This window comes from Equus asinus, chromosome 22, assembly GCF_041296235.1.
Source record: "Equus asinus isolate D_3611 breed Donkey chromosome 22, EquAss-T2T_v2, whole genome shotgun sequence".
NCBI lineage: Eukaryota > Metazoa > Chordata > Mammalia > Perissodactyla > Equidae > Equus > Equus asinus.
Window position 1 is genome coordinate 47,670,723 of NC_091811.1, and position 288,358 is coordinate 47,959,080.

A 288,358-nucleotide genomic window follows, 5' to 3' on the forward strand; every position below is an offset into this window, starting at 1 on the left:
TTTAGTCTTCCCCCTTCCATATTTGTACCTTATTTACTTACTTGTTCTTTCCTCCCTTATATAACCAATCTTTTAACCCCACCAGTTCTTCCTCAACCTTGAAATGCTGTCTCCTCACAACCCCTCCACCTCCTCAGCTCTGACTGTCTCCTTGGTCCCAGCTCTGCACGAAGGCCCTGCCAGCTGTGGCTACCTCAAAGGATGAGAAAGAAGACCAATGAGATTTTTTAAAGAAAAAAATAAGGGAAGAGAAGGGAACAAAAGAGGAAGAGAAAGAAATACACTAAAGGGTTTCCCCCCCCTTTTTTAAAAAATAAAATTTAAAACATACAAAAAATAGAATAGTATACTGACTCCTCCGTATCACCTCGCATTGACAATTCTCAGCTCCTGACCAGCCTTGTTTAATCAATACCCTTATCGACTCCCCCTCTCCCTGGATTATCTTGAAACAATCCCAGAAATCACATCATTTCATCTATAAAGATTTCTGTATGTCTATCAAAGAAATTTTTAACTATAACACTGTTATCACACCTTAGAAATTCACAACTGTTTCTTAATATCATCAAATATCTAGAGAGTGTTCAAATTTCTTCAGTCGTGGAGCGTTTTAAGCAGGGAAGGAACACATTCAGATAGGGACTTTCAAAGCATCTCTTTAGCTGCTGACTGGAGAATGGGCTGTAGGGAAGAAAGAAGAAAGGCAGGAAGATCAATAGGGGGTTTGCTGACTGCTTTAGCCAGGGATGATGGTTACTTGGATCAGGGTGTATCATGGGAGGCAAGAGAAAGGGTTCAGATGCTTGATGTGTTTTGGAGATGGACTGAGCCAGATTTGTTGAATAGATTGGACGTGGATATGAGAGAAAAAGAGGAAAGAAGAATTTCGCCTAAATTTTTGGCCTGAGCAAGTGACTAGCTGTTATACTGTATTAACTATCTGGTGCTATGTAACAAATTACCCCCAAACATAATCATTTTTTATCTCTTGTCATGTCTGTGAGTCAGGAGTTCAGACAGGTCACAGTAGAAATAGCTTGTTTCTGTTCCATGTGTAGAACCTTAAATGGATGGCTCAAAGGCTGGAGGCTGGAACCATTTAAAGGCCCATTCAACTTACCTGTCTAATGGTTAATGTTGGCTGTCAGCTTAGCCCTTACCTGTCCCTCTCAGCTGGAATATGTACACATGGCTTCTCTATGTGGTCTGAGCTCTTTCACAGCATGGTCTTTGGCTTCAAAAAGTGAGCGTCTTGAGAGAGATAGAGAGCCAAGCATAGGAAGCTCTACCGTTTCTGTGGTCCAGTCTCAGAAGTCACATAGCATCACTTCCTCTGTGTTCCATTGATCAGGGCAGTCACATACTCCGCTCAGAGCCAAGGATAGAGAACACAGAGCCCACCTTTCAGTGGAACAGTGTCAGTCACATTGTAAGAAGAGCATGGGAAATAGGATAAGTATTTTGGTGTGGCTATCTTTATAAAATGCAACCTGCCATAGGTGTTATTCATTAAATGGAGCCAATTTGGGTAATGGTGTTTGGTGGTATTAATAAGCGTGTTTTTGCCAAGCAGGAATGTAGAATATACAGTTGGAAATAAGAATCTGGAGCACTCAAGAAATGTCCAGGTTAGAGATAAAGATTTAGGGGTCATCAAGATGTAGATGATATTTTAAAATCATGAGACTGGATGAAATAACCTCAGGGAAGAGGAGGAGATAGGATAGAGGGTTGGAGGTCTTGAAGAGGAGGAGTGAATGTCAAGCATGGAGGGAATCAGATGAGTGAGATGTCCTAAAAGACTAGAGAAGAAGAGTTTCAACAAGGAGGAAGTAGGATGACTTTCAAGAAGCACCTTCTATGTAGGATTCAAATATTAAAAAAAAAAAAAACCTTATATGCTTCATATACAGGGTGAGCTATTCATACAAAGTCACTTTAATTATATTGAGATATAACTAAATAATTAGATAAGCATTAAGAATAAAGTATATTAAATGCTAGCGTGGGAAAATATAGGATGCTCTGCAAGTATCAGAGGCATTCAATATAGACTGGGAAAGGTCAAGGAAGTCTTCCAGGAGGAAGTGAAATTTAAGCTGAGACCTGATGGATAAATGAAAGCCAGTTCAAGATGGGGAGAAATGGTCCAAGTAGGGAGAATAGCTTGTGAAAAGTCTTGGAGGTATAGTAGAGAACGCAACTTTCAAATAACTGTAGGTGCTGGAGGTACTGAGATGCTGAAGTGTTGAGAATGAGGCTTGGGATATAGACAGGGTGTCAAGTCATGAAGAAGTTAGCCACTATCCACTGTGCAATGCGAAACCCTTGGGGAATTTGAAAGGAGTGATTCCATCCGATTTTCATGTCAAGAGAATCATTTCTGACCACAAGAAGCAGAATGGATTAGAAAGAATAAGAAAACTAGGAAGGAGTCTTCAGCAGTAATCCAGGTGAGAAATAGCTCCAGTGGTTCCAACAAGTCCACACCACCAAAATACTCAACTTCCTGATCTTACCACTTTTGTTCAGTCGTGTCCTCAGTGCTCTATCTTTTGGATCCTATAATACATCATTAAATACCCTCAACTCCCTCCCACTCTTTCCCTCTGTTGCATTTACCTAGCAAAACCCTACCCTAGTTATAGTTAGGTCCACCTATTTGATATATGGACCTGGGTAGCGGAATGTGCCTGGAAAAAAATAGGACCATGATAACAGATTTCATTTTAATTCCTGAACTCATATGAGTCCTTCTTGGATCCTATGCTATTTCCCTAGTCGATTTACCTTCCAGCTGTCTTAGATAACTATTCCAAACCTTCTCTCTGATTAAACCTCCTTCCACATTCTCACCCCCTGCTAATGACCTTTGTTTTCTATTTTACTGAGAAAATAGAAATTACCAAAAGATAGTTTCCAGAGCTTAAGGACATTATATTAGGTGAAATAAGCCAGACACAAAGACAAATACTGTATGATTCCATGTATATGAGTTATCCAAAGCAGTTAAACTTAGAAACAGACAGTAGAACAGTAGCTGTCAAGGGCTGGAAAGGAGGGGAAAATGGGGACTGTTTAACGAGTATAGAGTTTCTATTTTGCAAGATGAAAAGATTCTACAGATCTGTGGCACAATAATGTGAGTATATGTAACACTACTGACTATACACTTAGAAATGCTTAAGATGGTAAATTTTATGTTATGCCTTTTTTTATCACAATTAAAAAAAATGGCTTTCAGTCCGCAGCCTGGTCCACTCTCAGCTGCATGCACCGCACCCACCCCAGGTCTTTTGTTCATATTCAAGCAGAGGTGCCAATGAAAACAAACCAGAGATGTCTGCACAGAGTTCCTGCCCTAAGAAAAGCCCAGGGCAGAAAGGTGAGTGTGTCCAGTGTAAAGAGTCTCAGAGCTCCTAATGACTCCAGCCCAGAACTGCAGCAGAAGTTGCCAAGTGAGACCATCACTGGGGCGAAGCTGATGGGGCTCCTGAACAAGTCTGTGGAAGATACAGAGTGGAATGTACCCCAGGGAGGACTGGACCGGTATGGCACATGGAGTAACGAAGATCAGCATCGCTGACCAGAATCTATGCCCATTATGAGCGAGCAGGGGGAAGGCGGCCTGCATGCTGCCCAGGGTGAGTGAGAACTGACCTGGTGGGACACAAGGCCACCTGGGCCCAGAAGAAACAGCAGAGACCTAAGTATTTGGTCCTTTTGTCCCCAAAGATTGAGGGGCCTCAGGGACAGTTTGGGAGAAAAATTTAATGCTGAGCTGGACTCACAGCTCCATTCTTGGGCACCATTTTGTTGCCTGTCCTGACTTAGCCAAATGGACATTTAACACTTGTCAAAAATATCCCTTCAGAACACTCACTCTGAGTTGCCTGCTAATTCCATGAAGTCATTTGTGGTTCTTCCATGATAATCTATAGGAGGAAACTGTGTAATTGCTAAAAATAATGAATGTAAATCAACACACAATAAGTGGTTCTTTATAAATACCTATTTGTGCAGGTTGTTTACCTGCTGAAACAGCTCCATCTCAAAAGAATAATATACCATTTAAAAATTAGGTCAAGTTGGGGCTGGCCCTGTGGCCTGGTGGTTAAGTTCAGCACACTCTGCTTTGGTGGCCCAGGTTCAGTTCCCAGGTGCAGACCTACACCACTCATCGGTGGCCATGCTGTGGCAGTGACACACATACAAAATAGAGGAAGATTGGCACAGATGTTAGCTCAGGACTAATCTTCCTCAGGAGGAAAGAAAAAGCTGGGTTAAGGGAAAGGACAAAATAACTCAGGGTTTGACAAACTTTCTGTAAAGGGTGAGATAGTAAATATTTTCAGATTTGCAGGCCACACGGTCTCAGTAAATGAGACAAAAGGTTCCCAGAAGGCTTAGGTAATTCTGTGAGTTGACTGTGAGACAAAAATATGCCCTCTGTCGATTATAAAAATATCTCACAATGTTCCAGAAAAGGTGATTTTACTTCCCTTCGTTCACAAAATTATTTGTGAATTAAATGCTAGTGAAAACGGAGACTACAGGGCACGTCAAAGAGCCATGGAGAATCGTGCCTTGATGTGGTTTGTCCACTTCCCTCAACCACTGCTCTAGCTGTTGTAGGGAGTTATTTCTAACTTCTCTATGAGACCCTCATGTCATTTTTCCCCTGATACCTCACCCTGCTTTGCAAAGCATTATATATTTTAAAATGGAACTAAAATAAAAATAACTTTGAGATTGTGTTAGAGCAATCTATGCTGTCCCCTCCCCTCCCCCCCCCGCCCCCAGCAATGCCTTAGATTCTATAGGATTGGACTGGGCATGTGAACATTTGGGGGTATTTGATATTCCTCATCCTGTGTGGCAGTTGAGGACCAGCTATTGACAAAGCTGTGGCCTCCACTCAATTTCATAAACCAAAAAAAAAAAAAAAACAAGTAAGAAAGTCTCTTTTTTAAAAAAGTATCCTGCCCACCACTAACCCAGCTGTCCTCACATCTTGATTCTAACCTCATCCAGCAGTGTAGGTAGTTCTAATCCTAATTTTTGCCGTGATAATTTTTGCCTAATTTTCTGCCCCTGCAAGAAAGTAAAGCGATCCTGCATCAGGGCCTCCGAGACTGCCAGGAGAAGAGGCACTTATTCCAAACTCTTCAAGGAGAGCCCATTTACCAACCTTCCCCAGCAAAACAAAAACCAAAACATCTAATTCTGAAAATTTAGTAACCAAAAAACTATCTGGATTGCTCAGTTGCTTTCAAGCAGGGCTACAGGTAATCTGGCCTCAATCCTCCTCTAAAAGAAAGTTCTAATCTCAAATTTCTGCCTTCCCAACATTAGAACCCTACTTCCTCAGAACTCAAGTCATCACAGAACCAAAGAGATTAATGGCCCCATCAAAGACTACTTTCCCACTTCATTGACTCATCTTTCTGGGCATAAGAAAGATGGATCTCGGGGAATGACAATGAATCAAAATGGAAACTGGAAAATCAGCTATAATTTGAGTTATCTCTTTATTGGAGCAAATCAACCCCCCACTTGGTGCCAGCTAGTAAGCTGATAAATGCATTTGTCTCTTCCTCAATAAATAGAGAACACGAGAAGAAGTTTGCTTTCACCAGGAAAGTACAGCAAGTCCCAAGGGCCCTTTTTTAAGATTCTAAACTGACAAGGCATTTTCATGTAGCGGGCGGAGCAATCAGCTTTGGAATCCTAGCCTTACTGCTTATGTGCATGTTCTTGGTTCTTGAGCCCTGCGCATTTACTCAGAGAAGCAATATTACAAAGTGGTTAGAGGCCCAGCCCCTGGAGTCAAAACCCCAGGGTTTGAACCCTGACCTAATGGAAAGATCTGGTGTTCACCATGTAGCCTACTGATCAAACTTAGCACCCATAATGGTGGTACACTCTGCCAGGGTGCACCTGCTACCTAAATGGCAAATGACAAACACAGCATCTTCTAAGACAGATTCTTGCCAAAAATGTTTAACTTGAATCTAAGTCTCTGACTTAAGGTCCAGTTTGTAGGAAATACTAGATATTGAGCAATAGCATTAGGGGAAAAAATTATGCACAGCTGTTTATTCACTTGAAAAAGTCAGTCATTTGGAAAAAAAGCAGGGAATATAATCAATCGCAGTGTGTGGAATGTGATTGGGTGCTTGTATGAAAAGGCTTGGCCATTAAAGACTCTGAGACTTGAATGTGGAAGGGCTATTAGTTGGTATAAGGAAAATATTGTTAAATCTTTTCTTCATGAATATACTATTTAGGTAGGGATGACATGTCATGAGTTCTGCAACATTAACTTGGTTCAATGAAATATATTCAGAGAGACAAATACAAATCAAATATAGCAAAATACTCCCAATTGTTGAAACTTGGTGGTGGATGTATAGGTGTCTGTTATACTATTCTTTCCACTTCTCTACATGTCTGAAAACTTTCAAAATAAACATTTGGGGGAAAGAAAGATAGCTTCCACAGCTCCTACCAATACATTTACCAATACACCTGCATCCATACACTGTATCTTCCCTATGGCTTTCATGATGGATGTTTTATCCTGCTTTTTTATGGCCAATATCTACATGCTATATTAGAGCTCATCACTTTCACTTGCCCAAGGACATCATGACAGCAATTTTTCCTTCTCTCTCCCACATTATGACCTTTCTCTCTCTTGACCCCATACTCTTCTATCTACTAGTACATTTCTCCATTACCTTTTACAGAAAAACTCAATTCAATTCAATAAATATTTATTGAGTACCTACTATGTGCTGGGGATATGGGAATAAGCAAAACACAAAATCACTGCTGTCATGGAGCTCATGTTTTAGTTGGTGAAGACAGATAATAAAGAGAGTACGTAAACAAATGCTATAGTACGTAAGAGGGATCTAGGTGACAGGAGAAAATAAAGCAAAGTAAGAGGGATGGAGAGTACACATGTAGAGGTGTCCAGGGTTGCTGACAAACTACATGGGACCTTGTATGGACAGAGCCATGCACCATGGCTCACGGCAAGCATAGATTTCAGGCCTCATTTTATTCCCCTTGACCAGGCACCTGTGTAGAGTAAACATCTTACACAATCATATGAGATGACTCTGGAGATTTTGCAATTTAAATGGAGTGGCTTTGTAAATACCTTAGATTTTCCTATGGTTAGAATGGGGAGCTGTTGGTGGTGTGAGCAGAGAGTAATATGATCTGCCTTATGGTTTAAAAGCATCACTTTGGCTATTGTGTTGAGAATGGACTGTAGGGGGACAAAGGTGGAAGCAGGGAAACCAGATAGAAAAATAATCCAAGTAAGAGAGGATGATGTCATAGATGAGATGTGAGTGGTGAAGGTGGTATGTAGTGGTCCAATTCTTGATGAATATTTTAATAGACTTAAAAGGATCTGCTGATGGAGTGGCTATGGAGTGTACAAGAAAGAGAGGCATCAAGGCTGACTGCAGGGTTTGGGGCCTGAACAATCAGAAGGATGGAGTTGTGACTATCTGAGATAGAGAAGATTATGGACAGACCAGGGTTTGGGAGGAAGATGAGGAAGTTCGGTTTTGGATGTTAAATTTTAGCTGCCTATTAGAATCCAGTGGAGATGGATATGAAAGTCTGGAGTTCATGGGTCTCAAAGAGTTTCAAGTCTCCTCAAAAGCAGTGTCTATAGTCGTTACCACTTCCTGTTCCTTTGTTCTCCTGTGAACTTGTGGTGTAATAAAAAATATATTTGATCTTTGTCCCCAGTTCCTGGCACAAACCTCTTCAAACCCTTAGAATTTTCTGAGTGATAGGAGTGTCTTTTGTCCTTCATAAGGAGTCCCTTTTTTGAGCTTATGCTAATGAGGTGACTTAGAGTGGTGGACCTAGAAAGCCTCAGTATGGGGCTGGTCACCAGAAAGACCAAGTGATGAGAGGGTTGGAACTTTCAGCCCCATCCACGAACCTCTGAGAAGGGGAAGTGGGAGGGTGCTGCAGATTAGGCTCTATAAAAACTCTTGAACAGGGGCAGGCCTGGTGGCGCAGCGGTTAAGTTCTCGGGCTCTACTTTGGCAGCCCAGGGTGTGCGGGTTCAGATCCTGGGCATGGACCTACACACAGCTCATCAAGCCGTACTGTGGCAGGCACCCCACATATAAAGTAGAGGAAGATAGGCATAGATGTTAGCTCAGGGCCAGTCTTTCTCAGCAAAAAGAGGAGGATTGGCAGATGTTAGCTCAGGGCTAATAATCTTCCTCAAAAAAAAATCTATTCTTATTTATTATAGATAAAAGATTATATCTGGAATCCACATCTACCACTACCACTCTGGTTTGAGACCATCCTCCCTTGTCTGAATTTAAGACCTAGTCTCTTCACTGGCCTCCCTGCTCCTACACCTGCTCTGCTGCAGTCTAGCCCATTTTCCATAAAGCAGTCAGAAACATCCCTTTAAAATATGTTACATTATGCCACCCATTTATTCAAAACTTTCCAAAGTCTTTCCATGTTATTCAGAGTAAAAGCCCAAGGCCTTCTGATGGCCAAAAGTGATTTGCAGCACTCCCCTCCCCCACCAGCCCTGCCTTCCTACCGCTCCCCACCTCCATCGCTATGCCACAGTCCCCTTGGCATCTCTGCTTTGCCTGAAGACACCAAGCATGCTTGTCCTCAAGGTTTTTGCACTTGCGTTTCCCTGTTCTTAAAATTCTATTCCCTCAGGGGGTCTTGTTCCCTCACTTCTTCAGAATTCTGCTAAAATGTCACCTTATCAGAGAGGCTTTCCCTAACCACTCTGTGTAAAGTCTGTCCCCCCAACCATCATTCTCCATTGCCCTTGCCCTTCCTTCTTCATTTTTCTCATGAGTCCTCATCATTTCCTGACATGCACTTTCCATTTGTCTCTATCCACTGAAATGGAAGGTCATGAAGGAAGGGATGTTGTCTGTCTTTGTTTTTTGTTTTCACTATTAAATCCCCAACCCCCAGGAAAGTGGCCAGCATATAGGTAGTTCTCAATAACTAAGAATGAGAAATGATGGCCGTATGTGTGAGAACGGTAATAGTGGAGCTGTGTGGCAGCCAGCCTCCAAGCTCCCAATGATTCCTGCCTCTGCTTTTCACGCTCCTGTATAAGCCCCTCCCACAGTGAGTAGAGCTGGCTGACCTGTCTAACCAATGGAGAAATGACTATGTGTGACCTTCAGGGTTAGGTCATAAAGGATGTTGTGGCTTCCACCTCACCATTCTCTTGGATTGCTCATTCTGGAGGAAGTCAGCATTGTATCATGAGGACACTCAGGCCCAGAAGGAACAGAGCTCCTGCTAAGAAGCACCAGTGCTTGAGAGTGAACTGTCTTGAGACAGAACTATCTTAGGAGCAGATCTCAGACCCTAGTCAAGCTTTCAGGTGACTATGGCCTTGGCCAATGTCTTGACTATGACATCAAGAGAACCCAAGCCAGACCCCTTGACTATGCTGCTCCCCAATTCCTGACACACAGAAACTGTGTGAGATTACACATTTATTATTGCTCTAAGCCATTAAATTGTGGGATAATCTATTACGCCATAGTTGCCATGATCTTTTTGTTGGTTCTCCCCTGGACTTTTGCACTTGCTTTTCCTTTTGCTTAAAACTCCATTCCCTCAGAGAGTTGCACGTCTTAATCTCTTACTTCCTTCAGGTCTCTGCTAAAATGTCATGCTATGCAGTTATGTGGCAATGCAGCAGTAGATAACAAATACAGGATGTGTGCCAGATATCCAGGAGGCAGATGCAACAGGATTTAGCAATTGATGGGATATGGGGGATAAGAGAGAAAGGAAGGAGACAAAATGATTCTCAAACTATTGGCTTGTATAACTAGTTTGTACCATTCCTGGATTTAGGGACACAAGCTTGGGGCAGAGATTATAAATCTGGTTTTGGACCTGTTGAATTTGAAATGTCTAAGAAATATCCAAGTGATGTCCAGCGTGCAGGCAGATGTACCATTTATAACACAGAAGAGACATCTGTGCTGGCAATAAAGATCTTGGAATCAAGGCCAGCTATACAATTTGTAGGACCCAGTGTAAAATGAAAATGCAGGGTCCCTTGTTCAAAGAGCACATGAGGCCTACCAGAAGCCACGTCTCCCTCCCACCAACTTGTAGGACTGACAAACCACGCTCTGACTGAGAGCAGGGAAGTTGGGCCAGGTATCTACTTCTCATGGACTCTATGCTCCAACCCACATTGAAGGGACAACCTATAAGAGATTGCAACTTCCTTGCCAGGATGCACTCACATAGAGGATGGGCAAAAGATTCATCCCCACTAAGTTGCCCACTGAACACACTATGGCTGCCACCATGGTCAGGGACAGCTGCCACCATGCCTGGTCCTCAGTTCCAGGATCTGATGGTCCTGGTCCTGGGTGGGGCGAGGAGGAGGAGGGCAGCAGGGCTGGGGTGCCAAGGAATGGGGGGAGCTGGCAGCTGAGAACCTGTCTCAGGGCAGCAGAGAGGTGGCCGGAGGCAGGACAGCTTGTGAATGAGGCACACTCTATTGACTAATTGGACTTCACTCACACAACAAAAATTCAAAGATAAGGTTATTAAGAATTTCAAGCCAGCAAATGCAGAGCATTAAGACCCCAAGCATTATGCCCTTCTGTGTGCAGGACCCTGTGTGAATGAACTGTTTGTATGCCCATGAAACTGGTCCTTCATAGAAAAGGTAATAAAGTTATAAGACTGAATGAGTTCAATAAAGAAAGATGAGAAGAAAAGAAGCCCAAGGACTGAAGCCCAAGAAGCACCAACCTTTAAGGGATGGACAGAGAAAGAGCATCCTGTGGCCATCAGAAGACCGAAGAATGAGAAAATACTTGGTTTATGATGCCCAACTTGGAAAAGTTTTCAAATATAGCAACTTGGCCACATGTGGCTAGGCATATTTTATTTCACAAACTATTCATGATATAGATGTTAATTTTTCAGGGTCAAGGGTGTGATTCTTACATAGGCCTATCACCTTGATAATTTTTGAAGCATAGATTACTCAAATTGAAAAAAAATAGTGCATGAGAGAAGCCACAGGAAATAAATGGAATAAATGCAAGAATGAAATTTACCAATAAAAGAGTCACAGCTAACCTAAGTAAATAATTCATTTCCCTTCCACCAACCGTCGCCTTTACATATAAGGCCGGCAATGCCTCTCTGCAACATTTATCAAGCAAGAAAAATGTAAACTGTAAAATCTGTGAAGAATTTGAGATGACTCATTGAAACCTGTTGCAAAATCAACCACAGGAGTTTTCTAACTACTAATTAACTTGGAGCAAAGTCTTAGGCCATGAAAACCAGACCATTTGGTGAGAGACACGTGGCAGGGAGTTGATGAGACTTTGAGAACTTCAAATTGGTGGGAAAAAATGATTTTTTTTAATGGACTCAGAAATGTCTCTGAGATGGTTTAAAAAGCAGCTAAGAGCACAGATTCTGGAAGCAGCTGCTTGGGTTTGAATCCTAGCTCTGCCACCCACTCCCTGTGTGAATTTGGACAAGTTGTTCAATTGCACCCCCACACCCATGCCTGAGTAAAAGAGTAGTAACAACTCCTAGGGGTGTTATGAGGGTTAAATGACTGAATGCAAAACATTTAGAACTGTGCCTAGCACGTACAAAGCACTATATACACGCTTGTTGAATGAAAATGGTGAAAAACTGATCGTGTAACCAAAATACTGCTGGAATTTCTACTTTAGTAGGTCTCATAAGCTTTCAAGAGAGAAGTCATCAAAAGAAAACACTCTTTTCTCCTTGTCTTTTTTTTTTTTTTAGGAAGATTAGCCCTGAGCTAACATTTGCCATCAATCCTCCTCTTTTTGCTGAGGAAGATTGGCCCATCTTCCTCTACTTTCTATGTGGGACTCATGCCACAGCATGGCTTGACAAGCAGTGTGTAAGTCTGCACCAGGGATGTGAATAGGTGATTCCTGGGCCACTTAAGCAGAACATGTGAACTGAACCGCTGTGCCATGGGCTGCTGCCTCTCCTTGTCATTTTTTTCTTTTTTATTCTCCCATCTTTTCTTCCTCCCCCCATCTTCAGAGTACTGTATTGTTTTCTCTTTATATTAAAAACAATATTCTTTTTACAAAAAAGTTCTTTAAGTAAGTATAGGGGCCAGCCCCATAGCCCAGTGGTTAAGTTTGCGCGCTCACTTCAGCGGCCCAGGGGTTCACAGGTTCGGATCCTGGGCATGGACCTAGCACCATTCATCAAGCCATGCTGAGGCTGTATCCCACATAGCAGAGCCAGAAGGACGTACAACTAGAATAAACAACTATGTACTGGGGGGCTTTGGGGAGAAGAAGAAGAAGAAAAGAAAAGACTGGCAACATATGTTACCTCAGGTGCCAGTCTTTAAAATAAAAAAAGGTAAGTATAGTGTTTCCTGGCTATTTTCCGAAAAGTAATCTCATGTCTTGGAATGCATATTCATGGCTATTTTCGCACTTATGATTGGTCTGAATGTTTTATTTCTTTCATATGAAAACATCAACAATAAGTACCTGGGAGAATAAAATGTACAGATTTAGTGTTACTGTAATAATCCTGGTACTTCAGTGGAAAAAATATAAAAAGTATCAATGAGAGGTGTTAGAGAGACAATATCACAAGGATGTTCAAACACCTTCCAGCCCTTTTGAGAAGCCAAAACTGACCCGAGTTCACCAGCTCCTTCGAAAAAAGTTCTGCAGACACACAATCCCAGGAACCTGCAGTTTAAACTACCCCGTGTTTTCAAAGTAGAAATCCCTTTGTATCTGTGCTCCTTTTGGTCTCCAGGAATGCTTTCTTTTACTCTCTGGGTTAATTTTGTTTCACTGCTTTGTTTGTTTCCTCTGGTCACTATAGTATTTTTCACGCTGCTTTAAAATAGAGCTTACGCCTAACCAGAGCGGCGGTCTTTGGTTCCTTTCGCTTTGCTGACACAGAGGACTGTTTCCATCGCCCACGTGAGCTGCTTCCCTCAGCGATCATCTTCCTTCCGACCACTCCCTGTGCGTGCTCACGCGGGCGGGGCCAGAGGGCGCTTGTCTCGCCTCCTAAACCTCACTTTATGTGGAAATCCTCCCGCCTTTGTAAACATATTTCTTAAGATCTCTCTGTTTTATCTTTGTCTTCTGCTGCTTATTTTCTACGAGTTTTGCCTCTTTTCTCTGTAATCTCACTGTCTCCCCCCCAGAATACACTTTCCCCCACTCTGGAGTCAGAGGAATTGATACTTTAAGGTCCTCCATTGGCTTCACGTCGCCTTTAACCACCGGTTCAGACGTGCTCGCCTTCAGTCTTCTTCATGGGAGCTGCAGCAGGATTTCCCCCTCCCCAGTAAGAGACGTCCAAGAACGCCAGCCTTGGCGTGTGTCCATACATGACCTTGGAAGAGAATGCTGCGTCGCCTGGGGACAACGTTTGGGGAACCCTGTCCACTCCCACGCTCGCGTGCTCCCGCCTCCCTCTTCTGCGAGTTCACCCGTGTGCAGAACGCGAACGCCAGCGACTCCCTTCGGTCTCCCGACTTCCTTCTGAGCGCCTCATAAAACCCAGGGAAGTTCAATCATTCCGCAGCCAGCCTCGGCTCGCTCACTGGGCATGCTCAGTGGCCAGGTCCGGCTCGAGTGGCGAGTGGTGGCCTTTGGGGCTGGGCTCGGCTAGGCTATCGCATCGGCTCGGCTTCCCGGAGCGCGGGCGGGACACAGCGGCCCGTGAGCCCGAGCGAGAGGCGGCCCGCGGTCCCCGGCCGGGCGCAGGGCCCCGCGAGAGCCGCGTCGTTCCGGAACCCGGGAGCCCCCAACTTCGCGCCAAGTTCGGAGCCGCCTTCGGGGGGAGCCATGCAAATGATGACCTGGGACGTCTTGCTAGAAATGGAGCCGGAGGAGGACGACGACGAGGATGGGGATATCGGTGAGCGAGGGGTCCGAGGCGGGAACAAGTGGGGCGACTGCTTGGGGGCGCTGCACTCTCCGCGGGGGCGCTTTGCGGGGACCGGCGGCGGCTGCGAGCGGCGCGCGGGGACCGGGAGAAGGACGGCGGCGCCGAGCTCCGTCCGCATTGCGGCCCCCGCGCGCTGCCGACCCGGCCGCCTCCCGGCTCAGCCCCGGGCGGGCGGCGGGCCCCGGGGAGGCGCAGGGCGCGCACGGGCCTCCAGCTCAGGTTCTGGACGGGCGGGGACGCAGCCCCTGAACAGTCACGGTGGACCGGAGGATGCCTTCGCGCGCAGCAGTCTTGTCTCAGAAGCAACAACTTTTGGGGCATTTCCTCCGTCTGGAACTAGCGCTGGGGATTCCGGGGGCCCGCGAGCCCGTAGGCGGGGAGCGGCCCGGGTTTGCAGCGCAGGGGTGTGGCCCACCTGAATCGCCTTTAAGATGAAAGAGGTTGCCGGGCTCTGGGAGGGAGGGTTGGGGCTGGGTGGGGCGACCCGGGGAACGGATTTGTGGCCGCCGGGCGCGGGCGGGATCCTTTTTTCAGCCGCAGAGCTCGCGGGGGAAGTGCTCGGAAGAGGAAGCCCTGGATAGGGTAGGCTGCGGGGCGTTTCCTCCTCGGCCTGTGGGGCCCCTGGAGCTTGAGGGGAAAGCCTGGGGCGCCCGGTTTCTAGTTAGAGTTAACCTTGCGTAGAAGTGGTAGACGGACTGTTGAGAGAGCTGTTAAAGCGCAAAAAAGCAAACAAAAGGGGTGGGAGGAGGAGAGGAAGAGGAATGGAGGAGGAAGAGGAGGAGGGGGGAGAAATATGAGGTCCCTAAAGAGAACTCTGTCGGGAAATGATGACATATTGGGTCCCTCCAGAAGACGGGCAATCGAATTACCATGCTGGTCTGTTCAGACTCTGACTCGGTTTCCTGGACGCCAAATCAGTTTTGAAACAACAGTTCTTCCTCATGTCCTAAAAACCTGTTCTTCTCTAATAACTTTAAAGTAACTTAATTTTAGGAGTTAGCTGTGGTTTTTCTTCCTTTCACTCTTTAGGCACTGTTCATTTTTAAATTTTCTGTTTTTCCAGTTTTATTGAGATATAGTTGACATAGAACACTATGTAAGTTTAAGGTGTACAACCTGTTGGTTTGATACACTTGTAAATATATTGCAAGATGATTACCACCTTAGCGTTGGCTAACACCTTCATCGCCTCACCTAGTCACCATTTCTTTTTTTGTGGTGAGACTGTTTAAGATGTACTCTCTTAGCAACTTTCAAGCATATGATACAGTATTATTAACCATAATCGCCGTGCTGTACGTTAAATCCGCAGAACTCATTTGTCTTATGACTGGAAATTTGTACCTTTTGACTAACATCGCCCCATCCCCCTCCCCCATTCTACCGGTTCTGTGAGTTCAGCTTTTTTAGATTTCACGTATACGTGGTATCATACGGTATTTGTCTTTCTCTGTCTCATTTATTTCACTTAGCGTCATGCCCTCAAGGTTCATCCATGTTGTCTCAAATGTCAGAATTGCCTTCTTTCTCTGGCTGAATAATATTCTATGGTGTATATATACCGCATTCTCTTGATTCATTCCTCCGTAGATGGACCCTTAAGTTGTTTTCCTATCTTGCCTATAGTAGGCACTGCTCATTTAAATCCAAAGAATGGATAACTTCCTTGTTGACCAGGGACGAATTGAATAGAGGGGATGATACTCCATGGTTTAGCTTTACCCTTCATTCATTTGAGAACAGTTTATTAGTTTTCCTTCCTATGGAGGGAGCAAATAGTGGTAGTCTTTTTTTTATAGGAGAGAAAACCGAAGCTCCCAGGTTCCTCTCCCTAGCTTCTCAGAGAGCTAATTAAGATTCACACCCAGGTTTTCTGACTTGCTAGACCTGTGGAGATGAGCGCATTTTCCACCTGGTCCCTCCGGCTATCGGCTAGTGTATAATACTACTATTTAGCAGGCTTTAGTAGTAAATTATGATTACATATAAATATAAATCATAGGCGCAAACTTAAAAAAGTTGTAATAAAATTAGCACTGTCTGTTTCATGGGAAAATACTCTTTTCTGTTATAGTAAGGTGTCACTGTTTATATTGAGAATTGTAAATAAATGAGGGTTAAAAACTCGAATGGACATTGAAGTAAGCAAGAGGCTCTGAGCTTTTTATTTTTCCACTGTGCCAACAATAGATCTCAATTTAGAAAGAAAACTAACTTGGTCTAGTCTGTGTTTACCTGATGAGGCATCAGAAAATTCTAAGTGTGTGGCAATAGGCTCTTATTTTTTATTTAAGAATTTTTTTTGCTGAGTAAGATTAGCCCTGAGCTAACATCTGTTGCCAATCTTCCTCCTTTTTTATTTGAGGAAGATTCTCCCTGAGCTAAAATCTGTGCCAGTCTTCCTCTACTTTTTTTAATACGTGGGTTGCACCACAGGATGGCTGACAAATGGTCTAGGAACCTGGACTGCTGAAGCAGAGTGCGCCCAACTTAACCTCTAGGCCACAGAGCTGGCTCCAATAGGCTCTTAGTTTTAATTACAGATGTAATTTAAGCTGGTTCTATCAACTCAAGCAGTGTTGATATACTTAAGAAAAAGGTAAATATCTCTACCCCTTGTTCTCCCCACCCTGCAAGGGCTACTGATATTAATACTTTAGTGTATACAGGGGCCAATTCAGCATATTTTATGTCAGGCATATCATTTAACAGGTCTCAGCAACTTTTGGTTGTTATACAAACTTAATGTGGGTTGCACTGATTTTATATCGAGAGAAAATGTTTACCACGTCAGTGGGGAGTTTATGTCATGGTAAAATAATGAGTCTTTTAAAAGATTACCGGAAGTAGGCTGATGGTATACAGGCTTTTACAAAATAATTTCCAACTGTGGGAGAGGAGACTCTGGTGAAATGATGTTATAATTTTAACCTCTGCTCTAGTTTTGTAATGTAGGGCTGTGTTAAAGCTGTTGACTAACATTTCTCCTCGTACTTGATTATCGCTACTAATGGTTGTATAATCGTTTAAAAGCCATGCAGGTACTGACGATTTCTATGAAATCCCTTTTTGAATTTATAATTCAGAGCAGGGAGTTATTTAGACACAAGCTCCTGGGTAAAACATCTGACATTAGCATTAGCTAATTTGCAAGAGACAAAAGGAAAATAAACTTTTTAAACTAGATGTGGTCCCTGGCTACGTCTAGAGATGTTTCGCATTCATATATGGAAGTGTGCCCTCTAGTCTACTGGGATTGAGGGCCTTATTTAGCAGAGCGTTTCTGCTGACTTTTGAAGCACTGTTTAGTGATTACGTCTCAGGGTTGCCTCCTTTTTTGGGATGCACTGATCTAGAGAATCAAAGATGGCAAATCTCACCATGGGCGTCTTTTCTGCATTTGCCTAATGCATGGTCACCAGAAATTGTGCTCAAAAGCTTACTAATGAAGCAACCTGTAAGCATGAGAGCATTTTTGCAAAAGGCCGCTTACTTTCTAAATCAGCGCCAACAACCGACCACAGGTGTTACATCCAGGCAGGAAATACTTGGCTTGTGGCCTTTTTTGCAGCCGGGTGGGTGGAGATCCCTGGGTTTGGAGGCACTGGGGAGGCAGCTTCTGTGTGCTGAAGAGGAGCGCTGGCTGCTCTGCTTCCATGGGGAACGTTCCCCCCCCCCCCCCAATTAATCAGTGAATTGACTTCATCTCTTCCTGTTGATGTAGAAAGTGATAGGAATATTTTTTGCAGCCCAATGTAGAAATTATATTTCGTCTGCTGTTTTGTTTCTTACATTGCTATGGTTCAAACTCTGCTGAGGGAGGAAAAATAGTCTCATAAAAGAAGGAAATTATCAGGAACTAGTCAGACACTAGCCAGCCCTGGTGGTCTAGTGGTTAAGATTCAGGGCTCTCAACTGCGGTGGCCCAGGTTCATTTCCTGGTAAGGGAACCATACCACCTGTCTGTCAGTTGTCATACTCTGGTGGCTGTATGTTGCTGTGATGCTGAAAACTTTGTCACCAGTATTTCAAATACCAGCAGGGTCACCCGTGGTGGACAGGTTTCAGCAGAGCTTCCAGACTAAGACAGACTAGGAAGAAGGACCTGGCCACCCACTTCCGGGGGAAAAATTTGGCCATGGAAACCCTGTGAATAGCAGCGGAGCATTGTCTGACCCAGTGCCAGGAGGTGAGAGGATGGCACGGAAAGACTGGACATAGTTCTCTCCTGCTCTGCACAGGGTAGCTGGCAGCCAGAATCAACTCGTTGGCACTGACAGCAAGTCAGATAGTTCAGGCAAAAAGTTCTTTGTGTAGATGCTTGGTTGCTGTGGATTTCCGGTCTGTCTGTGCTAGAGCTTACTCTGATCCCCACAGCTCAGAGTAGGTCTGAGCTTATGAAAGAGGCAGCATCTATCTATAAGGTCTCAGAGACCGATTGATTCCAGTCAGCAAGAGGAGCCAGGGATGACACTCGGACTGGAGGTGAATGATTGGGTGGAAAGTGGCAGCAGGAGAGGAGAATTTCCGTTGTTCCAACAAGTCCTGCAGCTTTCTCCCCTGCTTTCATTCCCCTTCTGGTAACATCCAGACTCACCTCCTCTCGTTCTCAGTAGCTCCCCCTTCTAAGCCCCTCACCAACTCAGAAACCTATTATGGTCCTCCTAGCTCAAGTGCCCACCAACGAATTCTCACACCCCTTATTTTTCTGTTCTATACAATTAACATCCACCTTGTATTTTGTCTTGATTGTTCATTAATTTTGCATTAATTATCCCCGCAACTAGAGTGTAAATTTCATGGGGACTGGGACTCTGTCATTTGGATCTTTGAGAGATCATGCAAAACATCCCAGATGTTGTAGACATTCCAGTGCTATATTTAAAAAAAAAATTCTCTCTTCCTCACCCTCTAAAACATAAGCTCCCTGAAGGCTGGTGTCTTGTGTGCTTTGTGTTCTAAGCTATGCCCCTGGTGCCTAGAATGGTGCTTAATAGTCCATAGACGCCAGGCAAGTCATTGTTGAAAGAATGAATAAATGAATTACTCTTTTGAAATAATTTGCTTAACAGAGTGGTTAGTGGTGTATGGCCCTAGCAGAATTCTCTTCTATTGCACTTTGAGATACCCTCAGTCAGCTGTTATAAAAATGGTGATTGTGCAGGAGCTGGCCCAGTGGTGTAGTGGTTAAGTTTGCACGCTATGCTTTGGTGGCCTGGGGTTTGCAGGTTTGGATCCCAGGTGCAGACTTAGCACCGCTCATCAAGCCACACTGGTGGCATCCCACATAAAATAGAGGAAGACTGGCACAGATGTTAGCCCAGTGACAATCTTCCTCAAGCAAAAAGAGGATGATTGGCAACAGATGTTAGCTCAGTGACAATCTTCCTCACCAAAAAAAAAAAAAAGTTGATTGTGCATACTCTGCTAGATTCCAGGGTCCCTGACCTCCAGTACCTCACTATCTAGGAAGTAGGCAGATATGTGAGTAGGTAATTGCAGTAATCTGTGAAATGTTGTAATCAAGATATATACCAGGGTGTGTGGTGGTTTCAAGGAGAAAGCATGTAACCTTGCTTAGGGGAATCCAGGAGGGCTCTACAGTGGCAGCCCTGGAAGGGATGAAAAGATAGGTGAGGGGATGGGGCTAGGACAGTGGAGTGTCCTGAGCATTCCTAAATGTACCATAATTTCTCAAAAAATAAACCTTGATGTTGCTCTTGCCTTATTCGCTATGGGGGGTGTGTGTGTGTGAATATATGTGTATTCATTCTATACTAGGGGTATGGGGTGTGGCAGCTAAAAAAACAAGACAAATTATCCTCAAAATCTTTCCCTTTGAGCATAGTCAGTCTTGCCCTTTTTCATAAAGCTTTTGTTATTTTCAGTTTCAAATCCATAATCACAGTTTTTCTCCCATTTTATAACTCTCAAGTCAAATAATTGCTTTCCAAAAGGTTCCCCAGTCTCCTCTTAGATTTCCCATTGTTCTTTGGATCTGACACAAACACGGTTCTAAAAGAGATCCACACACACTATTTTCTTTTTTTCTGAAGGGGTTACAGCAGTCACATATTTTGATTGCTGAACGTTTCTTTCTTTTTCCTTCTAGAAGTCGAAATTTAGGCCAAAAGTTCCTGCAGAAGTTTCCGTCAGAAATACTATTTAAATTCTGACTTTCTTGAGGAGAGATTATAATGTATCAAGAATCCCACAAGCTACCTTTAAGTTGAAGGATGGTCTTGAACTCTCAAAGTGGCATTTATAGCAGGTTAGATTTAAATGATGATATTTTAATAAAAGTTTCCACTCTAGCTAATATTTTAGGTTTTCTTCTGTCATCATACTTATCAGTTTGCATTTTGTATTCTAGCTGATTCACTACTGCTTTATAAAAAGTTTGTGGTCTTGGAGGGAGAGGCAATATCTTATTCACCTTTGTAGCCCCAGCATGTGTATCATAAGGCTTTTCACATGGTAGAGACTCAAGAAACATTTATTCAGGGACTGTTTTTTAGATTGTAATGGAAGCCTTGAATGCCATAAGATTTATGTTGCTTGACCTGCTTTTAATATAAGGGATTTAGGGCTGCGTCTGTACAAAAAATCACTAGTTGTAGAACTGAAAAGTATCATTTCCAATTACCTTCTACCAAGGAAATGTACTTCTTGACTGATTGGTAACTCACATGTAAGGATAGAGAGTGTGAGAAGTGAACACAATCAAGTGATTGTCTTAAGTCGTTATTGTTGTTGTTATTAATATTATTGCTTTTCCTTTGGTTTTGACTTGCCTTTTAATACTGCAACTCAAATTAATTAGCATCCATCCCAAGAAGCAGCAAGTTTAAAGAATACTAGATGCAAATGTCAACAATAGTATGTTTTGGACGTGTACCAACGAGCAGTTCAAATGCTATTCAGCCAAAACATCAAACGGAACGTTTGCATAGAAGACAAGTTGAGGGGTAATGGGCAATTTTCTCTGCCTGTAGTATCTATTACTACCCTGGCTACATGTCTGAATACTAATCAAAAGAACTTGCTGCAATAAGTTATTCCGCAGCCAAAAATACAAATGAAAGAAAATATATTCTTTTGTGAAGTCCAGATGTTGCTTTTATATTTAATGCTTTCAGTCTAGGACACTGCAACTCGACTATATCCCACGCTATTTTCAAGTACAAATACTTGAAATTGGACAAAAAAGGATATTGGTCTTTAAAATTCTCTTTTCTATAATTTTTATTTTAACTTTGGCAGAACTTTAGTCATAGGCCAAAGTCATGTAAATAGATGTTCTTTCACAAATTGTAATTATGCAAATTATAGGCTTGTTTATAAAGCTTGTTTTATATCAACTAAGATTGTGTTTACATAATTGAATTTTTTTATGATTTCTCCAGACATTCTTTCTGGATGTTTGAAATATAATTTTTGGCTTTGCAGTGACAAAATGTTGGCTAACTTGTGGCATCACAAAGACACAACATTAAGCATGTTTTTCTTTTTCCTGATTTGTGTTAAATTTTTTTTTTTTTTTTGGTGAGAAAGATTCTCCCTGAGCTAACAACTGCTGCCAATCTTCCTCTTTTTGCTTGAGGAAGATTCGCCCTGAGCTAACATCTGTGCCACTCTTCCTCTATTTTGTGAGTCTCTGCCTCAGCATGGCTGCTGACGACTGGTTGTAGGTCTGTGCCTGGGAACCAAACCTGGGCTGCTGAAGCGGAGCACACCAAACTTAACCACTAGGCCACAGGGCGGGCCCCTGTGCTAAGTTTTTACGAGAAATTATTCCCCACTAAATTCTAAACAAAAATGCACCCTCCCTACGTATAAAACTCAATCAGACCCTTAACATTGTTTTGTTATAATTTATATTATGATTTGAAACAGTTGCCTTCATTTGTTGTATCAAGTTCTTCTACTTGTGTCTTCTGTTCCTTGTTAAAGAAGCCCTGAATGCTTAATTTGTATAAAACATAAGATACTCTTTCTGAAAAAAGAAAAACCAACAAAACTCACCATTGTTTCTAAGTGAGACAAATAGTAAAGGAAACTGAATACCTTCACTGCTCTTAGATACTACTTAGGAAAAGTAGAAGATTTTAAAGAGAGAACTTCTTGGTTTCTTTGGGGACAGTTCATCCCTAAAGAGGACAGGGAAAAAAATGTTAAAAGAAGAAGGAGCCAGTGAAGGCTGTGTTGGTGCAGAGTGGTCAAGAGCCAGGAAGAAAGGCTTACAGTCAGAAGACCTGAGTTTGTGGTTGGCTTTGTCACCAGAATCTATCACCTGAGGCTCCTCTGAGCCTGTTTCTTCAGCCCTGTGGGGTAGCTGAGAGAATGCAAGGTGGTAGGTACAGTGCTGGGTGGGGCCTTTCACTCACAGTCCACAAGTGGCAATTGCATCACCATCCTCATGCGTCCTTTTCACCATCCTGATGCATTCTTTTATTTGAAAGCAGTCATGGGAACTGCTGCTCTTAACCTCAGCCGTCTCTAAGTCCTTTCCCCTCCAACATTGCTGTCGGTCTGCTGTTGCTCTGTGTCACATTATGGGTGCAGGAACTGCCCACTAAATGTCAGGTTAAGGATGATCAAGACAGTGGCTGTGCTGCAGACACATGTATTTAAAGATAAAGGAGTTGCAGAATAGCGTGCGGTTTCTGCACAGAGATAATTATTGTGTGTGTTTTTCCTATAATCACACAGATCTTCAGATAGACTGACAATGCTCTCCAAATTCTAGGAAACTTATTTCAGGGGGAATCTCTTACAGGGAATCTTAGCAGAAGGTCCTGGGGGCTGACACTTAGCAGGCTCCCAATAAACGCTCATAAATGTGGGGATTGGATTTCCATTGGTAGGCCTGTGGCTTATCCCATTCTTCCAATTTCTGTCAGACAGTTCTAACCATAGTATGTGTGCTCCCGTGTGTTACCATACAATTGTGTACACAACAGGTGAGGCAGGAGACATGTAAGTAAGAAATGGATAGCTTTTATTACAAATTGAGCCTTTAGAATATCATGGGAGAATGGGGGAGAGAAAGAGTAATGATGAGATTCTCCATGGTGAGGATTCTCCATGATTCCATTGTTACTGCTGAAATGTGGGAACATGGAGGATTGTCCAGACAGTTAGGTGTTCAGCGGAGAGAGGGCAGTCAGGCAGCCTGTGAGGGGAGCACTCGCTGGCCTGATGTTAACCTATTTGACTTGCGCATTCTTCCCACCACTCGCTTCCTGGTTTTTAACCATTGTGTATGCAGACAGTCAGTTTTGGTCCCTTATTCTCTGAATTGGAGATTATGGTGAGAGAGGACCTTCTCAGCCATCTTGTTAACCTGCACACCCAAACCCCACTCTCAGGGGGCTATGGAGATGCCTTGGGAATTTACATCCACTTGGATGTGGAGGGGAAGAGGAGACCCTAGGCCCTTTGTTCCCCTCTCTGAGGGGATCCCAAACCCTGGATAAGTGTAGGTGTTAGGGATCAGTCAGGTGAAAGTGATCTTTTCTTAAGGTTTGGATTTGCAGGTAAAAACCGGAATTTGATTAGTGGTACTTATACTGGAGATTAAAAGAAAATGATGACTCATCCCTGTGTTGAAAGATGATTTCCACCATCTGTTGTAGATGGTCTCCCCTTGGCCAAGGATGTGGATTGGCATCCTGCTGTCCAGCGGCTGTCTATGGTGAGGAAGACATGGGCCTCTCTGCTGGCCTGTGGTCCTTTTTATTTATCCACGTCCACTCCTTTTCCTGCTCTGCAGTTGCCCATCATCCTTCTCAGAGTCCTTTATCCTAACTCTGACTCAGTCCTTTCATCAGACACTTAGCCTGGTTCTGCACAGAGAGAGCACTCTACTTAAACCTGAGTTTTACACAGATCTGAGTTCAAATTCTAGCTCAGACATCCACCAGCTGTGTGATCTTGAGTCATTAATGTACCTCTCCCCTTACGTAAAAGCCGATATTAGAACCTACTTCTGAGGTGATTGTAACAAAAATGGTATAATTAGAAAAACCTTACTTTTCAGGGTTGTGGTGTCTGATACACTAAAAGCTTTCCATGGTCATGAGCTAAAGTTGTTAATATTATAGGTAGCTGTTTTTACCTATGTCTTAACCCAGATTGACCCCTTTCATTTTTTATTAGAGATTTCACCTTTCTCCCGGGGCTGTACCTTCCGTTTATACAGCTCATTGTCACTTTTTGTTTTTTTTCATTAAACTGTGAGCATCTTGAGAACTGTCGTGTCAGTGAGCAGCATAGGGCCTGACACATAGTAGGTGATCAGTAAATTCTTTTTGCGTGAATGAGTAAATGAATGAGAGAGATTATTGCAGAGCCTTGTGGCATGATTAGAATGATAGGGTCTTGGATATAGATCAGCTCTTGGGCAGGTTCTTATAACTTTGGAGCCCTAGTTTCTATATCAGAAAAATGTAGCAGCGATAATAATACAGAAGGGGTAACAATAATTTACAGATTCGTTATAAGGCTTAATATATTAATATATACAAAGTATGAGGGACAGTTCCTGGCCTATAGTAGACCAGTAAATAATAGTTGCAGTCATTGTAAAACAACTAATGGGGCCGGCCCGGTGGCGCAGTGGTTCAGTGCGCATGTGCCGCTTCTCGGCAGCCAGGGGTTCGCCGGTTCGGATCCCAGGTGCGGACATGGCACCGCTTGGCAAAAGCTGTGCTGTGGTAGGCGTCCCACATATAAAGTAGGGGAAGATGGGCACGGATGTTAGCTCAGGGCCAGTCTTCCTCAGCAAAAAGAGGAGGATTGGCAGTAGTTAGCTCAGGGCTAATCTTCCTCAAACAACTAAAAATGAAGAAATATAAGTGACTGAGGTAGCCTAAATTGGATTTTCCAGTAGATGCATTTCACAATAGAATTCTATCATTGTTTGAATATATATATAATTTAGTAAGAAAGGTAAGAGAATATAAAGATTCGTAGTGAGATAAGTGACAGTTGCTAGCCTTTACACTGAAGAAAATGTGTAAGAAATAAAAGCTTTTTTTTTTTCTTTTTAAAGATTGGCACCTGAGCTAACATCTGTTACCAATCTATTTTTTTTCCCTTCTTTTCCCCAAAGCCCCCCAGTGCGTAGTTGTATATTCTAGTTGCAAATCTGGTTGTGCTATGTGGGATGCCACCTCAGCGTGGCCTGATGAGTGGTGCTAGGTCCCCACCCGGGATCTGAATCAGTGAAAACCTGGGCTGCTGAAGCAGTGTGCGTGAACTTAACCACTAGACCGTGGGGCCGGCCCCCAAAGTATTTGTTAATCTAGGAAATTTAAGATTTTAAAGTATCTTGTATGAAGGTCTAGAGAGTAGTGTTCTTGATATTGATCATGTGAACTTTTAATAAAAGTATATTTGTAGTTATCATTTGAGTGGTCAGTTATTTTAAATGGAAAAACTCTAAAATGTTTAATTTGCCCATGAGGCTAAAATCTCTGTTCCTTGAGTGTTACTGAATGGTTTGAGGTCAAATAAACCTGTTAAAAGAGATGACTGTGGTACAGAGCAAAACGATAAAAGTGAAGATAGGAACACACAAAGAAATCGTTCCCCTGAGCTTTTGGATTGTTTTGAATTTCGTGATATGAAAAATGAAACTAATCTCTATCTAGTTTACAGAACAGATAAGTGAAATGATGTTTTTCATTTTGTATATTAGGAGTTGGGGAACGATGCAGCCGGTATCCAATATTTAGAACTGAAACGCTGCCAGGCCCCCTTCAGCAGCATCAGACCTAAGAAAAGTCAGACATTCCATTCCATTTGGGTAGATGAGAGCAAAATGAAAGAAGGCTGGTTTCATCCCCAAATAAGGTAGAGGTTAAGATTATTTGCTTTCTACTTAAGCCTTTCATAGAAGTGACTTTTCAGTAAAAGCCAAAATTCCATCCTTCGGTTACTGCACTTGGAATTCCTGTTCTTGCTGCCTGTCCACTGGGGTTCGACCTATACTCCATGCAGAAGATTGCCAGACTGTCTCATATTTCCTGCCTCCATTTAAATTTAAATAGCATTTAGAACTCACTGGGTATATGCTTCTATAACGGGCATATCACAGCGTACAAATCACAGAGGAGACGTGAACATTTCCACACAGGCCTTGTCATCCGCTCTAAGGGTAAGCAACCCAGCGAACGACTTTTGAGCAATGGGGTAATCATGGTTTTCCTGAGCATTACGGTTGCCTAAACTGTGGCTAGTGGCTTGTTTTATACTCCGAAGTACTTATTTTGAAGAGTTCAGTCACAGTCTCAACTAACTTATTTGGGGGGAAAAAAAAATCCCTTTGAAAGCAGACCGTGGAATTTGCCGGCAATGGCCTTCATGAATTAGTTCTATTGCTGTTTTAAAAAGTCATGTGCATAGAGATTTCGTTTCGCTCAGAACACTGGATTGATCTTGTCTCACAGACTATTCAGTAAATATTTTCTGAAGACGTCCTATGGGTCATGTGCTATTCAAGGTCTGAGGATACAGCACCAGATAGAGACGAACTTGTCCTCATGTTACTGGCACATAGGTTCTTGTTGTCCCCTAGGATGGAAATCAAGAGAGACAACAAACGGGAGTAGAAAAGTAAAAGTTTATTAGCTTGTGCACAGGAGAGGCACAAGGGAGCAGGTCTGGAAAGGAAAGGGGCAGGTGACCGGCTCCTTAGGGAACAGGATTGTGGGGCTTTTATTAGGCAAAGGCTGGGGAGGAGGGCCTTGTCAGGGCATGTAGAGGTGGGGTTGTGCTTGCGCCTGTGCTGGCACGTAGCATGCTAGTACGTACGATGCATGTATCAGTAGCATGCTAGCTCTCCACCCCTGCGTGTGATTTTTACTATGCTGATGGGGCTAGGGCCACCTTCAGTGGACTCCTGGGTGCTAGGGCGCATGCGTACGCCCAGGAATGTCCAGAGGCTGTGGCATGTGGATCTTGGTGGTCTCTATCTGATTCTCCTAGCTTGCCTGTTGCTTAGGGGCCTTATCTTGTTAGGCCAGGGGGCTTGCAGATGGCCCTGTCTTGTTAAACTGGTTCCTGTCTCACTCAGTGGAGCTTACATTCTAATAAGTGATAAAATAGAAACCAAAAACGCGTGCAGAAATACATTCATTTATCTAATGTCTGTTCAGCACCTTCTGTGCTGGGCATTGTGCTCAGCACTAGAAATTCCTCAGTACCCAAGGCAGAGATAGCTCTGCCCTCAACAAGTAGGCAGACTGGCAGGGAAGACAAACCTGCCAACAAATTACCAGCAATTTATATTTAAAGATTGTGAGAAAAGAGACTGAGCCAGGTTAGCACAGCTGAGAACAGAACTTGAGTGTATCCACAGCCAGTTCAAGGGGACGGCCCTCACTGGGGGATGGCTGACAAGTGCAGCTCTTATTTTCATAATTCTGAAAATAATGTGGCCTTAGACCATAAGCTTTAAAAAGCGAGTCTGGGAGAAGGCTCAAGATATGTATGTTAGAGGGGCTGGCCCCGTGGCCGAGCGGTTAAGTTTGTGCGCTCCGCTGCAGGCGGCCCAGTGTTTCGTTGGTTCGAATCCTGGGCGCGGACATGACACTGCTCATCAAACCACGCTGAGGCAGCATCCCACGTGCCACAACTAGAAGGACCCACAACAAAGAATATACAACTATGTACCGGGGGGCTTTGGGGAGAAAAAGGAAAAAATAAAATCTTAAAAAAAAAAAGATATGTATGTTAGATTACCATGTAAAACACCACAAATGTTTTCAGGCTCCCAATTCCAGTTGTACTGGGCGAATCCTCCAGGTGGAAGCTTTGTTTATACTGATTTCTATAGCTGTTCATGCACCTTGCGAAGGTGAGCAAGTAGCATTGTTGTTGTATGGTCTTATGCCCCTTTATTCCTGGGGAGGTTGGCTGAAATATTAGTGCTGGGTTGGAAAGCAACAAAAGTTGACAGGTACTCCAGTTCCCTTATTCTTCCTTTGTAGCTCAATTTAGCATAATCTTCTCCCTAAATGAAGTTAAAGGAACTGAGAGGTTAGGTCTAAGCAATTCTGTAGCTTTCCTGAGTTGACAAAGAAAGAGAAAAAAGAGATGCAGCGGGTCCATCTGTTTGCCGCACTCCACCTTTTCCTCTCCTGACTAGAAAGGGGTGGGGAGCTAGCAAAGAGGCCCTTTCCTGAATTCTCGGCCAGGACCGGGTTCTCTCATCTTCCTGCCCTGAATGGTGGCAGGGTGTGACTCATTCCTGTCCGGAAGTGACTGACTTTGGCTCGGAGTCATCACCAAGTCCCTGAAGGCTGAATCAGAATTTGACTGAGGGTGGAAAAGCCCCACCGGGACACTGATGTGCTCCCTCGAGGTTTTTCCCCTTGAGAAATCCTAGTACTAGAGAATCGCTCTGTAGAATTCTTTTCCTGTGAATACCCAAAGTACCCTGGTAATAGGGTAAGATGATGCAAATTATAACTTGTTTTGTTGTCACTGGATAAGGCAGAAAGAAATGGATGCAAATTCTGTTTTCATTTGCTATGCAAAAATCTGGTTACTTCCTCTGTCAGGATCTTTCGTACATGACTGAAATCTAGCAGATAATATGACTATATTATTAAGAGTATTGTTATATCCATTGCATCTAATCCCTTCCAGATTGGGACTGTTTTCTTCATAAGTGCCATTGAGATTAAGCGTGAGAGATCCTACCATTAACCCTTTGCAATGCTTTTATCTGTTGTTTGAGCATAGTGATGTTTATTTAGTCCAGTGGTATTTTTTAACATTTAAAAGATGTATTTTACATACAGTAAAATGCACAGTTAACTGTTCAGTTTGGTAAGTTTTGACGGTTGTAGCACTACCACCCAAAACAAGATAAGGACATTTCCATCATCCTTTCAAGTCAGGCCTCTCCCCCTAATCCAGGCGAACACTTAATGACTTCTACGACCATAAGTCGGTTTCTCCTGTTCTGGAAGTTCATATAAATGGAATCATATGGGATGCAATCTTTTCTGTGTCTGGCTTCTTTCACTTAGCATAATATTTTTAGAAATTCCATCCATGTTATTGTGGGTATCAGTAGTTGTCCAGTATATTTTAACTATAAGAATATCTGGAAAAATATTTTGAATTAAATCTTGAAGTTTTACATCTCTGAGAAGGAGCAAACTAACAATACTTAACCTTTTAATTCTGTGTTTTACTTTAAAGTATTTTTTGGTCTTGGTTATTTTTGTAATCCCTTTCGCAGCTCACACAATGCCTTGCCTATAGTAAGAATTTAGCAGATATTAAGTTGGAATATGTGAGGAAAATGAACGCACATCTCATTTGATAGAAATTCAGGTTTTAATTGTGCTGCTGTGACTGTGAAACCAAACTGCACATTCCTTCTGGGCGTTGGTCGACTGACGGTTTCCCAGAGGAGTGTCGTTCGCGTCCAGAGTGGACTGTTTATGGATGCCTTCCTTCAGGGTAAACAGTTCAAGTGTAATAATTCATTTTTCCAAAAGGTCACCTCTTATTGATGTTTTTTACTGGTAAAAATATTCTAAACAGATATTATTAGCCTCAGGTGGTAACCGAAGAGCTCTGAGAATAGAAAAGGAAAAGTTGACCTATCCAAAATGAAGGCGTGCCTCAATGTTGGTGCGAGATATTAGATGCAAAATATTTGTTCAAGCACATGTGTTCCAAGTTCCCAGAGAAGTTATTGACGCTGACGTTGGTTTCCCTTAGGGATGACTCATGATTTCTTGAGTCTGGTTTCCACTGTTAGTCATCCTCACTGCTAGGTTAAAGCAGGCCTTGGATTCCAGCCTTTACAGACCCCTGTCCCCACCCCCGTGATTCCTACCTCCTGACTCAGTTGCACCAAGGGCTCTGGAACCAATTCTGATTCCAGCCATGAAGCATTTTAAAATTCAGCATTTAGTATCAGTCCAGCATTAACCTTGTGTTTCAGTTTTGACGATTTGACTTTTTTTTTTTGAGGAAGATTAGCCCTGAGCTAACAGCTGCTGCCAGTCCTCCTTTTTTTTTTTTTTTTTGGCCCTGAGCTAACATCCATGCCCATCTTCCTTTACTTTTGTATGTGGGACGCCTGCCACAGCATGGCTTGATAAGCAGTGCAGAGGTCCGCACCTGGGATCCGAACCGGCAAACCCCAGGCCACTGAAGCAGAGCATACAAACTTCACTGCTGTGCCACCAGGCCAGCCCCTTGGCTTTCTTTTGCCTCAACTCTCTTCTCAGAAACATGCCTAGGACCCCAGTCTCTTTAGTTCTTCAGGTCCTGGCTTACTCTTGTCACTGTCTCCTGATTGCTCTCATGCCCTCGAAATCAAGCCCGTCCTCCCACTGTGTGGTGCTACCTGCCCCCTGCCTATTAGCAGACCCTGATGATGGCCTGCCTGCGTCCCCAGATTGAATAACAAGAGCTGTACCTCTGTTCCCTTCTTTAGCTGGTGTACCAGTGGTACCGCAAATCGCGGGCCCTACACTGTGGTCACTTCATTAGTCATGCCGTGCCGGCTGCTGTAAGTGGGGCTGTGAGTAAGAGTTGGGTACAGTTACCCGCAGTAGGAGATAGGAGACTTAGCTTCAGCCTGGCACCTAAGAAAGATCCAGTGTTTACTGGAATGTGGGAAAACCACCTCCTGGGCATAGCAGAAATCAGTGCCTGGCAGTAAACAGTTCTATTCAAAAGCAGTTCCCGATGCTGAGGAATGACCTAGTTGAGCAGCAGGATATCTGAGCAGAGCTAGCACTCAGCAAGGAGCGCTGATGGCTGTACGCCACCCCTCCCCATTCTTCATATGGAAAACAGGTATTTTCCTCAGTCTTGTGCATACAGCTTTCAGAAAAGTCTCCTACTCAAAAAGATGTGCTGGGAATCCAAAGAGTTGAGAACCACTCTTGGCTTGTTCCTTCCCTCCCTGATGCTTGTGGTGTTCCTGAACCAACGTGCCTGTTTGTCTCCGCGGTGCTGGGTCACCACATCCTCTCAGGTGGCTTCCTCCCGGCTGCCGCCTGCACTGGGTTTATTCCCTGGCACTTGACCCGCTGTGGAGGCAGGCCTCATTCCTCCCAGGCAGCCTCCAGAGCCTCAGCCTGGATCTTTCCTGGGCCAGGCTGACCGTCTTTGAAAATGAAAGAGGCTGTATGTGAAGGGAAGAAGGATCTCGTCTGCCTTAGGTGAGGGAAATTAGCAGAGAATACACACGCTAAACTGTCCTATGTTGCAACGGAACCTGGAAGACGTCTGGTTCAAATTTTAATTAAAAACAGATAAATTCTGTGAATAGCTAAACTGTAAGGTTTATTGTCAGACTTCCGATAGCACTAGTGTGTATTGCCATTCGTTTTATTAAGCTTCGTGAGCTCTCACATGAGAAGTTCAAAATGGATTGGGAAAGGTTTCCGTCTGAATTTTTTATTTTGTACAATAAAGTTACTGTGTTTCACATGCTGCTGAAAAAAGTTGATTGTGACTCCTGACTTTTAATCAGCAACTAGAATTTTCTACATATAATACTTGTAAAATATTAATATACTTTACCTATGACTTATGCTGTATATCGTGTTAATTGTGACTTTATTTGTCCACACATATTGAGAGATTATTTGGATAATAATATAATTGTGATAAACTCATTTAGACTTCAAATAACTACAAAGCAATTTATCGTACATAGGAGTCCCCTTGGCCATGCATTCTGAAATGTTAAAAGCACCACTTTCTTAGTATTGTCTAGCCATGACAACCTGGAATAAAGCATTTAATTGTTCTGCATATCTCTCTCCTGATATGTAGAGCTTTGATTGAATTTGCTTGCCTTTTGGTCTTATGAGAGATGTTTATGGATAAATATTTTAGTGTCATTAATTACTGCAAATTAAATGGGAGAGATTCAGACGCAGTACAGATTGCCTTCTCATTTACAGCAAGTTACCTCCCAGAAATGTGCACTAGGGAGAAATACTTAAATCGAAGTTCATTTTCTCATAGGAATAGTGTACAAAGGGAGATTGTACAAAGGGCCTTTTGTCCTGTATGTTATAGAAATAATTTACTAATGCTTTATTTAATCTAATATAAATGCTATGTAAGCCTTTCGCTGACGCTTAAATAATTGACTGGAGAGGGAAATATGGTAATAATATAAACTCATATTTGATTTTGGATGACAGAATAGTAAAAGTTTCTGTTTATGTTCTTTGTGATTCCTGCCTTATTTTTATTGTAACCATTAGAAGGTGAGTGAATGAAAGCCTTCCCGGGTTGGTGGGATTCAGAATGGCTTTTTCAAGGAGAGTATCGTGGGGCCTGCCAGGTGGTTCAGTGGTTAAGTGTGCACATTCCGCTTCTGCAGGCCGGGGTTCGCCGGTTTGAATCCCGGGTGCAGACATGGCACCGCTTGGCAAGCCATGCTGTGGCAGGCGTCCCACATATAAAGTAGAGGAAGATGGGCATGGATGTTAGCTCAGGGCCAGTCTTCCTTGGCAAAACGAGGAAAATTGGCAGCAGCTGTTAGCTCAGGGCTAATCTTCCTCAAGAAAAAAAGAGTATCTATGAGACCTCTTTGAGGAGACTTGTGGGAGTTTCAGGCATAGTGGATGACGATTTTGAGAAACTGCCCAGGAAGTGGCTGCATTTTTGTTTTGCCCGAGCACTGGTACTACATGGGTTCTTGAGGTCTGTAGATCTCCATAGGTGAGCTTGGGGTTGGGAGAGTTCTTTAATCCCCTAAACCACGGAGGAAATGGGTTTATTTGCATATTTACAGGTCTCTGGCAAAGGGAATCCATAACTTTCATCAGATTCTTAAGGGCTCCTTGAACCCAAAGGACTGAATCGCCAGTTTAATAAAACTGCAGCAATTATGATACGTAACTCAGGAGTTAAGGTTTGTCAGCTGCACAGGTCTGTAAAATTGTTAACCAACACTGCTGCCTATTGAAACAGAAAATCTGTTTTCCTGTGCTGTCATCATCAGCTTCCACATGGACATTTCATAAGATCCACTTGCTTTAAAATGTGTGCACTACAGTGGATTCCCTTAGGTTGGGGAAAGATCAGAGAAGGCATAGAGAATGTTGTTGTTGTTCTTTATTTCTCGACTTTTGACTTCCTGGTTTTTTTGTTTTTTTTGTTTTTAATTTTTTCTTTTTCCTTTTTCTCCCCAAAGCCCCCCGGTACATAGTTGTGTATTCTTCGTTGTGGGTTCTTCTAGCTGTGGCATGTGGGACACTGCCTCAGCGTGGTTTGATGAGCAGTGCCATGTCCACGCCCAGGATTCGAACCAACGAAACACTGGGCCGCCTGCAGCGGAGCGCGTGAACTTAACCACTCGGCCACGGGGCCAGCCCCTGACTTCCTGTTTTAATTAGGAATCTTTGGTTATAGGGAACAGAAAGCCAAATCAAATGGCCTGGATAATAATGGGCATTTATTAGTGCAATAACAGAAACGTTGAGAGGTAGTTTTGTCTTGTAGCTAAGAGGCAGTGGTGGTTTCCCCCTTGTGAATCCCTTTTCACCACAGCATCCACAGGAAGAACAAGTTCTGGTAACTTCTCTTTCCTAGAAGTCCCAGCAAATAGCTCTGATAGGATCATATGCCCATCCCTGAAACACCATTGTGGACATGAGTTATAGGGTTGGTTAATCAGCCCTAGATGAGAGTGGAGTTACTTAAGCCACATACATGAAAATGGGGAATGTGTATATTTCTTTTGAACGTTTGTATTATTACCTTCTAAAATGAAAGCTGCAGTGAAATAATCTGTCAGTTTAAGGTACTGAGATGTAATTTTTAATATCCATAATCGAATAGTTTTATGTTTGCTTTTCCTAATCCAAAAATTGGAGATAGAAGATTTTTTTATTGCTCTGTCTTAAAAATGAAAAATTAAACCTGATGTTTTTGGGGGGGCTTTCATGAGAGCCCTCCTCTCTCTCCTTGGGGTGGTGTTGGTGGCTCTTGATAGAAAAGATATTTCCTTGGCTTAATCTGCTTTTTCACTGTGTTACTGCAAATGTTGCTGAAATATCTCTCTAGTATGAAGCAGTAGAAAAGGCTCATCAGGAAGGGTTTTCTTTCTTTCTTTCTTTTTTTTTTTTTAAGATCTGTTGCCAATCTTTTTTTTCCTCCTCCCCACAGCCCCCAATACATAGTTGTATATTCTGGTGGTGAATGCCTCTGGTTGTGCTATGTGGGATGCCGCCTCAGCATGGCCTGACGAGCGGTGCCATGTCTGCATCCAGGATCCGAGCCAGCGAAACCCTGGGCCGCCAAAGTGGAGTGCGAACATACGAGCTTAACTACTAGGCCGCGGGCCGGCCCCAGGAGGGGTTTTCTGATGTTAGAATGACTGAATTAAAAGCTTTGCTACTTTCTGGTTGTGCCACCTTAAGTAGGTTGTTGAATCGCTGAGCCATTTTTTTTCTCATTATAAAGATAAAATGAGATAATATACTTAAAGGGCTTAGTACAGTGCCTAGGACTAGTAGCTATTTATATTAGCCAAATTATGCAAAGCTCATGATTTCAAATAAAATGATTATAATATGTACAAGAACTTAATTACAGGCATTCAGGAATGGGCCCATGGCTAATTACTGTGCGTATAGAATGAATCTGTTCGTTGTAATTTTGCATGGATTCTCTTGGGTAGGACTCCAGAAATTAGATTGACATTTTAGTAGGAAAAAAAACAACCCAAGAAGATTATTAAGTTGACAGAAATAGCATATGGTACATTAATATTACTAATAAGCGTTACTTGTGTTACTGAGTTAGGTCTGAAAATATCAAGAGGGAAATTAGCTTACACTGAATTTCCAAGACTGTCTGAGGCTAAGTACACAGTACGTATTTAACTGATTTTATTCTTCGGGTGACTTTATTCTGTTTATACTGGGGCTCACTTCTCATAATATAATGGGAATAAACAAAAATGAGTATATTCCTTTACCTTCTGCAGTAAATAGTTCCGGTCAGAATTGTTGAATCAGTGACATTCTTTGGAGCCAGTGAGTACAAGACTGAAACCTATTGAAAGTTTACTTTGTGGTTTTTGGTTTTCTTACACTTTCCAGTGTAATCCTTTTTGAGTTTTTTGGAATTTTTTTAACCGGGGTCAGTATAGTGCCTGAAATATTTCTACACTTGGGAATTCAAGTCAAAATAAACATTGTGAGGAAAGAGAAATGGGGCTGAGGTTGTTGGACTTTGGGGGGAAAAAAAAAAAAAGCTGACCAGTAGCCTGTAATAATGTAGGGAGGCCAGTTGTGGGAATGGATATAGAGGGAATCCTAGTGGATTTAAGGAATTCACTCTTATAATTAAGCTAGTAGAATAGATTGTTAAACCCTTGACGAGGTCCAAGTATAGACTTTTCCCCAAGAATGTTTAAAACTAAACAAAGCAGTGATTGGTCTGATGGTTTTCAGAAAGCTACCTGGCCTCCACAGCTTAGCTTTTGAAGTCACAGCACCATTTCAATCATATTCGGTTAGAGGAAGCAGTCACAAGCCTGCCCAGATTCAAGGGGAGGAGATATAGCCTCTACTACCTAATGAGAGGTGTTTCCATGGATTAATGGCCATATTTTAAAGTTGCTGTGGTCCCATTCACCATATATGGTAAAGTTTGCTCCACTATGGTAAAACTTGCTGTTTTAAATTTAGCCTTCTCAAACTCTTGACAAGGCAGAAAAGTCATTCGTATGTCGTAGGAGAGAATGCCGCTGACCGAAATGAACACCCTGTTCTCCAGTCCTTCTTTCTTGCCCATTCTCCTGTAGTATTTGCTTATTCATTTAATTTTTTAAAATTATATTTTATTTGTTCAGCCTCCATCTTGGGGTACCTGAACAACTGCTTAAGTTTTTTTAAATTATTATTTAATATAGATAATACTGAGATCTTGAAAAGCAGAGTTGGAGAGCATTTCCGTAGGCTTGACTTGGATGAAGTGCACAGGCCACTTCTTAACCTGTTCAATTCCAGTAAGTGGTGGCTTGAAGTAATAGTGCCAGCTGCACCTGGCGGAGCACACGACAATCACAAAAAAATCATTTCAACAGTTGGAAAACGGAGAGTAATTTATGATTAAACAACCAAACTGCCTGGTTTGATGCATCATGTTTCCACAATTTTGAAGTTAAATGAAATACTTTGCATCCGTCTCTCCTGGAGACCTGTGTATATCCTGAATATAACAGGTGGGGTTGGAAAGAGTTCAGAGAAATCATTAAGCAAATATTTCAGGACAGTGATCAGAAAGCTCTAAACACAAATGTATCTGTATCCCAGAAGATGCTTAATCATTTTTTTAAAACTCTAGGTGATTTTTTAAATTACTGTTTTTAGGGCCTGGCCTGGTGGCACAGTGGTTAAGTTCGCACATTCTGCTTCGGTGGCCCAGGGTTCACTGGTAGGGATCCCGGGTGCAGACCTAGGCACTGCTTGTCAAGCCATGCTGTGGCAGGCCTCCCACATATAAAGTGGAGGAAGATGGGCACTAATGTTAGCTCAGGGCCAGTCTTCCTCAGCAAAGAGAAGAGGATTGGCAGCAGATGTTAGCTCACGGCTAATCTTCCTCAAAAAAAAAAAATACTGTTTTTATTAGCTACAGTTTATAAGAAATGATGTCTCTCCATTGTTTCTTAGACAAGGGCACATGCGGAAATTCAGCTGACAATTAGTGTTCTCATTAAATACTTATTTCACCGCTGTGAAGGAGTTTTGTTACTCAGGCCCGTAAAGCTTAGTATTGTTGGAACACAAAATCACTCGTAAAGTGGTGCATTTGCACACAGGTTAGGAATAGCTTTCACAGTGGGCAGTTTACCCTCTATTAAGCCAAAACAATTCTCACATTTTTCTGAGACTCAAAGTTAACCGTAAGGAGGTAGTGGGGAAAATCAGCATTTATTTTATTAAAAAAAATGTATTTCATCTCATTATGTTTTATGTATATTGGTTTGGTTATTGGTACACATAAATGTAAATATAAATTTTGGCTCTGAGGGGCAAGTTACACTAAGGGTATGATCTTTATAGTCTCTTTCTCTAAGTCAGCTTTGGAGATTTGTGGAAACCTTCACCCAACATGGACTTGTGATTCCTGACTCATTCGGGTGTCGATATATTTTAAAAGTTACCACTGTATTGTTCTTGCTTACTCTCTGCACATGCTCACATAATTAGCACTGTTTTATTAAAGGCTTATTGTGTCTACTTTTTAAACTGGCCACACTTCCTTGTTCTGTCAAAAAATTTCTTTGGTTTGTTGATAGTGAGATGTTCTGTGGACCAGCATAACATAAATCAAGGTCTTTACAGGGAGTAGGGAGCATAATTCTGGCTATTTAATATCACATTTATTTATTGAGTAAGTATGACATTGTTAGTGGAAGAAAATGAGAATAATACAGAGGAAGAACAAAAGTGATAGTGCCGAATAATGACTGTTAACATTCTGGTTTATATCAGGAGTGAAATAAAAAATATTTAGCAGCCACCAGCTAAGCAGAATGGACTCCGTCGTTACACAACACGTGCTGTCTGGTTAAAATTGGTCCTGGATTGTATCTCTCTGGATATTTTCCCATTCATGCATAGACATGCCATATATTTTAAACAATTAGCTTTATTACCATGGGCCCTCATAAACTGTCTGGAATAGACTTTCGTAGGCTGATTCCAGCAATTTAATTTTATGTATGAGCAATAGAAGTCGAGTCCACAGAATTGAAAAATAAGATTATTTACTTGTTTATGAATTTACTTTTGACCTGGCTTGTTAAACATATAGTAATGGGAGATTTCCATTTGGTAAATGGAAGGTGATACATACATCTTTTTCAAAGCAGAGCACATCTTAGGGAGAGAAGTGCAGCCTTACGGGTTATCTTTATTCTGCTCATTCCCACTGGGCTTTCCCATCTGAAGTCACTGGGAGTCCAGGGCTTGCTTCTCATCCCCTTCCAGGCCCCCTCCACCAATCAAGTTGCAGAGGAGAAAAAATAAAATTCAGAAATCCTTAAATATATAAAGTTATTCCTTGTTTGAAATAATTTATAAGAGGCACGGTGAAGCCATTAATAACAATGAAATGTGAAATTGGGGGCCATGAAGGAAGCACATGGTTTAGAGAGTTTAACTGTTGCCTCTAAATCTGCACATGATTACAAGTTAGAAGATACACAGTATCATTAACGACTTGGCTTTAGATAGTTAACCTCTTACAACAGTAAAACATGAAAATGTCTAAGGTGTTTCGCTGAAGTTATCTGAATGCATTAGATTACTTTGAGTCAGATGTTATTTTAGTTATAGGTGGTCACCAGTGTCATAGTTGTATTATCTGTAAAACAAGAGGTTTGGACTAGATTATACCCAAGATTCCTCCCAGCTTACTGATTCCGTAGTTGTATATTAATAACGCCTATAATGAAGCAGTAATGTTTGGTTTATGCGTTAGATTTGCAAAAACTCTTTAGGACTCTCCGTGTAATAGTTCCAGAAAGTTCACCAGTCTTGTGGATAAGAAGGTTGATGGATGCTGGATGATACTGAAAGAGGAAGGCAGTGGGGAAAGACTTATGAGTTGACAGTTTGGAGAGCCAGGAGAAGGTTACTCCAAGATTCTGGAAACCCAGATTTGTAATACAGTTGTCCACATCTCCTGAAGATGGGCCGAGAAGTAGGGGGAAAGAGGAGGAGGGGATGTCGCTGTGGTGATTATTGTGTGGGAAGGCGGTAGCTGCCAGATCATGGCTTTGGCCCAGTGAAGATTATTTTTCCCGCCGTGTTTTCGCACAGCTATCACATGTGGTCAAGGAGTCTAGGCCACAAAACTGTGCAATTGGATGTCTTGAATATATCTCCTTTGTTTTCCCTGTGATCTATGAGGAAATATTTAACTTGTTGGATTATTTATTTGTTTATGGCCCTAGTTTTGTACCTGTTGCTGTCGTTTACTGAAAGCCTACCCAGGTCAGAGGCCAGCATGAGAAGAGGAGCATCAGTGTGAGTCAGCATACCTCGTCCAGCCCTGTGTCTCCCCGTCACTAGCCTTTAACTGATAATTGTCTTTTCTATTTCCCCCAGAGCGTGCACAGATCTTACGTTTTAATTATGGTATGCTGACAATATGCTATTATGTAAGTAACTGATTATTAGTTAGACCTGAGTTGATTTTTGTTTCGTGGAAAGCCCACAAAGTACATGATAGCTATGATGATGATGATGATCATGATGATAAGAACATAGTAATAAACGAATCCTCACTGAGTATGTACTGTGTGCCGGGTGCTCTTCAAGTGCTTAACATTAATTCATTGACTCCTCACAACAACTTTGGTTGGTAGGTACTGTTATGATCCCATTTTTCCAGGTAAAGAAACACTAAGTAACTTGTCAAATGGCTGAGCTGGGAATTGAACTGAGGCCATGCGTCTCCAGAGTCCATGTTCTTGAGCACTACACAGCACTCTCTCCCAGAAGACAGGGCTGTGTGGGGCTGGGCAAGTCTGTTGAAGGTATCATAGATGCTAACAACTGCTTGTGCTTATAGAACCAACTCTTGATTGTCACATTTTAAGTTTGTTTTTGGAAAATAATAATTACAGCTTAGTTTCAATAATTTGGGGTTTTTTTGTTTGGATACTCGAATATTAATCACACTTTGGTAGAGTGAACATAAAATGGTGGCATTTAACTTTTTTCACTAGATACACATGTGATTAAATGAATTGTGGGAATTTCCCAAGATTACTAATACATAAGGTGAGACCTATCAGTTGAAAATGAAGTGAGAATATGCCTTATAGCCAATTTCTTCTATAAACAAACTCAATATATTTGAATGCATAAAAGCAAAGTTTCCTGGTTCTGTTATCTTATTTCATATATATATATTTTTTTTAGGAAGATTAGCCCTGAACTAACATCTCCTGCCAATCCTCCTCTTTTTGCTGAGGAGGACTGGCCCAGGGCTAACATCCGTGCCCATTTCCCTCTACTTTATATGTGGGACACCTACCACAGCATGGCTTGCCAAGTGGTGCCATGTCCGCACCCGGGATCCGAACCTGCAAACCCGGCCGCTGAAGTGGAATGTGTGAACTTTACTGCTGCGCCACCGGGCCGGCCCCATATTATATGTTTTTGTCTGAATGCCAAAGCCATGAAATAATCACATTTTAAAGTAACCTTGATCAAGATTTGAGTCATCAAATTTTTAACTTCCTTGCATATTTTATAATTGAGAATAAGCTAGTTTTTTACATAAATTTGCCATATGTAAGTAAATATCTCTTACATTGTAAACGCGAAAAAATTGTCACCATAGTTTTTGTATGTCCAGATGATCAAACTCCATCAAATTTCATTCCTGTTTGTGAGATTGTTAAGTTTATAGCGTCTTATTTTCTGTCATTTATCCATTTATCCCTTTCCTCTCTCCTTGCTTCCCCACTTTTATTGTTCTGGTATTTATTGTTTATCATCTTAGAAGCCCTTAATCTTGGTCGTCCTTGACTGCTTCAGGATTAGCCATCATTGCTGTATTCTCCCTCTTCGCTGGAATTCTTTCCTCCAATGGAAGCAGAAATGTTGCTGGAGGAGGCCATAATGGACATTACTCCTTGGATATTTTTCCTAAAGGAATCATCAGGGAATCATAGAATTCTCCTCAATTTAGGAATAATTGTTCCAAAGTCATTTTCATTTTGTTAAATTACAGTTTTATTAAATTATAGTCTCTACTAGTTTTGACTCCAAGTTCTGGGTGGTGATTAGGAGGGAAAATGACGGCTCCATCAGCTCCTCCTAGATGGGCGGATCATGCATCTCCTCCTGGCGCAGGTCCCTCTACTGTAATCTTGAAGTGAGCGCATCTCTTCTTATGGTCAGGATGCCGTCAATTTGAGTGTGCATGTGTGTACACAAACACATGTGTATGTACTGTTGATAAAGATGATAAAAGATGAATTCACAGTATTTTGCCTTTCTTGGCTTTATCAAACACCATCACAGTAATCATTTCAGATTCTGGTTCTTTCCTAGCTTTCTAAGCCACATTTACCTGAAGCAGTGAAGGTAATTTACTTTCATACCTGTGTGTCTGTTGATGCTTTGGTACCTTGGAAGAGCTAGTGTTTTCCATTTATTAGATTGTTATTACTGTTAATCATTACAAAATCTTCTTATTACTGCCCATATATAAATCAGGAAAAATAAATTTTATTTCTAGCATTCTAATGTGGTTAAAAAAATTCATGAATAGAGGAAACTTCTTATGCAAATGTAAGCAGCGGACAGAGAATAAATATGGGCACAAACTCTTGCTATTATAATCATCTTTTGACCTCTGCCACCCTTTGTATCGCTGAAGTAATGACTGTTTGATATTTATTATAAAGCATATTAAATTCCTTGATTAACTGAACCTTTCATTCCTCTTTTTTGTTTTATGTAGCAGTGAAAATAGATTGTTCTATTATCCTTCTTGCCAGGAAATTTATAAAATGTACAAAATTATTCATAAATGTATTTTAAACTGGAGATATATTAATGTATTATTGGGTGTACTGAGCAGAAAACATTTCTTTTCACATTTGAATGGCAGGCACATGATTATAAATTCACTTCCTACTGAATATTAATCATCAGCTCCATATGGCTGATGGATAAAGCTCTGAGAGGCAGCCAGGAGATGTAAATTCTTACCCTCATCATGGACTTTTTATGGAATTTTGTTTAATGTTTAAAATCGACTGAGTGGCCTTTGAATGATGAAAAAGAAATCGTTCTTGCTGAGAAGTCCAAGGGCAGTATGGTCCCGATGGTTTTCCTTCCACTGCTGTCTTGGCTTCTGTGATGTGGGCCCTTTGGCCCTTCTCCTGCATCTGACGGTACCTTCTCGGTCCCCTGCTCCACTTAAACCACTGGTGTCGCTTAGACCGCCAACCTCAGTCCACTTCTGTTCTTGCTCTGCTGTACATGTTTCCTGAGGGCATTCTCACTCACACTTGCAGTTTATAGGTTCTAGCCTTTTCTTGGACTTCAGACGCCCCTCCAGGCCATCTCCAGCAGAATGCAGCCCCCTCTGTGCTTTCTCCTTTCTCAATCACTCTGTTACCCCCACTCCACCTGCCTGTGACCTCCTCAGTCTGGTCTGATGCTGACTCCCCAGCACTTGGCAAGGAACCTGGCACACAGGAGGCACTCAGAATGCGTTCAGTGATTTAACGTTTGCAGTTGAACTTAATATCCCCCCCACACACTGAAAAATGCATCTCTCTCAATGAATGGCATCCCCCGTCCAGTCTCCCCTACCTCCTCACTCTCCTCACACCACCCTGCTGCTGCTTTTTCTCCACATCCAGTCCTTTAAATTCTGCCTTCTGAGTCCATGCCCTCCCTTCCATCCCCAGTAGCCCTGCCTGGGTCCTAGGCTTTAGTGTGTCTCCCCTGGACTGCGACCATATTCCTTAGTTTGCATTTCAGCCTTCCCATCTTGTCTTCTCAAATCCATCCTTCTTCGTACTGTTGCCAGATTAAGAACCTGTCATCCTCCTGAACTTACAAGCCTTCAGTGACGAAAACTGCAGACCTTACCAACACTGTAAAAAGATTGAACTAAATGCCAGAGGCATTTTCTGTGCTGCCTGTATGGAAAGACGACACAGTAAAGTGTTCATACTTTCCAGGTTTATTCTTTCAGTTTATTACAATGCTAATCAAGATCCCAAAGGAATTTCCTGAGAAAATTGCATAAAATGATTAACTTGTATAAATTAAATGAGTGAGAATAAATAAGAAAAATTAAAGTGAAAGAGTATGGTCTTTGCAATAAGAAAACTTGGTGTTGAATCTCCGCTCCACTACATAATAGCTGTGTGGTCTTGCACGGTTTCTCCTCACCCTTCACGATGTCTTCCTCTTTTTTTTTTTAATTCTTTAATTTTTGTATTATTTTTTTTTGAGGAAGATTATCCCTGAGCTAACGTCTGCCAGCAATCCTCCTCTTTTTGCTGAGGGAAGATCAGCCCTGAGCTAACAATCGTGCCCATCTTCCTCTACTTTATATGTGGGACGCCTGCCACAGCATGGCGTAACAAGTGGTGTGTAGGTCCACACCTGGGATCTGAAACAGCGAACCCCAGGCCGCTGAAGTGGAATGTGCGAACCTAACTGCTGTGCCACCCGGCCCCGATGTCTTCCTCTTTAAAATGGCATTACAATAGTAACTACCTCTAAGAATTGTTGTGAGGATTAAGTTGACATAATGACAGAATGCATGTTGTGCATTTAGCACAATGCCTGGTATCTAACGAATGCTTAATAACTGTTAGCAGAGTCAAAGTAACATGAAAATCGTAGTCACACACACATACGTGCATGTATATGTAATAGGTAAAGATGAAAGAATTGTAATAGTAGTTGTCTCTATGTGGTGGGGTTATAAATTTGTTTTATTGTGTCGACGCAAATAATCTGTAACCAACCTATGAATCAAAGTTGGGGTGAGTTTATTATGAGCCAGAGTGAGGATTATAACCCACGAAGGCATTAGAAGGTGTTCTGAAGAAGCATGGGTTTCAGTATAGTCTTATATCTTTTTCTAACAAGAATATACATTAAACACACTCAGGATACATTTTCATCAGAGTTTCAAAGAGCTGTTCAGTTTCAAATTAGCAGATCAACATGACCGAGATGTCAGGAAAGGGACTAATCCGGGTGTTACCAATAGGGCGTTACCAGTAGGTGTAGGAGGGGAGTATGTGTTCTAGAATATCTCGAGGGAGTGCATTCTTTACTTCAGTGGTTAAGCACTTGTACAATGCGTGTTTGATAGGCCGTAGGTCAGGTTGCTTAGTTCAAGCCGAATCAGTTTTGAACCCGAATGGTTACCTCACATACCTCACTATGAAAATCTCTTGTCACTTGTTTGTGCCTTTTCTCCATTTTCTATAATTATCATTTATTACTTTTTAAATAGGAAAGAAAAAAATAGTCTTTCAGTGACTTCTCGCCTTTACGCGATAAAATGCAAGCTCCCTGGCACCTCATTCAGTGCCCTTAACCTCATCCCTCTGTACTTTGGTCTCATCTCGTACAACTCCTGCCTACCATTTTAAAGAGTCACCGGGAATCCTGAATTTCTTTATTCCTTGCACACACTGGTTCCTTCCTGCATGCCTTGCTGTCCCCTCTGCCTGTAATGTCCACTCCTAAGGTTGTCTAGTTTATTGCTGCTCCTCCTCTGAAGATTTCGCTTAAAATCACTCATCAGGTTGAGCATTAAGATCCCTTTGTTAAAACGGTCCGATTTTGTGTCTATTTCCCTCAATGGAATGTTTTTCTCCAGAATAAGGACTTCTCTAGAAGCTGGAAATAAAAGATGATAAAGTTACAGTGCCTGCCCTCAGGCTTTTTCTAATCTAGCAGAAGGAGAAGGGCATGTGAATACATGAAGGTACTAAATATTGTAGGATCTCTGATACAAGTGCTTGCAGAGCGTAGGAGGACAGAAAGAAGGGTGCATTTGGTCCTTTTGGGAGGAGTGGGTGAATTAGGGTAAATGGTTCTGAATGTTTTCGTTCAAGAGGCGATGTGCTGCTGAACAGGTGTTTCCTGGGCAGATAACGTGGGGACGAGTGTTCCAGGCAGGGTGTAGGAGAATGGTCCAACCTTTGGAATGGTGACGAGTTGAATTTGAGGTGGCGTTGTATGCCCCCTTCTGGTGTCTGCATATGGGCTTCAGGGGTTTGTGAATCCCCAGAAATTGTATACAATATATATATACTTTTAACTTTTTATTGAGATTATGATAGTTTACAACCTCATGAAATTTCAGTTGTACCTTATTGTTTGTCAGTCGTGTTGTAGGTGCACCACTTCACCCTTTGTGCTCACCTCCCAACCCCTCTTTCCCCTGGTAACCAGTAATCTGTTCTCTTTGTCTACGTGTTTCACTTCCACTTATGAGTGGAGTCATACAGAGATTGTCCTTCTCTATCTGGCTTATTTCACTTAACATAATACCCTCAAGGTCTGTCCATGTTGTAAATGGGATGATTTTATCCTTTTTTATGGCTGAATAGTATTCCATTGTATATATATATACCATATCTTCTTTATCCAGTCATCAGTTGATGGGCACTTAGGTTGCTTCCATGTCTTGGCTATTGTAAATAATGCTGCAATGAACATAGGGGTGCATGGGACTTTTGGAATTGCTGATTTCAAGTTCTTTGGATAGATACCCAGTAGTGGGATGGCTGGGTCTTATGGTATTTCTATTTTTAATTTTCTGAGAAATCATCATACTGTTTTCGATAGTGGCTGCACCAGTTTGCATTCCCACCGACAGTGTGTATACAATATTTTATGTTTATCTGCTTCTAAGAATTGTTCTGGGGAGAGGATCCTTGCATTTCATCAGATGTCCCCAGAGTTGCATGGCCCATGAAAGGTTAAAAACCACTCTTTTGTCAGTTTGTCATTTCACTAGAAATGGGTGAGGTGGGAGGCAGAGGATAAAAAATGATTTGAAGATGAACAGTCCCTCGCTGCAGCTGGTGGGGTGCACCTGGGCATCGCATCCACAGGGCAGTTAGTCACCTGCTGGAGCCACTGAGGGCCTGGTCACAATGGGCCCTTCTGGTAATGGCTCCACACACGCTTGTCCAGCTCCTTTCAGCAAGCAGGCTCATTCCTGTCTCTTTGTTTGCTCCAGCTAAGCTGTTACAGTGTTCTTTCCCTGATAGTCAAAGCAGCTCTCCAGGGCAGGAAACATGATGGGGTTGAAAGACTGGGGAGAGAATGGAAGCATCATATGTTTTATTCTGAAAATAAAGTAAGGAGGTGAAGGTGTGAGGAGAGCAAGAAAGCAAATACAGCAACCAAAGCAATTCAGTGGCAGTGGTATTAAACGACTGCATGAAAAGTCTGCAACAGCATTAACCCTCCAGGGACACTGGGTCAGCTCATTCATTCCTCAGCAGCCGATAAAGAGATGTGTGAATTATCCAACTCTGAGAATCCTGCCCAAGCAGATCCAGTGTACCCCTCCTCTGTCCCTCTGTGCAGCTGTAATAATACCCTGTACATAACCTTTGTTCTAGAACATATAGCACTGTGGTGTAATTGTTGATATTCTTTTCTTCCATAAGGCAGGACTGGCTCATTTTTGAATGCCCAGGATTTAGGGCTGGGCTCAGTACCTGTGGGTTGAAAGAGTGAACTCGAGCTTTCTAGCCTGAAAGGCGGTGGAGTTCGGAGTTGAGCCTGCACAAAGCAAACCCCATACAGCTGAAGATTTCCATTCTCCTTTGCCCAGGGAGGGACTGGAGTGAAAGAGCTAGTGAAGGGAGGGAGCAGATGGACTGCAGAGATAGGAGTTGCTCTGCTGAGTGGAGGGATTTGGTGCCGTGTTGAATCTGATGCGATCTCGGACACTATCAGCTTGCTACACAATTTGGTAACCAATAAGGCAAAGCGGAGGACAAAGGGTGTGGGAGCGGACGTGGAGGGCACTGTGGGTCACACTCGGATTCGTTTTAGGAACACACAAACACCCCAATCCGTTGCCCAAAGTCAAGTAACCTTCAGAAGCATAATGATTAGTTGTATCTATTTTTCAAAGCTCAACACTGGGATGCATGAATTAGGCTCCTGCTCAAAGGCATTCGAGGATCCCCAGCTAACAGAATGGGCGGGGGAAGCTTGCAGTGGGCTCAGAGGAGCCATAAAGATAAAGACTTAACAATGGGAATGTTGCAGAAGAGAAGGGTGGTGTCATGATTTCAGGTGTATAAAATACTGCTCAGAAGATAATGATTAATCTTTTCCTTTTCCTGAGAAACAAAGAACAGGAAAATTGTTTGGAACGGTATCATGAGGGTTTCTGAATTGATGGGGTGAATTAGAAGATTGTTGCAAATATCTTCCTATACTTCTATCATATTAGTTTTATTAGTTATAGGTAGTTGGCCATTTTTTTTTTTTAATGTTTTTTCCTTTCTTTTTTTAAGATTTGTTTTTTTTTTTTAAAGATTTTATTTTTTTTCCTTTTTCTCCCCAAAGCCCCCTGGTACATAGTTGTATATTCTTCGTTGTGGGTCCTTCTATAGTTGCAGTATGTGGGACGCTGCCTCAGCGTGGCTTGACGAGCAGTGCCATGTCCTCGCCCAGGATTCGAACCAACGAAACACTGGGCCGCCTGCAGCGGAGCGCAAGAACTTAACCACTCGGCCATGGGGCCAGCCCCGGTAGTTGGCCATTTTTAACATTCAAATCATTTACCCCGGTGCTTTCTCAGATTAGCCACACTTGGTATACAGATGGAGAAGGAAGGAAACTAGGGATATTGATTGAGCATCTGACAGCAGGCTCTGGGTTTTCCTACATCTCTGATTTGCAGACATCCCATTTAATACCCAACAGGGTAGGTATTATTATGCCCACTTATTTGTGGGGAAATTGAGGCCAGGGGCACTCAAGAACAAGCATAGGTGACAGTCCTGGGTCTATGTTATATGTTACTTCAGTCCTGAGTCTGTGTGACTCCAAAGGCCTTTCTTCCAATTTATCCGTAAATATGATGACTCTAACATTTACTGAGGCCGTCTGGATGCCTCATTCTCTCTGAAGCCTTCCTGACTGGCCCATCACGGGTCCTGAAAGCCTTCATCTCTGCCAACAGCTGTGTGTTTGATCCAGTTTGGCATTGCATGTACACAACAACCATCTATTGCAGCTTCTTGGGCTGGACAAAGTATATTTTTAGAGCAGCAAATCTGTAATGCGTGCTCTCTGGCATAACAAAAGAAAAAAGAAGAAAAATACTTTTAAGTATAGTACTGATAAAATTTTGACTCAAATGGCATGCCTTTGGGCTGTCTTCACAGTGGAGGCCAGCACCGGTGGTGTGCAGTGTACAAGTACACCGAGGATCAGAGCAAGGTGAGTAATTCCCATCTAGATTAAACTTGCTGGAACCAGACCTTCCTGTCCCTGATAGCTGCTGGGCTGCATCTTTTTCTGATGGTAACCGTTATACGTGGGCTGTTGTAGAAATTTTGGAAAACACTGAAAATGGCAAATAAAACAAAAATCACCCATCATGCTACTGCCCAAAGATAAACCAAACACAAATACCTTAGTGTGCTTCTTTCTAGCCTTTTAAAAATGCACATGTAATTTTGTATGGTTTAGACATACAGCCTCCTGCCTTTTCACTTAACTTGCCTAATAAGCATTCTCTAATATTTATTTGATTTTTTTACATTGTCATAAAATATGCATAATGTAATTTACCATTTTACCCATTTTCAGGTGTACAATTGAGTGGCTTTAAGTACATTTACCATGTGGTACAACCATCATCCCTATCTACCTCCAGACCTTTCTCATCAACAGTATTCCCTCTACTTTAAAATACTTCTCAAACCACATTTAATGGCTAAATAGTATTCTACCATATAGAATTTACTTGAAAGTGTTTTCTAGCAAACATTCAACAGATACTTATTTTGTGCTTACTCTGAGATGGACTTGATGGCTAAGGTAGTGAAGAAAATGTGCTTTTTGCCCTCCAGGACCTTAAATCTGGTGGAGGAAACGGCCATAAGCGGGCAGTTTGAGTCCTGTAGAGGGTGGTAAGCACAGGGGCCATGGGAGCATATAGGAGAACTGAACTTGAGGTGTAATTTACATAATCATTCCTTGATTATTGCAGATCTAGTGTGTATCAGATATTTTGGGCTGTTCTAAATAATATTGAGATATTTGTTGCTATAAATATTCACATTTCAGATTATTTTATGAAGATTTTAAAAGTGGAACTGTTGGACGACTCATTGTAACAGGGCAGTAAGAGGAGTTCTTTTAGAACGCTGGTTATTATTACTCACTGTGCTGCTCTCAAGGTTAGGAGCTGCCACCAGACATTTCCATTGCCTATTACTAACTTTTTATAAATGTGTATCTAACTTGCCTTTGGCAGGATTGTGTGAAGAGTTGGGGCTGAGACCTCAGTGTATCCAACTGGGAAGAGTTAGGGAGGGCAGAGGCAAGGGGATCGTGGCTGAGGTTGACGTTATGTCACAGCTAACATGCGAACTGTCCAGCTCTCTGTACTCATTTCAGAGGCCTTGGTCTGACTCATGCTTTAGGGCTGTGCTCCACGTGCGTGCTGACAGAGCTTGCTTGGCTCCCTTCTGTGAAATTCCAGACTCGTGAACTTGAAGTCCGTTGTGAAATAAAAGTAGCCTGTAAAAAAAAACAGTATCTGTTTATCATCTTAACAGAAACTCCTCGTCTATTATCAGAGCTGGGAGAGACCTTTGGGTATCATATACTCTTCCCTGTTCTGACTACAGAGGAAGATTCTGAGGCTTCGAAAAGTCAAGCAGCGTTCTGAAGGAAGGCAGTTGGGGAGATGTAGAAGAGGACTGAAAGCTCGTGTCTCTTCGTTTATCTGGCGCTCATCCCATTGTCCGCCCCACGTCGTCTTAGCCTTTGTTCTTCTCACAGGAATTGTTTTCTTCTTCCCACTTTTTAATTCCTGATTTTGTTCTCTGCTGTTTCCTTCAAAGATGTTATGCATTTTCAGCGTTAAATTCATATACATGCTGGCTGATGTCTATCGACAGTCATCATGGGGGTGATTTTGCGTGCTGGTGTGTTTGCAAGCTTTCTTCTGTGCTGGTCCTTAGCCTACTAATTTGACTGCTGACTGTCTCTCCATCTTGGCCTCATTGTTGATTGGAAAGTTTCTGTTGACTCTGGCAAATGTTGCCAGTTATGTCTTATTTTGCCCCCTCTGCTCCCTTTGTGTTAGTCCCTTTCGGTAGTTTTGTTGGATTTTGCTTTTTGTTAATTTTAAGAAGTAATACACGCTCCTGTGATGTGGTAAATGTGGGAACCTTGTCTTGGACCACAGAGTAAACAATTTTTAAATAGGTCATTCATGTTGAGAATAGGAATTAATAGGAATCAGTACAGATCTCTGCTGTGTTAATTTCATGATGGCTGATAGAAAATAATGGTTAGTTGGTAAAGCTTTACCATGAGTACACATGTATATATTTGTGTAAATGTGTGTATACTTTATGTGTAGTAACTCTTGCTTCTAAGGCCAAATTTACAAAAAATTTTAGCATTGCTTTATGTTAGACAAAGTACCATTATTTTCGGGAGAGCTTCATTTCTACGTAAGGACTTTAAGTGTGGGACCATGGGTCCCCCGATAATAATTAGAAAAAGCAACTTAAAAAGGCAGAGCACCAGATTTGGTCTGAGGCTGTCAGCCCCAACGTGAAGTAATTATGATGCAGTTAGAAAATCCTGTGGCTTAGATTCCAAACAATTTCTGGTCATCAGTATCTCAAAATAATTCACAGAGTTACCAGGTCCTTTCATTTATGAGAGAGAGGAATGACTCCTCATTTATCTTAAGTCTTTTGTGTTGGCAATTCCATCCTTAATTAAAAAAGCATTGGCATTTTCATGATGAAAATGGTCTTCCTGGGTTTATAGCTGAGTCCATTAATGTAGTGTTTCAAAACTGATTGGCGTTAGCCTGAAGAGTTACTTTTATACAAAAGCAACTTAAAAATTCATTTTGGGGTGTCTTGATTTTAAAGATGATTTGAGACATCTGTTCCTCCTGTGTTGGGTCTACTGAATCAGCATTAAGTTCCGTAGCACTAAGGAATAAATACAGCGCACTTCACTTCCTCAGAAGATGGATAGCCATTCCCATTCTCTGTTAAGGGGCTTGAGGAGAGCCCAAGGAGACATACCCTGGCTCTATACCTCTCCCTTGTTCTTGTACTCATTTTCTTCTGTATCTTTCAGTGTGAAATAATAATAATGATAATGATGAGCTATTATATTTCTTAAGTGCTTACTATCAGGCCATGTATTAAATCCCATTTAGTATTCATAAGAGCCCCATGAAGATAGGCAGTATGATGCCCATTTTACAGATTTAGAAGCTGAGACCTTTCCCAACTGATCACCTGATTGACCTCCCGATGCCTCTTGATTGATTGATTTCTTGTCATTTCCCTACCAGCTCTAGTCCATTCTTCACATCACTGCTGGTCCCATCCCTGTGGTTTATAACATTCTCCTTCAGAAACGCCTTCAAAGACTCCACACTGCATAGGGATAAAGCCCAAAGTTCAGTATAGGTGCAGGTTGGCCCAACTTCTTTAACCTGATAGCCCACAACCTCCTTACAAGAACCTGCACCTCAGACCTACCCTAAGGTGAACGTGCTGTGTCCTCTCCACCTGTTTCCCCTGCTCCGACATTGGCAAATGCCTACAATTTGCAGACACTGTGTTAGGATTTTAGGTAGATAGTTCTTGCCTTCATAACTTTGTACTCAGTGGCAAGACTGACCTGGACATAAATCACTTCTCCTTAACCTTTGTGTATCTAGTCCCAGATTGGTTTAGAGCTCTTGTGCTTGGTGAAACTTTCTCCACCCAGTCAAGGCAAAAGTGATTCCCCCGTCCTCTGAATGCAGCCTGGACTGACTGTACCAAGTATTTATCTTCAAGTTTTGATCTTCTTTTCACATGCCTGGGTCTTAACCCACTTCTAGGTTATAGACTCGATAGGCAAAGTCTGTGGTTTTAATATATCTCTGAACTCTAAACTCTAATTTTTAAAGAGAGTATTGATTAATTTGTAAAAATCTATAAAATTTTCATAAATAAGCTTTAGCCTTGGACTACCATACTTTTAATATATTCCATTGTGGTCTGAGACCACGTGTATTAAAGTATAAAAAATTAGGTTGGCACACAAATATGGTTTGTTTTCGTGGATTTTTTAAAACCCTGGTGCCAAGTCTTTTTTTTTGGATTGAATTAATATTACTGTGACACCTTCATCTTCATTAGCTATCAGCACAGGGAGAAAGCCTTTTGAATATAAGCCAAGCCTTAGAAAGACACTAATAAATAAAATATCTTGGGCTCTAGTCCTTCCAGTTGTGGGATTTCTTTAAATTACCATAAAAGATAAGTGGTATGAGCAGAAGGAGTTCTGAATCAGGAGGTAGGAAACCTATTCTAGTCTTGGCTCAAGTCACTTAATGGGGTGATCCTGACTTAGTCAGAAGCACCATGAGCCCCAGTTTCTTCACATGTCACATGAAGCCATCTGTATTACAACAGACATGATGGGGTTTGGACGCATTGAAGACTTTTTGGGTGCCTGTCTGTGTTGTGTTAGTTGAATTGCATCTGTGTCTTTATTTATATGTGGTATTAGTTTGCAAGGCCTGCTGGAACAAAACACCTGCCGACTGGGTGGCTTAAGCAACAGGAATTTATTTTCTCAGGATTCTGGAGGCTGGAAATCAAAGGTCAAGGTGTTCGCACCTTTGGTTTCTTCGGAGGCCTCTCTTCCTGGCTTGCAGATGCCACTTTCTCTGTGTCCTCGCATGGTCTGTTTTGTGTGTGTGCATCCCTGGTGTCTCTTTGCATGTCCGTATTTCCTCTTTTTATAAGGACACCAGTCAGATCAGATTCGGGCCCATTCCAAAGACCTCATTTTAACTTCATCGCCTCTTTAAAGGCCCCGTTTCCAAACATAGTCACATTCTGAGGTATTGGGAGTTAGGGCTTCAATATATTATTTTTAGGAGACTCAATTCAGCCTATAACATCTGTTTAAAATAATATTCATTTGTTTTAAATTGTGAACAGAAAGACCAATATAAAGAAGAACCCCAAAATAGCCATTCGCCTATTTAATGCCTGTTATTGAAAAGGGGAGGGTGTAAGTACATGAAAAGATAGTTCGTACTGTATTGAAGGATGGAAAAGGAAAAATAATGCTCTGCTCACCCTCTACTCCTACACGAAGGCAACTTCTTTCAGTACATTTACACAACGTTTACCATACAGAGACCAAGTGCATTTGTTTCATGTCTTCATGTCTTATTATAGAATACAGATCTTTCTGTATCGGCTCGTGCTCTGTATTGGCCTTCTTTTAAATGGCTACGTAGTATTCCATTGTGTGTGTGTACCAGATTTTAATTTAACTAGTCGCCAGTTAGTGGGCATTTAGGTTGTTTTGGGGTCCCCTCCTCCCCTTCCCTTCAATGGAGTTGCATTCCTTTTAATACTCATGATGGAAAGAATAGTGACAACCCCCCTAACAAAAATAAGTAGCCCCCAATTTTGGTGAAGACAGCCTCTGCTTTTCACCTTCCTGTTTATTGGTCCTCTTTAGAGTTGTTGTGAAAGGTGTTTCAGTCTTTCTTAGCCTCCGGTACCTGACCATCTGCCAGTGCCTCTCCTTCCTGCCTGATGTGCAAGGAGGGGCTTCCCTTGGCGGCCTCAGGTCATCTCTGTGCAGCAGTCCATCCTCGGGAAGAAAGGCCCTCCGAATCATTAGCAGGCATCGACTATTTTTAGTTAAGTAAAACAGTTTTTCTTGTAAGATTTGCTGTTTCCATGCCCACGACGGCACATGAATCCTTTCTGGCTGCTTCTTCCCTTTGGAGAGGGGCCAGCTTTCTAATGGAATGTGAGCAGTCTGACTAATCAAGATTTACCGCCGAGACCCGGGTGCCCGCTACTCATTGGATTTGCAGACTCTCCGAGCTAAGATGCAGCTTTGAGATGAAGCGCAGTGCAGAGGCCCCATCCTGTCCTTCGGGCCTCCCTCCTTCCCCAGGCCCAGCCTCTTCGCCACAGGTATCATCTGGCATTATTTTATAAGCTGTGCCACGGTACAGATGTTCTTTTCTGAAGAATTACTTGCATTTTTGACTCATTTCAGGAAATGAGGCGGTCTATCAGAGGTGTTCTTCATTTCCAGACCCCCGGAGAGTTCATTTTCTCCTGGGATTTCTAACCACATGTGGGCAGTGCTTTATTTACCCAGATGTGAGAAATAACAGTAATGAACAGTCCTCTTCTAAGGCAGCCTTTACGTCCCCGCAGAATCCAGTGTGAAGGCCCAGAGGTAACTTACTTTCTTATTAATGCGAATATTTCTGAGGCTTTGGTTTCGTGATGCTTGTGGACATGCTGTGTGTATGGGCTTTGGTGCAGGAAAAATATAATTTAGTAACAGCTTTAAGAGGTAGTCTGGAGTGTTTCTAATTACTGTTTGTTTAGTTCTCCATTGCCTAATAAGTGGATTTAAGTAACCTTGGTGGTAGGGAATGTAATGTTCATATTACAGTCAACCATGCACATCAAATTCTAACCAAGTATTGCAGAGAACACACCATGGAGTTATTTTATAGACATATTCTATTGAATTTTAATTTTAGAACTGAGAGCATTTTGGAATGGGCATTTTCTACCTCTCATGCATCAACATGAGTTGTGCATATGCCCCAAATCAACCCTACAGTGTGGTACAACCCCATTTAAAATTCATCGGTGGCCTTTGGCATTCTGTTCTCTTTTTAATTTGACGTGAGGGAGAGAGAGAGGGAGAAACTTAGAGTTTCTCTTTCCTTCCTTTTCCCATTGGCTTGGTATAGGAAACTGAAGTATTAAGAGGGCCTATAACAGTGGTTCTCAACCTTGGCTAGACCTTGGAATCAGCCTGGGAACTTTAAAAAATACTGATGCCTGGGTCCCACCCCAGAGATTCTGGTTTAATTGTCTGGAATGCAGCCTGCCCTGGGGTTTTTAAAAAAGCTCCCTCGCAGGGATGATATTGTGCACTCAGGGTTGAGAACCACAGACCTGAGAGAGCATCTCCTCCAGGGGTTCTCGGCCTTGGCTGCAGACTAGCATTGCCTGGAGAGCTTTTGCAAGAAACACCGTTGCCCCACCGGTTGAAACCCTATTTCTAGAGGAGGGACCCAGTATTTTTAGAAAGCTCCCAGATGATTCTGATGCACAGCAAGGGTTAAGGTCAACTGACGTAATCTAGCCACCCTGTGTCATAGATAAGGAAAAATGAGAACTAGAGAGGTCAAATGGCTCGCTCACAGTCAGATCCTAGTTGTTGCAGCAGCAGGTCTGGGATTCAGGTCCGATGCCTCCAACTCGTCTCTTTGCTGCCTAGCACCACCCCCATATATTTATCTGTTGTATTTATTGATGCCTCCTCATCCCTCAGGTGATGATCCTGCCTCCAAGAGGCCTTTTCTGACTCCTCACGCTCTCCTTCCATCCAGTCAGGGTAAGATGCCCTTCCTTTGTGTTTAAAACTTTACTTACCCTTCCCCTGGGCTGTCAACTCCAGGAGGAGAGGTCCCATAGCTCCTTTATCCTGTCTACAACTTGCTGGCATGTAGTAGAGTCCCACAAAACATTTGTTGAAGTTCCCTAATTTTTTATTTATCAAATAGTCCACAGGGCTTGCTAAAAATAATCTATTTCTATATGCCAGCTTCTGAAAATAGCTTCTGAAAGCAAAAGTTCCTTCTTACCTGTCTGCAGCCCCCTGTACTTTGGGTCAAGGTCCCATACAAGGACTTCCCACCCCTCCCTTCCAGGAGAGAGATTTTTTGGCAACAAAAAGAAAGAAAAATGTTTTTCAGGAAATTTTGATGACCAAACAATGGAACATGATTTCAGTGACCTTCTGTGTTGCTCAAGGTGTTTCCAACATCCAGGGATTTTTGAATATCATACTTAGAAGTGCACGTGACATTGGGGCTGGCCCCATGGCTGAGTGGTTAAGTTCGCGCGCTCCGCTGCAGGCGGCCCAGTGTTTCGTTGGTTCGAATCCTGGGCACGGACATGGCACTGCTCATCAAACCACGCTGAGACAGTGTCCCACATGCCACAACTAGAAGGACCCACAACGAAGAATATACAACTATGTACTGGGGGGCTTTGGGGAGAAAAAGGAAAAAAAATAAAATCTTTAAAAAAAGGAAACGTGCATGTGGTATAAGTGAAAGGGAGCATGTGGCATTACCCTCAGGCAAAAAGTTGGCTGAAGAAAATGCTATTTTATGGAAATATGTTTTAAGGATTAAATTATTTCCTTTATTGTACTGCATATATAACTGAGCAGCCACATTCCGTGAGCACAGCTGAATTAAATCCTTCAGCCTCTCTGGATTAATACGTTAAAATCTTTTCAATTGATTAAAAAAAAAACACTATCCATCTTCTGTCATCTCAGTTTACTTAAGGTCATGCTTGACCAGTGTCCTATTTTTATTTGAAAAATATTTCCAGATTCGCAATATTTGTGTTTACTCTCGTCGCTGTAACAGAGATTTGTCTCAGAGAGCAGGTTGCAGCCAGTGTCTCTAGCTTACACATGGTGAGGGGGCTCCGCAGAGGGGGGACAGAAAGTAGCTGTTTTTTTTGTTTGGAGAATTCAGGGTTAAAGCTTTTAGAGTCAAGACTGCAAACTCAGCTGAGTTGTAGGGTAGATGTTAAGATGGTTTTAAGATGTTGCAGAAAGGAGAGAAGAAAGACCAGGGTGTGTGAAATCATTTTCAAGTCTTAATAGGACTTCGTAGTTTCATGCTGTGTGATTGGGAAAGTGGCGATGTGGCAGCGTGTAAGGGAAGCCACTGTATATCAGGGGAAATCTTCCTAGAACAAATAATTCCTTTTTTTTTTCTTTTTTTTGAGGAAGATTAGCCCTGAGCTAACATCTGCCGCCAATCCTCCTCTTTTTGCTGAGGAAGCCTGGCCCTGAGCTAACATCCATGCCCGTTTTCCTTTACTTTATACGTGGGACGCCTACCACAGCATGGCGTGCCAGATGGTGCCATGTTCGCACCCGGGATCTGAACTGGCGAACCCCGGGCTGCTGAGAAGCGGAACGTGTGCACTTAACTGCTGCGCCACCGGGCCAGCCCCATAGAACAAATATTCTTACAAATTTCAGAGAAAGGTAAGTCATTTAGCTGGAGGTAGATGTAAAACATTTTTATATTAAAATATTTTTGAATTATATTGTGAAATATAAAGTACAATGTTTGCATGACTTTTTTTTTAAGATAAAATATGAAATTTTAAAGAACCGCCTGTCTGGGGCTGGCCCTGTGGCCGAGTGGTTAAGTTCGCGCACTCTGCTGCAGGCAGCCCAGTGTTTCGTTGGTTCAAATCCTGGGCGCGGACATGGCACTGCTCATCAAACCACGCTGAGGCAGCATCCCACATGCCACAACTAGAAGAACCCACAACGAAGAATATACAACTGTGTACTGGGGGGCTTTGGGGAGAAAAAGGGAAAAAATAAAATCTTTAAAAAAGAAAAAAGAACCGCCTGCCCATTCTCTCCTTTGCTGCTATTTGGATGAAAAATTAACAAACCAATTAGTTTTTGCTAAGTAACCAACTTCTATTACACTAATTTCAGAGGCTCAGCAGTACGTTCCAGAAAAGGAGGAGAGAAAGGAAGGGTTTATTACGTAAGACACAGTGTTCAGTGTTTTAACTCTGTTATACTGTCGAATCTTTACGACCTCCCTGCAAATTAGGACTTATTCACACCAATTTTTACATGTGACGAGGTTATATGCATCTGTCCGCTAGGGAGCAGATCCAGAATTTGAATCCAGGTCTGTCTGATTCCAAAGTCCTTGTATTTTTCCACCCAAACATGGCGTCGTATGTCATGAGGTTGGAGAAGTCTCCAGAAGAGCCTTGTTATTAACTGAGTATTTGCCACACTTGTAGAAGCGGGCTGACTTTAACTTCCCTTAGAGTTGTTATTTAACACCAACAGTTAACATTTATAAACTTCTGTGACACCCTTAAAAGCATTTTCTCATGATGGTCTGAAGTTCTGACTTTAGAATGACACGTTGTTATTGCAGTGACCCTCAGAGGATTCCAGTGTATTCATTGTCATGATTTACAAGGGAGGAAAGGAACAGTGAGCAATGGCCATTTTTGGTCAAAAGACATAGGGTCAGGTAGAATTTTGTGATATGTCTCTCAGACATCACGCGTTTGACTTGGAGTGGGGAACAGAGCAAAGTGGTTGATCATTTGTGCCTTGCCATGCGATTCCTGGGTTTAAGAATCCTAACTCTATTAGCCACTAGCTGTGTGATCTCAGGCAAATCACCTGACCTCTTTGTGCCTTAGTTTCCTCATCAGTAAGATGAGAACAACAATAACTCGATTGTTTGTTTTAAGAATTAAATAACATAAGGCGTATAAAGAGCTTAGAATGTCATGTGATGCAAAGTTCATGCTCCATAAAGGTTTAGCTATTCTTAGTGGACAAAAGCTAGATGGTACACAGCCCAGGGATCCCACTCCTAGATACTGACCCAAAAGAAACGAAAGTGTCCACTAAGACCTTTTAGCAAAAGTTCATAGAAGTTCGTTCATAATAGCTAAAACCTGGAAACAACTTGAATGTCCACCAACTGGTGACTGGATAAACTGTGCTACATTCATCATTCATACAACGGAATACTATTCAGCAGCAAAAAGGAACAAATTACTGATTCAGGCAACAACATAGATAAATCTAAAAAGCATTATGCTAAAAGAAAGAAGCCAGACACAAAAGGCTGCATACTATTTGGTGTTGTTTATATGACATCCTGAAAAGGCGAAACTGTAGAGACAAAAATCAGATCATTGCTTGCCAAAGACTGGAAGTGAGCGGAAGAGACTGACTGCAGAGGGGCAAGAGGCCACTTTTTAGGGTGATGGAATAGCCTGTATCTTCATTGTGGTGGAGGTTGCATGATTGTATACATTTGTCAGGACGCATCAGACTTAACAAGGGTAAATTTTTACTGTTAAACCACAATAAACTTGATTAAAAAAAGAGTCAGATGCTGCAATAAGAACAAAGAAGAGTGGGAGAAAAAGGGATTAGAAATGGTAAATAGTCTGAAGTTGCAGAAACTGCAGCTGTTCTGCGGTTTCAGTGATGTATAAGATGGGAGGAAGGATTTCATCCATTTTCCTCTCACAGGCTGTGAGTTGGAAAAATGTAGAAACCTATAGACTCGTTGTGTCTTGGCGTAACCTATCTGATGCTCTTTTCTGTGAGCAGTGGTCTGCTTCCCCAGTTTTTAAGCGTACCTGTTAGAGCTGTTCCTGTTTCACAGGCACAGGGATCTCCTGGGTTGCTTCCTGGGAGAATCCTGAGGGAGGGCTTGCCATGTGCTGAGGCATTCATGGCAACAGAGTGTTGGTGTTCCAGATGAAAAACGAAGTAGTCCAGTACACTTATGGGTAAGGAATGTTATCTCAGAGCATTGTTCATTCATCAGGAGTCACGGAGGCCCTTGGCACTTTGTCCTGGAGCTGATGCTTATCTCAGCAGCACTGGGCACAGTTGACCACTCCCTCCTTCCTGAAATTCTTTCTTTACTTGCCTTCTGTGATGCTCCTCCATCTTGATTCTGCTCACAACTCACTTGGTTTTTCCTCAGGCTCCCCTGCTGGATCCTTCTCTTCCTCTTCCTGGCCCTCTAAACTTCGGAGTGCCGAGAGCTTTGTTCTCTGACCTCTTCCCCATCTCAACTCACTCCTTAGGTCATCTCATTCATTTCCAGAGCCTTAAATACCCTCTACGTGTTGGTGACCTCTACATACTTATCTCCAGTCCCTATCTCTCCCTTGCGTCTCAGTTCCCTGTTTACCTCTCCACTTGGTTATCTAATAGACGTCTCAAATGTAGCACGTCCAAAACCCACTTCTTGATTTGTTTTCTAAACCTAGACTTCTTCCCTTGTTCCTCATCTCAGCAGTGACTCCAGCCAGTTGCCCAAGCCAAAAACCTGAAGTCCTCCTTGATTCTTGCCTTTCTCTCACTGCTCATATTCCGTTCATTAGCATCTATCCCAAATCCAAGTGCTTCTGACCGCCCACCCCCCACATCTAAATCCGAGCCCAGGCGCCACCACGTCTGGCTGGGACTTCTACAGTCACTTCCTAAGCCATCTTCCTCCCTCCACTCATGTACCTCAGGACTGAGTTCACACAATAGTCACAGTCATTCTTCTGCTTGATAATTTTATACTGCCTGCAGTGGTTTCTCTACAAGCAGTATAAAGTCCAGACTCTTAGCCACGTTGTACTGTAGGCCCCTTCTACCTCTCTGTCCCTGTCTCTTCCTTCTTCCCGCTCGGCCTGTCTCTCAAGGTGCTCCAGCCACACCGGCCTCTCACTGTCCCCTGACTCACCGCCCTCCTGCCTGGAACACTATTCTCAGCCTGCTCTCATCTCCTTTCACCTCCCAATCCCTTCCTGTCTAGGATCCTTGCTCCTGACGTCATCCAGTTCTCCCTCAAATGCCACCCCCTCGGATCTGGCATCTCTGACTCACCTATCAAAAATATCACTGTTACTCTCTATCCCCTTGACCTGCTTTATTTGACTTCAAAGCATTTGTCTCCACCTGAAATTGTGTGTTTTTGTTTATTGCCTCTGTGCCTTGGTAGATCATAAGCTCACTAAAGACATTGCTCTGGTGCTCAATAAATATTTTTTGAACTACTGAAGGAATAAGTGAATTTATGCTCTGGTATTCATATTAAAAATTAAAGAACCAGGGGCTGGCCCAGTGGTGCAGCGGTTAAGTTCACACGTTCTGCTTCTCGGCGGCCTGGGGTTCACCAGTTCAGATCCCTGGTGTGGACATGGCACTGCTTGGCAAAAGCCATGCTGTGGTAGGTGTCCCACGTATAAAGTAGAGGAAGATGGACATGGATGTTAGCTCAGGGCCAGGCTTCCTCAGTAAAAAGAGGAGGATTGGCAGCAGTTAGCTCAGGGCTAATCTTCCTCAAAAAAACCAAAAAAACAACAAAAACCCAAACAAACAACAACAAAAATTAAAGAACCAAACACCTTTCTAGACCCTAACATCCCTCTCCATCTCACCTCATTTTTATGTCCCCTTTTAAGGCAGAATTTCTGAAATGTTACTTAGATGTGCTATAGCTCTTCATTACTCATTTCCTCTTCACCCTGTTACAATCTGGCATCTTTTTCCATCATTCTTGTGAAATGTATCAGGGTCATTCAAAATCTGTGTGTTGCTGCTTCCAATAGATGACATTCCTATCCTGTCTTAACTAGATCTCTGAGTAGCTTTAAGCACAGTTGTCCATTCTGTTCTTTTTTTTTTTTTTAGGAAGATTAGCTCTGAGCTAACATCCGTGCCCATCTTCCTCTACTTAATATGTGGGAGGCCTGCCACAGCATGGCTTGCCAAGCGGTACATAGGTCCACACCTGGGATCCAAACCAGTGACCCCCGGGCCACAGAAGCAGAATGTACAAACCCAACTGCTGTGCCACTGGGCGGCCCCTCCATTCCGTTCTTGAAATTCCTCTTAACTTGGCTTCCCCCTTCCCTACTAGCCATTCCTTGGTCCTTTGCTGGCATTTCCTTCTTTTTGGGACCTCTGAATGTTGAGAATTCTTCAGGATGTGACTTAGGCTCTCTTCTCGCTCTACGCACTTATCTATTCCCAGGGCTTTAAATAGCATCATTGAGCTGATGACTCTCCAGTGTATTTGTTCAACACTAGCCTCTCCTGAGCCGTAGACCCTACATCCCACTGCCTCCTTGATGTCTCTTTGGATGTCTCATGCCTAAGGAGGAACTCTTGATTCACTTCTATATCCCGTCTACCTAAACCTGCCTTTCCACATCCAGTCTTTGCCATCTCACTAAATGGTACCACCATCCTCCCCGTTTCCAAAGTTGGAAATCTGGGTGTCATCCTTGGTTTCTCCTTTATTGATGCCCCCCCCTTCCCCAGTAATTTAGTTCTACCTTCAAAACATATTTTGAATTTGTCTTCTCTGTCTCCACTACTACTCTCTTGGGCCAGCTTTGTTACCTGGACCTCAATAGTACCTGATACCTGGTCTGTTGTTTCTGCTCTGGCCACAGCAGAGTGCTCTGTCATTCTGTGATGCCACACACTGCTTACAGTCCACGCACGGTGTAATACGGCGCCTACCTCCTCATCAACCTCATTTCTCCACTCCCCTCCAGTCACACTGACCTCTTTCTATCATATCCTTGAGCACACCAAGATATTTTCTGCTTCAGAACCATTGGCTTGCTTTTCCCCTTCCTTGAATGTTCTTTCTTTAGCCCTGCATGGCCAAATGCTTTTGATCCTTTACTTCTCAACTTAAACATCCCCCCTCAGGGAGCCTCCTGTGACCACACTGCCCAAAATACTTCCCTCTCTTATTCTCTATCATAGCAACCTATGTACTTCCTTCTTGTCACTAAGCAGAGGCAGTTCTTTAAAAAGTATTTACTTTTAGTTTTTATTATGGAATATAAGTTCCCCGAAAAGGGACTTTTTCTGTCTTGTTAACTGTTACATCTTCTGTATCTAGGTATCAGAATGGGGATTCTTATGTTTATATGTGTTGTGTTGTGAGATGCTTGACATGAGTCCTCGCCCCCATTTTTCTAAAAGGGGAAAAAGTTTTTGTCAAAGTTTTGTATAATTAGTTTATAAAGTTTACATAATTAGGAAATGAAATAATACTGTAAGATTTGTTACGAAAAACAGCAGCATCTCCCCTTTCATTTTCTGTTCCCCAGAGGCAAGTGTTTTCAACTTTAGCTGATTATTTTTAGTAATTACTTTTATAACTTTAATGAACATTTTTGTATTGTTGCTTATCTATTTTTTAGTTTTAGGAGTTGTCTATTGATGTAAAAGTGAGTAGCTCGCTCTCGTCTTTCCTTGCCCCCTCCCCTCTCACACATTCCCATCCTCCTAATTGTAGTTGTATTGTAATTTTGGTAAGATCAATATGCAGTGTTTACTTTATTATAACTGTGTAATATTTTCCGCACAAGAGCCCTGTAATATAGTTTGATTATCTTTCCTCTCAAGACTACACAGCAGATATTGATTTTTTTCTCTTAGTTTTTGATGTACTTATGAATATTCAGCCTCAGACTCTGCTTGAGTTGTTATCTCCTCTTAATTAGTCAACCACCTAGAGAATCTATTACAGTCGTCTTTTGGGGGAAATTCCTACCAGAGCTTTCTGATCTTCGCTCTGTCTAGGCTGCTCTTTGGTTCCCGAACAGCTAGGGTTTCGGAACTTCACCACCCTCCTGAGGACTCCTTGTGCCTCTCTCGTATTGCAGCTGTCAATCTTTGGAGCTTACGACTTATTTCTTTGTTGTTTTACTACTTCATTTTGGTGGAGCACGTGCTCCAGTTTCTTATGGAGAAAGGGTATAAGAGAGGTTTTTTGAGACTTGCAGGTGTGACAATACCTTTGTTCTCCCCTGGCTTTTAATGGATGGCTTGACTGAGTTTATCATTCTAAGGTAGAAATTGTCTGTTCTCAGAATTTTGGAGCCTCTACCTTCCAGAGTTGCTCTTGAGAAGTTCCTGCCATTCTAACTTAAAATCCTTTGTATGAAACTCTTTCTTCCTGGAAATTCCATAATGATGTACCTTGGTGTAGAGAAATCTGTTTGCATTTAATATACTAGAAACTCTGTTGGCCTTTTCACTGTGGAATCCCTGTTATTCCCACCCCACCCCTGTCCTTTCTTTAAAGGGAACAATGTCCTTCAGTTCTGGAAACTTCTTTCCTTGGCAATTACTTCCCCTCCATTTTCTTTGATCATGAACACTCTGTTACTATTTGGATACTGGCTATGCCCAATTGGCCCCGAAACTCTCCTTCTGTTTTCCATCTCTTTGTCTTTTTGTTCAACTTTCTTGGACATTTCCTGAAATGTACCTTTCTCGCCTTCTATTGAACTTTTAATCTGCCATCATTTTAATTTCTAAGAGCTCTTTTTTATTTTCTGAATCTTTTTCTCTCTTTGATAACATCTTGTTCTTACTTCATGGATGTATTTTTCTCAGATCTCTGAAGATGCTGGGGTTTTGGTCTTTTTCTTTTTTAATTAAATTTTTTTTTTTTGCTGAGAAAGATTAGCTCTGAGCTAACATCTGTCGCTCATCTTCCTCTTTTTTATTTGCTTGAGGAAGATTAGCCCTGAGCTAACATTTGTGCCAATGTTCCTCCACTTAACATTTTTTTTCACTCTTTTTTTTTTTTTAAGATTGGCACCTTAGCTAATATCTGTTGCCAATCTTTTTTCTTCTTTTTCTTCTTCTCCCCAAAGTCCCCTGGTACGTAGTTGTAAATTCTCGTTGTAGGTCTTTCTGGTTCTGATATGTGGGACGCTGCCTCATTATAGCTTGATGAGCAGTGCTAGGTCCACACCCAGGACCTGAACTGGTGAAAACCGGGGCTTCAGAAGCAGAGCACACAAACTTAACCACTAGGCCATGGGGCCGGCCCACCTCCACTTTATATGTGGGCCACTGCCACAGCAAGGCTGAGGAGTAGTGTAGGTCCATGCCCAGGATCTGAACCCATGAACCTGGGCCACCAAAGCAGAGCGTGCTGAACTTAACCACTATGCCATGGGGCTGGCCCCTGTTCTTTGTTTTTTTTAATTTCTTCTTCCTGTTCTTTTCTCTCTCCTCAAGTGGCTTTGCTGTTTCTCTGTTAGATACTTTCCTTAATATTTGGAAACTCTTGCTCTTCCCTCTTGTTTTAGATTAACTATCTGAAAAGATGGCTGGAAGTTCTTTGATAGTGGACGGGGTTTGGCAATTCTGGGCTTCCTTCTAGGGTGACCTGGCTGGGATGTTTCTTTTTCTTTTGTTTAGGGTATCCTGATAGTATTTTTAGGTCTTTTTTTTTTTTTAAGCTGATCAGATTCCCCAGAGAAAATATGACTAGTCAGAAAGCTACGTAGAGACTGGAATCTTTTATTGACTTTTGTTGACTTTTTTATTGACTGATCTTTTATTGACTCTTTTCAGAGAACACATTTCCAGTCTTCTCCTAGGTGGGGCATGGGGGTTTGGAGGCAATCACTTATTTTCAAGGAGCGAGGGAGAGAATCTGGGGCTCTAACTACTTAAACAGACTTTCAGTCAATTCTCCACCCCACCTTCACCCCCACTTCCAGAGGAACCTGGTGCTGCCAGTCCCTCAGCCTCATGGGGGTTTATAATTTAAATGAAGTTGCTTCTAGGTGGTCCTAGTTTTGGATTGAGCTTTCTCCAGTTGGCTAAGCCAGTTGCTGTTAGACCATTTGCTCTCTCCATCTTCCAAAATTGTGTTACTATCTCTTCTTCTGTGCTCTTTGTCTTTATCTGTTTGTGTTAGTATTTGAGGAGGGGGTAGAACTAAATGGACATATTCAGTACTCCATCTTTACGGAAAAGTTTCACTTGACGTGAGTTTTAAATTTTTATGAGGCGTTTGTTTGCACTTCAGTTCATGAGGCATTTGATCATGAAACAGATTTCTGTATAAGTTGTGAATCTCCATTTTCACCAACTTCACTTCTTTTCCTACTTATGGGGGGCGGTGAGGTATGGTGGAAAGTTCCCTGGGCTGAAAGTTAGGAGACTTGGATTCTATTTCTAGATTTGCTACAAACTGTTTAATCCTGGACATTCTCTCTCGTCATTATTTCCTCATCTATACGACCAGGCGATTGAAATAGATGATTTGAAGATCTCTTTGTACCCATAGATTGATTTTATTTCCAAGAAGTTAAGATAATCCTGTGTAACTGAACACCAGGTTAGGAAACAGAGCTGTAGCAGCCAACTGAAGAAATGCAAAATGTAAGCTTCTCCTTGTATTTGTCAGTCAGTCTCTGTAACTCTGACATCTTTAAAGTCTCAAGTAAAATTGCAACCCACATTTCATGAACAAGAAACTGTTAAAAGGTTAAAAATTCTGAATTTTTTTTCTCTGGGCTATTTTCAGCTGATCGCAGTTCAGCTCCAAAACATACTTGGCTTCGTGTTCTCGATAGCTAGATAAAATGTTAGTTCTGAGCCAGAAAAACAGGAAAGATAATAGAGAAAGAGGTCTATTTTTTTGCCTTTTCCCCTCTGGCAGGGATGGCCATCCTGGTAGCACCCTATGTGGATGTGGCCTTCCCCTCCATGCCGTGTGCGAGTAGATAATAGCCCGGCTGTATTTTCTCCCTCCCCCACCTTGCTGTTTCTCAGTCAGATGGAAAGACAGTGTGGACGTTGCATGTCACTGTGGTTTTGACTGGCGGGGGTGATTACCAACCCAACGTGCTCAGCAGTGGTCAGTACAATGACTGAGGAGAAATGTGATCTCTGAGGTCAGGGACCTTGTGGCCCAGAGACCACAGTGAGGTTCCTAAGGGCACTGCTTCTCAAATTGGGGTGCACAATAGAGCCACCCCTGCCCCTGTTACTAAACCAGACTCGGTGGGCGGGGTATAGGAATCATTTTGTGAAAGTTCCCCAGGTTATGATGTTATGTTGGCTCCTTATGCTGACTCTGGGGAACTATCTTCTTAGGGACAGGAGGCTGAAAAGAAAATCAGAGTTGTGAGCATTTGCAGAACTCAGGAGAAAAGAGCAGGACAGACGCTGAACCCAGCACAGCAGCCAGCTGATGCGTGAATCCATCGCAGCAACGATTTCAAACTCTCACCGCCTTCCTCAGTCTCCGCTCTGCATCCTCTCCCCTCACTCTTTATGGATCATCTTGCTTCTGAAATGAGAGACGAATGGAAACTTTCAGGGGATACTGCCTCAACTTCCTTTCTCTCCTTCCCTCAAAAAAAGGGTGTGTGTGTGTGTGTGTGTGTGTGTGTGTATAATGCACACTTATCTTTGCTTTTCCGATTGAGGTTTACCCCTCTACATATGTCTCTCTCCATCAGTGATCCCCCCTATGTATTTTTCTTTTATTCTTTTCCATCAACATTTGTGTGTGTGTGTCTGACTATGTAATATAAATACATATTTCATCTTACAAAACAAGGCACCACAAACAAAATTTGCCTTCCTCAAAGAGACATCTGATATGGACGCTGCATTGGGAACCTTTATCTAAAAGTGTTAACAGATGCCGTGGGATAAATTACACAGGAGCTGGCCTCGGGGGGAGCCCTGAATATTTTCAGACGTAAAGGTCCACAGAGGAGACCAGAGAGCTGGAAGAACCTCTCAGAGAAGGAAAGCAAGAAAAGGGAGTCTTCAAAAGAAGTCGTGGTCAGCTGTGTCAAAGGTGGTTGAGATGTCGAGTAAGGCAGAAATGTAAAATGGGCATTAGGTTTAGCAGTGTGCAAGTCATGGATGACCTTAGCCAGACCTGGACGGTGGGAGGTAGAGGCCGAATCCCCATTGGAGAGTTGCCGGCTCCCCTAGAGCCCTGGCAGGAGTATTAAGGATTTTGGACTGTGTTGTAATGCAATAGATGCAGTGGAAAAGGCTGATAAAGTTGTTTTTCCTTTTTATGATAGCCTCTTATCTTTATTGTTTTGTTCTGATTACCAAATCATTATATACTCATTGTAAAAGTTTATTTTATTTTATTTGTTTATTTATTGAGGAAGATTGGCCCTGAGCTAACATCTGTTGCCAATCTTCCTCTTTTCGCTTGAGGAAGATGGTCACTGAGCTAACATCTGTGCCAGTCTTCTTCTGTTTTTGTGGGATGCTGCCACAGTGTGCCTTGATGAGCAGTGCTAGGTCTGCGCCCAGGATCTCAACCTGTGAACCCCGGGCCTCCAAAGTGGAGCATGTGGTCTTTACTACTACGCCCCTGGGCCGGCCCCATTATTATTATTTTTTTGTTTTAATTTTGTTTCGCAGGGAAAGATTCTGAGATAACGTCTGTTGGCAATCTTCCTCTTTTTTTTCCCTCCTCAAACCCCATTGCATGGTTGTATGTCCTTGTTGTAAGTTGGTCTAGTTTCTATGTGAGCTGCTCCCACAGCATGACAGCTGACAGACAGGTGGTGTGCTTCCGTGACTGGGAAGCAAACAGGGGCCGCCAAAGTAGTGAGATCACCGAACTTGAACCACTAGGCCATCAGAGCTGGCTCTGGAAACCAAAGTTTTAAACATTAAAAAATAGAACCGAGAGGAATCTCCATAATTGCATTCCCTCGTATATAACCACTGTTAATAATTTGAGGTACTTCCTTCAAGATTTTTCTGTGCACATGCTACCGCAACACACACTTAGACACATCTACTTTACAAAAATTGGGTTTATTGCGTATAGTCTGCTAAAGCTTATGTTTTCACCTGCATATTTCAGATATCCCACTGCATGAGGCAGATGGGAAGTGTTCTGTTGTGCTGTAGTATTCTCCGGAGATTTGTTTCAGACATTTTTGCTCTCTCACATAATGCTACACTGAACGTACTTGTGCATTCCTTTCATATATGTCCAGGAATTGCTGTGCAGCGAGTTCCTAAAGTGGAATTGTGAGTCACAGGGCGTGACTGTTGAGATTCTGATACTGCTGCAGTGCCCAAGGGGAGGCTTTTTTTGGATTGTTTTGTTTTTAAGATGGAAGAAATTTGAGCACGATGAGGGGCAAATAAAGAGTAGGTTGAAGTCACAGGAGAAAGTGCTGAATATCCGATAAGGGAGAAGGTCAGTGGGAATGGAAACCAAGGCATGGAAGGAGGCCTTAGGCTGAGGAAGGGAGATCAGATGAAGCGGTGGACAGGGTCCACAGCGACTGCTGCATCCCCAGAGCCTTGCCCAGTCCTGGTGCATAGCAGGCACTCACCAAATGCTTGTTGGTTGAATGAATAAACGAATGTAGTTTGGCTGATTTGGCAATAGAACTTAATTTTTCCAGCTGAGAGCATCTAGTTTTCCACTTTCTCTACAAAATCGGAGGTTAAGATGTGCTACTGAAACTGGTGAAGGAGGGGTTGGAGATTTGAAAGGCCCTTCTTGCTCAATGAGCCCAGTGGCCAGGTCAAACAGGGCTGCTAGCTTAGGCATCTCTTACCTTCCTCTCTAGTTAGCCTGCAAGGCCTGTTGATTCGAACACCTTGAGATCACTGGACTGCATCTAATTCTATTCATTCCCACTACCACCATCACTACGTTGGTTCCAGCCTGGATTTCCTTATGAGAGCAGCCTCTTCGATGGGCCCCTGTTTCCTCTTGTGCATCCCTCAGCACTCGGTTTAGGGGCCACCTTCTCCACCCCCAGCCTGGCTGGCTTAGGACTCTCTTCTTTGTCTCCCCAGCCCTGTGCACGCATCTGTTCTCCCTGGATGGTCACTTGTGTTTATTTACCTAAAGCCTTCATATGTAAATGTCTTAAGGGCCATTTTTACATCTCTCAGACCTACTATAGTGTTTACCTCATGTTGCGTGCTAAATAAGTGACAGATATTATTATTATTTTAAATTCTAGATTATTTTTTAATTTTTTTCCTTTTTCTCCGCAAAGCCCCATGGTACATAGTTGTATATTCTTCGTTGTGGGTCCTTCTAGTTGTGGCATGTGGGACGCTGCCTCAGCATGGTTTGATGAGCAGTGCCATGTCCGCGTCCAGGATTCAAACCAACGAAACACTGGGCCGCCTGCAGCGGAGCGCGCGAACTTAACCACTCGGCCACGGGGCCAGCCCCAACGGGTGTTATTTTATGTGTGAAAGTCTGATGCTTACGTAAACTTGGTACATGGAAGGAAGGACAGGGACAAAAACCGGCATGAGATGAACTCACAAAGGATCAATAGCTTAAGACATTTGATCCTGGAACAAAGCCTCAGGATTATTACTCCTTGGGGAGAGGCAATCTGATTTAAGTGTTATTTGTATTATTATTTTTGTAATTAGTACTTTAAATGCATATTTTGAGAAAATTTACATGCCTTGCATCTCCTAGGTGATTTACCTATGTTCAGATGACCTGTTTATTTTTAAAATCTCAATTAAAGAACTACTTTGTGGTATTTTCTAGAATAGAAATGCCTGAACCTCCTTGGCTGCATCTGGCCAGCTGGAGGATAATCACATAATTGAAGTCCCTGATGGGATTCTAAAAAGAAATGACCTTCCAACCCATTAAATAAAGAGCTCCCAAATTGGGATGGAATGTTCCAGTTGGGATCTGCCTGCCTCCCCTCCATCACCATGCCCCCGCCCCCATCTACTGGGGAGAGTGGTAGGAGATCTTTAGCAGCTGGCGACAGGACTAGTGTTTCAAGTTATAGAATCAAAGTGTAATGAAAGAAGAGCCCCAAAGAGTTGGTTATTTTTTTCTGTGGAGCAAACAGCGTGGGTTCAGACCTTCTAAAGCGTTACATTTGCAGCTGAAAAATGTTGTGGTCCGATTAATGAGAGTAATGGACAGGACTCCTCCACATCCCTGGGACAGTCTGGAGAGGCATTTGTGAGGGTCATAGTGCTGGATAAAGAGATTAGCACCCCGGGGCAGGGTCCAGATGCTTCTTGCCAAGACCCTTCCTCCCACCGGAGGTCTGAGTTTCTCTCAACAGCTACCTATTCACAGCACATTTGCTGCATCCGCAGTTAGGATGGCTATGCCAGTCCTGCAGCATGAGGGAGTGACTGGGGCCCGCTCTGGGTGCCCCACTTCCCAGAAGTCACCTGAGGAGGATGAGGCTTTTGCTGCCATCCTTCCGCTTGCCTCTCATTGTGTTACCGCTGAGCAGTGGCTGCACAGGGGGTGGTGACCGAATATAAATTTGAATCCCCTCAACCATATAGGCATTCAATTCTATTTAGCCTAAGATAATATGCTGAACTGTCAGAACTGATCCATTCAAAAGGAATTTTTGTCATCTCAGTCTATTTTTAACGACGGCTTAAAAAATGTATTCATACGTTCAAAATTTAAGCAATGGGCATGATTTAGAAATACCTAAATAATAATACAGTAGAGAATGCATAAAAACGGGATGAAATAGACTAATGTGTTTCTTGAGTTCTCTTCATTTTCCATGTAGACTGAATTTATAGATACTCTCCTGATTTTTGAAGTACTAGATCATTTAATAAACTACTGTCGACGTCTTTATTTCTCAACATATTCCAAAGGCTATACCCCTCTTTCAAAAATGAGAAGAACTTCAGGGAGATTCAGCCAACATTTTTTCCCCTCTCGTTATGTAATCCTTGTAGCTAATGTTTGTCTAGGTTTCCTATGTGCAGGCACCATGCTAAACACTTCACATGCCACAGCTCATTTCATCTTCAAAAGAAGCCTGCAAGGAAGTGCTGTTCACTCCATAGTTCAGGTGCGGACTCTGAGGCCTGGAAAGGTTGGATAAGCTGCCCAGGGTCACACCTTTAGGAGGTGGTGGGTCTGGGATTTGAATTCAGGTCTGTCTGACTCCAGCAGCAGCCTTAGGGAAGTTGTGCATCCATTTGGTCAGTCGCTCGGCAGATAATCATGGAGTGCACGGGGTGGCCCAGACACTATTCTAGGTGCTTGGGATCCAGCTACAAATAAGGCAAAATCTCTGCCCTCTTGGAAATCACATAATATATATAACTAAGTAATTATTAAGTGCTAAAGGAAAGGACAGCAGGAGAAGGTGACAGAGAATAGTGGCTCTACCCTGGGGGTGGATTTTTCAGGGACAGCCTCTCTGAGGCAAGGATTGAGCAGAGACTTGAATAATGCAAGCGAGCATGCTACCTAAGGTCAGGGGGCAGTGTAATATAGTGGTTATAATCTTGGCCTGTGGGCTCCTGGGTTCAAATTCCCGTTCTCCTGCTCATTAGCTGTGGGATCTTGGGCAAAATACTTGACTTCTCTGTGCCTCTTCATCAGTGATGTAAAGGTGACTATGATACTTACCTTTACCCTATAGGGCTGTTGTGAGGATGAAATGGGTTCATCTGTCTAAGAAACCCCACCTACTGCTGCCTGGTACAGCCTAACCCACAATGAGTAGCATATTGTTAACTACTTTTTTTTAGTAAGATACACATAACCTAAAATTTACCATTGTAACCATTTTTGTTTTTCCCCTGAGGAAGATTAGCCGTGAGCCAACATCTGTGCCAGTCTTCCTCCACTTTATATGTGAGTCCCCACCACAGCATGGCTGATGAGTGGTGTAGGTCCATGACTGGGATCTGAACCTGTGAACTTGGGCTGCTGAAGTGGAGTGCACTGAATTTAACTACTATGCCACGGGGCTGGCCCAGCATTGTAACCATTTTTAAGTGTACAGTTCACTGGCATTCACATTGTTGTGCAACCATCCCCACCATCCATCTCCAGAACTTTTTCATCTGCAAAACTGAAAGTCTGCTTCTGTTAAACAATAATTCCCCATTGCTCCCTCCCCCAGCCTCTAGCAGCCACCATTCTGCTTTCTGTCTGTAGGAACTGAACTACTCTAGACACCTAAGATAAGTGGAGTTACACAATATTTGCCATGTTGTGACTGGCTTATTTCACTTGGCGTAATGTCCTTGGGTTTCATCCATGTTGTGATATGTGTCAGAATTTGCTTTTCAAGGCTAACTAATATTCCATTGTGTGTTTTGCTTATCCATTCGTCTGTTGATGGACACTTGGATTGCTGCCACCTGTTGGCTATGGTGAATATTGCTGCAGTGAGTAGGGTGTGCAAATATTTGTTCGAGTTCCTGCTTTCACTTCTTTTGGGTATATACTATATATAGTTTTATAATCTACTTTTTCACATTGAAATATATTGTTAAAATTTTCTGTCATGAATATTCTTCTACAAAATTATTTTAAATAGGTACTCTCATATAGCTGTATCCTAATTGATTTAAGCCATCAAATATTATTTCCTAGAAATAGAACTATAAGATTGAAGGGTATGACTAATATTAAAGCTTTGGCTGCATTTGCCAAGTTGCCACCCAGAAAACTCATACAACCTGACACTGTCTATGTGTTCCCTGCATCTTTCCTAATATTAGGTATTAATCACTGTTTTCTGTCAATTTGGTCATTAAAAATGGTATATCAATTCTGGTTTTCTTTTTACGCAAATTTTAGAGTTCGCTTTCTCTGTTAGAGTTTATTTGTGGCTGATTACTAGGGGAAAGATTGACTTGGTAAACATCCAACTTGTGAAATGGTGGGAAGTGGCAATCTCTGGGCCCTTCCTTCTTGGTCTTTCCTGTGAGCCTTTTGCTCTGTGTGGATGTGACAAGCTGCTGTAATTGGGATTTAAGTTCTGTTATTGTGTGATGAATACGTTCTTACTAGTTATATTTTCACAGTTCCTTACTTACAGTTCAAAAATCCAAAAAGCGTTGAAAAAAAATTTGAACTCATCTGCTGGAGAAACCTGACCTTGGCCAACAGGAGACCACTTATATTTTTTTTCCTTTATCCCACTTAGAATGACTGTTCATATTTTTGGCTGCAAAATATGAATGTGTTTGAGTAAGGGGTGCATCATATTATACGGTATATGTGTGTAAGAGCTATTTTCTTTTTGAATTCTGAAAAACTCTGAAACACAAGTTTTCGCATAAAAGGTTTTGGATAAGAGAATGTGGACCTATAGTTATCGATTTTTTTTCCTTCTTGGATTTCCCTGTTCTCTTCCCTCCTGGGCTTCAAAAACTGCTTTTGAAATTAGGCCTACTCTGGTAGTTAAGCATGAAGTTATGAGTCAAATGTACTTTGAGTTTAAAGACAATAGGAATTGAAGAGTGGTGTCTTTTTTCATCCCCGGGACATGTATAATCACTGTAATCTGGGTCCTGACAGGTCAGTGACTAGAAGCAAGTTTCAGCTGAGCCACAGCCAACTGCAAACTCAGGGTGGTGTTCAGTTGGGAACCCTGAGGGTCTGAGGAGCCCTGAACCAGTTGGACTGTGAAGTGATAGCTTTCCAAGATGTTTTTGGAACATATTTCTATAATTAATACCATTTGTCCTTTATAGAACATCAGCTGTTCTTAGCCAAGCTTTTAAAAAAACAACTTCAAATTGGTTAAAATTAAATAAAAATACTTTTCTGTTATATCATCAATTATTGTTAGTTATTAGATTTAAATTATTAAGTTGTTAAAATAGTAAGGGTTGCAGAAATGGAAAAACTGACTCAAATTCATTGAATTTGCAAGGGGCCCCAAATAGCGAAAACACTTTTGAAAAAGAACAGCAAAATCAGAGGACTCCCATTTCCTGATTTCACAACTTATGACAAAACTACACTAATCAAAAATCAGTAATCAAAAACAGTGTGGTACTGGCATAAGAGTAAACATATAGATCAATAGAATAGAATTGAAAGTCCAAAAATAAATCTATATATCTCTGGCAAATTGGTTTTTGAAAAGGATGCCAAGTACAGTCAATGAGCAGAGTCTTTGTAACAAATGGCATTGTGGCAACTGGATTTCCACACAAAAAGAATGAAGTTAGACTTCTACTTCACATCATGTACATAAGAGCTAAAACCATAAAACTCTTAGAAGAAAACAGAGAGATAAATCTTCATGACCTTGGATTTGGCAATGGGTTCTTAGATATAACACCAAAAGCGTGAGCAATGACAACAAAAAAATAGATAAATTAAACCCCTCAAAATTACAAACTTTTGTTCATCAAAGGACATTATTGAGAAACTGAAAAAGACAACTAACAGAGTTTGAGAAATATTTGGAAATCACGTATGATAAGACTTTAATATCCACAATATATAAAGAACTCCTACAACTCAACAAAAAGACAACCCAACTGAAAAATGGGCAAAGGATTTGAGTAGACATTTCTCCAAAAAAGATATACAAATGGCCAGTGGGACATGGAAAGATGCTCAACATCATATGCCTTTAGGGAAATGTAAATCAAAACCACAACACTGGGGCTGGCCCTGTGGCCAAGTGATCAAGTTATGTGCTCTGCTTTGGCGGCCCAGGGTTTCACTGGTTTGAATCCTGGATGCAGACATGGCACCACTCATCAGACCATGCTGAGGCGGCATCCCACATAGCACAACTAGAAGGACCTGCAGCTAGAATATACAACTATGTACTGGGGGGCTTTGGGGAGAAGAAGGGGGAAAAACCCCATAACACTATTTCATAGCTACCAGGATGGCTAGAATTTTGTAAAAACAGAAAATAACAAGTGTTGGTGAGGATATGGAGAAATTGGAAACCTCATGCTTTGCTGATGGGAATGTAAAATGGCGCAGCAGCCACTGTGGAAAACAGTTTGGTGGTTCCTTAACAAGCTAAACTTAAAATTACCATGTGACTCAGTAATTCCTTTCATAAGTATATACCCCAAAGAATTGAAAACAGGGAATCAAACAAATGCTTGTATGTCTTTAGTTGTTGTAACATTATTCACAATAGCCAAAAGGCACAAAAAACCCAAGTGTCCATCAACAGATGAATGGATAAGCAAAATGTGGTATACACATACAGTGGAATATTATTCAGCCATAAAAAGGAACAAAGTTCTGATGCAGGCTACAACATGGATGAACCTTGACATTATTATGCTAAGTGAAATAAACCAGAAACAAAAGGACAAATGTTGTATGATTCCACTTGTATGAAATATCTAAAATAGGCAAATTCATAGAGACAGAAAATAGATTAGAGGTTACCATGGACTAGGGGGAGGGGGAAGTGGGGAGTTATTGCTTAAGGGTTACAGAGTCTCTGAGGTGATTAAAAAAAAAAAGTTTTGGAAATAGAGGTGATGGTTGCACAACATCATGAACAGAATTAATGCCACCAAATTTACACTTAAAAATGGTTAAAATTAGCAAATTTTATGTTTTATATATGTCACAGTAAAGAAGTTTTTTAAGATGGTGAAGGAACCAATGAATTCAGTTGGGATCTGATAGGTTTGTAGTATACATTGGACTTTTCTATAAAGGCATTACCTGATCTGGTTGCGATGTGAGAATGGATAATGTGATGATAGTTCCCAGCTCTTCAAAAGGAGTCATGTTTAACTTCTAGGTGTATTTTTAGAGCTGATTTATTGGGGAGGGATGGCGGGAATAGGGAAAGACAGTGGATAAGAGCTAAAACAACAGTAAGCATCACTGGAAATGTAACAAGATGGAGAAAATTACGTTTACCAGAGCTCTTCTTAGAGATGGTATTGTTATGTGTAGATGGAAGAAATCCTTAGAGTTACCACTTGGGGTAGGGCCAGGAGGATGAGATGCCCAAGGGACGCACTGAACTGTCCCCCCTTTTGTTCTGCTGTGGCGTCTTTTGTGCTGCGGGTAGGAGCAGCTTCCTGTTTGATGTGTTGCTGGACCAGTGGGCAGGATGGAGAAGAGGCTGAGCCTGTCCTTTTTATAAATATTGTCCACATATTTGAAAAATATTATCTGCTTTGTGTGTGGACATATCTTAGTGTGGCCTAATGAAATATGTTTCTGGAAATATGAAAATTCTTTTATTATTATGTAGGTAATTAAATTGCATTCTGAGGAACTGAATAGCACTAGTAACTTTTCTGGAGTGACAAAGAGTTTATAATTCATTCTATTATTTGTTCATTCACCCACTTATGGAACATCAGTGATATGCTAGGTATTGTTTCAGGTTCTGAGGAGACAAAGTAGAATAAGACAGTGGCTTGCCCTCCAGGAGCTCATGGACCAGTGGAGGGAAAAAACCAGTCATGGCCATACAGTGTGATAAGGCGGATGGACACCTATCTTTTTCCCAGATTTCATCTTCTGTCCTGGTGGCCAGTTGTGAAAGAGTAACTAACTACCATGTGATTATTTGTGTAAGCTGCAAATTTGTTTATAATAATCACTCATTTTTCTTTCTTTCTTTTCCACACTCTAACTAGAAGACCAACTGAAAAATAATGCATTTTAGTAAGCAATGATGCAACAATTGAGTTTTGAACCCCTCGTATAGTGATATGACAGGTTTTACTAGACACGCAAAGCGCTCTAGGAGTAGAGGCAAGTAAGTTAACTTGGTATGGAAATGGTGACATTGAAATACAGATTGAAAGAAAGGGTAAAATGGGGGTGAGGGGATGTGCATTCCAGATGGAATATACTTAGGATGAGGTTGATAATAAAAAGGATGAAACTTGGTGATTGACCAGATGTCGAGACTAAGGGAAAGAGAAAAGTCAAGAATGGCCCCAGCTCTGGCTGGGGTAGGTGATTCGATGCTAATACATTAATCAAGAAGGCAAGCGAAACAGGGGGACCTTTGGGGCAAGGAAGTTTTTTCCATAATGTTGGGAGAAGGTTTATGAATTTTCTAAATTGCCTGATGGATAGTACGGGGTTCCAGCCATGAGTCAAAAATTTTCTTACCCTAACAAATTTGACATCTTCATGAATGACATTTTTTCTTCTTCCCTTTATTGTCCTACTTCCACTTCCAGAATTATCTGAGAGAGAAAGAGAGAGTGCTTTTGTCTTTCTCAAGATGGGAAAACCAGAGAACTTTAATGGAAACCATCAACTTGAATTTAGAATTTGTATTCCAGAAATGATTAGAGAAGAATGCCACATTTTTTTTTTCATTTAAATATTACAGTCATTGAGTTTGTATGCCAGTAACAAGGTGGGGTAAGAGAGAGGTCAGTCCAGATTCAGCAAAGTGAGGAAACATTTCCTGATTCACATTTCTTTTCATGAAAGTAGTAGCCAACAGTGCTTAGGACAGTGAGGTCATTCAAAAATATTTGCTGAATTAATGTTATCTTTTTCTATGTTTAAATTTATTTTATTATTAAAAAAGGGAATGAATGGCAGGGATAGCCAGGTAAGAAGTCAGAAGGAAAAACTGGTACCTAACAAGGTCAAAGACACCAAATTTATTGAAAATGGAAGTAAAAAAATAATAGCTTATATTTATATGGTACTTAACAGTTTTCAAGTCACTTTTATATATGTGTCAGTTAATTTATTCTCCACAATAGCCTACTGATGTAGGTATTATAGCCTATATTTGGTTGATGAGGACACTGAGATATAGGGTTAAGGAATTTGCCTGAAGCCACAGGGTTGTACCTTGTGGAGATCTTACAATTCAAGGTCATTGCCCTGTGTGGTAAAACACAGCCATCTTAGCCTTTAAAGAAATTTTCCTGTCTCTGTGTTTTATGTTTCATTATTAACTTTCTTTTCAGTAACAATGACTTTTTGGCCCCATTTTAGAATCTCTTTGTAATATTATAGGGCCTGTAATCTGCAGGCTTACCTCTGGATAATATGGGAAATAGATTTTCCCTACCTAATTGCCACCAAAATACAGTAGATCCTGTTAAAAACTGAGGCCAGAGAAGGAGACACTGGAACCTGGAGACCAAATTTGACTACCATAGGATGGTGTAAGACCTGGGGTGTAGGCTCAGCAGTAAGTGACGTGGGGAGTGAGACTGGGCAGTCTCCACATAGTATCTGGAAGGTATGGAGTGACAGGAAATGGTGGCTCAAGTATGTGGTTGCTTTGAAAATGGTGGTTGTTGAGTGCTGGCATTCAGGTCAAACATCAGATGTATGCTGAGATCCAGTTTTCAGAGACTTCTAGTCAATTGCGAGAAGAGAGTTTTAGGTCCAGGATTGCCTGGCAGATCACTAGATTTCTTGCCATCTGGATATGTGAGCACATCTTCATTCCCAAGGTGATATGGGCCATCCTTTTGACTTTTTTTTTTAGTTGGTCATCCACTAAATCATGGAATTCCTGACGATAGTTTCTATACCCTCTTTATCTTGTATTTGTACTTATATCAGCTAGCTCCATCCTTGGCACAAGAATATCTTTAGCCACGGGGCTGGCCCCGTGGTCGAGTGGTTAAGTTCGCGCACTCCGCTGCAGGCGGCCCAGTGTTTCGTTGGTTCGAATCCTGGGCGCGGACATGGCACTGCTCATCAGACCACGCTGAGGCAGCGTCCCACATGCCACAACTAGAAGAACCCACAGCGAAGAATATACAACTATGTACCGGGGGGCTTTGGGGAGAAAAAGGAAATAATAAAATCTTTAAAAAAAAAAGAGTTAATAGCTTTAAAAAAAAAAAAAAAAAAAGAATATCTTTAGCCACTTGCCAAAATATTGTATCTGTTTGTTTATTTTGTGGAGTTTTTCCATTAGTTCTTCTCATCGTGAACCCTATGTCAATACATTTCACTGCATTGTTTTTTTCATTGTTTGTTTTTCAAGCTATGTTAGTCTGTTATTTGTCAATACTTTTTTGCCTTATACTCATAGTGCTATTTTAATTCCTTATCAGCTTATATTTAGCATCAGAGGGCCACATGGAATTGTTCAGAGCAGCTCAGGAGACACATTAGTGTATTCAAAAAGATGTCCAATTTTGGAATCAGACAGATTGAGATTCCCATTGTTACTTCTAGTGGTTGACCCCAGGCAACTTATAACCTCCAAGTTTTTATCCTCTGTGAAAACGAGGATAAAAATAGGATTCAATAAGATCAGACATTTAGAAGTGCCAGGCACAAAATGACACACTCAGGAAATTTCTGTTTATATTTCTTCATATCACTGGGCCTGTGTACACAAACCTAATTTATATTTATATAGTGCTTTATTTTTTTACAGCATCCTTTTGAATTGTCATTTGTATCTTGCACAACTCTGAGATAACCAGGGAAACGTAATTTTATCACTAGCATCAGATAAATAAACTGAGAATAAGTGATTACTCAGGATTGTGCAGGTAAGTTGCAGAGTCAGAGCTTGAACTCAGTCAGCCCCCTCAATCCATGCCCAGTGCCCTTTGCACCAGGCTGTGGTCTGTTTTTACCTGCTGTCTCTCTTATGCTCACGATGTCTCCAATCATTTCACTGGCAACCAGTCACCATAATAAATACGTCATTTGTACCCAACCACCTGCCCTGTTGGTGCTCTAAGCTAGATGAAGTGTGGATGCCTAATTCTGATTACTTTTATTGCTAGGGTACTACTTATCAGGCACTTTGGGTTTTACCCATGCCTGAGAGGTCGTTTTGTGTGTTCTGATGGATAATAGATTATCTAAGTGATAACATTGTAGATAATGGCTCTTTTTATTGGCCAGTCTAAGTAAGTCTCAGTCATCCTTGGGTAGAAGTTCTCTCTCTGTTTAGCAATTGGGATAATAAGTATTAGTTACTCCATTTCTAACTGATAGACAAGTAATCATGTGAACTGCAACTTTCTGGGGAGGTTTCCACTGTTCTGTTTTTACCGTTATTAACCTGTTAATGTGACTGCGCCTCTAGACGTTTCTCTTGGGCTCTTCATTTTGTACTGCCAACTAAGTATGTTAGAACTTGTACCACCACCGACTTTATTGCTCTAATCTTACTGTACTAACTGCATTCTATTTGCTTCATTTTTAACTAATTGTTATGTGATTAATTACTATCAAATTTAGGAAAGAAAAATGCTTAGTGGATTTCTTTTGACCTAAATCCTCAATTATTTGGTTTTTGCCTACAGTAAAGCAACTGATAACGTGTGTGTACAGTGTTTTCCTCTCTGCAGTACTCCATAAGTCTGTCTAGGCTAGCACTTACTAATTATGCTAAAATGGACGTTTATCATGTCTCAAATTCCTTTCCTCAAGAAGAAGGAAACTTATCTGGTGCTTCTTGGTATCCCCAGAGCCTAACAACACAGTGACTGTGCAAAATAGAAGGTAGGCAATGGATGTTTGTGGAACCTGACTTTCCATTGCACTTTCCTTGTGCATCCATACAAAGTTCCATTGACATGTCAAGACCGAAGTTTTTTCATCATATTAGAATAACTAGTTTTCAGTTGTCTAGTCAGCTTTTTGATGAACAGGTAACAATGAGGTCCCAGATACTTTTTATATTCCAAGTGCAGACATTAATGAACTAATCGTGATGCCATTCAAGGTGGTACTTCTGTAGTATAAAGTGAAGCTTTGTGACAATACTAAAAATATATTTCAAAATATTACATTTGAAAAATGAGTTATGTAAAGAAAGAAAATTTAACGTTTACCTGTTTAGATTGTTTTTCGCCCTGATTCTGTCCCTGTTTTAATAAAAAGCCCTCAAAGTGTCACCTTGAATTTGACTAATTTAGTTTTGCTGAGAAATGAACTTTTTCAGCTGTGTTAGATTACCAGAAATGAGAATATCAAATGGTAACTGGAGCCCGTCAGTAGGGGAAGTATAATTATCATATTAGCATCATAAATCATTTGCTTCTCAGTACTATATTAGGTCATGAGAGCAACAGCTGCAGCTTTGTTCTACCTAGATGGTGTTTCAATAAAACCGTTTCTGTTTTTATTCACTCACATTTACAGTTTCTCCTTTGTGTTGACATTAACCAGTGAATCTATTAGTTTCCATTACCAGCAGAATAACTAAAACTATAAATATTTCTATATTTTCTCTCACAAATCCTTTCAAGCCGCATAGATGCCTTTAATTTGATAGAACATCTGGGTAATACATCTTGTTTCTCCTCTGTCTTTAGGCAACGTGCATACTTTCTTAAGCCTGTCCTTTCATTAAAGAGAAAAGAATCAGTGATAGCAGCTCGGTCCCATCTGTTGACCCCAGATACATACTAGATAAATTGGGCATCTAATTATAAAGGAATCCAGATAAAATCCAAAAGTCAGGTCACTCTGTCAGATTTACAACATGCATTTAAAACATATCTGCAGTATTCTGTTTCATTGACTTGCTAGTTCTACCAGAAAACAATGTATCCTAAATACCACAGATATAATTTCTTCAATATCTATCTTAATGCTATAAAAAGGTTAGGTCTTTTTTTCCTATTGTGAACCAAGCTGCAAAACACCAACTTAAAACACTCTCAAGGGCAAGGTATATAAACACATTTTAGCAAGTTTTAAAGGTGGTCTGCAGGAATGTAATTATCTTGGACAAGTGTTGTTCTGATATTGGAGTAAACAACTTATTACATTACAGTTCTCTAAGTGACTGCAGTAATTGCTGTCACTCTTCTGGAGTTCTCAGAGGCAAGCACCTTAATTTCAGCTTTGGCTGCAGCCCTGCAAGTCTTGGCTCACCTCATCTGTTTCCTGTTTATGCTTTAGTTCACGTCTGGAGGACCTTTGTGACCTCAGTTATTTGACTTAGAATCACTTGTTTGTGCTGTTATTTCTACTGGCATTTCCTTTTAGTTCATAGGCATACAATGATATGAGTTCAGTGGACAAGATTCGGAGTGAATCTAAAATCCAGATATTGGCGTGTTTCTTAGTGATGTGCCAAAACTAAGTATTTGATAGCTGAATTGTTGGCTGATATTTTGGTTTTGCTGAACAATCACTTAGAGATGTTTTATGAATCTCCCCTATACATGCCCAGCTTTCTTTTGGGCCACTGAAGGGATTGATAGGAGCTCAGCCTTTTCTTTCATAAAAGCCTCTAATGGATTTAAAAAAAAAAATGCTATGCATTAAGAAAAAAGTCACTGCAAAATCAAGATAACATCACACTTGATAAAATTAAAAGTAATTTCTAACATAATTTGATGCTTATTCCATACTCAATCTCCCCAGTTTCATAAATATGTTCTTGACAGCTGGTTTGTCCAGGGCAGTGATAGCAAACCTCTTCGTCTCAAGTTCATGTGCAATGAGCCAAACACTGAGACATTGGTGGAGACATGGAGATGGAGAAAAATTTATTCAAATTGGCCAAAATGAGAAGGTGGGAGTACGAGTTTGCTCAAATCCACCTTAACAAGCAGGGAGGTTTTACAGAGCTAAGGGGCTTGCCAGGAGGAGCTTTGGAGAAACAGAGGGGTCACTCCTGATAAGCCCCTGGGCAATCTGACTTCTGGGCTTCAGTGGCTGCTGAGGGCCGGCCATCCGTGATTGCAGTTGCCCAGAAGGCATTCTCTTTCTTCTGCAAAGCAAGCTCACAAATCTTCTGCAAAACAAGGTTACAAATCCTTGAAACCAGAGTCACCCCTCAAGTTAAACAGGAAAACAACAAATTGCTTATTGAATTATCTACAGTAATTCTCAGATACTCGGCTTCAGTAGGATCCATTTGAGTACCACATATTGCTAATGGTTGTTGTGATATTATGACTTATAATGAAAAATATATATATTTGGTCTTCTCCATTCCTGGCACAGAACTCCTAAAACTGTTGGAATTTACTAAGGGACAAGAGCAATAAAGGTGTCTTTTGTTATGTTAATGAGGCAACTTTTGGAAAGCCCCTAGATAGCCAAAGGATGGGGGCTGGTTGCCAGGGGAATCCACCTTGTGGTTAATGGGTTGGAACTTTCATTCCCATCCCTTGACCTCCCTGGAGGGGAGAGGAGCTGGTGGTTGAATAAATTGCCAATGGCCAGTGATTTAATCAATCATCCCTATGTAGTGAAGTCTCCGTAAAACCCCAAAAGGATTGGGTTTGGAGAGCTTCCCGATTGGTGAACTCGGGGAGATGGTGCACTCAGAGAGGGCATGAAGTTCTGCATCCCTTCCCCGATACCTTGACCCATGTACCCCTTCATCTGGCTATTCATCTGTAACCTTTATATTACCCTTTATCATAAACTGATAGATGTAAGTAAACGTTTGTCTGAGTTCTGTGTGCTGATCTAGCAAATTAATAGAACCCAAGGAATGGGTTGTGGGAACCTTTGATTTGTAGCCAATTGTTCAGAAGCACAGGTAACAACCTGGACTTGTGATTGGCCTCTGAACTGAGAGGGCACTTGTGGGACTGAGGCCTTGACGTGTGACTATCTATCTCCAAACAGATAGTGTCAGAATTGAGTTAATTTCTTGCTGTGTTGGGAAAAACACACATTGGCGTTATGTTCCTTAGGGCTCTTTAAGTCTTTAACAGTCTGAGTTTTTCATGTCATTGATTTGTTGAAGAGGCTGGACCAGTTGGTGAATGAGAATATTTATTTAATTGTATTTCAACATTTAATCTTTATTTAAACTTATTTAAATATTTAAGAATATTTAAGTTTATTTAATTAAGAATGTTTTCCTATACGACCAAAATTACGTTGTTAGACTTTTCAATATTAATAATTTATTAATATAATTCAACACTTAATCAATATTCACATTTTCTCAAAAAAATTTTTAAGTCTTTTACATCTGGTTTTTTAAAACTATGATCTAATCTAGAACAACACACTAGAAATGGTTGTTTTGTTCTCAACAATCACTTTTGTTCCTTTCAGGAACTTGTTGAGAAGATGAGATTAGTGTCTTCCAGAATGACTGACCTTCTGGATTTGGTTCCTGTATCCCTCTAATGCTGTGTGGTCCAGTGCAGGAGCCACTAGTCACATGTGGCTGTTGGGCTTCTGAAATGTGGCTAGTCCAAATTGAGATGTGCTGGGAGTATAACATGCACCTTGGATTTCTAAGACTTAGGACAAAAGAAATGTAAAACTATTTCACTAATTTTTTATATTGACTACATGTTTAAATGATAATCTGGATATAACAATTTAAATAAATTATTTTATGGGCCGGCCCCGTGGCCGAGTGGTTTCAGGGTTTCACTGGTTCAGATCCTGGGTGGGGACATGGCACCACTTGTCAGGCCACATTGAGGCGGCGTCCCACATGCCACAACTAGAAGGACCTGCAACTAAGATATACAACTATGTACCGGGGGGATTTGGGGAGATAAAGCAGGAAAAAAAAAAAAAAAGATTGGCCATTGTTGTTAGCTCAGGTGCCAATCTTTAAAAATAAATAAATAATTTTATTAAAATAAATTTTACCTGTTTCTTTTTCATTTTCTAAATGTTTCTCCAGTAGCCCCCCTTATCCACAATCTCGCTTTCCATGGTTTCAGTTACCATTGGCCAACAACAGTTCAAAAATATTAAATGGAAAATTCCAGCAATAATTCATAAACTTCGAATTGTGTGCAGTTTTGAGTATCGTGATGACATATCATGCTGTCCCGCTGTGTGCCACCTGGGACTGAATCCTGTCTTTGTCCAGTGTATCCATGCTGTGTATGGTATCCATCCATTAGTCACTCAGTAGCTGTCTCTGTTATCAGATTGACTGTCAGGCGGTATGGCAGGGCTTATGTTCAAATAACCCTTATTTTCCTTAACAATGGTCCCAAAGCCCAAGAGTAGTGATGCTAGCAATTGAGGTATGCCAAAGAGAAGCTGTAAAGTGCTTCCTTTAAGTGAAAAGGTGAAAGTTCTCAACTTAATAAGGAAAGAAAAAAATTGTATGCTGAGGTTGCTAAAATCTATGGTAACTTTTATTAGAGTATATTGTTATAATTGTTCTATTTTATTATTGGTTATTGTTGTTAATCTCTTAACGTGCCTAATTTATAAATTAAACTTTCTCATAGGTATGTATGTATAGGAGCAAACGTGGTATATATAGGGTTCGCTACTGTCTGAGGTTTCAAGCACCCACTGGGGGTCTTGGAACATATCCCCCACGGATAAAGGGGGACTGCTGTACTAGAAAATTTTGTTTGGCTCCCAGTATATTTCCATCAGATAGCTGTTCATCAGATCTTGAAACAGAACATTGCTTCCCTGAAATGACTCCACATCAATTCCCTGAGATGTAGGAGGAAAAAGAGCATCAATAGGCTAAAGTGTTCCTTAGCTAGAGTTTTGTAACTTTTAGTTGCTTGTCCTTTCATGTAGAAGCTAAGTGATTTTTCCATGGTAGATCTAGCCTAGAGCATTTTAAGCCCTAATATCCTACAAGCATGGTGTTGTCCGATAGTTGGAACAGCTGCTGAAGATTTTGAGTGTCCCTGAAAGCTGAAAGTGTTGAATAAGATACACCTGCAAGTCTGCCACAAATGCTCAATATAGTTGGTAAGCTGATTTAAAAGAAAAGTGTATAAGCCAATGAAAGTTCGTGCTTCATGTATTTATTCGTTTGTTTATTCTTAGTGTTGGGAAACCTTGAACAGACGATTGTCCCCACTTTTGGAAACCTGGAAAGTCAGCATAATTTCCGAACCCCAGAGACTGTGAGTACTGCTATTCTATCTTAAATTTGTGTCGGTTAGCTAGGGGTTTTTTCACAAAATGGAGATAAAGGTTTTTTTATGGATTCTTGCCTTCTGTGGCGTTAGATGTGGCGCAGGTCCTGCTGGTGGCGACTGTGTGTTCAGAGCTCTGGTTCTCTGGGGAACAGGTGACGGAACTGCAGCGTCTTGGCATCAAGCTCTATGTAGACTTGCTCTTCAGACTACTTGTAATCACAAATGGGAACTCATTCTGCAATAAAACAGCATCATATTTCTGAAACTCCCCTTTCATTCATTGATACCCTTGCTGTCAGTTTCTGCTGTTAGTAATTCTGGAAACCAATCTTTACTGAGCACAGGCAGTACATTGACCAGTCTGATTCCCATTTCATTGTGGAGCCTTTGGTAATACAACCTATATAAATATATCTTCTAGGCGTAGGAATATTCTATTGGTTGTTCCTACTAAGAGGTGAACTAAATGCTTCCACTAAATTAGACTCATTAAGGATTATCCATGGTTTCTACCCTCAAGGAATTAAAAATCTTATTAGATGCCGCTGTGATTTTATTAATGCCTTGTTTAAAGAGAATCAAGCACATAGGAGGCCTTGTGCAGAATGTCCTTACTAAATAGATTTTATATTAGGCTCATTTGGAGAGGGGGATGGGAAGAAGTGTTTCTCTGACTCAGGTACCATATTATTGCACCAGATGTGTAGGAAAAGCATGCCAAGAGCCACCTAGATTTACTGATTTTTGCCCCTGCTGCAAATGGCTTGTCTACCACTTTAGCAACGCAAAAATCTTTTTTTGGTTTCTTTTCAAAGTGTGATATACAGTCGCCACTCCAGTAATTGGCAGAGCACAATTGTATTATCGATAAAGACAAAAAGAGAACTCATTATATACTTTTTCTCTTCTCACTCACTCACTATGGGTTGCCCACTCAATTCAGCCAAGAGTAAGGAAACTAGGCAGTGCTCTAGACTAAAAAGGATCGCACATAAAACTGTATCCACAGTGCCATTTTATTTCAAAGTGTGGGACTCCTGTGGTGTTCTAGCAGACTGCCTACTGTGAAAATCACTTGGATGTAATAGAAAGACACAGTATTCAATGACTTCCTTATTATATTCAGTGAGATTTTCAGTGAAGGAAAATTATGAATGCTCACCAATATTCCTGCATCTTAAAGTAGCATAATAGTTTTGTGATTTTTCTGACTTCTGCAGTTAGAGCCCCAAAGCAGAATGGACACAGATATTTCACATTTGAGGATGATATTGGTATGGACTCGTGGAGCTGGACCTTTGTTATTGTTACTTTCTAACTGCTTTTTGCTGATCATCTTTGAGCAACATATCTAATCTGAAAAGAAGTGTGCACAATAAGGTGTTGGTGTGCCTGGTAAACATATATATGGTTCACACCAATTCCCTGTGTGAAAATAAAAGTATTTTTCTCAAAAACAGGTTTTAGTGTATTATGATGTTGGAGATCGGCATGCGTCTGTGGTGTCTTTGCCACAGACAGCCTACACTGGTTATTACACTGACGATCTTCCACCTTCAGTGGAAGATCTTGACTGCCACCTTTCCCTTTGCAAGGTATGAAGACTGGTGAGTCTGAGCTAGAATGTGCACACGTGGAACTTGAGGGTCACAGAATATATTTATTGTTTTGAGATACTTGTCTTACCCATGAGTCTGCGAACGTTCAAGGTGGAAGGAGATTCTTAGGCTAAATCTGCATATTTCTGTTTTTCACTGTTACACCTCAAGAGTACCTGGAGTCATTTCTTTAGGCCACACTGGTGGAGCTGAAGTTGTGAATCCCCATTTCCTTATGTGCATGATTGATGTCGGATTTCTATATCCTGCTGTTATCTTTCTCTTACTGAGTATTCATACCATGTTCAGGAAGGAATCTGTGATTTTCCTCTGCTTTATGGATTTGACAGATCTGACGCTCATCGCACGCCACATCTTTGCAGAGAGTGTGCATAGCTGCCTGTATTTCTCCTCACATCAGTATAGCTTGTGTACTCCCAATTCCATAGTGAATATTCGGCAAACTGCGGTCTCCATGGTAAACAAATGGGAGGTGTAGAAGGCACCTTGAGAATAGGGTACTCAAGGGAAGCAGACATGGTATTTAAGCGTAGCCTCTTTTGTGGGCAGAAAGTTACGGCATCAGTGAAAATGGGTGGCTCTGGTCCTGGAGGCAGGTGGGTTGGGCAAATGGCAGGACAAAATCAGGTAAGTTGATCCAAAGCAAAATTTTAATCAGAAATAGGGGTAGCAGTACTAACCTGGGAGCAGAAAGAACCGAAAGGCAAAGCAAAATGGAAACAGACTGAGAAGAAAAGGAGCTGAAAAACCAGTATTCTCCTTTCCTGCATCTGGCATTTTGGAAGGTCCAGCTGCAGTTTGCTGAGTTGAACTGAAACAAAGCGAGGCATAGTCCATGTTTACTCAGGCCTTATCCTCGAATAGTTCAGATTTTATAAGGATCAAGAGCCTGGTGTTTTTATATAACAGGTGATTTATGTAGTTTGGCCAGCAGGGAGAACAAAATGCTTATCATTATTAGTTTGTTTCCTTCAGAATTTCTGTTTTCTTTTTGTTGGAATCAAGGCCTAAGAGAGCAGTGCTGGTTGAGTAGCCTTGGTTACCAGCTTGATAAGCACATTAATGTTTTCTTTCACAGCTCAGGTGTCTATAATGTGACTAGTCAGGCAAAGCTAGCACTTTATGTAGAGTCTATGTAAATCATGGGTGAATAAATGCTGCTGTGAACCCGCCGTGTGGCCTGCAGACAGCAGCCCACCTTATCTTCAGCAAGGCCCACACAGGTTCTCCTTCTCTGCTCTCCAGTTTGTCCATTGATGATCTGTCATCTGCGAACCTATGTTGCTCCTCTCCACCTTTCATTCCACTTTACAGACTGAGGCCAGTGAGTTTAGCCAAACGATGCTGAAATGTTAAGGGGTGACTAGAGATGTGGACATAAGGCATGTGTGGTCTTGCTACCCCCAGAAACATCAGAGAAACTGGGAATGTGTTGAAACTAGACATAGACCCGCTCTGAGATGAGGGGGATGTGTGGGGTGGGGGTCAAGGTGAAAGGGACCTGGCTAAATGCTGACCTTACAGAGAGTCACTTGGTGATCTCACTGTGCTGGGAAACCATCTCAGTCCCAGTTCAATTTTTTTATTTAAGCACAATGAAAATCTGGTTTATAACTTGCTTTATTAACATTTTATCCTGAACATTTTCCCATGCTGTTTTTCCCTCTGACGTTATTGTTATTTTCTCTAACATTATGTATTCCCTTGTGTCAAGAACTATAATTCATCACATTGTAATTTTCAAGGCAGTTAGTTGAAGGGGAATCTAATCAGGGAAATGGTGGCATGGCTGTCTGGAACCATGTGATGGGTGACCATCATTTTGGGACATGGACCCTGAAAATAGACAGAGTACATGATGATAGGTATGAGAGTCTGGGGAAGGGGATCAGTCATAGTGAGCCTGGGGAATGAGTACCAGAGACCCAGATCACCTTGCAGAGTTCAGGCTTAGAAGCAGAGACTGCAGAACTAGGCAGTCTGGTTAGAACCGAGGATAGAGAGTCCTCCCGGTGGCGATGGAGCGGATACAGGTGGTTCTGCAATATGGTAGCATGCAGGTACAGTGCATCCCAGGCTCCCCTCTGGTGCTTCCAATCCCAGGTCTGGTTAAGAGCAAAGGAGATCTGAGGGGCCAGGGCAGGGGCTCAGCAGTCACGATTGGCCCAGCAGACCCCAGATTGATTCCAAGCCCCAAGGAGTGGGGAAAAAACTGAGGATTGAGGGGTCAGTAGGAGGAAAGGTTGGGTAGTGGTCAAGGCTCTTTCTAGAAACCCTTCCTCTGCTGGAACTGACCCAGGAACTCAAATGGGCCTGATTGCCTGAGTACCCATGGGGTGAGGGATATGTGTGGGCAAGAACTCTTTCTAGCAGCGGTGAATGTGCTTGCAGCCAGCTGGATAGAAACCAGGCTGTGGTCTACATGAAAACACATGGAAGGAAAGAGAAGGCTAAGGAATTACATTTTATGATCTAAGTCTCACTAGTAATACCCCCTTTTCCGATCTCGCCAGGACTTGAGGTTTATAGATAACTCTTCTGGCTTTTTAGAGGCAGGAAGATTCTTATCATCTATGTCTCATGCCAGTTGATGATATTTTCCTTTGTTTAGCTTCTACCAAATTTGGAATAAATAATAAGAAAGAGTTACAGCTGGGAAAAGAGTCTTAGGATTACAATAGGATAAACCAGGGAAGATGCTGAGAAAATACAGGATTTAGAAAGACTAAACTAGAAGAACAGACTCAGGAAGATGAGGATTAAAGTGGAGCAAATGTATGTCCCCTTCGTTCAGCACACATGGGTATGCAGAGAGAAGGAGGTCTGAAGAATAGTTATCCCATTTGGGATTTTGTGTAACTGGCTCCCTTTTTGAGGGATGATACTAATTTGTAGAAAATACTGTTGATTCCCTGAAATTCAAGTTTGATTATCTTTAACGAGGTGAAAATATGTGTGATCCCTAAGAAAGAATTAAAATGTTAATTCATTCAATAAATATTTACTTGATGTCTACTATTTTAAGCACTATAGTGAACAAGCAGAAAATATCCTTGCACTTGTGGAGCTTACATTTTGCTGGAGGAGACATAAAACACACATAAAATACATAACATGTCACATGATAAGTCCTTCAGGGAAAAATAAAGTAAGGATTGTCTGTGTGTGTGTTGTGGAGGGGGCTACAGTTCTAAATGGAGTGTTCAGGGCATATCTCACCAAGAAGGTGACAAGGGAAAAGACCCGAAGGCAGAGGTGCTGGAGCAAACTATTTGGAAATTTAGATGGAGCATTCCGGGCAGAAAGAATAGCATAGACAAAGGTCCTGAGGTGGGAATTTGCGATATGTTTGAGGAAATGGAAGGAGGCCTCCGTGACTGGATAGAATGAAGGATGATGAAAGTAGTAGATAGTAGGGACTATATAGGCCATTGTATACACTTTGGTTTTACTCTGAGTTATGAAGTTATTTGAGGGTAAGCCTTTGGAGGATAAACTGGGGGTAGGACGGGGGGAGGTTGTTGAGCAGAAGAATGACTTGCTCTGACTTCACCTATGTTTTAACAGAATCACTTTGGCTGTGGTGAGAATAGAGGAATAGAGAATGGAGGAACAAGAGCAGAAGCAGGGAGGCCTACTGGATTTTTCAGGAATCCAAGTGAGAGGTGGTGTTGGCTTGGTCCTGAGTGTTGATTATGGCAGTAGGGAGACATACGCAAATTCTCAGTATGTTTTGAAGGTAAGACCAATAGGATTTGTTGACAGATCAGATGTGAGGTGTGTGAGAAAGAGCGTCAAGAATGACTCCAAAGTTTTGACCCGGACCACTGCAGAAGGAACAGTTGGAAGAAAGAGTATGCAGAGGAAAATCAAAATTCTGTTTTGTGTGTGTAAAGTTGGAGACGTCCAAGTGGAGATGTTGGTATACATTTGGATGTATGAGTATGGAGTCAAAGAGAGGGGTCCAGCTAGAGATCTGGGAATTGTCAGCATACAGCTGATGTTTAAAGCTGTGGGACTGAATGAGAACAGCAAGCGACTGAGAGAGGTAGAGTAAGGAAGAGGTCCTGGACTGAGCCCTGGGGGCTCCATTGTTTTACTGGTCGGGGTGGTGAGGAAGAATTGGCAGAGGAGGCTGAGAAGGAGGAGTCAGTGAGTTAGGAGGGAAACAAGGAGAGTCTTGGAAGCCAAACAAAGAAAGTATAAAGTGGAGGGAGTAGAGAGGATTCATAATGGGAGGGGAGAAAAGGAATTAGATACATGGAATTTAGATAACACTTTCAAAAGTTTTTTGCTGAACAAGAATGCAGATAAAGGAGATATTATCTAGAAGGGGATTAGGGTGAAGAGAGTTTTTTGCTTTATTTAGTTAGTTTTAAGATGGCAGGAATTACTGTTTGTAAGGTGATGGGAATATTCCAGTAGAGAGAGAAAATCTGAAGATGTAGGAGTGAGAGGGAAGAATTTCTGGAATGACATCCTTGAGAAGGAAGAAGGGATGGAATCTTGTCCATAAGTGGAAGGGTTGGCCTACCCCCATAGCTGTAGAGATGATTCATTCTTAGAAGTAGGAGGAAGCCAGAGTATTGGGGCACAGGGCGAATTAGATCAGTAGATTTTCTAGTAGGAATTTGTTGAAGTTTTTTCTTGATTGCTTCTTATTTAGCAATGAAATGGGAAGCAAGGCATTAGCTTAGATTGAGGAAGGGAGAAAGAGGAAAAGGTATGGTGCAGTTATCTGGGAGTAAATGCACTGGGAAATGTAATATGATTGTCTGGCAGCCCTAAGAGCCCACTTGAGGTTGGTGGGCATGATGGTTGTGTGCTTTTCCCATTCAAGTCCAGCTTGGGGGAGCAGGTATGGGACAGGCAAGGAGTTGGCTATAACCATTTGGGGATTTCCCCAAGTCACTTCAGCAAAGCAAGACAAGGGTAAGAGAGTTACTGGTGTTTGCAAGAGAGTAGAGAACCATGGACATGGGGAAGGTGAGGCAATACGATCAATAGATTTAGACTCTAGTGGGGTTTGATAGTTTTGGCATCAGGTATTGGAGAGAGTGAACTGGAAAAAAATGAGGTGGTAGTTGAAGAGTCAGATGTTTATAATTGAGGGAGGAGTTACAGTAACTGGTAAAGACAGGGTCTGAGATATGAACATCGGAATGAGGGGCTGAGGCTGGGTGGAGTTGCGAGACAGGGTGTTGGAAGCATAACATGTGTGGATATGGAAATCCCCAAGAATTATGTCAGGAGTAATGTATTGGAGAAATAACAGTGAGTCAAAACTTAAATCTCCAAAGAGTGAGGGGGCAGTAAGTTAGGAGCAGTAGATGGCTACAAAAGGAGATGACCAGAGAGGTAGGAGGAACATCTGGAGAGTGGCAGATAGAAACTGAGAAACACAAGAAGTGGTGAGTAATTTTGGGGGTTGCGTAGTGACTCAGTCATGTCAGGATTTCTCAACATCAGCACCACTGACATTTGGACTGGATACCTCTTTGTTGTGGGGAGCTGTCCTGTCCATTGTAGGATGTTCAGCAGCATCCCTGGCCTCTACCCACGAGATGCAAAGGACCCTCTCCCCAGTTGTGACAACCAGATATCTCCAGACATTGCCAAATGTCCCCTGGGGCAGAATTGCCCCAAGTTGAGAACCACTGAGTTAGGTGTATACTGAAAAGGCATTGAGGTCACTGGTGTCCTTATATAGAGCTATTTCTAGAGAGTATTGGGGATGCCAGTCTAATCCAGATTAGAGTGGATTATGGAATGAACATAAGAAAAGAAAATAGAAAATACTGAGCTCTCATTCAAGGAGTTTGACTAGGAAGGGCTGGAGGATGAGAGAGAGAGAGAGAACTGAAGGAGAATAGGAGAGCCAGAGATGATTTCCTTCTGTGAGATGGAGAGCCTTGAACACGTTTAAATATTTATAAGGAGGATCTATATGAGAGGAACAATTGAATCTAGAGAAGAGTAGCTTTGAAAAGGGCTTTCCAAGCACATGTGAAGGAATCACCATTAGATAGGAGCATTAGATAGGAGCAATGTCTCCTAAGGTATACTCATAGAGAGTTGATGCTGTTGGTCTGTGGATTTGATGGAGAGAAGCTGAGGGAGTTCCCATCCGACAGCTTCAATTTCAGCTGTTGAAAGTGAAGAGAACACTGAAGGAGTTGGCACTTTGAAGTGTTGTGGAGAGCAGGAGACCAAACTGACCTGGAAAAACCTGGAAAAAGTTCTAGGTTTTCTGGGCAGTGGTAAGGGCCTGTGTGGGGCTGATAAGCCTTAATTTACAATGATGCCAAACTGCCCTTCTATGGCTTTCTCTAGCGGCACTTAGACACAGAAAAAGCAAATGGCAGGCTTCAGCCAGAGTTGGGGCTTTGCTAGATGGGCATGATGGAAAGAGTAGAGTTGGCCAAAGTGTTACTGAAGTGATGAGCTGTAAAATGTAACCTTACAAAGGAGGGCAGGGAAAAAAGAGGATCTGCAGATTGATTAGAAAGAGTCATGGGGCCTTAGAGGTCATTGTGAAATCAGTAGATATTATTTGTGGTCAGAAAGAGGGATTCTTGAGTAAGTGATTTTGGAAAGGGAATTTTTCAAATGATGGCAAGGTCCAGGCTGGGACCATGGCAGTTAGTGCATGAAAAGGAGAAGATCATTGGTGATAAGAAGTCAAGTTACTGAGGGGCCAAGGTGCACTGGTCATGCCTGTGGATTCAGATGTCCTTCTGGTGTGATAGAGGACTCCGACTGGACAGGGAAATGTGAACCAGGGACCAAATTTCCAATGAACCAGAAACGGAAGCTGGGAACTAGGAAATGATAGGCTCTAGGAAACTCTGGACAATATTTACTTGCATGGACCTAAAAGGAACTGATCTTCCCCCAAGAACATTGAGGAGTAATGGTCTGGAAGTGACACAGAGAACACAGGGAATGTCAGTCTTACTTCCTTGTCTTGAAATGTGAAAGCTGTGAGAGAGTAATCAAAACCAGCTGCCCACAGGTCTGCAGATTTTTGTTTCAAAGCGGTTGGTCATGTTTTGTTTCAAAGTACATTAAGCATCCTTTTTTTCCCCCGAAATCCAGACTTCGTTTTGGTTATTTCTAGTCAAAATGACCCTGAGGCAACTGAATTGGTGCTGGACCTCTTAAGAGAGATTATGGTCAGTCCAAGGTCTTTCTGGCTAATCCCACAAACGCAACTAAATCCCAAGGTCAGCCTCCAGCTCCCAGGATCTTCACGTTCCTGAAGACTGGGAATAAGTTGGTACCCTCCCGTTCAAGCATTTCTTGACTTGCACTCGTGTGCCTTCTCTAAACAGAGAAATAGAGTGGCTTTGCCTTGTAGCTTTTGGCACTAAATTCACCAATCTAAAAGAGTAAAGAAGCTCAACCAAAAAAACCAAACATAGGAATGTTAGCTTGGCAAAAGGTCTCTTGAAAGGGGAAACGAAATCACAGATAAACTGGCCGGTAAGAACTGCTAAATTGGTTCATTTGCTGTGGTAGGAATTCACAGGGCATATCAACGTTGAAAGCCTTTTGTGCGTTTAAGAACAAAAAGTGATGAAATGTGTACTTTGCCTGAATATGGAGGAATGGGGACCTGTTCATTTGTTTTATGTGGCTGATTCAGGAGCTACATTTGTGGATTTCTAGGATTGGGGGGTAGGAGCAAAAATAGTTTAACATGCCAAGATCTCCATCGCAAATTTCTTTCTGAGTCAGTTCTTTAGAATGCAGAATGTATTTCCCCAGAGAAACAGTCATAAATGGTGATTAGGCTTCTAGGTCCAACCAGGCCACACCCACTAAAGTCAGTTTAACTCAGAGTGCTAACAAATTATCATTCTGTACTAATAATCCGCTGGAACATTCCAATCTTATTTTTTCCATTATTACTAAAAAATGTGAGAGTGAAACTAAAGTCTAGAGTGAGTGAGTGAGTTGACACTTGTGAAAAAATATTTAGTGCGATGAGATTGATGGATTTTGAGTTATGGTAGACCCTGAAGAAGCAAGTGATTGGTCCAAAACTTGAAGACGACAGAGATGACAGAGACGAGCTTATCAGCTTCTCTATTGTTTTGTCTTTTCTGTTAATGAAGGCGAACTTTAGATTGAAATGATTCAAGCCCTCGTGAGGGGCTATAGAAGCCCATGCTGCATGAGGATATTTTAGAAAGGGATATATAATTGTTCCAAATGAGTTTAAATTCCTGGCTAGAAAAATTATGTATCAGCCATGGTATTAAAAGCGCTTGTAGATTTGCTCATGGAACCACAGTTGGTAATCTTGAGTTGATATGGGAACCGGGACAGGTGCCAGAATAGTATAGGGGGACAAATGTGACAATTTTCAAAAAGGGGCAGGGTTAGGGTAAAAGTTGGGCATAGACTAAATTCTGATAAATGGAGACATTGAAGCTGGAGCATTAATCTCTGGGAATAGTACAGAATGAGATTTTTAAGCAGATGGTTTGTGAATGTTAGGAAAAGAAAAGGTCATCAGGAGCCAGCAAGACTTCAATAAAAATAAGTCACGTCAAACTGAGCACATTACTTTTTTTTTAAATAGGTGCTATTAGACTGGTAGAACAGGAGAAAGCCACAGACGTTTTTGCGTGTTTTGATTTTACCAAGGTATACGGAAAAATTGCATTTAAATACGGAATGAAGAAATGTGGGCCTGGTGAGAGTGTGTTTTTCTGGGCAATTGCTCTTACCAAGACTGTGGAATAATGGACAGAAATCAATTTGTAGAGGAGACAAAAATCAATATGAATTAAAGTAAGCTCCTGCTCCTAATTCATAAATATCAGTTGCTTAAGTAAAGATCCTAAGAGCTGAGGCTAATGACTGGTCACGTGAAAAGCCTAGGTATTCGGCTAATTAAACTCAGTATGAATTGAACATGTAATAGCAGTGTCAACAAAGTTAATGCAAATCTAGGTTGCATTTGTACCTATGTGTCCAGAACAAAGGAAGAACTAGGCTTCTCCTGTTCAGTATTGGTAAGGGCACCTCCCATTATGGGCGCTGCATTTTAAGGGGAAGCATGTTGAACGGAAAAGGGTCAACATGGTAGTGGATCCTGACACTCAGGCAAGAACATCACAACAAGTTTAAATATTTGATAATGATAATTGGTGGATGGAGTTGCAAAATATATTACGAAGACCCACGAATAGAAGGTATATATAGGCAGACCGATGTCATTTCAGTAGAAAGACATTCTCATAATTCAAATACCTTAACTCCTTGGAGTAGTTCAAATTCAGATGGACCGGATAACAATCTAGGCAGGCGATGATGAATGCTTGAACCAGGATGTGTCCGTGGGGATGCTAAGGAAGGGCGTACATGTGTTATGTGTAGCAGGACCTGGTAGCTGATAGAAAGTGGGGAATGAGAGAAAAAGAGGATGTTTCTGGAAATATACCACCCCAGTGAGTTATATGTGGCTCACTGATGAATCTGAGTTGCTTTCATTTTATTTTTTTCCCTCGTTCAGCTTATTATCATCATCAGTCAAATTATATAATTAATTAAAATCCTTTCCTCCATATGACAGTGTTCATTCTACCTGGTTTTATTCCCCTATTTTCAGAAACCCTTGACTGTAAAATGCTTTGTGAACTCCTGCCCCACAAAGGATCCCATTTGAAATTCAACAAGCTATCTATTATCTGGGGAATGTCAAGATTAATTTGACAAAAACATGCGGGAGGAAAGCAGGGAGCCCTGGGCATTCGGAACAAAGATGTGCTATCAGTATTTACTATGGAACTCATTTGATTATAAGTCATCTAGAAGCATATCACAGTAATGGCCAAAAAAGCCCACAGAAGCAAAAGAATTGAGTTAAAGTTGAGAGTCTGCTGGTAAATAACCTGACCGTGCCGTGACCTAAAAAACAGCCTTAATGTAAAAAGTTGTAATAAAAATTTAAAGAGAAACACAGAACTTGGTGGAAATGTATACACGATATGAATTCACGGGATTCCTGGAAAATTCAAAATGAGAGACCAGTGGGATTTCAACTGTAGCTGTTCCTCCCATATTCTGAACTCTTAATTAATTTGGAAGGCTTAAGGGCTTTGGAAAGATGATTTAAAATCCTTTTATTTCTGAAGTCCCACTAGTTAACTGTAGTTTTGCTCATTTCAACAAATAATAATAAAAAGTGCATCTTTACTGTAAGTCTCAAATGTATTCCTTAAGTCTATCTCTGGTTAAGACAAAACCCAACAAACTATAAATATACTTTTACCTGGAAAACTCTAATGGCTCCTTCAAAAAGAAAATGCATTTATAGTTCCTTCTCCCAAGTCACTTTTTGAAATGTAGATAAATGTGACCTGACAGATTGTAATAACTAGCAAAGAGCATTTTCATTAATTATAATGGGCAAACCAGTAATACGGATCTTTACGATGTTAGTAGGAATTAGAGTATGTCAAGTCAGGACCGTCCTTGGAGCTGGAGTAGAATTTGACTGCTAAGCCCACATCCCTTAAAATAAAAACATATAATGCAAATTTGGACAGATCGTTCAGTGATGCTAATGATGTACCACCATTTCAAACAGTAAATAGACTGTCTTGTGAAATAGGAAAGTAAGAAGATTGAAGAAGAGAGAGGTGAATGAGACGAGATACTTCTGAGACTTTGAAAAGTGTTTCTACTTTTTCTTTTGGTAAGGGAAAGTCATTCTAAAACTCCCTCCAGGAAGCTGAGTGTAAGATGGAATTGCAGGGAATTGCGAGCCCTCTGTCCCTACGCAGCCCTGCTCTCGGTCCCCTGTGGGCAAGTCGCTTTTCCTTTTAGGACCTCCATCTCTTCGTGTATAAAAAACAGAAAAATCAGCACATTTTCATCGCTGGGGTGTTGTTCAGTGACTGCACTGTGATTGAAAAGCATTTCAACTCTCTTAAAAGCATACTCATGAAATAATAATACAGTGAGAAGTCTTATCTAACATTTATGGGTGCTTAGAGTTGACAAAGCACATTGCAGGCGTGGAGCTAGCCAGCCTTGAAGTGGCCACAGCCCCACCTTCTCATCCCCTTTTCAGTGAAATCAGACTGTGTTGGCAGCAGGAATTGGTTCTATTCTCCTTAGAAGAGCACACAGGAGCATTTGTGACTTAGGCTCCTGAGAAAGTAGATACAGGCACTTAGGTGTCCACCAGATTATCAGTGAGTTGAGAAATAATCATACCCAGCAAGATTATAAAATGCCAACAGTGCTATCACTGCTATCAATAAATAAATACGTTGAGCACTTACTAACACTTGCTAATAGAATTTTCAATTGAACTAGAAATAAGAGCTATCTAAATTATGCACTATTTTGAATAAACCACTAGCAGTGTCACTAAATTTTGCAGTAAAATTTTCATTTATTCAGTCATTTAATATTTATTAATCAATATGCTTTGAGGAATGCCAAGCAGCATATCTCAGTGTTTACCCTCAGGGCCAAGAGTGGGTATACTGTTGCCTCTATCTCCTGCACATTGTCTTATTATCTGACAGATGTTAGTCATGCAGTTGATGCTGGTTGGTTGATGGTTGAATGAAAGAATGTCAGGCAGTGTGCAGTGTTGGATGAGTTCCAACGGCACTTAGAATGAAAGCGCTAGAAGGGTTCAGGTTAGGACCACAGTTCACAACCCCCTGCTGTGTGGCAGAATCACCTCAAGATCTCTCTTAAAGAGTGAAAGCCGGGCTCCACCTTCAGGTGCTAACCTTGGTCTTGGTTAGAACGTGAATATGTCTATGTAAAGTTTATGAAGGTGACTCTAATATGCAGCCAGGTTTAAGAATCACTGTTTCTGAAAAATCAGATTTGTATTTTTGAAGGAGGTGGTATATAGCTCAAGTTTGAAGAGTACATTTCAATAGGTACTGAAATCTGTATCAAAATCTGTACCAATTAAGGTTTTACCAGAAACCAGGACCAGTGGGATATATATATACACACACGTGCACACACACTTATGTGTATATATATGTATGTGTGCATATCTGTAGCTATGTACACACATGCTTGTGAGTGTGCAGAGAGAGAGGAAGATATTAAAGAGATTTATCTCAAGGAATTGGCTTCTGCTGTTGTGGGGTCTACTCCATAGGGCACACGGGCAGGAAGGGCAGCCCGGAGACCCTTGAGCAGGGACTGACCCTGCAGGCTATAGGTGGGATTTCTTGTTCTCAGAGAAGCCTCAATTTCCCCACTAAGGCCATTTAATTGGATGAGTCCCACCCAGATCATTGAGAATAGTGTCCTTTACTTAAAGTCAATGGATTATAGATGTTAACTACATCTATAAAATACCTTCACAGCAACACCTAGATTAGTGTTTGATTAAATAGCTGGGTACTATAGGCTAGCCAAGCTGATGCATGAACCTAACTATCACAGTGGATATGCTACAGGAGGGTATTCTAATGGCATTCCATAAACAAATCAGTGGAAACGAGGGAGGTGCTCAGTTTGTATTGAGCATAGAGTTGCTCTAGGGGAGTGGGAGGAGATGAAGTTAGAAAGATAGTTTAGGGTCTAATGTAGAAGTGTTGGACTAAGGGTTGGGACGTTTGAGCTGAAAAGACAAGACAATGCTATAGCAGCACTGTCCAACAGAACTTTCTCTGATGATGGAAATGTTCTGACTCTGCTGTCCAGCACGATAGCCACTTGGCCACACGTGGCTGTGGAGACACTTAGAATGTGGCTAGTGAGACAGAGAAACTGAATTTTGAATTTTGTTTAGTTTTAATTCATGTATTTAATTCAATAACACATGTGACTAGTAGCTACTGTATTGGACAGTGCAACTATAGAGAGATCAGTCTGGCAGGAGTATACAGGATGCATTGGAAGGACAACCAGAAAGCAAGCAGGCCACGTAGACGATGCTTATAGTCCCAGTGTAGGGGGTGTGGACGCAGAGGAAGTGGAAAGGAAGAGAGATGAGAAGTGAGGGAGTAGGGAATGGAATCAAAGACAACCTTATGGTTGGCCACTTCTCTATCTTTCCGGCCACTTCTCTGTCTTTCCCACCACTTCTCTACCTTTATGCTTTCCCCTCCTCTTCCACCCAAGCCCTTCCTGTCTGTTAGATTTCCTCAGAGCTCATCCCAGCTCATCTTTTCTCGTTCTTCTCACGCTCACTTCCTTAGCTCCAATTACAGGCTCTCTGTTAACAGCTCACAAGTTCATATTTATAGTCTTAGATCTTCCCTCTCAACCCCTGACCCCTGATATCTCCACTTGGAAATCTCACACTCTTACTGGTCCCCTCCCAGTCATATTTCTCGTCCAGTTTTCTGAATTTTGATAAATATAATCGTCATCCTCTTAGCTGCACAAGCCAGAAACCTGAGAATCCTCCTGACACCTTGTTTCTGATCTGCTGATTCTAAGTGTAAGTTCAGCTTCTATCTGTCCCTTTCTCTCATCCCTGTTACTACCCCATCAGAATAGGTTGCCACCTTTCTTCTCTGGACTCGTGGAGTCTCCCCATGACCACTTTGCCACCCACTCTCTATTCTCTAAACAATTCCTTTAAAAACAGAAATCAGATCATTTCATTTTTTTCTGTGATGTGTAATGAAATCTTCCTCTTGTTGCTTTATCTGTCGTGTCACAAAATGTCACAGGATAAAGGATTAATTAATTTCAGTTGATTTATTTAATAATATTTATCCATTTAATATTTCTATAACCATATTAAGCTGGTACTATTGGGAAATATCACTGAAATATATCCCTTAGGGCATATACTCTAGTGAGACAGACAGACAATCGAATACATAAATAGCTAGATAATTAAAGTTGTGAGACGTGACATTTAAGAACTGAGTGTAAGGTGCTCTGAGAGTATATAAGGAGGAGACCTAAGTGAATCAGGCAGGTCAAGGAAGGGCTCCATAAAGAGGAGCTGGCCAGGGAAAGTCAGAGGAGATTCTAGGAAGTGGGAACTGTGAAGAGAGGGAAATACTTTACTTAGATTGAATACAATGTAACCATTAAAAACGTTAATGGAATATAGAAACTGACAATTGCATCGGGCCGGAATGTGGTCTTAAATTTTCCAAGCCATCTGGAGCAGCCTTTGGAAACCAACAAGACTGGACCTTTATAAAACTTGAATAAGATGCTTCTATTAAACACTTTGACCTGAATATGTTGTCTCAAGTCAATTCAGCAGTTCTGTTGGGTTACTTTCCTAGGTGTTATAGGTTAAAAAACAAAAACAGATTTTTTACTTCATTGTTTTCATCAAACTATAATAATAGTGTGTATACATAAAAGAGATGACATTATAATGTATATGGATTATATTATACTATTATAATTTATATTTGGCGAAATTAAGAGCCAAAATGAATGGTATAGAACAGTAGTTCTAAACTTTTTATATTACACTTTATTACACTCTTGATAAAGTATTGACCCCAAAGAGCTTTTTTTATGTGGGGATATTGATTGATATTTACTATATTAGAACTTAAAACTGGAAAAATTTAAATATTCATTTAAACATAATCAATACTAAACTCAATACACATGAACATAAGTAAGATATTTTTATGAAAAATAACTTTTCTAAAACAAAAAAGTAAGGTGGCATTATTTTACATATTTTATAGATCTCTTTAAGAGAAGACAGCTGGATTTTTATATCTGCTTCTGCAGCTAAAAGTTGTAATATGTTGTTTGGTTGAAGTATATGAAGTAGATCCAGCTTGCACAGATAGGTAGTCAGAAAAGAGGACTATTTTAAAGCGTTTTCAGGTAATTGTGGATATTCTTCTTTGATACCATATTAAAACTCAACAAATGATAGTTTCTTAAAGGCTGGTTGCAATGTGGAATGTAAAACCTTATCACTGAACTTTTTGTATATTAAAAAGCTATCTTGCATTTTGAATAGATCTTTCCCCAAGCTTGATTTTTATCACCCTGCATGGGGCTGTTGGAAAATATTGGTTCACTGAGTTAAGCAGCTTTTACAAAGATCAACCCATTTTATTATACAATATGAGAAAAACTATGTTTATTAGCATTCTCATCAGGAAAGCCGCTGAATATTAGGAAGCTGTCAAATTCACAGTGGTGAATACAAATTGTCCTAAATTCTAATATTGCTTGAAAGCTCGAATTTTATCGTTAGCAATAAATATGGTCAGTTGTTTTCCTTGAAATGGCAGTTTCACTTTGTGCATTTTGGGGAAAATATCTGCTAAATACCCAAGTCTGTATAACTGAACTTTGTGTCAGTTGTCTGTCAAGTAAAAGTGTCTGTGGAAAAAAGTTGGCAACTCAAAAATTGCGTAAGCCCTTTTCCTCAAGACAATCATCATACTTCAGTGTGCAGTGGAAATGTTTTATGAGCACTGCCATTTCTTCACATCGAATATTAAAAACGTGTTTCCTCAAGGGTCAGGATTTAATGAGTAACGGTTACAGCTTCATCAAGAACATTGTTAAGTGACATTTTTTACCGTATGTCAAAAATACAATGATGACTAGTACAGTTTGGTACCACTGCCGAGTTATGCTAAGACATTGGCTGTTTTACCCACCGTTACTTATGCACCATCATGGGAGATGTTAATACAATGAGAAAGATAAATAACATCTTAGTATTATTATAAAAATAGTTGTGACCCCATGGGCCCCTTGAAAGTGTGTCAGGAATCCCCAGAGGCCCATGGAACATGCCTCCCTTGGCATAGGCAGTATAGTGAGGGAGAAAGAAACATGAACCCAAGTTGTTAGGAAGGCTTCATGAGAGAAAAACTGAGCTGGACCTTAAAGGAGAAGTAAGATTTGGTTAGGTGGTAAGGAGAGAGGGAAAGAGATTTCAGGAATGGAAATCACCTGAGCAAAGGAGTAGAGGCAGAAAGCAGCATGATGTTGTCAAAACACTGGTAAGAAAGGATGGTTGGGTTGGAGGGTTAGGACTGGGGAATGATAGTTAATAAAATGTGAGAAATAATCAGATTATGAGTGATCCTAAATACCGGTCTGAAAAGTTTGCGCTTTCTCTAGAGATCAATGGGAGTAACTGAAAGTTTTTGAATTCTTCTGTGACTTGAACATTTTGGTTTAGGAACATCCAAATGGTGGCAGTGTGTAAGGTGAATTGACAGACAGAACAGCTGGGTCCAAGGAGACCGACTGGGGTGTTAATTGTAATCTAGTTAGTAAGAGTCAAGAGTGCAGACTAGAGTGATGGCAATAGATGGAACAGAGTGAAATGGAGACTAATTACTCCAAAGGTAGAAGTGATATGAGAACTAAAGACAAAAAAAGTCAAAGGTTACTGGTATATTGTATTTTATAACCCCAGTTCCTTGCCAAGGATATTGTTTGTTAGAGACGTGGACAAAAACTGGGTGTTTCTATATATGGCTCACATGAGACTTTTTTTCTCTCCAAAAGATGAGAATTCTTCCTTTTTTCTGATAACAAGAACTCTATCATTGAACACATTTCCTTTTTGTCCCGCTACCAGGAGCATTTGTGCCAAATGTCATGTTAAAATTCCAACCATGACAGTTGTCTCAGTGGTTAGTACATTTTCTTCTTCCTCCTTTCTCTGGCTCGGATTCTCTCTCTCTATTTACAATTCATTAATCTTATTGTTTTCGTTATATTTGGTGCCAGATGTCATAAGACTTCTTTTGAAAGAGGTTGGAGGAGGGGAAGAATACAATTTAAGGATGATATATTAACCCTTGCCATATTTTATGCATTTCTGGAATGAGGCCCTTTGCTTCAATCACATTTTACTCAAAACTTGGATAAAGCTAAAAAAAACCTCTGACATCCAAAACCAAAGCACCAACGCTTAATTTCAAAGAATTTCAACAAATTCAGTTAATCTGGTTGGAGGAAATAAAAGGGAAGTGCAATACCTATTAAAGACAGGTAAGTTGACAGCAAAAGGAAGTGACCCCTCATAACCTGAATAATGGAAGAGGGGAAAAGCAAGATGTAGCTGGAAGTTCCTATTGATAATAAAGTCTGTGAATGCACCCATCACAGCTAGTAATCAATAAAGAACTGTGATGTGTTAAACTGGACCATACCAACAGCTCACATTTGTTGGGCTTTTACTGTGTTCTATCTAGGCTCTGTGCTTTGCTTTACATGCATCAGTCACTTAATCTTCACAATACCTTTGCATTTCTTTCTATGATTTCCCCCTTTTTACACATGAATAAACTTAGTTTTAAAGAGATAAAATATATACACAAAGGCACATGGCTAGTTGTACAGAGTTGTGATTCGAACCCAGCTCTGCCGGATGCCAAACCCATGTTCTTTATTCTTATTTTAGGCTCCCTTCATTTTTACCTCCTTAATAGTAATAGTAATAGTAATAATCATAGCAGCTAAGTTATGTTCAATATTCTCTCTTTAAGAAATCAAAAAATACTATGTACTATATTTGAGAAAATTTTGAGCACAATTTTGAGTAACTTTCTTTTTTTTGCTGAGGAATATTAGCCCCGAGCTAACATCTGTTGCCAATCTTCCTCTTTTTTTGCTTGAGGAAGATTAGCCATGAGCTATTAACTGTGCCAGTCTTCCTCTACTTTATATGTGGGTCGCCACCACAACATGGCTGAAAAGTGGGATAGGTCCACGCCCAGGATCCGAACCCCAGCTGCCAAAGTAGAGCGCACGAACTTAATCACCATGCCATGGACCAGCCCCCATGAAGTAACCATTTTTTAGTTGATATAAAGTTTATCTGAAAATTCATTTCCTCAGAGCACTTTATTTCTTGAAAATTCCCAATAATTGACGGGAAGAGGATTTTGTAAGGTCTTCTTTATTATCTGTTGTCAGTCTGAAACATTTTTGCGCCATTGTTTTAAATGAATCATTTAGGTTTTTTATTTTGTTTTGGAAACATCTCTGCATCCTCATTTTCATACCACAAAGAACAGCCATTCTTGTAAACTGCTTCTTGAGTTAAAGGAGAGAAAGTAATATCTTTATAAACATTACCAACTGAAAGGGGTTGTCACAATCCTTAGCTTTGCTGGGCACTAGATACTCTGATTTGCTTTTCTTCCTCTTGCTTTGAATCAGGTTACAAACATCAGTTCTCAGAGAAGTCGTCTGAGATTTTGGCCAAAGGACTGGACATACAGTCCAGTGAGGAACTTACAGTTGATGACAGGACTCTTGTGCTGCAAACCCTGAGCAGCTAAAAAGTTAAAAATAACTCAGGGCAGTTCTTCAACTAGAAATGGAAACCTCCAGTGAAAGATGAAGTACTCTCTGGGAGTGACGGATTGTAACTTTAAGGGAGTCGGAAGAAGAATTACATGGGAACCTAGCAAAGAGCTTAAGACTTGTTACCTTAGCTACACCCTCAGTTACACCTTATCTATCTTCTTCAGCCCAACAGTCTGAGTGGCTATAACTTGAAACTCCCTTTTCTTTTCATTCTCGCATTATAATCACCTTCTATGAGATCAGCTCTTCATTCAAAAGCATCGAATTTTAGAGGCTGGTAACCTGGGTCAGTTGTGTGGCAGGTGACAGACCATGGATTTGGTGAATGAGAACTGTCAGTAAATATTTTTGAGCCATAACCAGTTTCCCAAGAACTGAAAATAGATATGCTAAAGACAGTTGAAATATGGTTAACTAAGAGAAACAAGAAGGTAGGTGGAGGGGAACCTGAAGTCACGCCGAAATGATTTTTCCTTAAGACTAAGGATCTTAAAATAAAGTTGTAGATAGAATATTGTGAAAGTCCGTTAAGTTATAAAAGTCCATTAAGTCATAAAGCGATATTATTTTGGTTCTGATTCCAGCATATAAGACTGGGAGCTATTTCTTAAAGGTCCAAAAATGTAATTTAAGACAACCATTCTGCCTAGGTGGAAAACCTACAGAACATTCTTCCTCAGGAGGTTGTAGAAACTGAAAATGCTAATAGGTTCAAAAAAGTTTTAGGAATGTTACATCTATAATGGAATATTAAAGCAAAGAAGACACTTGGAGGATGCTGAAACCTCAAGAGGTTGTCTGCCAGGAGGATAACCATTGCCTCCCAAACCTCCTCTTGTACCACTGGTCTTGTTTTATTACATCTATCACTTTGTGTTTCCTAAGACTTTATTGAGAATATCTTACAGTTTAAGCTGACCCGTGTTTCTTTCACCAATGTTCCCACTGCCAGATGAGAACAGTGCAAACAGATGATGGCTTCTTCTAGAAAAGGAAAAGTATGAAAACAACCTCTAGAGACCTGTTCCCATTTTTCCTTTTCTTTTCCTTTTTTGACTCTTCTTTCCTTGTTTCTCTTCTTTTCTGCAGATTACCTTTAAGGAAGGCTTAAATGGAGGTTTTAAAATGGTGGAAAGCCTGTGGGAAAACAGGAAAGCAAAAAAAGTTTGTAGTCATGCTAATGAAAATCCGAATGGCAATGCTAGGTGTGGGTGGAAGGAAAAAGTTCAGTGAGCGTGCCTCCCCTGTGAGAGAGCTCTGAACTCAGCATCTTCCTGCAGTAGAAAGCTTATTATCTAGCCTAGTTACTTAACTTCTTTTAAGGAAGCTTTAATTGAAAGGTCATTAAAAGTTCTATTTTCATGTTTCCTCAAGTCTCGTTCAGAACTTTTAAGAATATTTAAAATCAGACAAGAACTGCATTTGATGAAACTGCTTCTTCGGCATGGACTAGAGGGAACTATTTAACAACACTTAATGCTCCAGGCATTATGTCTTCATCCTCATCCGGCATCTGAAATGGGATGTTCTAATAATAGAGCTGGAGAGTTTATTTTAACACAAGCAAAGAGAAACAAAGGCAAAATGCATATTCCAAATTGGGAGGCCGTTGGCGTGTGAACATTCCCTTGTGTATATAACAAAGAAGAAGACGATGATTTTCATGGCACAATCTGATGATATTTATAAGTGAACTATATCTCTGATGAAAAATAACTGAAAATAAAAAGTTCAGCTATTTGGGAACGAGTTATAGCCATTTACCAAGATAAAATAGCAGGATGATTTTTAAGGAATTTATACATAACAATTTTTAACTTGCAACAGAAATAATTTATAAACTGATTAAGTGGTAAGTTCTAAATTTAAAAAAATATGAGTCAAAATATATAACTGATATTTGGTAGTTACACAGGTGGCATGAGTACTATAAAGGAAAGTATGTCAGCTGGGAAGTATGACACCGTGACCTCTAAAACTAGTGTTGCACATTCCAGTTCAATGTCTGCATTTCAGAAAACACATCAACATTGTTGAACCCAGGGCTGGCTGACCGTGCCCTAGAATATTTCTCCCTTTCCCTTTTGGGACTTACTTCATAGTCCTATGGGCCTCTTCTATATTGCCATTCAACTGTTTGCCCCATTTGCCTGTGTGGTCTTTAGGATCTCATCAGTAAAACCTAAGATAATCTACTGGAAAGGGATTAAATAATAAGATAGTTCAGTTAGATCGAGAATGGTAATTGGCATTTCACAAAAGCAGTAATTCAATTAGGCAGTATCCATGAAAATGTTAGAGCTCTCTAATTAAAAAGTGCAAATGAAAAAAAAAATATTTTGCCTACTATGGGAAAAGTGAAAAAGTCCAGTATCTAGTGAAGGTAGAAAAGGGGCACTTTCATACTCTGCTGGTGGAAGTGTTCATTTTTATAAATATTTTGGATAACAGTTTAGCAACCTGTATATCAAAAGCTTCTAAAAAGGCCACATCAGTTCAAATCCACTTCTAGAATTTAGCCTAAGGAAGCAGTAACTGAACATGCGCACAGATAGATATGTACAAGGATACTCGTTGCAGCAATGTTTATAAAAGCAACAAATTGGAAACAACTTATGTGTTCATCAGTGGAGGAACTGTTTAACTAAATTATAGTGCAGCTATTAAACATGATGCAGAGCTTTATATCAAGTTAGAAAAATGTCTATGATAGATTTTTATAAAACAGTATGTATAGAGGGCTACCATTTTGGTTAATGTGTGTGTGTGTGTGTGTGTGTGTTTAAACCCAAAAGGATGTACTCAGGTATGAAGAAGCTCAGCTCATCTTTGGGAAATGGGATTACTTATGACTTTCATTTTTTCCTTTATACTTTTCTGTATCTTCAGAACTTTTTAATGCTAAGTATATATTACTTTTATCATCAGGAAAAACGTCTGTTTTTATTCTAAGAAAAAAGTGAATAGAGCTCCCGCTACATGCAAAGGCTGAGCAGAGAACTGAGGGTGAACACGACCTCGCCTCTGGCCTTCAGAAGTTAATAGAATGGGGAAGGAGACGGTGTGATTTATGCAAAAATCATTCTGGGTCATTCCTGAGTACACTTTGATCAACACAGAATCACCACCAAGGGACATCCTTGGAACCCAAGTCTTTTGCTTCTCAACTTTTGTTTCCCTAGAACTTGCTATGTGCATGGATTCAGGGTTTACTGAAAAATAGGAGATCGTATATTTTCACTTTAGTTTTCTGCTATGATTAAAGTTTGTTTTGTTCTGTTGTGTTCTTCTTGGAATTACCTACTTTGTTTTGTTAGTTGTACAGACTGCAGAGAGCCACATGTGTTTTCTGCATTCACATATCAACTGCTTTTTAAATTGATTATGCAAGTGTTTTGATATTTTTTGTGGTGTTAATTCCTCAACTATTGTTGTTAGACAATGAAACTTTCTTGCATCCTGCTTTGGGTAAAGGTCAAGACCATTAACCCAAATAAGCCTGGAATACTCTCCAATCTTGTAGTAAATTAAGCCATATCAGGGCAGGAATACACTATTGGGAAATTCTAGAGGTACCGTCAGACAGTATCACTTACTGTCCAAAGCAAGGTTCCGACACCCTGACACATAGAGTTTGAGCAAAGATCCCAATCTGACCACTGTTTATCCAGATTTCAGGCAAATCATTTAAATTCAGCATTTTAAACTCTCCAAGTAGATGCCGCTGTTGTGAGATGGGACTTAGGATCTTGGTTTTGCGGGGTTATTTGAGGACTCCTTTCGTAGACACTTGAGAAGTTTAAGGCTGGACAAATGTTAAGTAAGCAGCAAGTTATTTCGTGGACTCACCAAGTGCTGATGCCAGGATTCCAGGAGGGTGCTGGGTAAGAGGGGCTGTTCGCCTACACCTGACCCAAATGCTGCAGAGCAGTTAACACTCAGGCAGCGGTTTCCCAGATGCTCTCACACCCCAGCCCTTCTTTCTCCGCCCAGAAGACAGATGTAATCAATGTAACCGTTCGTATGTATGAAGCATCATATTCAGGGAGAAATCCAGAGCCTCATTTTATTCAGAGATTGCTTATGAGAAATTTTCCTACCAGGTAATTGCTAGAAAATACTCATCTTTGGATTTGTCTTTCTGTCCACTAGGAGATTCTTTCTCACCCACTCGTCCTATTGAACAGCAGTCTCAACCAGCTCTGGGGACAGGACTGGTACCCACACGTCCTTCTAGCCAATAGCAAAAAAACCATATTTTCTCATGTTCTCGAACTCACAGCTCCAGCTTGAAAGCACGGTGCAGAGGAATCTTGCTGCTTGTGTTTTTATTCTGATTTGATTCAGGAGGACCCTGTCCTCTTGGGCTCTTTGGTTGAAGGAGCTGCCCCACAAATAAAAGGAGGAGAGAAACCAGCTGAGAGGAGGGAGGCCTGGAAAACATCACTGTTTAAATGGCACCTCACCTCCCTTCTTTCTCTCTCTCTCCTGCACTACTTGGCCAAGCTCTCACTTCTCAGATCTCTCCGTGGTCAGACCAAGCGTGTCTCCTTTTCATCCCAAGTGTGAAATGTTAATGCCGACGGCCAGAGACAGAGGTGGTCAGGTTCCTATTCCACAATGGTGGGCTGCATTGTTTTGGCTTATTTGGATATAGTGACAAATGAACATAGGTAGTTTTTTTAACCATTGCAGCCATTAACTTTTAGTGCCATGTTAGGTCTGGTTGCCACAAATGAGTAAATGATGCTAGATTGGTGGACTCTAGTATTCTTAGGACCAGAGAGGGCAATGGGTATGAATAGATATAACATATTATAGACTCCAAACTGTAATTAGACATTTACTTGATTTTTTTTTTCCCAGGAGGAAAGAAATATCAACAGCTAGAGACTCTGTTTACTCCCTTGGCGTTGGAGACATTTTCCTAAGACCGTCAGGGTAACAATTAATAAGTTACCCTGATGAGTGTGAGAATTAATAAGTTTTCTGGCTAGAAAGTCAGTAACCATACGTAAGCTCTGAGCTCTAAAATGTTTGTACCTGATAAATTTTAAACCTTCAAGTGTTTTTAAATTTAAGCTGTTGAACAAGGAAAGTTGGGTTTCAGGTTTTCTTGTATTTTATCTTGGTGCCATTTGCCTTGGTAGAAAAGACTAAAGATCAAATTTTGAGTGGACTCCCAGAGAAGGCATAGAGGTCAGGCCTCGAATAATATATCTCTGAATAGTCACTCATTTAAAGAAGATAGATTATCAGTGTTTATCTTGAGAAATTATTGAAATTTACTTCATATAAAGCACAACTTTAGGGGGGAATTATTTTTTTTGTTTTCTGTCATTTCAGCGTCCTGTTGGGTGAATTAGGCCAGTAGTGGAACTTGTTACTGAAATAGCCAGGCTTTTTTTTTTTAACAGCACAGTTGTGTTCATAAATCAAGCTTTTTTATTCAGGCCAATTCCCTTGTTTGTTCCCTCTTCTTTCCAGCCCAGCATTTAGTTTCTCTTTTCTTCCCAGTTGCCTAGTAGAGTTTCTTCTGCCAAGAGATGGTAAACCTGGATTTCACAACACTAGAAAATTGGCAGTTGTTTCCCTCGCATTGCCTTCTAATGATACCATATCAGAGTCTGACCTAGCTATTTCACACAGACAGCTGTTGCCAAGTCGGTGGGGCTTTTCGCCAAACAAAGGGCCATGATCTTCTATCACACATGAGAGACATACGTGCAGACCAGATTACTTGGGAGCCCGCTGCCAACCTGTGTGGCTGAGCAATGTTTGCGCAAGGAGGAGTGCCCGGAGCCGTGTGTAGGAGTGGTTCTCATTCCAGGCCTAATTCTTCAGAACTCAGCTTCGAACTCATGCTGAATGCCACCAAAGGCAACAGAATGTGAACTACAGGATCAAGTTGCTTTTGTGCCCTTTTCAGACTTCTGTAATGATGACCAGGTTTTCGTGACTATATTCCACCCTGCTTCACCTCCTCTTTGCCATTCTGAGAAATTCTTTCTTTTTTTTCCTCTATACGGAATATTCCTCTAGCAACTGCCCTGGTTGTCACCAATAGTAACATCTTCATTGCAAGGAAGGGAAATTGAAGGGGCCTCAAGGACTCTGTGGCTGAAAAGAAGATGACAGGGCTTAGCATTTTTGTATTGCTTTAAATACTGTTTATTGGTTTTAAATAGCTAAACTCCAAATGAAAGAGCTGGATAGTGGCATCAGCTTAAGACATTGATGTGTTTGTTTTCCAGGCCCCTCAGTGCCCTGGCTAGGAAAGATCTCTAGGCAAAACGACATTGTTGTGGTTAGCATCCCTGGTTAAATGCGGCTGCCTGCATTCTGCAAGTGGAAGAACCCGCCCAACGGGAGAAGCTTCAAGTACGATTAGTAAACCGTCACATGCTCCATGGTGGAACAGAGGAAAGAAATGACAAATGTTGCATTGTTTATGTTTAGCAAAAAATACATCTTCTCCAAAGTGTGAAGAAAAGGAGGAAGTGGTAGTAAAATTAGGTGATGCTTGTACAAAATGCAGAGGAGAATTAATCACACTTAATGATTAAGTGGTTCTGCCACACGACTGCAAAATGCAATCTCTCTGTCAGTTGGTAACAAAAAAGAATTGGAAAATTTGAAAATACTATTTATCACTTAAAAAGCAGTCTGATTCTTAAACAACAGCAAAATTCTCCTGAGCATCGTGACGAGCTGTGTGAGGAATACATACTCAAATCTTTCCTTAGGTCAAATTAAAACAATTCTATCCAAATCCATATGGTAATTGAGATTGTTTTAAACTGTATTCGGTCTGTGTTCTGTTGTTGTTTTTTCGTTTTTAAGCCATAAGGCATTTAGGCTCTAAATTAAAGGTTAATTTTTTTGTTGTTGTTGCTGGGTTTTTTTTTGTTTATTTTGCTAGGAGTAAGGGTTTATCTTGTGGATCTGGGGACAAATACTAATAACCAGTGTAGCTCTTGTATATATCAAAGCAACTTCTGGCATTTGTTTAAGGTTATAAAATGATACCTTCTATAAAGTAGTGAGGTCCAGAGAGAAGTCATGAAAAATGATGAAAAGGTTAGAAAATACGACATAAGAAGGATGAGATTTTTATAAACAGTGCTTTGTCTCAGATTTCTCTTCTTGTTAAATGAACTTTAGCCCTTCAGATAGGCACCTCTGGTTACTGTGTTCATTTCCAAACTTGATACTCCTTTTGCGATTGAGGCGGAAATAATTCTGGGATGATTGTGTTACATACATTATGCTGATTTTTTTCCCCATGGGTTTGTAGAGTAATGCTAAATTGCTCAATTCAAGGACTCCTTTCACCAAGAATAGACTGTGCTTGCAAAGATCATGGTAACCATGACCTCTTCTCGGTCAAGTAACTAACAATGGATGTATTTCTCTTTGTCTATATACATATCAATGTACCTGTTAAGGCTAGAAAATATACATTTATAAATTTTATATTAAAATTAATTTTTCTGTTCCACACAGGCAGAATTTAATGGAAAGTCTGACGCCCTCTATTTTAATGATGGCCAGCGAAGAATCGACTTTGTTCTAGTGTATGAAGATGAACGTAGAAAAGAGACCAATAAAAAGGGTTCAAATGTAAAACAAAGGGTAAGTTTTTATGTTATTTTTTCTTTCTTTTTATTCCTTATCATATTGTGAAAATGTGAGCAACAAAGTGAAACTGGTGTTTGAAATATCATATGCCAAACATGTCTTCATATTTGCTCTGCTCATCGTTCTCTCAAGGCATGTTAACAAAAATGTTTTTAAAAATTTGAACAAGAAACTTCCTCAAGCTCTTAACGTCACTTGGTTTTACAGCTGAAACCAGACTTTCTTCCAAGGAATTGCACTGTCTATCTGTAGAAGAGGTTTACATTAAAAGCACACTTGGCTGTGTGCGACTGTGTGGGAAAGGAGGCTAATGATTAATAATGACAGCAAGTGTAGTAACAGCTAGCTATGTGCTCAATCACGGATGGTATGTGCCTTTTGCATGCATTTTCTCATTGAATTCTTATAATAACCCATGAGGTGCCTTCTATTACATCATTACAGACGACAGAGTTGTTTGCCCAGGGTCACGGACTACAGTATAAGAAATAGTGGAACCGTGGTTCAAACTCTTGACTTAAATCTAGAACCTGCGTTCTAGACCTCTCCATTTTCTGTTGCCTCCCTTCCTTCCTTTTTTTATCTATTGCCAGTCAAGCTGCTCCTTCATCCTTTTCCTTTGCTTCAAGTTCTTTCAGGTAGGAGAGCCATCTTTATATTGAGATATGAAACCATTTAATAGGCTGGGGTTATAACAACTGCTTGGATCTTCTTTATCTGAACCCAAACTGTATTAAACTCAAACAGGACAAAAACAGAGAGCATACATGTAAGTGTCACTTTTACTCACCTTGAAAATCACTCCCTCATTCTTTGTGTTTTCTTACATCTGTGCTGTTACACACACACCACTTGAATTGTCCCTCTCTGGATTTTCTCTCTGAAATATATCATTCTGAAATCTATAATGATTCCTGTCCCTTCTTTCAAATCAAGTGATGAAACCTGCTTAAAATGAAGCAATCAGTCCTGTTTTATTTTGGGTTTTTGTTTGTTTTGGAAGGGGTAGGTTTGGAGGTTTGTATTTGCATGGTGTCACAGAATGAGCCCAGGCTTTGGAACCTGGCATTCAAATTCTGATTCTGCCTCTCTATTATTTGGAGTAATTCTAGTTGATATAACAAGCTGGCCTCAAATTACATTGGCTTGACACAATAAAAGTTTAGATTTTGCTCATGTCAAGTCAAATGTGGCACTCCACCTAGGCACGATGGTTTGGGGGTACCGGTGGGACTATGTTCATTGCAGTCAGGCAGGAACCCAGGCTGTGACACAGAGGCTTTGCCATATTCAGTAGGTTGTTTCTAAGATCATCCTAGGCACCAACAGAAATAGTAGATAGGTTAAGAGAGAGGATGGAGAGAGTACTTGGGCTCTTTACTACTTCAGCCTGGGAGTAACAACATCAATTGTGTTCACGTTCTGTTGGTCAGAACTCAGGAAGGTGGAAAGTGTAGTTTCTGGTTGGATAGCCATGTCTCAGTAGGAACCCTGCGCTGTGGAGGGAGAACACGAATCTTTGGTGGACAGCTAGATTGCCTTTGCCACAGCTACTAACTGGCTATGTGACTTTGGGGTGAATTTTCTTATCAATATGGTATTTTATTACTATTTTTGAGATACATGTTATTTTTACATTTTGACATCTCAAATCAGGGTACATCTTACCAATGGTGTATCATATAATTTCATTGGCTGAATTTTTTCTTATTGGTATATAAAATATTGTCTCATCACACAGTCACTGGCATCTTAGAATCAGGAAAATGGGAATCCCAATACCTAATCCATAAGATTATGGTTAGGGTTAAATAAAATATAAAGATGTTATATAAATTGTCAGCACCTATTAGATAATAGATGTTAATTCCTGTACCTTCCCTTTTTTCTGGAGTTTTCTTAAAACAGTGCACTGCTCTGAAAAGGCGTGACTCTCCTTCTGTTATTATATAATTTTATCACTAGAGTAAATAAAATAGCTTAGAGTATTTTATCATTTTCCTGTGGACACTAAGATATATTCTGTGCAGTCAGTCACCATCATCAAATATTTATTAAGCATCCATATGCCAATGGAACTGCATTGAGCACTATATAAAGTAAGTTAAACAAATCTAATCCATTAAAGTATTAAAGGAGACAGTTCTGGTTTTAAACAAGAGCTTCACTGCCGTGGTGAAGGGGCCCTCGAGCTGCTTACATTATTAATAGGTTCTGCATCTGCTTTACACAGAAACTTAGGTCCCAGGGTGACTCTCATAAATCAAGAGAAAAAAAAAATCATCATTAGTTTGGCAATCCCTGAACTCATGGGTAGATGTACCATGATGTTGGTTTTTATAAGGTGTGCTTTGAAGTATTTTGAGTCTATATTTGTACATATTACTTAATTTAGACTCTACCAGAATTCAAAGCTCAGCTTGGAATCATATTTTTATTACTTGGAATCATACTTGCAAGTTCTGTCATGCTCTCTGTTAGGCTTATTCAGGATTTAGGACAACACCGAGGAAAGGCAATTTCAAAATCCTGTTTTCTGTGGGAGAAAAAAAAGTTATTTCTAAATTATATTAATTTCCTAAAGCCAGCATCAAGGTTGACTTTGCCAGGGGCTGATCTAAAGAGTATCGTTAAATACTTTTTTAAAGATGGAGAAAGATAGAAGTGATGGGGCCACAAACATTAAAAACAGAGAGGAGTACAAGGCTGCATGTACCCATGAATAAAAGAGAAAATATTTTTCTAACCAAACCTCCAAATCGCATGTAACTTTGTCCCCTTATATCAATGAAAATATTGTGGAAACTTCACACTTTCCTTTAAAAAGCATAAACCATTTACATTTAGATTATGCATGGAGATAAAAGTTGTTTCAATAATAAACACTCATTTATCCAGGACTATCCTTGGCACAGAATCAGTTTGAATGTTTTCTGTTGCAAGTAACTGGAAAACCAAACTCAAATGGCTTAAACGCTAAAAGGAAATAATAATTTTCCCATTTAAGAAGTAGCCTGGAGATAGGACCATTTCTAGGTTAGATAATTTATTGGCTTAATGAGGTCATCAGGATAAACTCTTTTTAGTTCTAATAGTTTCTAAAGCTTGTTTTAAGTTTTCTCAAAGGAAGACCATAGTGTCTACAAATTACAGTTTTGCTCTATCTTTCCCATCTTTTTACTTCTTTCCTTTTCTTGTCCAAGTGCAATGGCTAAGACCTCTTGAATAAAACCAGTAACATATAGTAGTCACCATTGTAATGTTCCTGATTTCAATGAGAATGTTTCTAAAATTTGACTGCTAGATATCACAGTTGCTATAAATTCTTGGTAGTTTTCTTCTTAAAAGTTAAAGGAGTTCCTTCTAGTCCTAGATTGCTACGAGTTTTTATAATTAGATTTTAAATTTTATCAAGTGCTTTTTTTTTCCTATCAAGGTGATCACATGGCTTTATTTCTCATTAAGTCTTATGTACATTAAGTGTATGGTTATTTGTGGCTAATAAGATGATAACTAACTCAAAAATCATTTGCTTTTGGCTTCAACATGCAATGTATAATTTTTATAGTCATTAGCTCCCTACTTATGCTAACGCTATGTTAACATAGCTTATTTATTTATAATTCATTAAAAAGTGTTTGAGGTCACTTATGGAAATATATCAAGACTAAAAGTAATTAGATGAGGAAATCAGGGAGACAGAAATATAAAGGCCAGAAAAGTAAAATGAAGCCATGTGTCAGAGTAATAAACAAAATGATTTATTGTTAACCATAAGGTCCTGTTTAGAAGTTAGAGTTCAGCTGCAAATGTGCCTCTGAGTTTCCGTGTAGCCAAAGGAAACAGGGGATGTTATCAATAACGTGGTCTAAAGTTTCAACACAATAAAAACAAAACTGATTATTTGAAAGAAATATAATGTTCTGGTCTGAGGATCCCCCAGAAAGGAATTTATCCCATGAAGCCTCATAAAGGGGAAGGCAAGATTGAATAGACTTACACTGGCATACCTTCTCTACATTGAAGAAATAAAGAGAGGGCAGAAGCGGATTATGAAGAATCAGAATGGTATAAGAAATTTCCTGGAAATGACATATTTGCCATAGATGGTCCATAAATTGGAAACTTGAGGCTCATATTAAGACATGTTGAGAAGAGATGGTGGCAACCAGTGTTGGGGGTTTCATCTTTTCAGATCACTTTTCGTAGGTGTTCTGTCTTCTGTTGTAGGGAGCGAAATCAGATCTATCTTCAACTCTTTAATACTTCAGATGAAGGCAGGGAGCTCTTCTTTATATTTTTATCTCCTTCTTTTACACCCTACTTGCTTTTACTGTGATTGTAGGTTAAAAGGAATAAATTAAATTAGAATCAGCAGTTTCAAATTGCAGCTACAAAATGTGTTGCTGGTATAAGCATGTTGTGGTTTTATTTTTGAGTGCTCAGCACAGGAGCAATGAAGCCAAATCTTGCTTCTTATTTCTAAAATGGGAAGTGTCCTTGGGCCCAATCCTTTAAAACAGACAAACAGAGGACAGTGAAATCCTGAAAAGTAAAATCTGATTATTTCACTTCATCTCACAAAGATGTGGAGAAGAGAAAACCCTTTTTCCGATTGGTCCTTCTGAGGTCTGGCCTTAGGTTTGAATGAAGAAGCTGTTATTTGCCTTGGTATTGACAGTCAACAGTTTCTCACTTTTTTTTTTTTTTTTTTTTTTGGTGAGGAAGATTCACCCTGAGCTAATATCTGTGCCAGTCTTCTTCTATTTTGTACGTGTGTCACCACCACAGCATGGCCACCAACAAGTGGTGTAGGTCTGTGCCCAGGAACCAAACCTGGGCTGCCAAAGTGGAGTGTGCCAAACTTAACCACTAGGCAACCAGGCCGGTCCCCGTCTCACTTTTTTAAAGGGTCATCTGTAAGAGGGTAGCAGGTCGGAAAAATCAACTGTACTGATTTCCCATATAGAACAGGCTTGAAGGGGATAAAAAATCATAAAAGAATGGCTGCTTCTGTGCACACAAAAGGGGTGTCCTAAAAAACAGTATTTCTTAAACCTGTCTGATGATGAGTCATCTGCTTTGCTTGTTAAAACTAGATTATTCAGGCCCCATCCTATACCTGCTTAGTTGGAATCTCCAGGAGAAGCGCCCAATGACCTACATTTTGAGTAAGCACTCCAGGTTGTTCGTATAAGCAGGTTAGGTCTGGAAAACACTTCCCTAAAATGTTTACAGTGGTAATTATCTCATCAGTCAATTATAGATGATTTTTTTTCTTCTTGGAAAATTTCTGTTTCCTAAGTTACTATTTATTTGCACCAAAAATGTTAATTTGAAAAGAAAAGTTGGAAGTGAACTTGAGCTAGATATTCACTTCCATTTTGTGCTTATCACTTAGAATGCTCGTCTATCCCTGTCCCCTTACTTAGTGAACACACGTTGCTTTCTTGAGTGAAGTCCTCATCAGATTGGTCTACTAACATTAAATGTTTTATCACCAATGTGTGAATTTCAATTGTCTCGATTAAATAATTTATTCCGCTTACCAAACCTTCTTGAGCACATGATATATAACTAATAAATAGCACTTAGAGTAATTAGACAGTAATTTTTTGCACAAATTAAGTCCCTTGACTTCTTTCTCATCCATCTTTGTAAGCTTAATAAAGATTGGTAAGTTGAAAAATATAGTGACAGCACCATCAGTACTTTGCCAGCAAAGCTGTAAGAATATTCAAAATTAATCTGTGTGTGTGTTTCATTAATCCCAACTGATTTATGCTTTCTTATCATCACAGTGTATTCAGTAATTTTACTTCTGAGACATTGCAATCCCTGCTTTTTGTGCTGAAAAAGCTGGGTGACATAAAGAAAATGGTAAATATTGGTGTTTACAATCAGTATTATTACTGTATAATTCATAAGCAAATCCTTCCCAACAATGACTTTGTTAAGCCAAATGGGATGTGTAATCTGAGATGCTTAGGGACAGAAAGCTTTCTTAATTACGACAGCCTGTCCTTTGTGATTTTGATTGCTTTATCCTTTATTTCTCTGACAGCTCTATTAACCTCTTAAAAGAGGTTTGAATAAAATTCTGGTTTTTGGGGTGGGATAGGTGCTCTTGTCCTCTTTCACTTTGAACCACCAGTCCCAACTATTACACTATTCAACAGTCATAGAATCACACACATCACATATATATATATATATATATATATTTTTTTTTTATTTATTTATTTTTTTTTTGGTGAGGAAGATTGGCCCTGAGCTAACATCCCTTGCCGATCTTCCTCTTTTTGCTTGAGGAAGATTGTCACTGAGTTAACATCTGTGCCAGTCTTCCTCTGTTTTGTATGTGGGATGCCTCCACAGCATGGCTTGATAAGCGATGTGCAGGTCCACACTGGGGGTCTGAACTGGCAAACCCCAGGCTGCCAAAGTGGAGTGCCTGAACTTGACCACTGTGCCACTGGGCTGCCTCACATGCATCTTTTTATGATGTACATAGGTTCTCAATGATTATAGTCACTTTGGCTTTACTAAAAATAAGTAAAAACAAGATAGATTCGGGTTCCAATGCCACCGAATGTGCTCCCCCACAGATAGAGAGCCAGTGAGTCTAGTTTAGTCATTTTGTGCTGCCAAATACAGATCATAGATTATAAACATAGTGTAGGTTATTATATGTAAGCTTTTCCAATAAGGCACATCGATAATTTTTAGTTAAAAATTGTGTCGCATTACATATTCATTTATTCAACAAATATTTATTGAGCAATGGCTGTGTCAGGCAATATGCAATATTAATTTTCTTTCATTTTTAACATGGAAGACGGCTCTCCTCTAATTTTTTTAAATGTCAAGAACACTGTTACTTATCCAAGTGTAAATTCTACGGAGAAGTAAAGATGATGATTTCAAATTAAATAGCTTTAAGCAATCTTTTCTTAAGTAAGCAAGTCTTTTCCTGATATAGGCCTATTTGACAAATATAGCACGCATGCTAATTTACTTCAGCTACCTGACAAACCATGCAAACTGGTTTGATCAATTTTAAAAACATTCCACTAGTTCTTTGTGAATTGCCATGCCAAGGGAAAATAACAAGAACTGTCTTATTAAAGTAACACCAAGGTGACATATTAACATGTTTAAGCAAATATAAATGTCCTATCCTTGATTCAACTGTTTAAGTATTTATAGTTATGGTAACATAGAGGGCATTATAAACCAACTCCAAGGTCTACCAATTATCTTGGGAGAAATCAGGTACATATCTCAGGAGTTCTTTGTAAAGAACTACATTAGAACTAAAATAGGATAAATTAGTTCAACCTTTCTGGAGGGCAGTGTGGCAATATATATTAAAGAATTTGAAATTGCATATACTCTTTGATTAACAATTCTGCTTCTAGGACTTTATCCTGAGGAGGTAATCATGGATGCACAAAGATTGCTCTACAAGGATTTTCATAATAGTGAAAACTTAGAAACAACCTATATATCCAACAATTTGAGATTGGTTAAATAAGTTACAGTACATCTCTCTGAGAGAATATCAAGCTGTTACAATGAGATTGAAGAGAAGTATTTTGAAGGTTTTCTACATCTATGATATTCGCATGTGCTGTACACTCTTATTAGTGACTTCCTTTATTATACACAAAAATGAGGCAAAAGAGAGGAGATATAGAGATGTGTTTGCATCCTTCAGAGACTGAAAAGGATATCAATCCATCCAATATCAAAGAAGGCTGTCCAAGGACCAGGACAGCTAAGTGGTATAGAAGAGTCAAGGAGAGGCGGAGCTGAGTGACTCAGCATTAAGATCCATTTCCTGCAGTTCTAGTAAAATCGTGTCATTGGTGTCCCACTGGGGTTAAGGTGTCATTGGGTGCACAGTATGGAGGCCAAGTCAGTTGGCGTTGCCTACTTTTGTTTAGATGTTTGGCATTAAAAAGAAAAGGTGAGCCTCTAAGCCCTGTGGGGTAGAGTGGATTTTTTTATTTTTAAAGGAATAAGGGAAGTTGAGCGTGTTTGAAGGCAGAGAAAGAGGATAATGAGGGCTTATTATGTGTCAGGCATCATGCTGAGGACATTATACTCAGGATCACATTTAATCCTTAAAAAAAACCCCAAGATGAAGCTATTTCTTGTCCTCTTTTTGAAACGAAGCTGCTGATGCTTGTAGAGTTTATTTGCCCAGCATCACAGTGCTAGCAAATGGCAGAACCAGGATTTGAATTTTGACTCTGAATCTAACCATTATGCCCAAGAGTAAAAGGAAAACTCAAACCACAAGAGCTAAAGGGGCCATTTGCTAGACTGAAATCTGAGAGGAGGGAGTCCCATGCAGGGGAGGAGGAGTTACAGCCTCAAGGTAGAAATTCCACAGAGGAGGAACTGCGTGTGACTTGCACCATGCAGCGTGGTGCAGTCGTGTTGACACAGCTGATACAACCAAGACAAGAGTGGTTTGTGTTTGGTATGTTTGATGACAGAACTGCCTTCTAGTGGGGCTGCTTCATTCCCAGCTCTCTGAACCATCCCCCTTTTGTCATCTAGTAATTCAGACTCCAAGATGTCTGGAAATCACTTCATGCTCTGGAGGCCCTAAGCTCTTTGGTGCTAGTACGTTCCAGAATTGAACTCTCTCTCTCTCCTCCATCATATCCTATAATACCCATAAGAGAAAGCTCATGGAACATTTTGAGGGGCTCACGAAAGGGGAGCCCAGTTGCTACACTGCAGTCATTTGTATTCCTCAGTCCATTCCTACGTAACAGGCAACCATTGAGCCGCCGTCCACTCGAGTTATTCGTTCCTTCACCAGACATTTTATGGCATGTTTCTTCTGTGGTAGGCCTGTTCTAAGTGGCAAGGATTATCAAGATGAAAAGACAAACATCTCTGGGGCAGAGATGGTAAATGAAGAGTAGGCAGGGCTATGGAAGGATTTAATACTCTTAAAGATGGGAAACGTTTAAGGTGTTTGTTGGCTGAGTAAGAGCAAGAAAGAGAAAGGAATGGAGAGAAGAGAAGGTATTGCTGAAGCAAGCTCAGGAAGAGATAGGAAAAGGATTCAGCCTTCTACAGCAAGAGGAGAGATGGCGTCCAGCTATTGATAGGTGGAAAGACTCCTGCAGGAGTTCACAGTGAGTGGCTGCCATTTTCTCTGTGAGGAAGGAGGCAAGGTCACTCGCAGAGTCTGCTGGTCTGGGAGTTAGGTGGGGAGTGTGAGGAGCGCCTTGACAGTTGGGAACAGCTGGTTGGTGGATGAGGAGGGGCCAGGAAGGAGAAGGCTACACATCATGGTGGGCCTAGCTGTGGTGGGAACCGTGAATTTCTCGTAAGGCCAGTTAACGCAGTTCTGTGATTTATTTTTACCAGCACTTAATTGTTAACATACCCAGTAAGCCACAGGAAAAGCTCCTCTTTTGACTGATTCTTCTTTCCTTCTAACTAGAAGGGCATTTGTCTACAAGAACTAAAATCTTTGGGTCTGAGCCTTCACATCCGAACTGAAGTTATTCCTGACTGGCTTCTAGAGGATATAGAAGGCACAGTCATGGATCCTGCTTACGACCTACTCGTGAGGCCATCTGGGTTGCCCCTTGTACAGCCTCAGAGCGAGTCGTCTCCCCTGAAGGAGAGGAAGTCACAGTGGCCCATCTGCTCCGAAAACTCGCTCCCTCCACCATACACTGATTTAGGTTTTAGGCTAACATGTTTTCCCTAGTTTGTGGCTATGCTATCAGTTAGGAGTCTTGCTGGCATTTACAGAAATGAGCTCTGATTTAAGCAGACAAGGAGTTTATTAGAAGAATGTTAGGGAGCTCACAGTTTCTTTTGAAGGGTTGAACAAACAAGCCTGGAGACTAGGCTACCAGAAGCACTGCCCCACATGCCATTGCAGAGCCCGTCTGGGAGGAAAGCATGGTTGCTCCCCTGGGCCTAGAGCTGCGACTTGCACCACTGGTACCACTGACCAGCAGTGGTCCCCAAAAGCTCCTGCCAAAACCTTTGCTATCTGTGGAACTGGCATTCGCTCTCCCAAACACCCCAAAATAGGTTCTGCTTGGCCGGACTTCTTTGCATCACTAGCTTCTGATTCAGAGTCTGGAGTGAGAGATCTGATTAATAGGGCTGAGCTCATGTGCCAGTAGCTGAGCTTCACAGGAGACAAAGTTTGCATTTTTATCTGCTGTAGTGGACGTGGGCTCTGGTGGGAGCTGAAATGTTGGGTGGCCTTCAAGAACAACATGTCCTTTACAGTGCCATGGAACACGTGAATAAATGTTTCAGTCCTTCTGTATTGGGCGAAAAGTCTTAGGTCACTGGAGGCTGAGTTTCTCCATCGTGCTTCTCTTGCAGACTATTTTAAATTCTTCTTGGAGTCTTCAGCACTTTGCAGGATGTCCTCAGAAACTTGTTTGTAGAATGAATCAATAAGTGTTTGTTGAGTATATTCTTTCAGCGAACATGCATTGGGCATATACTCTGTGCTAAGCACTATGTTGAGTATTGTTGGCAAGACCAAAAATGCTTGTGTGTAATAGTAAAGAAGCAGTCAGGAGCAAGGACTGGAATACTTTGCAAGGATCAAAATATGAGGATTAAGATCTAGAGTGAAGAAATACTGCTTAGATACGAAGTAGGGTAAGTGTGAATCAGCTTCACAAGCAGAGGTTGGGGATATGGTGCATCAGGGATAGAAAGGGCTGAAAGACTATGGGGTGAATTGCAGAGCTGGCAGAGGTGGGAGGCACGCAGAGTGGACAGTTGTACCCCAAGCTCTTCTCGCTATCATCTGACTCAGGCATTTCTAGGCAAGCTGCTTGTTCATTTTAGGGGAGCTTGTAGAACTTGCTGGTTTTTCTCTTAAGTGACTATTGTATGCTTCAATTACAACAAGCAATTAAATGTGTTATATCTGTAAAGCTCTTAGAACAGCATCTGGCATGTTGTAAGGACTATATAACCATTTAGTAAATATATGAAAATAAAGTAATATTCTGTTTCTGATACTTCCACAAAATATGTTAGAGATTCCACTTAGACTCACATTTAGCCAAATGCCAGGTGTCTTTTTTTCACCTTTTGACCTTTGGCCTTTTTCATACAGCATCTGCTTTACATTTATTAGGTGCCTTTCTTATTCTTGGCACTGTCTACACTACAGCCGCTCCGCGCCTCTTCTGCCCGTTGGCAGTTGGCAAGTCATGAATGTGCTCCCCAGGCAAAGTGGCCTGACTGCCACAGCTGGTGGATTGCCTAGGCCTTGACCCAGAAATTCCTCTCTGTCTTATCAACTGCTGAAGTTAAAAAAAAAAAAAAAAAACAACTTTAATCCATCTTTTCCAGTTGTCTTCAGTGGAGAATTGGTCCAGTTCACCTCCTGTGATTACTAGAAATGGAAATTCTAGTTTATGTGGTTTAAATCATATGATCCTCGTGAGAACCTAAAAAGGAACCAACCCAGTGGGGTTTTCTCCCTTCTGCAGATGAGGAAAATGAAGCAAGAGAGTTTCAGTTTCCTGCCAAGGGTCAAAGGGCTGATAAGTAATGGCACCAGAATTTGAACATAGGCAGTCTGGTTTTAGAACTTGTGTGCCTAACTCCTGTGTCCACCTATTTTCTTCTTTCATAAAGCAGTATAACTGCTTCATCGTCAAAAGCATTCTTTTAAAAGGTCAAACGAGTCTCTACCTTTACATACTTCCTTTACAACTTAGGACACAGCTTGGCAAAAGCCACGTCACATAGAGTTTAATGTCAATAAATATAGTATATTCTGTATCTTTTTAAATGGCCACATAGCATGGACAGGTGTATTATCAATTAATTAGTTCCTTATTTTTGTAGATTTAGATGCTTTTTATACTTTGCAAACATTTCAGTCTTGCAGAGAGAAGAATTCCCTTAAATTTTGCCCAGATTGTCTGTGTTGTTTTATTGATTTGGGCAAGGCATGCACAGGTGAAATAGACACATTCAAAATTGAACCATTTGAATGTCTGGTATGGAAATAAAATTTTTAAAATCTAGAATGTCACATCTTGGGTTATAACTCTGATAAATGACGTAAAACTTCATTAGTGTGTAAAATTGCTGATAAGCCAAAAAAAGTCCATGAAATTGTGCCAAAGCCAGAGACTGAGAGGCTGAGAACCCATGGGACAACCAAGGGCCTTCCAGAGTGCTAAAGGAATCCAGGTGTAATCCGCGGCATTTCTTCTGAGGAATCTGACACCCACAAATCACCAATACTCAGGCCCTTTCATTGCTTCTGTGCCATTTTGAGCAAATGTATCTCTTCATCAGGTTCACACTGGTTTGTTGTTTATTTTTTCTTAAAAAAACCTTTTTCTTCCTTCCTAATTTCTTTTGACAGAGAAAAAGACAAGCATATGAATCTAACCTCATCTGTGATGGCCTGAAGCTGGAAGCAACAAGATCAGTAAGTGTCTGTCTCTTTCCATCCCTTGGCTGACCATTGCTCTTGGGAACCTGAATGTCGCTTGCAGTGCTGGAGTGGCATTTTGAAACGTGTAACCTCAGCCACACCTTAGTTGTAGGCTGGGAGGGGAGTCAATCAAAATCTACATTATAGAATGTACGTAGTCATATGTCACATGTCCCTTAACAATGGGGATATGTTCTGAGAAATGCATTGTTAGGCAATTTTGTGGTTGTGCAAACCTCATAGAATGTTCTTACACAAACCTAGATGGTATAGCCTGCTACACACCGAGGCTATATGGTACTCATCTTATGGGACCACCATCATATATGAGGTCTGTTGTTGATCAGAGTGTCATTATCTGGGGCATGACTGTATTTGTTTCTGATCAAAGTGAGCAGATCTTTTTTAAGAGCCAAAAAATGTAATCATAAACCCATGTATAAATTATTGTGTTCTTCTTTTAAGAACCTTTTTAAAGATTTTTTAAATTTTACCAACCATAGTTTACAAAATAAAATTACAAAATGTAGGAATAGTGAAAATAAAAATCATCTGTATCTTAATTATCATAAATAATCGCATAGTCCTTAACTTTTTTTTGCTCAATTATATATGTTTTTCCCTTCCAAAAAGGAGAATCATTATTTTACAGTTTCTTAATTTGCTTTTTTCCCTTTAATACATAGTAAATGCCTTTCTATATCAATAAATAGAATTCTTCAACATCCTTTTTAATGGCAGCATAATATGATATTGCACAGATATATAATAAACAGTCCTCTTCTAGGTTTAAGAAATTTAAAATTTGTCATTACGGTAACACTGCAATGAATTTTCTACTGTTTATTTTTACTCACTAATTTGAATGGAGTGATAGGCAAATTAACAAGTTTGCTGTTCTTTATTGAAGATATTAGTACGTTTATGAAAGAACTGTGATAAGGATTTTAATTACTTTCTCAATAATTTGAACCAAGAAATTATCTTTAAGGCAAAAATTTATCGTGGTTTGCCAATCTATTTTTATTATATCTCCCCTTTTACTAGCATCCTCTGTGTGTGTGTGTGTGTGTGTGTGTGTGTTTATATGCACGCGTGTGTTTTAACTACCAGCAACATAAGAAAAACCTATGTGTTTTAAAATTGTGAAAGTAGTTGGTTTGGTTTCCTAGTTTGTGTTTTTAATTCTTCAAATACAGGTTGTGGATGATAAGCTTGTATTTGTAAAAGTACATGCCCCGTGGGAAGTATTATGTACATATGCTGAGATAATGCACATCAAATTACCTCTGAAACCCAATGATCTGAAAACCCGGTCCTCAGCCTTCAGTAATTTCAACTGGTTCACCAAATTCTTCCAAGTGGATGAAAATATCATCAAGCCAGAGCAAGAGTTTTTCACTGCTCCATTTGAGAAGAACCGGATGAATGATTTTTATATTCAAGATCGAGATACCTTCTTCAATCCAGCCACCAGAAGCCGCATTGTAAGTCTAAGTCAAATTTAGTTGCTGTCTTGGGGTGATTTGGAACCTGCTGTTGAGTAATTAGTGGTTTGGTTTGGTTGGTTTAGTTTTGTTTGTAAAGCTGCCAAAAAGAAAAGAAGAGAAATATGCCTGTAGATCCCTGTTACAGTAGTAAACAATGGTAGGTTAATTATGCTGTATAAACCACACAGTCTATTTTGGAATCTTTTTAGGTTTACTTCATCCTCTCTCGGGTCAGTTATGAAGTGAAGGACAATGTGAAAAAGTTTGGGATTAACAGACTTGTCAACTCTGGAATCTACAAAGCAGCCTTTCCTCTCCATGATGTAAGTCAAATGGCAGAAGTGAAATAGAATACCTACTGTCTACTCTACTGTTAATAGGGAGGGCTTAATCTTCTTGACCTTAAGTTTCTTCCTCCGTAAAATGAAGATAATATGTCACAAGATGACAAGCTCATTCAGAGCAGGAAGCAAGTTCTATTGTTCACTGCTGAATCCCGCTCATAGTGAATGCCCTCCGTTTGAATGAGTGAGTGAACGAATGAATGAGCAGTAGCTCTCCCGTAGTTCATGTGTAAAGCAGTGTAGATTAGCAGGTAAGAGCATGCACTCTAGGGCCAAATTGCCTGCTCTGTCACTTTCCTGGTGGATGACCTTGTGAAAGTCATTTAGCCTCTCTGTTTCTCACTTTCCTCATCAGCAAAACGGGGGTAACCATAGTACCAACCTCACAGAGTTGTGGGGTTAACTAGTCCATGTTAAACATTAGAACAGTCCCTGGCATGTAGGAAGTAGTACTATATATGTGTTAGCTATTTTCATAATTACTGACAGATGTTATTATCAACCAGAAAAGTATTAGTTCTTTGTAAGCAAAATACGTCTTAGACCATATCATTTTCTGAAATACCACTTTTAAACTATGCCCTGGAATATCACAGGGCTTTTAAAAAGGCACCTGTGAGGGTCCTTGTCACAATGGCAATACGGCAGAGTGTCGACATTTTTTAAGGACTATGTTCTGAGATGACAGCAATTCCTTAAATTCAAGAGCACTTCTTTAGCCAATAACATCTCTCATGAATGTAATTTTTAAAATGTGACTGCTTCAGACCCTTAATGATTCCGTAAATGCAGGAATGTTATATCTAAGCTCTTTAAAAAAAATTCGTCATTGAAATAAATTAAATACTATATTATATTGCGCTGTTACTTTGTTACGTTCACTATCAATTTATCTGAATCTCTAAGACAAAAGAAAGCAGAGACTGAGAATGATAATCGCTACTGTGTAGTACATGTATTTGTGGATGAAGACAATATTGAAATGTACTATACAAGATAATAAAACTAGGACACTGAACAACTGCTTGATACACGTGCGTGAATAGAGGACAGGGAGCTGAGTGGAGAAGCAGACGCTGAACTTCCTGGCTAAGAGATCCAACATAGCAGTCCAGCCTGACAGTCCACGTGTTTTATATTTATGCTCCAGCAAAATGAGCAGTTATAGCATGACATGAACTTGGGAACACTTGCAAATAGTTGTCATGAATATTAATCTGGGATGCCAAGATTCTATAGTATTCAGTTGGCATCTGCCTATACTCAGTTCTTTCCCTCTAAAGTCTCCTGTAATCGCAGTGGTCCCATATCCAGGCTAAAGAATGGTCTCGTGTGGTATTTGGAAGGGAGGTGAGTGGAAGTTAGGACCCATGTTAAGGCTTGGCTGGGTGATAACCTGGTTCTAGTATAGGAGGAAGGAAAATGAGTCAGGTGAGAAGACGAGCGATTAAATTTAAGCAGAGGCAGGAAAGTTTTGTTTCTTGAATAAGGAAAGTGTATAACATGTTATCAAGCTTCTTTGTTGTTTATATTCTACATGTGGTCACAGGATAACTGCTGAATTTGGGGACAAAGAAGCCTGAGTTTTAGAATTGACCGTGCTGCTAACCAGTTAAGGCCTTGCTTCCCCTGGGTGTCCAAGGATGGAGCTGGACCGTCGGGTCTTCCTCCATTGTGGCAGTTTTGGCACTTGAGCAGCCCAATTTTTCATTATAGATAATGAAAATGACTGGCCCACTTATAGGACAGTAAGCATCCCCAGGACTCTTACCAAGTACCAAGTACCTGTTCTCCAGGATTGTAACAACTAAGCATTCCCACGTTCACAAATGGCTCTCAAGGAATTAGTAATACCCCCGGTTGAGAATCAGTAAAAATTACATGGTATTTCCTCCCTTTCAGCAAACAAGGGCCCTTTATCCACAAATGACTATGAAGTCTTAGTACCATATTTAATAAACAGATTTGTGAACACATGATGATTGGGATGCTCACTTATTTGCTTCTGCTTCCTAGTGCCACTTCAGCTGGCCATCACAAGATGTCAGCTGTCCTAATGAACGGTACCTTCTGTATAGGGAATGGGCTCATCCTCGAAGCTTCTACAAAAAGCAGCCCTTGGATCTTATCAGGTGAGTTGGTGTAGAAGGCACTCCAGTGGGAAGGGCTCAGGGTTGCCCTCATGGCATCTAAGTTTGACAACACTCAGAGTGTTGCCAACCAGGGAAGCTCACTCAGACCTCTGAGCTTCATTGCCTAGAGTTTTTATTGAGGCTTCATTACATAGGTATGATTAATTGAGTCATTGCTCTCGTGGCTCAGTCTCCAGCCCCTTTCTCTCTCAGAAGTTGGTCCATGATCACATGGCTCAAAGCTCCAACATTCTGATCACATCGGTGGTCATTCTGGTGTGGCCAGCCCCCATCTTGAGTCATCTCATTAGCAAAAACCATTAGGAGTCCACCATGAATAACAAAGACACTCCTATCTTGGAAAATTCCAAGGGTTTAGAGGTTGCCTCCAAGGAACTGGAACCATAGACCCACCAAATTCTTCATTACACAGGAATAAATGTTAGATTTAGCTTAAATGGTATGATAAGAGAGATAAATTGTCACTGCTTTTCTGTATCTGCTGTTAGGTTCTGTTTCACTGTATCATGGGACTACAGTGTCAAGCTCGGCATTTGTCTTCTCAGAGCACCAGTGTCTGCTGCTCTCCAGAAGCTTATGTTGTTTGGGCAAGGCTGCTGGAGAGAGACCAAGAATAACCAAACAAACAAACAAATAAGAATGAGCAAACAAATAAGTAAACACAATTTCTGATCAAAAGGAAAGTTTCATAACACATTGATGAGATGGAGGGGTGTGGGAAGTGAGTCAAGAAAGTTAGCCTCGAGTAGGTGACAGAGGAGCTGAGACATGGATAGTAAAAAGGAGCCAGTACTTTGAGGATTTGGAAGAAGTCATTCCAGGAATAGAAGGCGCTTGTAAAATGGTCCCAAGGCACAAATATATTTGGCGAGTTTGAGGAAATATCAGAGACTAATATTGAAGTGCTGATGTGAAAGAGAATGAGGAGACACGAGGTTGGAAGGATAGCTGGAGCCCAGAAAGGAGTTTAGACTTGACGTGCAATGAGAAGCAGTTGTCATATTTTAAGCATTCAAGTGATTTTATCTTGTTCCCATTTTGCAAAGATAGTGTGGAGAACGGAGAGTAGGGCGCAGAGGAAGCAGGGAGACCAGGTGGGAGCCATTGGTGTGGCCCAGAGGAGAGACTGTGGGAACAGATCTGGAAGGTGTGTTAGGAGTAGAGTTGACAGGACTTGGTTATGGATTGGATGTGGAGGATGAGAAGAAGAAGAGAGTCAAGGCGTCCCCAAGTAAGCCTGGAGCCGAGAGGCTGTTCTTTCTACAATATCTCAGTGCCCCATGCAGGTGCCCACCTACTTGGGAAGATCTCTTAATCTTTAAAGTGAGGGTTTTAAAACGCTGAATAATTTCTGCTTTGTTTTGTTTGACATTTTATTAGGGGAAATTTCAAACATATATAGAAGTAGAACAGTACAGCAAACCTGCATTTATCTGTCACCCAGCTCTGAAAATTATAAACTCATAGCCAATCTTGTTTCATCTTTATCTCTACCTCCTTCCCTTCTCCTCCACTGGATCATTTTGAAGAAAACAAAGATTTCATTCTGAAGAAAACATTTGAAGATATCAAATATAATATCATTTCATTAGTAAAATGACAAGATTTCTTTTAAATACAACCAGAATACTTTTTTTAAAAAACAGTCATGTAATAATCAGTGTTCACATTTCCCTGATTGTCACAAAAAAGTATTTTTAAATAGTTTTTTGGTTCAAATCAGGATCCAGACAAGGTCCAGATATCGCAGCTAACATCTCTCTCAGCTGTCTTCTAATCTATAATTTCCTCTGTTTCTTGTTTTCCTTGCAATTGTTGAGGGGTTTCTCCATTCTCTGTTTTGCTGATTTCATCCTCCCCTGTGTGGTGGTATTAAAACTTCCTCTGTCCTAGGCATTTGCTTTAGCTAAGTAATTTTTTCTATTGAGGTAACATTGGTTAATAACATTATATAAATTTCAAGTGTACATAATTGTATGCTGACTTCTGTGTGTAAACTACATCGTGTTAACCACCAAAAGTCTAGTTTCCATTCATCACTGTCCAAATGTACCCCTGTACCCCTTTCACCCTACCCCCCTTCCTCTCTGGTAACCACCAATCTGTTTTCCTTATCTATGGGTTTGTTTCTTGTTGTTTTATCTTCTACATATGAGTGAAATCATATGGTATTCGTCTTTCTCTGTGTGACTTATTTTGCTTAGCATAATACCCTCAAAGTCCATCCATGTTGTTGCAAATCTTCAGGCAAGGGAATCGAAAGAAAAAATAAATAAATTGGGACTACATCAAACTAAAAAGCTTCTGCACAGCAAAGGAAACCATCAACAAAACAAAAAGACAACCTACCGATTAGGAGAAGATATTTGCAAATCGTATATTCAATAAGAGGTTAATATATAAAATACATAAAGAACACATAGAATTCAACAACCACAGAAAACAACCTGATTAAAATAGGCAGAGGATCCATATAGACATTTTTCCAAAGAAGATAGACAGATGGCCAACAGACGTATGAAAAGATGTTCAGTATTACAAATTATTAGGGAAATGCAAATCAAACTGCAATGAGAAATCACCTCATGCCCATCAGAATGTCTGTTATTAAAAAGACAAGAACTAAGAAGTGTTGGAGAAGATGTGAAAAAAAGGGAACCCTTTTACACTGCTGGTGGGAATGTAAACTGGTGCATCCACTATGGAAAACAGTATGGAGATTCCTCAAAAAATAAAAAATAAAACTATCTTGTGATCCAGCTATTCCACTTCTGGGCATTTATCCAAAGAACACAAAAACACTAATTCGAAAAGATACATGCATCCCTATGTTCATTGCAGCATTATTCACAATAGCCAAGAGTTGGAAGCAGCATAAGTGCCCATCAATGGGAAGGAATGGGTAAGAAAATGTGGCATATATATACAATGGAATACTACTCAGCCATAAAAAAGATTAGCTAAATAATTTGTTCCTCATTTAAGAGCCTGACTTGAGGTTTGACTTTATGCAAGAATACTTGACATGTGGAGTTTTGTACTTCTGTGAGAAGGTACATAATGTCCAGTTGTCTCTCTCTCTCTTTTATTTTTGGTGAGGAAGATTGTTCTTGAGCTAACATCTGTGGAAATCCTCCTCTAGTTTGTATGTAGGATGCCACCATACGATGGCCTGATGAGCAGTGTGTAGGTCCACATTCAGGATCTGAACCCATGAGCCCTGGGCCACTGAAACGGAGCATGTGAACTTAACCACTATGCCACCAGGCCAGCCTCTGCTTGTCTGTCTCTTTGGTGTTGATAGCAGCCATTAATGATTATTGCCTAGATTTATTATTTCATACGGGATTTTATTCTATTATTTCATTTGGTCATATTCTGATGTCCTCCTTCATTTATTAGCTAGTTTACAGTCATGAAGAAGCACTTTCTCTCATTAACTCTTGTTATCCTGTTGAATAAAATTTTAAAAGAGGATGTTTGTATATATGTAAATATTTGAAGTTGACATTCTTGTGAGGTTTTCCTTTTATGTTAAACCTATATAGCATCTGTTGACAGGGCGATAGGTTTTTGATGCGTTCTTAATCATTTTTTATGGGTTGATTGGTTTTTTTTTTTTCCTTTGGTAAAAAAAAAAAATTTCCCCAATATTTCAAGTATATTTTGCTAAGGGAAACAGATTTAATTATTTCCTGTCCTTGGTCCACATGTTCCCTTCGCTGTGTTCCACTAGTAACCCCTTGAGTATTCTGGCTGTTACAGCTTCATCTGTGGTTCCCAGGGATTACCAGAGGGAAAACGAATTCTTTCCCAAAAAGCAAACCAAACAAACCAGAAAGAGCAATCTGGAGCAAACAGACTTTGCACAGAAACACAGAAAGGTTTCCCAAAAAACTTCTTCAGAATGATAAGAAAAGATATGGTATCCACAAGACAACGACAGGATTCCATGAAAAAGGATCATTCTGAGAATAAAATATTGCTCTTGGAAATGAAAAATGTGATAGAACAGAAAAAGTCCAACAATAGTGTTAGAAAATGAAGTTGAAGAAATTGTGCACAAAGTAGAGCAAAAATATAAAGACAGGAAATAAAAGGCAGAAAAGATAAAAACTAGAAGATGAGTCTGGGAGGTGCAATGAACAAATAATAGGAGTGGGAGAAACAGGAACAGAGAAAATGGAGGGAGGAAATCGGAGAAATACTTCAAGAAGAGCATCTGAAGAACCGTGTTGAAGAACTGAACTCTGTGTGTCTCCGGAGGAAGGAGTCTACCAAGCGCTCCCGGACAATGGAAACAGAGCCATCAGGCCACTCAGCATGACATCTCAGGACACTGGAGACAAAGAGAAGGTTCTTCAAACCTCCAGAAAGAAAAACAGGCTTCATGTGAAGGAGCAAGACTCAGAATAGCATTGACCTTTTCAACAGCACTGCAAGGTGGAAAAAGAGAAGTAACTTCAAATTTCTAAGGGAGGTGCTTTTTCAATTTACAGTTCCATATGTGGACAGACTGCTAATTAAGGGTGAGGAATTTTCTCAGTTTAAATACGTAAGGCGCAGTGGGGGAGGTGCTCCCCCCAGACAGAGAAAGACATAGATTCAATAAACAGAGATTCCCAGCACGAGAGAGGGTCTGAGAGATGCAGACGACAGCTCTGTGGCAGGCCCAGCAAGTCATTCATCCAGGTTTGAGGAGACCTGAAGGGCTTTATACCAGGAGATGAAATTAATAGACTACCTCATGTGTTAGAAGGAAGTTATATATTGGGGGAAAATCTGGGCTTGAATTGTTAAGTACACAGAAAACTAAGCAATGAGCCACCAAGACAATTACTAACTCCAGGGAAAACAAAATATTGGGCAGGAACGAAAAAGTAAGCTGAGCAGATGACTAGATTCAGCAGTGCGTAGTCTTTACAGAGTCAAAATAATGTAGAGCCAAGGATCTTGATCTAAACAAAATTATGATGTAACTATGTTGAGAGGGTGGAGGTGTGGATGTGTAGATGAGACGGGGGGTTGAAAGAGAGCTCAATCCTCATCTTCTAAGGTAGGAAGTCAACAGACGATACATGAAACTGAAAAATCAATAAGCTACACTGCAAGTATAATTATTTAGAGATATTGAGGTAAGTATTCCAAGAATCAGCTTTTGACTTGAAAGTTGCTTCTGGGCGACAGGAAATGGGGTACGTTGTTGGGGACTGCTCCTTTTTATAATCAGTCTTCTAGAACTATTTGACTATTGAATGAATGTATCGTTATAACTTTGATTAAAAAATCAAAGCTGAATTTTTAAAAATTGGTGTTAAGAATTGGGATGTTTTTGGCAGAGAGACAGAATATCATGTTTGAAGAGACCTCATTATTCCCAGCCTTTCAGCAAGAACTAGGAGGCAGGCTTCTGTTTAAGATTCAAAAATTCTTTCTGACCTCCTTGCCTACCGTGTAACAGGATACCTTCGGAAATAATGATCTCTCTGTCACTGTAAATATCCAGTCAGGGACTGCCCGACTGGCTCTCTACATATAGCAGGATGTTTTTTACTACTGGGGGGTTGGACCAGGCAACTTCTAACAGTCTTTTCAGTTTTAAATGGGGCACGTCCACGGTGGATGGTTAATAAGAACATACAACAGAAAGTTTAACAGCAAACAGTTGAAGACATCGTAATCCCATTGCTAAGCTTTTTCCCTCCCAGGCATTATCCTGCACCTGCCATTTGCCTGCATTCCATGAGCCAAACAACAAAGCCCCAATCACATGCAAATTGACATACTTTGTTCCTCCCATCTCCTATTGCACGTTAGTTTTATCTCTTCTTTTTGCCGTGGATGTGGCCTACACCCAGGCCTGTGACTGTGGAGCTGGTCTCATAGCTGCCCTTTGAGCGCTGGTCCAGCCCAGGGATGTTCCTGTCTGAAGTCCCCCAGGCCTCCAGGTTGTTCTCAGAGCTAAGTCTCCACTAGGATAAGCCCGAGGAGCTCAGCCCGGCTCCATGCTGAGCCAGAAGTCTCACACAGGCCTCAGATCTAAGTAAATCTACACGTTCTACCAGCCAACACTGAGCCAGGAGTGAATCCGTCTAGGAAAGTATCAACAACAGCATAGTCGCCTCAACCATCACTCCTTGCTTTCTCCTCCTCCCTAAGCCCTTGTTTCTGCCTAGCTGTATTTGTCTCCCTTTCAGGAGCAGTAAGGCACTGCTTCATGCCTGCTTCATGCTTCTTCCAATCTTGTCTACTTGATCTCGTCCATTTTACCCCAGAGCACACCACTGATCAGTTTTTAAAATTTGGAAAAAAAGTGTCAGAAACAAGGAATACAGGACAGTGGATTCCTCAGCCCTATCCATCCTGCCCTCTCCCATTCTCCCAGTGAACTTTATAAATATTTTGGTCAGAGAGACATTCCACTACTAATTATTATTATTATTATCCGTCATTTTCTTGTTATTATTTGTGAGTTACCTTACATTTGCTCCAAGGAAGTTCCCTAGACAAACAAAAGCAAGTAACTGTGAGCAGACTGTGCTGATTTGTTTTCTGCATGTTAAGAATGGTCTTTTGGAGAATGTGTCACTGTGCTGGTCTTTACAAAGAATGATGATGATGCTCTCTGTTTGCTCCATATTCAGCATTTTTCCGTCCTTTGCTCTATTCTGGTTTACTTTACTTCTGCAGGCTAACCAGTGATCAGTACTTCTGTGATATGTAAAATACTTTTTGTTTCCTAGAGGACTTTGGGATCGGCTGTGAAAATGAACATGTTTTAAGTGTGAGTGAGGTCAGAAGTTTAATGTTAATGCCTCCTTTATTTAAAATCAGAAATTAATATTAGGATGAAGCTGCAGAGTGATTATTTGTGTCTATTTTCTAAAAATAATTTGTCTTTCTTCAGGAAATATTATGGAGAAAAGATTGGAATCTATTTTGCTTGGCTGGGCTATTACACGAAGATGCTTCTCCTGGCAGCAGTAGTTGGAGTGGCTTGCTTTCTCTACGGATATATTAATCAAGATAACTGTACATGGAGGTAAGCTCTGTTTATTCCTTGTTACCATGCCGAAAAGCTGATTAGACTTGAAATTATTTTCAAGGTCTTGGACTGATTTAGTAAAAAAAAGACTCATCGCAGAACGCTTACCACTTTGGATAATATACCCCTTTTGTTCTGAGTGTAATAACTAAGTGAAGTGGAAAAATTTTTCCTTAGATAATGCAGCCCAGTCTCTGACAGGAATATTACCCTTGGGAAGCACTCCAATATTTTAAGACAGTACTTTGTTTGAAAAAGAAAGGCGGTCTGAAGGGAGGACTATCCTTGAACTTCTGGCCCCCAGAGGAATGCTTCACTTACCCCTGCAGGCTGTGGGCCAGGAGCAGCTCTGATTTTTTCAAGGTTTCAACGGCAAAACTGGTAAAATTGGTGTTTTTGTGCTTTTGGAAATGACTTCTTAATATGTATTAAGAAATATATGTTTAAAAACTCGAGTAAACAATAGTTTTGCTTTACTTTAAAAAAAATTAGCCCTTACAAAGTTAGGGAAAAGGATAGAGAATTAGTTTGTGGTCGATGTTGGAATTCAGAGACCAGCTGCGCTGTCCAAAGGGAAATACCTGGGTGCCGGGACACTGAATTTCCCCATCACTGTTTGGAATTGTGTCATTATTCCTCTGCTTTTGGTGGTCTCAACCTCTAGAAGGGATGCAGGCCTGAACCAGGCATTTTCTCTTGTTAATTTGGCTTCTATCCAGGTTTGACAGCCAGATCAAATTTCTGGGCACCAGCGATGAGCTGATAACCAAATTTTTCTAGCCCCAAGCATATCAGCCTAGCTCCCGAGGCAGGAAGCTTACATGGCAGGCCTGACGTATAAGCATAATTATCCATTCTGTTTAATAGAGGATTCTGAGTGTTACGGCTTCTTGGCTGGAAAGCTGCAGATAATCTCTGAAGTCCTCTACTCTCTTCACTGGAAAAGAGTTTAGGGCCAGAGGCTGAATGTTGATGCTTTTGCCTAAATTTGTCTTTGGCTTCGCCATCGTTTTGTATATTGTTCCAACCAAAAAAAGGCATTTCAAAAACACACACAGTGCACAACTGGCATTTTTATAAGGTTCTTGCATGGTGGTTCTCATGGTAATTCCTTTTATAAAATCACCATGACAGTCACACCACACATTTCCTACTGTTCCCCACAGATTAATCTACAGAACACTGGGGGAGGGTCTTGGGATATATACGCCCTGTGCTCAAAACTATGAGGGCTTTAATTATTTATTATGTATTTTTTAAATATTTAAAATATATGCATTTTAAATAATTTTCAGTTAATTTTATTACATAGTGAATAGATTCACAAGAATAGAACATGTATTTATGGTATAAGGAATAATGATCCATCACCCAATTTAAGAAAAAGAGCATGCTGTTACCTGGGAAGTACTTTGCTCAATTATGTCTCCACTTTCCCCTTTGGAAATAACAACTGTACTAACTTTTGATTTTTAACATTCCTTTACGTATTCTTTATCACGTATATTTGTATCCACACAAAATATGTTTCATTTTGTGTGTTTTGAAAACGTCTATGCATAAATGGAGGATACTGTAGGTATTTCTTTTTATATAAAATTCCTGTTTTAAGCTTATGCCCCTTTTCAAAATAACAGCTTTATTGAGATCTTATTCACATACCATAAAATGCATCCTTTGAAAATGTACAATTCAGTGGTTTTAAGTACATTTACAGGCTGTTTAATTTCAGAACATTTTCATCACCCCAAAAAGAAACAAGTACCCTTTAGCAGTCACTCTCTAACCCACCTTTCTTTAGCCCCTGCAACCACTAATCTACTTTCTGTCTCTATGAATTTGCTTATTCTGGACATTTCCTGTAAGCGGAACCATACAGTATGTAGCCTTTTGTGACTGTCATCTTTCACTTAGTGTAATGTTTTCAAGGCTCATCCACCTTGTAGCATGTATCAGTACTTCATTCCTTTTGGTGGCCAAATAGTATTCCATTCTATGAACATACCACATTTTTTTTCCATTTGTCAGTTGACATTTGTGTTATTTTCACCTTTTGGTTATTATGAATAATTCTACTATGATTATTCATGTATAAGTTTTTGTGTGGACTGATATTTTCAGTTCTCTTGAGAATATACCAAAGAATGGAATTGCTGGGATATATGGTAAGTCTACATTTTACATTTTGAGGAATTGCCAAAGTATTTTCCAAAGTGGCCATATCATTTTACATTGCCATTAGTAATGTATGATAATTCCAGTTTCTCCACATCCTCATCAACACTTGTTATTATAGGGGTTTTTAAAAAATATATATATTAGCCACTGTAGTGGGTCTCAAGTGATATGTTGTTGATCTTGAACATCTTTTCATGTGCTTATTTGTCATTTGTATATCTTCTTGGGAGAAACATCTATTCAAATCCTTTGCCTATTTTAATTGTGTTATTTGGTCTTTTTATTGTTGAATTGTGTGTTCTCTATATATTCTGGATAAAAGTCCCTTATCAGATATATTGCAAGTATTTTCTCCCATTCTGTGGGTTGTCTTTTCCTTTTCTTGATGATGTCCTTGGAAGCACAAAAGTTTTTGATTTTAAAGAAGTCCAGTTTACCTAACTTTTTTCTTTTGTTGTTTGTGCTTTGGGCATCATATCTTAGAAACCATTTGTAATCCAAAGTCATTTTCTCAATATTTACTTCTAAAAGTTTTATAGTTTGAGGTCTGTGATTCATTTCGAGTTAATTTTTGTAAATGGTATGAAGTAAGGGTTCAACTTTATCCTTTTCCAGGTGTGTATCCAGGTGTCCCAGGGCCATTTTTGAAAAGAGTATTCTTTTCCTATTGGATTCTCTTGATACCCTTGTCAAAATCAATTGTCCCTGAGTGCAGGAGTTTATTTGTGGGCTCTCAGTTCTTTCCCATTGATCTATATGTCTGTCCTTTATGCAGGTACCACACTATATTGATGACTGTAGCTTTATAGTAAGTTTTGAAATTGGAAACTTTGTTCTTCTTTTTCAAAATTGTTTTGGCTATTCCAGGTCCCTTACATTTCTATATTAATTTTAGAATCAGCTTGTCAATTTATGCAAAAAAGCCTGCTGGGATTTTGATAGAAATTGCATTGAATCTGCAGCTTAGTTTGAGGGGTATTGCCATCTGAACAATATTAATTCTTCCAATCCATGAACACAGAATGTCTTTCTGTTTATTTAGGTTGTCTTTAATTTCTATCAACAACGTTTTGTAGTTTTCAGTCTACAAGTTTCATGCTAATTTTCGCAAATTTATTCTAAGTATTTTATTCTTTTTGATGCTATGGTAAATGAAATTAGTTCCTTAATTGCAGTTTTTGGATTATTCATTGCTAGTGTATGGAAATATAATTGCTTTTTTGTATTTTGACTTTCTGTCTTATAATCTTGCTGAACTGGTGTATTAACTCTAAATTTTTTTGGTGGCTTCAATAGCATTTTAATATACAATATCATGTCCTCTGCAATAGAAATAGTTTTACTTATTCCTTTCCAATCTGGAGGCCTTTGATTTATTTTCCTTCTCTTGTTGAGCTGACCAGAACCACCAGTACAATGTTGATCTTGGGAGGAAAGCATTCACTCTTCACCATTAAATATGATGTTTGCTGTGGGGTTTTCATAGATACTCTTTATCAGATTGAAGAATTTCTCTTCTATTCCTAGTTTTTGCCCATTATTTTATTAGTATGGCATATTACATGAATTGATTTTTGTATGTTGAACTATCCTTGTATTTCTGGGTACCTCACTCTTGATAACAAGCCTCCTTATATGTTACTGGATTTGATTTGCTAGTATTTTGTTGAGGATTTTTGCATTTATATTCAGAAGAGACATTGGTCTGTAGTTTCCTTGTGATGCCTTGTATCAGGGTAATACTGGTCTCATAGAATGAATTGAGAATTGTTGCCTCTTCTTTATTAGTTCTTCTTTAAATGTTGATAGAATTCACCCATGAGCCATCTGTGTTTAGGCATTTCTCTCTGGGAAGTTTTTGATTACTAATTCAGTGTTTTGTTATAGGTCTCTTCAGGTTTTCTATTTCTTCTTAAGTCAGCTTTAATCACTTATGTCTTTCTAGAAATTTGTTCATTTCATCTAGATTATCTAATTTGTTGGCATGTAATTATTCATAGTATCCCCTTATGATCCCTTTTATTTTTGTAAGGTCAGTATTAATGTCCCTCCTTTTATTTCTAATTTTAGTAATTTGAATCTTCTCACTTTTTTTCTTGATTAGCCTAGCTAAAGATTTGTCAATTTTGTTGATTTTTTTCAAAGAACTTTTGGTTTTGTTGATTTTTCTCTTCTCTATTTATTTCTGCCTTTTGATTGGACTGTTTAGTTCATTTACATTTACTGTAATCTCTTAGCAGGTTGGAGTTACTTCTGCCACTTTTCTATTTGTTTTCTGTATGTCTTCTTTTTATATTCCTCCCTTACCACATTTTTTTGTATAGAATAAATATTTTCTAGTATACCATTTTAATTTGTTGCTTCTTTTACTCTAGTTTTTTGAGTTATTTTCTTAAGTGGTTGCCCTGGAGATTATATATAATGGTGTGTGTTAAAACAATCTAGTTCAGATTAAGGCCAACTTAATTTCAATAGTATACAAAAACTTTGCTTTGGTATAGGTCTTGTTCCCTCCCCCCACCCCCCTTTGTCCTGTTATTGTCATGTAAATTACATCTTTATGCAGTATAAACCCATGAACACATTTTTATAATAATTATTTTATGCAATTGTCTTTTACATCAGCTAGGAAAAGAAAATAATTACATGCAAAAATATATTTACACTGTCTTTGGTATTTGCCTGTGTAGTTACTCTGCCCGTGCTCTTTATTTCTTCGTGGAGGTTTGAGTTACTGTCTAATGTCCTTTAAGCCTGAAGGACTCTTCTTAGTATTTCTTGTAGGACAGGTCTGCTAGCAACTGATTCTTTCAGATTATATTTGTCTAGGAATGTCTTAATTTCTCCTTCATTTTTGAAGAATAATTTTGCTGGATATAGAATACTTGGTTGACAGTCTGTTCCTTTCAGCACTTTGACCATATCATCCCGCTGCCTTCTGGCCTCCATAGTTTCTGATGAGAAGTAAGCTATTAATCTTATTGAAGAGCCTTTGTATGTTTTGAATCGCTTTTCCCTTTCAAGATTCTCTCTTTGTCCTTGTCTTTTGATGCTTCGAGTATGATGTGCCTATGTTTAGATGTCTTTTGAGTTTATCCTGCTTGGAGTTTTCTTGGATGTGCAAATTAATGTTTTCATCAAATTTGGGCAGTTTTGGGCCAGTATTTCTTCAAATATTCTTTCTGCCCCTTTCTTTCTCTCCTTTCCTTCTGGACTCCTATTATATGTATACGGGCATTGTTGTTGATGTCTCGCCAGTCTTTGAGGCGGTGTTCATTTTTCTTCATTACTTTTTCTGTTTTTCAAACTGGATAATCTCAATAGACCTAGTTTTAAGTTTGCTGAGTTTTTTCTTCTGCCAGTTCATTATCTGCAGAAGATCCCCTCTGGTGAATTTTTCATTTTAGTTATTATACTTTTCATCTCTAAGATTTCCACTTGGTTCTTTTTAATTATCTGTATCTCTTCATTGATGTTCTTTATATGGTAAGAAGTTGTTCACCTACTTTAACTCCTTAGGCATGGTTCCTTTTAGTTCTTTGGACATGTCCATACTTGCCTATTTAAGTCTTTGTCATCTAGTAGGTCCAACTTCTGAGTGTCCTCAGGGTCAGTTTGTATTAACTGCCTTTTTTCCCTCTGTCATGGCCACACTTTTCTGTTTAAGTATCTTATAGTTTTCTGTTGAATGCTGGGAATTTTAGATATTATAATGTGGCAGATCTGGAAATCAGATTTTCCTCCTTTTCAGGGTTTGTTGTTGCTTCTGTTTGTTGCTGTCATTGCTGCTGCTGCTGCTGTTCATTTAGTTAGTTTTCTGAACTAATTCTTTAAAGTCTGTTTTCTTTCTTGTGTGTGGCCGTTGAAGTCTGTGTTCATTAAACTTAATTGTCGGCGGATTGAACAGTGATTCCTTTATATGCCTGGAGTCAAGTCATTCTTTGTGCTTTTGCCAAGTGGCTGTGTGTCTTTGTGTTGGGAATGCCTTCACCAGTCCAGCAGGCAATTTGCAGCTCTTCCCTCTTCTTTACTTTTTGCTTATGCAGAACCTCAAGGTCAGCCAGAGGTGAAGGATTCAAGTTTTCTCAGGTCTTTCCTGGCCATGTGTACTATTCCACACATGCACATGGCTTTCTACAATCCTAGGAATAATATGTTGGAGCTTTTTAAAGCCCCCTATGGACATCTCATTCCCCAATTGTTCTTTTTGAGTTTTTTGGTCAGTGTCTTGTTAGCCCCCTACTGGTATCATTGCCCCAAGTGGTTGCAATGTTGAACAATTTCAGCTAATTGCTTTCAGCAGACACTCTGGGGACTGTTGGCACAGTGTGAACTCTAGGACAGGTCAAAAAATGACAATCCTGAGAATGGAGCTTTTCCAGGGACCTGCTAGACTGATCAAATAGTGACAGTTCTCTGGGGATGGATTTTTTGGGTAATTTCAAACCACTTCTGCCCCCTTCAGGGACTTCTAGGGTAGCATGGTTGTGAGGGTTTAAGGTTGTGTGGTTTTAAGGCTGCCATGAGGCTGAGGATGTGAGGATGGGGCGAGGTCAAGTTAAAATGCCACAAAGCTCACTACTATGAGCCATTTTTCCTCAAATAGACTTCTCAAATTGCTATGGGCCTTTGTTTAATTTCCAGAGTTCTGCAGAGGTTAATTTTGATGAATTTCGCCCGTGTTCTTATTGCTTTTATAGAGGAGCAGATTTTCCAGGATCTTTGCTCAGATATTCTAAAAGTGCTTCCCATGCCCATTTGTCTTTAAGTGACTTATTTGCAAGACCAACTAATTACACAACTCCAGTCCCATTCACGTGAGAGTCCCTCTGAATGGCTTCTTCTAGAGGGGACAGTGTGCAGCCTGTTCTTACTAATTTGTAGGAGTTCTTTAAATGCTCCAGTGAATAGTCCTTTGTCATTTTTATGTGTTGCAAAACTTCTACCAGTTTGTAGCTGGTTCTTTTTTTCCTCCCTTTATGGTGTATTTTAATGAAGTTCTCATTTTTAAAAGATTTTGAGTGTATCGATATTTTCCTTTATGATTTATGCCTCTTGGTTTTTCATGTGTGGAATTTCTCCTTACCCCAATGTTATCTGGATGTTCTCCTATTTTTTTCTAATAAGCTGGTACAGTTGCATTCTCATTTTCTACCTGGAATTGATTTGTATATGATAGGATTTAGGGGTTCGATTTCATGTTTTTCCATATGGATATTCCATTGCAGCAGCCCTATTTATTGAAATGTCACTTCTCACCTTACTGATTTGCTGGGCCAGCCCTGTCATAAGTCAGTTTTTGTATAAACAGAGGTCTCTTGCTGAGCTCTTTATTTTGTTCTTGTGGTCAGTTTTTCTTAACCTATGCCAATAGCACCTGTTCACTAGAAGTGTTTTGACTGTTCTGAGCCCTTTGCTCTTCTCATTGAATTTACACCTTAAATGGGAGAGAAATGACATCTTTAAATATTGCTTTGTCCAAATTGTGAACATGATAACATATCCATATATATAGGGCTTCTTCCCTCTTTCAGAACAGTTTTATAATTTCCTCTATTTAAATCTTATACATCTTGAATTAGATTTATTCCTAGATTCTTTATATTTTTTAAGCTGTTGAAAAATGCTTTTTTTAAAATTAATTCCTAATTGTTGCGGGTCTGTAGGAACACAATTCCTTATTGTGAATCTGTGTATATTTTGTATACTGATTTTGTGTCCAGCAAACTTATAAAGGCACTTATTCTCATGATTTGTATGTAGGTTCTGCTGAGTCATCTATATAGACAATCATGTTATCTGTTAGTAATAGCATTTTCTTTTTTCCTCGCCAATCCTCCTGCGCTGCAAGGACCTCCACTGAAAAGAAGAGGTGATAGCAGGATCCATCATCTTGTTTCTGATCTAAAGGAAATACTTTCAGCTTTTTACCATTAAGTATAATGTTTTTTATAGGTTTTATGTAGCAAGCCTTTATCAGGTTAATGAAGTTCATTTCCATTCTGAGTTTTATGAGTTTAGTTCAGTAGTCTAGTTTCATTTTCTTATCATGAATGTATGTTGGATTTTATCATGCTGCTAGAAAAGAAAGTCGTATTCATTAAAATTTTTTAAATTAAATTTTATTTTTCTCTTTTCTTTAGCAAAGAAGTCTGTGATCCTAGAATTGGTGGCGAGATCATAATGTGTCCTCAGTGCGATAAGGGTTGTCCATTCTGGAGACTGAATATTACTTGCGAATCCTCAAAGGTAATTTTTGTTGTTCCAGACATTTACAAGTGATGAAAGATGTCTTTTCTTTTAATAATTTTCGTACAACATAGAAATTATTTTTTTCTCTGAGGAATTCAGAAAGGTAATTTTCAACTAAACCTTCATTCTAAAAGGCAGATATGGAATGTGTTTAATCCTCTTTTACAAATAATTGAGATTAAAGCCTTATCTAAAATCTCCTCGAGGGTCACTGAGGAATGTGGCATTGAAACTATTTGAGTATTTCAAGTAATCAAAGCAGAAATCTCAAACCCAGCTTATCTCATGAATACTATTTAACAGGTTTACTATTATCAGTGTTTTCCTTAATTCAAGTGAGTAGAAACCTGAAATTTGTACTTCTGTTTTCCCCTTTTTTTATTAGTCTTTTTATTGAGATCATAATGATTTATAACATTGTAAAATTTGGGGTGTACATTATTATTTATCAATTTCTGACTATACTTCATCGTGCTCACTACCAGTAGTCTAATTTTTGTCTGACACCATACATATGTGCCCCTTTACCCCTTTTGCTCACCCTCAACCCCCTTCCTCTCTGTTAAACCCCTCATCTGTTCTCTTTATCCATGTATTTGTTATCTTCAACATATGAGTGAAATCACACAGTTTTTATCTTTCTCTGTCTGGCTTATTTTGCTTAACTTCATATCCTCAAGGTCCATCCGTGTTGTTGCACATGGGACGATTTTGTCTTTTTTTGTAGCTGAGTAGTATTCCATTGTATATCTGTGCCACATCTTCTTTATCCATTCATCCATAGAAGGGGACTTGCGTTGATTCCACATCTTTGCTATTGTGACTAATGCTGCGATGAACACAGGGGTGAATAAATCTCTTTGGATTATTGATTTCAAGTTCTCTGGATAAATACCCAACAGTGGAATAGCTGGATCGTATGGTATTTCTATTTTTTATTTTTTGAGAAATCTCCATACTGTTTTCCATCTTGGCTGCACCAGTTTGCATCCCCACCGTCAGTGTGTGAGGATTCTTTTTACTCCACATCATCTCCAACATTTGTTGTTTTTTTTCTTGGTAATTATAGCCATTTTGACCAGTGTGATGTGATATCTCATTGTAGTTTTGATTTGCATTTCCCCAATAATTAGTGATGTTGAACATCATTTCATGTGTAGGCCATCTGTATATCTTCTCTGGAAAAATGTTCGTATACTCTGCCCATTTTTTGATCTGGCTGTTTGTTTTTTTGATGTTGAGTTGTATGAGTTCTTTGTGTATTTTGGAGATCAACTCCTTGTCAGATAAATGATTTGCAAATATTTTCTCCCAGTTGGTGGGTTGTCTTCATTTTGTTCACGGTTTCCTTTGCTTTGCAGAAGCTTTTTCGTCTGATGTAGTGCCATTTGTTAACTTTTTCTTTTGTTTCACTTGCCCAAGTAGACACGGTATTTGAAAAGATGCTGCTAAGACTCATGTAAAATAGTGTACTGCCTATATGTTCTTCCAGGAGGTTTATGGTTTCAGGTCTTACATTCAAGTCTTTAATCCATTTTGGGTTAATTTTTGTATATGGTGTAAGATAGTGGTCTACTTTCATTCTTTTGTGTGTGGCTGTCCAGTTTTCCTGCCACCATTTATTGAAGAGACTTTCCTTTCTCCATTGTATGTTCTTGGCTCCTTCATTGAAGATTAGCTGTCCATAGATGTGTGGTTTTATTTCTGGGCTTTCAGTTCTGTTCCATTGATCTATGTGTCTGTTTTGGTGCCAGTACCATGCTGTTTTGATTACTCTAGCTTTGTATTATGTTTTGAAGTCAAGGATTGTGGTGCCTCCAGCTTTGTCCTTTTTTCTCAAGATTGCTTTGGCTATTCAGGGTCTTTTCTTGTTCCATATAAATTTTGGGATTCTTTGTTCTATTTCCGTGAAGAATGTCTTTGGGATTCTGAGAATCTGTAGATTGCTTTAGGTCGTATGGACATTTTAACCATGTTTATTCTTCCGACCCATGAGCATTGGATATCTTTCCATTTCTTTATGTCTTCTTCAATTTCTTTCAATGTCTTAGAGTTTTCAGTGTATAGGTCTTTCACCTCTTTAAGTTTATTCCTGGATGTTTTATTTTTTTGTTGTTGCGATTGTAACTGGGATTGTATTCTTAAGTTCTCTTTCTGCTAGTTCATTCTTAGTGTATAGAAATGCAGCTGATTTTGTTTTAAATTGATTTTTTACCCTGCAACTTTGCTGTAGTCATTGATTATTTCTAATAGTTTTCTGATGGATTCTTTAGAGTTTTCTATATATAGAATCACGTCATCTGCAAACAGCAAGTGTTTCACTTCTTCCTTTCCAATTTGGATTCCTTTTGGTTCTTTTTTTTTTCTTAATTGCTCTGGCCAAGACCTCCAGTATTATGTTGAATAAGAGTGGTGAGCGTGGGCACCCTTGTTTTGTTCCTGTTCCAGAGGCATGGCTTTCAGTTTTTCCCCATTGAGTATGATGTTGTCTGTGGTTTACTCATATATAGCCTTTATTATGTTGAGGTACTTTCTTTCTATACCCATTTTATTGAGAGTTTTTATCATAAATAGATGTTGGATCTTGTCAAATACTTTCTCTGCATCTATGGAGATTATCATGTGGTTTTTGTTCCTCATTTTGTTAATGTGGTGTATCACATTGATTGATTTGTGGATGTTGAACCATCCCTGCGTCCCTGGAATAAATCCCGCTCGATGATGGTGTATAATCCTTTTAATGTACTGCTATATTCAGTTTGCCAGTATTTTGTTGAGGATTTTTGCATCTGTGTTCATCAGCAATATTGGCCCGTAATTTTCCTTCTTTGTGTTGTCCTTGTCTGGTTTTGGTATCAGGATAATGTTGGCTTCATGGAATGAGTTCAGAAGCGTTCCATCTTCTTCAATTTTTTGGAATAGTTTGAGAAGGATAGGTATTAAATCTTCTTTGAATGTTTGGTAGAATTCTCTGGAGAAGCCATGTAGTCCTGGACTTTTGTTTTTTGGGAGGTTTTTGATTACTGTTTCAATCTCTTTATTTCTGATTGGTCTGTTCAGATTCTCTATTTCTTCTTGATTCAGTTTTGGGAGGTTGTATGAGTCTAACAATTTATCCATTTCTTCTAGGTTATCCAATTTGGGAGCATATAGTTTTTATAGTATTCTCTTAATCCTTTGCATTTCTGTAGTATCTGTTGTAACTTCTCTTTCATCTCTAATTTTCTTTATTTGAGCCTTCTCTCTTTTTTCTTGGTGAGTCTGATTAAGGATTTTTCAATTTTGTTTATCATCTCAAAGAACCAGTTCTTAGTTTCATTAATCCTTTCTACTGTTTTTTAAGTCTCTATTTCATTTATTTCTGCTCTGATTTTTATTTTCCCTCCTTCTGCTGACTTTGGGCTTTGTTTGTTCCTTTTCTAGCCCTGTTAGGTGTAGTTTAAGATTACTTATTTGAGATTTTTCTTGTTGGTTGAGGTAGGCCTGTATTGCTATGAATTTCTCTCTTAGGACTGCTTCTGCTGCATCCCATAAGAGTTGTTATGTTGTATTTTCATTTCATTTGTATCCAGGTATTTTTTAATTTCCCCTTTGATTTCTTCATTGATCCAATGGTTGTTCAGTAGCATGTTGTTTAGTATCCACATATTTCTGCCTTTCCCAGTTTTTTTCTTGTAGTTGATTTCTAGTTTCATAGCATTGTGATCACAAAAGATAGTTGAGATGATTTTAATCTTCTTGAATTTATTGAGGCTTGCCTTGTTTCCCAACATATGCCCTATCTTTGAGAATGATCCATGTGTATTTGAGAAGAATGTGTATTCCTCTGTCTTTGGATGGAATGCTCTCTATATATCTGTTAAGTCCATCTGATCAAGTGTTTTGTTTAAATCTACTATTTTGTTAACTTTTTGGCGAGATGACCTGTCCATTCATGCAGGTGGGGTGTTGAGGTGCCCTACTATTGTTGTGTTGCTCTTAATTTCTCCCTTTAAGTCTGTTAATAATTGCTTTATGTACTTTGGTGCCTCTGCGTTGGGTACATATATATTAATAAGTGTTATGTCCTCTTGGTGGAATGTCCCTTTTATCATTATGTACTGCCCCTCTTTGTCTCTCCTTGTCTTTTTTAACTTGAAGTCTGCTTTGTCTGATATAAATGTGACAACACCTGCTTTCTTTTGTTTGCCATTATCTTGGAGTATTGTCTTCCATCCCTTCACTCTGAGCCTATGTTTGTCTTTAGAACTGAGATGTTTTTCCTGGAGGCAGTGTATTGTTAGGTCTTGTTTTTTAATTCATCCAGCTACTCTGCATCTTTTGATTATAGAATTCAATACATTTACATTTAGAGTGATTATTGATATATGAGGGCTTAATACTGTCATGTTCTCTCTTGTTTTCTGGTTGTTCTGTGTTTCTATTTTTTCTCTTCCTTTGTATTTTTGACTGCCATTTCATTTTGGTGGTTTTCTGAGGAGGTTTTTCTCAGTTTTCCCTCTTTTCCTGAATTGTGGCTCTACTCAGATTTTTTGTTTAGTGGTTACCATGGGGCTTGTGTAAAAGATCTCGTAGATTACATAGTCCAATTTCTCGTAGCCTCTTACTTGTATTAACCTAAGCATATTCCATCCCTCTCCTCTTACCTTTCTGAGTTATTGCTGTTACAAATTATTCTGTTTTTAATGTTGTGAGTTTGTGACTAAGTTGCAGTGTTTATAATTACTTTTGATGCTTTCTTTGCCTTTATCTTTTAAGTTATAATTGAGTATTTGCCTCCCTGTTCTGATAGGGAGCTGCAGTTTTCTGATTATGTCTATTTATCTCCTTGCTCAAAGCTTTTTAGAACTTTGCCCTTTTTTCCTCGTGTGTGGGCATCTTTAATTATCTCTTGTAGGGGAGGTTTTGTAGCAGTGAACTCCCTCAGCTTTTGTTTATCTGGAATAGCTTTTGTATCTCCATTATATCTGAAGGAAAGTTTTGCTGGATAGAGTATTCTTGCTTGAAAGTTTTTGTCTTTCAGTATTTCGAATATTTCATTCCCTTCTCTCCTAGCCTGTAGTGTTTCTGCCAAGAAATCCGCTGAAAGCTTAATAGGGTTTCCTTTGTAGGTTATTTTCTTCTGTGTTGCTGCCCTTAATATTTTTTTTTTGTCATTGACTTTTGCCAGTTTTACATTATATGCCTTGGAGAAGGTCTTTTAGCATTGAAGTAATTAAGCATTCTATTAACTTCTTGTATTTGTAAATCCATTTCCTTCCCCAGGTTTGGGAAGTTCTCAGCTACAATTTCTTTGAACAAGCTCTCTGCTCCTTTCTCCTTCACTTCTCTCTCTGTAATACCTATAATCCTTATGTTGCTTTTCTTACATGAATTGGATAGTTTCTTGAAGAATTCCTTCATTTAAAAAAAATTTTAGTTCTGTCTCCTCCTCCGGCCTGTAGAATTTCTATATTTTTATCCTCTAAATCACTAATTCTTTCCTCCTAATATAAGCTCATTTTTTCAGGATTCTAGATTATTTTTTATTTCATTAATTGTGTTTTTCATATCCAGAATTTCTGCTTGTTTTTTTTATAGTTTCAATCAATCTCTTTGGTGAAGAGATTCATTTTATTCCTGAGCCCATTGAACTGTTTTTCTGTGTTCTCTTGTAAATCATTGCTTTTCTTTATGACAGCTACTTTGAATTCTCTGTCATTTAGATTGTAAATTTCTGTGCCTTCAGGGTTGGTTTCTGGAGAATTGTCATTTTCCTTCTGATCTTAGTTGTTGCTGCGGTGTCTTATTGTGTTTGATGAACTAATGTTTTGAAGGGACATTTGTGGTACTATTAGCTTCCACCTGCTACCGCTAGGGGGAAACAGGAGCTGAGTGTCTTGTCCCACCCCATCTGCTGGAAGCTGTGGGAGTACTCTGGGCCCTTGTGCCAGCCTGAACAGCATTCACAGACTTGTGTGGACTGTGCTTGGTGGGTGGGGCTTCCTCCAGGACCAAGCCCAGGGGTATGCTCCCCTCTTCAGGGAAAGTGATCACAAGCTGGCTAAGGTCTGCCACTGTCTCTTCCTACAGTTGCCTCAGGGCATGTTCCCTCTTTCAGGGCTCAGTGGTACTATATGCACTTGTATGAGCCTGGGATGCACTTGCCCCAGTGTGTGTATCTGCTGCTGTCTCTGCTTGCGGTCCACCTGCTTCTGTGGTTGGTGGGTGGGACTTCCTCACTGGGACCAAGCTAGGGTCACTCCTTTGAGTTGCAGGGGCATGGAGAGCTCCCCCCATGCTGGGAAAGCGATAATGAGCAGGGTAAGGGCTGCCGCCTCTCCCTCCTGTCACCCTTGCGTGTTCCAACTTTTGGGGCACTTGCTTCAGGCTGGAAAGCATTTGTACAGGTGCACAGGGCTACTGGGAAAAGCAGGGAGTGCTCACCTATCTCCACTGCTTTCTAGAAGGCCACTCAATCCCTCCTCAGATGTACAGCTGCATGTCTCAGGTGTCCTGTTGTGCTGTGTGGGCTTTCTCTGTTGGCCAGTGAACGTACATTTAGTTGTAGTTCAAAAGGGGAAGAAAGAAAGGGAGCAGCTCACTCTGCCATGTTGCTGACGTTACCTCCTCCAACTTTTAAAGTGTACTGAAACTTTGTTTGGATTTTTAAAGAACTTGCTGGTCGAATTTAGACTGTATCTATAAATATGCTTAAGAAAGGTTTTGTATATAAATGCTAACAGATACTTTGTCTGAAAACATTCCCACAAATCACATCTGGTTCCCCTTATATGTGCCGATAGTCTTGACCTATATGACTTTGTAAAATCCAGGAGATTGAGGACAAGCATTGAGACTGGAGGGAGCTTACTGAAAAGCATTCCAGAAACTCTAGACAAGAAGAAAGATGGTCAGCTTGCTTTGCAGAATTTTCCTGACAACTTTGACATGTTATTTTCCCTTCTCTTAATCTTTTCTCTGTCTCCTTGTTGTGCCATGAAAGTTTAGGAATTTTTATATGATTTCAGAATATTCTGATCTGCTCCATGTAAGTCTTATTTTAACTGAATACTTTGCTATTATAGTGATGTCACTTTATATTTTATAATTTGCAAAGTTCTTGTGCTTATGTTATCACTTTTGACACACAAAACAACCCTGTGAGACAGGCAGAACAGGTATAATCTCCATTTTACAGATTAAAAAACACTGCGGATCTGAGAGATTAAATAAATTTGCTCAAAGTCAGCCACCTAGTAATTGATAAAGCCAGAAATTGACAGCAAATCTGCATTTTTTGCCATTACTGTGTTCCTCATCAGCTGACAGTAGTACCAGGCACATCACTCACAAGTTGAGATCTTATGTTTGAAAAATTATTCCACTACTTAAGTAAGATGATTACAGGGTATTGTCAACACATGGATTTTTATGCTTAATTTATGAATTAAAGTATATTTCATTGTCCCACCCCCTCAAACCACTACAAATTCTAGACTATAAATATCTGTCGTAGATTGCACAAAGTAAAAGACTTGAAGCTAGTAAGAGGGAAGCTGCTGTCCAGTGATGTTGGCTCATGAAGATCACTAGGTAGTGCATATCTCCAGGCACTGGATTTAAGGCAAATGCCACCAATAATACCGGAGGCAAATTATACTCCACAGACTACAATTGGGAATTCCATTTTCCTTAAGAAATTCTCTCTTTCACACAGCCTACTCCCATCTCTTCTTTCATATCTTCTGCTTCACCCACCCATCTTTAAGCACATGCCTTTCAAATATGTCTCTGTGTATATTTGTTTTTCATTGTTTGGAAAAAATGAATCTTTCATTGTAGACAGTTTCCTGAAGGCTCTGTTGAGTGTGTCAGTGATCTACAAAGGGAAGGAAGCATATAAAAGAATTAAATGGAAAAAAAAACAAGTTAAAGGAGAAAAAGAGAGCACCTTTTCATGCTTTCCTGTTTGTTGGTTAATTCAATCAATTCTTCATTCATACATTTATCTATATATTCATTTCTGCCTCTTTCTTCTGAAAAGAGATGGAGTTTTCACTAATTGACATGTATTTAAAAGAGTTAACAAATTAGAAATAGAAATATAAAACCAGGATCAAGGAAATGAAGAAAAAGTTATGGAAATAATCAGGATTAATATTGTGTTTGTAATTGAGCATTAAATAAGGTTCTTTGCTTTTTGGCTGGCGAGATAAAAGGGAAACATGGTAAGTTATAATATTTTGTTCTTAAAAGTATATTGTTATAAAATTTTGATTCTGTTCCTTTGCGGGAAGACAACCTAACATAACTAATGGTCACCATTCTAGATTTTGATTGGTTCCTCTGCTTAAAATCATCCTGTCTGCATTTGCAGCTCTCTTGTCTTTCCTGCTCCGTGTGACTAAAGCAGTATACTGACTTAGGGCTGCTCTTAACATAGCTTTCGTTCCCTCTCTGTGCTGTCCTGCCAAGCAAGCTAGGCTAAGCTTTCTTACCAATGAAGCCCCTTGCTTACCTCCTCCTCTACTTCCTGCTTCCATGTCGCTCATTGGGCATGTAGAGCAGAGAGGCCAGCCCTCTTATTCTTTCTCTTGGATCCTTGATTATTACACACGTGGCAAAAATGGTAGCTTCCTCCAAGCCCCCTTACTCCCTCTCATAGGAATACAAGGAACATCCCTTGTCTTGATTTAGTCAGCTGGGGCCATCTTGGCATTAGCAAACTTGTTTTTTCTCAGTGCTCCTATTTTTTCCTCCAGCACTGACAGATGTGCTTCTAGGGGCTTTTTCTCAGCATAGCGGGGCGAAGAATTCACAAGTAGGATTTTTCTTTCTGGAGTGGGTGGACAGAGGTGTCAGGGCAAGTAAGGAGCTATCAGAGGGAAGCTTGCACTGAGTCCTAAAAGAGGAGTAACATTGGGCAAGATCTTCAATAATCCCTTATAACATGCAGAACTGTTTTTCATAGGACTTTTCTTATAATAATGTTCAATAAGGGATAAGGCGGAACATTAAAACACAACTTTGAGAAGATGGTTCTATAAGAGTCAAAGCTAAGAGATTTGAAGTATGTGGTCCGTGGAGTTCCAGGACTAGAGGAATAGGTGAAGAGCATTGCTCCCCAGAGCTGTCACTCATTTACTAATTCTGTTTTCCTTGAGCTGGAGTTTTGAGAGAAATAATTGCATGACAGACAATTTGGGATTGTGCTTTCTGATCAGGGTCTATATGGATGATTGAGGGGCTTCTATATTCTTTGGAAAACAGATGTATGAGAAGATGGTTAGGTGGAAACTTTTTTTATGAAAATAGCATAACTAATGTTTTTACACAGATGACAGTTTACTCACTTTACATCAGGATAAAGGGCAACTCAAAAAGTTACCTAAAACCAAGTAGAGTTTTCCTTAGAAATAGTTTGGAATTTTCTTTTAACATTTGAAAGTTTGCTTTTTTTTTTTCTTAACATATAGCTTCTTTCTCTACCTGTTTTCTTTACTTTTCAAATGATGTATCATAAAGTTGATATTATAGATTTGCCACTTTTGCTATTAACTTCATTGATTTTTGAGGGGGAGATGTAAAAATGCTCACTAATGAAAAATTAGTAACTAATTGAAAGATTTTCCAGGAGCTAGACTATGTATATACTAGCATAAAGGTGAAACTTAGCAGAACAAGTGAATAGAGCCTCCTTTGCATAAGTATGTCATTTATTCATTCATGGTTATTGTACCCACTGTAATGTCAGCAGAAGCCTGCGCATCCTTAATCTAATGGAAGCCTCTGTCAGTGAAGGTAGAAAAGCCATCACTGGGTTTGAGGGAACAAAGCTCCCCTGGGGGAGAGCCATCTCAGAATAAACCCCAGCTTTGTACTTCTCTTAACAAGAACAGCTGGAATTCAAGAACTTAGTCTCTGACCTGGTGGGATGATGATAAGATGCAAATTATAAATCTAAAAGTTGTTTGGAGTTGATTGTATTTGTAGGGCCATACTACCTCCTCAATTCACTATGACAGTTGTAAAAAGAGGCTATTATTCAAAGAGATGACAGAGGCTTTAAACAAAGTGGAATCTTAGCAAGTATTCCTGTTTCTCTATCATAATATCAAAAGGTTCCATTGGAAAATACACTGTTAAATACAGCAAAGGCTGTTTGCTTTCAAAAGCATGAGAAATCCCATCAATAAGTGTGTAGTAGATACAATGATTGTTAAACTAGGTATCAACTTTAAAAGGAAATTTAAACTGTAGAATACACAAAGCATTGCATAAGTGGAGAACAGGATTCATTTGTATGTCATTATTGTATTTTCCAGAAATTGTGCATCTTTGACAGTTTTGGAACCCTAGTCTTTGCAGTATTTATGGGGATATGGGGTAAGTTATTTTAATTTTTTCGGTTTACTTTTGCCTCTAACATAAAAAAAAAATCCAAAAACCCTAAGATCATTCAAGCACCCAATTTAATGACAGTTTACAGTTTTACATAGGCTATCACTTTTAGCACTTGGGTTGTCCAAGCCTCAGCCCCCCTAGAGATCCATTTATAACTTTTAAGGCCATTGTATCAGTTGCTGCATAAAAAACTGCCTCCAAATGTAGTGGCTTAAAACACACATTTATTGCTGCTTATGGTTCTCTGCATCAGCTGAGAGGTTCTTCAGGCAAATGCTGGCTCAACCGGTCTCTGTAGTTAGCTGGCAGCTCCACTGGTGTAGATTATCTGGCTGTCGCCAGGCTGGTTTGGTCTTTGGGGCCCAGCTGGGCCAGCTTGCCTTGCTCCAGGTGGTCTCGTCCTCCAGTGGGCTAGCCCAGGATTCTTCACATGGTGCTTTTAGGGTTCCAAAGAGAAGCAAGAGAGGACAAGCCCCAATGCGCAAGCATTTTTTAAGCTTATAGTTGCATCAAGTTTGCGAATGTCTCATCAGCCAAAGCAAGTTATGGCCAAGCCGACAACAATGTGAAGAGGTGGGAGGACTGCCCCTGGGCTTGGATACAGGGAGGCATGATTCATGGGGAGCCATTATTGTAACAATCCCCACAACTGTGATTCAGCCTGGCTTGCATGAGGTTATGGTCTGGGGGAAGCAGCAACACAGAGATTACAGGTAAGCTTTCTTCTTTATACACCTCGATATGAGTGTGTGTTTAATAAATATGTGCTGCTCTTATAATAACAATTCCATTTAATAAATAGAAGAGATATAATCCTGAAGAACATAATTTGTATATAGAAGCTTTAACACTGTATCTATACTGTTTACTTTGAATAGCATCATTAATGTAATGAGACAATTAGTTTCTTTAAATGCAGACTTTTAAATGTTTAATTAATGTAAATATTCTACCATAGAAGAAAAAAATTACCATTTTCAGAGATAAACGTGTTTCCAATTTCATTGTGTAAGGCAAGGGGAAATAGAGGTCAGGTTTTAGATAGGTGGGGGAAGAAACTGAACCAGGTCTCTTATTTTTGAGATGATGACACATCAACACGTGAGACTCACAGAAACAGTTCTTTACAGGTATCCTCGGCAGTGTTTCTCTTTGCAGGGGTTGTGCCTATGAAAGGTCACCAAATGCATCACAGAACAGGCAATCCAATTATTTTGGACACACCTGAGAGACATTAGTTGCCAGACCTGAATAAAGTGAACTGTAAGATGGCCAAACTTACCTAAAAATTACATTGTCATTCAGACATTTAGCATGTGTTGGCTGGAGACCAAACACTGGCTAATATTTGACACACAGAAGAATAAAGATCAAGTTCATGTATTAAGATCTTCTGTACTCCTGCATTGTAATATACATTATTTTTTTTACCCAGCAAGAGCATAGGTCCCAAACACATGGGTGGTGGGCACTTTTAACTATTGTCTTAACCTTAGTCTCAGCGCTCATTCATAATCTATAAATTCTCTCTCTTGAACTCCATATACTAATAGATGCTGGTAGCCCTAATTAAAAAAGACATTCTAAATGAAGCAAAAATATATATTAATTTTGACACTGAAGAAACAAACCTCAAATTTCCTAGCTCACTTTGCTTTCTATGATCATTAACTACACCATCTTTATAGAACTGACTTAAGCATTTGGAGCTGATGATTTTATTTCATCAGATTTTAGAATGCAGAAAACGTTTCAGCACTGCTTGTAGCACCATATGTGTATCTGTAAGGATATGTATGATGAAGTCTTTAAGTGTCTTATATTGCTTTTCTTGTTACCTCTGCCTAATGAGAACTACTGCTGGGAGCCTCTTTATAGAGAGTCAGAAATTGCAGAATTTCCAGGGATCATTGGAGTTTTTCATATCACCATCATCATATTCCTGTACCACCTCTTGTGTGCCCAGATGTATGTGGCACTTAGAGTATTTTTCTGCTCCCTAGGAATTATAAGTTGAGGGTAGAAAATGTTTTATAATAAATGTAGTACAAATCATATACTTACCTGAAAAACGTCCGTCCACCCTTTTAGGCCAAGCCAGCTCGCCCATGCATACAGACTCATAGAGTCCTAAACACCAACCTCTGGTTGAAGTAAAGGTTCTGAACGTATCCTCCTCTCCTCATCCTTGTTGCTTCTTAGCTAGTTCTATCTGATTCTCCTTGGCCTCAGGCTCTTGGTTGCATGATGGCAATTTTTAATTTTGACCTTTAAGTTCTAGGCTAGGCCTAGTGGTTTCCCAAAAAACACCAGACTCCTGGCTCATAAGGGTAGGAGTGGGTGAATCAGGAAGCCTCATTATCTGCACTTGGGGATCAGGAAATGACTATTGCAACTATTCATTCAGATCTTTGCTGCTCCTGCTGGGTCCACACCAGCAAAATGTCCTACCTACAACCACCTCTGCCTCCATTCAGCTTGGTTTCTGATGTGACACACAGACGTATTTGATGGGCATCTAAAAAATCCTATCTGGAATCCTAGCTGCAAGACAGTCTGAAAAATGTAGTTTTTGACCTTGTGGTCTTTCAGTGAGAAAGTGGGAATGAAAGCTGAGCAAGCTCATCTACCTTATCTGCCTTTGTGAGTGAAGAGGTCTGAATAATTTCAAGGCCCAATAAAAAGTCCCAGCCCTTCAGCAGCAAACTCTTATAGGAGCCAGAACACTCCCATCTACCACAGTGTGCCTCTTCTCCTTAGGTGTTGCTGGATATATCTACCAGCACTTGACTGATCAGATCCTCTCTTTTGTGCAGTCATATATCACTAGACACTGGAGATATGTTCTGAGAAATGCGACGTTAGGCAATTTGATTGTTGTGCACACATCATAGAGTGTACTTACATAAACCTAGATGGTACAGCCAGCTACTCACTTGGGCTATATGGTACTAATCTTATGTGACCACCGTCGTATATGTGGTCTGTCATTGGTGAAATGTCGTTATGTGGTGCATGACTGTGTATGGGCCTCTCTTCATCTGATGCATACTTTCTCTAAATGTAATAATATCATAATTAAGAGGACAAGTTGTTGCTGATTCCTAGGTCCTAGGCAGCCTTCCCTCTTCTCTCATTATATGTTGATGTGAGAGTCCTAATTATGTCCCTCTAATCGACTGGAGCTTCGTGACGTGTGGTTTGCCAGAGAACAGAAGTGCAGTGCCTCCCACTGGAGCTCTACCAGTTGTCTTTTGCAGGGAGAGAGCAAAAGATACAGAACAGGAAATTCCTGTCTGACACCATACACAGTCACCTCAGGTCCTGGGACACACAGCAATGGGAGGCAGCAGTGACGTAGCCCAGCAGTACTCCAGAACGGTGGCTGGTTCTACGAGGCTACCAGTGTCTTCCATGGACCCTGCAAAGTCCTTGGCTTGTGTGAAATGAGGGACTAAGAAACTCCCACCCATTCCTGCAACTCTCCCGGGGTTTTCACCTTCAAGCTTGAGGATGTGCTTACAACTCATTCTGTTTCATCAGGTCCTTTCTTGTTTGCATGGCAGTCCTATCACTTCCTTGGCAAAACTGCTCTTGAAGTTCAGGATTTGGTAAACAGTAAAGTTCAGGATTTTACCGCTTATGTAAAAGGATGAGAAGGAGGAAGGGGAAGAGTATCCGCTTGTTCTTCCCTTACAGCACTGGTTAGAATTGCTTATGTTGCTTTTTCTGAGAAAAGTAAGTTTATGTTCATAAATCATCTCTTGTTGATGCTATTGCCAGATAGATACTGAGTAAACAGATATCTCTTATACTCCTATTTTAATAATGAGGAAAATGCCACTCAGAGAGATTAAGCAAATTACCCAGGGCCCCAAAGAGACAAAGCGACAAGCGTGAATAAGAGCTCTGCAAATAATTTGGCTGTCATCAGCCTTTAGATCATTGACAAAATGCAGCGTATGTTAATATAGTTGTAGCAAGCTTTTAGAAAGATACAGAAATATTTATTTTGATTGATATAATTGCACTCTTTTGTCTGCTGCTCTGAAAAATAGAAATGGGTTAGAAAATGTGGGTTCTGCTTCCTCGGTTCTACCTCACCTGACACAGGTATAGACCCTTCTTTCTGTAACAGGAATAAGGGAGCACCAGGCTCCCAGCCTCATTTTAACAGGCTTAGGAGATGAGTCCTGGTTCCTTCATTTATACCTGCCTGTAGGTGCCACAGTGCACAGGACTTTGATGTCCATCACAATTTCCTTTAAAAACAGATATGTTTGAAGATACAAATTCATGAAGGTGAGCTGCTTTTTTAATAAAATGAAAAGTAACTTTACTTTGTAGAGAAGGTAATTGAAGATTTTCTCCATTGAAAATTAGTAAAATAATTTCAAAAACATCTATATTTCTCATATTTAGATTAAAATTGCAAAATTTAGGGGGATTATGGGAACACCGGAAGATATCTAGAGTGGCTTTAGGGAGCTTTTTCCAGGTGGCTGGGCTCATAAAGAGGCCATAATGGGCCAGACACCTCTTCCCACCCAAAGGCCCTTTCCTGAGGTTGGGAAGGGCCAGAGTTCCCCCTGGTGTGTGGTCCTAGTGCCTTGAGTGAGCTGTGAGGTGAGGACAGTACACGTGATGACTCCTTCTGTCTGTCTATCCTGCACTCCCGCCAGCAGTCAAAGGGCTAGAACTATCATGACCTCACCAATAAACTGTCACATCTCCATGGTTTGTTCTTCACCTCAGGTTCTCTGGGCCCAAGTGGACTGGAAGAGTAGAGTGGTGGGAAGTGGATGGTTAGGCACAGGGAGGAGCAGCTGGAGTCAGCTGGGCCCTCTAAGTGCATGAGTCTGTCCTTCACGGGTCCCAGGTGGTGGGGGTCCTCCAGTTACTTCATTCAGCTGAAGTTTATTCACTGACTGCTGCGTGGTAGTGTTTCAGCTGTGAAGAAAACAAAACCCTGCCCTCGAGAAGGTGACGTTCTAGTGGGCCTGATAAACAATAAGCACAGAAGCAGATATAGGTCAGGATGCATGAGTGCTGTCAATTTTGGAGTACAGAAATTGAGGTCAGCAGAGGGAATAAAGTGTGCCCCTTTGGGGAGAATGTACACTACCACCGGACTGATTTCATAGTTACAGAGTGGGAGACAGATCAAAAGAACTTCAGGGGCGGAGGGTATCTGCGATACTGGTGGTAGAATTCTCAGGTAAAAAGTAGGGCTGTCCTGTTTGATGGGGATGCATGGCGGTTATCATGGAGCCGCTGAGCCTTTAGTAAGTGGATGGTGTATACTGTGCTGCTTCATATGCAGCCCAACGAGGGTTGGCTCTTGGGTGACTCACTGCCCCAGCAGGGGTCTCTTTGGGGAGCAGGACTAGCCAGTCACAGCTGGGTCACAGAGTTTCCTAATGCCCTCAAGGCTTTCATCCCTTTGATACCTCATTTCCCCCTTGGTGGGGACAAGGGCACCAATGGCTGGGCACTTTCTCAGTGGCAGAGGCATTACTCTCCATACTGAACACTCAACAATGTTGGCTATGGCCTTGGCTAGACAACGTGGTGGGATGGCTGAGTTAATGAGACGTGGGCGGCACACTTCCATTCTCACAGGTCTTTTTTTTGAAGGGTCCATTCAGAGAGCACGTGTACTCTCTTACCCATAAATGAGGAACAGGCTCTTTCAGTCTGGGAAGGAGGTGCTAAGGCCAAGTCCACAAGCTCAGAGGGATGCACAGGCATGCAGAAGGAGAAAGAGGACCTTCCTGAGAGCAGAGCAGCCAAATCAGTCCCTCTATCTGGGGTCTGACAGGCAAGCCAGATAAATCCATCGTAAAGCCAATGGATTACAATGTGAACTACAGCTTGGGGGGGAGGGGCATCTATTCCTCTGTAAAGAGGCTAGGAGGCCTCACGTAACTCCTGTACTGGGTGTCAAAGTTGCACAAGGGGGACTAGCTTCCTTCCAGCTCCCCAGCCCAGTAGGAGGTAAGAAGTGGTCTCTCCCACTAACGGTGAGTTTTGTGCCTCCATTAACAGCAGCATCTGTAGCCCTATCTTCCCTTGTAAACCTCTGGGTAGCGACAGCAATGGCATTGTGAGGGTTGGTGTACCCACAGAGACAGCACCTGGGACAGAGGGCGGTTACTAGCATTATGTCCCGGACGAGTATCAGAATCAGACACTGGGAAAGTGAGCAGTGATGACATCTAAGCAAAGAGTGGGTGCCATGGTACAGAGCCAAAGGAAGGTGGGTTATGGAACAGGCAGCTTAGGGCAGAACCACATAGTAAGAAGACCGTGGGCTCCAGAGCCAAGAATGCCTGGGTTCAATTCCTGACTCCAACACTGTAATTTCGGGCAAGTATTTGAACCTTTCTGTGCCTCTGTTTCTTGGTGTCTAAATCGGGGATGGTGATACAGTTACCTCAGAGGCTTATGACAGACACCATATCATTAAGCTCACCACAGCCTATGAGGGAGGCTCAGTTTCCACCATTCTACAGAGAGGGAAATGGGGGTTCAAAAAGTTGAAACATTTTATCCAGTAGTCACACATCTAATAATTGTCAGAACTAGAATTTGAACTTCCAATGTCCAGGTTATTTCCACTCTCACTCACTGTTATGGGAGAATTAGTAAAGCCAAAACAAACACTGCTGGGAGTGGGGGCTGTAAACATTTCCATTGTCTTCGCCAGCGATGAGTTCAAGCTCCTCACAGCCGCATCCCAAGGTTTTGCTCCTGCATCCCAGGCTGCCCGCTGCAGGCTCTGCAGGACTTCAGGTGAGCATCTCTTGGCTCTCTACGCCAGTGATGCTCAACCCTGACTGCTGAGTGGGGCTTTTAAAAAAACAAAAAACAAGGCACAAGTCTGACTCCAAACCAATAAGGTCAGAATCTCAGGGGTGGTGTCCAGGCTCAGTGTTTTTTAAAAGCTCCCAGGTGCTTCTCGTGTGCAGCCAGGGTGAGAACTACCCCTCCACGGCTCATTTACTGATCTCATCCAGTGCTGGGGCCTACTGGACATCTCTTCTGTGGCCCACAGGCAGCTGATCAGAACTGAACCAGTTGTCCTCTCTGACTTCTTCCCTTACTGCCCCTGTTCTTTCAGGGAATGGCACTAGAATTTCGGACATCGCCCAAGCCAGAAACCTAGCTGACCTCTTCGACCTCTTCCCCCTGCTTCTATCACACCTGCATCCATTCCACCTACCTGCTAAACATGCCATCTCCTCCCTTCTCCCGGCCAAAGCAGGCCTCCTCACATACCTGCCAGTAGGTCTCTCTAGACCACCTTCAACGTCTCCTCCTCCTTTAAGTTAAAATCGGAACTCCTTTCAAGGCACGCAAGGTCCTTTGTGATGTGCCCCTGTGGCGCTCTCCACCTGGCTGCCCCACCCTCCTCATCACACCCTGTGCTCACTTCCAGGCTATTTGCAGTTCCTGGAAAGGACCAGGCTCTCTGTGGCCTCCTTGCCTTTGCACTTGCAGCTCCCTGGGGGGAAGTGGCCTTAATATTCCACCTTGACTTGATCAGCTCTTAGTCATCTCAGAAGTCACCGCAGTGGTCCCCTCCTCTGGGAGAGCCTTGGTTCCGTGTTCTGGCTTTGTCTGCCCAAAGCAACCTGTGCTTACCTTTATCATAACCGTCAACTGTGCCTATCGCTTCACCTAGGAGCTTCTTCAAGGAGGGACTGTGTCTTTTTTCTCTTTCTTCTCAGCACACAGTAGAGACTCAGAAACTATTTGTGGATGAAACAGTGGTAATTCCTGAATTTCTCTAGAGGAAGAGCTTAGCGGTAGCAGTCTGCTTGGAAGAAGGGCCAAGGGGTTTAATCTGAAACTACATTTTCAGTTAACTTGTAATGTCTTTTTTTAGTATTGTAAGTTGCAAGTGTTAAATAAAGATTTCTAAAAATTATTGTATTCATACTTTACACCATTGAGAAAAATATCAATTTTCCATATTTAAGAATATAATTATTTTAATTTGGGGTGGCTTGAGTGGTGGTACATAGAGATTTGGTGTCTACTAAAGCATCCCCCATGCCAGACCCCTAGGAGGGAAGAGACGGAGAGGGATGTAGGCAAGAGCAGACTGGAGGAGGGACCATAAACGGCTTTTGAATTATGATGGTTATTTGTGTTTTTTAGTTGGCAATAAAGTGCTGGTAGCAGATGTTTTAGCATTAGACATACTTGCATGCCGTCTGACCATCACATTATTACCTTTCCCATAAGCTACAGTCTGTTTTCATAAGTTGAATAATTATTATCATCATTTTCTAAAGAATAAACATTAACTCATTTGTCTCTCTTAAATATTAGTAGCATCTATTAATTAGATTTTATTGACCATATCGCAAAAGTATTATGGATAACTAATATTAATTCAGTACAGATTTCTGAGCCATCAATCATCATTGAAGATCCAAATGATGCTGTTCCTTCTCTTCGCTAGTCACTTTGTTTTTGGAGTTTTGGAAGCGGCGCCAGGCAGAGCTTGAGTATGAATGGGACACTGTTGAGTTACAGCAGGAAGAACAGCCCCGGCCGGAATATGAGGCACGGTGTACTCACGTGGTGATCAATGAGATTACTCAGGTAAAGAGGATGTGATTTAGATGCAATTTAGTCTGTTTATTGCAGTGGTTCTCAGCCTTGGCTGCACAATGGAATCACCCAGGGACCTTAAATAATATTGATGCCTGGGTTCCATCACTACATACTCTGATGGTGCTTAGTGGCCTGGGGTGTGTTCTGGGCAGAGAGATTTTTTTAAAGCTCCTCTGGTGATTCTAATCTGCAGCCAAGGTGAAGACTCACTGCTCAGAACAGTGGACACGGGAGAGAAATGAGGTTCCTTTTATAATAACAGTAAAAATGAAAAAAAATAATTCTACTCTGACATAAATGTGTAAGAAAAGATGCATTGGTTTATGTCCTTTCTTTCACAATACCAGTAAAAAATGCAAAAAAGTATTAGACTCTATGACATATAGATGTGTAAGAAAAGACCATTGTTTTCATAGTTGATTCTCACTTTTTCACATGCACCTTTGTTCTTACAGCCCCTTTTTCATCCTAGACTAGCTGCCCCTTTATGTTGTACTAAGCCTCAGTCACTGCTCCACCTTCCGGTTGGGACGTGCACAGTATAGTGTGGCTTTTCTCCTGAGGTTGGAGAAAGGATGGAGGAAGAAGGGAAGCATCTTTTGAGGTCTAACTATGTTCAGGCACTGTACTAGACATTTCCTATATCGGAAAGGTAAATTTGCTGCTGCAAAATAAAAAATAAAACTATATATCTCTCTGTATAAATATTCCAAAGCCAGTTGAAAGATGATCTTTGAATCATCTGCATTATTGCTTCTCTCCATCAACAGAAAATTTAGAGCTGATTGTACTTGCAGTTATCAGCATAGGGACAGTAGGTTTTGAATACGAATAACTCTTGGAAAGAAAATGCTTTTACCAAGAGCATCTGAAAATGTCTCCAACTATAGATTTTATAAACTGAATCACAGATTTACAGAATGTTGGCTCTAAAATGGACTAGAGGGAACAGTTCAACCTCCTCATTTCATAAATGGGAAAAAATGAGGTTCAGTTATCAACAGAAGGTGACGTTTGTCTTTTACAATATAATAAGCTTTAAATAATCCCCATTATGAGTAGTTCCCACTGTTTACTACGGAAGACAGAGTCAAAGTGTATGTTGTTGAAAGATTGTACATTCAGAAATAAAGGCTGAAACTTAGACAAAATTAGATGCTCATAATGTCTTGAGTACTGAAAAACAAAAGCTTATAATATTAGCAATGTAGGTAAAATACTGAAGAAAAGTCAACTGGTAATTTAAACCTGCCAAGTTTAAATTTGAAATTGCCAACTAGTGAGTCAAATTTCCTTTGGAACACTGCTTGTTAAAAAAGTGAAGATGAAGCTTCAAGTTTCTTGATCTTTCTTCCTCATTTTACTCTTGTTGCTAATGCCTCCTCCATTGGTTTAGAGAAGCCTGTAGTGTGCCAGTGAAGTCTTGGGAACGAAACTGTCTGAATTCACATCTGAACACAGCAACTTACTAGCTGAATGATCTTGGACAAATTGTTTAACTTCTCTTTGCCATAGTTTCCTCAACTGTAAAATGGGAATAATAGAGTTGCTTCCTCACATGATGCTAGTAAGAATTGATTGACTTAATGTATAGAACCTACTTAGAGTAGTACCTGGCGTAGAGTAAATGCCATGTAAGTACTGGCAGCTATTATTATACAATAGCTACTCTTACAATCCTGGTAAATCTTGAGAAGTATTGATTTCTTCTCTGAAAATTTTAAATATAGTCATATAAACTATAAAATGGAAACTCTAAAAGTTCATAGCTATACCAAATTAATATATAAAGCTCAACTAAGAAACACCTAATGGAGACCTGGTATTTGCAGACAGCCATGAAATATTTTGTCTTACATGGGCCCTGTGCTATCATGGTAGCCACTTCTAAAATCCAAGACAAGCTCAGGAGTGTACTTACAGCTTGGCGTTGTCAGATACCAGACTCTGGCGCTCAGGTCATGGCAAATAAACAGTTTATTATTCACGCTTACATTTTCAGAAAATATTATGAAAATGAACACTGCTCGTGTTTGGTTTGTTTGTTTGAAGTTGTTAACAAACAACACGCAATTAAAGTAAGGAGGCTATGTTTGAAAACTAATTTTTTAAAACACGAAGCCTAGGATTTAGTGACTGATCAGAAGAAAAATCATTTCATTGGAGTGAATCCCTTGATTGACTAAAATTCTTTTTTTTGTTTTAATTAGGAGGAGGAACGCATTCCGTTTACTGCCTTCGGAAAATGTATACGAATGACCGTGTGTGCAAGTGCTGTCTTGTTCTGGGTAAGAGTCCGTCGCAGGTGTTTTAATATCTAATTTTAAATGTCAAGAAAACGAAAAGCCAAGCTGGAAAGTATGTAGCCTCAGAGAGAATTGTTTCCAGAGAACTGCTTAGCCACCACATGGAGCTACTCTTGAGGTTTCAAAATATCCATCTCTTCTTAGTGGTTCGTTGAATTTCTTTCACCTCATTTGTTTAAATCAGATCAATGCTTTGGGATTTTCCAGTTTCTGGGGAAGAGACCAAATGGGAGGCAGTAAGAATTCTAAAATTTTCCAACGGTAACAATTAAAATTAATTAATTAACAATTAAAATGTCTAGGAATAGCCTTAACCAAAAGATAATAGGAACTATCAAAGAAAACATGAAAACCACTGAAAGACATAAAAGAAGTCTTAAAACAAATGATTTTAGATAAACAGACATTATTTCTAAAATATCGCAATTTATGAAATTAATTTTTATTATTGGTAAAATCATATTAGTCATATAATAATTAGTAATATAATGAGAGTTTATTGGCTCAAGAATAGCCAGATTAGTGAAGAGGACACGAAGCCCAGATATGGGCCCTGTTATCAATAGTAATTTAACAAATGAGAAGGGAGGCATTATAAATCAGTGGGATAAGTAAAGATTATTCAATAGATGGTAGTGGAACACTTGTTAGCTATTTGAGGGAAAAAGTAAAGATTGAAACCATACTATGAACCACATACTGTAATAAGTTCCAGAAACATTCAAAAAAAGTCACACCATAAAAAACTAGAAATAAATATTGGTGACTATACAGTCTCTAGATGTCAAAAGACTTTCTAAACTTAATAGCAATGGAAAAAATTTCAGAGGGAAATATTTAAAGATTTCCATACATCCAAATCTTCCTAAGTTTAAACAAAACATCAGAAGAAATATTGTCAACAAATAGGGCAAAGGGATAATCTCTTCAATACATAGAGTCCAGAGCATTTCTAAGATAACACCAAAGGTCCCAGGAGCTAAGGAGACAGAGAAACATGAATAGACATTCAGAAGAGAAAAAAATATCATGGCATGTGTCATACCTCAATAGTAATTGAATCAGTGCACATTAAAATGAAGGACAGTTTTTCACTTCTGAAGTGATACGGCTCAGTGTGTGTGAGGATAAAGTGTATTGATGAGCTCCTCGCACACCTAGGCTATTGGAATTTGACACTGCTCTGGCCTTCATAGAAAGCAGTTTGGCAGTACATATCAAGAGTCAAAAATATTCACATGCTGGGGCCGGCCCTGTGGCTCAGCAGTTAAGTGCACATGTTCTGCTTCGGCAGCCTGGGGTTCGCTGGTTTGGATCCCCAATGCGGACATGGCACTGCTTGGCAAGCCATGCTGTGGTAGGCGTCCCACATAGAAGGTGGAGGAAGATGGGCATGGATGTTAGCTCAGGGCCAGTCTTCTTCAGCAAAAAGAGGAGGATTGGCAGCAGTTAGCTCAGGGCTAATCTTCCTCAAAAAAATATATATATTCATATGCTTGAATCCACTAATTCAGCTACATCTCAGCCAAAATATCCTACTTCCAACCCTTCATAGAGTGGAGTATTGTGTGGCCATGAAAAGTATGTCCATGAAAAATTTTTTGCCGTGTAAAAATGTTATGAAGGAATTATGCCTATATGTAGACGTAGATACATTTTTTTCCTATTTCTCTTTATTTTTATAGTTAGGAGTCTTTCAATTGTAGGTGACAGAAAATCAATTTCCACTTGGTTTAAACAACAGCAACAAAAATGGCGGTGAGTGGGATTTATCGGTTCCTGTAACTGAAAATTCCAGGTTTGAGGTATGGCTTCAGTCAAGGATAGATGCTGCAGCCCAGATGACATCAACAGCTATGTTTTGTTCTGTCTTCATTCTGTGCCTAGTGGTCTCCCAATATGGTGGTTCAAGGCTCTCCCTTATGGTCACAAAATGGCTGCAGCATTCCAGATCTCACATCATATTCAAGCCAAGAGAGGTCTCTTTTAGCACCTTCCTCTATTGACAGAGGAAGCTCTTCTTCCCCATGGGAGCTGGCAGATATCTCCTCACATCTCAGTGGCTCTTATTATATTATCAGTCCTTGAATCAGTTGCTGAGGCCAATAGGATGAAACACCTGTTTGTCTCAAACCAATCAGGATCTACCTCTGGAGCCCGGAGTAGAGTCCAGCCCAAACCACAGGACTGAAAGTAGAGAAGAAGTTATTCCCTGGAAGCAAAATCTGGATCCTGGGCCTGGTGCTGTGACCGAGTGGTTAAGTTCATATGCTCTGCTTTGGGGGCCTGGGGTTTGCTGGTTCAGATCCTGGGCACAGACCTAGTATCGCTCATCAAGCCATGCTGGGTCAGCATCCCACATTGAAGAACTAGAAGAACGCACAAGTGGGGTATATAACTAGGTACTGGAGAGCTTTGGGGAGAAAAAAAAAAGAGGAAGATTGGCAAGAGATGTTAGCTCAGGGCCAGTCTTCCTCACCAAAAAAAAAACTGGGTCCTCTTCTAAGACTGGGAACAGATCCAAGGTTGCAAAAGCAAGCAGTATCCACTACAGGGTACTTTCAAATTTTCCTTAATAAGCATGCAATAAAGTTATGACCAGGGGGCCAGCCTGATGGTGTAGCAGTTAAGTTCGTGCACTCCACTTTGGCAGTCCAGGGTTTGCCAGTTTGGATCCTGGGCGCAGACCTACGCACTGCTTATCCAGCCATGCTGTGGCAGGCATCCCACATATAAAGCAGAGGAAGATGGGCTCAGGGCCAGTCTTTCTCAGCAAAAAGAGGAGGATTGGCAGCAGATGGTAGCTCAGGGCTAATCTTCCTCAAAAAAAGAAAAAGTTATGATCAGAAAAGTATTTTAAAGTTATAATCAGAAAAGATATGTAAGAAACTTGAGAAAGGAGAATGAAAAGCTTCCCAGCCTCCTATGAAGAAATATTGAACCTCTCAAGTGCCCCAAAGAAGTATGGAAACATGTCAAGTTTGTAAAAGCTCTGAAATGAATTAGAATTCATTTCATAAACCATGTGGGAGCAGTGCCATGTCGAGGTTAGTGTGTCTTTGGAACCTTTGAGTATCTCAGCTCTTTCACTTACTATTGGCTTAATTTGGGGCTTCATCTCTCTGTGGTTCCATCTCCTCATGTGTAAAGGAGGTGTAATACTACCTATCTCACAGGGCTGTTGTGGGGATTTAAAAAACAGATGTGTGCTGAGGTGAATAGTAAACATTTAAAGAATCTTAAGAGGGGCCAGCCCGGTGGCATAGTAGTTAAGTTTGCGTGTTCCGCTTTGGCGGCCCGGGGTTCGCCAGTTCAGATCCCAGGCATGGACCTAGTACTGCTCATCAAGCCATGCTGTGACAGCATCCCACATCAATAGAGGAAGATGGGCACAGGTGTTAGCTCAGGGCCAGTCTTCCTCACACACACACACACACACACACAATCTTAATGACTATAATTACTTAATACGTAAAAAGAAATATTATGAAGATAATTTTTTAAATACATACCATCAAATGGCCTGCATGTGTTGTGCTGAGTGAGGAAGACTTGATATATTTTCTCTCGTAGCACATTTTTGTCAGCCTTGGCTAATTTTCACATACACTCATGCACACACAAAAATGTTATTCCTTTCGCAAATGTTAAGCCTTAACTATGAAGGAAAGGAGATGAGAGAGATTAGAGGAGGAAATATAATGCCTTCTCTACAAACTGGTGGCTCGACAAGTAGGAAAAGCATCTTGCTAACACTTGGTCGCCAAAATCATCGCTAACTTTTATATGGTATTTTTCATGTGCCTGGGCTTAATGTGCTCCATGTTTTTACCCGAAGTAACTCACTGAATGCTCACAACAGTCCTATAAGTAGTTGCTGTTGTTATCCCCCCATTATACAGATGAGGAAATTAAAGCCCAAAAGGGTGAGTAATTTGCACCAGGTCCCACAGCTCGTGGCAGAGCTGGGATTCAAAGGCTCCAGGACTGTGGTTGGACTCACCCCCTTCACTGCTCTCCGCAGGCCTCCCTCGGTGACTGTAAACAACATGACATGTTTCACTTGGTCCTGAACTTCACATTCTTTGTAGCTTTTCTCTCTTGTGGTAGTTATCACGAGCAGTCAGACACATCGAGTAGCTGCTTCTGGAGTAAGTCCAAGGAAGTAGATGCAGGGGTAACAGTTTCAAAATGGGACCTTTAATCTGTGTTGTTCAGTGGCCAGAGAAAACCTACCGAGTGGGGCAGTGAAATTCTACCACGTGCAAACTATGCTTCAGACGCCCCCACCGACACTGGGTCTGTGCAGTCAAAACTACAGTGGATTAATGAAATGAATCTTGTGCAAAGTCACATATGAATAACTGCCAGCTTAAACTCTTAAGATCCAAGTGTGAAAAATGGGTGAAGCTTTTATCAGCAGAGACCTGCTGCCATTTCCAGCAGTGACCTCGGGCGCCTCTGCATCTTCATTGGTCCCCTTCAGAATCTCACCTGCCGCGGGTTGTTAAGACAAGAGCTAGCGGCTGCTGACCCTTGAACCAGTGATGAGTTCTCTGTTGGAAGGAAACATATCCCCTTTATAGATTATAACTGAGCAAAAAACACTAATTCATAACCTAAATCTGTAATTATAGAAGCAATGTTTTTACTGGGTCTGCTATACAGAAACCTTTTTCTTCTACCAGAACCTGCTACCATTAATCCCATTTTTACCCTATCTGAAGATACATTCTCTCTTTTTTTAATGGACCTTCTTTTTTAAAGTATTAAGTTTACAGAAAAATTGCACAAAAAGTACAGAGTCCCCATATACCCCTCGCGCCCTGCACACAATTTCTCCTATTGTTAACATCTTACTTGAGTGGGTACGCTCTCTTTGGACTTCCATCATTCCTTTTCCTTTCTTTGGAATTTAACATGCCCGATTTGCATCTCTCTTGTGGCAGTTGTATGAAATTTACATCACTTCACACATGCACCTTGTCCATTTAAGTGTGACACCAATTTTTAAGTATAGAAATATGATTATGGCTGAGTCTCATGCTGCTGTGTTTCTTGTGTTTTCAGGTCCTATTGATCATCGCTTCAGTTATTGGGATCATTGTCTACAGGCTGTCGGTGTTCATAGTATTTTATGCAAAACTTCCCAAGGCCTCTAATACGACAGACCCAATCCAGAAATATCTGACTCCACAGACAGCCACGACCATCACTGCTTCCATCATCAGCTTCATCATCATCGTGATTCTGAACATGATGTATGAAAAAGTGGCAATCATGATTACTAACTTTGGTAAGGTCCTACGATAGCTTAGGTCATTCCTAAGACATTTTTAGGACCTGGTAAAAATAGAGACTGTATCTTTTAGGCATTTTAATTCCAGGATGTTAGAATTTTTAGCAAATTTCAAGTGTAAACATATTTTCTCTAGCTTGTATAGGAAATGAATTATCTACAGCTTTGCATTACTAAAAGGGACAAAGCAAAGACATCATTATAATGTCCAAGCTCTGTGTAAACAGATCAGTGCTGAATAATATTTTCAATTACGTTAGATCATGTACCCTATTGTTGAAAGTAAATGGTCTCTTTATTGCAAATAAGTGGAATAGTGTCATGGTTCCAGGGGCAAATATGCTCCTCTGTTGCTGAGAGGACAAGTAATCACTCTGTTGCGTGCCTTCCCCCCCCCACCCCCATGCTGTTCATTTTAATATAGATCCATTCTCATCAGCGCTGGCTTTTGTAATAAATGTTTCTTCTCTCTGGCTTGTATCCCAGGCAGCTGCTTAGTGGCCAGAGTTACGTGCTTCCCACACATTGCATATGCCTGGGTCGTTCTCCAAATGGTCTGCTTGGTGGTCATCTCCTAAAAATGATCAGACCACTTTAAATCCTAAACTAGGAGGATGACCCATTTCCCATTTTATCTTCCCCAAACGCTTCGAGTAAGTTGCCCCTTGTTTTGCTTGTTTTCTTCAACAGATCGACCTTACTGCAATTCAGGAAGACAAGAGAATACATTTAGCAGGCTATTCAAAAGTAACTTTCTGTCAACTTAGACCTGAGAGAAGACAGTTCTTAGCCATTTGATAGCATTGTGCTTGTAAATTTTAAGGAAGAGTTGAATATTTTCTGCCTTGTTGGGCTATTATATTCCTGGGGCGGGGGAACTCCTAGAACAATGTGTGAACTTGGAAGTAACACAGTAGCTATATTAAGGAATTCAAAACAGCTTTAAGGGAAACTGTGAATTGTATTTTTTTTAACATGTTAACTCATGTATCAGTGTCTTTGATTAGGATCTCAAAGCTGTTGACAATTTTGAAATCCTACTTTTCTTTGTTTTAATTACAGAACTCCCAAGGACCCAAACTGATTATGAGAATAGCCTAACCATGAAGATGTTCTTATTCCAGTTTGTCAACTACTACTCTTCATGTTTCTACATTGCATTCTTTAAGGGCAAATTTGTGGGTTATCCAGGAGATCCAGTTTATTGGCTGGGAAAATACAGAAATGAAGAGGTATGAATATAGAATTGTATTCTCTTGACAATTGAAGTTGCTTCATGTTTTCTCTTCAGTTTCCCGATGAACAGTTTTTTCATTGTATATTCCTTAGATTTTATTTTATCTAAACAGAATATCAGAAAAAATAAAATTTCTATTTCATGTTAGACCCGTCTAAAATTTAAATGAGATTTTCTTAACATTCCAGTGTGACCCAGGTGGCTGTCTCTTTGAATTGACAACGCAGCTGACAATAATCATGGGAGGAAAATCAATCTGGAATAACATACTAGAGGTGGTATTTCCGTGAGTATTAAGTTGTGTGACCTTGGGGATAGGACAAGTGATAAAACAGCCCACCCATGCAAGTCATTTACCTACAGCTCCACACAGCGGAATGCCCACCTCTAAAATGAGTAGAGGGGCCAGCCCGGTGGCACAGTGGTTGAGTTCGCACGTTCTGCTTCTCAGCGGCCCAGGGTTCGCCGGTTCGGATCCCAGGTGTGGACATGGCACTGCTTGGCACACCATGCTGTGGTAGGCATCCCATGTATAAAGTAGAGGAAGATGGGCATGATGTTAGCTCAAGGCCAGGCTTCCTCAGCCAAAAAGAGGAGGACTGGCAGTAGTTAGCTCAGGGCTAGTCTTCCTCAAAAAATTTAAAAAAAAAATTAAAAAAATAAAATGGAGTAGACTCGGGGCCCGGCCCCGTGGCCAAGTGGTTAAGTTCATGCGCCCTGCTTCAGTGGCTCAGGGTTTCGCCAGTTCAAATCCTGGCCGCGGACATGGCACCACTCGTCAGGCCATGCTGAGGAGGCATCCCACATGCCACAACTAGAAGGACCTACAACTGAAAATACACAACTATGTACCGGGGGGCTTTGGGGAGAAAAAGAAAAAAAATTTTTAAAAAAACCACGTTAAAATGGAATAGACTCTATGGTTATTAAACGTCTCCATACAAGGTGATCCCAACCAATGGTGTAAATATGTTTACACCATTAAATCCAGCATTTAATTATTAAGTTTAAAAACTCCTTCTTTATATTTACCTTAAATCCCCACCTGCTATAGTTTATGCCTATTAGCCCTGTTAGCTGTTGGTGGCTGACTGATGTAGCCCTTTGAGGGGTGGCCCTTGTTAGAACCGTGAACTAAGTATTTCCACAACTTCTCACAACTTTCTCCTCCCTTTATACCATGCATTTAAAAATCAGTAGTAGGGGTCGGCCCCGTGGCCGAGTGGTTAAGTTCGCACACTTCGCTTTTGCGGCCCAGGGTTTTGCCGGTTCAGATCCTGGGCATGGACATGGCACCGCTCGTCAGGCCACACTGAGGTGGCATCCCACATGCCACATGACTGGAGGGCCCCACAACTAAAAACACACAACTATGTACTAGGGAGGCTTTGGGGAGAAAAAGGAAAAATGAAATCTTTAAAAATCAGTAATAGTAGTTTGTTGAGTTTCTAGGATGTGCTAGTCACTATTATATATATCTCACGTAATCTTCCAAACTATCCTTATTTTTAATGTCCCTTTTGCAAATGAAGATTTGAGAAGAACGTATGTTAGCTAAGGTCACACTGTCCTTTTAAATTTTAGTTTAAGCCTGATCCCATATCAGTGGAAGGTCCAATGCCACCTGCAATTTCTGGGAGCTCAGTATTAGTTTTCTATTGTTGCTGTAACAAATCTCCACAAACTTAATGGTCGTAGGAGGGAAAAAAAACCCACCACAAAACAACACAGATGCAATATCTTATGGTTCCTTAAGTCAGAAGTCTGGCACAGGTCTCACTGGGCTAAAGTCAAGGTGTTAGCAGGACTGGGTTCCTTCCTGAAGGTTCTAGGGGAATCTGTTTCTGTGCCTTTTCTGGCTTCTAGAGGCCATCCACATTCCTTGGCATGTAACCTCTTTTCTCCATCTCAAAGCCAGCAACGTTGCATGCCTTTGACTCTTCCACTCTGTCACATCTCCCCTCCTCTCCCTTCTTTCCTGCCTTCTACTTCTAATGACCCTGGGATTACCTTGGGCCCACCTGAATAATCTCCCTTTCTTAAAGTCAGCTGATTAGCAACCGTAATTCCCCTTTGCCATGTCACCTAACGTATTCATAGACGTCATAACCTAACATAGACATCTTTGGGGGGGGCCATTTTTCTGCCAGTCACACTTAGCTTTTCAAGATAATTTCTGGCTCTGAGTTTCTCCTCTCACAAAATTTTTGATCTGTCTTCTGTCTTGGCTCCCACATCTATACTCTCTACTCTGGGCCAACCTGAATGTAGAGTGTAGCCCCTCTCCTTAGCATCCTCCACAACCACTCACACAAGCATGCTTTACTGATGTTTGGGGCACGGAGGCAGAAATTCAAAAAACTTTAATTTTGAAATTTAAAAATACATCCATCTTTTTAAAGACTTTCATCCCACTAAACAACTGGGGTTTGGTTTGGTTTGGTTTGGTTTTTAACTTATCACCCGTCTTTGTAGGCTCCAGTCTCCTGCCATTTTACTTGTCTTCCCTCTACCACATACAGCTTCCCTTTCTTTCTTCTTCTCTCTTCTCCCCATTACTAAGTTTCTGTTCATTCTCTTTGTAGAGCAGTTAAATTCTTTTTTTCCTATTTTATAGAGCAGAAATCTCTGGATTTCAGTGTGTCCTTTCATATTTTTTCACCAGGGCTTCATCGTCCATCTTCAAGGTGAATTAGCAGGGCCAGTCTCTAAACAAAGACATCCCCGTCCTCCCAAAAAAAGGTTCTGATCTTAGCTGTGAAGTTAATATTGTTTTTACCCTACTGTGTCCCTTACCTTTGTTGAGCTCATATTCAGATTTTTCCAGATGAGTAAAGGTAGGTCATACACAAACACTGCGTTTCTATATGAAAATAAATAGAGGAAAGGCTTAACTCAGATTTTTAAAAAGCATTTTTAATTATTTAACGCTAAATTTTCATGACTAATTGGTTGTCAGTGAGCAATTTTCTGATTTAAAAAATTAGGTGTGGAGGGTATATTTCCTAAACTGGTGCTGAGAAATTCATATGAAATGAAACTTGATCACATGAAATATTTTAAAATAAAGGATGTGTTATCGTATCCATGGTCTGTTTGTACCTTCAAGTAAAATTGTTCTATTACTCCATTGTTGCAAATTACAGTGACCTGAACTTTGCCTTCAGTTGTTTCTACCCCTGGCCTAAAATATTAGGCAATGTGGTTTTGAATTGTCTTTCCCTTGTTTGAAAGCTGGGAATGCTAAGTGTTAGCCAAATTAGAGAGTGACTTGGGCTCTTCTCTTCACTGCTTCTTCTCTTTGCATAAATGCTGGTTTCCTTCCTCCTTTTTTCAGACAAAATCTTAACATGCCAAAGATGTATCAGTCACTCTTGCTACTTGAAACTATATCCATCCCAAAAATACATAGCAAGGGAGAGACAAGCCTTGTAAGTCAAGGGCTGTTTTCATGCCATTTAAATATTTCAAAAGGAACACAGTGATGTGAGTTTCACCATCAACTTACCTTCCTCCTCCTCCCGACCCAACTTGGAGTCCTTGACTAGGATTCTTGGAGCAAATGAAGAAGCCTGTCTGGCCCTGTGATCCAGTTCCCTTTGAGCTCTCTCCAGTACCGAAGGCAGTACCTGGCATTGCGTGGGCACTCAGTCAGAAGCACTGGAGGGGAGGGAGTGACTCACATGCTTCAAATACATGACATCAGTAAATTAATAGAGTTGTTTGTAGAAACCAGAGAACGACCACAGAGCTCTTTGGTCTTCCCAGCCTCACTTAGTATTTTGATATTTGAGCATTCCTGGGAATTTTATTCTGTACTTGACGAAAGGCTGGTACAATTCCTGCATTAAGCAACTCGCTCTAGAGAGAGAAACTTTTATGATAAAATGTTAAGGAAAATAGAGGCCGGCCCGGTAGCACAGTGGTTAAGTTTGCACATTCTGCTTCAGCGGCCAGGGGTTTGCCAGTTAGGATCCCAGCTGCAGACCTATGCACTGCTTGGCAAGCCATGCTGTGGCAGGCATCCCACATATAAAGTAGAGGAAGATGGGCATGGGTGTTAGCTCAGGGCCAGTCTTCCTCAGCAAAAAGAGGAGGATTGGCGGCAGATGTTAGCTCAGGGCTAATCTTCCTCAAAAAAAAAAAAACGTTAAGGAAAATGGAGTTAAATATCCAAAATGCCAAGAGCATCGTCCTTTGGTGTTTAGATAATGGATGGCTGTAATTTTCTTCCTTGATATGTTTTCTGTATTTTCTACAATGGGTATGCACTACTTATATAATAAGAAAAAGTGAACTGCTATGAGAGAAAATATCCCTGCTCAAGATATGATTTGGCTAGAGGATGAACCAGAGACATACAATAAGAGAATCCTAAATACAGGTCCCCCTCACTATCCACACTCACTCTGTAAGTTCTGGAACAGTAAACTCGAGAATGAAATAGATTCAGTTAGTAAAGGATGCTTGTATTCAAAATTAGCAAGTAGGAATACTGTAGCTTGTCCTAAACAGGAATGGTGATTATCTGTAGGGTGTGGATTAAACATGATAATGAAGATACAAAGACAAAATGAGGTGTAAAATGCTTCACACTGTGCTTTACACGTAACAAGTACTTAGTGAAGGGCAACTTATTCTGCTGCTGTTATGTTAATATGCATGGTAAATTCCTAAGAAAATTATTTTGTAACCCCTGCTAAAGGGAGGAAGCTTCTGGCCTTGGTGGGGGGAAGCAGTATCTGGCACCTGGGGCCTTATCTCAGACTTGACTGATTCCAGAGCTCTGGGTTGGGGTATAGGATGCTGCACTATCAACATGCCTTGCATGTCATTCTGATGGTGCTGATGTGGGATCCCCCAATCCAGACAGCACTGTGTCCCCAAGCCAAGAGTCTAAGTAACTTAGGCCTTATTTCTGGTTGGCTTCAGCTAGCATAGCCTGTATTGGTCAAGAGAAAAGTCCCACGCAGCAGGTTTTGATGTGTTAGGAAGTGTGCTAAATACCTTACCTGTTTTAAATCATTTAATCCCAACAGCAACCCTGGGAAGTGCAGGTTTTTATCCCCCAACTTCATTTGAACTTGACTAAAGTTAAATGGCAAGTAAGCAATGAAGTGTGGGTCCAGATTGAGGGGTGTCTGAGTCCATATCCCGTCCACTTTCCACAGTCTCCTGCTGTGTCCCCAATGTCATAGAAGAGGAAGAAGTGGAGAAAGATTGTGAAGCCAGGGGCATATTCCATTGTAGAGAAATCTCCCCTTAATAAACCTTGGGGAGAGGTCAGTGATACGTTAACACTGAGGTCAGTAGCAGTGGGAAACCCAGCACAGTGAGCTCTTTCTAACTCATATTTTACACGGTGCATGTGCCTGTAGGCAGCGTACACAACCGTCTTGACAGGAGTGTGAAGCCTTCTCATTGTCTGAATTTGAAATCCATACAAACGTGGTGTTTAATCAGCCAAAGCTTAGCCAGATGTTTCTATCTGTATTTGAAGTTGTTTGTTGTTGTGCCTCTTCTGATGAGCTCCACAAGTAAACCACAAGCCAGCTGTTGCTTTAGGGGACAACGGTTCTTTAGGCTACAGGTGCACACTTCATTTCACTGCCAACGCTGATTCCTTTTCAGGACAAATGGCCGTAAAGAAGGGGAAAGCATTTATCTGGGACGCTAGGCTTTGAGAAAGGAAAAAACATAACACATAAGAAAGACAGCAGACAGCTCTGCGGGGGCAGTATCCAGTAGTGGGCAGAGCGCCGGGCCGCCATTTGAGGCTGTGTCTTCTCCTGGTTCTTCACTCTGACTTGAGGAGCCGTTTCACTTCTCTGGTCCTTGATTTGTTCGACTTAAAATAGGGTCTTGGACCTGTTTTATCTAATGTCAAAGTATGTCACTTTTCTCTCAGTGACCGACCCTCAATGGCTCCCCACTTCCCTCAGAGTAAAAACTGCCCCAATCCTCACAGTGATCTCTTAGGCCCCAACCCCCTACTGGCCCTGGACCACATCAGCCTCTATGCTGTCCATCAAATGTGGGAGGCCTGCCTGCTCCTGCCTCCAGGGCTCTGCAGTGCTGTTCCCTCCACCCCTTTGCCTCCGTCACACCCTTATTGGAATGTCCCTCTTACCCAGGCCTTCCCTGCCACCATCCCCCCCCCCCCCCACCGCAGATGCAGACCCTCTCCCTTCCTTGCCCCACTTTATTCTCCTGTACAGCACTTGTCACCAGCTCACATACCATATCTATCTTTTATGTTCTCTGCTGATTTTCCTACTGGAAAGACCATTTTGAATAAGAGGGAAATAAAAAAAAAAAAAAACTAAATCAAATGGGGGAAAATATCTTTTAAAAATCAACCTGCCCCCATGGAGAGGAGGTAGGAGAAAAAATAGCAATTAGAATTTTGATAGACCCAGGTGTATAGTCACTATTTTTCAAAATATTTTGGGGTAGAGAGGCAGAAATAAAAAATTTAGCATGAAAACAAGAAGTTTGTGTAGTTATATACATACAAGATTATGTATTCAGCTTCAGATGTCAGCAAAATACTTTGATGACCTTGGTCTGATAATGTTCTGATGTATAATTTGATCTTTTTTGGCAGCTGGGTCATGAATATATGTAGACTGTATTTCACGGCTTCGAGCACAGAAAAGAAGACCCCACGATGGGAACAGGACTACCACCTGCAGCTCATGGGAAAACTGGGGTTATTTTATGAATATCTTGAAATGAGTAAGTCCTTTGTGAAGTTTTACGTGATATAAATTACATTGGAGCATGTTTGGGATCCCAAGAGCACCCATTATTGAGCCAAATAATTCTCCAGCATATTGAAATGAAGAGGAGTATGTTTTTCTCCACTAGACAAAATTATACAGTCAGGCTTTCCAATAAGGTGACTGTGTGTATCTTTGTCAATATTTATGTTGTAGAAAGCTAAAGATTTATTACCAAGCAATGAAATGGAATATTCATTGAAGTACACATTCACCATTATTTCTCAGAGCGTTTGAGCAGTGTTGTCTGAAAACGAACTCAGAACTATTGTTAGATGTGATTCAGCTTGGGCTGGAGTCCATGCATGCGCAGCTGTTGGCCGATACACTTCTGAACCGGGTCGTTTAAGTAAGCCTGTACAGAAAGCCTGGAGGAGCCTGCTGCTCTGTGGCAGAAATGATCACAGGGTCTCCCCTTTCATACCTCACACCTGCCTTTGACAGCCTGTGAGGTGTGAATAGCTATCTATTTCTTCTGGCCAGTGGTTTCTGCCTGGTTCCTTGAGTGACCTCATGGTTAATCACTGGCTTGAATTCAAAACCACTTTGCTGGTCTGGAATTACGATTTAGCACAGTTCCCCTCCTACTTGAATGTCTTTGCCCATTTGTGCAATATTTGCTTGGGCTCTGTTTCTCTTCACTTGCACTTGGTTTTGAGCTCTCAGTTGCCTTTAAATGGATGCATCTCAAAATAGATTTCATAGGAAAACACCATCTTTTCTATTACGCATGACACGTTTCTATCTAATAGAAGGCTAACAATTTACGTGTTTTGCATCTGTGCCCTTTCAGCTAACTGTTGCATTAAATTACAATTTTTTTAAACTTAGAATAGAACAGGAAGTACAACACCTTGGTTGACAGGCCTTGCACTTATGCATACAGGTTGGCGTGTTTGCAAAGGCCACCCCCCTTGTGGTTCCTGTTTACAAGTCTACAGATAGAGGGTGGTTTTTATTAAATCGCATTCTATATATAAAATAATTGCTTTTAAAAATATACATTATACGTAGAAACACATCTGCTTCCTTCTGTGAGTGAAAGGTTCCTCTTTAGCTTCTTCAGTCAACAACAGTTTGCAGCCTGGAGTCTGATTTGAATTTCATTTTTGCTTTTTTAATGTTTCATGACCAGGTTCGACTAAGGGTGTAGCTTCAGTGCATAATGTAGGCTTTATATTTATTTATTTATTTGTTCTGTTTCTTTTCAAAAAGACTACAGTTACCTGTTATTCCAAAATGAGTCATAATTGTAAATATTTCTTATTGGAGCTATTATCAGCATCAGTAATAATGACGTTCTGGGGCAGAATATCATTTGTTATTTTAGCACAAAGAAAACCTTGGAAAAAAGCTATTTTTCTGTACTTGATCAGTCAAATAAATGGCACGGAGAGGAAAAGTTATATGGTCATGCTTTGGGGAGAAGTTAATATGACTTTTAGAGTTTCATTATCTCATGAAAATAATTACCAAGTAAATAATTTGGCCTCACCCTACCCTACAAGAAAGGATGGAATAACAACTGTTAGAGACATGTTTTTTAGATTTATTAAATTGTTTTTCTATTATCCAAATAATGTGGAATTAGAAGAATTAATCCTTTTCTGAGAGCAGGCAGTCTGTTATTCTGTATTCAGCACCAGAGTGAAATCTATTTTTTGTTCTTTTAGTTCGTATAGAGTTTTCAAGTGCCTCTTGAATTATTTTTGTTCTTCTAAAATAAATATAGAGCTCCTTTCGCCACGGTTTCCTCCCTCCTGTTTTTCCCGTGTTCATTAATGATGCCACCATCTACCTTTTTAATCAGCCTCCCAGCTGCTGAAGGGAACTGTCTTCTGACAGACCACCCTGGAGCCCTCCCCCTTGCGTAGGCCTTGCCCCCAGCCACCATCTCTGTTCCTCTCTGCCCACAGAGGGAACTAGAACTTGCCTCTGCCTGAAATACCTTTCTCTTCTTTTCTACCTGAGGAATTCCTGCCAAGCCTCAGCAGGAACCCTCAGCCCTTCACACAGATTTGCTGCTCTTTTCTCTAGGCATTAACAGCACCTGAGTCCTGTCTGATGGTATGTGATGGTGTGCATGCGTCTTTCCCTGGCTAGATTAGTCCTTTAGAGGTAGCTGCCCAGGCCTTTGCATCTTTCAGTCCTCAAGTGGAGCACCACAGCCTGGTCCTAGTACTCATAAATATTTATTTAAGTGACTTGAGTTTGAAGTTTCAGCATACACATACAACTGTTAATTGAGTTTACATTAACATTGCCCCAGCCACCCCCACCAACTTCTATATAGCATATATGTTTTGGGTTTTTACTGAGTAAAATTTCTTTTTTATGTTATTTAGTGAATTTCCGACCATCCTTTGAAATTATTAGAGTAACCCTGGGGTGTTAACCAAAACTGCCTTCCTAAGTGTATGGTCCTGACTTCTGAGAACTCAGACACGGAACATAAGAGAAATAATCAGTCTTAAAATCTGGAAGCCATAAGGTACCGTTTTAGACTTAGAGCACCACACAGCACCGACACCAGTCTCTTGAGCACTTGGTGATGCCTTCCCAGGGGCCAGGGCCCATAATTCAAGTGCGGTCTCAGAGCAGATTTGAAAGCGATGAAGTGGGCCCTGTTTGTCTCTGGTTCTGCCTCTTCCACCCTTGCCATGTTAACTTGACCTTGCCTTCCTTCATCCCCAAGTTCACTTTTAAAGACCTGTTAAAGCAGTGGCCTTCATATATAATTTTCTCCATTAGTTTACTGTAATTACTATCAACTGTTCCTCAACATCTCCTTGCACCCACCCCTGCACTCCCAGCACTCAGGCCTGCCATCCCCCTCCTCCCTCATCTCTGCTCTGTTTCTGCTCACCACGTGCAATGGTGTTTCCTCATCTTTGCAGGATGTGCTTTCCAAAATGGCAATTAGGTAACTGGGGGGCTTTGGAGGCCTCCTATCTCTTTACTCATTCATTCATTCATTCATTCAGTAAACATTTATTAAGCACCTGCTATGCCAAACACTGTATCAATTGCTGGGAATACCAAGACAAGTAAGACTTGGTGCCTGCCCTCACAGAGCCAAGTGAGGGGTGGAGAGTACTTGGTGGATTGTTAGGAAAGTGAATGCAAATCAGACTTCCTAGAGCATGTGACATTTGAACTGGATTTTGAAGGGTGAATGGAAGTTAGCTGCCTAAAGTATGGTGGGGAAAATGGACATTTCATGCAGAGAGGTGGACACATTTAAAAGTACGAGGACATGAAACAGTTTGGCCAGGTCCAAGAATGGCAAGTAAATATGGCTAGAACAAAGGATCCATAGGTGGAAATACAAGGTAAGCAAGGGCTGTGTCATGATGGCTCTTGTGTACTTAGCCAGGGGACTTAAACTTATCCTTAAAGAAATATGATACATAAGAATATTTGTAATCAAGAGAATTGTGTAACGTTTATGTTGAAGAAGGTCAGATTCCTCTGGCAGAAGGAAAGATGATATTTTGGGTAGAGTTTATTTCAGGAGGCTAATGCTAGGTACCTCAGACTACAAGTGATAAGTGCCTAAATCAAGGCTGAGAGGATAGGAGTAGAGCTAGGGAGACACATTTGCTAGGTGTTAAAGAGGTAACTAGTATGGCAGGTGAGGAATAGAATTGTTGAGATAACTTCAAGGAGCCTAAATATGCCGGGTGGAATATTAAGGAGAGGAGCTGGTTTTGAGGAAATGGTTCAGTGTTGGATATCTTGAGTGTGAGGTGTCTATGGGACATCTGAGAGATGCTGTCCATTAGAAAGCTGGATTTGCCAGTTAGGAGCTCAGAGGAGCTGTGGGTGAGGCCCTGGGGGTGATTCAGACATGCCAGGCAGAGAATCGATGATGAGGCCATGGGGAAAAGGGGTATTTAAAGGGTGAATGGGGCAAGAGAAATCCACAAAGAGAAGGGAGAATAGCAGAACAGTTGGAAGAAATCTAGCTAGTTGTATCAATACAGAGAAGGCTTAGAAGGCAATAACTTTGCTTAACAGGGATTTGAACACTGACTAAAAGGAGCATGATGAAAAATATGGGGCGTGGGGGAAGCAAGAACTAGAGCCCACATTTACTTGCTTAGACTGTGGGGGGAAAGCGGAAGAAGCGCTGTAGCTAAGTAGCCTTTAAAAAAATACATACGCTTATATACACACACACACACACTCCCATCTAGGCTTTTTAAAATTAAGTAAAACCATCAGGGAGGAAAAACATTCCACAGAGATGGAAATGTTTGGCCATATGAAAAGCTGCCTAGTAATCAAAGAAATGGGGACTGAAAATGTAAACTGGCTTTGGAATATGCAGCCACTAGCAGTTAACGAGAGGAGTTTCAGTGCAGTGGTGGGGACCACAGCAGGGCATGGGGCCTTGAAGAGGGAGTGAGTAGTAGAGAAATAATCAGTGTAGGTACTTCTTCAACAAACTTGACTGTACAGCGGGGAGAAAAGCATAAAAAGTATGAGAGCACAATATAGGGTCATGAAAATGTCCCAGGCAAGGGTTATCTTTGTTTTGACCCTGGGTGTTTTTGGTCTTGCTGAATTAATAGGTCTTTCTTGTTGTTGTTCTTGTTTTCAAAAGTTGTTCAGAAAGTTCTTCTCACCTGAATATCAGAACAGATTATACCATGTTGGTTTTTTCTGGTGCTTTATTTTTTAATCAAAAAATTTTAATCTATCTGGAATTTATTTTGGTGTCAAAAGTGAGGACAGCAGACCAGCTTTTCCAGTGATTTAGCTAATTGCTCCAATACTTGAATCCACTGATTTGAAGTATCACTTTTATAATATATTAAAATCCCATGAGCATCTGCTTCTATTCTTGACGTCTATTCTGCTTAATTCGTACTATCTATTAATGCATTAGTTCTAAACTCTTTGAAAAACCATAGCATTATAATATGCATTAATATCTCCTAGAGCTGGTCTCATTTTCTCCTTTTTCAGAATTTCCCTAATACTGTCAATTCAGACATCCCTCCTCATTATTTTACTTGTGTCATTGTGTATATTTTTTGAAGAACTTTAGCATCACCTTTCAGCTTTTTTCCTTAAATCCATTTGGGACTATTAACTAAACTTGCATTCGAATTCTAAATTATATTTTAGAGAAAAAACATTTGATATGTCCCCAAAGTTGAGTCTACTCAATTAAGAGTATAGTACATCCTACCATTCATTCATTCATCATTTGTTTTTATTTTTTTAAGTCAATTATCATAACAGTCTTAACATTTCTCACTAATTTTTTCCTAAATGGTGTGTGCTTTTGTTGTTATTATAAATGGTATCTTTTTTTTCTTTGAGATTTTTAACTGGGTTTTTTGCTAATAAATATAGTCCTAATTTCTGGCTTCTCTCGAATAATGAGTTTTGCAACATTGGGCCCTCATTCCAAGATGGCGACTATGAGTGTTCCCTTTCATTAGGACATGCACTTGCCAGTTTACCACAACTCACTGCCCCCATTCCACACATTTCTCTGACTTGCCTGGCCCCTGTGGACAGATGAGTTTATTTCAGGTCGGGTGAGTCATAGACGCAGATGTTGACCTCACTGCTCAGTGTTGTGCCGCTGACTGTATGACATCACTAACTCTGGTCCTTGCCTGTCTGACTTTCCTGAATACAATGACTCCTGCCTGACCTGTGGACCTGCCAGATTTTTCCAGCTCTGTCTGCTCTTGTGCAGCACACACCCTGGAGTCTCAGACCTGAAGCAAATGCTGGCTCCTCCTACCTAGACACCCCCTCCACAGTCTTGCCCTTCCTGGCCAGAGGGTCCCTGTCCCTGGTCTGAGCACTAGCCCTACGGGGCTGTAACCTTTCTTCTCATCCAGTCTTAGTTATGTACCTTAACCAGGTTACTTTAAAGGTCTGCGACTTAGGAGGGAGGGGTCTACAATGCAAAAATTTCTTTCTTAAATCTCTGGCCTGATCATTTCTGACCTCTACCTCTCCATGGTATAGCTGACCCCACATCTCTGCTGCCCCATCTATATAGTGAGGCCAATAAATTACAGACAAGGAGAAAAGAACTCCTAAGCTACCACTTGAATTTTAACGTCCTTTGACCACATAGACTGCAACAACTCTAAGATAAAAATTCCTAAAGAAGGATTATGTTTTGACTTGTTAAGACACTTTTATCACGTACATTTCTGTGATTTGTAATAATACCACAAATTCTCTGAATGTGCTGCCCTCGCATTCACAGACTCAGGGGAGCTGGCTCACTTGCCTATTTTCAGCATATTTCCTCCAACATTCTCTAAGCATAGCCTCCCCAGAGGTACATTTCTTATTTCTTTTTAACTCGTTAAATACTTCCACAATATTCCTTTTTTTAAAATCCTAAACCACAAATAATCTTCCAACATTCTATTATTTCAACAGTGAGAATGAATAATGTGCTTAGAGTGTCCCAAGTTTATTACCAGCAAATAACTTTGGTTGATTGAAAATTTTTAAATATGTTATTCCTATTAAGTGTATACACGTGAAAGAAGCGGGCTATAATTAGCCTTCTTTCCAGAGATTTCATATTTGTGTTTTGTTTGGATTCTTTTATTGTTGAATGTTATTATGACCCCGGATGTCTTTTCTCTTTGGGATTTAGTTTGTTGTTTGCCCTTCTCTTTCTTTATAAGAGTAAAGGAAAATATGTTGTCCTTCCATCCATCCACCACTCCATGATGTGTGTCCATTCCATTGACAGTTATTCAGTTTGGGTTCGTCACCTTATTTGTGGCCTCTTTTCCACTGGCCCCTCTGTTGGCTCTGGTGAACAATATACTGGAAATAAGAGTGGACGCGTGGAAAATGACTACCCAGTATAGACGCATGGTGCCAGAAAAAGCCCAAGACATCGGAGCATGGCAGCCCATCATGCAAGGAATAGCAATTCTGGCTGTGGTGACCAATGTGAGTAAACCTAGGGTTCACAGGGTGAAGACCTCAGAAAGTCCAAAAATGCATGAGGGTTGCTGTTTAAAGAAACAAATGTTTGGTATTTTTTAAAATGAGAGGAAGATGCCAATACCGTTGTCCATTTACATGACATAGTTCTTAGAACTGTAATTATTCTTCTTTTAATGTATTTTAATTGTTTGTTTATTATTATTTTTGACTTAGAAAGTCAAGACCTCTTACAGAGGCCTTTGCTAAGAGTGACCATTTATCCTTTTTTGTTGCTCATTTGCTAGAATTTTTATTCAATAGAAACATTGTAATAGTAATAAGAATAAGTCCTAACTCTTCAATCCTCATGACTATAAAAGGAGTTATCCAGTAGTGCTTTTATAATGCAGAGAGAAATCCATCCATTTAGAGTTTTATGACTAGAATAAGAGCTGTCATTCCATCATATTTTACTATATATCTCAAACTATCAACTTAAAACATGAATTATTTGATGACGAAGTATAAACACTGCATTTCGAATCGCATGAGGTTCTGCAAAGAGGTGGGTTTAGAGCTGGCCCCGTCTTTCCTCCCACCCCACTCGTTGGTCTTTGCTAACCGCTTTCTGTTCCTTAACCAAGCAGCCTCACACCCTGCATATATCCCAGCTGTGAGGGAACAGAATTCAGTTGTTTATAACCTGTGTTGATTATGGACCAGTGCAAACAGTCTTTTGGGGTTTTTCTTTTGCACAGGCCAACAGGGAGCTCTCAGGCAGAGCAGTTCCCATGCCAGCCCATCAGGGGACCTCCTTCCCTAGAAGTACCCTTAAAACCAGGGCTATTTCTTCCCTTTTTTCACTGCCAATTTCATGCCCCAGTCACAGTCCCTAACAAAATGATATCCCAGGGGCCGGCCGGTGGCACACTGGTTAAGTTTGCAAGTTCCACTTCGGCGGCCTGGGGTTCTCGGGTTCAGATCCCGGGTGCAGACATGGCACCACTTGGCAAGCCATGCTGTGGTAGGCGTCCCACAAACAAAGTAGAGGAATATGGGCACAGATGTTAGCTCAGGGCCAGTCTTCCTCAAAAAAAAAGGGATATCCCAGTTTTAATTTCTTAATCAAGCCACACTTGTCCTGAGTCCCCAGCTTTTTCCCATCAGCACTTGTAGAAACAGAAGAGAACTCGGCAGTGTCTGTCTGGTCAGGCCCCTGGATGCGGGAGGTTGCTGAGCCCTGCAGACTCTGGCATCAGACCCGAGCTCCAGCTCCCAGCACTGCCGCTTCCCAGCTGCATGATCTTGGGGCAGGCCTTAACACTTCCAAGCTTCATTTTATCATTTGTAAATTGAATAATTGCCTATCACATCTTTTAAGAATATTATATACCACAAAGGGTGGGTAGGGAATTCAGTGAGTTAATGCAGAGAATACACAGAGCCTGGTCCTCACGGAATGTCAGCTGCTGCTATTTTATCATCTTCATTACTCATCATCATTAACAGTGACTCTGTGTAGACTTTGACAGGTGTCCAAACTAGGGGCACAAGAATTTTACAAAGTGTCACTGTCTGGACCGTGGTTACAGTTTTGCAAAATAAAACAAGTTATCTGGAACCCAGCTGTCACCACCCCCACCCCCAAGAATGCTTAATTTATTTGAATTGCATGCTATCCCTACTTTTTGGGGAAAGTTGCAGATCACACACAAAAAACAGCTTGCAGATCACGTCAGTTTCCATTTACCCGATAGCCCACTCCTTCAACATCCACTGTGCTGCAACATGAAGACTGAGGCCTTTCACGTCGCACAGTCATAAAAGGATGAATCTGTCATGTTCAATATGCTATACAACATTAAGCAAGCTGTGCTTTAGGAAAATTTTAAGCAACAAGGTTGGGAACTAAAAGGGTTTTTGTTTGACCTTCAGCTAACCAGAAAATTCAATTGACTCAGACTCCCCATTCCTCAAACGTTCTGCTTTGATTGTGTCAGGCACCTTCTCCTGGTCCCCCCAGCATGGCTCCACTCCATTAGCACAGACGGAGTATTGGCTGTGTTTCCAAGCTTACCCTATGCGTATGTGTGTGTGTCTGCACACACAGGCACACACATGCCCGCTAATTGGTCGTGCTGGTTCTTAATCCATTCGTCGTTTTTTCTTATAACTTAGGTATCGTTTTATTATACTCAAGGAAAACTGCTTATTAGATCATTGATTAAACTATGGACAATCTTTTTTTCCATATTAGGATTCGTTAGAACTTCCAAGATGCAGTTCCTGCATATTTTGTATACATGTATGTAAGAATTAAACATGTATATTAACCTTTCACATACCTAAGGTGTGCCTCCACAATGTAATGTGCACAAAAAAGGCTAACTTTCCATAATAGGAGAACTTTTAACTGTAGGAAGAAGAGAATGGCCACCAGAGATGAGAATGGACATCCAGCAGGCATTTGATGTAAAAATCATTCGTTTTAAAGCTGCTTGTTCAATAAATAAGCTGAATTGACGTTGTTGTATCATGCCAGAGCATCTGCTATTGATGACCAATTTTAATTTATTTTGATATAAATGGAAAATTGTGTTCAGAACAGCATGGGAAATGAGGCCCACTGCATTTATTTGTATTCTTGCAGCGTGTCTCAGAGCAGCTCAATTCAGGAGGAAAAAGTATCTTGTCAGGAGACAATAGAATTATCTTCCTTGTTGGAATTTCTGTAGCTTCCTGAAGCGCATCTGCAGGTGCTTCTGTAAAAAGCTTTCGTTGAGTTAAGTGATAACAGGAGATTTTAATCTATTGAAATCTGGAAAAAGTGAAATATTCTTGCTTTACCCGCCCCCCCCCCCCCCCCCACCACCACTGATAAACAGGCACGCACGCTCAAACACACACACAAAATTCACTTCAGAGGAAATGACAAAGCTGGTTCCGGTGGGGGGTGGCATTTTGCAATAGAAAAGCCCCTTAGTTGTTTTTCTCGCATTGCCTGAGATCTTGCTGGTTGGCGTGTGGTCTCACTGTGTCTAAAGCATGTGTTCAAATGACTACTGCTAAAAAATTATGTTGTGCCCAAAATATGTCTGTTCTTCTGTTTCAGTAAATGACTGAATCATTTAGCTTTGTTTAGTCACATAGAATTTGGATTCAGGTATATTCTTCACTTTCTCCTTCCTTCAAACCAGTTTTACTCATTGGAGAGTTTAAAGCTGAAATGAAAGAACTTTAGAGAAAATTCACATAATTCACAATAGCTTTACATCCTAATAGATGTCAGCCTGACTCAGACCCAGGTTTAAGGTTGACTCATATTTATTCCTTTAATCTGGGAACACACTAAACTTTCTTTGTTATTTGATAATTTATTATGTTCATAACTTTATCCATCTAATCTTTTGGCAGTTCAGAGGCTCAGACACTAGATCTAACAAAAGAGACATCATTGCTAGACTGTGTGAATAGAACAACTCCAATATAGTTTCCTGCTACCTACATTTTATTAAAATTAATAAAAAATTCTTGCTCTCTAATGAAGCAACATCCATAAATATATATGCAGAGTTTGAAATAAATCAGACTAGGGTTGACTTGTCTAAATAAGTCAAGATAGTATAGAGAAAAAAGTATGCATTTGAAGGACATTATTTACTTTGATCAAGGAAAATATATTATGGAGTTTACTTTCTATTTTTAAGAGGCAAGTGATAAAAAAAATGAGTTTTATATCAATTATTTACTCTCCAAAGGGAATTATATAAAGACAAACTATTTTCATAATATTGACCTTAGTATTACGTATACAAAAAGGCCTTCTAAATCATAAAAGATTAAAATTGTATCAAGTAGAACTCCATAGTTGATTGAATTTTATTATACTCTAATTTTTGAAAATACCAATTTACATACAATATCTGAAAGCAACTCTTGAGTCATCCACAATACCCTAGTGTACAATTATTCTTATCGTACTTAAGAAACATAATAGGCAGCTCTTAGGCTTTGCTTTTGAACTGCAGGTGGACTTCAGGACGTTGGTTAGAACTGAAGACCAAGAGGAAAGCAACTGTTCCCCTTTAAAGCAGCTGCTCAAAGACTTTAGGACATTCACTATTTACATCCGTTTGACAGAAATGGATTAAGGTTTCTGAATCTTTAATTTTAAAAAAATCTAATGATGAAAATGTCGTTCTGGCATGTTTGTTAGCTATAGGTGTAAAGGCTCTAAATTAATGCCACCTTTATTGTTTTCCTGCCAACACAGGCCATGATCATTGCTTTCACGTCAGACATGATCCCCCGCCTGGTGTATTACTGGTCCTTCTCTGTGCCTCCTTATGGGAACCACACTGACTACACCATGAAGGGGTACATCAACAATACGCTCTCCATCTTCAACACCTCGGACTTCACAGAGAGAAGCCGTGAAAATCTAGACTCCGACCTTGGTGACCATACCACATGCAGGCAAGTTCTGCTTCCATGTTTAAAAACGCACTTCATCTTTTTTATTGTAATGTAATGTAATTCTATTTGGTATCATTTAAATAAGATTCCTAGAGACATTTTTGCCTAACTTTCTTTTCAATCAAACTTTAAAAAGGATAAGATATAAAAATTAATATGGACTGGGGTTAGAACATTCAAGTCGAACCATAAAGCAACATTTAAAGATGAGAGTTTCAAGTGATTACGGGGATTCTGGTCCAAGAGAAAAGTCTTGTATCTTAGAAATGAAGAAGCTCTCAGAGTTCCAAGAAGCAAAATAATTCAGTTGTTCTGACTAGTAGGTTATTCAAGTACAACCTGATAATACTGAATGATGACAAAGTAGCCTCCTCACTTAAAGAAATACAAAGACAGGAGATGTAAATACTTCAGCCTAGCCTAGCGGTATTCTCTGAAAATATTCCAAAGCTGTCTGCATTGATTTTAATGGCTGGTAAGTATCCTTACTTAACTAAATTCCCAATTGATATAGTTTGTTGACCATAGGTCATGGAGTCTTCTTTATTAATCAGTCTTAAACCTAAAGGAGGCTTTAAAATTTATATAGTTAACTCAAAGCCTTCTCTGATTCAAATTCTCAACAATGCAATGTAGAAACCAGAAATAAGCCCCAAATCAGTGTTTCAAAGTTACACACAGTAGATTCTCTTCAGAGTCCCACATTGAATCTGCTTGTTCTTACTTTAGATAATTCTAAAGAGTAATTAAACTCTTCTAGGTCTAATAGTTACAGGCAGAAAATTAGAGATATCCTACCTGAGGGGAATACACTAACAACAATGGCACATGACATCTGACAGCAAAATGATTAGGTAAAAAAATTATAACAAGTTCGTAGTACTCTCTTTAGGGAGAGAGAACCCCATAGCTGAGTGGACCCTGATGACACCATTATATAAATAAATTTACAGACACATTTCTGAAAATACACTAAATTGTTTCAGTTATCTTTTTTTGAGAAAGCAGGGATAAAACTCTGGCAAAAAACTTTGAGATACTTTGGTTCTTCTTTACAAAGATGGAGTCTGTCATTACCATCATCTTTCTATTGTATTTTAAATGACGTATTACTGGAATAGTTATTTCACGGTTTTGTCAGCAAATTAAACTCTTGGAGAAACTGTAACTGATGTCCGATTTAACAGAGCATTGCATTAAAGATGACCTCTCTTTCAATGGGCCCTTGGTTACAGTATTTGATCAAAAAGAACGATCTCCTGACATGCCTCCATTTTGTTTCCAGGTATCGTGATTTCCGGTACCCTCCTGGACACCCACAGCAATATAAACACAACATCTACTACTGGCACGTGATCGCAGCCAAGTTGGCTTTTATCATTGTCATGGAGGTAGGAGAAGTATACCTTGAAATCATTTGTAAGATAGTATATTTGCAGACCTTTTACTAGCTTCAGGTGTTGCCAACTCTGACTTAAAATGTACCACTTGTACTTATCTCTTACTAGTCATTATTTTAGGACATTTATTAATCAGATTTGACCTGAGGATACCCATCATGCTCTTGTTAATTAAATGAAGTTGGTTATCAGCTTTAAAAGCTAAAAGCATGTTATGTTTTAGGGGGATTCGGTTCCTTTCAATTCAGTGTTGAGTGCCATTGTTTTATTTGGAGCACTGGGCTGCATGTTAGACTGTGAAGGGGCTATAAGATGTGATCTCTGCCCTTGAAACTTTTATCACTAGAATAGTTTAATTTGAATTAAGTATTTTTATTGCATTTTCATAGTCTACCTTTTTACGGTAGCTCTTTATATCCCTAAAGTTAACTAGCTCTAAAAGATGGCTAAAGCAGCTATAAATTTGAAATTGATCTGGCCAACTTTCCTTCTTACACTGCGTGACAACTACCACCAAACTCCAGAGCCTCAGAAGCTGTTTGATTGGGGTGGGCAGTTAGGATTACATTTAGCTGCAAGAGACAGAAAGCCCATCTACAGTGGCTTAAAAAATTAGGGTTGATTTCTCTCCCGTAACAAAGCTCACTAGAAGTAGGTGGTTGCTCCTGAATCAATACTGCTCACTGATAGACGGATGGTATCTCTGATTCTCTAGATTTTCTCTCATTGTGTGTCACTTTATGGTTGTGATGTGACTGCTCCCCCTCCAGATAACGCATTTATGTTCTAGGCAGGAAGAAGGAGAAGGGCGATGCTCGCCATGTCTGTTTCTTTTGTCGGGAAAGAAAATGCTTTGCCGAAGCCCCCAGAGCAGGCTTCTACCTACATCTCCTTGGCTACAACTATAGGACAGGGCTCCTCCCAGCAGCGAAGTAGGCTGAGACAGGAGGTATTTGGTTTGCTCTGAATACAATCAGAATCTGTTAGCAAGAAAGAAGTGGGATAGGTACCTGCTTTGGTCATTTTTCTAGTAGTTTTTACATAGCTACCGAACGGTAACAGAAGAAAGTAATTCATCATTAGCTCACCATCGTAAGTGGATTCCTGAAGTACAGTATCTGAGATATCAGCAAGAGTCACGAGCTTATATTCAAATATGTAGTTGCCAAAGTGTTTAGACTTCTGCTTTTGAGATCATGGTGAACTAGATACGTGAGGGGCCATCCCACTACAAAACATTTAGAGTCAACTTAAAACATAATTTCCTTTGCATGAATCTACAAAAGGGGGGAAAAAATGGTGATGGGCTAACATAGAAGTGCTCTGAGAACAAATGCTATTGTCAATGCCTCCATCTAAAAGCTCAAGGAGACCAAGCCTTTGGTCAGAAGTGAGGTGGAAGAGCTGAACTTGAGACTCTTGGATTCATCGAGGGACCCAAAAAAGGCTAAGTTTGCCTCAGACGAGAAGGAAATACATACCTTCTCTGGAGAAAAGTCTCTTCAATTTAGATCCTAGGTTTTTCTCAGATTGAGATAATCAAATATGAACTTACAATCAAAGATCAACAATGACAAAGGTAAATTTAAAAAGAAAAATGAGGGGCCAGCCTGGTGGTGCAGCAGTTAAGTTCGCACATTCCCCTTTGGTGGCCTGGGGTTTGCCGGTTCAGATCCCAGGTGCAGACATGGCACTGCTTGGTAAGCCACGCTGTGGTAGGCGTCCCACATACAAAGTGGAGGAAGATGGGCAAGGATGTTAGCTCAGGGCCAGTCTTCCTCAGCAAAAAGAGGAGGATTGGCAGCAGATGTTAGCTCAGGGCTAATCTTCCTCAAAAAAAAAAAAAAAACCATGAGTGAGATTCAGCAGAAAAAAACAACTGATTTGGACCCTCAGTAACTTTAAGAGTTTGAATTATCAGATAAGGAATATAAATTAACTATATATGAAAATGTTTAAACAAATAAATGACAGAATCAAAAATGAGCAAATAAGAAACAATTAAAAAATTACAAGGCAGTTTTGAAAAATAATTAAAACTTTGACAAATAATATATATTGTCAAAATGAAAAATTAAAATATGGATTAAACAGAAGTTTAGGCAAATGTAAAGAGAGAATTAGTGAATTGGAAGATAGGTCTGAAAAAAATTGCCCGAACACATCACAGGGAGATAAGAAAATGGAAAATATGAAAAAGAGGTTAAGCTATATGGAAAAAAGAATAAGGATTACCTTAAAAAAATCATGGAAAGGGGGCTGGCCCTGTGGCCAAGTGGTTGGGTTCACGCACTCTGCTTTGGCAGCCCGGGGTTTCATGGGTTCAGATCCTAGGTGCAGACATGGTACCACTTGTCGGGCCATGCTGGGGACACATCCCACGTAGCCCAACCACAGGGACCTACAGCTGGAATGTACAACTGTGTACTGGGAGGTTTGAGGGAGAAGAAGAAGATGATTGGCGACGGATGTTGACTCAGATGCTAATCTTTAAAAAAAGAAGAAAATCATAGAAGAAGAAAATGGATAATAGAGGAGAGGCAATATTTTAAGAGTTAACGGCTAAAATATTTCCAGAATACATGAAAGATATCAGTTCACAGAGCAGAAAGCACAATATATATCAAACAGAATAAAGAAGTCCACATTTACACTCGTTGTAAGGAAAATGCAGCACACCAAAGATAAGATCTTAAAATTAAGCAGAGAAAAAAGATGGATGACGGACAAAGAAAATTAAAATTAGAATGAGAGTAGACTATATTACAGCAACAGTGAAAGCCAGAAGAGAGTTGTCTAGTTTCTTCAAAATGCTAAAGAAGGGAGCTGCAAACCTAGAATTATAGGAAAACTTTGAGTAATTGAAAAATCCTTCCACAACGAAACACCAGGCCATATGGTTTTCTCGGAGAGTGATACCCAAACTTTCTACAACAGATTAGTTTAATCTTAGACAAATTCTTCCAGAGGTCAGGTAAAGGAAATACTCTCCCACTCCTTTTACATCCTAAAATCAAACAAGAATAGAAAGAGAAAAGAAAATTATAAGCCAATCTCACTCATTACCTAGATGCAAAGATCTTTTTAAAATGGGCAGACTGAATCTAGCAATTATTTTTTAGAGATGGCATCATACCACATTGGCTTTATCCCAGAAATAGAAGGATGGCGTAATATAGAAAATCCACATATCTCTAAATATTACCTTCCTCAGAAATAGTTGGGAAAAAACCTAAAGCTCTGTTTCCTACAACTACTTTTGCCTCTTTACTATATAATTTTCCTCATTCAAACATTAATCTCTCTCTCATCTCAAAATATTCTCCACCCTCACATTACCTAACTTAGAAGCATTTGACGCAACTGATCGCTCTCTCCTCCTTGAAACTCTTCCTCACTTGACTCCAGGAAAACACATTTTTTAACTTCTTAATTTCTTTGCCAGTCCCTTCCTTCCCTTCTCCTTAATGATCCTGGGGTTCATTCTCTGGTTGTCTTCTTTTCTCTCTACAGTCAGCCTTGGTGATCTCATGCAATCCGTTGGCTTTAAATGCCATCTGTATGCCAATGACTCACAAATGGGTATCTCCAGAATGCCTCTCTTCTGAACTCAACCCATGAATCCAACTGCCTACTTGAACTTTCTGCTTGGAAATCTAACAGATATCTCAAATCTACTGCCCAAAATTCCCATATTTTCTTAAATCCACTCATAATAGTCTTCTCCCAACTCTGCCCTAAATCTGTTCCAATCACAGTCAGTCTTCTGCCTCTCAATTATGGCAATTCCATCTCCAGTTGTTCAGACCAGAATTCTGGAAGTCCTCCTTGTTTTCTCTGTTCCTCTTATCCCACATCCAGTCCTGTTGGCTTTCCTTTTGAAAATACATCATGAATCTGACCATTTCTTACCAACTCTACCACTACTACCCAGGTTGGAACCACTATCATTTCTTTCCTGAATTACAGCAACAGTCTCTTAACTGGGCTCCCTATTGTCATCATATCTCACTCAGAGTAAAAGCCAAAGTCCTTACAATGACCTACAAGGGCTTACGCAATCTAGTCGTACTCCGTTACCTCTCTGATGTCACTTCTCTCCTCCTTGCTACTTCACTCCAGCCTTGCCATTCCTGGAATACATCCTGCAGGCTTCCACCATATAGACTCTGCACTGGCTATTCCCTTTGCCTAGAATGTCTTTCCTCTTGATATCAGCATGGCTAATTTCCTCACCTCCTTAAAGTCTTTGCTCAATGAGGCATATTCAGACTAATCTATATAAAATCTATATAAAATTCACCTCTACCATAACACTCACAATAATCTTACTCTGCTTTACTGTTTTCCCATAACTCCTATCACTTTTTAACACCATGTATAATTTATTTGTTTTTAATTATGTTTTTTGTATATTATCTCGATCCCCTTGCTAAGTCAGGGATATTTAAATAGTGAATAAATGAAGAGGTGTTCAACCTCATTAGTCATCAGGGAAATGCAAAGTCAGACCAAAGTGCAAGTCGATTTCATAATCATTACGTTGGTTAAAAAATGTCTGATGACAAGTGTGGTCAAGGATACAGAGCAGCAGAAACTGTTACATGCTGCCGTTGGGAGTGTAAGCTGTATAACTGCTTTGGAAAATACTTTGGTACCATCCTGAAAAATTGAACATCTGTGAAACATAGGGTCTCAGCAGTCCCACTCCTAGGTGCATACTCTTGAGAAACTCTCACAAATACACTCCAGAATCCAAGCACAAGAACATTCCCAACATCGTTGTTTCTAACACAAAAACTAGAAACAAGCCCAATACCTTTTGATAGGGGAACAAATAAATTATAGCATATTCAAACAGTGGAATATTATACAGAAGTGAAAAGAAACAATATACATATACTCACACAGATAGGATAGTGTTTTACCTTTGGGGAAGAAGCCTGGGAACGAGGTGGGAAAGGAACACACACAAAAAATACCACAGCATTGTCAAGGTCATGGCAAGTGAAAGAGATATTAGATATATTCATTTCTACGTATCAAATAGTATTCTTGAAATTTATAAAGTAACAAAATGTAACTCCTGGGGCTGGCCCCTTAGCACAGCGGTTAAGTGGGCACGTTCTGCTTCGGCAGCCCAGGGTTCGCCTGTTTGGATCCTGGGTGTGGACATGGCACCGCTTGGCAAGCCATGCTGTGGTAGGCATCCCACATATAAAGTGGAGGAAGATGGGCATGGATGTTAGCTGAGGGCCAGTCTTCTTCAGCAAAAAAGAGGAGGACTGGCAGCAGACATTAGCTCAGGGCTAATCTTCCTCAAAAAAAAAAAAAAGTAACTCCTTGGCAGAGCCACATTATGGTGGAAGAGATTGGATGTACATGTGGAATGCCCACCACCTTGCCCACATCTACTGCCCTAATGACCAGCAAAAATAAATGAAAGGAACTCTGTATTTCCCTCCATTTCTCTGTGATTGACATTTTTCTTCTTCTCTTTCAGCATCTCATCTACTCTGTGAAATTTTTCATTTCATATGCAATTCCAGACGTATCGAAAAGCACAAAGAGCAAGATCAAGAGAGAAAAATACCTAACCCAAAAGCTCCTTCATGAGAATCACCTCAAAGATATGACAAAAAGTTTCAGGGTCATAGCTGAGAGGATGGGAGAAGTAATAGATAACAATTTACGACCAAAAGTAGAATAAGAGCTTATGTTCTGAGAAGCACTTTAAAGAATTTAGGTCTGTCCAAATATATTATAAATCACTAATGAGAATGTTTAAGTGAAATCACTTTGGCAAATATGAGTCTTAGCTATTGCCTTTTTCATGTAGATTGTTTTTCAGTTTCAGCTAGTGATACAGGAACTGGAAAACATAAAACGTCGATCAAGAAGACCATAATGCCAATCACCTAGAAAACCAAAAATATTACCTTTTTTTGATAGATTGGAATTTCAGTAACAGAAAAAGTCTCTTAGTGTGTTTCAAAACCACTCCTTCTCGAATGGATTCCTTTTTCCCTCCGTTTGATCACATTCATGCCCTTCTATTCTCAAGCACATGATCTCTTACTGTTAGGCAGGGTTTCGTTTCTTCGCTTGGCCAGATCTGTTCCCGAGTTATCTTTCCCTTACAGTGTCATCATTAAAAACTAGACATGCTAGCTTTGTGTGATTAAAAATAGCTAGTTCAGAATTCAGTTTGAATGCTGTATTAAGTGGCAGACAGACTCAAGAATTCACAGTATTTAGGTGTATTATCACATCCCTACAGAAAGGAATCCTCAGTGAATAAGAAGAAATAGTTTCAGTCTTCATTTTGGCCTGTCTTTCCATCGTAGAGAAATACTCTTAATGGATTGGAGTAAAGATCGCAAGGTTCTGAGGCATATTTGTGCTAATCCACAGTGACACATTTACCTTCCAGAAGTGCTCCTAGAATGTTCTATGCCTAATCACTGTTGACTGCTTTGCAAATCTCAAGGGACTAGATGACAAAAGCGGGGAAAGGTACAGATTCAAATAGAATTGTAACTCATATTGATTAGGATAATTAATTTACCTCTTCTAAAGATGTGTAGTTTCTTGAAAAAAATGAAATCGAGTGATTAAATTACATTTTTATCAACATGATGGTCCAGAAAAGATAAGCCCATCAATTTCCCACCAGTTGCCTTTTATTCATTAGATACAGGAGGTCCAGGATTACAGATCACAAGCACCATCATCAGTGGCTTACCACACAGCCATTGTCACCTGTTGGTGCTGCACAGGATTAAGAGAACAGAGGGTGCCCTCGTTGTGAGCCACCCGTGTTCCTGTGTGGGGAGTGCTTTTGGGCAGGGATTCTTCCTGTCCAGGTGATCAGCATTCCAAAGCATCTGCCATAAGGAAGGCAGCTCCGTGCACCCTCCGTTCTCTTGTTCCCAGCCCAGTAACTTGTTTGTAATTGCATGTTTGCACCAGGAGAGTGGGTGTGGAGAGGGAGGGGGAGAGACAGGAGCATACCTAGATTATTCCCAATCAAGACAAGTGACTCTGAATGAATTTGATTTGAGCTTCCAGCTTCCCTTAAGGCCAGTCAGGCTATGAAGGGTAACAAAAGAAAATGGTTTGGTCGCAAACCCTGCCACCAGCTGGAGGTAACTTCCTCTGCCACCATGTGTATCTAGCCCTCATTTGTTCAGCTCATCGGTCTTGTCTGCACTTCACTGCCTTTTCAGGTGCCAGGCCCTCTGGTAGGCTCTGGAGGAGGGACAGAGCCCGCAGCCTCACCCTTGACTGTAACAGGGCCATGCTGGGGGCAGGAGAGGCCATTTTGCACCAGGCTCTTGCTAGATGGGCCACCACCCACTGGGATGCTGCTAAATGCTCAGGTGCCCCAGGAGCCAAGCCACTCAGAATCCCAGCAGCAAAGGAAAATGAAACACGTTTCGGTGAGATTTAGAGGTCTGTTATAATAGAGTAGCTTAACTCCAGGTCACAATTCTAAATGCCTGCCATGAATGTTAAAACAAGACAAGACAAAACAGTATTTATGTAGGGCTCATCAAAGCAGTATTCTAGACTTTTGAATTGTCCCAGTGGATCAGGGACGACATTCCACTAACTTTCTTGATAATGATAACAGGATGATGAGAGTGCGTTCATGACAGGCCGTCTGAGGTCTGACTGCACGGGGAGTGAGAAATGAATTTCTTCCCGCGGGGAAGCCATTTCTTACTGCTCCTTCCTGTTCACCTTTGATACTGCTCCTGGAAGTGGCCTCACTTCCTCTCCTCTTACCTCTTCTCTTCTCCGACGTGTATGACTATATCCTAGTGTTGGATTTCGCAATTATTCATTCTTTATGGACACATAGAAAAGGAAATGTTTTTGCCTTATCTCCTTGTATATAAAATAGAACTTCAAAAGAATTGTGCCTTTGTGTTTTCATAAATCACCTTTCATAAATCGTCTTTATAGTTTAAAATACGCTTCTGTGGACAGGAGGGGGAAAACCTCTACATTTCTAAAGGCAGCAGTGTAATGTATGACACTGCCAATATTCCCAAACAGCTACGTTGTAGTGAGGGACCCAGGGTCACCCGTGACACCGACAGTGTTATGTAAGTCTAGTGCTGACTTGTCAGTGCTGAAAAATGTGGGTCTGTGTCTGCAGGCAGTTGTGGGCTGGATCTATAAATGTGAGCAGGGGCAGCACCCCTGGAAAAAGGATGGGTGTGGCAGCAGACCTATGAAGGGAAAATCTGGCCCTAGACCTGCCCAGTGTTAACCACTAGAGACATGTAGTTTTATATTCTGTTGTAATGCCTGTGAATTTTAATGGATTGAGCATTGGACAAAAATACTCAGGGGATTTTTCTTTAACGTCCCTCGGATGTTTTAGATACGCCAATAGAAAGGGAAAGCTATCAGTTTTGTTTGAAAACAAAACAAAGCCATCTTGTAAACTGTTGGTCACCAAAAGTCTTCTCTCTTAATTGCATGTGAATTTCAGAAAGCATCAATTCACAATAGGGGGGCAGAATGTGCTCTGCTGTTGAAACACTTCTTGTACCATTTTCCCATGTTCATATTACATTTTAAGGTGTTTGAAAAGTTACAATGTATGAACGGCTTAACTAAAGGAGAACTACAACATTCATGATGCTTTTCATACACTATGGCATAAGATGTAAAGTTTCCAATTTTTGTGAATTTCTGCATTTTAATGTTCTTTTATAATTATGAACATTGTAATAAATTCATTTTTAAAAACAATACTGTGGTCTACTCAGTACTTAATTTTCTTAAAGTTTTTAAGAAAGAGTGCAAATCTATCCATTTACCAATTATCATTTAGATAAACGTGTACTTTTGGGTAGATGATATCTAAAATTGTATTGTCACAGCCTACACTGACTTTGAAACATTTTTCTGGGGAAATTGGGGACGGGGTCTCTGCCAGGGCTGCTGCATCCAGCTGTTGGGACTGAGCCCTGTCCTGGGCACAGAGCCTGAGACCAGGTGGGAGCTGAAGCCCAGCCCAGCTCTGCTCGCCACGCCAGGTGCCCTAGTGTCAGGCTGCATCCGTGAGAGGAACAGGGGCTTTTAATGCATAAAGATGGCTTTTGCTTGCTAAGCCAGATCACAGGGAGCAGTGTCACCCGGAGAGGGCAAGTCTCTAATAAGTCTCAGAAAAGCTCTGTTTGGACCTGCCATGGCCCTGGTATAGAAAGAGGAAATTATGGAGAAGAATATAAAGGAAAATCTCATTACAAAGATCAACCTTTTTTTTTTTTCTTTATCCTGGACTACATATAATCCAGATTTTAACTCATTCCATCCTTTGATTTTTTTTTTTTTTTGACCAGCTTATATCTCATTAGGCTTCCAATAAAACTAAGTCAAATGTAATCCATAACTGGACCAACAGGAAGAAGCCTTTTCTGATCCCTAAAGGCTGCTGTTGGGATCGGTATTAATAATGCTATTCTTCCCTTTGAGGATTTTAAGTCCAGCAAAGGGGCAACTAGAAGTTAATTTCTTAAGCAAAGTACCCTTTTCTCCTTTGAGGGGAATGCTATATCTGCAATAATTGGTATTTATCTGACCCCCACCAGGCACCATGCCAATGTTTATTTACACGTTATCTCTCTGCCAACATGGTTTGAGTGCAGACAAACCTTAAGTCGCTTGAAAAAAATGATGATAGAAGAAGTATATGAATTTGAAAGAAATGCAACATGTTAAGAAATCCCAAGCTGTACGAAAGGGCTGTGCGGGAAACCTAAGTCCTACCCTTGCGCCAGCCCAGCCACTCCCCAGAGGGCCAGGGAAGTGTAGTTGGAGCCATCAAGGCAATCTTTTTGCCCGAAAGAGACTTGAGAGATTTGCTTTGGTTTTAGAAAAGTATATTCAGTGTATTAAACTTGTAGACGAGACAAGCTAGTTCTTTCCTTAAGCTTTTAAGTTCAGCCCAAATCCTACTCTTTTCATAAATCCCATTCTTTTCATAAGTCTAGCAAATTTTTACCACTTTTTAAGGGACCTTTGAATGTTTGGTTCAGCTTGCAAACTTAATGAAATGCTTTAGTATATCAGAAATAGCAATTATAAATCTTGTCTGTTCCATTTCCTTTTCAAGTTCTCCAGTGTCCCACCAACTGTGGCTAAGAAGCTGTAAGGTGAGGAACAGCACACTCTTCTCTGTCCTGCTCTTCTCTTTAGAGGATACCTTTCACGAAGCCAGTTAGGCCATGTCCTCCCCGTCACCCTCCGTTATGGGGAGACAAGTGACTATACAAGTGAACAATGGCCAGACTACATACAAAAGTGGAACGCTGCCCCACAACCTGCAGCTACCAGCCCAGGAAACCAAGCCCTCATCTCCCACAATCAGACCAGGAAACCAGCCAGACTTGGAGGAAGTCAGACTGTTTTATCTCTAGTGACAGTCTAGGGAGTCAAATCATAACCCCTGAAACCATCAGCCCCAAATGGGCACGACTTGACCAATAACTGACAGCTTCCCTAATTTTTATCCCAACTTCCAACTTAGGACCAACCAGAGGAAGCCAAATATGCTCCCCTAACCAATCACACAGGATGCCCCACTTCTAGTTAGCCTGCCTCAGTTTCCCCATGCCAACAGCCTCCCATTAGGGCACGCCTGAAAGCCTTCCCTTTTTTCCACTATCAAGCTTTCCCACTCCTCTGCCTGCCTTTAGTCTCTGCCAAAACACAAGTGAGGGTGACTGACTCTTTTGCTATAGGAGCTCTGAATAAATAGACTTGACTTGTTCTTATTTGGTTAATCTTTATTTCCACTAAGTTATGTAAGCTCTCTAGGCTCTAGCTTCCTAATCCAAAAATGGGACTAAATGGTTCCCACCAGTCAGGGTCAGTTTGAAGTCCCTAATGTCTCACACTGGGTTCAGTGTGCCAGGGAGTATAAGAGACCACAGGACGAATAGGAGGCGTCTTCTTGGAGGTGAGTGTTTCCATAATTAGGGGAGAAATGGTCATATTAAAACAAACATAGATATGTTATGGAATGGAACGCAAAATGTGAATGAATGTTTTCATATAACAATCTTCAAAACAGTTCCATGCTTAGGATGAGCTGTTTCCTCCAGACCCCTGGGTTCTACCTTTGTTTTCCTCTCTTCGTTGGATCTTGGGTGGGAAAGTCTGAGCAATATTGACCTATGTTGAAAGCACCTGGTCAGCCATGAGATTCTAGAACGGCAGTTCTCAAAGTGTGATCTGGGTTCCCTTGGGAGGGTCTGAGACCTTTTCAGGAGGTCTACAAAGGCAAAACTATCTTCATATTCATACGAAGACATTATTTGCCTTTTTCGCTCTCGTTCTCTCCCGAGTGTACCGTTGAGTTTCCAGAGGCTGCATGACACAGGATGGGGCCCCAGACTGAACGCAGACGCAGTTAGCAGTATCCAGCTGTCTTCTCTTTAGCCAAACATTAAAAATATTAGACAGTTCCCTCTTCTCCCATTTTGAAAATGACACTTACTTTTCATTAAAACATTTTATATTTCACATGCAGTGGGTTTATTGTTATTTTAAAATTATTAAGTAAATTTTTTACATTTCTCAGTTCTAGCTTCTAATACACTAAATAAATATGATGCACACAAACAAAAGTTGTTTTTGGGTCCTCAATAATTCGTGAGAGTATGAAGGGGTTTGGCGACCAAAAAGCATGAGAACCACTGCTTATCATAATAAGAATTTGAACCAGAGCCAACCACGGCATTCATGTTTGATTCGGACAGTAAAATTTCAAGTGTGAGGGCGGCAGAGGAAACCACTGAGCCCTTTCCACTCTCGATGCATGTGAAATCCATGTTCTGGTCAATGTCAAAGACTTCTCTTGAAGCTCGGGCTCCAACACCAGGGCTGTGTTTGTGCTTCTGCTCAGACAAATCTCTCCTCTGTGCCTGATGCCTGCTGAGCTCTTGGTCTTTATTTCCCGGCTGTCTGCCCTGGGCTGCATAACTTGATGAGGCCTACTATGGTTTCTTTTGTGTATCCTGCCACATTTAGCACATAATCTTGTATATATTTTGGATTCCAGCTGTTTTACTTGGAAATCTTGGGGTCTCAGGGGAGGAAATGTGACGAGCAATATTACTGGACTAGCATGCAAAAAGTGGTCAGAACTGCAAATCCTAGTGCCATTTAGGGGCCCACTACAAAAACATGGCTGTCCATTGATCCTGCAAGCCATATGCAGGGAGCAATCTCATTAAAGATATTTCCTTCAAACAAGGAGGATAGTATATTTTTTCACTGTTGTATCTATAGGAGACCTGGCAGAGAGTAGATATTCAATAAATACTTCTTGAATGAATGCATGCCTTACCTTCCTTAATATCAGATTTTTCCAGACAAGAGATTTAGGAAGTGTACCCAGGAAAGTAGAATAATGTTAAAATGGAAATGACAACTGATAGCTCAAGATACCAAATCAAGGTGCTTAAAGCTAGAGGTGTTGGTTTGGTACAATGGCAAGGTGGTCAGAAGTCCTGTGAGCTGTGAGGAATTGTGTCCTATATCTCTTTACTGCAGACATTGCTACTTCTCCAGCCACCACTGACAGCTCTCTGCCGGCCACCAACAACCAGCCCAACACTGAAGTATGTCACGGTCCCATATGCAGCTATAATTGCCTTCAGAGATGGGTTACCAATGATTTTGTCACAGGACAATGTAAAAGGCCAATGAAATGGATCTGGGACTCTGAAGCTCTCAATTCCCATATTCAAATGCTGCACTGAACAAACTCCTGAACCCATCCACTGTGTTGGTTCTCATGACTCGCTCCCACTTGGTTCCTCCAATTGGAGACAGACCCAACTGGCAGGCAGATTGAGCAAAGCCATCACGATATTCTCCTCGTCCATAAGAGAAGTAAAAGGGAGTCTGTCTGGGCATGTGGGCATTTGAATTTGGGCCTTTAAACAAACACTCACAGGTAAATGCTGGCTCTCATTTTCATTCAGCCTTGCTGGAAACAATAAGCACCAGAATATGCAAGATATGGTTTGACTGCCATATTTGACGGAGGTTTTTCCATGAAATCAGACTTTTGAAAGAACCAACTCTTGACTTTGCTGACTCACTCTACTATGTCTTTACTTTCTATTCCATAATACCTACTTTATTCTTTACTATTTTTTTGAGGTTTACTCTGTATTCTTCTTTATGTACTTAATTTCTTAAGTTAGATTCACTCAACAAATTCAACAACTCATTCAACAAATATTTCTGTGTCTACCTTGTGGCAGGCATTGGTTTACATACTGGAGATAGAGTAGTGTTGCATGGCTCATTAATTTTCTAATATTGGCGGTTAAGATGGTAAATTTGCCTCTAAATCCCATTTTAAATGCAACTCACAAGCTTTTATATTTAGAGCTTTTGTTGTTAAATTCTAAGTATTTAAAATTTTTGTTCATGTTTTGCTTTGCTTTTTAATCTGAAATGCCTTTATGTCACTTTCATTCTTAAAAGGTAGTTTAATTTCCTTTTTACCTAAGAGATATTTTACTGTGTGATTTGAAATTTTTAACAGTTCCTGTATATTATCGAGTCTGACCCTGATTACATTATAGCAAGAAAAGTTTCTTATGCTGTGAAACTTATTTTTTGACATTTGTCAAGACTTTACTTTTAAACTGATATCTAAGACATTTTTTAAATATTCTATGTGTACTTAAAAATTTATTTCTCCAGGCCAGCCCTGTGGCTGGATGTTGGGTTTGAGCGCTCTGCTGCAGCAGCCCAGGGTTTCACCAGTTCGGATCCCGGGTGTGGACATGGCACTGCTCATCAAGCCATGCTGAGGTGGTGTCCCACATGCCATAACTAGAAGGACCCACAACTAAAAATATGCAACTATGTACCAGGGGGCTTTGGGGAGAAAAAGGAAAAAATAAAATCTTTAAAAAAAAAAAACTTATTTCTCAAATGACATCAGCAATCATGGAAGAGGAGGCTCCAGGTCCTTATTTCCCCAAGGAAATATCACGTAAACAACTACAGACTGACTAAAATTGCTTCGGAGAGCTCTGGAAACTAGTCAAGGATCCGCAGCAACCAAGTGAACACCCACATCAAGAAAAAGCCACACTTGAAATGGTAGGACATTTTGTGATGTTTCTGCTCAACCTTGTCCCACCCCCTCTCTGATGGGCCATGGCATGGTTGGGAACTGGTACCCAATTCCAGTTTTCCTCCTACTGGAAGGAAGGAAAAGGAAAAATGTTTGCAACATTCTGGCCTGTCTTTTGGCTGTCCAAGGGACTGGTTTCTGTCTCACCTGACCCAGAGTTCAGACGGGAATAACAAGTTTGGATACTGGGTTGAAAGCCATGGATGGCAGTGCTGGGCACCTGGCCATAAAAACAACTGCAAGGGGACGGCAGACTGCAAACACTGGGTGACAAGAGAGTATAATAGAGCCTTAGGGCCCTGAGAAGAAGCAGGGGTGAGACTCTTAGGGAAATTAAGTCATTTATAAGCGCCTGTGTATACAGGGATCCTGGGGGGAAAAAGCACATGCACAGGCCTGGAGGAGACACATGCCCAGAAAAGGCCTAAGAATACCTCAAGCCTTCACACTGGCCGGATTAGAGGATATCTTTCTCCTCGTGGAGCCAGTCAGCAAAGACTGGAAGGGGTGGCTGTTGTTTAAATGCCCAGTTTTCAACAAAAGATCACAAGGCATGCAAAGAACCAGGGAGGTGACATCCCCAAGAGGGAGATGTAAGAGACCCCAGCCTCCATCCTCCCACCACAAAGATCGACAATTAAACAGCTGTCCATGGACAAAACCAGCTCTGAGGGAGCTCTGAAGTCCACTGAAGAAACTTCAGCAACACAATGGGACCAAAAAACCTGAGAATAACTGCACACAAAGAGAAGACAACCAGCTTCATTTTGTCTGCATCATCCCTTTCCCCCAAGTCAGCATTGCTCAGGCCCAAGAGGGAATTTCACACCTAGAAGAGTTCCCCTCACTGGCAAAGGGAGAGTGGGGTGAGTATCCAGCTTCCCCAGCTCTTTGGGACACTGCATGAAGATCCCACTTCAATTTCACCCCACCCAGATGGGCAAAGCTGAGATGTATAGTGATGGGTAGAAACAAGGACAAAGAGCAGGGACTACAGGGGCAGCCACACAACAGAAGTGATCATGGTTTACAGTGACCTGCTCTACAGATAAACTCAGCAGTTTGCACTGCAAAAGAAGGAACCAATGGCCAGCCCAGCTCCTGTGGGTCCCCTGCAGATTTCACCAGCTTTCACCCCATAGGTATTTGCATTTGCAGATGCCTGCCTGCTCCCTACTCCCATCAGCCCCCCTAGCAGCCAAAGCCCAGGAACCACACCAGCAGGCCTAGACGTGAGTGCCAAATGCCAGCCTAGACCTCTGTGGCTGACTCCCACCACCATGCACACACTTGGGGCTAGCCCCTCCAGCTGTGCACTTGCACACTGCTGGCCTGATGCACATCACCAGACTCCACTGCAGTGCACATGCCCAAGGGAAGATTGTACACCCACAGGAGAGCACACCAACAGCGAGAGCCACACAGCTGCCAGTGAGCCTATAGTTGACCCAGGCCCTTGCTGACTGCTCTAGCCCCCATCACTACATGTGTGTCTGCAACTGGCCCCTGACATTATATGCTCAACTGCAGCTGGTCCCTGTAGTTGAGTGTGTGCACACCACTGGCTCTAGTCACCACTGCTGTCTACCCTGGTCCCTAGCCACTGGACAAGAAGGCACCACTGAGAACCCCAACAGCTTTTGCAGCCACTGCAGACCACCACAGTGCTCACCAAGTACCACACAGTTGTCAGTGTTATGGACCCTAGTAGCTTCAGCTGAAGAGGCATCAAGCCCCCTGGGGCCCAGTGCCACCACATGCCCCTACACATGGCACCCTATGCCATTATACCTGTGATCACAGCACACCCCAGCATGCTCCCACCTTCAAGTGAAAGTCTTTCCTTACTGAAGTCAGCCCATAAAGTCTGGAAGAGGTGACTGCTTCTTCAGATATGCAGACACCTCTCCAAGGACACAAGAATCACAAAGAATCAGGGAAAAATTACCCCACCAAAAGAATACAGTAAACCTCTAGTAACTGGCCCCAAATAAATGGAGATCCAGGAGTTTCCTGACAAAAAATTCTAAATAATTGTTCTACAGATGCTCAAAGAGCTACAAGAGAACACCGATAAACAATATAACAATATCAAGAAAACAATAAAAGAACAAAATGAGAAGTTTAACAGAGATAGCAAATATAAAAAACATAAAAAAGAACCAAACAGGGGTTGGCCCCATGGCTTAGTGGTTAAGTTTTGTGTGCCCCACTTCAGTGGCCTGGGTTTGCAGATTTGGATCCTGGGCACAGACCCATACCACTCATCAGCTGTGCTGTGATGGTGACCCACATACAAAATAGAGGAATATTGGCATAGATGTTTGCTCAGGGAAAATATTCCTCAAGCCAAAAAGAGGAAGATTGGCAACAGATGTTAGCTCAGGGCTAATCTTCCTCAACAACAACAACAAGAAAATGAACCAAACAGAAATTTTGAAGATGAAGAATATGACTTAACTGAAGAATTCAACAGAGAGCTTCAACAACAGACGTGATGAAGCAGAAGAAAGAATAAATGAGCTCAAAGATAGATCAACTGAAATTATTCAAATCAGAGGGGCAAAAACAATGGAAAAAGGTAAAGAAAGCCTACACAGTGATCTGTGGAGTACTATCCAAAGAAAAAAATAGAGAATTATTAGAGTTCCAGAAGGAGAAGAGAGAGAGAAGGGGGCAGAGGATATTGAAAGCAATAATGGCTGAGAACTTCCCAAATCTGGAGAGAGAGATGGATATCCAAATCCATGAAGCTCAAAGATAACCAAACAAAATCAACTTAAAAAAACCTTCTCCATGATACATTATAATAAAACTATCAAAAATTAAAGACAAAGAGAGAATCTTAAAGGCAGCAAGAGAAACAAAGCTTGTAACTTACAAGAGAACCCCCATAAGGCTATCACAGGACTTCTCAGCAGAAACTTTCCAGGCCAGAAGAGAGCAGAAAGATATATACAAAGTGCTATAAGAAAAAAATTTCCAACAGAGAATACTTTACCCAGCAAAGCTGTCTTCAGAAATGAAGAAAAGATAAATATTTTGCACAGACAAACAAAAGCTGAGGGAATTTATCACCACTAGACCTGCCTTCCAAGAAATGCTGAAAGGAGTTCTTTAGGATGAAATGGAAAGACACTGATTAGTAACACAAAAACATGTGAAAATATTCAATACACTGGTAAAGGTAAGTATAAGTCAGATTCAGAATACTCTAATACATTAATACGGTAGAGTGTTAACCAATTAACTCTAGTATAAAGGTTAAAGAACAAGAATATTAAAAGTAACTATAGCTACAATAATTTGTTAACAGATTCACAATGTAAAAAGAGATAAATTGTGACATCAAAAACATAAAAGGAGGAGAAGTAAAAGGGTAGACATTTATATGCAATCAAGATTAAATTGTTAGCATAGACTGTTAAACATATAGGATATTTTATGTAAGCCTTATAGTAACCACAAAGAAAAAACCTACAGTAGATTCACAAAAGATAAAGAGAAGGGAATCAAAGCATACCACTACAAAAAATCATCAATTCAAAAGGAAAGATAGCAAGAGTGAAAGAAAGGAACAACAAAACTAACAGAAAACAGTTAATAAGATGGCATTAGCAAGTCTTTACCTATCAATAATTACTCTAAGTATAAATGAATTGAATTCTGAAACCAAAGACAGAGAGTGGCAGGATAGATTGAAAAAATAACACCCAAAGATATGCTGCCTATAAGAGACTCATTTTAGCTTTAAGGATACACATAGGCTCAAAATGAAGGGATGGAAAAAGATAGTCCATAAAAGTGGAAACCAAAAGAGAGCATGGGTAGCTATAATTATATCAGACAAAATAGACTTTAAGCCAAAAATGGTAACAAGAGACAAAGAATGTCACTATATAATGATTAAGGGGTCAACTCATGAAGCAGACATAACAATTATAAATATATATGTACCCAACATCTGAGCACCTAAACATATTAAGCAAATACTAAGGATCTGAAGGGACAAAAAGACAACAGTGCAATACTAGTAGGGGACTCAATTCCCCCTCATTCAATAATGGATAGATCATCCAGACAGAAAATCAAGAAGGAAACATTGGTCTTGAACCATACTTAGACCAAATGGACCTAACAGATATATAGAGGACATTCCATCCAACAGCAACAGAATGCATTCTTCTCAAGTGCTCATGAAACATTCTCCAGGATAAATCATGATAGGTCACAAAGTAAGTCTTAGCAGATTTAAGAAGACTGAAGTCATGCCAAGTCTCTTCTTCAACAACAATGGTATGAAACTAGCAATCAACAATAAGAGGAAAGCTGGAAAATTCACAAATTTGTAGAAATTAAATCTTCTTTCAAAGAAGAAAATAAGGAAATCCAAAAATATCTTGAAATAAATAAAATTGGAAACACAGCATATCAAAACTGCTGCAAAGCAGTTCTAAGAGGAAGTTTAAGGCAACAAACAGCTACATTAAAAAAAAAAAAAACAACCTAGCTTTATACCTTAAGAAACTAGGAAAAAAAGAACAAACTAAAACCAAAGTTAGCAGAAGGAAATAAAAACATCAGAGCAGAAATAAATGAGAGAAAGACCAGAAAAACAACAAAGATAAAGAAAGCTAAGAGGTGGTTCTTTGAAAAGATAAACAATATTGACAAACCTTTAGCTAGACTAAGAAAAAAAGAAAGACGACTCAAATACATAAAATCAGAAATGAATGAAAGAGGAGACATTACAACTGATGCCACCGAAATACAAAGGATCATAAGAGACTACTATGAACAATTATACTCCAGTAAATTGGATAACTTAGAAGAAATGGATAAATTTCTAGAAATACATAACCTACCAAGACTGAATCACGAAGAAATAGAAAATCTGAACAGTCCAATAATGAGTAAGAAGTTTGAATCAGTAATGAAAAGACTCCTAACAAAGAAAAATCCAGGACCAGATGGTTTTACTGGTGAATTCTACTAAACATTCAAAGAAGGATTAATGCCAATCCTTCTCACACTCTTCCAAAAAATTGAAGGGAAGGAACACTCCCTAATTAATTTTTTGAGGCCAGCATTACCCTGACACCAAAACCAGATAAGGACATTACAAGAAAAGAATACTACAGACCAAATTTCCTGATGAATATAGATGCAAAAGTTCTCAAGAAAATATTAGCAAACTGAATTCAACAGCATGTTAAAAGGATCATACACCATGATCAAGCAGGATTTATCCCTGGGATGCAAGAATGGTTCAACATAAGCAAGTCAATAAAGGTGGTACACCTCATTAATAGAATGAAAGATACAAATCATATGATCATGTCAATAGATGCAGAAAAAGCATTTGACAATATACAACATTCCTTTCGTGATAAAACTCTCAATATATTGGGTATACAAGGAAAGTACTTTAACACAATAAAGGCCATATATGACAAGCCCACAGCTAACATTATACTCAACGGTGAAAGACTGAAAGCTTTTCTTTCAAGATCAGAAACAAGACAAGGGTGCCCACACTCATCACTCCTATTCAACATAATAGTGGAAGTCCTAGCCAGAGAAATCAGGAAAGAAAAAGAAATAAAAGGCATCCAGATTGGGAAAGAAGAAGCAAAACTGAGTTTGTTTGCAGATGATATGATCTTCCATATAGAAAATTCTAAAGATTCTACCAAAAAACTCTTAGACCTATTCTAGGAATTCAGTAAAGTTGCAGGATACAAAATCAACATACAGGGGCTGGCCCCGTGGCTGAGTGGTTAAGTTCGCGCACTCCACTGCCTGCGGCCCAGTGTTTCGTTGGTTCGAATCCTGAGCATGGACATGGCCCTGCTCATCAAACCACGCTGAGGCAGCGTCCCACATGCCACAACTAGAAGGACCCACAACGAAGAATATACAACTACGTACTGGGGGGCCTTGGGGAGAAAAAGGAAAAAATAAAATCTTTAAAAAAAAAAAAAACAAAATCAAATACAAAATCAGTAGCATTCCTATACGTTAAGAATGAATTGAAAAAGAAATATGAGTAACAATCCCATTCACAATGGCATCAAAAATAATAAAATACTTAGGAATAAATTTAATCAAGGAAGTGAAAGATCTGTACACTGAAAACTAAAAGACTTTGATGAAAGAAATTGAAAAAGACACAAATGGAAAGATATCTTGTGTTCATGGATCAGAAGAATTAATATTGTCAAACTGTCCATACTATTCAAAGACATGTACAGATTCAATTCAATCTGTATCAAAATTTCAAAGGCATTTTTCATAGAAAGAACAATCCTTAAATTTGTATGTTATCACAAAAGACCCCAAACAGCCAGAGCAATCTTGAGAAAGAACAAAGTTGGAAGCATTACACTTCCTGATTTCAAACTACACTACAAAACTGTAGTAATTAAAGCAGTATGGTCCTGGCATAAAAATAGACACATAGACCAATTGGAACAGAACCAAGAGCCCAGAAATTAACCCTCACATATATGGTTAACTAATATTTGACAAGGGAGCCAAAACACTCGATGGGGAAAATGATGCTGGAAAAAATGGATAACCACATAAAGAATGAAAATAGATCCCCATCTTTCACCGTTCACAAAAAGTAACTTAAAATGGATTAAAGACTTAAAAATAAGAATGGAAACCAGAAAACTCCTAGAAGAAAACACAGGAAAAATGCTTCTTGATAATCATCTTGGCAATCATTTTTTGGATATGAAACCAAAAGCACAAGCAACAAAAGCAAAAATTAATGTGAGATAACATCAAACTAAAAAGTTTCTTCACAGCAAAAGAAACAGTCAACAAAATGAAAAGGCAACCTATGGAATGGGAGAAAATATTTGCAAATCATATATCTGATAAAGGGTTAATATCCAATATATATAAAAAACTCATACAACTCAACAGCAACAAAACCCCAAACAATCTGATTTAAAAATGGGCAGAGAACCTGAACAGACATGTTCCCAAACAAGACGTACAAATGGCCAACAGGTACATGAAAAGGTGCTCAACATCACTAATCATCAGGGAAATGCAAATCAAAACTACAATGAGATATCACCTTACACCTGTTAGAATGGCCATGATAAAAAGATAAAGAATAGCCAATGTTGGAGAGGATGTAGAGAAAAGGGAAACTGTATACTGTTGATGGGAATGTAAACTGCTGAAGCCCCTATGGAAAACAGTATGAAGGTTCCTCAAACAACTGAAAATAGAACTACAATATAATCCAGCAACACAACTTCTGGGTATATATCGAAATAAAATGAAAACAGGGTCTCAAAGAGATATCTGCAATGTTCATTGCAGCATTATTCACAATAGCCAAGGTACAGAAACAACCTAAGTGTCCTCTACAGATAAATAGATAAAGAAGAGGTGGTATATAGATACAGTGGAATATTATTTGTCACAAGAAAGAAGGAAATCCTGCCATTGTGACAACTTGGATGGACCTTGAGGGCACTATGCTAATTGAAATCAATCAGAAGGAGAAAGACAAATACTGTACAATATCACTTCTTTGTGGAATCTGAAAAAGTCAAACTCATAGAAACAGAGAGTAAAATGGTCATTACTAGGGGCTGGAGGTGGGGGAAATAAGGAGATGTTGGCCAAAGAGTACAAACTTCCTGTTACAAGATGAATAAATTCTGGAGATCTAAAGTACAGCATGGTGATTATAGTTAATAATACTGTACTATACACTTGAAAGTTGCTAAGAGAATAGATCTTAAATGTTCTCAACACAAAAAAGAAATGGTAATTATGTGACATGATGGAGGTTTAGCTAACACTGTGGTGGCAAACAATTTGCAATATATTAGTGTATTAAATTAACACATTGTGCACCTTAAACTTACCCAATGTTCTATGTCAATTATATCTCAATAAAAAATTAAAATCAAACAACAGAGATGTTTTTAGGAGTGTTATTTGCTTGCCATGTTTATAACTTATTTCTCTAAATGGATGTGCTGACCATTCTATAAATCATATAGAGAAGTGATTAAAGACAGATGTAATAAAGAAAAAAAAACATAAAGAAACAAAGAAACAGGTTAACACTGACCATTCAAATAAACAAAATAAATCTCCGGAAACCAACTCTAAAGAAAAACAGGCTTTGGATTTACTAAACAAAGACTAAAACAACTGTCTTAAGTATGCTCAAAGAGCTAAAGAAAAACATGGATGAAGAACCAAAAGAAATCGGGAAAATTATATTTGAACAAAAAGAGAATATCAACAGAGAGACAGAAATTATATAAAAGAAACAAACTTTGGAGCTGAAAAACACAGAGACTAAATTGAAAAATTCATTAGCAAGATTCATTAGCAGACCCAAATAAGTAGATGGAAAAAAATCAGCAAATTGAAAATAGGTCATTTGTAATTACCCAGGATGAGGAGCGAAAAGAAACACAAATGAAGAAAAGTGAACAGAATCTAAGGGACTTACAGGATGCCACCAAGCAGACCAATATACACAGTCTGGGAATCTCAGAAGGAAAAGAAGCGAAGAAAGTCAGATAGTTTATTTGAAGAAATAATGGCTGAAATTTTCCCAAATTTGAGGAAAAACATATATATGCAAATACAAGAACCTCGATGAACTCCAAGTAGGAAAAACCAGAAGAGATTCACACTGAGACACGTTATAATCAAGTTGTCTAATGACTTTACGAAGAAAGAATCTTGAGAGGGGCGATGAAAAAGTTACTCACCCCTTACACTACACCCTCAAGATTCCCAGCAGGCTTCTCAGAAGAAGTCTTACAGGCCAAAAGGCAGTAAGATGATACGTTTAAAGTGCTATGAGAGAAAAACTGTCAACACATAATTCTATATCTGACAAAACCATCCTTCAAAAATGAGGCAGAAATTAGGGCATTTCCCGATAAATATAAACTGAGATAGTTCATTACTACTAGACCTGCCCTAGGAAAATGCTAAAGAGACTTCTTCAAGTTGAAATGAAAGGACGCCAAACAGTTACTCAAAACTATACAAAAATGTAAAGTTTTCTGCCAAAGTTAACATAGACAAATATAAAAAGCAGTATTATCATGATTTTGTTTCATAAATCCACTTTTTATTATTCTACAGGATTTTTAAAAAATGCACAAAAAATTATCATAAATCTCTGTTAATGGGCATACAATATATAAAGGTGTAATTTATGACATAAATAACATAAAGGGAGCAGAGAGGTAAAGGAGTGGATTTTTTGTACACAACTGAACTTAAGTTGATAATAGTTTAAAACAAATACTTATAACTTTAGGATGCTATATGTAATCCCCACGGTAACCATAAAGAAAATATCTATAGAATATACACAAAGGAAAATGAAAAGGGAATTAAAATGTGTCACTACAAAACATCAACTAAACACAAAAGAAGGCAATAAGGGACAAAAAAGCTTTAAGACACACAGGGCCAGCCTTGGTGGCCTAGTGGTTGGGTTTGGCGCACTCTGCTTCAGTAGCGCAGGTTTAGTTCCCAGGCATGGACCTATGCCACTTATCTGTTGGTGGCCATACTGTAGTGGTGGCTCACATACAAAACATAGAAGAAGATTGGCAGTGGATGTTAGCTCAGAGCAAATGTTCCTCAGCAAAAAAAAAAAAAAGCCATAAGACATACAGAAAACAAATAACAAAATGGCAATAGTAAATCCTTCACTATCACTAGTTACTTTAAACCTAAATGGATTAAACTTCCCAATCGAAAGACATAGCTAGACAGAATGATACAGAGACTCATTTTAGATCTAAGGGCACAAACAGGCTGAAAGTGAGAGGATGGAAAAGATATTCCATGCAAATAGTAACTCAAAGATAGCAGGGAACGCTATTCTAATATCAGACAAAATAGAATTTAAGTCAAAAACTGTTATAAGAAACAAAGACAGACATTATATAATGACAAAATTTTCAATTCACTAAGAAGATGTAACAATTATAAATGTATTTGCAGCAAACATCAGAGCTCCAAAATATAGGAAGCCAACAGTGACAGAATAGAAAGGAGAAGCAGACAGTGCTACAAAAATAGTAGGAGACTTCAATATCCCACTTTCAATAATAGATAGAAAGACCAGGCTGAAGAGCAATAAAGAAAGAAAGAACTTGAACAACATCATAAACTGGACCTAACAGACACACATAGAACACTTCACCCAATAATAGCAGAATAGACATTTTCCTCAACGCACATGGAACACTGTCCAGGATAGACCATACATCAGGCCAACAAACAGGTCTTATGAATTTAAAAGATTGAAATTATACAAAGTGTCTTTTCTGATAGCAAAAGAATGAAATTAATTCAATAGCAGAAGGAAAACTGGAAAACCCAAAAATATGTGGAAATTAAACAACATACTCCTAAACAACTTTGGGTTAATGAAGAAATCACAAGGAAAATTAGAAAATATTCTGAGACAAATGAAAACAAAAACACAACATACCAAAACTTTTGAGATTCAGTGAAAACAGTACTAACTGGGAAATTCATAGCAGTAAATGCTTATATCAAAAAAGAAGAACAATCTGAGGGCAAAATCTAAGTTTTACCTTAAGGAAATAAAAAAGAAGAAAGTAAACTCAAAGCTAGCAGAAAGAAAGAAATAATAAAGATTAAACCAGAGATAAACAAAATAGAGAATAAAAAACTAATAGAGAAAATCAATGAAATCAAGAGTTGATTGTTCAAAAACATCAAGAAAACTTTAGCTGCAGTGACTAAAAAAAGAGAGAGAAGACTCAAATAACTAGTATCAGAAATGAAAGAGGGGACATTACAATATTTTTACAGAAATAAAAAGGATTATAAGAGAGTACTATGAACAATTATACACCAACAAATTGAATTTCCCAGATGAAATGGACAAATTCCTAGAAACACACAAAATAAAAATTAACATCAATCTTCCTCACACTCTTCCTAGAAACTGAAGAGAAGGGAATATTTCCAAACTCATTGATGAGGTCAGCATTCCCCAGATACCAACACCTGACAAAGATACTACATGAAAATTACAAACCATATCCCTGATGAATATTGCTGCTAAAATCCTCAAGAAAATACTAGCAGACAGAATTTAACAACACTTAAAAGGATTATATACCATGACCAAGTGGGATTTATTCCTGGAATGCAAAGATGTTTCAACATACAAATATTAATCAATGCAATACACCACATTAACAAAAGAAGGGAGTAGGGGAACCCATGATCATCTCAATTGATGCGGAAAAAGCATTTGACATAATTTAATCCCTTTCCATGATATAAACACTCAACAAACTAGGAACAAAAGGTGACTACCTCAACATTACAAAGGCCATAAATGAAAAGCCCACAGCTAACATCATACTCAATGGTGAAAGACTGAGAGCATTTCCTCTAAGAACACGACAAAGGTGCTTACTTTCATCACTTCTATTCAACAAAGCATTGGAATCCCAAGCCAGAGCAATTAGGCAAGAAAAAGAAATAAAAGGCATCCAAATTGGAAAGGAAAAATTCAAATTATCTGTTCATAGAAAATATGATTTTATATTAGAAAATCCTAAAGATTCCACACACAAAGAATCTTAGAACTAGCAAATTCAGAAAAATTACAGAATAGAAAAATCAACACACAAAAATCATTTGCATTCTATGCATTAACAACGAAAAATCTGAAAAGGAAATTAAGAAAATTCCATTTACAATGGCATCAAAACCAATAAAAGAGTTAGGAATAAACTTAATTACGGAGGTGAGAGACTACTGAAAACTACAAATCATTGCTGAAATAGAGAAGACACCAATAAAGACATTCTGTGCTCATGAATTGAAAGACTTATTATTTATCACTGCTACCCAAAGTGATCGATAGATTCAATGCAATTTCTATCAAAATCCCAATGACATTGTTTGCAGAGATAGGAAAATTCATCTTAAAATTCATATGGAATATCAAGGGACTTCAAATAGCCTAAACAATCTTGAAAAAGAACAAAGTTCAAGCTTTCACACTTCTTGATTTCAAAATTTAACTCTAAAGGCACAGTAATCAGTATGGTACTGGCCAACGACGCATTAAATCTACTTAAATTTATGTTCTGTATTGGATAATTCAACATCAGAAGGTCTTGGGTATCTAATTTTGCTTTTTGTTGTTTCTGCTAATATCATCACACATAATGGGTCATTTCCTACGTGTTCTGAAATTTTGAACTGTGAAGTCTTATTTGGGGTTTGGTCATAAGAGTCCTGGAGAGCCTGAGTAAGGAGACAAGGCGCTATGGGGGATGGGCATTTGCTTTTGCCAGGGGCCCCGGCATCTTCTCAAACAAGAACCACATTAATTCCTCAGACTAGGGTTTCCTAGACGTTCAGGCAGTGTAACGTCAAATCCCAAGCCCACAGTGGGAAGGCCTCCCTTATATCAGGGGAGACATTTTTTTCAACCTGGAGCTTAGGCCACGATAAGCAAGTGTCTTCGTCATTTCTCTTTGCCAGCCGGTGGATTTTTTCCTAGTCCATTCTTTCATTCAGAATGTATCCCTCAAGATCTTGGGTTTAGAGGAATGTCTAAGTTCCAATTCCCCATCCTGCTTGGGTCTAAAGCCTTGGCTTCTATCTCCTGTTCTACCACTAAAATGAAAGCCTCTTGGTTACTGAAATTGATGAATGTTTCCCCGGGAAGTCGGTGCTGCGGGATGAACTTGCCTCACAAGTTTCCAGCTCCTTCTTTCATTTTGTCTCCTGAAGATTTTTCTATCTCATGATTTCAGCTATGTGTTTAAAGGATATTTGTTATAATTTATCTAGCATTCCTAGGAGTTTTCTATTGGGTGGCTGTTCAGGCTATTTACTCCATCACATTGCCAAAATTATAGGCCCATGTGTTACTGTTGTAATAAGGAAAAAAAAAATCAATGGTTTTTTCCTTAAAAAAGAAAACAAAAACATAGAGGAGTCTTAGATGAGGGTCCACCACTGAAAAATCTTTATCAGACACATAACTCCTGTGTTCACTTCTGTTAGCTCTTCTTCGTTTCCCAGGTTGCTTGAGCAGTAAACTACTTAAAAGGAGATGGGCATGGGTCCATAAGTACACTGCTACCGCGGTGTGGAGCGTGGGGCAATGGGAAACTCCAGCTTGTTCTGAGACTAGACCTGAAAAAAGAACTCCAAGAACTAGACTGGGGCAGGCCAGATAGTGAGAAGAGAAACAAAAAATCAGGCTGAGTCCTTAAGGCCTGTAATCAGGAGAAAATACAAGAAACTCATCAAAGGTTTAAGGGGCCCAGGAGCTCACAAGTTGAAAACATAAATATTCAGGCAAGAGGGGAGAATTCTTCAGCATCCCTAAATGGGTTACTCTTACCCTGCCTATTTATCGAGTATGTTTATCCAAATTACCTCTAAGGTTTGATAAGGACTACATTCTTAGATAAATAAGTTTTGTTTTCTGACCTCATCAGGAAAGAAAACAACTCATGGAGAATTTAAATAACTGGGACCAAAGTGATATGTTTGTCCATCTCTATCTCTCAGCCAGAAATGAAACTCAAGACTGACAGGCTCTGTACCTCTGTCCCTTTGTCCCCAGTGGCTCTCCTCCACCATCTCTAAGGAAATAAGTTCACACTGTACCATGAAGTGGCACAGAATTTCCCAGAGGAGAGAACATCACAGAGGACATTTGTGGACTTTCTGAGCGTCTATCTCAGGTTTTGAATGGTTTACTACAACCCTATCTAAGAGAGGGAAGCAAGCGCTGGGCGTCTCAAAGACAACAGGTCAGCACAGTTGTTCTACATTCATAGAATTAATTCACTTTTAGGAAAACAAAAGAAAAGAATCAACATGAGAATTTCCTTAATGCAGGCTTCAGCAAATGATGGCCCGTGGGCCAAATCTGGCTAGCCACTGGCTTGTATAAATAAAGTTTTATTGGAACACAGTCCCAGCAATTTGTGTATGCATTATCTACGCGGCTTCACGTGACAATGGCAGGGCTGAGTAGTTGTGACAGAGACCATACAACTCAGAAACCTAAAACATGTTATCTGGCCCTTTACAGAAACAAGTTTGCTGACCCGTCTAAACACTCTATTTCAGTTTTCTTGTCTAGTCATAATCCAATATGACCAATCAAATGTAACGAAGATGTCTCAAAGGATGTTTTTCTCACGATTTTGCTGGAGACATCCTAGCCTCTCTTTTCTTCCTTGCCTCCCCTCTACCGCTATACTACTCTCTCTACCACTATAGTACTCACTGTATTTCTAGCTGCAGTTTTCTCATTTGTAAAAGGAAATACATGTAGTACCTTCTTCACTGAGTTATTGTGAGAATCAAAGGAGATAGGAGAAAGGGCTCCATGGAGACTCGACACATTGTAAACATTCAGTAAATAGTGGCTGTGATTAAAATCCATCCATTCATTCAGCACACAGTTACTTAGTTTGTTGTGGGTTGAGTTGTGCCCTCTCCCCAAATACATATGTAGAAGTACTAACCCCCAGTACCTCAGAACATGACCTTATTCAGAGATAAGGTCTTTACAGAGGTAATCAAGTTAAATGGGGTCATTAGGGTGAACCCTAGTCCAATGTGACTGGTGTCCTTTTAAGAAGGGGAAATTCGGTATGAACACTTACAAAGGGAAGATGAGGTGAAGACACAGAGAAGACGGCCATCTGCAAGCCAAGGACAGAGGCCTGGAGCAGCTCCTTCCCTCACAGCCCTCGGAAGATACCAACCCTGCTGATAACTTGATCTCAGACTTCTAACCTCCAGAACTGTGAGACAGTAAATTTCTGTTAAGTGCTGTGGACTGATTATGTTCCCCGAAACTCATATGTTGAAACCCTAATCTCCAACGCGATGGGACTTGGAGATAGGGCCTTTGGGAGGTAATTAGGTCATGAGAGTGGAGCCCCCCAAGATGGGATTAGTCCTCTTAAGAAGAGACACAAGGGGCTAGCCCCGTGGCCGAGTGGTTAAGTTCATGTGCTCTGCTTCAGTGGCCCGGGGTTCACCAGTTTGGATCCTGGGTGTGGACCTAGCGCCACTCATCAAGTCAGCTGAGGGGGCGTCCCGCATAGAGGAGCTAGAAGAACCTACATCTATGTACTGGGGGGCTTTGGGGAGGAAAAAAAGAGGATGACTGGCAACAGATATTAGCTCAGGGCCAATCCTCAAAAAAAGAAAAAAAAGAAGAGACTCAAGCGAGGTTGCTCCCTCTCTGTCTCCCCGCCATGTGAGGACACAAGAAGGTCCATCTGCAAACCAGGAAGAGGATTCTCCCAGGAATCGACTTGCCTCCAGGACTGTGAAAAATACATTTCTATTCTTCAAGCCACCCAGTTTGTGGTATTTTTGTTCCAAGAGCCTGAACTAAGACGTTCAGCCACATAGTCTGTGACACTTTGTTACCGCTGCCCTAGCAAACACAGATTTCTATAAGGAAAAAAACAAACAGATAATAATCCTGAACACTAGGAGGTGCTACTTGGAATCAGTAACTCATCTCTCTGAGATGACATTTGTGCTGTGACCTGAATTGTTAACAAGGAGCAAACCATACAAAAATTTTGGGAAAACTCATTCCAGCTGGAAGAAATTGTAAGTGCAAAGGCTCTAGAGCAGGAGTGAGCTTGCTGGTAAAACTCTCATCTAGCTTTTTCTTACCTTGAACGTGGATGATATAGATGTGATGTCTGGAGCTGTAAGAGCCATCTTGAGACCATGAGGCAACAAGCATAAGGTCAGACGCCAACATACCAAGGATGACTGGAAAAAAAAGAAAGAATCAGATTACTTCATGGAATTGTTAAACAGCTGCGCCAATACCTCCAACCGCCTCCTCAGGATTTCTTGTTCTGTGAGAAAAATTAATCCCTTTTTGTTCAAAGCACCATTAATCAGTTTTTCCATTACTTGGAGCCAAAAATATTCCTAACAGACATAACATTGTACAATGTGGTAAAGATTACTAGACTTTGAAGGTTTTTAATCTGGGGAATGACGGAATCTGATTTAAGTTTTAAAAGAACATTTTGTGAAATTAAGAATTGTAGAAAATGTGACCATAGAATTCCGGAATAGATCTTTTAAGCTTTGTATACATGATAAGCTCAAGTTATATTCTAAATGTAATAGGAAGCTACAGTAGGAAATGTCAAATCCGACTTGTATTTTTAGATATAAATTTGTATTTTAGATATGCTCTGGTTGTATAGTTAGGAGATCAGTTCAAAGGCAGTTGTACTAGCCAGGAAAAATATGATGGTGGATTGACAAGGGTGATATCAGTAAAGACAGAGAAAATTGGGGAAAAAGAACATCCCGGCTACTACCAGAACATAGGCACAAGCTGTTAGACAGCTATCAGTCATGAAAATGAAGGATAACGGAACCTGATGGATTCGGGAAACATTTTTCAGATGTAGTCTTGAATGAATTTGCTAACAAACTGGATGTGAGATGAAAAGAAGGAAAGATAGGAGTTGAGAATAACTCATATTTTTTTGCCTAAGCAAGTAGGTGGATGGAGATGATATTGTTTAGAAGAAGTCAGTATAAAATTAAGCATTCTGTTTTCATCAAGTTTCAGATCTTAATAAGACGTCCAAGTCAGGATATCAAGTGAGCACTGGATATATATATGCGGAGCTTAGGGCTGCCTTGAGACCTGGATATGTAAGTTTGGACTCAGCTGCATGCATGCGTAAGATTGGATCTGATCTAGAGAGAGAAAAGATCACGCCAAACCGAGCTCTGGCACCTGTCAATCACTTCAACATTGATCAGGGGAGGAGGAGGAGGTTCAGAGGGCATTGTCCTGAGGAAGGAGGGAAAGTAGAGCAGTGTGTTCTTGTGGAAGGCAATAGAAGATGTTTCAGGCGAGGGGAGGGTCATCCATCTCAAATGCTGACAGGTCAAGAAAATGAAGAAAGAAGGGACATTTGGATTTGGCAAGATGGTAAACCGTGAAAACAATTTCAGTGGATTGACGGGGTCAGAAGCCCATTCAAGCGGATTGTAGAAATCATTAGCCATGAAAAAAAGAGACAGTGATCATAGACAATTATAATGGGAGAGCCGGGGAAAACACCTGTACTTCCCCTGAGGCCTACATTCTTTCCACTTGCCTTTTTCACTATTTTTCCTTCTGTTTCCCTTTGTGCTACGTGGTCCTCTGGGCTAGAGCCCAAAGTCCGGTGAGACGTAAGTGGCCTGGGAGCCCCAGGTGTGGTGGCCCAGGGCAGGGAGCAGACATCCTCCATCCTTTTGCTGCCTCACCAACTGCACACAACGCTGAAAGGTGTTTGTTCCCGGTTGAAGACAGAATTCTGAATTTTCTGCCTCTATTGTATGTGGGATCTTCAGCCTAGCATCACCTTCATTTCGCTCTTTCATTTAATTTACTTAGTTTCTCCAAAGCAGCAGAGAACGAGTTGTGTTTGTGTCAGTTTATTTTAATGTATAATGAGCGATTCAAATGATTGCACATCACACATTCAAATTTTGTTGAATGTGTAATTATTTAAGTGAACACAGGTGCCGCACGCCTGGAAGGGCACCCCCTGTGCTCATGTGGAAAGAAGACGATGTCTTAGCTGTACCAAGCTCATATCTTAATTTCTTTTTAATTTCGTTCTTCCTCAACTGCTTTGTTTTTTTCATCTAATAAAGCATGCGGAACGCTGGGTGCTGCAAGGTAGATATTTGGCCCAACAGCAAACCTGAAACCATTCTGAAACACACATGAAACAGCAAGCTGGCAAAGGTGGAGTGTATTTTTAACTTTGGGGATGAAAAATTATAAATCTGTGCTCTTTAAAATTAGCACTTTCAGGAAGGTATGAAACCCTGGAAACAAGGATGAAAGAAATTAAATTACTCTCTCTGATGATGTTCCTGTGAGGTGGGAGTAACGGCACTACAACGTCTTTCACGTCACTCCTGACAGTTTAGTAGCAGTCCCCCCAGGCGGGCTGACGTAATCACCTCTGGCATGTTTCACTGTAGCGCTGACTGGCGTGGCATTATTAATACGACCATGTTATTTCATAATTAACTTTACCTTTTATTTTTCAAACAGGAACTACGTCTTGTAAAACGAAAGCACTTGGGGTTTCTCTGAATAGGCTCCTGAAGTGTTTATCTGCCCACATCACTAAATCCCAGTCCAGGCTCAGATCTAGGACCCAGTTCATTCTCACCACCTAACCTGCTCCAGTCACTCTGGGGGAGTCAGAAGTCCTTGTGCGCTACCATGACTAGTATCATCAAAGAAATTCTTCACTGCTAATCACTTGTTACACCTGAATACACGTGAAGACTCAGCTGAGAAACCAGGGCTTCTCAAAATGAGGTATGTGACCACTTTCACCAGACTCACCTGAACGGCTTATTAAAAAGTCTTGATTCCTATTTGCCACCCCACTCAATCAGATCTCTGAAAGGAACCCTGGCATCTGCATTTTTAAGAAGACCTCCAAGGGTATTTAGCCCCTCTAATCCTTTTTGTGTGTGTGTGAAGAGTGTCACTGAGCTAACATCTGCGCCAGGCTTCCTCTATTTTATGTGGGATGCTGCCATAGCGTGGCTTGACGAATGGTGCTAGATCTGTGCCTAGGATCTGAACCTGCGAACCCCAGGCTGCCGATGCGGAGCGTGTGAACTTAATCACTACCGGGCTGGCCCAAGCCCTTTAATACTTAAGAACTATTGAATTAAACTATTTTATATTAGCTACCTTTAAATATGATACTACTTGTTTGTCATTAAGCTATTTCCTGTGTGTGTGTATAATGTTGGGTGCTACTATACCATAATTGGGATGGGTGCCTACACCCTCTTCTTTAGCAATGCTGCTCTCAGAGACTTGGCAAAAGTAATGTATCTAGTGGTCATGGTGCCATCACCCCCATCAAAACTGATTCGGTGTGAGCTGGACCTCTGACCCCAGCTGAGTCGATTAGAGCCTCTCTCTTAATAATTTAAACTGAGATAACAAAACTGTAGTAATTGGTGTTAGTCACTGGAACTGGAGAGTCACACACACCTTCAAGGCTGAGAGTTTGGAGACTGTGTGGATGAATGAGCAAGCAAGGAGAACGATACCACAGTGAGAAGCAGATGTCCTAAAAGAGGCAGAAATGAAATACACCGCGAAGAGAGAGAGAAGCTGAGCATGGGCAAGAGAGAAAGGAAAAGAACAGGAATCTTGTCCCTACAGACTCCCAGGTTACAATCGAGACTCCCATGAGGTTCAGCTGGGCTTCCAGCTCTTCGATTCCCTATGCTGAAACGGGTGTGTTTGTTTCTGCTCCTTGCAACCAAACGGCACCTGAGTTCATCAGGGATACTTGGCTTTTCAATGTTCAGAATAAGCTGAGTTCCTCGTCTCTTACCAGGAACTTCCTGGTAAACTAGTACAAAAACAAAAGTAGGTAAACTCTTGGTTTATTTATTTGAAAAGCTGCTCTTTCATGCTTCTAGGCGGAGTTCAATTAAACTCACAAAGCAGAAATGTTGAACACGTGGGTTGCAAGGCCACTAGCGAGAGTAGTTGTCTTATTGTTCCCTGCCTCCCTTTGGAAAAGTTGAGAGACAAGCTGGCAGGAAAAAGTTCAAGGGTCATCCATCTGCTTCTAAGCCAACAAATACATCCCTATCTTGAAAACCTGCAGCTGAGATCAAGTAAAAACAAACAAAAAACCCCTGAAATCTTTGCCTAAAAAATAATAAGCAAAAAGAAAAAGATGCCAGTGTTGACCACAGCCAACACCTGGCTGGCTTGCTAATGGAGTGCTGGGAACACAGACCTCATCCACTGACTGTGTTCATTAGGCAGAGAAGAATTTTCATTTCCCCTTCAGACAGATTCCAGTGATCAGTGGGAAAGCTTTGAGAAAGGGATGGCATTCCACTCTCCCCCATCCGTCCTCCCTTTACTTCCCTCTCTTCCACTCCTCACTCCACTCCCCTGGCAGCTGTTCCAGGAAAAGGAGCCGGGAGCTGGAGGGGGGCCCCAGGCTGGTCTGTGTAAGCACAAGCTGTGCCAGGTTTTCAGCTGCGATTAATTTTCCAGATAAGCTCTAAACCTCTGAAACACATTTGAAATTGAAATGCTGATACAGTCGTCAACCACCGCAGTACACAACCCTAAATCTTGAGTACAGATAGTTGTTTGTTGGTAATAATGAAGTACAATATACATTTAATTAGTGTGAGATTTAGGAAATGTGCAGTGTAATAAAACAATATTCTAATTAGGGTTGGGGAAACGTCTGAAAACGATTTGCACAGTACCATCAAAGGAGTTCTTACAAAATACACTGAAATCTGCTTTTACCAAGCAGAAAAAAAAAATCAAACAGAAGAGACAACGTCTTTATGCCGTTGAATATAGTCCCAGGGACAGCACCAGATAAAAACAAACGTTTGGTAGAAGCGGAGTGGTCAGCCTAGGGGAAAAAATGGAATCTCGATGAGAAAGCCCTAGCTTGATTGTTAGTAAAAGTCCAGGCTGTCCTCACACCTTAGTTTATTTTCCTGTGATTTTATGCTATAAGCTCCCTAACTTCCTGTTCAAACACATCTGTTAGCTGGGAATGCCACGTGTACCCGTGACCAAGGATGCTGTGATTAATGATGATGCATTTCTTAAGAGCCCCTAAGTCCTGCAAAGGAATGGGTAATCTAAACAGACTCTGCGAAAGAACAACCGCCTGATGGAAGAAACACAGCCAGGTCAGGAAACTTACATTCTAATCCCCTTGATTGTAATTTTCTGTGTGACCTTGAGAAAGTCAATTAACACCTCTGTGCTTCAAACTCCTTATCTGAAAGCTGAGGATAGTGGGGTTTCGTCTGGGCCACGTTTTATAGAGCTCAGATAATTCCTATATTATAATGAACATGAGTAAAAAGTGGTGGGGGAAAACAAGATTGTGTGTTAACCTCTTCCTCTCTGTCACATATACATACACACATACACCCACGTGCAATAACAACTAGGAAAAAATGAGGAGTAGTTTCTTAGTTTATTGAATTGGTTTTTATTTATTTTTAAAAGGTATGCTTTTTTCTGTGTGTGAGGAACATTGGCCCTGAGCTAACATCTGTTGCCAATCTGCCTCTTTTTTTTTTTCCTCCCCAAAGTCCCAGTATGTAGTTGTAAGTGCTTCTAGTTCTTCTTTGGGGGATGTTGCCACAGAATGGGTTGATGAGCAGTGTGTAGGTCCGTGCCCAGAATCCGAACTGGTGAACCCTGGGCCAGAGGAGGGGAGCACTCGAACTTAATGCCTATACCACGGGGCTGCCCCAGGTTTTGTTTATCTTTTAAAGGGAAGATTAATGACTTTTTAAAGTCAGGGCACTTAGTATTTAGAAATAATTCACTTTTTATTGTAAGTCAGAAAATTTCCCTTGGATGTAACAATCCACTTTAAAAGGGTAAAAATAATTTTTAACATCTGCCCAAAATAAAATCTAGATAATAGGAATTTTTTGAAGCTGCTCTTTTGGAAAAATAGATATACACTTTAAAATTCTGAATTCAAAAGATCAAGTGTAAAGTATTTATGTGATTTTGGGCAAGTTAATTAATCCTTCTGCGGCTCTGTTTCCTGTTTACAAAAACATTGCGTTACCAAGAAAATGGTGAAGAATAACTTGGCCAAACTAACCTCATTTTTTTCTCTTCATTTGGAGTTGTTGTTACACGAATGTAAATAATATAGAATTTCCTATCTGGTAACTCCTTAAAAACCACCTAATCTAAACCCTTGCTTTTGTAGATAAACAGACTGAGGCCCAGAGAGATTAAATGGCTTGTTCAAGGTCACACAGGTGGCCAGGTTGTGTCTGTCCCCATGCAGTGTGCTTTTGCCACATTGCAACTGCCTCATGGGTGCGAAGGAGTTCATACCCCTCCAAACAATGAATAGAGGACTCTAATCAGAGCCAACTGGTACAATTTGTCTCAATTCTGCAGTACTGCATATTTGTCAAGATATTACCAATCTTTTTTTAATATTGAAAAGATATCAGGTGATATTACCATTATTTTGACAGTCAGCTAGAAAGCCCAGAAAGGGGAATTAACAGCGTATCATTTTAGAACACCTTATAACACTATTGGGAAGAGCGATTTTGACATTTTTATATGACTAGGCATGGTTGGTTGTAAACACTGCATTTGCTTGACTGAAATCTGTTTTAGCCATCCTCAATTTCCGCAGAGAAGCCTCACCAACTGAAGATGAAGTTCACACACACTAAACAACCTGATGGCAAATATGGCCCTCAGGGATAACACCTCACTAGGATGGGTTTCTCTTACGGCATATTTGCTTGTCCTGTCAGCCACTGGTGAAGGACCCCAGACTACGGGTTGGTTTAATCCTGAGCTAATATTCATCTTCTCAGTTTGATTTATCCACGTTGAGTGAAGTTAATAGCCTGTAAAAGTTTTGGATTCATAGACCACGAAAACTCTGCACTCACCCCCGCACTCCACCAAAATTAGGAACATGCATAAGAGTTTCAGCTTTCAATTTCCAACTTTTTATTTTGCTAAGAAAAAAAATAGCTAACCAACTATCACCATAATTTCATAAAAGAAATAATTTAAACCAAAAAGAGAAAATCACATTCTCAAAATAAAGACTTTATATTAAATACTTTGACTTTATGAAACACTAACCACTGTGTCCTTATTTTACAATCAAACAGTGACAACTCCTTTACAGAAATCATGAAATCAGGTAGGTGTATTTCAGATGTTTAACTGATTAAGAGAACTTAAATGTATTGGATAAAATGCGTCTACATTATCTGTTTTATTTTCTAGTCCTTTAAACTGGGAAGTCAGTGAATTACCTGTTTAATGTTTAACAAACGCAGATGTCTGAGCTGCACCCCAGATCTGCTGGGAGAATCAGAAGCTCTGCTTTCCTGGGTGTGATCTTATTGTGGAATGGCAGCAGTACAAGGAGCCGAGCAAATCACTCAAGAACTTTGAAAGCATTATGACATTCCATTGGCCCAGCCCAACATCATTGAGACAAGGCAATATACTCTCTCTGCTCTTATGGGAAGCAATACAAAGTCATATAACAAAGGCACGGGTGTCTTGTAATTCTATAACAAGGGAGGGAATATAGACTTGGAACATAATCCAATCCACTCCAGCTTAATATCTAAAAATGTGCCATACTACACAAATAATGATGGCCTACCTCATCATCCAGCCAAGTAGGCAAGACTTTTATTCTTCCAAATGACAGTTTCCACAGGAGTGTTTCCAGAGAAAGGCGCACATGTTAGCAGGCCTACCTGCTGGTTTCCATCTTAAGTAGGCGGTCTGTCACACTTTATACCAAAAGCAAGGTTTGTCTTATAGTTTTCTTTTTAATAATTTTCATGTTAAGTCCTTAATATGCCTTGTACCGTCTTACCATTTAGATGAAAAACTTCTCCAAGGCAGACTTGTCGTGGATCTGCTGTGCAGAACGGAGCAGCAATTTCTGCACCTGTTTGACTTGCTCACCTAGGGCAGTGGTTCATGACATCTGACTCCCCAAGAGCAGAGCCTGGGCACTGGCATTTTTAAAAGCAAAATTCAAAAGTGCAGCCAGGGTTGAGAACCATTGGCTAGGGCCTCTGACCCATGCTTGAATAAAAACGCCACAAAGAAGTTGTACCCCACGCGAAACGCCCCTGTGCTAGAAGAAGCCTCAAAGCCAGTTTGCAAGAAGATAGGTTGTCCTCTCGGGCCCACTCAGACCAGCATCATCAGCATCACCTGGGAGCTCGTGAGAAACGCAGTCTCTCAGGCCCCTCCACAGACCTACTGAATCAGGAAATGAGAGTTTAGAAGATCTCCAGGTGACTCAAATCCACATCAAAGTCTGAGAAGTACTGCTGAAAATCTTAAATCTTAACGAGGCAAGATGAATCAGTCTCCCCTTAGAACGCTTTCTTCTTAGCAGGTTTCTTTTTTTTTTTTTTTTTTTTTAATGTTATGATAGATTACAACCTTGTGAGATTTCAGTTGTACATTTTTGTTAGTCATGTTGTGGGTACACCACTTCCCCCTCCGTACCCTCCCCCCACCCCCCCTTTTCCCTGGTAACCACCGATCAGATCTCCTTCTCAATATACTAATTTCCACCTATGAGTGGAGTCATATAGAGTTCGTCTTTCTCTGACTGACTTATTTCGCTTAACATAATGCCCTCGAGGTCCATCCACGTTGTTGTGAATGGGCCAATTTCGTCTTTTTTTATGGCTGAGTAGTATTCCATTGTGTATATATACCACATCTTCTTTATCCAATCATCAGTTTCTGGGCATGTAGGCTGGTTCCACGTCTTGGCTATTGTAAATAATGCTGCGATGAACATAGGGGTGCAACGGACTCTTGAGATATCTGATATCAGGTTCTTAGGATAGATACCCAGTAATGGGATGGCTGGGTCATAGGGTATTTCTATTTTTAACTTTTTGAGAAATCTCCATACTGTTTTCCATAGTGGCTGTACCAGTTTGCATTCCCACCAACAGTGTATGAGGGTTCGTCTTTCTCCACAACCTCTCCAACATTTGTCGTTCTTGGTTTTGGATGTTTTTGCCAATCTAACGGGGGTAAGGTGATATCTTAGTGTAGTTTTGATTTGCATTTCCCTGATGATTAGCGATGATGAACATCTTTTCATGTGTCTATTGGCCATATTCATATCTTCTTTTGAGAAATGTCTGTTCATGTCCTCTGCCCATTTTTTGATCGGGTTGTTTGTTTTTTTGTTGTTAAGCAGTGTGAGTTCTTTGTATATTATGGAGATTAACCCTTTGTCGGATAAGTGGCTTGTAAATATTTTTTCCCAATTAGTGAGCTGTTTTTTTGTTTCAATCCTGTTTTCCCTTGCCTTGAAGAAGCTCTTTAGTCTGATGAAGTCCCATTTGTTTATTCTTTCTATTGTTTCCCTCAACTGAGGAGTTACAGTGTCCGAAAAGATTCTTTTGAAACTGATGTCAAAGAGTGTACTGCCTATGTTCTCTTCCAAAAGACTTATTGTCTCAGGCCTAATCTTTAGGTCTTTGATCCATTTTGAGTTTATTTTGGTGTGCGGTGAAAAAGAATGGTCAATTTTCAATCTTTTGCATGTGGCTGTCCAGTTTTCCCAGCACCATTTGTTGAAGAGACTTTCTTTTCTCCATTGTAGGCCCTCTGCTCCTTTGTCGAAGATTAGCTGTCCATAGATGTGTGGTTTTATCTCTGGGCTTTCAATTCTGTTCCATTGATCTGTGGACCTGTTTTTGTACCAGTACCGTGCTGTTTTGATCACTGTAGCTTTGTAGTATGTTTTGAAATCGGGGATTGTGATTCCACCGGCTTTGTTTTTCTTGCTCAGGATTGCTTTAGCAATTCGCGGTCTTTTGTTCCCCCATATGAATTTTAGGATTGTTTGTTCAATTTCTGTGAAGAATGTTCTTGGGATTCTGATTGGGATAGCATTGAATCTGTATATTGCTTTAGGTAGTATGGACATTTTAACTATGTTTATTCTTCCAATCCATGTGCAAGGAATGTTTTTCCATCTCTTTATGTCATCGCCTATTTCTTTCAAGAAAGTCTTGTAGTTTTCATTGTATAGATCCTTCACTTCCTTGGTTAAGTTTATCCCAAGGTATTTTATTCTTTTCGTTTCGATTGTGAATGGGATAGAGTTCTTGAGTTCTTTTTCTGTTAGTTTATTGTTAGTGTATAGAAATGCTACTGATTTATGCACGTTAATTTTATACCCTGCTACTTTGCTGTAGTTGTTGATTATTTCTAATAGTTTTTCTGTGGATTCTTTGGGGTTTTCTATGTATAGGATCATGTCGTCTGCAAACAACGAGAGTTTTACTTCTTCGTTACCTATTTGGATTCCTTTTATTTCTTTTTCCTGCCGAATTGCTCTGGCCAGCACCTCCAGTACTATGTTGAATAGGAGTGGTGAAAGTGGGCACCCTTGTCTTGTTCCTGTCCTCAGAGGGATGGCTTTCAGCTTTTGTCCATTGAGTATGATGTTGGCTGTGGGTCTATCATATATGGCCTTTATTATGTTGAGGTACTTTCCTTCTATACCCATTTTACTGAGGGTTTTTATCATAAATGGGTGTTGGATCTTGTCGAATGCTTTCTCTGCATCTATTGAGATGATCATGTGGTTTTTGTTTTTCATTTTGTTGATGTAGTGTATCACGTTGATTGACTTGCGGGTGTTGAACCATCCCTGTGTCCCTGGTATAAATCCCACTTGATCATGGTGTATAATCTTTTTGATGTATTGCTGTAATTGGTTTGCCAAAATTTTGTTGAGGATTTTTGCATCTATGTTCATCAGTGATATCGGCCTGTAGTTCTCCTTCTTTGTGTTGTCCTTGTCAGGTTTGGGGATCAGAGTGATGTTGGCTTCATAGAATGTGTTAGGGAGTTCTCCATCTTTCTCAATTTTCTGGAACAGTTTGAGGAGAATAGGTATTAAGTCTTCTTTGAATGTTTGGTAGAATTCTCCAGAGAAGCCGTCTGGTCCTGGACTCTTGTTTTTGGGGAGGTTTTTGATTACCGTTTCTATTTCCTTACTTGTGATTGGTCTATTCAGATTCTCCATTTCTTCCTGATTCAGTTTGGGGAGATTGTAGGAGTCTAGGAATTTGTCCATTTCTTCCAGGTTGTTCAATTTGTTGGCATATAGTTTTTCATAGTATTCTCTTATGATCTCTTGTATTTCATTGGTATCTGTTGTGATTTCTCCTCTGTCATTCCTGATTTTATTAATTTGCGCTTTCTCTCTTCTTTTCTTGGTGAGTCTGGCTAGGGGTTTGTCAATTTTGTTAATTCTTTCGAAGAACCAACTCTTTGTTTCATTGATCCTTTCTATTGTCTTTTTTGTTTCAATATCGTTTATTTCTGCTCTTATTTTTATTATTTCCCTCCTTCTACTGACTCTGGGCTTTGTTTGTTCTTCTTTTTCTAGTTCTGTTAGGTGTCGTTTGAGGTTGCTTACGTGAGCTTTTTCTTGTTTAGTGAGGTGAGCCTGTATTGCGATGAATTTCCCTCTTAGGACTGCTTTTGCTGCATCCCAAATGATTTGGTATGTCGTGTTCTCATTTTCATTTGTCTCTAGATAATATTTGATTTCTTCTTTAATTTCTTCAATGATCCATTGTTTGTTGAGAAGCGTGTTGTTTAGTCTCCACATTTTTGCACCTTTCTCTGCTTTTTTCTTGTAGTTGATTTCTAGTTTAATAGCGTTATGATCAGAAAAGATGCTTGATATTATTTCAACTCTCTTGTATTTATTGATGTTTGCTTTGGTTCCCAAAATATGGTCAATCCTTGAGAATGTTCCATGTGCACTTGAGAAGAATGTGTAACCTGCTGTTTTTGGATGAAGTGTTCTATATATATCTATTAAGTCCATCTGGTCTAATTTTTCATTTAATTCTATTATTTCCCTGTTGATTTTCTGTCTGGATGTTCTGTCCATTGGTGTTAATGGTGTGTTGAGGTCCCCTACTATTATTGTATTGTTGTTGATGTCTTCTTTTAGTTCTATTAAGAGTTGCTTTACAAATTTTGGTGCTCCTGTGTTGGGTGCGTATATATTTATAAGTGTTATGTCTTCTTGGTGGAGAGTCCCTTTTATCATTATATACTGTCCCTCTTTATCTTTCTTTATCTGTTTTGCTTTGAAATCTACCTTGTCTGATATTAGTATAGCGACACCTGCTTTCTTTTGTTCATTATTAGCTTGGAGTATTGTTCTCCATCCCTTCACTCTGAGTCTGTGTTTGTCTTTGGGGCTGAGGTGTGTTTCCTGGAGGCAGCATATTGTTGGATCTTGTTCTTTGATCCATCCTGCCACTCTGTGTCTTTTGATTGGGGAGTTCAATCCATTTACATTTAGAGTGATTATTGAGACGTGGGGGCCTACCACTCCCATTTTGTGTCTTGTTTTCCGGTTTTCTTCAGTTTCCTTTGTTTCTCGTCCCATGGTTTAATCTGTTCTGATGTAGAGCTGCTACTCTCTGTTGTTGTCCTTCTACTTATCTCCTCTGCTCTCGGTTTTGTAGCCCCTTTCCTTTTTTGGATTTTTCAGGAATGAGGGTTTTCCTGAGGATTTCCTGAAGAGGAGGTTTTGTGGCAATGAACTCCCTTAATTTTTGTTTATCTGGGAAAGTTTTTATTTCTCCATCGTATTTGAAGGATATTTTCGCTGGGTAGAGAATTCTCGGCTGTAGATTTTTGTCCTTCAGATTTTTGAATATATCATTCCACTCTCTTCTAGCCTGTAAAGTTTCTGCTGAGAAATCTGCTGATAGCCTGATGGGGGTTCCTTTGTAGGTTAGTTTCTTTTGCCTGGCTGTCCTTAATATTTTCTCCTTGTCGTTGACTTTTGCTAGCTTCACTACTATATGGCGTGGAGTTGGTCTTCTTGCATTGATAAAGTTTGGAGATCTATTGGCTTCTGTCACCTGAAGATCCATCTCCCTCACCAGATTTGGGAAGTTCTCAGCCATTATTTCTTTGAATAGGTTTTCTGCCCCTTTCTCCTTCTCTTCTCCCTCTGGTATACCTATAATCCTTACGTTGCATCTCCTAATTGTGTCTGATAATTCTCGGAGAGTTTCTTCATTTCTTTTAAGTCTTGCTTCTCTCTCCTCCTCTGCCTGCAACAATTCTATATTGCCATCTTCCAAATTGCTAATTCTTTCCTCCATATTATCGGCCCTACTGTTCAGAGCATCTAGATTTTTCTTAATCTCCTCTATTGTGTTCTTCATTTCCAATATTTCTGTTTGGTTCTTCTTTATCGTATCAAACTCTTTTGTGACATAGCTCCTGAACTCGTTGAGTTGTCGGTCAGAATTCTCTCTTAACTCATTGAGAATCTTAATGATGGCTGTTTTGAAGTCATCATCATTTAGGTTATATATCTCATTTTCTTTGGGATTGTTTTCTGTGTATTTGTTACTTTCTTTCTGTTCTGGAGATTTAATGTATTTTTTCATATTGCTTGATGTTGTTGATTTGTGCCTCCGCATGGAGATAGAGTTTAGTTGCTCCTTTCACTTGTTTCAGCTGCTGCGGTGGGGGGAGCAGCTGTTTATACTTCACCAACCAGGAACCCTGTCCGTAGTTGCTAACTGGGCCTGGGCCCCTCTTCGTAGCCACAGTGGCCCTTTGGATTCCCTCCTCTGCCGTGGGGGCCGTCACAGGGGGGCTTCAGGCTGCAGGTGCCTACTGTTGCAGCCCACCTAGATGTGCTCTCTCCTTGGGGTCTGCAACGGTGTTATGGGCTTTTCCAGCGGCCAGGGGTGGGATCACTTATATTTGTCGCTCCGTTGCTGTCGGCACCCACCGAATCTCACTTGTCCTCTATGGGTCGCAGGAGAGCTATTGGCATCTTCTACAGTCTGTGGTTAGTACACCTAGCTATGCTGCTTTTGCCCTGGGGTCTTCCAGCCTTGTGGCTGGCGGCTGGGTGCCTTCTACTGGTGCTGTGCAGAGGCTTTCCCTAAGGCTGCTGTGAGCCTGTAGGGTTTCCCCCTAGGCTACTAAGCTGGGTCTCTGGAACTCTCTCCAGCCCCAGTCCTCTCCGAGATCTCTGGCAATCCCTAGTCTCACGGGGCGGGCAACGGCAGCTGGGGGTCGCCCCGCCCTCTGGGATTCTCTCCGGGCCTCTCCCGGGAGCCCTGAATGCTGGGCGTGGCCCCTCTGCTAATGGCAGACAGAGAGTTTTGTCTGCTGCCTGGCGGAACTCCGGCACTTCCCCTCCGGGTCGCAGAACCGGCCTTTGAAAGTTCCCCCAGCCCCAGTCCTCTCCGAGATCTCCGGCAATCCCTAGTCCCACGGGGTGGGCAACGGCAGCTGGGAGACCTCCGTACGCTCCGTGACTCTCTCTGGGACCCTCCGGGCGCCCTGAGCACCAGGCTGGGTCTCCCCGCCAATGGCGGGGAGAGACTCTCCCCGCGGGCTCAGGTGTGCAACTCCAAAGTTTCCCTCTGCGTTTAGGAGTAATTGCGGGGGGTTTAGGTAGGGTTCTGGTCACCTGTTTCCACCGTCGCTCCTCTGTTGTGTTCTCGCTCCTTCCCTAGATGTGTGTGGATCCTCTGGGGGCGTCCGTTGGAAGAAAGCCGCTCTTGCGGGTACTAGGCTGCCCGTCGGGGTCGGAGAGTTTTCACCTATTTCCACATCCTCCCGGAGGAAAGTCCGTCCGCCTTCCGATGTATAGTCGCGTGGGTGTCTCAGACGTCCTGAGATGCTGTCTGGATATCCTTTGTCAAGCGATAAGTGTCCAAATAATTGTAGACTCGAAGGGCGAGAGACAAAGAGGACTACTCACGGCGCCATCTTGGATCTTCTCCTCACCTCTTCTTAGCAGGTTTCTGAGATTCACGTCCAGGATTCAGCATCAGGAATATTGCAGGTGAATTAATTACTAGAGTGAGATACATATGTAACACAGTATAGTGTAATATAACATATGATATAGTATAATGTAATATAGTATAATTTTCCCTCCTTTTCAAATAAATTTATTTGCAGAGGAGGAAACCTTAAATTGTGTTAGGAATAGATGGAGTAGCATCAACTAGCCAGCACACCAGTACTTCCTTGCCGCTTTGTTTCGCTGTGGTGGAGATAAAATAGATAAGATCTGCTGCTTGCCTTCAGGCTGCTTATATTCTAAAAAGAGATGCTGACAAGTAAACAACTAACCAGAACTTAATGTGGTCTAAAATCCTAAGCTAAATGGAGTCAGATTCTCTGGGTTAAAGTTCTGGTCCCTAGCTGAGTGATTTTAGACAAAGTACCTAACTTTTTTCTGTCTCAGTTTTCTTATCTATAAAATAAAAAAAGTAAAATAAATAAAATCCTAAACTAGAAAGACAGCAATGTTTTAGGGCAGTGACTCTCAAACGTGAATGTGCTTTAGAACCACCTGGAAGGCTCTTTCAACCAAAGATTGCTGCACCCCCAGAGTTTTTTCAGTAAGTCTGTGGTGGGACCTGAGAACTCCATTACTCTCATGGAACTCTTGGACCAGCAGGGAGAGTAGACAAGACAATAAGGCCAGGAAAGAAGAGGAGAGACTATGGAACGATGTGTGTGTGATGTCAGAGCCAGGATGGGAACTGGTTGCCTCACCCAGTGTGGGGAGTGAAGGAAGGTTTCTGGAGAAAGGGACACAAGCCTAAATTCCTCAGTGGCCAAAATGCTCAACAGGGCCTATGAGACCCTGCGTGATCTGGGCCCACTCTTTATTTTCAGCTAATTATAAGCCATTGTTTCTCTTACTCTTCACGCTCTGGAACTGGACCTATTTCATTTCTTTGCAGCCTCAGGACCTTTGTACATGCTTTTCCCTTGGCTTGGAATTCTCTTGTCTTTCTTACCTAGAGAATCATTTCTCACTTTATGAGGTTCAACTTAAATACCACTTCCACAAAGATTTCCCTGTGCCTCCAAGATTAGATCAATACCCCTGTTTTACTCTCTGAAGTCTTCCTGAATTTCAGCTTCCTAGCATTTATCACAATAGTAATTAATTCATTATGTGAGGGTTATTTGTTTAGTGCCTGTATCCCCTATTAAAGTATAAGGGCTGTGGGACATTACTGAGTCTTCTCCATACCTGTATTCTGAGCTCTTAACACAGTATCTAGAACATAAGTACTCAGGATTCCATTTCGTAAATGAAAACCGAGAAGTAAAGAATGAAAAGGAGTAGTTAGGCAAAGAGGTTGAGAAGGCAAAGGACAGCAGGCGTGGAGGCCCTGAGGTAGCACAGAGCACTGCTCAACGAAGGAACTGCAGGGAGACCAAGACGGTCAGGGTCTAGGCAGAGAGAAGTAAGAGATGGGCCTGAAGAGGCAGTCGATGCGAAGACACTGAAGGGCTTCAAACCGGGGAATCTCACACCAGATCTATGCTTTTAAAAGCCTACTCTGACTGCTTCATGGTTGCCCCAGCTCTGGTTTGTGGGGAGCAAGAGTGAACAATGATATCATTGGGAGGGTTTTCTTGGAGTCCAGGTGCTGGTAACACTGGGTAGGGAGGTGGCGGTGGGAAGGGAGAGGTAAGGACACTTGAGCAGGACATTTAGGAGATAGTCCTGATGGTGCCTGGTGGTGGATTGAGTGTGTGGATGAACGAGAGGAAAGGCCATCACGGTCGATATGCAGGTTTTCGGTTTGTAGAGATGTCAGTGCCATTTACTGAGATGGGAACAATGAACCTCCTGGTCACACAGAGCTCCTCCTAGGAAGGACACAGAGTCCTTCTAACTAAGAGCATAGACTCCTAGACTGCAAGAGGCTGAGACTCGGGAAAACCTAGGGCTACTGAACTTTAGAGACCACCAGATGGACCTTAGAGACCATTCCAGAATATGTGTGTGTGTGTGTATTACATATTATATATGTAGTGTATATACATATTATATGTAGTAAATATGTATATAGTTTCACACTGAATAAATAATAAATAAAATTATTTGAAAAAACTTCTGTCACTAAAAATATCAATCACCACTGTGCTGTGCCAATGCCCTTATACTTTGTTGGATTGACAGGTGATATACAATCTCAATTTGGTTATTTCATATATCAGTGTGATTATACGTTCCTATATCTAGAGGTGGAGATTTTTCTTCTAAATCAGTGGTTGGCAAAATTTTTCTATAAAGGGCCAGATAGTATCTTATACTTTACAGATGATAGTCTTTGTTGCAACTATCCAACTCTGCCAGTGTAGCTCAGAGGCAGCCATAGACGATGTGTAACATGGCTGTGTTTCACTAAAAGTTTACTTGTGGACACAGAATTTTGAATTTCATATCACCTTCACATATTACAAAAATATCCTCCTTTTGTTTTTCAACCAATTAAAAAAGTAAAAACCATTCTTAACGCAAGGACTCTACTACTACGGCATTTGGGCCATGGGCTGGAGTCATAGGCTTCCATCCTAAACCAGGAACTTTTCCCCAGAGACACAGAGTCACGAAGTTTAGGTAAGGAAAGGCAGGCATTAATGCCATGTCCTGGTCTTATGTAATCCAATGGGGAAAAGAGGACAAGATTCCTAGCCAAGAAGAGGAATTGAAGTTTCTCATGATTCCAGGCAGTTGGGAGCTGCTGAAAGCAGAGAAGTGAAGGCGGAACCATTCCATGTCGTCTGTTTGGGAGAAGCAGATCTCAGAGGCCCTAAAGCGAAGTGCCTCAGGCTGCCAAGTGCAATTCTGACTTGAATTCCTCTTCTTACTCAGGACCCAAGTACATCAGGTGAACTGGGCATAGTAACTCACCAATCCTTTTAAGATGTAAAGCTAAAAGCCAATCACATTCTCAGTTTTCAAGCATAGCAGTGGTACCTAAATTCAAACTGCTGTATTATCATCAAGTTGGGTAAACTAACCTTATATAAGAGAACTTCAATGACTTCAGGGACAATATAAAGATTAAAGAAAGGTAGTGTCATCATAAAGTGACTTTGCTTAAGGAACTTTGAGTTATCTCTAAACCAATCTCCTTGGATCTCCCAGAAAAACTGACAAACTCAAAAGATTGTCCACAGACTAAGAATATGTATATGATCAGAGCTGGATTTACATATCACCATATATGCCCACCAATCCTCTCTTTATTAACAAATTATAATTGTATGTATGTAATTGTTTACACCAAAGTGTTTAACTTCTGGACTATGGACTACTTGAGGCTAGGGATCTTATTCATCTCTGATTATCAGTATCTACCATAATTACTATCACATAGATGAGGCGTAATAAATGTCGGTTGAATGAGTTAACAAAAAGGTCGTAATGTTATTAAAATTGTTAACAGGGAAACAAGTAATATACGCTTTTGCTCCAAAATACGAAATCTCATCTTAAAATAGTTATTGAGAAATATACTTTGTGTATGCTCTCTTCTATCTGAATAGTCCGGAGACTAAGGAAGTTGGTGATAAAATAAAGGTATTAAATAATAAATAAATAATAGAATTTCTTGCTTCCTTACCTGAGGATCACATGGGATTCTGCTCATTAAATACCCCTGGGAAAACACTGCTCAGTCTGCTTACCCAAGAGCCAATCCCATCTCCCCTTCTCTCTCGCCGCCTTCCGCAGCACAGGCTGAAAAACGCAGGCTCACTTTCTCAGTCTCTGCATCAAAGAAGGCCGTGTGATCATGTTGCAGCTAATGAGCTGTAACCTGAAGTCTCCCAGGGACTCCTGGGAAATGCGTGCTTTCCTGATAAAGGGTCTGATAACCGGCACAAACTTTTTCTCTTCTGCTTTGAATGTGTGGCAACAGGAACCAATTTCAACCATGAGGATAAGGCCAGAAGAATGCCAACATACATTCTGGCATCATTAAGCTGCTAAACCAACACCTAAATCTTTCTATCTCTAGACTTCTTAGATGAGAAAAGTAACCAAATTAATTAAACCACTCATTGATAGATAATATTATTTTTCTTGCAAATGAACACATACCTAATGGATAAAAAGCCTATTTTTTAAAACAAGAACTCTTAAGCACCAATTAAGTAACCTCCAAATGTTACAGCACAGTGACTAAAGAGTATCTTATTGCTTTCTGTTAAACTAAAGGTTATTTGGAGGCCCTTTTTAAACTCTGGTCCATCTGGTCTATAGCTATTTAAACCACTGCTGGGGCTGGCCCAGTGGTGTAGTGGTTAAGTTTGCACACTCCACTTTGGCGGCCCAGGGTTCACAGGTTTGGATCCCAGGCACAGACCTAGCACTGCTTGTCAAGCCATGCTGTGGTGGCATCCCACATAAAATAGAGGAAGATTGGCACAGATGTTAGCTCAGGGCCAATCTTCCTCACAAAACAAAAAACAAACAAACAAAAAAACTAAACCACTGCCATTCACTGTGTCTTTGGCACTTCTTTGCTCTCAGTCTGAGCACTAATCTCTCAAGAACATCTTAGTTTCTTCTACTCAACAATGTGAAGCACAAATACGTTAATATTCTATAATTTGTTTCCCTTTTAAATGAGGTGAATTTTTTTTATTTATTCAGTTTCTTTATGACATATCTCTAAAAAAGATGTAAGTTTACTTACATCAGAAGTCTTAGACAGGCAAGTGACATCAGCAAGAAGGCAGACTAGTAAGCTCCACACCATCATTCTCCCACAGAAACTCCAAATAAACAACTTATAGTCCAAAGTAGCTTTGTGATAATTCTAGAAGCCAGTTAAATAGTTGCAGCAAATAAGTGGACACTTGAGAAAAACTCACACTCAAAAGGGTAGGAAATTTCATAGTGTTTCTGCCCACCATTGCCCCACTTCCTCCCCAGTGGACTGAGGTATGTTGGGAGGAGGATGCTCAATTCCTGGTTCCTCCCTTGGGATGGAAAGAAAGAGTGGAACTTGCTTACCACATTTTGGCTTATCTAGGGGATGCCTGGGGGACTGGTTTCTGTCTCCCCTCACTCAGGGCACAGACGGGAATGGAGGTATAGTTAGGATATCAGGTTGGAGGCCTCTGGAAGCAGTGGTGGGCACTGTGACACATGAGAGCTGCAAGAAGACTGCAGACCTGTGGACACCTGGGTCAAGAGATTATGGGCAGAGGAATACAACAGAGTATCTAAGGCCTTGAGAAGAAGCAGGAATGAGACTATAGGAGATTAAGACACTTAAAAGCAGCTGTTTACAAGAGGAAACTGGGTAAAAAGAACCAACACAGGACCAGGAAGACATGTCCCCGGAACAGGCCTGAGAGGCCCCTGAGCCTTCACACTGAACTGATTAATGAGAGTTTACCCCTGCACAGAGCCAATCCACAAAGATTGCGTGAGGTACTGTCTTTTCAAAAGTGCAATTTTCAACAAAAGATCACAAGGTATACAAAGAAATGGGAAACATGGCCAACTGAAAAGAAAAAATAATACTCCAGAAACTGAAACTAAAGAATCACAAGCCTCAGACTTACTTCACAAAAACTTCAAAATAACTTTTTTGTTCTGCTTTTTCTCCCCAAATCCCCCCAGTACATAGTTGTATATTTTAGTTGTGGGTCCTTCTATTCGTGGCATATGGGGTGCCACCTCAATGTGGCCAGACAAGTGGTGCCATGTCTGCACCCAGGATCCAAACTGGCAAAACCCTGGGCCACTGAAGCAGAGCACACAAACTCGGCCACAGGGCCGGCCCCTAAAATACCTGTCTTAAATATACTCAGTGAGTTAAAGGAGAGCTGGACAGATGAATAAACAACATCAGGAAAATGATATAGGAACAAAATGAAAATATCAACAAAAAGGTAGAAATTATAAAAAGGAGCCAAGCAGAAATTCTAGAACTGAAAAATCTAATAACTGAATTGAAAAATTCACTAGAGGGGTTCAACATAAGACTTGAACAGTCAGAAGAAAGAATTAACAAACTTAAAGACAAAAAATTTGAAATTATCACATCTAAGGAGCAAAAAAAAAAAAGGAAAATGAAGAAAAGTGAACAGAGCCTAAGGGACATATGGACACCATCAAATGGACCAATATCCACATTAAGGCAGTGTCAGAAGGAAGAGAGAAAAAGGGACAGAGAACTTATTTGAAGAAATAATGATTGTAAACTCCCCAAATTTGAGGAATGGCATAGACACACAAATACAAGAAGCTCAACAAGCTCCAAATAGGAAAATCCAAAGAGATCCACACCAAGACTCATAATCAAATTGTTGAAGGTCAAAGACAAACAGAATTTTGAAAGCCTCAAAAGAGAAGTGACTCATCATGTATAAGGAATCCTCAATAACATCATCAGCAGATTTTTCAGCACAAGCCTTGCAGGCCACAAGGCAGTGGCCTGATATATTTAGTGTTGAAAGAAGAAAACCATCAATTAAAAACACTATATCCATAAAAACTGTCTTTTGAAAATGAGGGAGAGATTCAGACATTCCCAGATAAACAAAAACTGGGTGGTTTATTATCATTAGATCTGCCCTACAGGAAATGCTAAAGGGAGTCCTTCAAGTTGAAATGAATGAACACTAGACAGTAACTTGAAATCATATGAAAATATAAAGTTCTTTGGTAAAAGTAAATACATGGACAAACATAAATGCCTGTATATTGTTTTTGTTTGTTTGTTTGTTTTGCTGAAGAAGATTCGCCCTGAGCTAACATCTGTGCCATCTTCCTCTATTTTGTATGTGGGTTGCCTCCACAGCATTGTAGGAATGACCAGTGTTGTAGGTCTGCACCCAGGAACCAAACTTGGGCTGCTGAAGTGGAGCACGCCAAACTTAACCACTAGGCCATGAGGCCAGCCCCTATTGTATTTTTAACTCGCAGCTCCACTGTTATTTTGTTGCAGAATTTAAAGACAAAAGCATAAAATATATTATAAATATGTTCATGGACACACAATATACAAAGATGTAATTGGTGGCATCAATAACAAAGTGGGGAGGGGCAGAGAGATAAAGGTGTAGCCTTTTTGTTTGCAGTTGAATTTGAGTTAGTAACAGTTTAAAACAGATTATTATAATTTTAGGATGTTTTATGGAATCCCCTTGGCAATCAGAAAGAAAATATCTGTAGAACATACAGAAAAGAAATGAGAAGAGAGTCAAAACATGTCACTACAAAAAATCAACAAAATAAAAAGGAAGGCAGTAAGGGAGGAAATGAGGACTATAAAGCAAAAATAAGATATACAGAAAACAAATAACAAAATGCCAATAGTAAGTCTTTCCACATCAGTAATAATTTAAAAGCAAATGGATTGAATTCCTCAATCAAAAGTCATAGATTAGAAGAAAGGATTAAAAAAAAATAGGATCCAACTAGAAGCTGTTTACAAGAGATTCACTTTAGATTTAAGGACATGCATAGGTTGAAAATAAAAAGATGGAAAAAGATTCCACACAAATAGTAACCAAAATTGAGCAGGGGTGGCTATAATAATACCAGACACAATAGACTTTAAGTCAATGACTGTTACAAGACAGAAAGATGGACATTATATAATGATGAATTCACCAGGAAGAAATACCAGTCATCCTGTTAGACTTTATGAATCCACATATATGAGGTACCTAGATGGGTCAAAATCATAGAGATAGAAAGTAGAATGGAGGTTACCAGGGACTGAAGGGAGGGGAAATGCGGAGTTCTTTCTTTATGGGTGTATAGTCTCAGTTTTTTTTAAGATGACAAGAGTTGTTTAGACTGGTTGCACAACAATGTGAATGGACTTGACACTACTGAATGGTACACCTGAAAATGGTTAAGATGGGGGCTGGCCTGGTTGCTTAGTGGTTAAGTTCGCGCGCTCTGCTTTGGCGGCCCGGGGTTCACTGGCACATGGACTTACGCACCGCTTATCAAGACACATGGTGGCAGGTGTCCCACATATAAAGTAGAGGAAGATTGGCATGGATGTCAACTCAGGGCAGATTTTCCTCAGCAAAAAGAGGAGGATTGGTGGCAGATGTTAGCTCAGGGCTAATCTTCATCAAAAAAAAAGTTAAGATGGTAAATTTTATGTTACATGCATTGCACTTCAATTGAAAATTTTAAAGACATACAAAATATTAGTAAAATAGACAAAGTAATTAACAGCCAGGAACAAAAAAAATAAAATAAATTAAAATATTCTAGCCTATTAGTTAACCTGGATCTAGTGCTTAATCACTATAGCTTCCTGTCAGCCAGGGCAAAAAGGGAAATATGATAGGTTTCATAATTCTTTTACTGAAAGGGGAGTAAAAGTTAGTTCTTTGGAAGAAGTGTAGTCTTCCTTGGCGTGAAATCCTGACTCTCATTTCTTTATAGAGAGCCTCAGTTATTTTGTTTGTTTTGTTTTGTTTTCACCATTCACTGGAAACTTTTATGACTTTTCTCTTTATCTTTGATATGCAAAATTTTACTATAATGTATCTGTCTGGGTCTTTTTTCAACTCCCCAGCCTCTAGTGGGCACTATCAATCTGAAGATTCATGTCCTAGGGGGGAATCGTTTCTATTATTCTTCTGATATTTCCTCTCCTTGATTCTTTGTGTTCTCTTCTGCAACACCTGCCATTCTGCAGCAACGGCCATACCGATATGGGAGTTTCGGGAGCCATCTTCAGTGTCTGTTTTTCTCTCTATTTTACCTTTTCTCTTTTGCTTTCTAATCTGCAGGAATTCCTTAATAATTTTCAATAGTCTCACTTTCTAATTGGACCTTTACTTATCTCTTTCTCCTACTGATAGTTTATATATCATTTAATTATTTACCTTGACGGTTTTTTATATTTATGTTTATATTTATAGGATCCCCAATTGGCTGTTTTTAAAAGTAAGATCTTCTCATTTTGGGATATAATATCCTTTCTTGTCCCTCTAAAGACATTAATTACGACATTTTATAAGATATTTTTGCATGCTAGTAATTCTATTTGCTCAGGTGTTGACTTTTAAGTTTCTTTGTGAGTCTCTTTCACGATGTTCCTTTCCGTATGTGGTTAGTGATTCCTAGCTGTGTGTTCATCTTCGTGGTTGAGACTCCCCAGTCTCCTCTCTGTGGCTACTGCTTCTGTTTATTGTCTCTTGACAACGGCAATCATGGGCAAAGGTCTTAAACTCCAGGTCCTCATGCCTCAGCTAGCTTGGGAGTTGATTTTCCTAGTGAAATTACAACGCAAAAGCTTAAATAAGACAGTCCTCAAGGTATGATACCTAACAGAGGCCAGCTTTTTTGGAAAGTATTCATGTTTCTGGAATTCTAGTATTCTTGTCTATTACTAATACCGAAATTAATATGCCTATTACCTTTGAACAAATTCAGTCTTACCTAGATCATCTTCTTAAATAAGCCTTCACCAATCAATCCCTTAGGGAACTCACATTGTGGAAATTAGGCGTGGATTCACAGAAGAAAATAACATTTTTGGTTAAATTTGGTGGTTCTATAGTTATTCATGGAAGCTCAAGGGATGAAAAACCTAAGCTTGGGTTAGGTTTTGGTGGAGGTGGGTTTTTTTTCCCCTTGTGACTGAATTCACTCTGGGACTAAAACCCATTACTTTTTGGAACCTTGAGCAGTATAAGCGATGCTGACAATGGTGAGGAGGCTCAGAGGCAGAGCGGGACTTGCTATTTTACGGCTGTAAGGTATTTTTCTATTTCTTTGCAGGTAAAAATTTGATTTAATTTCAAGAACAGATTACTTCTTTTTTGGAGGGAAATCTTTTAAAAGGACTTTTGGTTATAAAAAGGTAAGGTTCATATTCCAGAGTAGATAGGGCTTCTGATCTGAATAATAAGGCAAAAGATCATTTTCTTTGTGGGTAGAGTTGATTCTCATCAGCTGTTTCCTTAGGAAGATGGGTACATTCTAAATACAAATTTAGACGCTACGATATCTGAAATTTAGTTTTTACTCTTGGGAATGTTTGTGCATCTTGCGTATGTAAAACAAGACATGAAATCTCCTCTTTCCCTCTTGCTTGTGAAGGAACCCTAAAAAGCACTGGACTGCCCGCAGAGCAAGGACTGCTGAAACTTAAACTATCCTCTGACGTGTTTTTGAGACTTATTCTGATAGTATTGTGACACGAGAATCAGCCTCTGCAGGATGGACCCCCACCCAAAATTTGTTTTGGGTGTCAAAACTGAGGATATCACACAAACACCAAGAGGGTATGAAGAGGATATGTATTGTTACACAACGGAAGCTGGGGCATGCAAGGCAGGCCTCCCAGGCAGGCCAAAAATGGCTCAGGAGAGAAAGAAAATGAGACTAGCTTGGGGTTTTTATTGTGGATAGGGGATGCAGCTGGGGTGTGGGGTCCCCTGCACAGACAAAGACTTGCATGGTTTGAACCTCCCCCAATCCTAAAGGAGGGAGCACTCAGACTTGCTCATCAGCTTTCCCAGATGTGGGGTGTAAGTGGAAGAAGGAAGAATGAGGCATAAGAATTGCCTGCAGTCAAACATCAACAAATGGAGTCAGACTCCTTATTGTAGATGCTAAGCTACTGTTTTCGTGGACCCTCCAGGGCCAACCCCTTGGAGTAAGAAGTAAGGTCTCCTTATAAAAATACACCGTTTTGGGGCTGGCCCAGTGGTGTAATGGTTAAGTTCGCATGCTCCGTTTTGGCAGCATGGGATTCACAGGTTCAGATCCCAGGCACAGAGCTGGCACTGTTTGTCAAGCCATGCTGTGGCGGCATCCTACATAAAATAGAGGAAGATTGGCAACAGATGTTAGCTCAGGGCCAACAAAATCTTCCTCACAAAACAAAGCAAAACAAAAATACATCATTTCAACTATCGATCGATCTGGGAAGATGTTAACCTGGTTCAGGAAAAAAATACATGGAGATGGGGCTTAAACTGTGCTATGAAATAAATGGCTTCTTTTCTGGAGCCTCAACGAGTCCAGCAGCTTGAAGTATAGAAGAGGAGAAGCTCAAGGGCACCACTCCTGGGATCAGAGCAGGGAGCCTCCGCAACTTGAGGGCAGATGAGGCCGGGGCAGAAGAGAGTGTCTGGTGGGGGACTGTGGAGGAGCTTGAGCCTGGGACCCCGAAAGTATGGTCATATGTGATTTCAAACAGTCTATGCCGCAATCTTCTGCATTGTATTCAAGCTTTCAATGGTCTTGTTAAACAGGCAGCCTGGTCCCAGCTACTATGGCGGGAATTTAGGGACAGGCCTGCACCTCTGTGCCCATACCTGAGCAAAGGAGCGTAGAGAGAACTGCAGCAGTGGGAAGAAAATCTAACTCAATGCTTCGAGAGGAGCCTGCAGAAGAGCAAAGCAGAGGTCGAGGCCAGACGGTCAGCTAAAGTGACAGCCAACCAGGTATACAGGTGCGACATGCAAGCATGAGAGAGTGTTCTCGGAGACACTCAGGGAAACAAACAATGGACTCTCTATAGACAAATGGAAAGGGGGCTCAGTTTACTGAAATTTGGGTATTCAAAGGAAATGATACATGGGACATTTGGACTACATAAACATCAAATAATAAACAACATGAAGATGAACTTGAAATTTTCCTGTTCTTGATAATTTCAAAAAATTTTGATAAAGAGATGAAATGTTTTCACAAGAAAATTCACACCATACCATTAGAACAGAATAATATTCAAGATTCTCTGTGTCTCCTTGACAGACCAAAAAACTTACCGCAGGAACACAATGAGTAAGACGCCCTGGTTGAGGACCGCAATGAATTATCGTGGACAGATGGCTAGGTTGTACGGTAGGAAATATTTAGAAACATTACAGAAAATTTATATTAAGCAATAGACACATAGATCAATGGAACAGAACAGAGAACTCAGAAATAGACCCACACAAGGGCTGTCAACTAGTTTTTGACAAAGGTGCAGAAAGCAATTTTTGAAAAGTCTTTTTCAACCAATAGTACTTGGGCAATTGGACATGCATAGAGAAAGTGAACGTCATGGTAAGTCTGAGAAATTATGCAAAAATTAACTCAAAATCAATCATAGACTTTAATGTAAAATGTAAATGATAAAACTTTTAGAAGATAACATAGGAGAAATCTTGGGCATCTAAGGCTCAGTGATGACTTCTTAGACTTGACACCAAAAGCATGATCCATAAAGGAAAACAAATCAATAAATTGGACTTCATCAAAGTGAAACACTTTTGCTATGTGAAAGAGCCTGTTAAGAGGATAAAAAGACAAGCTGGAATGTGGGAGAAAATATTTGCAAACCGCACATCTGACAAAGGAGTCATATCTTAGTATACAAAGAACTCTCAAACTGCACTATAAAACAAATAAACAAAAAAGACAATCCAATTAGAAAATAGGCAAAAGACATGAAGAGACATTTCACTGAGGATACATGGATAGAAAATAAGCGCATGAAAAGATGTTTGACATCACTAGCCGTTAATGCAGGAAGGGAACCTTAAGTCTGGCCTCAGATGAGTAGGGTTTTATAAATTAATGAGGGTTCTAACACGTAAGCTCAAAAGTCCTATTGGATCCCAACAACATTGTTTGTTCTAATGTCTTTTGTTAAAGTTTAAATTTTTCTGCAATTATGTATCGCTATGTCTAGTATGATTCTGTTTATATATATATATATATATACACACACACAATTTAATTTATATATATATAAATTTATATATAAATATTTATAAATATAAATATATATAAAATTTATATAAATAAATATATATAAAAATAAATTGTGTGTGTATTTATATATAACTGGGAAAATTTGAACACTAGGTATTTGATGTTCTTTAAGAGTTATTTATTTAGAAAATTTTATGTGTGGCAATGGTTTTCAAATGTCCTTATCTTTCAGAGAAAAATACTTAAGTATTTACTAATGAAATGTTATTATGCCTTAAATTTGCTTACAAATAACCCAGTGAGGGATGGAAGAAAGTGAGTGGGAGTGTGGATAAAACAAGATTGACTAAAAATTGGTAACAGGTGAAGTTGGGCAATAGGTATATTGAGCCAATGCTCATTATAATATTCTAATTTTTTCAAGTTTGAAATTTTTCATAATAAAGATTAAAGCAAATTAAAATAAATTTACATATATGTTTCTATGTGCATAGGAAAACAAAATCTGAAAGGATGCATGCCAAACTGTTAACCATGGGTATTTCTGGAGCATAAAATTGGAGTGGAAGGAGGGGAAATTTCTATTTTTTACTTTATACACTTCGAAATTTTTACAAGGAACATTGTGGGGCATCAGAAGTGGCCACCCCAAAATGTGTCTCTTTGCTTTCATTATTGTTAAGAGCAAAGACTCTGAAAGAAACTTTGACTTTCCCACTCAGTGCGTAAAGAATTCAAGTTAGAAGGCCTGTTCCAGGAAGGAGCAATTACTGTAAGAAAACTGTGGTATAATGTAAAATGTGTCTCTCGGGTCACATTGTCTATAAATGGCCCTGCAAACTCTTGTTTAACAAACATTTGCATTTCCATCTCCATGTAAATTGCCTTCCTCCTCTCTGGAGTCCCAAACTGCTACCCTCAACATCTTCCTTTGTCTTTATCTGAAGATGGCATTGAAGGTAGAAGTTACTCAGTTTTCCTGGGTCTCTCCCATGTACATGTTATTAAACTTTGTCTGATTTTCTCTTGTTTTTCTGTCTCATGTGAATTTAATTCTTAGACCAGCCAGAAGGACCTAGGGGGTAGAGGAATTGTCTTCCTCCCCTACAACATACATGTTATTTTTTAATTGGAAAGAACAATAAAAATTTTAAATTTATGAGATTGCTTTTTACAATTAATCTTTCTTTTAATTAGTTGATTATACCGTATAGAGAATTTTCAAATGTAAAACACTTTAAGGAGTCTCAAATATTGCTAGAAATTTACAGAAGGAGAAGCCCATAAAAAGTATTGTGAAGCTAAACTTGAGAATTGTCTTCTACACAATTTGATCCAGATCTTATGGCTTCTCAAAGCAAATAAAATAATCCAATTGCACAGACTCAGCCACTAGTTTTACATTTATCTCTTTAAGGCATCAGAGCAGAGTTGGACAAATTTCCTGTTGGAAATGTTAAACAATGATCCAGAAGAGTGAATTTACCTCGGGCTCAGTTCTTGCAATTTGAGTCTTTGAAAAATATACTTAATTCTATTCGTAACCACTAGGGCTCAGTGTCTTCTTTAAAATGTGAAATTAATGCATTTCAGAAAACAAAATAATCACAAAACTTATTCTAAGTTGGTGTTGAATAGAAAATAAATTGTCTTTGTGATAATCTCTGGTCTTATTTAAAAAAACAAATTCCAGGGAAATTTGTGAAGGCTGGGGGTGGATCCTTGGTAAGACACTTCTTTTATTTCCCTTTCTGCTGAGATGATTGAGGGGAATTTTGTTTGCTTATTAAAAGAAAACAATAATGCCCCTAGTGATGGATTTATATTTTTAGTAATTATTTGAATTCCTTCTTCGAGAGTGTTTACCTATATTGTGATGGGCATACTCATCAAGAGCTCAATCAAGAAGAATTGAGGCCCTCATTGTTTGACTGTAGGTAAACTGAGATATAGAGTTTGGGGCTCTACATTTGGATGGCTGGCATCCACTGTTTCCTCACTGATGGGTGGCCTTTCAACACAGAACTTCCTATTTTTAGATTTCCAAGGGACTTCAAGGTAAACACAGCCATTGGAGTAAGCTTTTGGGGCATTCAAAAAGTTCTGCTGCTCTGTGGAAGCTTTTAGTTCTCCCAGTGAATCTCTCATGCTGGCAGCCTTAAAGGTTGGTCATTTCCATCAACAGTACTGACAACTCTGTCCTGTAAATACTGCTTTCTCCCGAAGCAGCAGTTTAGGGAGAAGTAATAACGTTCCTCTTTTCATATTCCTGCCTTGCCCCAAAGGGAAGGGGAATGTGCACATATGCTTTCTCTGTGACAAGGAAGTGCTAGAGAGGGAGTGTCCACCCTTCTTACTTACCCCTGACTTCCCTTCCCTATGGGAGGAGGTCTGACTGATCAGACTGCATAGGCATGAGGCCACAGTCTCTATGGAGTGGACCTGGCATGCTAAGAGCCACTGCACACTTGATGCAAGGTCTCTTGCTCTCAAGGCACAGGGTTGCTCGTCTGGTCTCTGTGTCAGCACAGGGAGCAGGGACCGCCCCTGCCAAGACCGCCTGGTCTCTGTTCTCCCTCTCATGGATGGAGTGGGGATGTGCTCTGCAGTTCTACTGTCTTCCATTGGGATGGGTGGTAAGAAGTCCCAATCTCCAAGTTGGCCATGACTAGAAATCCCTAATGATATTTCATCCCCTCTCTCAATCCATCTTTTGTCTGTTTACCAGCCAAGAGCCACAAGGTGGGGGAACTGGCGAGTAAAAGGATGTATGTACAAAGTTTTGTGACAAATGCACTTTATGCAGGGAATGAAAACAGAGCCCAGGTACTCATATTGCGTTCACACATGTCAATAGTGTAGACTCTACCTATGTCCAGCTCTGGCGTCATGCATGCAGATTCACACTTGAAACCATCTGGGCTTCCCTCTGGAGGAGTGGATGCTTTCCTTTCCCTGGCTGATGTGAATAAACAAGCACATCTTTAGTTTTCCTTCAAAGACAAAAGGATAAACTTATAGATATATGTATAGTTCGAAGATTTCGAGGAATAAGCGCGTGACAAAGATTTTCAAAGGAGGAGTTTTTAAAAAAATTTACCTCTCATCTCCTAAGAGGATAACAATCTCTGTTTATGACACAGGAGCTGTAGTGTTCTACAGTTAGGGTTGCCATATTAAGTAAAAACAAAACAAAACAAGATGCCCAGCTAAATCTGAATTTTGAATTTGAGTAACAAATAATTTTTAGTTATTATACACTAAGACGTACTTATACTAAAAATTATTCATGTTTAGTTGAAATTCACATTTAACTGGGTGCCTGGTATTTTATTTATAAATAAATAATTATTTATTGCTCCATAGGCAGCTCTATCTATAGTAGAACACATTCACTACAGAAGCCGAAGATTTTTTGAAAGCTCAGATGTTTATTAAATAATATTTTCCTTATCACCAAGCAATTATAGTATTATTTCCTTCTTTTCTTTTTCCTTCAACAAATATTTAGTAAGCATTTACTACATGCCAGATACTGTTTTATGTGCTGGAGGAAGAGAGTATGCAACTCAAAGAAAAAAAATATATGTAAATAACTCCCCCAAAATGTTGAAGAAAATGAAACAGGTGATATGATACAGAATGTCTGGCTGGAGCAGGCTACCTTGGCTCCAACGATCAGGGAAGTCCTCCCTGAAGAGGTGATATTTCAATTGAGGCCTAAGGAACAAGAAATAGGCAGATATAAGAAGGTTTCATAGAAATAAGTTGTAGGCAGTAGGAACTATAAAAGCCCAAAGACGGTATATTAGTTCCCTGTGGCTGTTGTAAAAAAATTACTACAAATTTAGTGGTTTAAGACAACAAAAATTTTTCTCTTATTGTTCTAGAGGCTATACATCTGAAAACAAGGTGTTCCCAGGGCCATGCTCCGTCTGCTCCTTGCCTCTCCCAGCTTCCGGTAGCTGCCAGCATTTCTTGGCTTGTGTCTGAATCACTCCAGCCTTCAAGAGCAGCATCTTCAAATCTTCTCCTCTGTGTGTGTCTGTCTAATCTCCCTCTGCCTCTCTCTTATAAGGACTCTTGTGATGGCATTTAAGGCCCACCAACTAATCCAAGATAATCAACCCTCCTAGCTCAAGATACTTAATTTAATCATATCTGGGGGAAACACCGCCCCCCCTTTTTTTGCCATATAAGGTAACATCGCAGGTTCCAGGCATTAGGACACGGATATATGTGGTGGTGGGAGCATTTTTCAGCCTCCCTTTGATGGGAAGGAGCTGGGCATGTTCGAATAGAGTGTGTGGCTGGAGCAGCATGCACGAGAGAGAAGTGGAGGCCATGAGAGCTGAGAGGTAGACAGGGCTGGCAGGTGTCAGATGTTTAATGTTAGTGGGCAGCTAGAGAAAGATTTTAAAGACAGAATGACAAGATTTACATTTTTAAAAGCATTTCTCTGATCACCTTGTAGAGGCTAGATAGCAATTGGGGCAAGAGTGAGAGGAAATGGAGTTGTTAGAGCGACAGTTCCAACCAGAGAAGGGCAGGCTGAGGTATTGGTCACTTGGTAGCAAGGGAGAGGATGGGACATGGTTGGACAAAAGGGATAGATTTTGGAGAAAGCGCCATGAGAACTTACTGATGGATTAGATAAGAAAGTAAAAAAGAAAAAAGAGTATCATGGAATTCTCCTAGGCTTGGGGCTAATGTTAATATAGAAGCTAAATGTTGAAGTCTGATGGACTTGGGTAAGAATCTCCAGTCTGCTGTAGGGAGAGGATTGCACACAGAGTCAAGGAAGGAGTGGGTTTTGTCGTCCAAAACTCCATTTGATAAAGTAAGTGTGCTCTTTGGGAAAGAAACGTTTTTCTTCCATCCAAAATTGAGCCTTAACAAAGGCATCACACTTCAGAGCAAGGTTAAAAAGAATGAGAGCAGCGCTGTTACGATGATTGATGACGACTTGACGTGCACCTGTTAATGCCATAAACCTCTCGCCTCCTGGGTGAGGTTCACTTGGCAGGCAGCATCTTTCACGTCCAGGGTGAAGAGTGGCTCAGCAACCAGGAAATCCTGTGTACAGTGATGTTTTCCACCACATGGTACTCATCAATAAAGAGGGGCTGGCAACGAATCAATTGCTGTGTTGCAAGTTGGGCAGAGGTAAGAGTGATGATGAGAACCCTGATCACAAGGTGTGGGAGTTAGTTCTAGTGTGTCCTGTCACCGGGGACTGGTCACCAATGCCACTGCAAGTCATTCCACCTCCCTGGGTCTCAATTTCCTCAACTGTAAGAGATAAGAGTTGTTGAGAAGGTCAAATGAGATAATGAATGTTCCAATCCTTTGGAAACAATGAAGATCTAACGACAACCTGTCATTTTTATGTTTTACTACATTATATATTTTAGTATTCGCATCCTCCACAGTGCTTTGCACTGAGTATAGATTCAATAATTTTTTATCAAATTTAAGTTAGTACAACCAACATGGCCAAAACCCAGGCAGATTTGTGTGGCAAGTTCTGATGGATTGATCATTGGAGATGGGCACCATAGTTCCCTGAGTCACATTCAGATGTCCTTTATCAGGAAAAGGAAATGGCCAACACCAGCTGTCTTCAGTCTGACACAAAGGATTCCAGCCAAAAACATAATATACCAGGGTCATGCAACCTCAAATATGTTGCAGATAACTTCACTAAAATATCAAATTATTAATGAAGGTCACCCACAGCCCAGAATCAGGGCTTGAAAGAGTAGCCATTATTTGCAAAGGCAAGTTGTTGGTTAAGTCTGTCTGACTGGAAGAATGAAAAGTTTCATATGGTTCTCAAAGATTTTATTTATGTAAAATAACTTATTATTTCAGGTTTCTATCAAGTAGATTTGAGGAGATAACTGTGACCTACTGGATCCAGCCATCAGCCATGTCTGTGGCTACTCTGAGATCCCATCAGTTTGATGCTGGAAAAAGATTAGTGGAATTTTACATCCTCTCACACACAGCGTTGTCTAAGGACAATGAAACACAAATGATAAATTATAAATGCAATTTCATTTTCTCCATAACCTGTCTCATCAATTAAGATTGTTCACAAAATTTAAAAAGATTTATTTTCTAAAAGATATGCCATCTACATTCATTAATTCATGAATGGGTTACCTTTTAAATGTCACCCAGTTTTATCTAAGAGCTACTGTCACATCTTTTTTCATTTCTTTTCAAAAGCCCAACCTCTATCTTCCTTTTTGGTTTCCTATGGTTTTCTGTTATGATAGAAAAGATTAAATGTCATACTTAATTTAAAATCAATATTTTCTGAGGCCATGCTGCAGACAGTTGTGGACCTGGACTTATAGTACAGTATTTAACAACAAAGCATCCTTCCAAATATACATCTTCAAAACTAATTTATCATAACCATGGCTATAATAACAGTTTTGTTGGCATCTGTGAATATTACAAGTCAAGGTCCATCAATTTTATTAGCCAAGCCATGATAGAATGTTACTGAAGAACTGATGAAGATATGTATAATAATTGCAACCAGTAGAAATGACAAAGCTCTGATTCAGTTTGATCTTCATGTAATCACACAGTGTAGGAAGTATTTGGGTCATCTTGTCTATTTCCACGGTATTAAGGGTAACCGGACATTATCTGGGGTCCTTTGTATTTATTTTAGGAGTAAGGTAGAGCAGGAAATACAAGCAGAGAATAGCAGTAACCAACAGCTTTTAAAAAATTCTGGCAAGGACCAGCCCTGGTGGCCTAGTGGTTAAGTTCAGCATGCTCCCGTTCAGCGGCCTGGGTTCAGTTCCCCGGCATGGACCTACACCACTCATCTGTCAGTGGTTGTGCTGTCCCAGCTGCTCACATACAAAAAGAGGAAGATTGGCAACAGATGTTAGCTCAGGGCGAATCTTCCTCAAGAAAAAAAAAAATTCTGTCAAGTAGCCTGGCTTCTAGGAAAGTGCCCAGCCTGGCTCATAGACATCATCATATTCTATTTGATAAACCAGTACAGATTTAAAAAAAAATCCACTCAGGTCATGAAACAATTATTTATCTATATATTCCCAGGCCACCAGAGAAAATCAGAAAGGTCTTCTTGATAATCATAAACTATAAAAAGAAACATAGCCTTACTTTCTACAAAATCTTTCATAAGAAGTTGTGTTGGGGAGAAAATTCTTGAGCATTTGCTATAGCTGGAGAACCCTACCTGGGGCCCCCATAGAACATTCTCTGGTAAGTGTGGTATCCTTGAGGTCTGTGTCTGTAGGTCTATGATTCCTAAGTCATGACCTTGATTCCTTGATTCCACTCATAGGGGCATGACTAGAGGACTTCATTATCTCTGACCTCATGCATCAATTCAGATTTTCCAGATGTATAAGGAAGGAGGTGCTTTTCAAGAAGTTTCTAATTTTCTGGAAGCTCAGCTCCTTATTTACATCAACATTCTCTCAAGAGTATATGGCCTTCCCCTTACAAATCTTGGGATGTAACTTTTAAATTGCCATTTGTCCCAAAGATCTCTCTCTCTTCAAATCGCAGAACTAACCCACTCACATCTCTCCCAGGTTCATTCCTTCCCCCATCTTCTAGGTAGTCTTCAGTTGGGTAAGGAAGACTCTGTCCGCTAAGCTGGGGCTTCTCAAACTTCAGTGTGCACCCAAAACACCTGGAAAATCAGGACCTCACTACCAGAGATTCTGATCCATTAGGGCCAGCATTAGGTCCGAGAATGTGCATTTCCATCAAGCTCACAAATCACACTTTGTGTAGCACTGCTGTAAGTCACAGTGAGAGCATCTGAACTGCTGAGCTTCGAATTTCCATCCCCTCAGTCATTTACTTTGCTACAGCAGAGGAGCCTTTCCTCCGTCCATAATGATTCTCACCTCTTCTGGGTGCTAATGGTCTGATTTGCCACCATGCTACCGTTATTCATCGCCTCATCTGAATATTATAGCTCCATCTACCACTAGTGAATGGAAGCCTCATCCAAACTTTGATAGTTGGATATTTGAATTGCCATTGCTGCTCAAGCTCCATACAGGGCCATATTAGTGGTGTCCTCCATCATTTATATCCTTGGAGGGGCACACATCCTTTAGCTGCAGCTGGACTAAATTCAGGGTGGTTCTCTTGCTCAAACTTCCACCTATGTCATTTGCTGTGGCCTGAACATTTGTGTCTCCTCAAAATTCATATGTTGAAGGTGATGGTATTAGGAGGAATGATTACATCATGAGGTAGAGCCTTAATGAATGGGATTAATGCTCTTATAAAAGAGACCCCACAGAGCTTCCTACCCTGCTCTGCCATGTGAGGATACAATAAGAAGTCTGTGACTGGGAAGAAGGCCCTCATCTGATCGTGCTGGCACCCTAATCTCAGACTCCAACCTCCAGAACTGTGAGAAATCAATTTCCGTTGTTTATAAGCCACCCCGTCTCTGGTATTTTGTTGTAGTAGCCTCAACAGTCTAAAACAACATCACATCCTGCTTTACCCTTGACTCCTGCTGAATGGACAGTGGGCTCCGAGAACATAAGGTGTGAGAAGTGAACATTTGACTCAAAGAAAGAGGGATCCACTGAGAAATCTGAGCCAACCAGATCAATGCATTCTGTTTGTTGTTGTTTTAAAAGATTTTTTTTAAAGAGTAGTTTTAGGTTCACAGCAAAATTGAGAGGAAGGTGCAGAGAGTTCCCATAAACCCCTGTCCCCACACATGCATAGCCTCCCCATTATCAATGTCCCCCACCAGAGTGATACATTTGTTACAACTGATGAACCCACACTGACACATCATAATCCCCCAAAGTCCATAGTTTACCTTAGGGTTCACTCTTGGTGTTGTACTTTCTATGGGTTTTGATAAGCATATAATGACGTGTATCCACCATTATAGTAATCATATAGAGTATTTTCACTGCCCTAAAAATCCTCTGTGCACCTATTCATATCTCTCCCCACCAACCTCTGACAGCCTTTTAATGTCTCCATAGATTTGCCTTTTCTTTTTTTTTTTTTAAAGATTTTATTTTTTTCCTTTTTCCTCCCCAAAGCACCCCAGTACATAGTTGTATATTCTTCGTTGTGGGTCCTTCTAGTTGTGGCATGTGGGACGCTGCCTCAGCGTGGTCTGACGAGCAGTGCCATGTCCGCGCCCAGGATTCGAACCGACGAAACACTGGGTCGCCTGCAGCGGAGCGCGTGAACTTAACCACTCGGCCACGGGGCCAGCCCCCCATAGATTTGCCTTTTCTAGAATGCCATACAGTTGGAATAAGATTGGGTTATTTCACTTAGTAATATGCATTTAAGGTTCCTCCATGTCTTTTCATGACTTGATACCTCATTTCTTTCTAGCACTGGATAATATCCCATTGTCTGGATGTACCACAGTTTATTTATCCGTTCACGTACTCAACGACACCTTGATTTCTTCCAAGTTTTGGCCATTAGGAATATAGATACTATAAACATCCATATACAGGTTTTGGTGTGGGTATAAGTTTTCAACTCCTTTGGGTAAATGGCAAGGAGAGCGAGTGCTGGATTAGATGGTAAGAGTACTCTTAGTTTCGTAAGAAACTGCCAAAATGCCTTCTAAAGTAGATGTATTATTTTGATTCCCATCAGCAGTGAGTAAGAGTTCTTGTTGCTCCACATCCTCACCAGTATTTGGTGTTGTCAGTGTTCCAATTTTGGTCATTCAAATAGGTGTGTAGTGATATCTCATTGTTGTTTTAATTTGCATTCCCCTGATGTGGAGCATCTTTTCATACGCTTATTTACTATCTGTAAATCTTTTTTGGTGAGGTGTCTGTTAAGGTCTTTGGCCCCTGTTTTAATTGTGTTGTTTTGTTTTCTCATAATTGAGTTTTAAGAGTTCTTTGTATATTTTAGATAACAGTTCTTTATCAGATGTGTCTTTTGCAAATATTTTCTCCCAGTCTGTGTCATCTCTTATTCTCTTGATATTGTCTTTCACAAAGCAGACTTTAATGACTTCCAGCTTACTAATGATTTCTTTCATAGATTGTGCTCTTGGTGTTGTATCTAAAAACTCATTGCCACACCCAAGGTCATCTAGATTTTTCTCTTATGTTATCTTCTATGACCCACTTTGAGTTGTTTTTTGTGAAGGGTGTAAGTTCTGTGGGTAAATTCATTTTTTTTTGCACATGGATGCCCAGTTGTTCCAGCACCATTTGTTGGAAAGACTATCTTTGCTCCATTGTACTGCCTTGTGCCTTTTTCAAAGATCACTTGATTATATGTGTGTGGGTCTATTCTTAGGCTTTGTATTCTTCTCCGTTGATCTATTTGCCTGTTCTTTTGCCAGTACCACATCGTCTTGATTACTGTAACTTTATAGTAATTCTTGAAGTCAGGTAGTGGCAATCCTCCAACTTTTTTCTTCTCCTTCAGATTGTGTTGGCTATTCTGGATCTTTTGCCTCTCCATATAAACTTTGGAATCAGTTTGTCAACATCCACAAAATAACTTTCCGGGATTTTGACTGGGCTTGCATTGAATCTATAGATCAAGTAGGGCAGGACGAGTATCTTGACAATATTGAGTTTTCCTATTCATGAACATGAAATATCATTCCATTTATTTAGTTATTTGATTTCTTTCATCAGAGTTTTGTAGTTTTCCTCATGCAGATCTTCTACATATTTTGTTAGATTTATATGTATTTCTTTTTGGAGGTGCTAATGCAAACAGTGTTGTGTTTTTAATTTCAAAAACCTGTTCATTGCTGGTATATAGGAAAGCAATTGATTTTTGTATAGAAATCTTACATCCTGCAACCTTATGATAATCGTTTATTAGTTCCAGGAGTTTTTTTTGTCGATTCTTTCAGATTTTCTACGTGGATGATCATGTCTCCTGTGAACAAAGACAGTTTTATTTCTTCCTTCCCAATCTGTATCACTTTTATTTCCTTTTCTTGTATTATTGCATTAGCAAGGACTTTTAGTAACCATACTGAAAAGGTGTGGTGAGAGAGGATATCCTTGCCTTGTACCTGATCTTAGTGAGAGAGCTTCAAGTTTTTCACCATTATATATTAGCTGTAGGTTTTTTGTAGATATTCTTTATCAAGTTGAGAAAGTTCCCCTCTATTCCTATTTTAATGAGAGTTTTTATCATGAATGAGTGCTGGATTTTTTAAAATTCTTTTTCTGAATCTATTGATATGATCATGTGGTTTTTCTTTTTTACCCTGTTAATATGATGGAGTAAATTTATTAATTTTCAAATGTTGAATCAGCCTTGTATACCTGGGACAAATCTCACTTGGTCATGGTGTATAATTTTTTTTTATACATTGTTGGATTCAATTTGCTAATATTTTGTCTAGGATTTTTGCAACTAAATTGATGAGAGATATTGGTCTGTCATTTTCTTTTCTTATAATGTCTTTGCTTCTGGTATTAGGATAATGCTTGCTTCATAGAATGAGTCAGGAAGTATTCGTCTGCTTCTATTCTCTGAAAGGGAATGTAGAGAACTGGAATAATTTCTTCCTTATATGTTTGGTGGAATTTACCACCAAACCCATCTGGGCCTGGTGCTTTCTGTTTTGGAAGGTTATTAATTATTGATTCAATTTCTTTAATATATATAGGCCTATTCAGGTTGTTTATTTCTTCTTGTGCGAGTTTTGACAGATTGTGTCTTTCAAAGAATTAGTCCATTTTATCTAGATTATCAAATTTGTGGGCATAGAGTTGTTCATAGTATTTGGTTATTATTCTTTTAATGTCCATGAGGTCTGTAGTGATGTCTTCTCTTTCATTTCTGATATTAGTAATTTATATTTATATCTTCTCTCTATGGTCTCTCATTAGCCTGTCTAGATGCTTATCAATTTTATTGATCTCTTTAAAGAATCAGCTTTTGGTTTCACTGATTTTCTGTTTTCAATTCCTTTATTTCTCTTCTTCTTATTATTATTTCCTTTCTTCTGCTGACTTTGGATTTAATTTGCTCTTCGTTTTCTAGTTTCCTAACATGGAAACTCAGATGACTGATTTTAGATTTTTCTTCTTTTCTAAAATAAACATTCACTGCTTTTAATTTCCCTCTAACCACTGCTTTTGCTTCATCCTACAAATTTTGATAATTTGTGTTGTCATTTTCATTTAGCCCAATATATTTTAAAATTTCTCTTGAGATTTTTTTCCTTCAAATCCTTGAGATTTGTTCAAAAGGAAACAAGACTAGCTAATTTTTTAAATAAAGCAGACTTCAAAGCAAAAAAAGTTATCAGGGATAAAGGGTTACTTCTCCAAGAAGACATAAAAGTCCTTAATATGTGTGCACCTGATAACAGTGCCAAACTATGCGAGGAAAAAACTGATAAAACTGCAAGGAGAAATAGACGAATCCACTATCATAGTTGGAGAATTCAACATCCTTTATCAGAAATTGACAGATACAGCAGGCAGAAAATCAGTAAGGACATAGTTGAACTCAAAATACCATCAATCAACTGGATATACTACTTCATCCAATAACAGCAGAATACACATTATTCTCAAGCTCAAATGAAACACTCGTCAAGATGGAGCACATTCTAGGAGATAAAATACACATTAACAAATTTAAAAGAGTAGAAATTATACAATGTCTGCTGTCAGATCACAAGGGAATTAACCTAGAAATCAATAACGGAAAGATAACTGGAAAATCCCCAAATAAGTGGAGATTAAACAGCATGGTTCTAAATAACAGTTCAGGTGTTCTTACCCCAGCCCTGGTTCCTGTGGCAGTTCCCACTTGTGAGTCTCTGCTCCAGCAAGACATGTCCTTCTGTATTTGCCTGTCTGTCTTTCCAACCTTGGGGCCATAATTTGCCCTGTGTCCTGTCTTTTCTTATGGACCCTAGAAGACTTGTTGATTTTTCAATCTGTTAAGCTTTTTAGTTGTTGTTGGAATGGTGTGGTGACTTCCAAGCTCCTTACATGTGGAACCATAAAACAGAAGTCTTTGTTCTGTTTTGAACAAAGAAACACACAAGAAAGCCCAAGTCTATGGTAGACACTTGAGCAAATAAGTTATAGAAATAGGCTAAGGCAGCCATGCTGGTCAACGTGCAAGATCAGTAAAAATAGGAGTAGAGGAAGGTGACCAATTAGAAGGATGGATCAGATGGTGAGGCTCCCTGCAGCCACTGAGAGATTAGATTTCAAGTGTTTGTAGCCAGGCATCCTTGTGCAGGACCCAACCAAGTCAGCAGTTCTGCCGACACCAGTTTTTTTGGTGACAGTACTACGGAATAGGCTGGGAATAGTTTGCCAGTCAATAAATATTGAGATAAAGGATACTAGAGAATGCAGAGCAATGCTCTAAGGTAGAAAACAAGAAAATGGCACAAGAAGGAGAGAATTATGATTTTCCATAGCGTCCATGGATGAGGGTGGAGAAATGAACATTTTAGGAGTCTAAGAGTTTTAGGACACAAACCAGGCCAATCCACCACATCATTACATTCAGAGTTTTTTTTTTAAAAAAAGTAGTCTAATTTACCTCAATGTTTAACAGTATTTATAACCTTGATCTATCCTTCACAAAATGACTATAATTCACTTGTGTGTATGTATGTTTTTTTGTCTAAAAAGTCGCTTTTACTTTTCTAGTTTCTTGAGTGCCTATTATGTTCTAGTTTCTATTCTCTGTTCTAAAGATACAATGGAAAATAATCTAATTTCCAATTTTGAGAATTCAACTGTTCATCACTATGGAAATGAGTAAGAATAGTAGGGATACACTAACATTAGAACAGTTTCACCCCATGGAATACAAGCTGCAATGTGGTGTTTTTCTTGATTTACTTGTACATTTTCTTCCTGGTCCATTATTTTGCTTCCACATCCTTCTTGTCCTAGGTTGCCTAATTATTCTAATTTTTGCCAGGTATTTGAGGGTGAATCTAGAAGTGAAAGGTAAAGCAAACAGTCGTGGACTAGCTTCTAGGTACGTATCGTGCCCATTTGTGATTTTTCTCATAACAACCTATAGTATTCACAAGCTAAGGTTCTTAGGGTACTGGCCCAGTGACATTTATCAACAGTTGTTGCATTCTGTCTTTTAGATCTTAGGAATCGAGTAGCCCAATAACTTTTCTTCTTTTGCCACAAAGATGAAGGGAAACACCTGACAATTTTGTAAGAAGTAAGTTTTTTAAATCTTTAAGAAAATAAGGTCTAACAGAATTATGTACTTGAAGCTTCATAGAGAAGGGACCCACAAGATATGTCATCACACTCTGCTCACTGTAAATTGTGCTAGTCTTCTGGATTTCAGAAAGGAGCTCTTTAGGTGGATTAGGCTATAAAAAGGCCTTCTTTATAGTCAGAGCAAATGGAGAATTGATGTAATTGCTTGTATCATATATTTTAAGAATCACAAAGTCAAATGCCTGCAGGGGCCAGGCAGGTAATATAAAAATGTGACGAGGGCCATGCACGGGCACCGGCACACTGGAGAGCATGTGCCCTGTTTAAGGGCTTTGCTCAGCAAGAGCATCAGGGTCATGTGGGAACATAGGCTCAGGACTCTGAGAGTGTCCCATTTTCCAATTAAAGAGATGTGTGTTAATGTGCAGTCTCTTAATTTTAAGTGTTGCAAACTCCTCATAAAACTTTAAGCCCTTTGCAGGACAAACAAAAGTATTCTGCAGATGAAATATACCCCACAGTTACCATGACCATCCAGTCCTGACATCTGATCCGGTTTATTACATCAGTTCTCTGCTTCATCTGATCAAATTTTTGTATTGCTTCCTCTGTGCAAAGAGAGGATAAGCCCCAGAGAGGGAGAAGTGGGGATGTGCAGAGCCGTATTATAAAAAAGACTTTAAAAATCCACTGTGCTTTCAGAAATGATATAAAGGAAAGAGCTTTGACATCTCCCGTTAGGATAGGAGAGATTTCTTGACAGGGAATTGTCTGCTCTGTTCTGTGGCACTTTAGTTATGCTAGGTTACTCATCTGACATCCTCCATCTTTTTTAAAATTTGAAATCCGATCACTCTTTCCAGAGTACCCAGACCTCAAGTTTAATTTTAGCTAATCCAGTATATAGAAGCTTGTATTTTTTGGATTCTTTCCTCATCATAAACATCTGGAAAATGGTTAATATTGTGTCATGTTTTTATAGATAACTTTTTATAAAGAGCAATGAAAAGAAAATCAAGTCGAAGTTTCCTTTTCTACATAAATCTGAAAAGATCTTCCTACAGACCACCTTTTCTCATCTTCCCTGAAGAGTCAGCCATAAAACATGCCATTGACCACTCAGAACAATTTTCAGACGATCCTCCTGAGAAGGGGAAAAACTTCCATTTATTTATGACTTTTCACAATCTATTTCCTTCATGTTTCAAATCATGTCAGATGTCTTATTGCCATGACACACAATGCCCAGTAGAGACAGTTTGGTGTGGCTCCCATCACTTTTGATAACACATCGCTCAGAGCAATTACACATTGGCCTCAAGTGTTTCTAAAAAGCAGTCTCAGGAAAACCATTTCTGTTTTTCCACCTCAGTCTTTAAGTTGAAAATATTGTCTATAGCCTAAACCAGGACTGGCATTTATTCACTCATTCAACACATATTTATTGAAGGCTTCCACATTTATTGAGGCACTCCGCTAGGAATCAGGAACACAATGTGAGGCAGCAGAAATTAATCACACCAACAAGCACGTAATCACAAACTTTAATAAGTACCCTGAAGGAGGATCACGAAATGCTATGGGGGTCTAAAATGGAACATAACCTGGTCTGGGGATGGAGGAGAAGGTGTGCCACAGGAAGTGATGCTTAAGCTGATAGCTCCGGAGCAGTTAGGTACCAAAATGGGGAAGAGGAAGTGGGGAAGAATGTTCCACTCAGAGAGAACCATACATGTAAAGGTCCAGGGAGGAAACATGCCCATTTAAAGAGCTGAAAGCAAGCAACAATGGCTGGTGTTCTAAAGGAAAGAGGGTGCAAAATGAGGTAGGTCCAACAGATAGGTAGAGACCAGATCACTCAGAACCTTCCAGGAAGAGCCATGGGAAGCTATTGATGGATTTAGGATGGAGGAGTGATGTTTTCATATTTGCATTTTTAAAGGATCTTTCACTCTGGTGAGGGAGAGTGGATGCAAGGAGACTGGTTCCAAGTGTATCAACTGTGCATTTCTGATGTTTTGACATTTGGGGCCTTGCCGGCCCTGGAGAGACTGCCCCTCCAAGGGCTAGTCAATTTTTAGAGATAGTCAAGACTATCTTGCAAGTGCTCCTTTCATATGCAAACCAACTAATCCAAAGCCTGAATCCTAAACCATCTCCTTTATTGGGCTTTTATACTCTGACCCCCTATCCACCTGCCCTAATCACCCCACAGCCAGGTACCAGACAACTAGGGACAACCCCATGCCCCAGAAACCATTGAAATTATTCAAACTAGCCAATCCTAAGCCTGCTCACATTGCCTCACCCATTCCTTCCCTTGGAAACCATAATAAATGCTCTTGCCCACATTTTCCCTTCACTCCCTCTGCCTCCTGACCATCCTGGTGCTTCCTCATGTGGGCCCCTTGAGTGGCATGCTATGCCTCCTGTTTCTAGAGATCTGTGACTATCAACTTCTTCATGACAGTCATTTCTGTGTCTGCAGGTCTTACCATACCCGATTAAAACAAACTTTGGGTACCTTTAAAACATAAAGCCACAGTGGCAAGACAGGTAACTTCTGATGGTGGCTTGGACTAGGATGGTCTCAGTGGAGAGGAAGAAAAATGGAAAAGTAAGATGGATTGGATAAGGGGGTGAGGAAGAGGGAGGTGTCTCGGATGATTTCTGGGTTTATGTGTCGTTCAATTAAATAGATGATGGTGCCATGTACAAAGAGAGGAAATCCAGGAAGAGGACCATGTTTGGGAGAGAGGATGAGGAGTAAAATGTGCTTTCAAGACAACCAAAATTAAATGTTGCATGGACGGTTGGAGGTAAACTCATAATCAGGGAAAAGAATCCCCACCAACTGTCCGTCTACCTGTAAGATGAGGACTCCAAGGCAGTACTAGTTATAGACTGTGAATTTTTTCCCTAATATAGCATATTTTTGATTGATGTAAATGACAATTTAAAATGAGAAACATTACTATATTTATACCTTACTGGTCATGAAAAATTAGTTTTGAGATGCTGCAGATTCTTTCTGATACACATCTGTCTGCCTGCTGTCCACGTTAAACTAAAATCCATTCTCACAGTGAAATATTCTCTGAACTTGAGCCAAATTGCCTTAAAGTACCCTTCATTCTATGAACCATAAGGACAGTACTTCTTTTAATGTGACAAGAAATCACGTTGTCAGGTTCCCCTGATTCACCCCCATAATCGCACTTCCTTGAATCACACTGCAAAACAAGTTGTTCTCAGATTGATCTTTAAATTTATGGGATGAAGAAGATAACAGTTTCGGGAAAAATTCCAAGTTTGCTGTTATTCTTGTAATTGGCCAGTCTTTTCATAGTCTCAGGATAAAAATAGGGAGAACAACAGAGTGACACAAGCTTTTCGCCCCTCCCTTGAAACACAAACTACAGAGGTGCTAAAATAATGACTCTGCTACTATTGTTATTACAAAGCAAGTTCAAGGGTGGTTTGCTCTCTTTATTGTGTTTTGAGAAGTTTTAAGAAAAGTGACTTCTGAAGATGTTTTTCTCTAGCTCAATTTTGCCTAAGGGGCTAAATTGAATGAAAAAAAGAAGTCTACACCCTTTCGGAAGGAAACAAGACTATTTCATGGTAATTAATCATACTCATAGGATCCTGATTTTGGATTGTGTGAGAAAACTGTCTACCAGCAGCAGCTGTTACTTAGGAAATACAGCTGCCCGAATACAGCAAGATAAGGAAGGACGTAACCACTTTTTACAGTGTCCTAAGGGGATGCAAGCAGAAGGTTGCAACTGGTGGTCACATCCATGACGCATTCTGGGCCCCGGTGAAATCTTCTGACAGCTTTGAGGAAGGCTGCATTGTCAAGGCAAGGCTGCCACCGAATCCACAACCGGAAAAAGAAGAAAAGAAGAATTCCAAGCACATCTTGTCTCGTTTCTCACTTATAACAGACGGAGCAAGAAGAGGACATCTACAACATACTGTCACATTGCTTATTAATAATAATAATAACAATAAGCCTTTTAGTGCCCATACAATGCGTTGGCACTGTACCAATGGACTTAAATTATCTCATGTAATCTTCATTACAACCCGATGAGGCAATTACTGCCATTATCCCCATAGAAGAAAAATAAATACCATATATGTCCAAATATATATTTTCCCAAAATTATCCATCAGAAAAAAGTTGCTTCATATTCAATTCTGCAGAAAGTCCTCCCATATTATAGAGGACTTTTTTAGTTACTAAGTTTTGAACGTCAGAATAGCTGGAGGAAGACGTATTTACCTGAAATGATCATAACTGGTACCAGTTTTGGGTGCTCATGAAAGTTATCTGGTAGCATTGGTTTAGAAAAAAAGAGGCAAAGAAATTTAGGACAAATTTATTAATTACTCCAAGTAGGCAATTAATAAAGCTCATGACTCACCTCTTTTTAAATTATTTTAAGAGGTTATGTTGTAAACATAATGATTGTTCACTAATGAATTTAAAAATCCACCTTCCTAATGTCATGCAAATGTATACTTACGGAGTGGGATAAAATTTCTAGTGAGAGCATCAAACAGATTCAAAAAGTTTGGATTCTCGCAGTTTGGATGGTGTGAAGATAGACTCCGAAAAGCTGTGTGAGGCAGCTCAGACAAGTGGCCAAAGAAACGACAAAGACATAGATGTCAAAGAAGCTTGGGGAGAATTTAAACCAAAGTATTTCATGAAGTATGAGACCGAAAAAAAGCAATACTTATAAACTAATAAGTTATTTCATATATAATAGAATTTTTAAAATGTACATGTAACCAAATGTGTAAATATTACAAATTATATCTTACAATTGAATGTTTTTTCTTATGTTTATATATTTAAATTGACCAAAAACATATTTTTGAGATCCTTTTACTAGGAAAGTGAGAACTCACTTTATTTCCAGGTTTGCCTAATGTGAGCATCTGTGGTATTTTTCCCCAAGGTCCCCACCCTGTTACCAAGGAGTGGAAGCAGGCTTTTAACTCGTCTTCAGAATCTAAAACCTGCCCTTATTCACTCTTCTTTATTGCTTTGTATGTGACCCCAATTTTCTTTTCACGTACTTAAAGACAGTGTGATGGTTAATTTTGTGTATCTTAGCCGGGCCATGGTGCCAGGATATGTGGTCAAACATTATTCTGGATGTTTCTGTGAGGGTGTTTTTGGATGAGATTAACATTTAAATCAGTAGACTTTGAGTAAAGCAAATTGTCCTACATAATGTGGGTGGGCCTCGTCCAATCAGTTGAAGGCCTGAATAGAACAAAGATTGACCTCCCCTGAGCAAGAGGAAATTGAACTTGAACTGCAACATTGACTCTTTCCTGGGTCTTCAGTCTGACTGCCTTCAGACTTGAACCACAGCATCAGCCTTTCTCTGGGTCTCCAGCCTGCCAGCCCACCCTACAGATTTTGGACTTGCCAGCCTCCATAATCATGTGAGTGAATTCCTTAAAATAAGTCTCTTTCTATATATATATACACATTCTATTGGTTATTTTTCTCTGGAGAACCCTGACACATACAGGCACGACCCAAGTTCTCAATTTCTTTGACATTCTCTTCTTTCAGTTCTTTTTTCCCCATAGTAATTTCTGAACACAAGAAGTACTCAAAATACTTGTTCATAGACTTATACTTAGTAAATATTAAAAATAAGTACATTTTCTCTTAGACTATTTAAAACTTTTAGGATGCAACTTTTACTGATTCCATTCCTCTCCCACCCCATAAGTGTTTTAAAAAATAGCAGTTTGGCTAATTCATAGACATTAACCTCCTGGTTTTTCTCTTCTTGTCCTAAATGCTGGATTCCCAAACTTTCTGGTTTCTTGCAGATCCAATAGAGTGTCCTGAAGTAGAGACAGTAAGCTAGACGGAGGTAGGCAAGTTGAATCAGAGGATAGAAATGGGCTTTCAGAAGTTCAAAGCAGAGATTCAATTGTGTCCCATTCAACAAACCTTTATGAAATTCCTCCCATGTGCAAGGCACTGGGGTAGACCTATACAGGATACAAAGGTGAGTATTCATGGCATCAGTGTCTACTCAGCCCCCTAAGTTAGAAGCCTTGGGGGTTTAGTAATAATAAAAATAATTGCAATTACATACTTGATGCCAGGAGCCATTCTATGTGCTTTTTATTTTTTAATTTACTTTAATTTTCAAAACAACTCTATGATATATAAAAGATAACTATTATCACTGCCATTTTACAAAAGCTGAGTTTAAGTAACTTGCCAAAGGTTATAGAGTAAGTAAATGGCCGAGTCAGGGTTCAGACCCAGGGAATCCAGTGCCCAAGTCCGTGCTGTTTACCACCAGTTTCTCTGCCTCTGGTCACCGCTTTTCTCTCTTCTCCCTCCTCCCAGGGCTATTCTGTCCCCATTTTGTAGAGAAGAGTCACACCTCCAGGAGTTCTAGCTAATACATGTATGAAATAGCAAATTGGAAAGGAAGTAATTGGAATATTAACGGTTATCTTTTCAAAGAATGCCAAATCCTTTCAATATCCAAGGAAAGCTACAAACTCTCTCAACACAGTCAAAGATTTTACATATAACTTTAGGAGATTCACAGCCTATCCAGAGATCAGTACAAAAACCCTTGAACCAGACAAATGTGAATACAATTGAAGAATGCTTCCAGATAAGGACTAGATTTTGAGCAACTGTGGCTGTGGAGATGGATAATGCTCTGTGAGAAAAGATCAGCCTTGTGTAGACCAGCGTGGAATGCCAAACAAGTCCCTGAATGAAGCAGAGCCGGCACAACATAGGAGGAAGAGAATCTGGGCAGCACCCAGACCAACACGCCCAGCGTACTTCTAGCCTACGCTATGCTTATAAATGTAGATTATTTATGACTGGCTACCAGTGAAGCAAGATGGCAAAAAAGCACTGACTCCCTCCTCTGACCCCCAACTCTGAATATGCCATGAAAGCAAGAGACTGGCTAGTGGATCCAAGGACACTGAAAAATCTTTGGGGAGACAGTTGAGTCCCAGTTTGGGGAGGAAATGAGAGCCTAGCACAAAGGAGAGCCAGAGAGCAAGGATACAGCAACACCAGCCTGACTCCAGCCAGAGGATGGAGTAAGGACATGGCAGTATTAGAGCCTGGTTGGAGTGAGGGGTGGATGATAAGAGGTGCAGGTGGGCTAGCTGGCCCCTGAGCATCTTCTTTCTCTACCCCACTACAGGTCAGACCATTACAACATGGGGAGGTAGCCTTGGAAAAAGGGCACTGAAAAGATTTTACCAAGAGGTTCCCTAAGGAACAGGGCCCCTGGTGCGTGCGTGTGTGTGTGTGTGTGTGTAGGGGGAGATAAAAGGAAATGACTACAATACTAGAGGTTCTACATCCTAATTCATGCCTTTCCTCCATCCATTTAGGTGGATACAAACTAAGGCCTGTGCCTTCTGCCTGTCTGTCGCCCGACATACAGAATACCACCAAGAGATCTGGTAGACCACAGTGACCATGAACTGTCAGGAGTATAAATAGGACACCTGAGGAGCACAAGTACCATAAAAGAAAAACAACAAATTAAACAACTTATATAAGAGAAAGCAGAATTAATTGATCAGCTAGAATAAGAATTTAAAATATGTAAAATAAAAATCCTCAGAGAGATAAGGGGGAATATTAGAAACATGAAGCAGGAAATGCAATTTGAAGGAAAACCAATTGGAGACACTGGATATAAAAAACGTTGCTGTTAAAATAAACAACTCAATCAATAAATTGAATGACAGAATGAATAGAACCAAAGAACAAATTGGTGAGCTGAAAAACCAGGTTGACAAATATCAGAAAGGACTAAAGAGAGAAAGCATAAAAAAACAAATTTAAAAGATACGGAGGAAAGCAGTAAAAATGTCAAGATCTATATAATAGAAGTCCTACAAGGAGATAAAAGTAGATTGGGATGGGAGGGCAGGGCAGGAAATATGGAAGAAATAATAACCAAAAATGAAAAGATGAAAGACCCCAAATTTAAAGGACTCACAGAGACTAGAACTCACAGAAAACATACACAAAAAAACTTACAGCTAGATTCATTGTGGTGAAATTTGAGAACATCAAAGACAGAGCATTCTAAAGGCCCCCTCGTGGGAAAAGCAAATCACTTTTCTATGAACAAGAATCAGGTTGATATCAGACTTCTCAAAAACAACACTCAATACAAGAAGATAATGGAGTAATGTTTCCAAAGTTCTGTTGGAAAATTTACTGAAACCAGGATTTTATATCCAGCTAAACTATTGTTTGAACGTGGGGGCACAATAAAGATATACTGAAGCATAATCCAGAAGTTTACCACATGACCCACTTTGCAAGCACTCTCAAGGGAAACAATCCAATAAGAAGATAAATAAATCCAAGAGAAAGGATCAAGAGATGGAAAGAAATAGCATTGATAACTTGGTAAACATTATTGTTTGTCAAATCAGTGGGCTCTAAAGTGGGACAAATGAATGCCAGGCCAACATGAGTTATGGCTGTGCAATGGTTAATTTTATGTGTCAACATGGCTGGGCCACAGAGACCCAGATATTTGTTCAAATGTATCCAGATGTTGCTGTGAAGGTAATTTTTAGATAAGATCAACATTTAAATCAGCAGATATTGAGCTAAGCAGATTACTCTCCATAATGTGGGTGGGCCTCATCCAATCAGTTGAAGGCCTTAAGAAAAAGATTGGCCTCCCCTAAGGAAGAAGAAATTCTGCCAGAAGACTGCCATTGGACCCAAATTGCAATGTCAACTCTTCCCTGAGTCTCCAGCCATCCAGCCCCCATGACTGTGTAAGCCAATTACTTAAAATCTCAATCAGTTTCTCTTTCTCTCTCTTGGTTTCTCTGTAGAAACGTGATTAATACAGGTGGTGTGCTATAGAAAGATATTAAAACATTTACTTGTATTTATTATTTAATCTCCTTTCTAAAAATTTTCTTAGTGAAACTTTCATAACGTCCATAATTTATTAATATAGTGTATGTCATATAATTTAAAATTAAGTGTATGTTTGTGTGCATGCTCAATTTTCTTTTTAACTAATATGGGCACATGATTTAAAAAGCTTGCAGATCACCAGCCTAAACAACAACTAAATAATATATCCATAAAAGTACATCATGAAAACTATAGTGAATACTGAAATGGAGCGGGGGTGGGAGAGAGAAGTAGAGACCAATGGGAAGGAAAGCAAGATAAGGCACCTATTTTATTTTGAGGAAAGACACAGATGTTAATGAGCTTAAGACATTGATAGAGGAAAATAATATTTATTTATTAAAAAATGACAACTTAGTCTAAAGTATACAAATTTGAAGATTTTAATGATTTTTTCCTTTTTCTTTATAAAACCAAATTAAAAGCACCTTCAGGTATTGGTAAAGAAATATATGTATAGATGTTCCTAAAAGAGTCCCAGGTTAGGTAGCAGCCACTGAAGTGTTTGCAAAATGGAGTGCTTAAAATATTAGAGTGAGAGAAGAAAATACGTGAAATTTTATTTATATTCAATTTTATCTCAAATGTATTAATTTCTATCTTTGTGGGTGTTTTGTAATATAAAGTACTAGTAAAATAGAATAAATGTGAAATTTGTTAATAAATAAACATGCATACATTTGGATGGGTGGATGGGTGTTCTTTTTGTGTGTTACATCTTTCTAAAATGTGGAGATGCTCCCACCTCGGAGAATGACACCTAAGCAGAGTCTATTCCTATCTGAGCGTGCCACTCATTACACAGTCTTTTCCTGGCAAACTCCTACTCATCCTTTATGTCGATATAGCTGAGCAGCCACCCTCTGTCACAGAGGGTCCCTTCCAGGGAGTCTGGCCAGCAGGTACCTTCCATCTCCCCTCCTGTTCACAGGGACAGGCCCCACAGCACATTTGTGCGAGCTCAAAGCTTCCAAACACCTTGGTTACCAGCAGTGATTAATCCAGAATTAGACTGAACTGGAACCAAAGCTAGATTAACTAGATTCTGGCTCTCAGAAATTTGCATCCAGAGACACTAATTAAACTTTGTTCATCAATAGAAGCAAAGACCTGTGAACTTGGGAATTATGGGGTAGACCTTCTTCTGAGAACCAGAGGAGAGAACTTCATCTTTGCTTAGCTTTGCTACTGGAGGCGTTATGTTGCCAAGCTTTACTTCATCTGTAAAGAATTTCAGTGTTTGTGTTTTTTTCTCCCAACCTTCATTTATTTTTTTAATTTAATTTTTTTAAAGATTGGCCCCTGAGCTAACATCTATTGCCAATCTTTTCTTCTTCTTCTTCTTCTCCCCAAAGCCCCCCAGTACGTAGTTGTATATTCTAGTTGTAGGTCCTTCTGGTTGTGCTACGTGGGACACCACCTCAGCATGGCTTGATGAGCGGTGCCATCTCCACACCCAGGATCTGAACTGGAGAAACCCTGAGCCGCCAAAGCAGAGTGCACGAATTTAACCACTTGTCACAGGGTTGGCCCCCAACTTTTAATTTTTGAAAAATTTCAAACACACAAAAAGTTGAAAAAATAATATAACAAGCACCTGTGTACCCTTCTCCTAGATTATTAGCGTTTTGCCACATTTGCTTCTTTAAGCTTTCTCTCTCTCTCCATGTATTATGTATATATGTATGGATATATTACACATTATATATGTGCCTATATACCTTATGTGTATAAACACACACATTTAGAGCTGAAGCATTTGACATTAAGCTGCAGACACCATGACACATTATCCCTAAATACTTAGCATGTTTATCTTAAGAATAAGATATTCTCCTTTGTAACCCCCTACAACATTACCACAACCAAGAAATTTAACTTATCATCTAATATACAGTCCATATTCAAATGTTCCCTTTTGACGCCAAATGTCTTTTATAACTGTTTTGTAATTTCTGATCCAGAATCCAATCAAGGCTTTAGCATTGTATTTGGCTATGTCCCTTTAGTTTGTTTTAACGTAGAATAGCCTGCTATTTTGTTTTTGTTTTTCATGACATTGTATTTGTAGAGTCCAGGCCAATTGTCTTACAGAAGATCTATTCTACATTCTGAATTGGTATGACTGTTTCCTCCTGAGTAGAGTCAGATTATTGCAGGAGCGTTACACAGACAACACGGTGTATTCCCTACTGCATTGCACGAGGTGAACTTATTACTGGGGATGCTAAATTTAATCCATTGTAAAGAATGCCTTTTCCTTTTATAACTAATAAGTAATCTGTAGGGTGATTCTTTCAGACTGTGTGAATAACTAGATCCCCAATAAACTTTTATCCAGTGGTTTTAGGATCTATTATTAATCTTTGCCGTAATCGATTATTAAATTGTGGGTTGAAAAATGGTGATTTTCTAATTGTCATGCTGTGTACATATTAATTAGAATTCTTCGCTGAAGAAGAGCTTTCTTTTTCTTCCATCCCACCCTCTTTTATAACTCAGGGTTTTTTTTTTTTTTCATTCAACATATTACAACCCATTACCAACATCATGCTTTATGGTGCTCAAAATGTCACAAATTTGGTTTGTGTTATTGAATCTCAAAGACTATGTGTTAAGCTGAGGGAGAGAGCAAAATACAATGGTTAGAACATGGGCTTTCAAGTCAGACAGCTCTTCAGGAAGCTGCCACTTACGAAAAGTGTGGTAGTAAGCAAGTTATTTAAATCCAGGAGCTTCAATTTCTTCACCTGCAAAATAATGTGAATAACACCCACTTCACAGAACAGGAGCCAAGACTGTTTGGTTCACTGCTGAATCCCCAATATTGAAGTCATTCGGGAGACAAAAAATACCTGTTGATTAGGTAAAACATCTAGAACAGTGCCTGCTACATAATAGCAGCACAATAAATGAGTTGTTTCTGTTGTTCATATTTATCTAATATGATCTGGATTTATTAGTTAACTATTATTGAGACCTCTTTATGTATAAACCGTTGTGCTGGCCATCAAGAAAGGACCAGAGGGTGAGACTACTTCCAATTCAACTTAGCCATGAAAATAATGATTATTATTATTGTTTCCATGAGAACTAATATTTGTGTAGTGCTCACTATGTGACAGGCAGTGTTCTAAGCTCTCAATTAACTTATTTACTTCTCTCAACAACCATAAGAGTTAAGCTCTATTATTATCCCTGTTTTTTTTAACGATTGGCACCTGAGCTAACATCTGTTGCCAATCTTCCTTTCTTCTTCTTCTTCTTCTCCCCAAAGCCCCCCAGTACGTAGTTATATATTCTAGTTGTGGGTCCTTCTGGTTGTACTGTGTAGGATGCCACGTCAGCATGGCCTGATGAGCAGTGCTAGGTCCGTGCCTAGGGTCCAAACTGGCAAAACCCCAGGCCACCAAAGTGGAGTGGTCAAACTTTACCACCTGGCCACAGGGCCAGCCCCTATTATCCCTATTTTAAGATTTGGAAAGGGGGCCCAAAAAGGATAACTAAGATGCCTCATACTCAGTAAGTGGTGGAGCCAGGATTCACACACTGGCAACATGGTATCAAAGGTGTTCTTGTACATACTATGCTATGCTAAAGAGAGGAGAGCTTTTAAAAATAAGATAAATAAAAGCAGAAGGTGCTTTTTATACAGGACCAGGTATAGTAGAGCACATGACATTCATTTGAAGAAAGACATACTTTACTGGCACAGAACTGACAATGAAGGCTTAAGGTTCTTGTCCCGAAGTCTCCTAGCATCATAATTTGTTTTAAAAGATCACATTTTGGAAGATGCTGAGACCATTGCAAACGAAGACTTCATTTGCAGAACTTAAGGAACTAAAGGCAATTTAATCCTTGGAAAATGAGAAGTAGATGCCAGCTCTTATCTTCGTCTAGTGTTTTATGGCAGCCGTTCAGTAATATACACGGTTATGTCTGAATAACCCACCAGATGGTCCAGCTGTGAGAATGTTATTGTTTTCTACCAATTTGTGTTACTCCCATGGTTTCACAAGTTCTGGTTCTTGAACCATCAAAAGACACTACAGGTTTTTCCTTAAGCTGTGACAAAAGAACGGGTTTCCCAAATCGATCACAAAAGTTTTGTCAGATATAGAGGCAAATTCACAGGCAAATGTCAGTGCTTTTTACAATCTCTGTAAAAGGCTGCATGTTTAGTTTATGGGAGTTTTTCCTTCCAAGAGGGACTAAAGGTTTGATAGAGAGTTTTCATATGAGCAGGCCGTACCCATTGCTACCGCTGTCAATTAGTTAATGCACTTTGTGAAAAATAATCCCTGTCTCTCAAAGACCATTTGGTTATTTCTCTTTACTCTCTTCCCTTCTTCGCTGTTATGTGGAATTGCCTGCCTAATCTTATTTGAGTGAGCATACTGGTCATTCGCAGGCACTATATGTTCCCAGCTATCTGTATCCTACAAGAAAGATAAGCAATAAGAATTCACACAGTGTGAATGATAGCCTAATAATTACTATCTTGTGCATTAGGAGATGCAGAGCTGACGGCTATGCAGCCATTCAAACAGTTAAGCATGAATTACCACACTATAATTCAGGGCCTGAAGCCTCTTCTATACATAGAAGCAGATGCCTCTTTGCCACAAAAGGGAAACCAGTAGTAATCTGGAGGGGAAAAAAAGCGTTGTTGTTGCTGTTTTTTTTAACACCAGAGTGACCCCATTAATGCTATTGCACCCAGAACTTAGGCATATGATATGCCTGTGAATCCCCCTGAAGCAGCCCTTACATTGACCCCAGTCTTCTTCAGCCTCCCTGTGGTCTTGCAGGGCCAGCAATGGATTTATCCAGCTCGCATAATTTCTCTTTGTGCCAGCACAAAAAGGTTTTTCTAACAACAAAAAACACAACAAAACCAGCAGTCTCCCCCAAAGACTCTACTTACTGAAAGTTACATTTGGGCGTGTTCCTGCGTGTGTGTGTGTGTGTGTGTGTGTGTGTGTCCAAGAATAAGTCCCCCATGGCATTTCAGGGAAAGCGGCACTCTAGAACCTTCTTATCACAGCCTACAAGGTCCTATGCCATCTGGCCCCAGCCTGTGTTTCAGACTCGATCGCCCTGCACTGTCTCCTGTCTCACTCACATGGCTCCAGCCACACTTGCCACATTGCTGCTCCCCACACCCGCCCACTATACACACGCATCAGAGTATTTGTTCTTCCTTCCCCCTGCAAGCCTCTTCAATCAGGCGTCTGCCTGGCTGCTACCCCACTTCATTCATGTTGACTCCTCTGCGGTGAAGGAAAGATATGGAATAAGGAGTACAATAAGGACAGAAAAAGAAGGCCTAAGAGAGTCCTTTCTAGGTCATAATTCATCATAGCATCCCATGCCATTTTTTTGCTTCTTTACCTGAATTATTTTTCTCCCAAGAAAATCACTACCTGCTTTTGAATTATGTATACATGTGAGCCTGTCTCTTTCACTACATTTTAAACTCCCTAAGCCAGTTCCTTTAGTGTTTCCTTTACCGCTTTTTAGCATCCTATCCTCAGCCCTTAGAAAAGCGCCTGATGCATAGTGGGCCGTAAAATATGTGTTGAATGAAGAAATGAATTAACGCACTACCAGTTTCAAGAAATGGAAGACCGAATATCTCCTTTTTTTCTTTTAAAGAAGCAGAAGCATGAGTCCTTCAACCAGTCCTTGAAGAGTGCTTCCCTCACGTAGCCCCCTTTCCACTTGGATGACCAACTAGTTTGTGATGTAACGGTGAGGCCACACCTCCAAGGATTTGCTCTGGGAATGGACAAAATCTTCTGGTGCACCCTTCCACTATAGAAACTATCGGTTAGATTGAGAAGCAAAAGTTCTCTGACCTGAGCTCTTTCTAAAATGTGATCTTGAATTTTGAAGTATTAAAGAAAAGCTGTCATTTCAAAGCTGCTGCTGATTTTTTGTAGAACTTAAAAAAGAAACCCAGGGAAACACATTAATGGGGTTTTGACTGCGAATGACAACACATTGGGTTTATCCTGGAATGAGACTGTTGAGGGTAAAGAAACTAAATTTCTCAGCATAATAACTAACAAAAATTTTCCATTTGCATCAAAATTCCCAGAAGGGAGACCTCTAGACTTGAGGGAGAAGGAAGACGGGGAAGCAACTTTGTTGGGAGAAAGTGGGCACAATAAAATGATGAGAGCTAAGGAGAAAGACAGTAAGGAGAACTCAAAAAGAAAATTATAGTTCCACTCTACCTATGCATGTAGATTCAAAAATCCTAAGAAAAATATCAGCAAATCAATTTTACAATGTTAAATACGCTTAATACGTAAAAGGTATTGTTAGTTAAATATATTAAATAAAATTATAGAATGAACAAGTAAAATGTATTAAAAATAATATGTCATAATCAAGAATGTAAGGAACATCATCAGAAAATCAATATCAGAAAATATATTATTGTAATTTGTGACATTAATAGACTAAAGGGAAAAAAGTCATGTAATTAACTCAGTTGATGCCAGAAAACATTTGATGAGTTAATGCCTATTAAGATGAAAAAAATAATAAGCTAGGAATAGTAAAGAACATCCTTGGTAAAATTTACATACTAAAACTCCTAATATTATACTTTATGGAGGAACTTTAAAGGCATGGCTGTTAAGATTAAGAACAAGATAAGGATATCACTATTACCCTTACTCCTGAATACAGCATTGGTGGTCATGGCCAACACGATGGTGAAAGGAAAATATGTTTATTGATAATTACATGCTATATATTTCCTTTTACATACTGCTTTAGTTACATTCCACAAATTTTTATATACTTATTTTCATTCGATTAAAAATATTTTCTAATTTTCCTTGTGACTTTCTCTTTGGCCCATGCATGGATTCTTTAAAGGTGCGTTGGTTCATGTCCAAATATTTGGAGATTTTCCAGATATTTTTCTCTTATTGATTTCTTGTTTAATTCTATTATGATCAGAGAAGTTACTTTGTATGAATTCAATTATTTTAAATTTGCTGACGTCTGTTTTATGGCCCAGAATATGATGTATCTTGGTGCATTTTCCATGTGCAATTGAAAAGCATGTGTAGTCTGTTGTTGTTGGGGGTCAGTGTACAATAAATGTCAATCAGGTCAAGTTGGATGATAGAGTTCTTCAGGTCTTCTATATTCTTAATGATTTTCTGCTCCTTTGTTCTATCAGTTATTGAGAGAGGAGTGCTGAAGCCCCCAACTGCAATTGTAGATTTGTCTATCTCTCCTTCCAGTCCTATCAGTTTTGGGGGTTCTATTGTTAGGTGCATGCACGTTGAGGATTGTTATGCCTTCTGGGTAAACTGACCCCTTATCGTCATGTAATGTCCTTCTTTATCCTGGTAATAATCCTTGTTCTGAATTTTACTTAGTATGATATTAATATAACCACTCCAGCTTTCTTTTGATTAATATTTGCATGGTCTATTTTTTTCCATTCATTCACTTTCAACCCACCTATGTCATTATTATTAAAATGAGTTTCTTATGGACATTTGGGTCATTTTTTAAAATCCGTTCTTCTAATCTGTATTTTTTAATTGGTATATTCACACCATTTACATTTAATATAATTAATAACATGATTGGGCTACAGTTCCTCATCTTGCAAGCTGTTTTCTGTTTGTTCTGTCTATTCTTTACGGGGACTTTTGGCCTGCTTTTTCTCTTCCTGCTTGGCTTTAAAAAAAATCTATTTAAAAAAATGTTTAGGGGCTGGCCCCATGGCTGAGTGGTTAAGTTCGTGTGCTCCGCTTCGGCGGCCCAAGGTTTCACTGGTTTGGATCCTGGGCGCAGACATGTTACTGCTCATTAGGCCATGTTGGGGCGGCATCCCACATGCCACAGCTAGAAGAACCCACAACTAAAATATACAACTACATACTGGGAGGATTTGGGGAGAAAAAAGTAGATAAAAAAAGAAAAAGATTGGCAACAGTTGCTGGCTCAGGTGCCAATCTTAAAAAAAAAAAAGCGTTTAGTGGTTACCGTAGGGTTTATAATATACAAGTTCAAATAATACTGCTTCATGTTTAGAATGAGAACTTAACCCTACAACAGTATACTCCCAATTTTTTTCCCCGTCTTCTGTGCTGCTGTTTTCATATCTCTTACTCTTACACATGCTTTTAAACCAAACTATACCGCTCCTGCCTTACACTCACTTACCTTTTAGAGCAATTAAAACTAAGAAAAATGTCTTTCATGTTTACTTTCACTTTAACCATTTCCAGAGATCTTCATTTTCGTGTAGATCCAGATTTCTATCTGGTATCATGTTTCTTCAACCTGAAAAACTTCACTTAACATTTCTTGTAACGCAGGCTTGCTGGTAATGAATTCTCTCAGTTTTTGTTTTGTTCTTTCTTCTTCATTTTTGGTAGATATTTTCACTGAACTCTGGGTTGAACTTTTTTCTTCTTTTAGTGCTCTAAAGACTTCATTGTCCTCTGGCTTGCATAGTTTCTGATGAGGTCTATTGTTATGGGCTGAACTCTGCCCTCCAAACTTCATATGTTGAAGTCCTAATGCCCAGTGCCTCAGAATGTGACTGTATTTGAAGATAGAGCCTTTAAAGAGGTGATGAACTTAGAATGAGGCCATTAGGGTGGCCCTAATCCGATCTGACTGGTATCTCTATAAGAACAGAAAGAGTGGACACACAGAGAGACACCAGGGACGCACATGCACAGAGGAAACATCACATGAGGACATAGCAAGAAGGCAACTATCTGCAAGCCAAGGAGAGAGATCTCAGAGGAAACAAATCCTGCCAGCACTTTGTCATGGACTTTTAGTCTCCAGACCTGTGAGAAAATAAATTTCTGGGGGGTTTTTTCTTTTCTTTTCTTTTTTCTTTTTTTTTTCTTTTTTGGTGAGGAAGATTGGCCCTGAGCTAACATCTCTTGTTAATCTTCCTCTTTTTGCTTGATGAAGATTGTCACTGAGCTAACATGTGTGCCAATCTTCCTCTATTTTATGTGGGATGCCACCACAGCGTGGCTTGATGAGCTGTGCTAGGTCCACACCCAGGATCTGAACCCACAAACCCCGGGCTGCTGAAGTGGAGCATGTAAACTTAACCACTATGCCCCCAGGCTGGCCCCATAAATTTCTGTTTTTTAAGCCATTCAGTCTGTGGTATTTATTATGGCAGCCCCAGCAAACTAAAATATCTATGAATTTTTATTTTTGTTCTTCTGTATATAATGTGTTTTATTTCTCTGGATGCCTTTGTGATTTCCTCTTCATCTTTGATTTTTAGTTGTTTGAATATGGTGCTCTAGATGTGGATTGATCCTTCTTGGCATTCTCTGGGCTTCTTGGTTTGACATGTTTCATTATTTTTGGAAAATTCTCAGCCATTATCTCTTCAAGTGTTTCTTCTGCCTTGTCCTTACTCTCTTCTCCTTCTGAGATTCCAAAAAAACACATATGTTAAATTGCTTGATATTGTCCCATAGCTCTTGAATGCTCAGTTCTGGTTGGTTGTTTTTTCCCCCACCCCTTTTTGTCTGTGTTTCATTTTAGTAATTTCTATTGACCTGTCTTCAAGATCACTGTATCTTTCCTTATTGTGTCTAGTCTTCTGATAAGCCTGGCAAAGGTATTTTTTATCTCTGCTACCACAGTTGTCCCCCTAGTATTTTCATTTGACTATTTCTTATAGTTTCCATGTCTTTGCTGATATCCCCCATCTTATCAAGCATATTGTGCATTTTTTCCAAAGTAACATTAACATATTAATCATAGTTGCTTTAAATGCCCTGTCCAACAGTTCCAACATCTGAGTCATCTCTAAGTCTGATTGTGTTGATTATTTTGTCTCTTAAGAGTGAATTTTCTCTCTTACATGTTCATAATTTTTCGTTGAATGCTGGACATCATATGAAACACAATAGAGACTGAGGTAAACAGTATTTATGCCTGGAAGTTGGAAATGGGCACACCTTTACTTCTGCTAGGTCACTGGTCTGCATGTGTGTATTTGTGTGTGTAGTGGGCAAGAGGGTGTAAGAGTTGGTTAGAGAATCTAGTCAGGAGTTGAGCTGGGTTTGGGTTTCGTTGTTGCTCTGGTTACCTTCAATGCACCACGTTTTTCAAACTCCTCTAGCAATACTTTGGACTTATGTGGAGGCTGGCTTGACAGAGGGATTTTCTCAACATCCCTGCTCCATCTTCATCTTTATGTCTTACCTGTGTACCTGTGCCTTAGAAAGGACCTGCCTTGTCCCCAGAAGAAGAACGTTGATGCTTGTTACTCGCTCCTTTCCAACTTGGTGGGAGTGGGCGTTTGGGGAAGGGAGAGGGGTACTGTTTGTTGTCTTAGCTCTTTAGTCTTAAGCAGGCTCTGTGTCCCTGGATCTCAGGGAGAAGACTGTCTTAATGATCTTACCTCTCACCCAGGTTTAAGAGCTGTGAGAGACCTTTAATGTCCTGGGTCAGATGGCTTCTTGCCCCGTCTCTGGAAATAGAGGAGTTTTTTTCTTTTACCCACCCTTCAGCCACATGGGTCTTCACAATGCCCTAGGGATCTCGGAGTTTGCTGCTCTCCCTCCAATGTCTTTTTTTTTTTTTTTTTGAGGAAGATTAGCCCTGAGCTAACTACTGCCAATCCTCCTCTTTTTGCTGAGGAAGACTGGCCCTGAACTAACATTCATGCCCATCTTCCTCTACTTTATACATGGGTGGCTACCACAGCATGGTTTTTTGCCAAGTGGTGCCGTGTCCACAATGGGATCTGAACCAGCGAATCCTGGGCCACCAAGAATCCATCCAATGTCTTAAGGCCTTCATTCTTCAAAGAGAAAAGAATCCAGGCAGAGCTTCATGGCTTTTCTACAGAAGGAGCTGCTTCCCCATTGTAAGCCTGCATGACTAAGGTGGGCTTTCTCTAGGCTCCCACCTGCCTAACCTTCACTGTGAACACTGGTAAAGTAGGGCCTAGGAGTAGATGTGGACTTTCCTTGCTTGTGTGGCTGCCAGGTGTTCTACATTCTTGCACTAGCCCACCCCTAGCCTTTAGCAATTTATGAAAATATTTCACCGAATTCTTTTTACCTGCTGGTATGGTGGCTCCTGAACTGTGCCAGGGCTGGTACTCTGCCTCTCCTTGGAGACCCCTGACTTTCCTCAGACTTCATGCTAGTTGTTTTCCTTGTGAACTCCATTTTCTGATAGATTCAAGAAAATTTATGATTTTATCAATTACTTAAGTTTTTCTTGTTGGAGGGTGGAAGCAACACTCTTTCCAGCTTTCTACGCCCTATTTGGAAACCAGAAATCCTAATATTTATTTTTGGATTGCTTCCTGCTCTATGCTCTAATTTCCCACTGAGTCCTTAACTTTCAGTAAAAGTCCATTACATTCTATAGCATTGCTGGAGGGGCTTTTGCAAAGGAGGAAAGCGGAACATGCTTGGGATGAAGCAGTAGAAAGAGAGGCCAGGGGTTGGCAGATCACCAAGTAGTGATCAAAAATTGTGTTGCCAGCAGGTATTTGCAATCAAGGGTGAAGGTCAACAACCAGGAGCTCACAGGCACTTCCTCCCACATTGAGGAGAATCTTGGGAGGATCTTTAACTTCCCACAGCTATGTGTAAAGGGGAGCGCCACTAATTTTATGTAGCTATTAAAAATAAGAATGACTGGGCATTGCTGTAGGACTTGGGCTACTCAAATTGTAGGGAAAAAGCCAAATCATTACAGCTGTCTGTCATCAGACCTAAGTAAGGTAGCTGTGGTCTAACGGTGGGAGATTACGCTCTTTGCGTAGAAAAAGTTAATACTCAACTTATGAGTTTATTTAGGCTTCCAGTATTCACCATACTCTTCAATAGAGTTATCTGAATCTTGCCACAATAGAGAAAAAAGGCTCAGAGGGCTTGGGTGCTTTCTTTCATCAAAAGAAATGATATAATTTTGCTACCTATGTTAGGCTATTTATTAGGTTTTCTAATGAAGGAACCTGAGGTTTAATTTTTATCATATTGCCAAGGGGGACAGGGATCAAATTTTTTAGACCATCTCAGTGCCTGAGTAATTTTTTCCAATCCAGCAAGATCAGATGGTCTGATTTCCTTGCTCAGTGTTTCTGGTAGAAAAGGCAATTTTCAAGACTGAAATAGCAATTTCTTAGCCATCACTGAGGCTCTTAAAATCCATTTTTTAAACTCGCGTAGACTTCCGTGTGTAAATGAAAGAAGACTCCTGGAACTACACATTTTTCTATTTTGAGAGATAACTCACTCAAGCATAAAGTTAATACAATTTATTACACCGAAAGGAAAGTTGCATTAGAGTGAGCTCATAACAGACGAGTAAACACACTTCACAAGAACGGGGTGGCGTGTCTGCTCTCCTGAGTTTGTCTCCTTCAGCTTCAATGCCTCCCTAAATCTCTCATTCCTACGTCGGCCCTGCCGACAGAGGACAGGCCTGTCTTCCTGAGAGGTGTTTGGAAACACCAGCAGACCCTTGAAACTTCAGAGCTAACCCTTAGAAGGGTAACCAGCCTTTGATTATTCTGAGGGAGACAAAAATACTCCATCAGTCCTTTGAAACGAAAGTAACGAAATCAAGTTTGAGGGCTCCTGAGCCAGACTCCGCATGTTCACGTGCAGGTTTAATGAAAACTTACTATCTGCATGACCTCAGGAAAGTGGGTTAAGTTCTCCAAGCCTCAGTTGCTTTGTATTAGAAGGAAAATCATAATACGAGTGCCTAGCTCGTAGAGCTATTGAGAAGAGTTATATGCAAAGCACTTCTCAGAGTGTCTAGCACATAGTACGCATGTGGTAAAGGTTGGATATTTATAAATAGCATCATCATCATTATTACTACTACTATTATATCAACTATCGGGCCCACCTGCTACCCATCCTACCACCTGAGTTCATTCTTTTGACAAATTCTTGAGCATCAGCTGTGCGCCAGACTCTGCTCTAGGAGCTTGAGGATAGTAAAGGTACAGGCTTTGTCCCCTCTGCCATCTACCAGTGAGACACTTCATCTCCCTGAACCTGGGTTTCCTCTTTAATAAAATGGGACTAGCTGGGACTAGGATTAGGGAGAGTTATGTGAGACACTGTGCAAACCTAAGAGTGAGTGCCTCCTTCACTTTTGTACCCTAGGCACCTTGCTTGCCTCACCCTCGTCCAAGCCTCTGGGAAGAATAATACCTACTTCACATAGTTATTGTACGAATCATGGAGTTGAGGAAGCAGAGAGTAGATTATATTTGCCTGGAATGGGAGTAGGATTTGGGAAGTCCTGTCCAATGAGGGGATATTAAGCTGAGCCTTAAAAGATGAGAAGTTTAGTACTAGACAGGCATTGGGTTGTTCCTGTAGGCATATCAAAGAGTGAATGATGGGTTGTCCCTGGAAATGACAGCACGGCTTAGAAGGAAATGATGACAAGAGCTAAGAGCTATTATTTATTCAGCACCTACTACGTGTGGGGCATGGCTAGGCATTTTCAAATATCATCTTTAATCCTCACAATGTCCTTAAAAGGTTGATATCATTTATTCCTGTTTTACAGTGTAGCCTCAAAGAGCTAGGCCCAAGGAGGCCAAAAAGCTACATAGTGTATTAGTTTTCTATTGATGCTATCACAAATTGCCCCAAATTTAGTGGCTTAAAACAACGCGAATTATAATCTGACAGTTCTGGAGGTCAGAAGTTTGAGACAGATCTCACCCAGTTCAATCAAGGTGTCAGTAGGGCAGCATTCCCTTCTGGAAGCTCCAGAGGAGAATCCATTTCCTTGCCTTTCAGCTTCTAGAAGCTGCCCACATCCTTGGCTTGTGGCCTCCTTCCTCCATCTCCAGAGCCAGCTGCTCAAGTCCTTCTCACTTCACATCACACTGACCTTCATCTGTGGTCATGTTTCCTTCTGACTCTCTTTCATTTTTAAGGACCCTTGTGGATTATATTAGGCCCACTCAGATAACCGAGGTTAATCTCCTTATTTTAAGGTCAGTTGATTAGCAACCTTAATCCCATCTGTAACCTTAACTCCCTTTTGCCATGTAACCTGACATCTTCACAGGGTCTGGGGATTATGAGATGGACATTTGTGTGTGTGTGTGTGTGTGTGTGTGCATGCATGCGTGGGGGGCAATTTTTTGCCTACCTCACAGGGTTTGTTAGTGGCAGAGCTGTTGGCTTAGGGTCCATTTGGATTTCATCCTGGGTTGATAGGAAGGCATTAAAGGTTTTTAGGTACTGGAGTGAGGTAAACAAATCTGTACTTTACAAAAATAATCCTTGAGTCAGGATGTAGCAAGGACTGGAGGAGAAGGGAAAATATTGGCGTTAGAGAATTCAGTAAGAATTAATGAGGCAGCAGATGTAGAGATGGAGAAAAGGGCATGGATTGAAGGATATTTCCGGGGCCTGGGGACCTGATGGATGTGGAGGAGGAAAGAGAGAAAGGATTCAAAGATGACTCTTAGGTTTTCCAGCTTAGGTGATTGGGAGGATGGTGATTAGTCTTTACGTTTCAATTTATCCTTGCAACCGCTTTGCAGTTCATTCATTCATTTTAACCATTCATATAGCCGCCAAATATTTCTTCAGTGGCTACTAAATCACTGGCTATTGTTGTAGCACTTGGGACACATCAACGACCCTCAAACACAAAAAGCCAGGCCCTGTAGGAGCTTACCTCCCGGTTGGGGGAGGAATACACAAACAATAGTCATAATAAATGAGTAAATGTAGAGTGGATTCAAAGGTGGGGAAAGATATTAAAAAAAGAGAAGCAGAGTTAAGTGGTATCAGGAACCCTGAGGATGAGAGGGTCGGTGCAGCTGTCACAGGGTGGTCGTTGTAAGCCTCCAGTAGAAGTGATGTTTGAGCAAAACCCTGAAGGAGGGGGAAGGAATTAGCCCTGTGGACACCTGGGGCAATGCATTCCTGGCAGCGGAAACAGCTAGTGCAGAGGCTGACGGCGGGAGATGCAGAGTGTGTCTGAGGAAAAGTAAGGAGGCAGTGTGACCGGCGCCGGGG

General features: G+C 40.2%; 1 protein-coding gene and 1 long non-coding RNA gene across 5 annotated transcripts; both read left to right on the top strand.

Annotated features, from left to right (window-relative positions):
• The first annotated feature begins 13,157 nt into the window (after positions 1-13,157).
• ANO6 (anoctamin 6) lies at positions 13,158-201,464 on the top strand. 4 transcript variants are annotated; one of them, XM_070494728.1, is made up of 22 exons: positions 53,653-53,767; positions 53,853-54,038; positions 55,155-55,217; positions 85,684-85,763; positions 113,186-113,314; positions 125,721-125,786; positions 126,992-127,279; positions 127,492-127,605; positions 129,643-129,758; positions 136,687-136,821; positions 145,146-145,251; positions 155,562-155,622; positions 164,114-164,256; positions 166,479-166,556; positions 171,645-171,870; positions 172,936-173,105; positions 173,299-173,396; positions 179,718-179,848; positions 186,638-186,843; positions 191,093-191,295; positions 192,581-192,686; positions 198,199-201,464. In XM_070494728.1, the coding sequence occupies exons 7-22, from the start codon at positions 127,064-127,066 to the stop codon at positions 198,403-198,405; spliced, it is 2,316 nt and encodes a 771-aa protein (XP_070350829.1). In that variant the 5' UTR covers positions 53,653-53,767; positions 53,853-54,038; positions 55,155-55,217; positions 85,684-85,763; positions 113,186-113,314; positions 125,721-125,786; positions 126,992-127,063; the 3' UTR covers positions 198,406-201,464. The 4 variants fall into 4 exon arrangements, with proteins under 4 accessions (XP_070350828.1, XP_014715949.3, XP_070350830.1 ...); XM_014860463.3 differs by lacking the exons at positions 53,653-53,767; positions 53,853-54,038 and adding an exon at positions 13,569-13,974; XM_070494727.1 differs by lacking the exons at positions 53,653-53,767; positions 53,853-54,038; positions 55,155-55,217 and adding an exon at positions 13,158-13,974.
• Positions 14,329-39,188, top strand: LOC139041590 (uncharacterized). Its single transcript, XR_011497041.1, has 3 exons — positions 14,329-14,444; positions 38,981-39,053; positions 39,135-39,188. It is a non-coding gene; the product is annotated as an uncharacterized lncRNA (long non-coding RNA).
• Positions 201,465-288,358: the final 86,894 nt, after the last annotated feature.

What these genes read in the sequence shown, in the direction of transcription:
- ANO6 (XM_014860463.3), top strand. Translation starts at nt 13,902, where the DNA reads ATGCAAATGATGACCTGGGACGTCTTGCTAGAAATGGAGCCGGAGGAG. An exon ending in TTACTTGCGAATCCTCAAAG is followed by an intron (nt 145,252 to 155,561) that starts GTAATTTTTGTT and finishes TGTATTTTCCAG; the next exon opens with AAATTGTGCATCTTTGACAG. An exon ending in CTTTTATCATTGTCATGGAG is followed by an intron (nt 192,687 to 198,198) that starts GTAGGAGAAGTA and finishes CTTCTCTTTCAG; the next exon opens with CATCTCATCTACTCTGTGAA.